This window comes from Blennius ocellaris (assembly GCF_963422515.1).
Source record: "Blennius ocellaris genome assembly, chromosome: 1".
NCBI lineage: Eukaryota > Metazoa > Chordata > Actinopteri > Blenniiformes > Blenniidae > Blennius > Blennius ocellaris.
Window position 1 is genome coordinate 9648851 of NC_137650.1, and position 229221 is coordinate 9878071.

The following is a 229221-nucleotide window of genomic DNA, read 5'->3' on the forward strand; positions in this document are numbered from 1 at the left end:
TTAAATAAGAAATGAGACCAACCTTGTCCCTTTACCCACAAAGCAATTCTTCTTTGTTTTGATTTCCGACACCATTGCTGCGAGTTTCTGAGGAAAGTCACTAGCACTCATGTCTCCAAACTTCAACATCTCCTGTCTTTTGCAAAGTGACCCAAACTCTTTCAAGTTTGACGTTAGGCATCAACATTTAGCGTTGACATTTGTTGGCGTGTACGACGCACAGACACAGGGGTTTTGTCTGTTTTGTCATCGCCTCACTTGCCACTCGTGAATCCCTGCATGCAAGAGTAGCAGTTGACTGATATGGCTGAAACAGCTGAAACAGCTCCATTTCATAACGTCCCCAGACTGCAGAAACAGTCTCACTCCATCCCAAACAAACAAGCCATCCAGAGTTTTCACAACTGATCAGTCCACGCTTGTGTTTTCCGGGACAGCAGCACACCAGGACCCCTGGGGGAAGTATCCAGCCCTCCGTCTCCCTTCTCTGCTCAAATTTTAATGTCGTCTCAGAGTGGGAACCGAGTGAAGGGACAACAGGCCCAGGAAACATGTGAATATATATTGTATTTCATTTGTGTTTATCATATTTCATCAGAAACAAACGTGTATGTTGTGGGAAAGCCGTCAAAGATTGAATAAAATTAACAAGTAGGTTGTGTGGAGTCGAAGAGAGAGAAATGAGAAAAGGTGACAAAGGTCATCAGCAAAAGTCTGAACATAACTGAAGCCAAATATTAATTCCACGTGGGATCCCCAATGATAAACACCCAGAATGACAAATCACCATGATGCAGCAGAGATTAAGAGAGGCAGACAGATAAAGGAGAGGACAGAGAGTTACACACTCAGAACAGTGTCCTAGCGAGATGATTGCTGCTTCCAGCAGTCTGCAACAGGAAGAACAGTCTTTAGCCTGGCACGCCCTGAATAATGCATCACCCTCTCTGTAGCCAGGCAGATATATGGGCGAGAGGAGCACTGATTTTTGCCCCCTGGCATTGTTGAAGATATGAATAATGGATAGGCTAAATGGTTGTGTTAGGAATGAATTAGTATAGGGTCTTCGCCTTGGATGTATTTGTGTAATTATTTGATTTGGCCTCTACAATGGGAAACAAAGACAATGTCATATTGCAATGTGCCGAGGCTCTGATCTCACTGTGGTCCGTGTACGTCTACAGCAGCCTCGGTACTACCCCAAGGCGGGATCCCGCTGGCCTGCAGTATCCCACCAAAAGCCATGGAACCTCTCATGTCACCATGCTGCCTGCCATTGATTAACATTTAACAACCAGGGAATACTTTGTCACAGAGCAGAAAAGCAAACTTTGAGGTCTTGAAAGCAAAGAGAAAGAGGGTGTGAAAGAATGAAGGAGGGGGTTCAAGATGGAAGAGGAAAAAAGTAAAGATATAAAAAAAGAAAAAAAAAAGAAATATGAAGCATGGTACACACGGTACACAGGAAGCATTTTCACATAGCACGTCATGTATAACTCATGAAGCCCTGACAGAGCAGTGCAAGGCATTCCCCATTCCCATTGGCTGTCTCCTGCTGGCAGACTGCACAAGCTGGGATGAACAACTTGTTCCGGCCTTTCTTTTCTGTCCATCTTTCTCTCCTTTCTGCACTCTGGCACAGTTTCCCCCTGAGCTGGAGGCTACGAGGATGGAAGGAAGTTATGAGAGGGGAAGGCGGCGTGGCGCTCGGGCCACAGCCAGCTTTGGATCCGAGCTGGGTCGCCCTGCTGGTTGCACTGGTGGAGCTGGCTGTCTGCTCTGTGCCCACTGCTCCACAGCGCTGCATTACAGTCGGGCCCTGTGTTTAGACAGTCTGACAGATCTCAACCTGCACAGCCCGAGAACCCGGGGAATCAGTACTCGGCACATACATCACCCCCAGCCAGCATCTACATTCTCCCCTCTCTCCTTGTCTGTTTTGTGAAGCTATCTTGGCTTGTGTCTCTTCATCCTTCCCCGCTTGGAATCTCTTTTCTGACTTTTTCCTCTGTTTTACTCTCTCTCTCTCTCTCTCTCTCTCTCTCTCTCTCTCTCTCTCTCACTCACTTTCTCTTTTTCTCCCCCGGTCCCCCTTCAACTCTGCTCTCTCTTATTCTCTCATGTTTCTCCCTCTGTCTCTCCCTCCTTCTCCTTTTGAGATTCAATAAGAGCCCTGGAGGCAGGAGAGAGAAAACAGGGGGGGTGTAAAAACATCTATGGCTTTATTTACAAAGGGTCCAGGTATTGCCCGGCGTTAAATCCGGGGGAAATGATTTATTTTCCGCCCATGTGTGGCACTGATCCCCGAGGCGTAACTCAACAGTGGACTGGTTTCGTGCTCGCAATTTACGGTGGCTGCAGAGGCTCATAAAGGAAGAATGGATTAATCTGGAACACGACATAAACAATATGACTCTGACAGCCCTATTAAAACCTGTGCTACTCAGCATCAATTCTTTTTCATGCTCTCTCTCTCTCTCTCTCTCTCTCTCTCTCTCTCTCTCTCTCTCTCTCTCTCTCTGTCTCTCTCCCTCTCTCCCTGAGTCTCCATGGCCACCGCCTGCTGGTGGGCGGCCGATTGGTAGCTGTGGAATACTGACCAGAGCTCACAGCCTTGTTGTTGTGATTCCCAGAGTATCAGATTCGGGACAGGGAGGGGGGGGCGCGTTGCGCATCTACATATAGCAACCGGACCTTTTAACTGTTTAGCCTTTGGACATCATCGGGGATATCGGATGTACTGGGTCCAGAGTGGAGGCTCCCACAGTGCTCGTTAGGGCCGAGCTAAGAAGAAGGCTTCCTGTCCAAGCACCGGTGGCCTCTCATTTTCCACGAGCTGGGCTTCTTTTGGGAATGTGCTTGCGCTCACTTCTGTTGGCATGAACCCCCTGTCTTTGGATGTCTGCACAAATTTGCAGGGAAAACATGTTATGCATGTGATACATGATATGGATTAGTAGTGGATGTACACACACACCTCACACACACACACACACACACACACACACACACACACACACACACACACACACACACACACACACACACACACACACACACACACACACACACACACACATGTGCACACACGCAGTTGTCAGCTGCTCCCTGACCCTCTTGGGAAGAGGTCACTCAGCATCTTCAGTGACCCCCAATAACTGATGGGGTTCAAATACACACACACACACACACACACACACACACACACACACACACACTCAAATGTTTGTTCGCTCCATCTCTGTCAGAGACAGGTGTACGCTAAGCCAAGACAGAAAATCACCCACAAAGGGACAGCGTCCACCGAACCACGGAAGATTTTAACGCATTTAAAAACAACATTTCCAAGATAGTAATGTGTCTCGACGAGACAGACTTCAGCAAGCGAGCGAGAGAAAGAGAGAGAGAGAGAAAGAGAGAGAGAGAGAGAGAGAGAGAGAGAGAGAGAGAGAGAGAGAGAGAGAGAGAGAGAGAGAGAGAGAGAGAGAGAGAGAGAGAGAAAAGAAAAGTCCCCAAACATGAGACAGTTACTAATTTATGTCCAGCAATGGATGAAAGCTTCAGAAACATCAGGCAGGGCGAGAACAACCCTGAAATTGAAATCAATAAGTTCATTAGACTGCAGAGCCCATTCGCGCTGCACCCTCCACTTCCCCTGCAGACAAACACAACAACACATGAAAAAAACAGGCGCGAAACAAGGCTTGACCTATGTCCACTAGCCAAGCATTCCATTTATTTAGCCCTTATCGCAGGCCTGATCTGAAGAGGCAGCTACACACTGATAATGCCCCTGGATAATAGCAAGACTAGACAGGGTCTGACCAAAGAATGACAGCCAAAAGAAAAGAGAAAGTGAAATAAAGAAAAATGCATTCGGGATCTTCTTGACATTCATTCTCTTTTTTCTTTGTGTACACAAGCACAATACTGAAATATGAGGGGCTCTTAGGAAACTTTTACAAGGGTTGTTTTTTGTTTTTTTTTTTGCTGCCGCCTCTCTTGTTTGAGCCTGTAATTTAGTGGATCCCCCATCAATAAGTGAAAGAATAGCTTTGTGGATGCTCGGCCTGACAGCTAACAAGACCCAGGCCCTATCTGCAACAAACAGACAGAATAACAAACACTGCTGTCTGCATGCACACACACTGAACTAACCGTCAATACAGCTCATCATTCATACAGCCGCACAGTACTGTCAAGGATTTGAACACGGGTACAGTACAGAAGTGAGCGTTCATGCGTAGGGTACAGGCGCGTGTAGAAGGAGAAACTTTTTACCCTCATCTTTTCTCGCCTTGAATGGTGTTTTTTCCTCCTTGTACAGACATAATCTCCAGAACCCTGCAGGGTGGTAAAGATCGCTACAGCTGATGTCTTCTCCACTTGAAATGGGGGCGCCATTATAGCTCCAGTCCATATCAGCGAGGCCCCACAGCCCGTGTCACACCACTTCCTATTGCTGATTTATGGCTATAAAGCTCATGGGTGTTAGCATACTGCATATTCTCTAACTGCCACACACACTCACACACACATTTAGGCACACACAAAATCAATGAGGCACAAATTGTTCATGACCCGAGCTTCACTTGCCGCCACCAGAGGCCAAACCTGTCTTCAAGGGCGTCTTTATCACGCCCACAGAACCCTTTTCACCTGGAGATTAACGTACGTGCCTAAATGGCCTGGCTCAACCAAGGCCCTATCTTCAGTCACACAAATGAAATAAAAATGGACTTATGTGATTCTACAAAAGAAAATCTTTATTTCAATCCCTCTTATCCTAATACCTTATGCAACTCAGTAAATGTTTTTTTTTTTTTTTTTTTTTTAAATCAAAGAGGGAAAGTGTTCGTCCTCCATCAGGAAGCTCAGGGAGTCACCATCCCAGGGGGTTTCTGGGAACGCTACAGCGCTGCTGCAGTTGGCAAGCTGCTGTTTGCTAAAGAGTTCAACAGAAGCCAAAACATTTGCTACGGACTCATTTCATTTCCTGGTTGAAATGGCCAACACTGCGAGGCAAATGTGAGAACATGCTTTTGCATAGGAAAGCTCAAAGGAAACCAAGTGTCAAACGTTTCCCTGAAAAGAAACAAGAGCTGCTCGGGGGGGGGGGGGATTTGTCAGCTAGTGATATTGTGAATGTGAAGCACAAAAAAGCAGAGTCGTGTGGTTGCCTGTCCATGAGTTTTATTCGCTCAATGACACAACAACTATATTATACAATAACTTCCCTGTTGACTCTGAATGCAAACTATTGATACCACTTGTTTATTATAGAGTCTCTGTATACATTCAATTTAGGCCCCATTTACACAACAACAAATACGAGTGTATCCAGAAAACTTTCTTCACTTTTGGGTGTTCATTTACACAGCACCAGTGTGCGTATGCACTGTATCCGCACAGTTTATATACCGGCTTCTTAGGTGGCAAGATTCTTTGGGGGTCGCTATTCGCTCCTGCAAAGCCTGTGCATGCACACATCTCTACCCCTTCCTCCCCTCATCCGCTTGTAAACAAAGATGGCGAACCACAGTGGTATGACTCGTGGTCCCTATTCTAGTTTTATCAGCCATATCAGTAGTTTTATAGTTGAGACTCACCCCTGATAGCATCCGATGCGTCATCGGGTTCTCTCCATTTTCTTCACGTTTATAGCGTGTGGTTCTCTGCACAGAGTGTTTTCATTACAAAATCCAGCAACAGCGCCCTCCCATGGCCCGTCATACTAACTACATCATTGTCTCTGTGTCCGCTGCTGCAGTGTCAACACACTCCTTTTTTATTTTATTTTTTAACTGATTAGGTGTTGGCATGTGAAATGTTGGTGTGTAAATGGGGCCACCGCTAAATGTGTGTTTTTCATCATCAAAAAAAAAAGCTGTGGTTTTCTATATGTTCTTTTGCACCACTGTGTCATGTTCTTGGCCTAGATGTTCAAAGCTGCTATGTAAAGGCCCCAAAAATGTATAAAAACAATTCAAATTGGTAAAATACCCAACAAATTAAAATTTCTATGCAATCCTAAGCCCAATTACCAATGGCCTCTATTTTACTAACCATCTCAGCATGGCATTTTTTTTGAGAGTGGCACTACCCAATTCCAACTTTCCATCCATCCATACAACCATCCATCCATCTTTCATACCTGCTATATTCGAATTAAGCCAAATGTTAGCAAATGACAGGGTCACCAATCCATCACAGGGCAAACTCAGAAAAACACACAATTACTCACTTAAAGCCTCACACCCAAGAACAATTTAAAGTCGCCTAAAAAGGATGTTTTTGAATTGTGGGAGGAGAAGACGGAGAACCTGGTGATAAACCACACTTTTGGGGCATAAACCAGCTTGTCTTCCAATCTCAAGGTTTGTGGTTAAATCCCCATCTCACCTTGTCATTGCACTCCAGTGTCCTTGAGCAAAACACTGTCGCCAAAGTTTCTTCCAGTGATGTGTGATGTGTGAGCATTTTCACATGCAATGAATGTTTTATATATATATATATATATATAGATAGATAGATAGATATAGATATATAGATAGATATTGCATGCACATGAAAGAACATGTAATCCTGTCTGTAGATGTGGAAAAGGCACAATATATGGGCCCAATAAATGTTACTTAAAAAGTGCCACAGTGATGGAGGTGATGGCAATGAAGTGGAAATATCACACTTTGTTGCTAAATTGTTGCCTGTTATTTAATTGTAATCCAAAGAAAAACAAATCAAATGTGTTGGAATGTTGCATGACCTTGATATTAACCAGCTTTCCAATACAGATGAGATGTATGACAGTGAAATTATTATAAACTTAAGTTCTGCCTTCCAGTCTTCATTGCACAGCCACCTTTCAATGAAGAGATCGTGTTTCTCCCAAGATGGATAAAAGATTTTACATTTTGTAATCGAGGTCTTCCATCATGTGTACAGCTGAGCTTCGTTCAGCATCATACTCACTACACAAGAGTGTATCCAGAGGCGTTTCACAGCTTATCCATATTTAAGGCCTGGAACTCACAGGCAGGGCTTAGCCCCGGGCACACGAACAACTCAGCCATATATATACAGGAGACAGGCCAGTCGAAGAGGCCACTGCTGACCATTTATTTATGAAGTCAAAGCTCTGTGGCAACAAGCTATCCACTCTGAAACAACTTAAAGCGCTTATATCCAGGCTGAATATTTCATCCCCGTGTTGCTGCTCCTTTTGAGTCTTTTTCAAGAGTAGAAAGTGAAGGGAATGACACCGGGCAGATGCAAGAAGCGAGAGGAAGGGAGGACTCTGCAGGTGATGCAAGACCTCTGGATAACACAGTCAAAGTAAACAGGTGGGGCCGGAGCGGCGAGAGGAGAAGAGAGAGTGAAGGGAGGCTGCCACTCGCGGGCCTCCTCAAGGTCACACCAAGGAGAGGCTTAGTATTCTCCCTCTCCACCTTGTCTGGAGTGAGCATCGGCTCATTCTTTCTGTCTCCTGCTCCTTCCCCGTCCTCATCCCCCTCCTTTACAACTACCTCACAAACTAAACCAGAACCTTTTCATGTGCTGAGCAGCGAGGAAAGAACTGCTGAAGAAAAAAAAAAAACAGACCTCAGAAAAAATGAACTAAATGGTGTTGGGCCGAGATTCGACAACATCCATGGAACAGTTCCATCTTCTGAAAGGACTGAGTCCGTCATACAGAGCAGGAATCCTCAACTCACTGGAAATGTAAATGTGCACAAGGCAGGAAAGAAAAGACAGGAAGGAAAAGAAAGTCCTTCTCCTGTTTCTCTCATTCCATCACTACTTTGACGTTGATCTCCTTCATTTTGATCTGCCTATCCAGTGTGTGTGTGTGTGTGTGTGTGTGTGTGTGTGTGTGTGTGTGTGTGTGTGTGTGTGTGTGTGTGTGTGTGTGTGTGTGTGTGTGTGTGTGCGTGTGTGTGCGTGTGTGTGTGTGTTGAGAGGCAACTGGCAGGTGGCTGTGTGCAAAGGTATTGAGGTCTATGAAATATTTACCAAAGCAATAATGACTCCCTGGACAGAGTGAGCGGAGGAAGAAGGCGAGAAGAGGGAAGAGGAGGGGCGAAGAGCAAGAAGAGAGAGACGGGCGAGTGAAGAGTGCCTGTCTTCTTTTTTGTCAAAAGCAAGGATGAACAAAAGGAGACCTGAGAGCTTCCAACTTCTGTTGTTGTTCGCTCAATAAAAGATAAAAGATACATAAATACATAAATAAATGTTCCTTTTTTTTCTAAGTCAGCTTGATAATCATTGCAGTGACCACTTCCATGTTGATCTTGATCTGTCTGTTGGTGACCCCCGTGTGTTTTGTTTTCCAAAATAAATTTTATGCTTGTGTTGTTAAGCGTTTTCCAAAACATTTGAAATTGATCTACTTATTCAACTATTTATTTGATTTTGTTTGTTTGCTTATGGAGCTGCTGTCTGTTTTCATATTGAAGATTACTTTGTCTAAACTATACATATATATAGATAGATAGATAGATAGCTTTATTTGTCATGGGACCGGGGAGTACAAAGAAAATTGGGGGGTACTCCCGCAGAGCCACCGTGCACCACAGGACATACAGACAAGACAAGACAGGTAAGAAAAGACAGTGCAATACAGTGCTAATAATATATTATATATAATATAATATTATATATATATATATATATATATGTGTGTGTATATATATATATATGTATATATATGTCCCATTTGGCACAGTGACACTAATCTTTGTGAGTTTCAGCTTGTGTAAACAACATATTAACCGCCAGTGTTGAGTGAAACACCCGAACATTAACAGAAAGCTTTCATCCTGGGTCTCAAAGTATTAACTTTCTTTCCTGAATTAGAAGTACAAATGGGAATAACCTGATTGAAAAGTTCTATCACGCAACAGATGTACTCATAAATACACGCACAAAGGCATGTTTGCACACACCCAGTATAACTACTGGTTATAGAATTGTTTTGTCACCATGGACACGTCAGAGTCTTTGTTAATAATGACACTGATTATGATCCTGCATGCATCATAGTCAAAGATCTAAAGCATTTCTAAAGGAGATAAACAGGTAATGATTTGAATGAACTTCACACAAAAACACAATAAATCCCATTTAAGCTGCAACAAGTAACAAAGTACTTGGAAAAAATAAAACAAAACATGAGGCAGAAGTGGGCGTTGTGACTAGTCAGTGTGAGAAATTGTGAATTGAATTATAGGTCTCTGACACGTGGATGCACAACAACTGCAGTGTTTTTATGCTAAAATTGACTGATTTATTCTTTCGTCACAGATCCGTTTCCACTGCGTCGACCAACAATGCTCACAACTGTAACTCCACCCAAAGTGTAGGCTCATATTAAAAAAAAGACAGATTGATGCAGATTGCAGAGTCTTTACCATGACAAGTACAGAACTCAAATATAAAGAGACTAAACCTACAATATATTGTGTAAGATGCTTTGATATTGATTGTAAGCAAAAGTTAAAAGTTGACAGAAAAAAAACCCCCCAAAAATATACAAAAGTAGAACAACGAAGTATTTGTACTCTGTTTCTTTGCGTCTCTGATGCTAACATATTCCAAGGACTGGCTGTGGTGAAGTTTCCCCGCTTTGTAATATCACGAGCACCAAATACTGCTTCTTCTTTTTGTGTTTAAACAATGACGATGATTCGAATACCACAATGTTTGATGGTTGATGTCATGTAATTGTCAGTTGAACCATTTTCTCTTCTCATATTTATTCATGCTCTTTTATTTCTTCATTTAAGGAAACAACCACCCATCCTACCCGAGGTTAAGAGTTGCTGTGACTTTGTTGGATCATCCATCCATTCAAGCCCATTTCCCAGCTTCGCTCATACAGGCTATACACATTCAGACTCAAACACACACAAAATCTTTCAGTAACATTAGCTTTTCAGAGGATGGTGAAAAGTGAAACTTCTAGGTCGGGCGCCCCCCAACAGCGAGTCTTTAATGCGCCGGCCTCCTCGTGTTTGCTGAGACGACTCAGCACCACAGTGCGGGTCGGCTTGATCCGGACGGCCAGCAGAGCTTGCTTCAGACGAGGCAGGGAGAGGAAACTCGACTGCAGCGCTGCTGTTTTGCCTTCATAGCACAAGCAGGATGCAGGGGCGGCTCAGAGCAACGGTGAGCCTCTCCAACCCGAGACCCCGGGCGAGGGATGGAGAGGAAGGACTGCCTGAGCGCCTCGGAGGTAGGGGGTCCGTTTGGATGTGTCTACAATGGGAGTGAGCTGCACATGGAGAGCGAGGGTTGGGACAAACAAACATGAACCCTTGCACTGTTTGCCTCCGTAGGACGCCGCCACAGGAGGGGGGGGGGGGGGGGGGGGGAATACTTTAAGAAGTGGTGCCTCAATGTTTGAGGAATTTCTTGAGGCTGAAATGAAACCGTTAAACGTTCAATGAAGTTAAATCTGCAAAAAGGAAAAAAAAAAAAGTGGATTGTTGTTATTTTCTGGGAATATTTTGCACCAAACATGAACAATTTTGGATTTAGAGAAAGATGTGAGAGTTTGGTTTAAGTTTGAGAAAGTTTTGGGCGCAGTGGCATTCAGTCAATTTTATAAAGAGTTTTGCACATCTCCCATCTCTTTACAACTGTGCACGCATGAACTTTCAGAGAGCTCCTATTGGCACCTCTGTTTAAAATGGAGTATTTTATCTACCAACAACTCAACAGAAAAACAAGTCCAAAGTTGTCTATAATAAACACGCATTGGAAACACTGGTGGAAAAACCAGTGGAGGGATTTTATTCAATGTTGTTTTGCAGACGTAGAGGGGTGGTGGGGGCTGCAGTGTGTGATGACTTTACAAGAAATTGGCATTGAAAAATCTAATGAAACAAGTTTAAACCTGACTTAATGATGGATGGACAGATGGACATAATAAGCATTAACTATACCAGGTTTGGATATTTGAATTAATCTTTTTTATATACATCCAAGCAAGCTTTATCAACAACATATTTTCATGTGAAATTCTTTATGAAATCCTACATAAACAAAAAAATAAAGTTTGCCTTCTTATATTTGGGTTGATAGCACAAATTCCCCTCTTCGTTCATGAGAATTAGCAGCAATGTGTTTGTTTTGACCTGCCTGCATTTAAGTAGCTTTCAGCTTAAATTACAACATAAAAATAGTCTACCGCCGCTTTTAAATACAGTTTGTATTTTAATTGACTTGAATTCAAAATCCCTTACAGCACTGATGTAATGAAAATATTTGTTTTCTGTTGCTTTAGTAGCGACGAAACTATTTGTCGATGCAGACGCACACATCTGTCCTCTGTTCTCCCATAAGCTGCTTGAATGGTGTCGAACACTTTTGGCGTTGCTCGCTGACTTCGCAGGGAGCTCCACTGCATGTGAGCATGGAAGATTTATGTCAGCGCGCGAGTATGTGTCCAAAACATGACACTCCCTGTGTACTCCCTGAAGCGAGAGGCTACACTTCCTGATCAGCAAGCCTGACACACTGGACAGCTGACCCCCGACCCCTCGTTTCACCTGCGTCGCGGAGCGAGTCCGCAGCCCATTCTCTGGTTCCTGCGGGGTCGGCGGGGTCACGGTTGACACAGCAGTACTGTGTTATGCTGAGCTATGAGAGCCTCCACACACCAGCACCGCTCCTTCACTCAGGAAATCAGTGTCAGACCAAACGCGGGCATCGGCCGCACGCGTGAGTGCAAAGGCTCTTCTTTTGAAATCATCAATAATTATATTGATATTAATATGAACATGATGCTGCACATTTGTATGTTTTGATATGTTATTCAGAAAACTTAGATTTTTTTTTTTGTTTATTTCAAAATATTGATTGTTTTCTCCGTTTCACACATCTTTATTACCACAAACATCAATTCCTCTGTATGTACCGTAGATATTACAGAAATCAGAGGAATGCGAAAGATTGAGCACCTTTTAGACTAAATGCATCACATGGGCTGTTCCAAACAAGCCCATCTGTGTGATCTGTAATTGATCAGTGTGACAGAGTGCGGCGTGGCGCCGCTCATGGGCACATATCTGACAAACGACTAGACACGACCTTAAGAGCCGACCTACACACTACTCTGAGAGGGGGGTGGTCGGAAAAAAGAAAAAAGAAAACAAGAGGGAGCCGAGGAGAAAAATCCATGCAGCTGAAGTGAAACTGCATTTGGCCTGATGAGCGATGTTAAACAACAACTGGACCGGCGGGCAATTACCATGATTGGAGTGCTGTGGCTCGCACCAACGATCGAGGCCGAGTCAGAGACGGAGTCAGCGGAGAGGTGGAGTATCCCCACCCTCTCCCTCCTCTATTGGCCGCAGAGGCCCAGCGCTCATTAGCATTCATGCTTTTACAGGCCTGGCCAAAGCAGTCAATGCTCTCCACTTTATTTATTAGTAAATAGAGACAGATGGCGATGAGGAGGTGGTATTGACTACCCATAGCCTTTTAAACAGGAATCAATGGCAGGGGTGGAGCAGTGAGTCGAGGGGCATTAACTCGCTAATATAGCCTTATGAAATGAGCCTGAACCAGCTCACCAAGCTGGAGGTTCCTCCGCCCGTGGAGCTACGCACCACAGTACAGTACACACGGTCAACTGTCACAGCAGGCTCTAGACAAGATGGCTTTGCCGGCGAACGTACGGGACCTGACAGCTGTCGACATATTTATAAGTGGACACACTGCGCCATTGATCCCATTGATTAGCTGAGCAGGCACGCTGCAGGTTTTATTCCGGCGACAGAAAAGCATTAAGGACACGGCAGTGCTCGGCTGATTGGTAACTCCGGATCCCGGATCAACGTGGACATGTGTTGTGGTTGTGTGTGACAAAATGGGAGGGCCTCATAGCCTTCTCTCACACACACACACACACACACACACACACACACACACACACACACACACACACACACACACACACACACACACACACACACACACACACACACACACACACACACACACACACATCTAGGGACTGTGCGGAGTAGAGACAAAAGACAAGCGCATTGGATGTCCACATTTACATTAACAGCATGTCGCCGCTAACTTCATCTCGCTAGTGGGTATTGATTGTTTTGGACTGGACAAGGTCAATATATGTACAGTAAATGTATCCATGTTTTAAAGATAGATAGATAGATAGATAGATAGATAGATAGATAGATAGATAGATAGATAGATAGATAGATAGATAGGTAGATAGATAGATAGATAGATAGATAGATAGATAGATAGATAGATAGATAGATAGATAGATAGATAGATAGATAAACCTGTCAGAGATCTTCTCAATCATTTCTAATAATAAGTCTTTATGATTTCCCTGCACTGTTCGCCAGCAGCCACAATGGAACACTGAACAACTGCCCTCCCCTCCCAGGTAACATCCCCCCGCATCCCCTGCACAGGGACCAGCTGAGCTGCAGTGAGCCGGAGCCTTAAACCACCCACTGCCGAGGCAATTAAGAGTTTAACCTGGATGCAGCCCGGGGAATCCAGAGAGAGACGCTAGTCAAATAGAGCAACGCTCTGCCAGGAAGACAGAGAGGGAGGGAGGAGGAGGAGGAAGAGGAGGAGGAGGAGGAGGAGGAGGAGGAGGAGGAGGAGGAGGGGGAGGAGGAGAGGAAAGGGTGAAGAGAAGAGAAGAGAAGAGAAGAGAAGAGAAAGAGAAGAGAAGAGAAGAGAAGAGAAGAGAAGAGAAGAGAAGAGAAGAGAAGAGAAGAGAAGAAGAGAGGAGAGGAGAGGAGAGGAGAGGAGAGGAGAGGAGAGGGTCTGAGCACACAGCTCAGATGAGTGGCGGAGGGAGGGAGAGTGAATCTGGCTCTCGGTGTACACAGGCCTCTCCTCCACGAGAAGAAGGTCACCAGCTCCCTCTGAGGACTCCCTTAAATAAAGTCCCCTATCCTGCACTTTTCTGGGCAAACAACCTCCTCTGCTCTTTATTAACTAAATATGAGGGGACTTTGACCGGGGGACAAAAATTCAATATTTTTCCCCCCCACGAAATATTTAAACCAAGCAAATAAACAGACAAATAAATAGATCTCCTCTGCCAGGGGAGAGAGGGCCAGCCGGTCCCCTGGATGTAATTTGACGGCCCACTTACTTGGAGGGGCCAGAGCCCAGTGCTACTCAGACACTCATTTGAAGAGCTGTCAATCACAGGGCAGCAGAACTGCGTGTGTGTGTGTGTGTGTGTGTGTGTGTGTGTGTGTGTGTGTGTGTGTGTGTGTGTGTGTGTGTGTGTGTGTGTGTGTGTGTTGTGTGTGTGTGTGTGTGTGTGTGTGGAGGGGGGGGGGGGGGGGGGGGTTGCAAGTGAGCAATTCATCCTCAAGGTTGGAGCAGATAAGCTGAGCATCGCTCCTGATGAATACATCACACCTTCCTGAACCATCCCTCAACCCTCACATGCATCCTTTACCTGCTGGACCGCTTGCCTGTCAACTCCTCTGAAGAAATGACCTGATAGCCACTGTTTTGTCTGGTCTGCAAATTTATCAAATGGGAAAATGAGGCTGATTTGTCTCTGCAGTCCATTGCAAATAATAACTAAATGTTTTAGCTAATGTGTGCCGGCCTTTGGGTTTTTTGTTGGTTTTTTTTTTACATCTCAATTATTGTGTTTTTGATTCCTTGTAAAAAAATAATAATAATTCAACAACTCTTCTGTTTATTTTTTCAGTCTCTTCCAATCAGAAAAATACAACTTTATGCCATTAATTCAATTTATCAGAAGGGGAAAAAAATGCTGGAAAGAGAAAACAATTGAAGTGGTTTGGGACAACATTTCTAATCATATTTATTTATTTATTTTCGAAATCAAGGAATATTTCAATTACCCAAAGACAGAAATTTTATTGCAGAAAGTATTGCTGAGCTTGCTCTATAATCATTTCATGGTACATATTGATCACGCTCATAATCATTCTTATGTATCAGATTCAGTCAACAACTGCACAGTCAAGTTAACCTCCCATGTGAAGTTGAGTTTTTTTCTTTTTTTTGTATTTTCTGTCTTAAAGCTTTGAAGTTGGAGCTAATGCACATCTTCTGAAATAACTGCATTGACTTTGTTTTGAAGGAGCGAAACTCTAAATTTATATCGGCGTTGAAATATAATAGAATAGAATTTATTCGATTTAGCAGCAAGCAAATACCACATATCCCCTCAAAAACCAACACTCATTAATGTCCTAATGAAATAATCATAAACACACTAGTATTTAGCTTGACATGCAATATGCAAAACTCTAACATTCAACCAGCTCTTTATTGCTTTTCAAAAGTACAGCTAACAGGAAAGACATGTTTCAGCATTTCACCTGAACTTCGGTGGGATCAGAGAAAGTAATAATCTAAAAGCTACAAGTACAAGACAAACTGTACTTGGATACAGGAGTGGAGTATTTGCATTCTTGCCTTGACTCTTGTCTGCCAAGTTCAGTCGCTGAAGAAGGCAACACTTCTCGGTGAGGAAGGTATTTGCTTTCATGCTGTGGATAAATTTGCATGTTGCACAACCGAGCATTATTAGAGAAATTAAAAAATTCCAGAGATGACAGTACTGATTGTCTGTGCCAGCAGCTTTGAGAACTAAAGATATTGAGAAAGACAAAAGGTTGTTTAAAATGTTGGCATGTCCTCATACGTTGAAACTGTGGTTTGTTTTTGGATTAGAGGTGAGGGAATAAAACATTAAAAATTAGAAATTTGAGTTTGAACTCGGACATCGTTGGATTGTGAATATGACTGTGCACATGTTGGCATCAAGTTATAATGTTCGTGTGAATACAATATGGTGCAATGCTTTTATTAACGCTGAGAGAGAGAGAGAGAGAGAGAGAGAGAACTTTGCCAGTAGCAGCATTGTTGTTTTCTGAACCTAACTCTGTTTGACACCCCAGGGACGACAAACACATTTTAGTTTAGGGGCCATATACAGTCTAATTGGGAGAGGGCCGGACCGGTAAAATAGTGGCATAATAACCATTAAAATAAAAATTTTCGTTTTTTTTTTGTTGTAGCCAAGAGCACATGTGATAAAAATGTGTATATTTTCACAAAACCAAACAATTACTTCTAAAAATTACTACAATTTCAACCTAAAGCCAATTTTGATGAAAGGTACTAATGCAAAACACAGTGAAATGACCAGATATCTTCTCCTACAGCTGTTGCATTGTACATATTTTTACAAAGTCTCTCTGATAGCATGGCTATGAGGCTCGTTTGAAAGAAACGAGGTAGCTAGCTTACATTTCATCATCACTAATATCTCAGCTCAGTGTTGTGTTTTGTCTGCTCCTCTTAAGAAATGCGTTATAAAAAGCAAGGTTTTCATTGAAATGTTTTCCATTTCCTTGTTGTTTTGGAGCTGATTTTGGCCCACAGGCCTTATCCTTGACACCTCAACCTTTTTATTAGTGTTATCTCACCCTGTGTGACAAGTTTGGAAACAAGTGGAGCACAATATTTCAACCAAAACCAAACACTATCCAGAGTCTTTACACGAAGATTAAAACTGCAGATTAAATGATCTTATTTTTTTTTCTTTTATTTCCTTTCGGTTCACCAAACCCTCACAAGACCTCTTGGCTCGTTTCATCTTCACTATAAAAAGAATTGACGCTCGCCGGAGCTCCCACCACCACCACCACCCCCCCGCTGGGTGCTGGTGGAGGTGAGAGTGGTGGGAGTGGTGTATCAAAAAGTCCTTTCATCCATTTTAGATGAGATGCAGATGACTCAATTATGCTTGGCCTGACATCAAGACCACTTGGCAGACGAGCTGCTAACACTGGAAAACGATCCATTTAATCCCGCCGATATGAAGGACGAGGCGCAAACGTGGTTCGTGATGGTGAGGGAGTGAGACAGGGAGGAGTGAAGGTCCTTAGGCCAGCCATGCTGTGGGCAAACAGGCCTTTGGAGAAAATAGTGGGGCAACGAAGAAATGGCGGCGCTGCTGGTGCTGCCTTAATCTAAGACACGGGGAACCAACCACACGTTTATGTCACCATTTGGGATATGCAATGTGCGGTTAAGTAAGTGGAGCTGAAATGATGCCAGAGTAAAAGAGATGAAGTTGAGCGCTGGCTGACAAGCAGAAACCGGCTCTGGCTTGGTGCCCTGAGGTGGTGCAGGTGATTTCTCTTATCAGATCAAATGACACAATGGAACGGGCACTTTAGTCTACACAAGCCTTCAGCCTTCTTCCTCACAGATTGTTTTGTTTACAGTAGCAATCACGTTCAAACCGGTGAGGAAGCGCTACAAAGATGGACTTTTTTTTTTTTTTTAAAGAGCCTCCTTCAGTTTGCGTTTAAAAATATGGGAAGCTTCAGATTAGGAGTGAATGGAGAAATGGGTCAGGCTGCAAATGTATGAGAGGGAAAAGATAAAGAGACCAAGGTCCTGCAGGACCAGTGATGCTGCTGGTCACCAGAGCCGGGGCCACAGCGAGGACCCATAAACATGCTCCACATTTGATCAGGCCGCCGTTTGATCTGCGCGGCCCCGCTCCCTCCAGACGTCCTCTGTAACTCTTCAATCACACACACATAAATACCCACAGACTCATCACGTCATCCTCCGTGTTCGTCAGGGCCGCTCAGCTGCCAGCCTCCTGACAGCATCAACATCAGCATCAAGACTTCACCGTCACCCCCCTCTCGCTCTAACACTAAGTGAACCGGGGGGCCGGGGAGCGTGTCGGCGGCGATCAGCCTGCAAAGGCAGAGGACAGCGGGGTTTGTGAGATGAAACGCTTTCAGATTCCAGCAGCTGGAGTCGAGATACGGTTCAGTTTGGCCACGGTCTGGGAGGAGGAGAGAAATGGGGGGGGGGTTTAGTCGAGGCTAAATGAGGAAACTGAACTGATGTTTAAAAAAGGAAGAGCATGATTTATTGCCGGTTTAACCACCACGCCCCCAGCGCACCAGCACCAAAATACACCGTCGGATGCAGTTCAATGGTAGAACCCAGCCAGCAGACGCCATCTAATCACAGCACGAGCTGGCTTGATGCTGGTTTAGCTAATGAACCAAGAACATAGACTCGTCACTGGTAAGATCACAGATGTTCTTTGTCATCAAGTTTAACCAAAGTTGGTATCAGTGAAACTGAACCAACAACGTGCTCATGCTTTGAAGAGTCAACGCTGTGCCAGCCCAAGAAAAGTATGTCACCAATGTACCAATAGTGGACAAATGAACCACACGAGCCAATCAGAATCCGTCATTACATTGTTCAGTCGAAGTCAACAACTGGAGGAGCGACACGCCATCCAAGTGTCAGGCTGCTGAACCTTTGTGTGTTATGTTGGGCGGGAATGATCCTTTTCAATTACCTCGTGACATGTTAGTGTGACACCGGAATGCTTTGTTACGAGTACAGAAAAGCCCCAAGCTTTATATATAACATCGCTGATTGCTGAATTTATACGTCTTTTTTTTTTTAAAGGTCATGCAGACTGTTGTCGTTTCACAGCTGAATAAACTTTCAATTGTCTGTGATCTATCAGTATCGATTTCAGTTGTATAAAGCAAGATGGGATTGATCCGCTGACTGAACGATATAATATACTTTGTGCATATATACCCACACATGTGATGTTTTTGTTCAAAGTTCATGTGAACAGGATTGTAAACATATTGACACAACAAATCACCCAAATACACGTCAGCTGTAGCCAGCATTAGTTAGTGTACAGTTTGTGAAATGAGCAAATGTGGGTGACCTACACAATGTTTTGTTCTTTTAACAAAAGATCTTATTTCAAGTTGTGCACAGAGCAAACTCAATGAAATTATAAAAAGAAATAAAATGAAATAAAAAACAAGTAAATAAATGAATGAACACATTAATAAATGGTAGGCAATTCTAAGACAGTTCTCATCTACACCAAAAGACAAATGATCTTTAGGTACTTTAAAGTGATTCATTGTTTATTCGCCGATAGAGAGAACAACAGACCCATTCGGTCATGGAGTTGTGCTGTTATTTTCTCCATTAAATAGACTGATTTATCCTCTCTTTCCATACCTATGCAATGCAATCTGGCATTTTATTCATGTTGTTTCATATTTGTCTCTTGTTTGCTTCACCTTGAGTTCCAAAGTCCAAAACTTTAACTTCCATCTGCGACCTCGAGCACCAGCTCGCTATTTTCCAACCAGTCGGTCACACCCACTCAATCTCTGACCCGGCTGCCCCCGGCCAAATTTAATATGTAAAACAGGAAGTTTGTATTAATAAATCTAAATGAGACGTGAATTAAACCTTTGGTGAAACCACGGCAGAATGCCTGAGCTAAAAGAAGCTGTGACCTTCAGTGTGATTTACAGTGACGCAGCCATCACTTTATGCGCTGCCTGGTATTTATGTTGAGTCCGAACCCCTCGGCATGCCTCTTTTATGACCTTTACTGCAATTAACAGTTGCAAAACATTAGAGCCAGTGTTGCTTCATATGTAGTCAATCAAGTCGGTGTTTTGTCGGCGCTGAGTGCCGTTTGTCTGTGTTGGTGACGAATGAGCGAGGCCCGTCCCACTGCTGACAGCCGCGATGCTATCTCCAGCTCCTCTGCCTGCTTCTTCAATTACCACTGCCTCTGTGGCCCCGGGGCCTCCAACACCAGGCTGCACTCAGGAGCCTTGGACACACACACACACACACACACACACACACACACACACACACACACACACACACACACACACACACACACACAGACACACACACACACGGATACATTACACACACTCATTTGTACAAAGTCACACTCTCAGACAGTTTGAACACTTGTATTTTTTTTTTTTTTCTCATGTGCATGTAAACACATTGTGGTTAGGATCAGATTTCGTTCTTTATCTTTAAAGTCTCCATTACAATAAATCCGTAAAGTTCAATCCACTGTTTTTCCAGATTTGAATCCACATCCACTTCCCAATCTAATTCCACTACCTTAAAGCCTCACATCACAACATGTGACTGGGGTATGACCCCAAACCGATACCTTTCCCTGCCACACACCTGGCTATTTTATCTCCCTCTCCGCCTATTGTTGGCCTAATTGACGGCGGCCTGGCTGACTGGCTGGCGGCTGACCTCAGTCAGAACAATGCATACCTGTGGCTCTCACCAGTGCCGTGTAATTGTCTCTTGAAGTGGAAGGGGGGACTTTTTTTCCTTTTTCTTCTCCCACTCGATCCCCGAGGGGGAGTTCGCTCCGTGCTCATCCATCACTCAGTCACTCAGCCACTACAGGAAGTAGTTAACACGAGCGACCTCTGGGGTGGCGGTTGGTAAAGGGTGTGGATTTGAGCTGTTGGAGAATATTAGCCATCACTTCATTACAGGGAGCGACATCACTCAATTAATCAAACCATCAATCATGTTGTCAGAGGAGATGTTTGTCTGGCTGGTGTTGCCAGGAGCTTTGAAGTTTAGAGTAAACAGGCGGCGAGAGGCGGCTGGTACAAAGCCGAGTTTGGAGCAGGTGAACATGTGTTGTGCACAAAGACTTAAATACCAGGACGTTCGATTATTATTATTTTTTTTTTTTTGTTCTGACTGCATGCGGAAAGTGTAATCTGAACTGGAACCCGAGGGTACACAGTAATTTCTATCATTGTTTTCATGTTTCCACAAAGTAGATCTATTATACATTTATATTTTTGAGCAACATGCAAAGTTTTCATTACTTTCCAAACCAATTTCTGCTTCACCGAGAATAGGATAGAATCGTTATTGTTATGGTAACAAGTGCAACGGAATTAAAAAGTGCCAACCCATCTGTGCCTCATAAAAATCAATCAATAAGCATACAAAAACTGTTAAAAATCAAAAAATTGAGGCATAAAAACAAACAGATGCTCGCCACTCATACACAGACAAGCATACATCCCATTGCACTGGTCCCCGAATACAATATATTGCACAGTTTTTTTGTTGTGCTAAGTAAAGTGAGTGTAGTGGGGGTAAAATCTGTTTGTTCCTGTTTAAAACAAACATAAAAAAAAACACTATTGGAACCTATCAAGTTTTTAAAGTTACATAATAAAAGATAAAAGGTGTGTCAGACTTATTTTAAATCCACGGGCGTCACACACCTCCATTAAGGCTCAATTGTGCTAAACCAGTTACATGATAATGACCAAAGAACAATAACATCTTTCTTACCTTTGTTAAAGTGCAAATAAGAACGTCATTTAAAAAATGTCCAATTCATTCATCTCATTCATAAAATGTTTGAGGAATAAATCATTTGGCTTAAAAATAAAAAAATAAAAATAAATACAAATTTAAAAGTGTCTTTGCGCAAGTGATTCTTTCCAGGATCTTGAAGAAAAGTCGTCTGTACCACTAAAACAGGGTTTCTGCAGCTTGCAGGATGCATTGTACAAATTTTATGCCAATGTTATCGCATCTGCACAAAGGTAACATACTTCCAACGCATCACTTTAATGCAGTCAGCAGATACTTTTTACAAAACTTTTTGGTTGTTGTTTTTTTTTTTTTCACATTATGCAAGGTCATCAAACAGGTGTGAACAGACCGCCTGGCAGGCCTTTATCCGTTTGACACCCCTGTCTTAAACTATTAAATGCATTGAAGGGAACCAATTGAGTGGGAAGATAAATATCAGTATTGCATCATGAGTTTTCCCACACCTCATGATGCAGTGCTGTCCTTTGTTGATGACGTTCATAATATTTTCTGGGTTGGTTAGGCTCGGCAAAACCTTTTGTCTTCAAGCACTCGCAAACTAGTGATTGTCATTGAATGATGATTGATTATTGCGGTTTAAGTCATGTCATGTTTGTTAGTAACCCCCCCCCCAATAAATTAACAGTTAAGGTCATGGTAATTTTATATATTTAAGAAAAATGAGAAAGGATGCAGTTCATTGGATAAAACACAGTTACTTTTTGTAAATTTTATTTACTGCCATTCCTATTGCTTCAGACAGACAAGCTGTGGCGCAGGGAGCACAGAGTGATTCAAACAAGTCAATGCTACTGCCGATCTACAAACAAATCTCTCCGACAACAACAAACAACAAAGGCGCAGCAAAAGAAGAAGCAAGAAGAACAGCGTTTGGCAACCATTAACATCTTGGAAAAAAAAAACAACAACAAAAAAAACACTTCTGAAGTAAAAAAAAAAAAAGAGTGCATTCTGCATTTTTAATAGTAAACAGCATCTCTACTTCATCATGAACTAGATAGAGAGAGAAATCAAACGAGGAAGGCTGCTACACTGCTTTGACGTCGGCCCCCTTTTTCCACCCTTTCGAGCTGTTTTGAAAGTGGATTTTTTGTCAGAAGCGCCGGATCTTTCGCTCGCTCGCTCCGATGGCCTGCAGCATAACAGGGGAATGTGGTGCTCTACACACTTTAAGAGTAATTAAAAGCGATTGAACAGCTGTAATTATGAGAAACGGCGGTTGTGTTCCGGGTCATTCTATCAGTGCTGCCTTTCATCAGAGAAGAGGCAGAGGGGGCCCCGCTGCTCGTCTCTGTTTCTCCATATGCACATCTTCAAGAACAAACAACTGGCGGGCTGCCCACAGGCTCTCTCACTCACAGACACACACACACGTTATCACATTTGTACACATGCAGACGGATGTGCGCACGCGCGCGCACACACACACACACACACACGCACACACACACACACACACACACACACACAAACACAAACACACACACACTGAATGTATGACGTGTGTACTGACGTGACGACACGTACGCATATGAACGAGTCAGGAGTCGATATGGCACAAGCGCACGTAAAACAGCAAACGACACATTCTTCATGTTCTCCGGTTGAGGGACATTTGGAACTTTCTCATCCTGATCTCTCTTTGGTTTCTTCAGGCTCATCCCATTTCTGAACACAATAAAAATAAGGGGTGGTGGGGGTGCGAGGAGCATGGGGGGGGGGGTTGCTGGTTACACTGTACACAAGTGAAGAATGAACACCATGTAGAGCAAAGTTGAGTTTTCTTACTGTTCTATACTGTATCATAACACTGTGTGACGAGTCGAAAGCATATATGTTCTGTACTGTGACGACTGAGAATGAGTCAATCCACTGATCCAAGCATGACTGGGTTACATGAGATTAAGTAACGGAGTACACCGAAATAATAAATAGTTATACGATGTATGCGAACACTGAAATGCGGGTATGCTTCGTTAGACTGTTGTGACACTAGTAGCTTGGCGCTAAGCCTTTCTGCGTAGTTAGCATGTTACTGAAGCTCTATTCTGGACTTACTGGTGTGTGTGTGTGCGTGTGTGTGTGTGTGTGTGTGTGTGTGTGTGTGTGTGTGTGTGTGTGTGTGTGTGTGTGTGTGTGTGTGTGTGTGTGTGTGTGTGTATGTGTGTGTGTAGGGCAGGGTTATTTTCAATCCACCCAAGTTGGTGACTGTTGGAGGCTGAGATTCCGACCGGGCCGGGGCGTCGGGGGGGGGCAGTGGAGGGTGGAAGGGTGAGTGGGAGGGAGCAGGGGGGTGTAGATGCTCCAATCAAAAGGAAATCAATCTCGGTGGAGTGACAACAGAAGGTGTTATCAGTGGTTTGTCCCCTCAGCTGATGTGGGGACCATTCAGAATAGCTGGTGGGTTTTCTGTTTCCTCGCGTCTTCTCTGTCCGTCCTTCACATCCTGTTGAACAGGAAACGTCAAACAGCAGTGAGTCATTTGTAACGTCAGCAAAAACCAATAGAAAGACGAGGCTTCATTTACACGACAACGTTTCGGAGTGAAAACCTTTGCTGTATTTTGGGTGTCCGTTCACATGATAACGGTGCTCGGAGCCACCAAAAACACAACTTTTCGAAAAAGCTATGAAAAAAAGCTATGAGGGAAACACAAGTTTTTACTATGGCTACTACGGCTACGGCTGTAGAAAATAATTCTTCTACCCAGGCGCGAGTGGACAATGACGTTTCCTCTAGAGTGCTCACTGAATCGTTTTCAGCGATGCTGCCAATTCTGAGTAAATGGGCATTGTTTTCCAAATGTTGCCATGTAAACATGAAATTTTTCTGAAATGAAAAGGCAAAAATGATCCGTTTTTACTTGTCGTGTAAACAGAGTCTTAAATTTCACGGTGCTTCAAACACATCAGGAAAAAGCGTTTCTTTTTAATAATACATGACTCCAATATTTCAAGTCATCATGGATGAACATTAAACAAAACATCATGGTTTTTTTGTGGTCGGGTAAAACACGAACCAAAAGGTGAAAGCTGTACTGGAAATATCACTGAGGTTTATGGAGGATTGAAAGCACTCACAAAATGACACATGATTCTGCCCCTTTGACCTCCTCGGTGTCGGGGCTGAAACACTTAAAAGTCATTTGCAGATCCCGTCTGCCGGAGCTGCGATACAGAGACCGCCCTCACAACAACTGTATGACATTTATAGTTCCAAATCATAGTGTCACTGTATCGCTTTGTTGTTAATGTTGCAAAACTATAAGTTTTACACAAAAATCGACTTAACAGGAAAAAAAATGCCAAATAACCTGTCATGCATTATAACTGGATGAGAGGATGAGAGGATGGCTATGGTATATGATACAAGGAAATTAGATACTATCACTCAACACATGCAAGGCAATACAATAATGTACAATATAACACAAGATCATTACAATACATTATCATGTGTTTGCACTTTATAGAATATCTTGCAATAAGTGACATTAATAAAACTGGAGTAAAGCCTTCATTGTCCTTTATATAGTTTCCATATTACAGTGAACATTATCGTCTTTTTTGAAGTCACAGTCCATTTATTCCCTGCCAGAAATTTTAGAATGAGCCCAGAAGAACCCAAAAAACAATTCTGGTCATAAATCGACAATCACATTCAATCCACCAAACTCTGACCTGTGATTTTTTTTTTTTTTTAATGTAATAACAGGATCAAAAGCCATTTTCAGGAAACATTCTGGTTGTTAATGGCGTCCAGTTGATGCCTGACTGAAAATTACTTCTCAAGCGTTATTCTCAAATCCAGCCACTGGTGGAACTCCGCATGAAAGCTGACTTATTAGACACAGCACTGTTTTGTTTTTTTGGACATCCATTGATATTGCCTCTGCCTGTGCATAAACCCGCACCAGTTCGATTTTTTTGCAGAGAGACAAACAAGCATCTCGGACTTCATTGAAATTCAAAACTCGCCAGTCAAGCACATTACAAAGTGCAAAGTGGGCTGTTGCTGAATTGTATGTGCAGCATGAAAATGATTATTGGCTGATAATAGCACACAGCTTGGTGGAACATTTACTCTGGTGTCTATGTGTCCAAATCTACTAAGCGAATGAGATGTTCACATGTGTACACAAGCACGCGCTTCCACCACGTTGGGCCCACCTCCAGAGCAGCGACTCCACTCTGTTGATGATGTCTGCCAGATCAAAGGGCAGAGGCATGTTGGGGTCATCCACGCCCCAGAAGGGCCGGTCCACCGGGGCCTCCTCGGGGGGCAACGTCTGGGCCAGAGTCGAGTGGCACCTGAGGCGACAGGACACAGGAAACAAACAAACCCGTTAACTCCTCCCTCCTATCAAAACCAACTGCTGCTGGACACTCGTCAAAGTCAGGACACGCGTTAAGTTTCACCCACAAAACCTTCAGCTGTGGTTTTTGCTTTGTCGGATGCTGTTAATATTCTTTAAATGGGTTTAAATGTGTTCTCTCACCCACAAACGGCTGGATTCATCACTTTAGGTGACAATGACTGACTTCTCTTCCTGGACATTAAATCCCACTTGGATACGTTGATTTGAGATGATAAAACCTTTTGGCCAAGTTGAAAGGAATGTGTGTAAGCAGAGTTTTTGCAAACTGGGAATACTTTTGGATTGTTCTTGATGTTGACTGATGAGACAAATAAATCTTCAGACAAGACAAGCTGTTTAGTGAATTATGTGTGTGTTAAATCCTTCCTAAAGACACAATAATCACTGTGTTGTGTTTGACCAGGAGGCGATCGGCTTGCTGTGTTTCCTCTTCTCTTTACGACTCCTTGTAACAACACTGCGTCCAGCTATAACCTCTAGCTTAACAGAGAGTCAGACTGCCTGGAAGCATTTTAATTGCTTGCAGCAAAGTGCTGCAGTCTATTTCACTCATTTTTTTGAGAATATTATTATAATTTATCTCAAATTTGTACTAGCTTTAACGACCTCGTGAAACCTTGAATCCTTAAAGCCAGGGAGAGTGATTGAGCCAAATAAAAGCTACGAAAAAAAGTGAGAAAGTGATGCGTCAGGAAAGCGATCGACGGCCGCAACATTATTGAGGTGATTAGAAATCATGATATCATGTATCATGATTAATGCCCCATTCATCTTATGCCCACGCAGCAGGATGCTTTCATGAGGACATCACTCTCTTTCGCCGCAATCGTGACAGAGCGCAGAGAAATCCAGCCTCCTCATGTCACCGCATGATTTCTGTATGATTAATAATACGGGGGAAGTTGTAATTTCTACAGTGTTCGGAGCCCCTGCAGACCTCGGCCACATCTTTTGTCAGACCTGTGTAAATATTTACTGCTGTGACTCCATGTTGCTCTGCGCTGTCATTGTAAATCTGCCCTCCCTCTGCCTCTTGACAGATGAGAGTGACCTCTGACCTGGAGGGGCAAGAGGGAGAGGCCGAGGATGGCATTCTGTATGGCGTGTGTGTGTGTGTGTGTGTGTGTGTGTGTGTGTGTGTGTGTGTGTGTGTGTGTGTGTGTGTGTGTGCGTCTTTCAGAGCAGTGGCCCAAGAATACCATGACTGCGTATATTCCCCACTCAGTTCCACACACGCACACACACACAGGTTGACTATCTTCACGGGAACTTTAGATGCAGTCCCCAAGGAGACAAAAAATGTTTCCATTCACAAAAACTTTTCCATACTTATGAAATAACCTGGAAATTCTATAATAGTCAAACCAGGCCTGCGGCGGCGCCATAATGTAACTACAGAAATACTCATAGAAGACACGAAGTATACATGTGAAACTCAAAATACATAAGAGCACAAATAAGGACACAGGAGCAATGGAATAGATATTTGTGTGAACCAACAACAGAGTCTAATGTTTGCTTTGGATTATAAAACAAAAAAATTTAATAGTAATAATCATAGTAGGAGCATGAAACCCTATTATTGTGTTTTTGGTTGTGATGGTCACCACTTGCAGGTTAAGGGGCCCTAACTACAGACTAATTTTAACCCTCAGTAAAAAAAAAGTTTCAAAAAGCTAAGAGATGGTATGATGTCTTAACTGATGGACAATTTAAATCAATCCTACAAAGACAATTATCCATGACCACAGAAAAAAGTGTGTAAAGGAGACATGAGGAAGCCAAAGAAGAGAGATATGGGGAGTTGGATGAATGAGATGAGGGGATGTTAAAGTTGTCAGGGGACATCGAGGGGCTGCCACAATTTGTGGTTATATATTTTCATCGACGCCACTTAATGTTCAACTGGCTCGCGGCCTAAGTGCTGCATTTTGGTGCGGTTAGCCCTTTAAAGAGCTGCTGCATTATGGTGGTGAGGAGCGGCATTAACATCCACTGTCCAATATATCTTCAGCGCTCTGGATCAGGGCCTGATAATAGCATCTGTTAACATGCACTAAGTACCATTATGTAGCACATCACTTCATAAATAATACGATTAGGCGACCTTGGGGCTTTGCGACGAGCCGTGTGTTTAAATGTTCTCATCATTTATTTAGGGTGCGAATTAAAGGAAGCACCACTTCAGAGAAAGAGGAGGAGGAGGAGGAAGACACGGCTGGCATACATATCTACAGAGTGTGTGAGCACAAACTGACCCAGACAGCGTGCGCACACACACACACACGCACACGCACACACACACACACACACACACACACACACACACACACACACACACACACACACACACACACACACACAGACACACACACATTGTGTGGTTCTGCTGACATCAGCTTGAGGACACCATAGGCCAAGGGAACCCGGGCTTTTGATTTGGCCTGATTAAGTATTCATGCAGCAGAGCTATGAGAGAAAACACTTGCCTCTTTTCTGCCGTCCTGACTCATAATGAAAGGCTACACGCTGTAAAAAACCCAACTAGCCGCCTCTGACAGAGCCGCTGCATTTATTTGACAGGGGATCTTGCAACATTAGCTTGCAAATAGAAGGCTCCTGCTTTACCAGAGATATAAAAGATACCAAGACTGGAAACTATCAAAGATAATATACTGTAGGTAATTCAGCGCACACTTTTACACAGTCTACCACTGTTCACAGAGCGCCGTCCCTTGACTGCTAAAATGGAACCAAACAAAAAGTCAATATCGAGCGAGGGGCCTTAAGCTCTCCGGGACTCCGGCGAGAAATTCTGTGTAAGCCGTGGTGGCGTACAAACAAGGCTCACCAAAAGACTTTCCCATGGCAGAACAGTCCACCTTAAAGTTAAGGTCAAAGACAAAGAGGTGTGAGCGCGTGCGGGAGGGGAGGGGGGGGTTAAAGAGGGAGCGAATATGTTTGTGAGTCCAGGCTGTTCCAATGGATTAACCCCAGACAGATATGGGCCTAACTATCCCATCTGGCGCTCGGTCAAGAGAGATTGGCAATACAATCACTCATTTCAATTTGCCCCGAAACCTTATAGCCCGACAGGCCCCCGCTCAAATGGTATGCTAATGTGAAAGGTATCTTGGATTCTATCGCCTCTATTCCACAGAGGCCTTTCCCTCCATGCAGCACAGTGCACTTGAACCGCGGCCGGGGCGGGAGCTCCGCCGGCCCCCTCGCTGCAATAAGGGCCGGAGCCCCCTTTGCGCTCAAACTAACCACTTTAGCTAAAGTGAGTGTTAATTATGGACAGGCAAAGCAGTCAATAAAAGGTTAATGTAAAAGTCAAAGGATAAATTCCTTTAAGCATTGCATCATTCCACCATCTCCGCGACCAACACACTGCTCACAGGTCTCCTAATCAATACGTTTTACTGTAATGCGCTCCCCATCGATTTACCCCCTCCTCTGCTCTGTGGTCCAGGCTTCATCACTTGGTTAAGGAAGATGGAGGGAGGGGGAGAGAGAGAGAGAGAGAGAGAGAGAGAGAGAGAGAGAGAGAGAGAGAGAGAGAGAGAGAGAGAGAGAGAGAGAGAGAGAGAGAGAGAGAGAGAGAGAGAGAGAGAGAGAGAGAGAAGAACTAACAGCTAAGTAAAATGATTAACCTGGGTTTCATTTTGCTGTTTCTCTCCGACTCTTTCAGAAAGGCTTGTGAGAAGACGGCCGGGTGGTCTGATATCATCACCACCGTCCCGACCGTCCAGATCATCCGCGTCATCAGTCCACTCAATCTCTGGCCGGTGCGTAATTGTGCAGCAGTACACTCAAGCGGGGCCATACATTAAAAGGCGCTCTGCTCTTAACAGGATGGAAATCCGCCTAATAGACAACATCAGTGCTTCCGACTCATGCAATTACACTGATAAATGCACAATTGTGTCAGGCCAAGTGAAAAAGAACCCCGAGAATGTAGATGGGAGACAACACTTATTGCATTATTGGTACAAGAGGTCATTTGTAACCATGTGGGACTGGACAGCCCAGGCTGCTTGACTCAGAACATCCACTTAGGACATGTCAGCTGTCCGCCAGATGCATGTTGGGTTTTTAGTAAAACCCTTACAAATCACTGGTGTGCAACAATATGAGCAATATGAATCATTAGGTTCTTCCTCTGTTAAAAGCACTCAGAGAGGACTGTGTTGAATTTGGTGCTATATAAATAAGTTGAATTGAATTGAATAAAATCTGTGGGGGAAAAAACATCCTACAAAATCAACCTTACACCTTGACACTGTGTATATAGACATATTTGTTCTTCTTCAGAAATGTAAGATTAGCAAACCACTTGAATATACAATTTAAAAACTTTATAATCAGGTGCAGAATGGCAAGTGCACTGTAAAACATGACGGCATAATCAAATTAAATAACATTATGCCAACTTGTAAAAAAACATTTAGGACACTTGTTTGCATTTATGTAATTCAATCAGAGCCTAACTGGTTTAAGCACACTTAAACGTGTCAATATTTTTAAACATTGGTGATTCTGAAAAACAAAATAGGACCAAAGATCATTTTAATCTTTTTTAAATTAAAAATAGTTATTTTAATCCTTAATTATTGATGTTAGTTAATTATTTTTAATAACTTATAACTGTGTAATTGATTCACTGAAGCTGTAACAACAGTTACTCATACTCAAACTAAATGATTATTGATAGTTTGAATTGTTTTTACAATTGTGTTTGTGCTCCCACCTGTTCACAAGTTCATTTAATACCTGCACCATCAGACAAGCGCTGAATCTCCATGTTTCTCTTCAAAGTATTTATGCACACGGCAATTATCAGTCGGAGCAGATGACATCAGATCTGATAGCAGATGATATTGTGTACCTTTCTTCCGTTCCAACATGTACGCTGTCAAGAAGACACAAGTCATTTCTTACACAGAGGTCATCCTCAGTTGTCACATCGCAAGCTGTCAAATCCATTTCAAGCACCAGTAAATGCCTGATGGTAAGTCAACTTCGGGACTGCTGGCAAAACATAATAGCAGTGTGTCAAGTTGCAAACACACCTGCGTCTTTTTAATACAATGCAAAGAGCCACTGTCATTTGTTTATTTGACGTTACACCCAAAACCTGCCTTGCCTTTGGATTCAACAAAAGATAAAGCGCCACCCTTTAATTAATGAGTCCCAACTGGACTTGCATAGTGAACATGATTTAATGCAGTGCAGTGATTACGATAAAGTCAAAACTTGTTCCGTCTACATTGACTACAGCAACTGACATGTTTTGTATTGTTTTCTTTTTTAAGGTTATTAAAAAAAAGACCAGATAATAGAACAATATGTTCTCGGGCTGTGCACTGAGAATTTGTTCCAAGGTATGGGCGGTGCCCAACACATTTTTGAACAGTGGACCAAATGTTAAACTCTTGTAAAGGCGAAATGAGTATCAATCGATTAATGTTCTGTGTCACATTTGCTCTGTATGACATATCGGCGCTGATCGAGGTGAAATACCTTGGCTCACCTGCTTCGTCATGTGCGGCCCACCGCTTCATCTGACTCAAGAAATGCTGTGCAGGTGTGCATTTTAATGGTTTTGGCAGCCTGAGTGCCCGATAGCTGAGAATGCAATCAAACAAGTCATGAAAAAACAGGCATGTGCCTCATAAATCAGCCTAACCCTGAAGGTAAGGCATGCAATCACGTCCAAAGGCGAAGGAAGAAAGACAGAAGCATATTGTCCAGGTACATTTTGCATATAGGCAATACTGTGTAAGGAATGAGTGATCGAGCACATTTGTTTTTGTATGTCATGCAGTTCTATAAAAGGTGAAAGGAAGATGGACGGAGAGCATTTATCTACATACTTATCTCACTGCTGTGTTTTGCTAGATATTGGAGACAGTCAGAGCAAGGCCCAACCTGCCAACTGTCAGGTTTGGAGCTTCACCTACAGCACCCAGGACTCCAAGAGTCCTGTGAATACAAAGGACTTTCCTCATTAGAGCCTGAGCGGCATCTCAGATCCTTGAAACCACCAGCCCCAGCTCCTATTATCCCAATCACTGCCACATTCGGGGTAAATATAAAGTGGTGCCGAATGTGAGCCAGCCAGCCAGAAAGAAAGAGAGCGTGGGCAGAGCCGCGTCTTAAGCGTTTCCTTAGGATCAATCACATGCTATTGTGTCTGCAGACAGCTGCTGACTGTACAGTTTGTGAGTGTGTGAGGTGGGCAATTGTGGAGAGAGAAACAGAGTGGGTGGGAGGAGGGGGGGGGCATCATCAAATGCATGACATATGTTCCTTTCATTTTGATTCCCTCTAAGGAGCCTGGGCTAATAAAACTAACATCTGATGCACTCTTTTCCCCTTTAATTAATGGTTGTGGAAGCCACACAAAAAAATGCATTAGCAAGAAAGGAGAAGGAGGGTGGAGGAGAAGGTGGGTGCCGCGTAGTGCCTTCTGAACCCGCACCCACCCACCCACGTGCCACCATGGCTCTGCCGCTGCTGGGAACAATGACTCTGCCATGGGGCGTGGGTACCTTTGGGTGGGGCAGCCCCTTCCTCAGAGTCTGTGAGGTCTCCCTCCTTTTGCCAGCTGCAGTCTGGCTTGCTCATTAAACCACATGAAACAAATAAGGCTCATTATTGGCTTCTCCAGCCAGTTAAAAAAAAAAAAAAAAAAAAAAAATTAAAACACACACAGTTTGTATTTAGTGCTTCATACATTTCAATAGACTTAGCTGGAGTCTCCGGTGTCAACAGAGACATTTCGTTGTACCTGCACAGGCTCAGTTTGCTTTTACACCCTGCAGTGTTTGATGTGGCCTGGCTGGCTGCCCCGTTCAGAGCAGGGCGAACCAGATGTAATAGAAAAACACACACACACACACACATACACACACAAAGAGGGCTGGCCTCTAAACAGCCTTCATAATTGGAAGCAATAAAAAAACTATTGCAGTCTGGAAGTGCAAAGGAGGCGAGCCTCTGAACTACAGCTACTGGTCTCAAAAAACCAGGTGGACGTCCATTAGGTACTTAACGGCGTAACAAATTACCAAACACCCCGGCCCTCTTCGTTTCCTCCTCAGGCTATGGGATGGAGTGTGGTCTAACGTCAACACAGGCACAACATATACGACCACCGTTCAAATGAAATCATGTTCCAATAATAAAAAATAAATAAATAAAAAAAACGAGGCAGGAAGTGAAACTGACAAACAGGTCATCCATGTTGTTTACTCTTCTGAAAAAGGGAGAACATAACAAACTCCCTGAGGCAAAAAGGTTTGCATGTTTTTGTCTATGTATGAGAGAGAGAGAGAGTCAGCGTCAAAGAGAGAGTGTGTGCCTTCTTTCGGGAGAATACGTGTTTGTGTGCTTCAGGCCGACTGGGGAGGAATGAGAGGGGTTGTGGCTTTTGGCCTATGAGCCACCTGTGCCAGGCTACAGGACTGTTCAAACCAAGCAGCTCACTTGGAACGAAAGTGAGAGGGGACAAAAAACAAACAAAAAAAAAACAACCACAAAACAAAAACAAACCCGCACAAACAAAAAAAAGTTTACTCTGAGCCTTGTCTGTAACACTCCAAGGATAACACAAAGCGGGAATGGCTGCCTGGCTCAACTCGGCATCCCGAAAGGAGCCACAAGTAGTGAAACATTTTGATGCATACAGGCGAAAGTGAGTAGAATCGCTCTTGAAGAGACAGTAAAGTTTCACTCGATGATGGAGTTTATTTATAAAGCCTAGGAGAGAAAAGGGGGCAATAAGAGGAATTGATGGCGAGGGGTAAGGAGGTTACGAGTCTGTGAGTGATTGCACTTTTTCACAGCTTGGCGTTGGAAGGCCGTAAATCTGCTGTTGGAGAATCACGACGATGGTAAATGTGGCATCGGGAGTACTACCTCTTAGTTTTCCGGAGGAAAAATTTCCATTTTGTTTATAAATCATTACAGCCTTTAATTATTCTTAATGATCCTTAAACTGGTACAAATTTGATGTAGTCAGTTATTTCTAATAACTTCCAATTGTGTAATTGATTCACCGAAGTTGTAACGATAAAAATACTCTAATCAAATCATTACTGATGATTAAATTGTTCAAGTTATTAAACTCAAACAGGTAAAGACAATTAGTGTCTGTGAATAGTTAGAGTTGAACTAACTTGGGCACAGTAATTGCCTTTACTAGTTTTGGAGAAAAGCTATAAAAAAAATGTAATCTTATTCCTAAAACCTTGTCACAGCCAAGGTGTATCGCTGATGTGAGTTCTTTGCTATTAAAACGAGTTCTTACGTCTAAATGACATACCGATGCTGTGAAAACTTGTCCTGCTCAGAGGGATTTTCTTTCTTTTTTAAAAATGTCTCCCCCCCCACCTCATGATGAGTTCCTTCCCGCTGGCAAAGTGCAAGTGCCTTGTGGGCATCATCTGAACGGTGCAATAAAGCTGGTGATGGATGAGGTTTGCCTCAGCTGAGGCCATTGGATGACACCTGACCCCGGTCACATGATAGGGCCGATCCGACATAGACACAATTCCCACCTGTCTTCAGGTGACAATGGCAGGGGTCAAACTGGCCCAGCTAATTATAGTCTATTGTAACTTAAATTGCAGAGTTACAAGTCATCCTTCTAGCTCCAAGCGATATGGTGTTAAGTTCAGAGGCCTTTGTGTAAAGCAAAACTGTGAGACAGAAGCTTTAAACTGTTGCACAACAGATATTGGGTTTCAGAAATATGTATACTAAACCACTTTACAAGAAGAAAAAGAGACAGTGACGTTCCTGCCGAAGTGATACAAAGCATGGGAACATGCGAGCAACTGTTTGAAACGTCCCTGAATAAATACGACATACTGGTCAAACCAAAAGTCACCTCACTGTTGACACTTCTCGTCATTATGCTCAGCAAACCAGTGACTGCAGACATCAACCCAATAAAACAGTCATAAATCTTAAACCCATAATTCAAACAGGTCCAGGTGGAGGCGATAAGATGACTGCCAACAAGAACTTCTGGCAAAACCAAACAGGTAAGTGAGTCAAAATGCAGGCAGGCTGGCTGTAATTATTCTTTCAAGGCAGGACTTTGGTCTTTAAATGAATTTTTTGTTTGTTTTTTTTTTTTTTCAAGCTTTGACTAGACAATGAAAGGAGTGGCACAATTAAAGATGATGTTCACATTCCCCATTACTCACTATGTTTACAGTACAGGATGAACTTATTATGAAACTCCTAAGTTCACAGATGCGCTTTTCTTTTCACCCCGAGAAAACCTGAGTAAAGCTTATTATTCAGGCATGAAAGAAGCCCTATAGTGTTTGTAGCACAGTATGTGAGCCTTGTGTGCATCCAAGCGTACACATGTGTGCGCCATGCGTCCGTGCCAGAGGAGCGCTCCCTCCGCCAGGTGTTTGAACTTCTGCATCACCTGCTATTCCTGCTGCGCGAACACGAGTTTTGTTTCACCCTATTAAGTAAATAGTGTAATTAAAGGGCCACGGCATTTAAAGCGTTGTGAACAGCCCAGCAATTTGTTTGGAAGAGCAGTCAGGCTGGGCCCTGAGGCATCGCGCTGAACAGGATGCAAAGGGTTCACACAAGCAAGCCAGGGGACCAGCAGTATAATGGCGTGTGCGGGCGTTGGTATGCAGCTACCTGGTCGTGTGGATAGGATGATTTCTAGGTGTGGCGGTAAATCACTCATTGGAAGATATTCTGGGTGGTGAGAAAGCTGCTCTTTGCGGTTTAACAGGTACTCAGGTATTAAGATGATGTGTGTGTGTGTGTGGTGACAATATCAGGGCTTGATGCAACAACTGTGACGGTGTAGGTTTCTTTGAGTCAAATCCAACCCTTTGTCCTGAACACAGCAAAGTATGGAGGTGTTTCTTGTGAAGCAATAAAAATGAGAAAAGTCCAAGGCGACACAAGCAGGCTTAGCTTGTTTGCCACAAAGATAGCCATAAGACAAAAGCCACAGGCAGAGATCAGCGTAAAACAGAGGGATTACAACTGGAGTGGTACCAGAGATCAACTCTTTCCATTAGTTTCCTCTCTTAATGATTTTTTTCCCCACCACAGGCATCCCAACTCTGTGCCACCTATCCCGGCGTGTACGCTTCCTGCTAAATTCTCTGCCGTTACAACTCATCCAGGGTCAGCTGTGGGGAGTAAGAGAGGGATAACCTATTTCTGAGCTTCCGCGAGAGCCCAGATGGCTGCGCGGAAGCTCTGATCCAAAAACTAGCTTACAACTCAATCACTGTGGCCACATCTCCAAGTCCACAGTTTAACCCCCTCTGATGTCAGCCAAGGTCACAGATGCACACTTGAGAGGCAAAAAGAGCCAGGAGTGAAGTGCTGCCAGAGTCGAAGGAATTAGATCTGGGCTGAGTGGCCCTCATCTGGCTAAGCCTGGTAAGTAGCAAGACTAACAGGCTGAGGCACGGTGGCTTGAGTTCGCACACACACATGCATTTAAGCTTTCACACAAATGGACACACACATAAATAAGGAGACAAACACACACTGACATAGTCACAGGAACACACACACACACACACACACACACACACACACACACACACACACACACACACACACACACACACACACACACACACACACACACACACATACACAAACACACACACACACACACACACGGGAAGGACTCGGAGGGCTACAGATGGCGTGCCCTGGGCCTGGTGACTGGGGCTCTGATTGAGCTAGTTTAGGATCCAGCATGGAAGCTGCCACAATGCACAGAGCTCAGGGGTTGGGGAGGAAGACAAAGAACAGCGGAAAGAGTGCAGGAGGGGTAGAAATGAGAGGGTTGGGATCAGACTCCTTTTTCACGGCATGGGGGCACCAAATATTATTTGTTCAATATCAACATGCCACTGTCCATTCCCCTTGCCCTATTGCCCACATGCTACCCCCTATGTCTCCATACAGGCGACAGCACACCGCACTGCAAACACACAGACGCTGACACACACTGGGAAGCCAGCAGCCACTTCAGCCATAATTCCGCTTGACTTCCGCTGTCTGACTGGCAGGAGACAGGGAGGGTGAGGACAACAAGCTGTGAATACGGGAAGAGACAGAAAATCATTGAGAACCTTGCCTTTATGAATCTTTGATGAGAGAGAGTGGGGGCTGGCGGGGGCTTTGCCTCTGGTTAAATCAGAGTATAGCGTGTGTGGCGTGTGTATGACTGCCAACAGAGGTTGAGATAAACAGGGCCTGGACCGGGCCCAGACAACTGCAAACCCCGCAGTCGGAAACATTTGTCCCTGCAATTAGTCCCTGTCCTCCCCGCTCATGTTGCAGGTGAGCGGCACTGGTAGCTAGCGAAGCAGCTACGGCGAGGAGCGCCTCGCAGCACGGTGCGGCGAGAAATGAAATGTACCAGGTGTGCTTTGTGTGCAATTCAAAGTCATCCTCCCTATTTAATTATGCAGCTGGCAACACCTTCACAGATTAACAATCAACAAGGTCAGATGAGGTTGCATGCTTTCTAAAAGTATTGCCAACAAGTAACGTATTATTTGACAGTATATATTCACTATGTTGAAATTGCTCATTTAAAGTAGTTTTGACTTATTGATGAAGTGTTTCCTTCATTTTTGGTTATTTAGTCTATTTTCTCGTATTTGTTATTTTGTGTGTAATTACTGCATTTACTGACACACTAATTGTTTAACTTTTTATTATGTTTAAGCATCTGAACTTTGATAATTTCCGATCAGCTGGTAATAATGCTGTAAACTGTATGAATACTTCTATGAACACTTAAGGCTGTAGGAGGTTTCCATGCAATGTTGAATTGATTAAGATTATGTTATTTAGTTCAAGTGATTAGAAGTCAGCGGCAGTTAAGAAATTGTAACTTTTTTTTAAACGTAGGTTGATATCAATATTTCAAAATTTAGGCAAAGTTGATTGTGAGTAATCAACTTTGTAACATTCTAATACAGTACTAATGTTAGTAGATGGAAGAAACTTCTAGGAACATCGTACAATGCACGGGAAGTTGTAAGACTAAACGATTCTTGTTTCACCGAAAAAATAAGTTCAATATAAAATACAAACATGAAAACTATTGATAATGCTGCGGACGCCTGTTTCATTCAGACAAACTGTGTGAGCCGCCCTCTACTCTGGGAACGTTTTGTTTCTTATGACTGACATTGCCGGTAATGGCCTCCATTTCTCATCGGAGAGAGAGAGAACCAGTTTAACACACACTAACAGGTTTGGCTCTTCGCCATGATAAATGACATGCAAGTATGCGCAAGAAGAAAAACAAACAATATGACGAGCTGGTATAATGCTGTCCTACACTGCAGTTTTCTGATTAACAATGATAAAGCATGTTGCAATGTCTTGTAAGGATATACTGACTCGTAATTAAAGCGTGGGAAGTTGTATTACACCCACACCCTTGCGGTGTTCTTTATCTTCGCTATGTTATACGTTCACACCTGTTCTGACTTCGGACACATGAAAAGGCGGCAATGACTCAGAGGACGTTGTTTTAATTAAAAAATACAAGACGTGTTACAACAACCCTCCGTCACATCTTAGAAACCGCTTTTTAATTGATGTCAACCAGGTGCCAATTTTCTTCTCAACATGCGTTAGGTTATGTTACGAAACAAGCACAGCAGCATAGTAGCTTTATCTCATCTGCCACCTGCGACAGCTCAGAATTCTCAGAGTCCTCCAGGAAGCTCAGCTCATGTTAATGTGTCACCGATGAAGCCTTTTGAAGACTCGATTCATCCATCTGTCATTGAGCACTGAGGTACTGCCGACTGACTTCCGATCACATAAGAGCTTGGCAATGAGGTGAACTGTCTTAAGCTGATCAAGAGTTGCCTTGCCTTCCATCTACATCTGTCAGGTTCAAACTTTACACTTCACTGCACATGTTGATCACATATAGCAAAGTACAGGAACAATTTCAGACTCCTGTTTGGACTAATCTACTTCAGGCTTGAATTAACACAGAGTTTCTACTTTCCGGGATCCCGACATGAAGGCGAAGGATTGATTGACAACCAAAGTGCCTTTTCTCACAGCTTGTAGACCTGCCAGAGCTGTGAACTCAGGGCTTCCTATAGCCCGAGGAAAAGACAATGGAGAAGTATGCCAGGTTTTGGGTTGGGTGTATTTTATGGTGCGAGAGCGAGTCTCATAGTGCCCCCTGATGGCTCGTGTGTGCTCTGTGCCAGGGAGGAAAAGAAAAAAAAAAAGCGGAGGTGAGCTACGTGGCTGGAAAAAAGTAGTACAGAAGAAACAACGTCACCAGACATCAAATGGAAGTGGTGTCCCGCCTTTGTTTGCAGGCACAGAGAGGTGAAAAGAGCAGTACTTAGCAAAGCAGCTAACCTGTGGTCTTATCTGCCGGACAAATCAATAGCAGTGTCTGAGAGCAGAGCAGTGTGTGCTGGGAGGGAGCTAGAGGGGCTACCCCTGGCCTGCTACCCCCCCAGGCCCTCCTGGGGGGTACCTGCCTGTCTTTTCAGCCTCCATCTCTTCTGCTTCAGTGCTCCCATCCTGCAACTGCTTGCTCACACACAAGTAGACACATATGCAACAAGCCCACTATGGTCTTGAAACAGGCATTCGGTGACATCTTGGAGCACTATCTATATGATCAGGTGCAGCAGGGATTCCACATTGTCTAAAATGGTACAACGCAAGTGCACACGTTGGAAGTCCCCTGATACTTTACGGTACACAAACCCCAACCTCAAGAGCCTACAAATGGCCTCGCATTGCAATGGCCTTCCACACAAGGGGGCAGAGGAAGGTGTACCTAATGCACAGCAGAACCCCCCCCCGAGCAGAGCAGGAAAGCCCCGGAGAACAACCCGGGTCTGAGAGAAGCATAAAAGCCGTATGCCTCCATACTGCAAGCGTACAAGTCTCTAAAAAGCAGAGACCTTTCTCCCCATCCCCTCCTCTACTTGCTGCTGCCTACTTACATTCAATCACAGTGAACATCACAGAACAAGAAGTGGAGGGACGGGAGGAGGCGAAACACAAGCCTGCTGCACAATGCACTTGTCTGGCAGCTGCTCGGTCTGACATTTGAGGCCATAGGGACCTTGTTGAAAGAGCAGATGCTCACTGATGTACAGGCACAGGAACATGGCAACTACACAAGTGGCTGAAGCTGAAAAAAAAAAAAAAATCTGCACAAACATATGACAGAGAAGTACGAGGGGGGGAAAAAGCTGAAGATGGCAGGGCTCATGCAGAGATGTGTCTGAGTGTGGAAACATGACCACAGATACACAGCGGAGTGGACACGGCACACTGACATGCACAGAAACGGAGGAAGGCACCATGCAGTGTCTAAAATGAATGTGAAATAGACACAGTCTTCACAAAAAACATGAAATAAATATTTTACATGTACGTGATATATGATAAAACATACACAGTAAATTAAAAAAATTAATTGACATGCGTTTCTGGCGATGACACAAAAACACATCCACTATCTCTGTGGATGGCTATTTCTGTCCAAGCCTCCACCAGATTTCATATGAACACAAGCCATTCAATAAGGGACGTATATACCAACACGCACACTGATCATATACAGTAAATTGGCAACAAACATCACTAAAACATTACAAACATTCCTAAAAAGAACCATATTCAGTAGTCAAAGCCAAGAATTACATGAAAACAAGGGTTGAGAGGGGGTAAGAGAAAAAAGCAAAGCAAATAGAAGCGATACAAAAAAATGAGATGAGAGGAAAACAGATGGAAACAAAAGGGAGAAACACAAGGCAGAGAATGCAAAGTGAGCGAGGTGCAGAGCAGGCAGCATCACGGCACATCTCCGGCACAGAGAAATTAGTTTCCGCAGAGGACCGCAGGCAACGATATGGAAATGGGTGGCTGGCAGCTTCTTTGGCTGACTGTAAACAGGATCTTGGTAAGGCATATAGCCTCTGGTGAGGCCCACGGAGCCTGGCATCATCGCGGCACTATGTTGAGCTGCAATACTCCCACGGTCCCTCCTTCTAACTCGTGCTGGTTCCTTTGCTTCAACCTGCCCGAACTCCACTTTGTAAGTAATTTATGAAGTGTTGGGGGTGGCTGCGGAAGCGATACGCACACATCCTGACACCAAATACATGACATGTTCCACATGTCTTCCCACAAAACTACAAAGAGCCCTTTTGTCTCTACAAAGAATTAGAAATATTAAAAAGTAGTTGGGGGTGCTTGCATCACTTTGTGAACTGATTCGAACTATGTGAGTAACTGGAAACAAAAAACAAACGAGAGACTGAATGAGTTAAAATGGCTATCTGTGCTAACAGTTAGCCTAAGCTCTAATTAAGCTGTTCACTCAAAGAGTATGACAGTATCTGGCAGCATTGTCTCGGTTACCTGGCAGCTCTGTCTTCCAGTTTTGCCAGGTTACAAACGTGTTGCACTGCCAAGAGTTTCAAACAAGTACAGGCCAGGAGATTAGCCAGGACACATTTACTGTTAAAACAGAAAAGGGAGAAAAGCCCATTGTAAGTACAACATAAATATTATTGTAAATTACTATGACATATCTCTAAAATTACTGCACCAGTCAGTGAAGCGTTTTCTGCAGAAGCTCCCACTACAATTATCCGAGCTCACACTTTGTTTGCATGTGTGCCGGCCGTGACTAAGTGTGCCTGCTTGTCTGTATCAGACCGCTCTCCTTCCTCTTCTTCACAGCTGTAGCTGGCACAATTAGGCCTGCATTATCTTTGGCGTGCCGCAAAAACAAAGTGCAGTGGCGTAATGCGAGGTCTTACAACAAAAGTAAACAACTTCATCTTGTGTCTGAAATATGTGTCACTGTGATTGTGCAAAGCTGCCCATCGACACAGCCGTGTCGGGTTGAAGGAGCGTCTCCTAATTAATGGAGGAGGGAGGCGGAGAGAGGGAGTCAAAGGGAGAGAAAGTCTCTCTTCCACAGTTCTCCTTCAAACAAACACTTCCTGCGGGACCCCATTGTTTGGACTGAGGCATCATGGGTAGCCTTATTTACAGATTTTAATTGCTCTGGTGATCTGTGGGTAAAACACCCTGTTGTAATCACCCCACAATAGAATTGTTACTCTTTTTGACAATTGTAATAAAATGCCGTACAGCGTCCGGGGGAAAAGCAGGGAGGAAATAGAGAAGGGCAGAACAGACACACGGTGGAAGAGAAAAGAAAATGGGAAATATAGCAAAAAAAAAAAACAAATTAGAAGAAAACATTGTGCATGCAAATTTTCTCAGCAAGAGGAACTAATCCGAGCAGGCGGGAAGCAGGGATGAGGATGGGACTGTTGTCCAAGGAAATGATTGCTCTCCCACCTCAAAGTGACAACCATGAGAGGCTCACCGTTCCTGGACCTCCGAAGCGGAACCACAGAAGAGACATCCGCCGTAACCACCGCACGACACACACACACACACACACACACACACACACACACACACACACACACACACACACACACACACACACACACACACACACACACACACACACACACACACACACACACACACACACACACACACACGGGCACACACACACACCTAAACACACAAGCAGATTGGGAAAGAGGAGGTAGGTCACCTACAGGAAGAGATTAGTGTCACCAGGCAGAGGAATGAACATGAGACTGTCAACCGCTGCTGTCCCTGTTCTAGAAGAGGCTGGCACAACTCACTACTGCTTTCAAAGAACTGGTAGCACCCAGCCCAAGCTGGTGCTCAGACCAGAGGATTTCCCAAATTAGAAATTAAACCTAATGTGCAGAAGAGGAAAATGAGTATGTCTTTTCATGACATACAAAACCACAAATCACACAGGAAATTAAACACATGTACCGTAGTTCGGGGATGTGAAGAAAGCCAGCAGCCTCCGTACACACAGTGCCTGACTGTGTGTGGAAGAGCAACTATAACGTCGTAGTGGCACATGCATAAATACAGATGCATCTACCATTGAAAAATGTGTTTTTATATGTTCACAACATATCAAATGTAAACCTTCAACCATCTTTTTTGATTTTCTTGTGATAATTACAACCCTTAAAAAACATAAAACTTGAAAACTGTTATGAAACACTTCATTATTTACAGATATTCTTATTTTTTTAGGACATATAAGCTAAAATTCTAAAGATCAAAGTCAAGAGGCTTGGAAAACTCAAAATTATTTTGATCTATGAAAAGTTTAAAAGTGAATTCTCAAATAAACTGCACATTCTTTTTTACAGGCCAGGCGAGTCGTCAGATTATGAACGTTTGATATTTCATATATGTCTCCCTGATCTTAGCAAGGTCAGTATAGCGAGCTTGTATTGAGAGCTGAAACATCCATTTTCAACTTGTATCTCGGCCTCTTACATAATATTAGTGCAATATAACTCCAAACTAAGCCAGCACTAGTTATCTACAATATATAATATAAAAGTAAAGATACTCAACTTATCTCACATTAGTACACTTTTCTCCAATCAATCCTTTTAAAGATTGATTGATTGATTGATTCGGTATCAGTTGTATTAATATCGAAGTTTCAATCACAGTTATTGAATTAACAGGTTTCTGGAACTTGATGGTCTTTTTAAGCAGGTCTGTATGATATCAGTGAAACACAAGATACACAATAGTGTTGCAAAGTACCAAACTAACACAATTTTCTATAAACACAAACACTCGAATAGATGATGTGAGTGATGAAGTATTATGAGAGTTGTTCTTCCAAATAACAGGGCTCTTTCTCTTGCCTAGTTCATTGACTCTTTTCAGATTTTTTTCCAGATTTATGTGCTTCTGGCATACTTTGCAGTGGCGGGCCACAAGGCCTTCTCTGCAGGCCTAAAGAAAATATCAGAATCACAAGACTGATGTTGATTATATTTTGCCCGTTAATACTTATTGAATAATTCTAAACGATCTGTCCACTTCTTCTCATAGCTTCTCCCCTGTTGCGCTGCTTCCAGACGTGTACTTCCACGTTAAAACTTTTAACCAATCACGTTTTAGCCATCACCTGTTGCCAGGGTAAATAAATCTGCCTGAGGCCTTCACATTCAATTCTGCAGGCTTCTGCAGTGTAAAGCAAGTATCAGTAGCGATGCTGGTTCAACCAATCAGAAAATGGTATTAGCGACAGGCCGCGTGTGACATCAGCGTTTTCATGCCCTCTGATTGGATCGTAGAGAGTTCACTCTCCAGCAGTAGCTGGCTGCATCTGTAGCGAGCTGCACGAACAAAAATATAGTTGTGTTTATTTGATAGCGGTTTTGCCAACCTACAATAACCAAAGGAGACGATAAAGAGATTTGATGGAAGATATATTGTCAAATCCATTTTCAAGACGGACTTTTCCAAGAAGTCATTGAACGCACAGCAGCACTCTGAGCACACCAAGGTCCGGCGCTATTTACTTGCGCTCACTACAACGTCCACAGCAGGATTCAGGATTATATTATTTGCCATTAAATTATTTTTAAGACCACGTTTGTCACCTTCCTCGACCCCCAGAAATTTTGGGAAAGGCAGCTGCTTTTTTATGCAGCTGCAGCAGGTGAGTTGTGAACTCCTGATTTATTTATTTTTTCATCAGTAAAGGTATTTATTCTGGCTACACCAGTATCTATCTGTGAGGTAACAGCTCTTGATACTACATTTATGCACGGTAACATGGTTTTTGTAGCCATAAAAAGTTATTGAGGGGTGGATTGACTCAGACCAGCACTAGTGAAGGTCTAAAATGCACAGCCGCCACTGATATTGTGTGATGGTGCAGATGGTGATATTGTAATACATTGGCAATATACCATACAATCCTAATTTTAAGCAGATTTGAAGCTGATGTACTCTGGAACACAGTATATAACAAACAATTGAATTAAAATGTTTGTTTGAAATCAATAGTTTCTATTTATCTTTGTAGCGCACATGCTTGATAAAAGTTTTATACTCTGGCTTTGAGAATGACATTTTTGCAGTCCAAACAATTGTAAAGGTTGGAAATCCCTGCTTCTAATGAAGTTTAGAACAGTTTCGTAATTTCAGTCAGAAATCAATGTTCTGCCATAGGACTCGTATCCACTCCTCATGATCAATGAAAAGTACTTTGTAATAAATTCTGTTTGGTAATCAGTTAAATTTATTAGGATAGTTAAACTATCATTTTGATAAAAGGGAGACATTTTTTCATTTGATTTGGCTGAGCTGTATAAGTGTGATATATTTAAGGGCTGCCCCTCATGGATGCCTGTCTTAAATATATGGGTTCACGAAAAAAAAATCTAAATAAAATAAATACAGTTTTACCACAACAAAATATAGACTTGGCAAACACTGACTTTTAAATGTAATTTCTTAGTCAAAAAACATTTCAGAGCAGTCCGACTCATTTTGAGATACCGACACCCCATTGTGTTCATTTTTGCTGAGGAGAAGTGAAGCAGATCCTCCTTTTATTAAAATAAGAAAGGCTGTTTTACTTAAGTGAGTCAAACACTATCCTATTACTGTGACTGCTGATAAAGGTAATATAAACACCCCGCGCATCAAAGGTCCATGAAAAATTAAACAGCCAATCAACTGGCAATTATTCTCTTTAATCTCCTGGAGGCAGCCAATAGCGAAGTGCCTCCAGTGCTGGAGGCCTGGGAGGGATTTGTGCCTTCGGTTCTGCACGTTGCTCAATCCTAACACTTACTTTGCATTATGCTCAGCTCAGGATAAAATAAAGTGGAGAGAAACTTTCTCAACTGTTTTACTTTCTTCTCCGTTGGTGAAAATACACCATTCCGAGCATCGATGCGATGGAAGCCAGATAAATCCATTTCCCTTTGTTTTCTCCAACACTATCGATTGTTTAAAGACATTTCAACCTGACATGAAGACACCGGGTTTATGTTCCAGTGGAGCTGATCAATGGCTCATTTAGAGAAACAAGATGCAGCACTGTGGTGTTTGGAGAAGGTAAAGTTATTGCATCGTCATCATCATCGTGGCTTGAGATTGGCGAGTATGAGTCGTTGATCTTCACTTGCCAATGCTGTCCTGTTGAAAGTTATTACAAAGTATCGATGGATCATAATAGATGCAGATCAGCACCTACAAAAATCTCTTTTTAACAAAGAGCTGCAACACGACTGCAGTAAATTGACGAGCTTAAAGTAAGGGATTGTGAATTTACAACTGAATTGCTACCGGGTCTCCCTCTTGAGGTCTGGTGCTGCAGCTTCGCCGATCGTTTAAGTCCTTTCATTTGTGTCCACACGATCCTCACACCCAGCGACTCCCACCTCAGTCCGATCGATGGACGTGTGGAGCCGCTCAATGCCAATGATTCTCCCCTGATCTTAATTAGAAAAACACTTCAGATACAAACGACATCTCAAATCAATCGACAAGTACACGGCGAGGCGACCAGGTTCATGCAAAGACTCCGGGCTTAACCATCCGCGCTCAACACTTTGAAAATCCTAAATAGCTTTGAACCTAAATAGCTCTGAGGCATCATAAAATAAAAAATAAAAAAGTGTGCTCGTCCATGTCATGGTTTCTCTCCGGCTCGCAAATTAGTCAGAAACTTGCACAACATAATTGCCAAACAGAGTTCCTAAATGTGCTGATGAAATATGAATAGGAAGAGATTCCATCCAGTCCCTGTCTGACTTCCTCCACCCCATGTGCTTTCTTTTCCTCTTCATCTCCATTTTCCACTCCATCTCTTCCCCTCCCCATGATCGCAGATGGATGGATGGCAGCGTAAAGCCAGAAACAGGCTGACAGGCTCCTTAGCCGCATGGCTGAGTGTATAACTAGCAACATTAGTGAACACCTACACCCAGGAAACCCATCAAAGCGGGGCTTTTTAGCGAGGCGTCTGGGGAAACACACATGTTCGAAATGCACACACAGGCACACACACGTTGAAACAAAGACACACGCGTGTGCAGCAAATGCTATGATATGGACATTGATATCAATGAGGTCAGATATGTGTACACACACACACACACACACACACACACACACACACACACACACACACACACACAAATACCACTAAGGGAGTCAATAGTGCTGATTTTCCTTGTCAGCTCCTCGGCAGGCACTGGTTTAAAGAGACATCAATCTGTGATGTCAGCACTTACCTAATGAACCCTCTCAGATCGATGGAAGCACTGGTCTGCTACACAGTCTGCCCGCACTGCCTGGCCTGCTCTTTATGTATACTCTTACTCTTTTGGGATCTACGGCGGACCAGGCCAAGATGTGTCCCGGTGTGTGCGTTCATGTGTGCGTGCGGCGGTAAACACCTTTGGGGAGAAAAAAGCGCATTGATGGACCCATTTTTTTTTTCCTGTAGACATTATAAACTAAAGGTGTTGACTCTACAACAGCTGATCGATTGTGTTTGTATGTGTGTTTGTGCGTGGATGTAAGTGCAGACCTTTGCAATAGTATGATTATCCGGCGCACGTTCTGTACATTTCTCGCATGCATTTCTGTCATACTTGTTATATTATTCGCTGAGACATCTGTGTGTGTGTGTGTGTGTGTGTGTGTGTGTGTGTGTGTGTGTGTGTGTGTGTGTGTTGTTTTTTTTGACAGTCACCATCCATCCATTGATCCGTTCATCCATTCAACCATGAGACATTTGCACCGCGGACGAAACAGTTACTTTGGTCTGTCACTGATTAACCCAACAAGCATTTCTTTGATTGGTGGAATGCAACTGTAGTAACGCATGCAAACACACAGACTACAAAATGGATCTTTTTGTCGTCGGTAAAGCAAATCAAATATCACACATGTAAACATATTTTTCAAATGCTGTATTCTTCAGTACATCAGTGAAAAAAAAAAGCTCCCTACATTGTTGAAACGAACAGTCGTTATTGAATATCAGCCAATCATCTTGAGTGCCACAGAAGTCGCATCACTACAGACTTTTTTGTTTGTTTTGGGTTTAACTCATCACGTGAAGGCCTTCCCTCATCAGAAAGGCCTATATGTATTAAAATACATCTCTACCTATGTTGTGAGCTTCAGCTCTTGTAGAATTCAGTGGAACATGATCATATTTCCAAATGTGGCAGCATATAGGTAAGGTCATTACTGCAATAAAGTTTTCTGATCAATTCAATTCAATTCAAAGCTGTGATTGGACATTTATCGTAAATGTATTCTTTCACGTTGTTTGTTCATTATGCTCCTGCTGAAAACGCCTCAAAAAACAGTTGAGCATCCAAGCGTGTCAATAATAAGCACAAATGTGGCTTCTGAAAACAGAATCCATGATATGTACTGAAGTGAAATGAAGGTCTGAATTTGAGCACAAAAGCCAGCAGTGATGTGTTAAGCTCCAAAGTGATATCCATATTAGGTTGATTGTGCACATATTGACAACAATCACCTGCCTCTTTTCATGCATTCATCTACATGAGACACACCTGACCGTCTCCGAAATGATAAATGTGCACCGACGTCCTCTCCTCTCCCAAAATGCATCACTCAATAGGCTGAATGACGAAGGCGACGGCTCTGGAGGTGGCAGCAGCATGGGATGCTGTACAATTAGATTAGTTCCATTTCCTTTGATCGCCCTCACCCCGTCCCATCTCGCATGTGACACTTCAAATGCAGGAGCCTTCCTGCGCCACTTAATTGACCAGAATAAACATATTATATTGTGATAAGTGTCGCGATTGTAACAAATTGTACGGCGTGACTGACACAAATCACGGCATTAGCCTTGCCTCTCTTATCGGCGGCCTCCTCGTGCCTTTTCAATAAACAATCTAGTCGACGGGGAAGGAGAGAAAGGCAGAGCGAGCCTCAGAGGGAAGCGAAGAGAGGGAGGGATTGATGGTGGGTGAGGCGAATGGGAGCGCTGCGGCCATGATCTAACGTTTACCCACTTAACCATTCAAAAAGTCATCTTCTTCCATCAGCGCCTCACCCGGCGCTGCATGAGAAACATTATCTTTCCGCAGGAGCTATCATTCACAGATGGCTTCCACCTTCTCAGCAGACTGCCACCACGCATTTCCAACACTAGGTATTGTGTCTGTGTGTCTTTCAGTGTGTTTGTGTGTCTATCGGTGTGGGCATGTGAATGGAGAAGAGAAAAAAGGAAAACGAGGATATGTGTGTGTGTGTGTGTGTGTGTGTGTGTGTGTGTGCGTGTGTGTGTTTTGTTGTGTCTTGTGTGCATTCATATTTATGTATTCATGTGTTGAGGATTTGAAGATAAAGAGGGAAGAGATGAAGAGAAGTGCTGGAGGCATAAGAGGGGAGGGTGTGGGGGAGGCTGACGTGTTAATCAGTGAATCAGCGTCCATCCACTAATGTCTGCCAGTGTAAATAAGGCCCTCATCTCCTGCCGTCACATACGCTGGCTTTCCAGACCATTAGGCCCGAGCTGGCTGGCTGAGGCGGCCCAGCGCACGCTGGAGACTCATTTACGTGTCTATAGGCATCTGTGACTGGTGATAGGGAGCCCACGTGAAATTAATGGGACTATGGGTGCTGCCAGCCAGCTTTCCTGTGCGTGCACACACACACACACACACACACACACACACACACACACACACACACACACACACACACACACACACACACACACACACACACACACACACACACACACACACACACACGTACGCTTGAATGCGTGAGGTTGCACACCTGCATATGTGCACACCCACACACACAAAGGCATGGACCCGCACACAGGCAGTGGTTTTATGCATGCTGGGTAAACTAACCTTTGCAGTAAAGATTTAGCAGCTTTATTAGTTTAGGAAATGGCTGTAATTAAGGATAATTCATAATGGCTGCTTCTCCCCTCTCTGCGGTATTAAAAGGGGGCTGGCCTAATTTAGCTTGCTTGCGTTTGTGCACCAAGGCAGTAAAATGGGTGGAGTGAGGGAATACATAGGCACAGGAAGTGAAATGGAAGCCTCTGCAAAGCTCCAATATACAATATGGTCCACAGGCCAGATGAGAGTAATTGCCTTATGGTGTTTTTTACACATCCTTTATAAAATCTAACAAGTTACACAGCACAAAATTCACAACATTCATGAAGTAAAATACTGTGACTCTGATTACAATATAAAATGATGGCATTCCCAGTTTTGGAGGCCTCGCTCCTTCTATTTTTTTTCTCAATGAGTGAAAATCAACCTGCAGAAGAGAAAGAAACCCTCAAAAACCCAGTTGGTATGTGTTTGATTGGTTGGTGCTATGTGCAGTCGAATATTGATGATGTACGTCAACACAAGTGTCCCACCTGACTGGTGCAGTAAGCCTGATCCAGTCCAGACTCAAACACTTTACTTATACGCACATACATCACAAGGACACAAATAAAAAACCAACAGAGAAACAACTGGGCCTTCCATGATGGGATAGAAGCCCTCTCACACACACTTGATGTTTTGTACAAGTTCATGGAGGATATACCTCAGTCAAGGTGGAATGTTTAGGTCTATGGATAATTGTTTGGTGTTTCATAAGAAATGTTAAATCATGCATTTTTTTAAACCACGTGGGTCTATGAGCTCCATGCAATCCAGCCTTATCACACCACAGACTAATGTGTGTGCTTAGATGTGATTTTTCTTTTTGTGAATTGTTTGCACTGAAGTTTTCTTTAATGCAATAATACAAAAGCAGTTTTTTCGTTGTTGGTTTTTTTTTTGGCATGTGGTTGACTGTTTTCTTTTTAAGGGACTTCAAAGTTTGATGATTCTAGACAAAGCTGCCAAGAGCAGGGCCAGCCATTTCATTGCCTTCCAAATTTCAAACTTTATTTCATTAAAAGCCACCATGTTCAGGAGGCAAACTCCTTTTGTCCTCCCCCACAGGAGGCAAAGCACGAAACTAGAGGACGAGATCAATATGTCCACAGATCCTGCCAGTTCCTCTCCATCATTATTATTGATGAATAATAGAGGACAACCCTCAACCTCCTGAAGATTCCTGTTGTCTCTCAATGACCACACATGGGAAAAAAAAGGCAATACACATGTGACAGGAGTCAAATTCAGTTCAATCTTAGGTGCCAAATGCATTGAATCAATGACTTCTTACAGGTCAGGAAGCAACAACTGCTCTATACTCAGTAGCTGATTCTAAAAGGAGAGGCAGAGAAGATGTTGAAGCATTTGTTGAACATGCCCAGCTCACACAGCCCCTGAAAAAAAAAAGCAAATTAGTTCCCCACCTCCTTCAAACAAATAGGGAAAAATCAAAGAAACGGTAAAGAAAACAACAACCAGTTGTGTAAAGCAGAAAAGCCACATTGACAGCTCCTCACATTGAACTTAACATCATATTCCACGGCGCACCTTTCACCTTTTGCCTCTTTCAGTGCTCGGGTAAAGAGCAGCACCGATGCACTGACCATCTGCTGTTAAGTTTAAAAAGAAGTAGCTTCTTAAAGCTACGCTCGATCAATTATGCAGTAGCAACCTGTCCGAAATGTGATTTCCACACTGTCCGCCGCATCTTTCACACATTATCGATTACCTTTGCTTGTAACATTTTCTGTTAATTCTGTTCACCCACATAAAATCTATATGTGTGCATTTCAAAGCAGGCATCTGAGCTGCCTCAGCTCTGCAGGCCAGACAATCACTGTCAATCTACCTAATGACCAAGTGTCTGCTGATGCATGCTACTGAAGTGGGAAGAGTCCCCGGGTGCAACATGAAGCAGAATGGAGAGCATCCCCTGCTTCTCAAAGTGTTGAAAGGGCATGTAAACCCCCCTGCTGGAGCTTTCCCAATGCTTCTCACTTTCCTCTGTAACTTTAGTTAGATCAAAGAGAATTGGGCCCTTAAATAGAAGTAGTACAGATCAACCAGGGTTGGGCTAAGTCACATAAGGATGCAGAGGGAAAGCCGAATGCTAGAGTATTCTGTCAGAGTGCGATTCCTCAGCTAACGAAAGCTTGTTTTAACAATGAATGACACAAGAAAATCTTCCCCCGAAGGTTCAGGTTAGTGAGGAAAGAGCAAAGGATGAGCGGAGAGTTGCCAGACAGGAGGGCATGATGTTGTAAAAACCCTGCGCCCCTCTCCTCTCCTCACTCCTGCTATCGCAGGCGGTGGAGGCTCCGTCCACTACATCAGCCGGAGGATGTAGGAGATTGAATCAGACCTGCCGGTTCGCTGGCCGTTCCAGCAGCAAATAAATGACAAGGCAAGTGCTGGTGAAGGGAGAGCAAGGCCGGCCCAAAGGTGCGACCCCGCTGATGAGATGAGAGGCAGTCCAGACCTGCCAGACACACTATTAGAATCTGAGACAGAGATGGGAGATGAAGAGAGAGCGAGAGAGAGGGGAGAGACAGTGGGAGCCCAGTGTCACTTTATCAAATTCTTCCTGGCACATGGTAACAGAGGTCAGGGGAAGAAAAGAACGGGGGCAGAGTGTAAAGCTGAGTGAAAACACAGCACTGCTCTAATACCTTTCATAAAGAGAAAAGCCTCCTCATCCGCCAGCCGTGATTAAATATAACCTGAGTGCTGCAAAACTAACCCCACTACCCTGCTCGAGCCCAAGTTTGTGTGTGTATGTGTACACTCACAGGGTGAGGAGGGTAAAAGCAATTTGTGGAGAACTTGTTGGGTGAGCAGAGTGTATGTTTTTTTTTTGTGATATCGAGAGAAGGGGTGGGGGGGGGGGGGGGGGGGGGGGGGGGGGGGGGGCTTGATGCGCACATCTTGGCCCGCAGCTCTCTGACATCAGTGGGGCAACGGTTAATGTGTTAGACTCCTGGTCGTCTGAAATTGATGCTGTCATCAGCAGCTGGAGTTTAAGTGAGGCAACTTTTAACTGAACAAAAGATACTCCTGGGCTGCTTGCATGCAGGAGTACAGTGTGTAATGCAGATCATGTTCACATGAACAACATCTATATTGTATTATGCACTGTAAAAAAAAAAATTACAGACTGCTAATAAAGCTATGTAAAATACAACTTATCTTTTAACAGCAATTAAGTGCTAAAGCCAGTTCAGGGTCACAGGAGGCCACCCAACTCATAGTGAAGGCAGGGAACAAACTGAACAGATCACCAGGCCATCACAGTGTGAACAGAACCAGTCACACACTCGCATTCACACCTACAGGTAAGTTACACTCTCCAACCTACTTTGCATGCAAAATCCACGCATGCATGAATAAAAAAGCATGGAAATCCACATCCTGAATTGAACCTATGACCTTCTCATTATAAATCAAGCACAAACACCACTGTGCCACAAAACAGACACAATCAATAAAATAATTAGCTGTATATTAAAAAGCCCTGTATGTTTGAATGATTTGGATAGTGTCTTCATAATGTGACCAAATAAATCTAGTTGAACATAAACATGACCATTTATAGGGTAAATGTTCTTCTTTGGGTAAGTTATAAAACCCTGTTTCAAAAATCCAGAAAATGGAAACTGGAACTGGAAAAACTCATAAAAACTAAATATGCTGAAAACTACTATAAAAACGACATGAAATGTAGCATGTATACTGGAAAACATATTCATATATGGTAATTAGTTTGTGCTTTCAAAATAGACAACACGTCCATTCGCCCATTACATGTCCCTGAAAGGCCTCTGACATTTGACCTCATCAATGAAACCCTCAAACACTGAATAATTAAGAATCGTCTTTTCCCGGGGCCAGGCGAACAGAAATAAATGTTGCCACTTGGATGTGATGAGTCAATATATGCTATAAACTTATAGCATATATATATATATATATATATATATATATATATATATATATATATATATATATATATATATATATATATATATGCCTATGTGGTCCTCAGAGATAGAGAAAAATTGGGTCATCAGTGTCACTCAGAGCCCCAGTGTGGAGCCTTGTTTTCTTGATCTAATAGAAGGTAATGATCCAGAGAGCAGGGGCTCGGCTTCCTCTACCACGGAGCAGGCCTCCGGGGGCTACTCCACCCCTGACAGTGGCAGTGGTCGTGGCAGTGCAATAAGAATAAACACATGCAGGCGGGGAGTCTATTTGGCTGAGAGTGATGGCTAGCTTGTTGCTTATCCCAGCTCAATAAATCTCCATACAGGGCCGCGAGATGAGCGCCGCTTATCTCATCAGCCTCACGACTGATGCCTCTGACCGAGTGCCGCCGCTCACACCCCTGATTTATCACGAACAGGGGAGGGGAGAAGTTCTCCGCCACAGCGCGGCTAAAATAGAGGGAAGGAGGTTGAGAGTCAGGGATTTGGCGGGCGGGTGGGTGGGTGGGAGAAAATGAAATAAGACGGGGGAGGGTGGGAAAAAGACATATTGAAAAGCAGAGGGCACAGGCAAATAATGCAGAAATATAGAGCGCAAACAGAAAGGTTTTCAAGGGAAAACATGGAGGCCTCGGCGTGAGGCAACACAATAAACTAAAAATAAAAACTCCCAAACCTGGGGAGGAGGAGAAGGAGAGGGAAGCTTGGGGGTAAATGTCACCATCTCCATGTCAGGGAGTAGTGGGGAGGGGAATTGCACTTGACGGCTGATTCTTTGGGATTCAGCAGTTTTCTTAAAGGCCTGGATGGTACAGAGAGGGACGCTGGGCAGCCACATTTGAAGGCGACTAAATGTGCTCTGTTTTTTATAGTCAAACATGCCCTTGTCTTGACTGAGCTGTGCACCCAAGGCTTGATCACCATACAAAAGAACTTATCTCGAGCAAAAGTAGTTGGTATTTGCGTAAAATAGACGTTTTTTTTTTTTTTTTTTTTGACTTTTTGGAAGGTCTCTCCAATCAGAGCCATTCTGGTATCTCTACAGTCTTTTGAGCACTTGGAATGACTCTGCCCGATATCGCCAAGTGTGATGGTGTGTTTAGCCAGTAACATCAGGAGATTAACCCAAAAAGAGGTTCCTAGCAGTGTCAGAGTTGAGAGGCCAGAGGATGAGCAAGGCGCTGCCATTGGCAACAGCGTAAGCAGGAGAGATGATAGACAGAAACAAGACGACTGGGCAGATTTATGCCAGAGTGGCTGTCGATCGTTGGCGGCGGACAGACGGTGAAAGTCAAAGACGACGAACCAGAGGGGCGGCCCGTGTCTCGCTCGATCTCTCATTTAGCCTCGCCTGCTCTCTCTCCCTCCATCTTGTGGCCGTGTGAATTAGTGTGTTGAGAGGCGAGAATGAAGAAGGTGGGAGGGGGGGGGGGAGGGATGGAGAGTGACGGGAAACAGACGGGTATAATATTCTCATCACTCTTCACTCCGCAGTCGTCGGTGAAGAGCGTGGCCCAGGGCACTCAGCGGCCCAGCCAGCCGCCTCGCAGACCCCGCAAATATTTCTAAACCTCAATTTTTCATATTTCCCTGTATGCATAAGGAGATGAAAAATCATCCGATCATTTGTATTGTCTGACTGAGGTTATACACAAATATTAGTTTATCTACCGTACCTAAGATTGCCTCCCTAAGCAAGACGGATTGGTCTTTTGGAGAGGGCAATATTCCCCGGGAACATATTCAGTCCATCTTTTATGTGCTGCAATTCACAGAGCAGCAGGTATGAGTTCCATCTCCAGACAGGCTCGATAAAGCTAAACACCCGATAGAGACACTGCTTATTACACACAATACTGCTTTAATTGCCAGACAATTTTCAGCCGGGGTGAAATTTATAGTTTTCCAAACTGATCTCATGCAAAGAGGCTTGACGCCTAATATTCATATTCTCCACACATTTACTGAACACTTAGCTAAAATGAATATTAAAGCAAAACAAGCGAAGGAATCAATTTGACTTGAAAGGAGGGGGGAAAAGAGAGTCGGGGAACAAAAAAAAAAAAAACCCTCTTCAAATCACAGCCCCAATTGATTTCCGTTACCTCTTCTGCGAACTACCAAGTGTCTGGTCCTCCTCTCTGAGAGAGCGAGAAGGAGAGAAAGTGAGAAAAATTGGGAAAAGAGGAGGTGTGAAGAGGAGTTCTGGGTCAGAAACCACCGGGTGATTATTCACCACTCAGCCATGTGTAAAACTCATTAGACAATGCGTAATGCCTTTAATCAAATCAATGGCACAAGCAACTCCGAACTGATAGCTCCCATCAAAACTTACAAAAAGCATGGCAAATTTTTCATTTACTGATAAAAATAAGTGCAGACGGGGGAATTATCCCCAAACTGGACTTAATATGGACTTAATTGTTCTCCGTCTTCAAATCAATAGTGTGGTGGAAGATAAATAAATGAGTGAAAAGATAAATAGGAAAAGTAAAGTATGAGAACAAGGTGCAAAAAGGGCCAAAGGGGGTGAGAGAGAGCGAGCTTGCTCCTTCGATATGGCGTGTTTTCGTGGGCAGTAAAGAAATGACCGTGGAGTTAAGAGTGGGTGGGAACGGGCTGCGTGAAAACAACTGTACACAAATGTTCCCTTCGCAGAGTGTGCCTCAGCCAAACGGTGTGGCCAACTGTCTTTGAAGCAGGTAAGAATTAAACTGTTAAAGGACAAAATGGTGTACAGTGCAAATGTGGCGTGAAGACCGGCAAGACCAGCTCCTCTCTCTCTCTTTTTTTTTTTCCCTCCCCGGCGAGCTTTGAGCTGGTGACAGACAAGGAAGTGGTCGGGCAAGGGTGTTGTGGGTAATTAGGCGGGTGGAGGTACAGATGTTGAGCTGTGGAGGACCCTTACCGGGACACTGAGAAGCAGTGGAGCACAAATAACCCTGCATCTGCCTCCTTCTGCCAGCTCTAAGTACCTTCCTTTGTTAGGGTATGGGTCTTCATTTTTTACCGTTGACAGGCAATGTTATTTCAGTTATTTGGTGGCATCTGGTTAGGTTGTGTGTGAGAGGAGAAAGGGGAGTGAGGAGAGAGGGGAAAAAAAAAACTGCTAACACACACACGCGCACATGCACACACACACACACACACACTCAGGACGCACTTTAATTAATTGCGGGGAGATTACATGGTCTTCCAACCGTGTAGTTTGTCATCAGAGCCCATTACACACTTCTATTAGATGTTTCTTCACAGTGTCAAGTGTAATTTGAAGGAGAGTCTTGGTGGAGGATCTTTAAGTACAGTGAGAGGCCTAATCGGGGCGACTTTGGTTCATTTCAAGTGAGGCAAAAAATAAACTCCGCCACACCTCAATTAGCAGAAAGCAACGTGTAAACAAATAAGTTTTATTGGGGCACTGCCTATTTCATGGCGTGTCACTCACTCACGCCTGTGACGCGGCGCCGCCGCCGTCTCCAGGCCTGGCGCTGGGCTGCCTCCGTTGCCCTCGTGCCATTGCTCTTCATTTCAGAGGGAGAAGCTTTATTTTCATTGCCAAGCAATGAAGTGTCTTTGTATGACTTATGACTGCAGAGCACACCACAATCAATCTTACAGCAGTGGAGTTAACAGGACAGAAACCAATGCAGCCGTTACTCGGCACAGAACATTACCAGTGTATGGACTCATTATTCATCAGAGGCTCCATTAGACACCGCTCACTACGCCGCTACGCTGGATATGAGACAGACAGCAGTTCAGCGCTGTGTCACACACAACACCGTCCACAGAGGAACAACACGGCAGAGACAATTATGCACTAAATATGCACATGGTGCAGCGACACTAAAATATCTTTGCTATTCAAACAGTCGTATTTTTGGATAAAAAAAAAAAAAAAACAAAGAAAAAAAAAGGAAGGAGAGATTCTGTTAAACTCAAACCACTGAAACTTGCATTTTTATCACTATTACACGTCTATGATTAGTACTATTAAGAAGTGTATTCAGTGTGAGCTTTGCTAACAAGGATGAAAGTATGACAAAAGTGATGTTTTGTAAACATAATCAAATTAACTCCTCTGAGAGTGAACATAAGCACAATTTGAGGGTAAAAAAACCCCCAAACAAATCATCATTTAAATTGGCCATGCCTTTGGAGCTTCCTCCTTCAAAATCACCTCTCGCTGTGCAAGGGTTCGTTAAACTTGAAGAAATCCATTCAAAAATGTCAGAAAAATATTAAAAACTCCAGTTTGCAAGAGAGATTTCGGTCTGGGGGTCAGAGGGATTCCTGTTCCCCAGCAGTCTATTCTTTTTTGTTTTTTTCATCTTGGGTAGAATTCCTCCTGACAATAACACATAACTAAAGAAAAACTATCTCCATATTTTCTGAAATAGAAATTTCATCCGTCAATATAAGAAGTTGCACTGGCATATAAGACATAACTACACCGTTGATAATCCTCAGTCAGCAGCTCTCTGTTTCAGAACCATCTGTGAATTTGTTCCTCAGTTCAGGTTTGGTTTTTAGTCCACGATTAGACTCGTTAGTTTTTTCATCATGTTCACAGTTTTCTCAGAAAGTCCCAGCTCTCTTTCTCTGCTGCTGCTTACTTTTTGTATGGTTTATATTTTTTAATCTTTAGGTTACATCTTTCGCACATGCCAAAGTGTCCTTGAGCAAGACACTGAACCCCAAATTGCTCCCAAAGGAGTGACAGCGCCTTGCATGGCTGCAGCCTCCATTGATGCGTGAGTGTGTGTGTGAATGGATGAATGTGATTAACGATGTAAAGCGCTTTGGGACTGTTCACACAGTGGAAAAGCTCAATATGAGTGAAGTCCATTTACCATTTAAACTCTGCTGTATAGCTTCTTTTTTTAGGGGGGCGGGGGGGGGGGGGGGGGGGTAGTTTGCTTGTGCTATCAGGGAATTATGGGGGAATCAGGATTTTGGGTGGTACTCATACAGTACAGATGGCATGTGGCAGTATACTTGTCCAGGGTATAACCCTGCCTACTGGATGGATGGATGGATGGACGGATGGATGGATGGATGGAGTAAAATTCTAAGTGACAGACTAAAAATAAAACATTTATGTGAAAAGCATTGCCGTTGGATTCTAACATTCATTAATAATATGTTATGTTAAATCAGGAAGTACGACATCATACCAAAAATGACCACGCGGCACGAGAGAAAACATGTGCTGGGTTCAAGCTTTGTGGAGGGAGGCTTGTCCTCCCACACTGAAAACCTCTGTACTAACATACTGCATATACATATAAGCCAAATAAAAAAAAAAAAAATGATGCAGGCCTCAGAGCTATGGCTGAAGGAATAAAAAAAAAACCCACACACAATTTAAACATTTGTCTCTCGAGTTAAATTGAAGGTTTATGCTGTCTTGAGCAAACTCAAACCACCAAACGAAGCATATTTTTAAAATGCAAGAAGCCAGCGCAACAGTGAAAATGATGTACTTGCTCTTTTCTTTTTAATTAGATGGCAGTCACATAATGTGGTTCATGGTTTTTTTTTTTTCTAAAGTTCCCCCGGAATACTGTCACAATTTTGCAGGCACATTCCTGTGTCCCATGCCTTGTTCCCACAGAGAAATGTGTGTGACAGACCGTGTGCCTTCCTGGGGCTGCCACCACAGTTGGTAAAAGTAACTAATGACACAGCAGTTAATGGTCAACATTAGGGAAGAAGGAATAATAGACTATAATCCATACATCAGCCTCGTAACCCCAGCTCTAATTGGCCACACACGCTGTGTAAACTGGGAGAAATGCGTGTGACTTCAGTCGCAGAGTTGCATTTGGGATTTTTACAACATCAGACGGCAGTTAAAAGTGGCGGGGAGACAGACAGGGAGTGCTGGCTGCTGAGCAAGGTAGCGGCACAACACAACACATGAGGAGTCCCTCATAAGCCTGTCTGCTTTTTCTTTTTTTCTTTTTCCCTCCTCCTCCTTGCTGTCACCGCTGTAAGCCATAACCGTCCCCTTGCCATCACTGCCAGTGGGGCCTGGGACAGCTGCTCACCAGAACAACCTCACCACACAGACACACACACAGCCCAAACTACAACTGCAACCAAGCACCGGGACCCCCGTTAATTGGGCTTTTTTCAGTCCAGCAGCCAACAACAAGAAAATGGCACATTCCTGTCTTGCCACAATGGCAGTTAAAACATGGCATCATAAAAGACAGCGCAAACAAACATCCCAAAGGACCTCCGCTGCAACATGCAGATTGTCGCAAACTGGGCGATAAACACCAGAACATGGTCAGGGGAAAAAACAGGAAGCGCTTGCGCACACAGGAAGTGACACAGGAATCCTCTCATCAAGATTCCCTGCAATAACGCGAGGGGAAAGTAGAAAGAAAAGCTAATGAGAACAGCAAAGACATAGGTAGGGGTGTTTACAAGTGTCTGCCTTCAATTTGAGAGGGAACTGAAATGGAAATTGAGGACAAACAATCAATGCCTCATTATCATCTCACAACATGCACGCAGGCTTGTTTTTATACCCCTGTCAGTTTATTGTGAGAGACTAATTTTGGCTTGTGTTTGTTATGCTACCGCTATTACAGGCCGATGCGTCCTCATTCTTAATTTCTGTCCCAGTTACATTTTTTTTTTTTGTACTTTCTTGTTTATCTTCTGCTCAAATCTTTCCCCATCATACTTTGTTGAATGTACTTTGCATCTTCGGCGGGATCCACAGTGAACAGTTAGGGGGAACGACATACAGTACCCCTCTCGTGCTTTATCGGCAGCGTTATCTTTTTATTCTCATTTTCTTTCCAATGCTAGAGGAGGAGGTAGTGTTGATGTCTGCTGACTTCAACTCCTACTCTCAGTCAAGCCTGCAATTACTGCCATGTCTATCTCTACCTTAAACATTGCTTAACAAGAAAAATATGCCAATACGCCGCAAACGCTTTCATTTGGCCTCCAAAATTAAACAAGCTGCTCGCAGCCATGTTGTAAATTACCCTGAGGAATGTGCAACCGGGTGCAGACACAAAGAGCACATCACTTAGGCTCCCTCAATCACGGAGCACAGAAAATTTGTAACATTTCAGAGATATTTATTGTTTTTCAACCTGCTCTTTTGTCCCCAGTGCCCCCTCCCCTTTGGCCTGGGGCTTGAGCTCTTATCTGATTAGTGTGTCATGTCAGAGATTTGTCACATAGCCATAACATACAGTTCTGTCTTCTCCAGAGAAAGAAGAACCACTTTTTTGGGCAAGTAATATGCAGAGGAATTCAGCTGTCTCTCAATGGCTGACACTATGTGCTACCCCATTAATAACAGGGGTTCACATGTGAAAGTCACAGCTAAGAGGTTGTTTTATCTGCATTTCCATATGTGACTGTTTTCTTTTTGTTTATTTCAATGCCTTATGTGGTGAAAATGCGATAACATACACAAAAATGTACTTCTATTGCAATATGTGATGTGAATCAAATTTCATTTCAAGGTATGGTCAGGTGGTTTGTTCCACAAATTCAACTACAATACATTTGTGACACTCAGGATCCTCAGACCTTTACTCTCCTTATATTACTTTACTTTTTTCTTTACATAAATGTACAATTATTCAATATAAAGGAGATCAACTGTTTTTAGCTGAGCATTAAGACAAATCAGTAACCAACCCGGTCGCTTCCAACAACCCAGAACAAAAACAAATGCAGCCTATTATCTTGAGTACAAGAGTGACCTCAAAACCATTGACTGACTCTCAAAGTAGTTGTCATTTTTCCATCTAATTCTGTATGTGCATGCCATGTATGTTCTTAGGGCCATATGCAGCATGTGCGACGCAACATTTCATCTCTCATTCCTTGTGTCGATGTTTCCAAGTAATACAACTGTCTTTGCATTGTTCCTGCTTCAGGAAGTGATCCAGGACTCTGTTTGGGACGTTGTTGGACCAGAACTGTTAGCTCCAGTTTGGAAGCCATTTTGACAAATACCAGCCAGAATGTGCCGTGCACTTGGTGGGCTGGTGATGTTAAATCAAAGTTCTGTGCACTCATGACCGCTAGCACCTGAGGGCAGGACCGGGTCCTAAACAGGCCTTAATATCTGGCTCGGTGTCCCGCCCCAGGCTGCTGTCAGCGTATGACGGATCAGACACACCTGATGGCTCTATCTCTAACAAGCATCTCTGAATCCTCATCAGAGCACTTACTGAATCATGATTAATTCCCTCCAACGCTGCTGACAGACAAGGTGCTTCATCTGTCGCTGTTCTCTTGCCTGGCTGGGCCTCGAGCAATAACAGACAGGCGGAGACGAAGCATTACCAGACAGAGAGAAAAAGAAGGTGTAACGCAGTTTAGCTGCTGGTAAAACAAACAAAATTGAGAGCAGTGTACTGCAAAAAGAGAAAGAACAAAGAGTGTGAGTGATCTATTGGCAAACCTTTCATTTAACAAAGGGAGTACTGTGAGACCAGCAGAAGGAGAGTGAAAGACGGAGCATAAGAAAGAAGGAATGATGGAGCAGTGAAGAAGAGTGACAACAAGAGAGGAGGAGGCCAAATAGAGAGAATGGCAGGCAGAACAACAAAGGGATTTACTTGAGAGACACGATAAGACGGGGAGATGTTCGTTATGCGGTAAGCGAGGGAGACAAAGACGAGCGTCTTCTGACACCTTTACACTTTAATTGACGAAATAAGGAATTAGTGCCGGGGTCTTTGTTCTCTGTTCAGAAAGATTCAGCAGACAATGAACAGTCGCAGGAAGAAAAAAAAAAACACACACATATCACGAGGAAGACACATGATGGGAAGTCATGGTAGAAACCTCTCAAGTCAGTTTATGTCGGGGTATTTCATGAAGGTAACCTCCCTCTTGTCAGGCCCTCGCAAACTGTCAAAAGCTATAAATGTACATTCCTGATCCCTCTAAAGTTTATTTTCATATATTTTATTTTAAATATCAAAATCAGCTCGTGCCGTTAGTGTGCATTTCTTTCTGTCATGAAGAGTTAGTGCTTACTAATCATTTCAAGGTAGTGACGTGCCGCTTGTGCTCGATTAGAAAAGGGGGAAGTTGAGAGGAAGCGGCGCTTTGGTGGTTAGTCTCCAAGGCTGAAATGGAGTAAAGCCAAATCAATGCTGGCTGCTCTAACCCTGTCATCACTGATATCATAAGAAAGTGCTAATTAACTTACTGCAACCTCTGGAACAGCTCTGACCGGAGGGCTAATGTAGCCTAATCGCGTGTGGGGCCCTGTGCTTACTTCCCCAGGACTTTCTCCCTTCCCAGTCAGAGTTAATCGATTGTAAACTGCAGCTGAGGTCACGGCAGCCCACAACTTCCCCTGCTGACCCCGCCACACCCCCTGGGCAGGACCTTAATGGAGCCATGCTCTCCAGAAATCAATACTCAAACTGGGCATAGATCACAATGTGAGCCCCCATCCTGATGGGCTCTGACAAGAGGCTTGAGCTCTGAATGTCGAAATCCAAGAAGCCGGCGCCCAGGAATCAAAAAATAACATTGGAAAGGCGATGCAGAAAGGCACGAGTCGACAGAGTGAGCAGAAACAAACGAGTTGGCACAACAATTTAGCCTCCGATTTGATTTGCTTTTGAGCCCAGGAGCCTCCTCCAACGTGTGTCTCGATAGGACGTGTGCAGGAGAACACATGTCTGCTACAGGGCGATCTGGTCTACCGAGACTCCTAAGCCGGTGCGCTGAGTGTTTGTGGGTGAGGGGATGACCTAAAAGACAACAGCAGCAATAACCAATAAGACAACCGCATTAATTCCTCCTCACCTTGGGAGGACCTGTTTGAGTGGCTGTGTCCCGTTAAGATTAATTCTCGCCTAATACTAATTGGTCCTTCAGCTGGGAGGGCCCTGGGGGAACGGCTCCCTTTGGTCCACTCTCGCTGGGGCTCGCCACCATTGGAGGGGTGCTGATGAGCTGGCGTTTTTATCAGCCACAGCATTCCGCCAGAGCTCCCCCGAGGGCTCTGCACAAGCTATAATTAAGTCTCACACAATCCATAATTGCTGTGTTTACAATTACTGTAGGAGAAGAACACAGAGACATAGGAGGAAGACGACAGGAGAACGTGCACAAAGAAATGAAATAAAAGAGGGGAAGAAAAAAAAAATTTAACCAAGAAAAGAACTAGCATGGCCCTGTATTAAAAGGTGAAAATTTCATATTAAAATCTCCTTTTCTCGTGCCCCATCTCTCCTCACTTCGCCTTAATAAGCTCTCAGGGCTGTTTGGCAGGGGTAAAGCCCATCACTTATTTATTTTTCCCAGATAGCCCTATTAATTTTCCCCAGGCCTGGAGTGCTCCGTCAGACAGTGATGTGGACTGGATCTGCCGTCCCTTGGGTGCTCCTCGAGGAAGAGCCGTAAATGACCCAAATAAAGGGTACTTTTGAAGGCTGCGGAGAGGCGCCGGCACCATTAAAACTAAATGAAGTGTTTATTAGCCGTGCCGACAGCACTCTAAACACTGCCAGATCAAGGGCAGTTACAGTTAATGTGTCTTTTCGAAGCGTTCGCTGTTTGTTTAGCCTCGCCAATAGGCCTGAAAGAGCCAAAGGACACACTTTTTCCATGCTATTTTTCATGCATTTTTCTCGCTCAGCCTCCCATCATTCTCACACCTGGTCTTACCCCCATGCACTTTCTCTCCCTCTTTTTTTTTTGTCCCATCATCTAACCATTCACACTCCTTTAGCCCTGTCTTTCCAGCAAGGAAAAAAATCCTCTATATTGTGGTTTTCCTCTTGGATCTGGAAGCCACACGGTGAGGTTAATATAAGGGAGGTGTGACAGCACCAAAGCGCACCCACAGAAGGTAGACTTTGAAAGAAAAAAAAAGAAAAAAAAAGAAGTGAAACATGCGGAAAAAGGGGCCCATTACACAGTGTGTACCGACACTGTCTGGCCGGGCAGGAGACTCTGTGATGGGGGACCAAAAGCTGCTTTTAAGGCTCTGATTGCTCGGCATTCTGAAATTCCCCTTAAAAGTTTTCCTCCCCTCTAATTACATTCTTCGTTTCATTTCAGCTTTTAGACAAACTGCCAGAGAAGCTTTTGGACATGGCAAAAAAAAAAAAAAAAAAGAAAGAAAAAGGAAAAAAGAAAAATAGAGACAGAGAAGCTCAGCTCAATTTCACTTTGTATTTTTTTTTTTATAAGGTTTGAGTTTGTAATGAAAAAAATGTGTCGAAATGGGATAAAATGGGGAATAAACTGTCCATTTATCTTCTTTATATTTCCCTCTAATAGGCAGAGTTATTACGCACATGACATGAAACAGACATTTATATTTACAGACACACTTTTCATAGTGAATGCTGTACCTGAAATGACTCTGTGGGAGCTTTGATGGTACCTTAAAATCCGCTGGTGAGCGTTATTTTTCTCATTAACTCATATTTTAATGTGATATTTTTTTCCACCAAGTTCTCGTTTATTTTTCTCCACAATAATACCCCGCGTGAGTGAGAATAATGACACTCATTTAGAGCCGAATTAAAAGTTCAAACAATGAAGGCTGGGAAAACTTTCATATACCTCAAAACAGATTTTTTTCCCCCCTTCCACACACATCTCTAATTATTTTTCATAACCTCAAGCAGTGTACAGTAATATTGTGGCTCCCTGTTCGAACTTGCCTGTCTATAGCTGACACCATTTAAAGCAACCTCCACCCTGCACGTGCCCCCACTTCTCCACAACACTGCACTTCTTTCCTTGAAAACGAGTTGTGAAGACTCAACAACAGTCGCTAAACCAAGTTGTTTGCCAAAGTGCGGGTTTCCGCATGAAGATTGATGTTGGACACAGTACACTGCCGAAGTCAGAGGCTGCAATTACAATCCAGACTGATTATCCTTGCCCATTAATAGCAGCAGATAGCATGTCACAATCAGGGATGTGCATAATTAATCAGTGGTTACTCTTTGCACCCTCCCTCCCGACTCTCTCTCCTCTTACCCCTTTTCCTCTGGGCTATTTTCAATGTAAAACAGGGTTACGGACAATTCCCAGCAGTGCAACTAAATGCACCGCCCAAAGCTTACAAGACGATGCGAGTCCTGCTATTGACAAAACATCACTGACTAGTAATGAACACAGTGAGGGCTTTAACTAATTCTTGATTCCTCCATTTATCATCCGAGCACATTATCACAAACGCACACCTTCACCAAAATCAGTTAACGTTAGAAAACCCACTTCCACTTGAGTTTCCAAGAGGACATTATTTATGTTCCCTCCTTTTGTTAGTGTTGCTGTACTCCCTTTAATGAGAACAGTCCAATTTTGTAATCCAGCATTATTTTCCTCTCCGTCTGTTTGATGTTAAAATAAAACCCTTCAGGCAAGGCAAGAGAACAGGAGAAAAAACTCACACAAATTCAGCTTCTTTTAAAAAAAATATATATATATTCTTTACATCTTCACCTGTCCTGGTCGAACACACTGTTTGTAGATCACTATCAAAGCTTTCCCCTCTCTTTATTTGACCTTCCTCCCCAGAAGAAAAACCTCAGGGTTGATTCCCTTCACAACAAAACAACACTGTCAAAACCTAAAGCCAGCTGACTTTCAAACTTTCCCTCGCCATACACAAGACTTTCTGCTCACCAGTCCTCTGGAGAACCAGGCCTTCCATCAATGCCAAAGCCCCAAACCGAGGAGCTCCGGCTCAGTCACTGTGATTTATATAAGTTATTATAGCCCATTACAGAACAAAAACAGGACAAAAACCCACTTCACAACAGAAGACGGGGCCAAACAATGGGACCACAGTGGTGAGCGCCGGCGTAACGGGCGGGTGAAGTCCAGCAACATGTCTGAGCCGCCACTCACTGCACATTGTCTTTAATCTAATTCTACACATGGTTTCGTTTCAATCCGAATCAAAAGCTCTCATGTTAACAAACCATAACAGATCTCCCTTAATCCACCCAGCAACAAAAGACGGATGCTGGAGACACTCCGCCTCTCCGTCCCTGAAATCGCACCTCATTTGCATACAAAACACTTGCTGGAGGTAAGGGCATATATTAAAGTCATTATTTTGCGTTGTTCTCACGGAAAAAGAAAAAGAAAAGTTTGCATAATTGTGTTTAGTATTATGTGGAATGGAGGCTCAACTATCCAAGAGCAACTTAGCAAATCCTTCCTGTTGCTGCTGGCCATCCATACTTCTGCACTCCCTTGATAATGCAGTGGCAGACAAATAGGGACATCTTTCACTCTCGCAATAACCAATTTGGAGACATCGTCGCTTCAAAGGCTTGCATGTCGCAATATTACTATGCATGACCTTCTGAACAGTGTGTCCTCTATAAAATTGACACCACAGCTGTGCAGCGTAAAACTGTGGCACATACTTTGCAGAAAGTGATTGAGAAAGAAAAACAACATGGCTTACTGCTGTATAAACAGCTGAAAATGAAATTACATAGTAAATACAAAAATAACCATCAAATATGACTCAGCTCTGTCAGCGTGGTCGCTGCAACATGTGTGTTCACTTGACAAAGCGGAGCTGTATTGTTTAAGTTTGACACCATGTAGATATTTTCCTGAAGTTCAAACAAACATCAGCAATAACAGAGATGTGGCGCTCGTTTTTTCCACGTGCCAGTCCCGTGATTGACAGATTGGCGAACACATGTGCCCAACTGATGTCTTTCAAAAAGTAACTCTGTGGAGAAAAAAGAGGATTCAAAGGCTCGACTCTTAAAGTCACAGGGTGACAACAGGCCCCAGAAACGTGCGCTGCTTCTTAACACACAGCCAAAGGAATTAGTCAGTGCTAATGTGGCCACTTTGCCAGATCAAAAGATAGAGAGGTTAGTCAGCAGGGCTGTTTAATAAGCATCTATCGACATGTTGGTGCAGGAGGCCTGATTTGCACAATCTTCCTACACAAACGCTAACTCTAATGATGAGAACCTGACTTGTACATCTGTTCCTGACAGCCACCCCGGGCAAAATACGCAAGTGCTGAATCAAAACATAACTCATTATGTTGATTTGATGCTCTTTTATTTATTTATTTATTTTTACAACCCCTCCACCTACTCCACAAAAGCATATCCTCTTTCAATTGATATGACCCTTGTGGTGATCTACGGTCTATCTCTGGGATAGGCAGGAACTCAACCAGTCTGACTTGCCGGGCCATGTTCTGTCCTGGGTTGCCTTTAGGGGTTTTACCGCACACCTGTGTATCGAACAGGACTCGAGCTGTCCCGAGTGTTCTTTTTTTAATGTGTGTGTGGAGGTAATATTGTCTCTGCCTCCTGGTGGCTGGCTTGAAGCAGCAGCACTCAACATGAAAAAACATAAGCCCTCGCGCTCTTCAAACGCACACATAAAGGCCTTGGTGGATGCTTTTATCATGTTGCACATTAGCCCAGCCCAATGCATACATGCCAGTGCATTCCCTCAAAGGTGCGCTCATATCATGTGTGTGCAGCCCTGTCATCAGCATAGGAGGGTGTGCGCATGCACACACACAAGACACATACACATTAGTATGTTGTCATGGGTGTGTGAGCGGCAGCTGAGTGTAAATTGCACACGGGTCTAGCGTAATGAGGACTGATGGCTTATGCCTGCTGTATATTCCAGGAGGGTGTCTTCTGACAGCTTTGGGAGCCGATAAAGTAATAACTAATAATGTGCAGATAGCGGTGCCACTGTGTGACAACTGTGCTGAGAGAGAGAGAGAGAGAGAGAGAGAGAGAGAGAGAGAGAGAGAGAGAGAGAGAGAGAGAGAGAGGAGGGGACCCTACTATGGAGGCTTCCTTTCAAGTTTCAAACACAACCTCCGGTGATGGTTTCAAACCTAATTCACAACCTCCAATAAACACACAGGCAGAAAGAGAATACATAAACTGTTTAACAATCACTCACTTTGGAAAAAAAGGGAAAAGTACAGAAGGGGGGTAGAAAGAGAAGGTATCCATCCCGCATTGCTTTTTTATAATCTGTCAAAAGTATAAACAGAAATTGAAATAAGAAGAGCTAAGATAGGTGTGTAAGGGAAGCACCAGGGACAGAGGAGACTGCTCTCTCCTCCTCCTCTCCTGGAGAAGCGAGTGATCCCGCTCAGGTCCTTACAACATGGAGACTCTTCCATAAATCATAGTCCCCACTGCAAGGAGACTGAAGAGTGTCAGAGTGACAGAAGGCTCTCTGTGCATACTGCTCTCTGTCTCTTCCTCTTCTTCTGTTCTCCTCCATCCTCCATTCCATCACAGCTTTACAGGAGTCAAAGCCACTGTCTTTCTGACAGGGTCTTGTGACTCAGTGGTATAGAACTTCTCCACAGACCAATACAGTGGAGTATTGGAAAAAGACAAAAAAAAAAAAAAAAAAAGTTGTGGAGGGCAACCCGGCTAAGCAGAAGTATAGGTTCCACATATACGACATGAATTACTTACCTATGTTGGCCTCATCCAAGATGACAATACAGAAAATAACTTTTAGGCAAAGTACGATGTCAGCATTTCTTGACATTGACATTCACAGTCACAGGTGCACTACACAACAGGTCTCTTCGACTATGCATGGTGGCTGAAGAGTTCTTTCCCAGTTTGTGTACATGAAAATGTTTATGAAAGAATGAGTATATTATGAGTTTAAAGTACTGGCCAGCGTGGAGAATATCTGTGTGGGTGATTTCAGTGTACATTGGAATATATTATTTATCCGAGTTGATTCAAGGACCCTCGTCTAAACCTTAACCTTCGCGCTGACCCTAATCCAAGGAAAGCTACTGCGAAGTTACAGCGTGACCAGACTGGAAAGACCTCAGTTCCCATTTCAGTCCACAGCGAGTGTCAAAAATGAAACCTGATGAGACACTGTGAAGGAGGACAGAGGAGCTGCAACCACTGATGCAGTGATGCAGGTCCAACAGTGGAAAAAGCTTCTGGAAATCATTGGAGGTGGGAGTTCCTTTGTCCGACATTAAGCAGATCAATCTGTTTATACATGGGTGCATTCAGCATTTGTGCAGTTTGCTTTGCACTGTGTGTGGCGTCTGTCTTTGGAACTGCAGGGAGAATTTCTCAAATGAATGTCTTTTTTTTCAATAAAGTGGACTTTTTTTCTGACACTTCAAAGGATGGAACTATGATAAATCAAAGACATGCACATTCTTCAATTAATATGGCATCTCAGGTCATCGTTGCTCCGACTCTTTGTATACGAGTGAAATATCCCTAATTATGAAAAAAAACAACAGCAAAGCATTTTAGTTCCCTGCATGCAATCCATGCGAGCTGTCGGGCCACATTTTAGCCCTGGTGTTAATCTTTCTTTTTGTTTTTACAGAATCATGCAGAACAGTGCAGCTGCACAATCAACTTTGATCAAGTCCGGTTGTAAAAAAGAAGCGTCATGACAGGAGGTGGAGAGAATGAGGAGAAAAAGAAAGGCGGAAAAAGAGAGAGCGAAGGAGTGTGGTTATGTTTCAAGAGGTAAACCACAGGTTGGGTCTGGTGTAGCAGGGCTGATCCGTGTTTTCCCTCTGTGTGATTGGGTCTCTCATTAGGAGCCAGGCCCTGAAACCGGAGCCCGGCCTAATGCCTCGCCGTGTTTAGAGAAGCACAGAAACCATTTGGCTATAATAGCAACCTTTTCAAAAACAAACCTCTGAAATGAAAGGCGGCCAGACTTGCAAAAACCGACAGCAGATTATTTTGAAAAGGAGGCAGGGGAGACATGACCATGAAAAATTGTAAACTGCAATTGAAAATAAAGCCAGGCGTGCTGCAGGCACCACCCACTCCCCTCCTGCCATCTTTCTCATTCCCATCTATACCTCTCTCCTTTCCACGGTTGTTCACCTCTGAGTCAGTCTTTCACTCACCTTCAGCTTCACCGTGAGATGTGTCAAAGGGTTAACTTACACACACCAGGCCTTCATTCCACACTGATGCTGTCACATGATAAGCAGCCCTTTCTGTCACTTATCAGTAATTTACTGCTACTTCTTTTCCCCTTCTTTCTGTCTCTCTTTCACACAAAATGAGCTTGTTTCGCCCGAAGCCATTCGAGTGCTGTGAAAGACAAGCACGTATCCCCAACCCTCTAACTCTGACACAAGGTTTACTGACATCAACAAGCATTACCAAGGAATTCTTTCCATATATCTGAACACTGTAAAGATGAGCAGTTAAAAACACTGATGACGCCATGCCTTAACTTGCACCGGCCGCCGTAATGAATATGAGGCAGTCTCACCTGTGTTTTCATGTTAATCACCGTGGACGTTTCGGCCGGACTTGCCTATTCACATGACTGAGGTGACAGCAAAGTCAAGGGGTGACTGGGTTTGGGGTCAGGGGTGCCGGGTGCAGACTCGTCCTAAGTTCAGAGCTTCTTGCTCCAGGGGACGTGCCATCAAAGAAAGAAGGCCACCCTGTTCAGAGCAGCGCCGGCAGCCTCGGGGGTCCAACTAGTGACAGCTCCCATGTCACATCCAGGCCTGTGGAACACAGGTAATGTGCCCCGAGGGCCTGCTGAGAGATAAAAACTCATTGGGACACCTGCGTCTGAAGCTGTAATTTGTCTTCTCTCATGTTCAAGGTGTTTTATGAGAACAAGAGGACAAGGTGAAACAGCGAACAAAACAAGCAGGCCCACATACACCTTCCGGAAATCCTCCCTCTTTGTCTCTGCTAACTGCTTCAAGCTCGTGGCCAAGTAAGCTAAAACACACGTGGAAAGTTGTTTGGCATGCTTTTCGTGAAAGAAGTAAACACTGTTTGGGTTTTTTCGATAACTTCTGTCAACTCTATTTTCAGGCAAGACAAAAATAGTCATTGGATGAAGTTTGAACGACTCCAACAAGCAGGGAAACATAAGTAAAAGTCAGAAAGTTTACTGGAAGTACTTTTTGTTGTTGTCTAAGTAAGTGGGTGTGTGCATGTGTATGTGTGTGAGTATGGCTGGGGGTGACTGGTGATCCCTGCCTCTTCCTGTATATCTTATGCTAGGGTATTAGTGAGGGTCCCTCCCAGAGGCAGTGACTACACAGGCTCTTCTGAGAAGGCGCTCATCAATGCCCCTGCTTTCAAAGGCAGCTTTAGCCAGTGCCATTCAAAGCAATCAGCCCAGTCAGGGTCTGCCCATCCAGCCCAAATCCCTTCATGGCTATCAGAAGAACTCTGAGCTGGGCCTGCTGGGGGCATGGCAGGGATGGGGGTGGGATTTGCTCATAAGGGATTGTGAAAAGACCGTGACACACGCTTATTCATGCCCCAATAACCCCCAACAAAATACATATACTGTTGGTGAAATAAATAATTAAAATGATAGGAGTTAAGAGATACCCTGCTACGGCTGAAGTAAGTAATGGAGCCCATCTTGCATATTGCACATATTTTCTTCACACAGGCGAATATGAAAACGAGCACTCACACACGTGCAGGCAGACAAGCAGCTATACACCCCTGTGGATGACTCAACTGTCTACAATTGTAGATGCCATAGGACAGTCGGGAAGCTTGTCATGGCACAGGATAACTGCCAAAGATGGGATGATTGTTGGGACAGCCATGCCTATGTCTGTATCAAATTTGGGATTTAATCTAGCTGTTGATAATGCGTGGACTGACTGAGAGGTCAGCAGAATTTCATTAAGACTCTCAAATGTGGGCTCATGTGTGCAGTACGCAGAATTTCAGAAAAGTTATGTTGACAAAAAAAAATAGGGCATTTTTAAAATGTTAAACTTTGAACGCTGTTCGCAAAAACTGCCCTGTTCAGTGACTCCCAACTCGGCTGTTTTGACAACAACCATCCAAAACACAATCAAAGTTTGCCGGGTACCTTTGAGAAGACTGTTGTGTAAACAAGGCTTTAAAAGGCCTGATAACTCAACAAGTGATCGGACTAAGCATTTGTGTTACTTCGCTATCTCCAACACTCAGTATTTGAAAATGGAAAATCTATGGTATTTGGGTAGAACACTATTGTCAGCTGCCAATGGTGGTTGAGCAGACCGCATGGCAGCCGTCCCCATTGGTGAGTGAGTGTGAGTGAATGGCTGAATGGCAATCAGTGTACAGCACATGGAGACTTCTGAAGCAGAGAAAAATACGCTCTATACGTGAAGTCATACTTCCATCAGCACATCATTGGCACCTCATCAGCTATCATCAGCCATCGCAGGAAATGCTTGAAGGGTTGCGTGAATGGAAATGTACTGTTTGCACAGAAACAGGGTACGCTGGTTTCCTCCCACTGTCCAAAAATATGCATGTGAGGTTAATTGGTGTTGTGAAATTGCGCAAATGTGTGACAGTGAGTGTGCATGGTCGTCTATCTCTTTGAATTAGCCCGGCCTCTGTCCATAGTTTGATGGAATTGACTCCATCCCCCACAACCCAAAACAGGATAAAGAAGTACTAAAGATGGATGGATGAATGGAAGGAAGCTTAAGCACTGGTTCTCAAATTGTGGTATGTGTATCATCCGTAGAATACAAGTTCTGTTCAGTAGTAGGAAAGAAGCTGTTATGAAAAATGCCTGATATTATGAAAATAGTACAAAACTAAATATAGATGTTTTGTATAAATGAAATAAGTATTATATTCCCTCCTACTTGGCCAGTGCTGCTCTATCTGGTTCATGCACATACATGATCAATTCTGAGTATTGAGAGAATTTGGTAAAAATGATGTACTTTATATCCAAGGTGATCATAATGATGTGTAGCTGGACAGAAAAAGGTTCAGCAGTCTGTCATTGGTGTATAACCCACATCAAATCCGAAAACAAGAGTAATTCAAGGCAACCAATATTTCTTAGTTTTGTTCCAGCACACCCAACATGTGCATTTACTAAATCACTGTACGTTTTACTCATGGTGCTCAGTGTGGCAATCTTTTTCCTAAGAACATGCCACAGTAGTTTTATAATCTATGAGGTCAAGTTTTCAAGTTTGTAAGTTAAATTTAAAAAAAAAAAAAAAAAAAGGCAGCAATGGAAATATTTTGTTTCAAGTTGGCTCAGACCATAATTTTAAGCAAAGGTCTAAATATGGTGGCAGCTGGGATCTTTTCTAGAATTTCTAATCTAGTATTTGATGTGTGTGAAAGAAAACTTGCCCGCGCTATATTTCACTGTGGACGACTGGGTTGGATTACGTGTGTATGTGTGGAAGGGGTTCACATGGAATAACAATGGGCAGAATTTAAACAACAAAAGATGCCTCAGAAGTATGTCAAAGTGCCCTCATATCTCCACAGCGAGGGCGGAGAGGGGACGGAGTGCTGAGAAAGGGTCAGACAATTTTAGAGGGTGTCTTGTTTTCTATCTCCACTGAAGGTCCAGTGGTTGTCTCTGGGCAGTTGCAGCAAAATACATAACAAAAGCTCTTCTTGAAATGCTGAGCCAATCAAAACAGGCATCAGGAACTAGATGCCATAAATATGAGCTATTTGAAGTTTGAGGTTTTCTCAGATCAAACAAGCTCATTTACTTTTCAAGTAAGGTTTATGTCATTTCCCCTTAAATAAAACCCAAAGTAAAAGTACATTGAAAAAAAACAAAAAACTGAAATTTATTTCACAACACAATTGTTTAGTTTTTGAAACCAGATCTTGAAGGGTTTCAAAAATATTCGGAAACAAAAAACAGACGGACTGACATAAACAGATACAGCAGAGCAAAAAACAAAATCTAAGGGGTTTGACTTCGGTGAATGAATTATTGTAAGCCTCAGTATGGATATGTGAAATTATGCCATCGACATACAATATTATTGTCAACAATCAATCTTCATTTCAACCCAGTGCGAATACCTAAAGCCAATGTAACTTGAGGACAAATCACTTGTTTTGAAGAAGAAGTCAAGTTATGAAATTGATACTACCGGGTAAGTGGTTAAATGAGTTGAGAGTTCAGTAAGCAGTTTTAGATTTGCGTCAAACCATCTTTACAGAGACGAAAAGAACACAACATTGTCTACTCGAGAACAAATATATTCCAACATAAAGCATATCACTACATAGATTCCAGCAATCATGGAGTTGAGTGATACAAACCGCAGCTTCCGAGAGTTGATCAACTCATATGCACCTTTCTGTAAATGACAGTCTGACACTAGTACTGCCATTATTATCCTTGCAACCGAGTTCCCTCTCCAGGCCTTGATGATCTGTGACGGCCGTGGCTCTACTTTCACCTCTGCTGGGCACAAGAGAGGTGTAGCACTGTACCACGTACGCTCTTGCTGCGATGAATCATAATGTATAAACAGAGCAAAAGAACAGAGGGCAACGTGACCTCAAACAGGATGAGGGACGAGGGGGGAATGTGCACAGGCAGGATGGAGGTTATCGGCACAAATTTCAAAAACAACTATGAGCAAAGGAGTCGTTGTAGTAGGGAGGAATCGACATTCACCTACTGAGAGTTGAAAGCACTAAGACTTTCAAGCCTGGGACGGTGAAGATATTACGAAGGTAAAGGGCCAATTGAGCTGCCAAGCTATCATGCCCTGGCACTTAATCAAAGGGATTAAAGCCTGGGATGCCGAACCCACAGGTTATTATTCAGGAAGCATACCAAGTAGTTATCAAAAACACCAAAGTTCAAAGCTGTTCAATTTTCCTATATTAGAAATGTTTTGGTCAGAGCCCTCGGGCATCTTTCTAAATAAAAGAACTGGATGAGAAAGGTTTCTGCATGCTTGCTTGGAAGGCAGGACAAGTGGGCAGGTACTTGTACTTCAGGCTTGAGTCCATCTGTTCTAATGAAATTTGATCAGTCACACTCAGACACACAGCAGATCCTCATCTGAATGTGCATCACAAACAGGGTGTTTATTACAATTAATCCAAACGGGTTGTGGGTATTACTGTCTCTTAAACAACTGAATTGTGGCCGTTATTGTTAATGTTTATTAACTGTGTTTATTAATTCAATCTTTATTAAGCATGATTATTAGCATCTCCAGCTCAATGTATTCGGTCACTATTTGTAACCTAATATCAGTGACTAAATCAATCATTATTGTGAAGCCTGACATAATTAAGCAAATACTGTTTTTTTTTGTTTTTTTTCAACTGTGTTGTATAAACACAACCTGGAGCATCAGGTCGGTGAGACGAGTCTGTCCAGGTCTCTGGCCAAGCTGTGCACGTGCACAATACATGAAGGTCCCATGTTATGTATTTTTGTGAAATTACCTTTGACTGTTATAACTGGGTTAGCATAAGGTCAGTGGTTTGAAGCTTAATCTGAGGAGTTTGGAAGTGAAAGCATGTGACAAATCCCATGATTCATCAAAAGTTGCCGCAGCAGTCTATGTGAAGTACTGCGGCCTTCAGTGGCCCCGCACAGCTCAAACTAAACTTGAACTGCATGCCCCACAAAATAACAGTCAGGTTTCATGGGCTGGAGGCTCAATTAGGACTTTAAACTTGTAACGCTAAAAACAAAACAAAAAAAACGTCTCCGCACAGTATCAGCGGTGTTGCGCTAAGATCACGCAAAACATATAATGGTGGAAATAGTATGCTTTCACGAGCCAAAGAAATATTAGAACAGACAATATGTTGTTGCATATGGAGAAATACTAAAACTGGCTCAGTTTCTATAAACATAACAAATTGTCAGGGTTGCGTACCAGACACGTTTTCTTGAGTCGTACACAGACGTTGGTTTGTCAACAATAAAGCCATAACTGCAGCCGTCTCATGGGACATAAAAACACGCGCGGGACGAGTCCCAACTGCAACTGTAAGTTACACTGTCAGGTTTGAGCATCTATAAACACAGTTCCTGCATTTCTTTGAGATGATGGCCAAAGCTAAAGTGCAACTGCTTAACTCAATGTAAAATAATATTTACACATTCTATCCCATGCAGGCCCTGTTATGATGAAATCATCCTGGTCGCATATTTAGCATGTTCATTACCGAAGTCCCTGACCTGCCAAGGATCCCGGTATGGCTTCAATAGACAGCCCCATCTGTCTGACGTTAGGCCCATTGGAAACAGATGGACCTTTAATTGTATTTTTGTCCAAATTGCAAAATAGCTACTTGGGAAAGAAGCTGGAATAACATACAAACAACAGCAACTACGATAACAACTGCGTCTGGAATGAAAGGAGTACAGTAAGAGATCAAAAACATAAGGCATACAAATTCAACTCCACTCTTTGAAAGAGGATCCCGCCCAGCATTACTGGCCCAGTATTGATTTACTCAGCAATTTGGTGTATCTCTCCACACGCCAGAGCCACAATCTTTGTTGAGCAGGAGGTCCGGGCAAATAGCGCTCATCAGGTTTTTCCAAAAACATGAAAGATTGATACCTTGCTTCTCCGCAGACAAAAGAATAATTAAGGAAGGGTTGAAATTGGTGTTTGGAGAAAGAAGCACTGAAACCAAACACCAGGTGAGTGTTAGTTTAATAAACCATGATGAGAAAACGTTGCAGAAAGGGCACTCGTGTGATGGAAAATGTGGATCTTGTAAAAATGTCCTGTTTTATACAGAACACTTCCTCCTAAAAGAACGAAAGCTAAGAATTTGAGCACGAGAAGAAAAATAGGTGAAAATCAAACAAAAATCCCAAAAACCTTCAAAATAAATTTTTGTTGACTTGTTTCATAAATGTCTTTAAGTTTTAGACATGAAAACGAAAAGGACGGACACACACACACACACACACACACACACACACACACACACACACACACACACACACACACACACACACACACACACACACACACACACACACACACACACACACACACACACACACACACTGACACTGACACTGACACACACACACTTTTTTTTCCAGTCCAAATCACATCAAGGTATAAACAGTGAGCCCAGAGCACATCTCCTATTCTTTTTCAAAGTAAGTCCTGCTGTTCCATTTCAAATACCTTGGGGTTATGGGTCATAATGCTGCTTTCCAGCTTCTGAACACGTTTATTCAGGCATCCTACTGTAAATAGGGGGAGATTCAACATCAAATATCTCTATTCCCCATGCTGGCCCTTTCGTCTGTTCGCAGTGGATGTGTGCTTTTGGCTAACAAAGTAATGGTTTCTCCTCTTCTCTAACCAGACTCGGAATACCAAGTGGCAATATAATTGAGGCAAGAGTTGAATACAGTTTTTTTTGTCTGTTGCAATGCGTTAGAGAAGGCCCCAAACAGGAATAGGTACCAAATCAATCAAGGTGGCAAAATAACCAAATCCTAAAGACAACATAAAGTCAATATATGTCAAGAAATTAAATTAGTGTTAGCTTATGTTATGGCTCAAAGCTGCTAGGCCATTAAAAGGGTAATAAACGTGTTATAAAGCTCTTACAAGCCCCTAAGGCCATTAAGCGCTGAGCTGCAGAGCTGTTTACGAGATTGTTTATTACAGGCTAGGCTTATCATCATTTACCACGCAGAAGTGGATAAAACAAACTCGATAAATAGCTGATTCACTGGTGCTAAGCCAAGCCAAACAAGGCTGCTAAAACAAGAAAATGGCTGCTATATCATGAAAGCAGTATGAATTGTCACAAATGCGCCCAGTGGCAAGGTGAGCGAGAGGATGAGAAGAGGAGCAGAGGCGGCAAGGGGAGAGAGGAGGGCAAGGTGACTAGCAGGTGGCTTCATATCGTCTCGATCCACCACATATGTCCCGTCCACTGCCGAGCTGACAGGCAGGGACACAATGTGTTGACCTGAGGGCCTGTTAGAGACCTGCAAGTGGATAAATATAGAGCAGTGGGAGAGCAGAGGTGTCTTAAATGACATATCTAATGATGCTCATCCCAGGCAGTCTATTCCCCGAGTCCAGGAGAAAAGAAAAAAAAAGGCTCATGAGGACACAACTGCTGTGTGCAGAAAAAATCCACAGCTCCAACAACTTGTTTCTCAAAAGTAAACACTGATAGCAACCGAATTGTGTCTTTTATTGTATCTTCCATGTCCTTCGACCAACACCCTCTCGCAGACACACAATAAAAACATAAACAGTCCTAGGCCTCATTTGGATTTGCAGTCATTGGGGGAGATTCATATTAAGCCTTTGCAGCTGTGTGTGTTCCATTTGCATATGAGAAAACTGTTTCAAAAGGCTTGTCTATAATGCATAAGACCCTTTTAGGCTGTGTTTACTGCAACACTCTATTCCTCCCACTGACAATCCATGCACGGGCTTGCATCATTTTGTGAGACATGCCAGTTTTGAATTATTCAGTCACTCATCTCTGCCACAGAGCCACATTTAACAAACACACATGCACATTCACATATGAAAAGACAAGAGTGGTCTACAAGGATACTACAACGGCACCTCGGTCGGCCCCTTCGGAGAGGTGGGAATCCTATTACCGAGCCGTCAGACCCTGTCTGGACTCTGCCCCCCCCCCGTGCTGGAGCCCCCTTTGTTAGCGAGGGATACGATGTACACTACCAGTCCATTTACAGGCTGCCTGTGCCGTGTACTTTAATGGGGCCCTGGGCCTTGAGTGTCATGAGCACAAGAAAACACAGTTAAATTTTCCTTCACGAGAGCATAAAATAAGCACCTCCACTGTACCAGGCCCATGCATAATTCACTGCCGGTGATGTGTGTCTTAAACGCTACTGAAATATACATGGCGGCATATGCAAATCTGGCAGTCCGCTCACATGCTGGAGTTGCTAAACAGACAACAAGAGAATAGCATGCCACGTAGAAAGCCCCTTGTGGACACAGAGGCTATGTAGTACAGTGTGTAACTCTATGGGTGCGTGTTGAGCGGGGTGTCAGCTGCACATACTACTGCAGGTCTTCGATGTGGAGAGAAAAGCGACGACGCTCGCTCTACCCCTTCTATGTCCTGTCAAGAATTAAATGCTTCAATCATGTACAGGCTGACATGGAAAAGCCCAGCAGTGACATCTGTGAAGCTCCCTCTGTGTCACGTGTGGGGCCTTATCACTTAAACATAGGCAAAATAAAATCCATACTTTGTCAGAGGAGGCCTGCGTGGAGCGGAGGTTAAGCAGACAGAATAGAAATGTCTTTTAGGGTAAACAAATAATGTTAAAATCACAAACAAATTAGATGGGGATTGAACTTTTAGGACCACACAGTCTAAAATAATCCATTTGCGTTAGACGTTAGAATATATCTGTATTTCTTTTGAGAGACAGCATCTAGTGGTCATAAGAGGATTTACAGCTCTCCTCTGTGTGCGTGTGTGTGTGTGTGTGTGTGTGTGTGTGTGTGTGTGTGTGTGTGTGTGTGTGTGTGTGTGTGTGTGTGTGTGTGTGGGTGTGTGTGTGTGTGGGTGTGTGTGTGTTGTCTTTAAGACGAGAAGTTGATGAGGGAGCAGACCAGGGGTGTCAGATTTTATAAATGAGGGAGGAAACGTCTTTATCCCTGCGCCCCCCCCCCAAAAAAAAAAACCCACCACCAATCTCCTTACCAATCCCTCCCAGTGTGTGACGAGTTGGTGTGTGTGTGTGTGTGTGTGTGTGTGTGTGTGTGTGTGTGTGTGTTGTTTGGAGCAGCCACTGGTTCAGTCCGATTCCCAGCAGTGCATCTTTAACAGGGCCTTCCCGCCGGGCAGCCAGCCTGTCTTCCACCCCGCCCCGCCCCTCTGATGGGACAGCAGCCCAGCTGACACCCCCACAGCTCTGCCAACACAACCCTTGTCGTTCGACCTACAATCTGCTGCCCTGATCCTGTCGCGCGAAGGGTGGGGGAGTGATTAAAAAAAAGCAGGAGGAGAGCAAAGACAATATAAAAAAAAAAAAAAAGATCTAAACTCAGGTGAGCCACGCAGAGACGGTAAAAGTCATGAACATGCTTACATACGCATGTAAAAATCTGCTCTGCACTTGGAATTGCAAGTTAGCCATGCCGAACTTGTCAAAACATGCAAGCAGAAAAGATTATGTACACAACAAATGATCATTTATTAAAAAAACTGAACAAAAGCAGTATCTTAGGATGAGAATAGGATGAGAATGCCACTTTAACTTGATGATCACAGCTTTGGTTACAGGCATGACTACAAATACACTTTTTTAAAAAAAAAATCCAAATTGCTCTCAGCAGCAGTTAAAAGGACATCCTCGCTCTATGATCGCTCACACGCACACTAAAACCGCAATTTATGCACATGCTGAAGTGCAAAGACAACTAAAAGGTATGCGGGCTACATTTGTTCCTGCCATCAAATATGTACAGTAAATTTGGCCCACGGTACAAACGTGCAGCTGCCAAAGCTGCGGTGTCACTGGTGTTCACTGGTGTCGAACAGTGTGTTAACAGGATGTGTAATGCGGTGTGCCGGTCCTGTGCTGCAGCCAGGCAGCCGGGGCCGGGGTGGCAGCGGCACTGCAGTCTACAGTAGGGGTGGTTATCATGAAGCAGTTATGTAGCTGCTCTGCTGGGCCAGTCTAATTACAGGAGAACAGCGTGCACCAGTCTGGGCCTCCAAATGGCACCATATGTTTTCCCAGACTAACCGGCTGAATAAATGCCATTTAACCATTCAGGATGCACTGTGCTCCGTGTCTGGGAATCAGTCACTCGCACTCATATAAACCCATTCACACCAACTCACCCCCCCCCCCCCCCATGCCTGAAACACCCTACCACCCACCTCTGCCATATAAAACTCAGCTGTCTGTGATTTACCCTGCTCACCCCACCATGAATACTCGCACTGCTTCCTGTCCAGTTTAACCATTTACAAATTGTATTGAGAACGAATCCGTGTCTCCTTTTAAACCCGCTGATCGTGCTGTGGCCAGGTTAGCTAACTGAACAGGTTCCAGTTAATCAGAAACAGGATTCGAAAAAAAATATTCAGCAGTAGTTTAAGGGTGCGGTCAGGTGCAAAGGAAACTTATGAGGTTTTTACCAGAGGGAGGCAAATGAAATTCTTTACAGAGGTAGATGACACTGTTAAAGTACTACGTAAACCTGTTAAATTCTGAGAAAAGCACAATTTGAGTAAAATTTTAAATATGTTGCTACTGGTCGGTGTATTTCAGGCATTACCCATGGATGTAGGTTCCATCCTTGTTCTCCTGTCACACAATTGAGATTCAGTAGGTACGTTTCTCTATTGTCAAATTATCCTGTCAGATTACTTCATTGAAATGATCTTTGACATTAGTTTAGATAAGTTGACTTTGCTCGTCTGTCCAGCCGAGGCAAGGGAACAGCATGAACTGATAATAGGCGAAACTTCTTCCAAAACAAAAGACCAAATCCAAGTTGATCAAGCTAGCAACTTACATTGTTTGATGTAATAATTATTGAAGAAAATACGAACTAAATAAATAAGCTCGTAAGACACTGAAAATGCAACTTTAAAAAAAAAAAAGGCTGCTACTGCGCATGCGTGCTTCTGTGGTAAACAGTTCTTCTGTACATGTGTGAACAGATCGACAATGACGACCTAAAGAGCTGCATGACTAAAAGTCCATTTTCTTCTGGAATTTGGTCATTTTATAGGGTCAGCCATAATAGGAATTTAACTTTGTCATCTGTCCATACAACTGTCTGTGTACTCGCCATTGTTAATGTATATAGTATATTTGTTCTATGCACACGTGTGGTTTACTACAAAAACAGCCAAAAGTGCCACAGAGAGTGAGAGAGAGAGCAGTTATTGAAACTGGAACCTGGGAAATAAAAGAATAAAACCATGCCTGCACAGGGAGAACATGCAATCTTGCACAGACGCCAAGCATTTTCGCTATGTGGAGTTGTGATAATCACGACTCCTCCATGTGCCCTACTTTTATTTGTTACTCGGAATAGATTTCTTCTCTTGTTGCATCTTTTACAACACGTCGCAAGATGCTGATTTATTATAGGCAGAAATATAATTTAATAAGGTAACAACAGAAGCTTTATTTTTCTTTTTTTGATTCGGCTTTGATTCAAACAAGCAAGCCTTTTCCCCACCAACACTCACTGGCAAAATTGCAATCACAGCGTCACTGATAACGAGAACGTAATTCTTTGTGGTGGCAAAAAGCTGACAACATTTGTATCATGACCTCTTTTTTTTGGGGGGGGGGCTCCATGTATCATCACAAGATAGACCTATCACACATCATCAGTTTGTTAATGAGAACAGCCTAGACAGAGGAGCTCACAGATGCCTATCGAGGGCAGAAAACAAAAAGAGAATGTAAGTAAATATGGACTGTAATTAGTATGACAAGGTTGAAAAAACAGATAACACGCCGCGGCAACCCGAAGGCCCACGCTTTCACGCGAGTACGTGCACATGTACGCCTGCGCGTGCGCGGCGCGCACACACTCGCTCCACTGTACGCCCCCGTGCACGCTGAGAGGGAATCAAACGTTTTAATCAGCTTGCTACAGCACATAATGAGGATCCACTAAGCCCCAGCTATCAGCTGCCATCGGCCACTTAGTTGTGCCTTCAAAGAGCTGATTTTTCACTTCTTCTACAACAAGCTTAACACAGAAGCTATCGAGGGTGCACACAGTCTGAGCGAGTGCAGTAAAACAGTAAAAAAAAAAAAAAAAGTAAGTGATGTTCCAGCAAGTGATATATATGCAGCAGTGCAAAGAAGTAATTATGTGGAAGTGGACAAGACAGTGCAGCCTCTGGGAGAAATGTGTGGGAGCTGCATGCACCCTATTTGTCACCACTGTGATTTACAGCCTGGAAATACTAAAGAAACGCCGTCGTTTCAGATGAAGATCACATCAAAGTGTGGATACACCACAGCCCATAAATCTGACAATACATCCAACGACCCTAAATACCTCACGTAACCTGCCTGATGCTACGCTCGGCTGCCCTAACAGATACTGAATCAGATCAACCTTTTGCCAGGAGAACATGCACACACACACACACACACACACCTCGAGATGAAGCAGCAGCAGCAGCGCACCTGGCCAGGCCACACCTGCAACATAGCGCAGGGCAATCACATGAATCAGTCAAGTCAGTTACAAGCACACTAGTTTCCACACAACTGTGGGCTCGTTTGAATTCTTACACAACTATCCAGGTGTGTGTGTGTGTGCGTGCATGAGGCATAGGTGTACATGGTGAGATGCAGAAAAAGTATGCAGGTGGGCTCCTTGTTGCGGTTTCTGGCCTCCTGACATCGCTGTGACCTCTGCGAGGAGGACACACAGCTTCAGCCCTCCAGCTGGAGGACTGATGACCCGAGGCCTGAACTAACTGGGAGACTTGTCCTCCTGTCCTTGTCTCCTTCCTGCTGGAGTGTGTCCTGATCGGGGGACACGCAGAGCCGGGTCAGGCCGCCGCGAGCCTTCAACTCTACTGAAGTTGTCTTTCAAATCACTTCTAAAAAGTCACAATTCAATGGTTTGATCTTTTATTAAGTGAAAAAACATTAAAACTGTGTACATATAGACATGGATATTTACACCTGAGGATATTTTCTTTTTGTGTGCCTTTATTACACTTATGTAGATGTGCAGTGAATGCTAATACCACTATTATTTATCCAAGGTTAGAAAAGAAAGACTGTTTTAGAAAGCCTTATTTAAGTGCATTTAATCAAAGTTAAGCCATTTGACAATACAAAAGACCATTTGACGATATACAATAAATTGTATTCATGTTAGCTGAAAATGTGTGACTATATCAGTTTAAATAAAAGGCACGAACACAGTAAACAATGTTTCATATGTTTGACTGAAATAAAACCGCAAACAAATTAGATGATAGGCTTACTTAATAGACAGTAAATACATAGTGGTATTAAAGGTCATATAAGTGACAGTCTTGCACTTTGCAACATATGAAAAACTCTTTGAACCCCAAGCAAAGTACGAGTTGAAAGAGAGCATCTTAAATATGGAGATGCTGTCCCATCTGCACCAGGGGTTGCCATACATGTCAGACCTAAAGCAAACTTGAGCTCTGTTGTAGCATCCGGTGCAGCCTGCTGTAAAATAAATGATGCTGTTAGCTGCAGTCTCGCAGGTGAAATGTGCTGCTGCTACAATTATTCTAATGCCAGCATGCCAGAATGCCAGTGCTACCAAATGCTGCTGTCAACCCAGGGGTTTAATTAGTTTGGCACGTGTGCCACTTATAATCACCTGCCATTACCAGTTCTGGCTGCATCTGCTTACACGTCTGTCAGTGCCGGCCAGCCCATGTGTGTGTGTGTGTGTGTGTGTGTGTGTGTGTGTGTGTGTGTGTGTGTGTGTGTGTGTGTGTGTGTGTGTGTGTGTGTGTGTGTGTGTGTGTGTGGATAGTGGGTTTGGGAGTGTGTTTTGGCAACAAGAACGCAGGCCTGAAGACACAAAGAGTTCAGTGAGACCAGTTCTCCACAAATGCTTCTGTATTTATGTACACGAATGTAGGAGGGGGCAAAGAAAATAACCAAACACAGGTGTGCTGACTTTCAGTTGGTTATTAAACAGGTTTATTAAGTACCTGTCAAATGAAATGAGGACAGTTTTATTAGAGGTACACGCTTGTCAGTGGTCCATCTGTACGGATGTATTGTGAAAACAGGAGGGAGCAGGGCTTGGTAGTGTCAAACTGCATTGTGAATAGAGCTACACCTCAGGCTGAATACATCACATTGTGATTTCATGAGAACTGGAAAAGGGAGGAAGGAGGAGGGGAGAAAAAAAAAAAAAAAACTTCAGGGCGGCGAGTGAATCTCGACCCAAAACAGGAGAAATAGAAGTTAAAAGTGAATCGTTCACTCCCCCTGGCGTAGCAGTGCCTTCCTCTAGGGCTGGAGGAGGAGGAGGAGGAGGAACAGGAGGAGAAGAGGAGCCCCCTGGCTCTCCAAATCATGTGACCGCCAAGCACAATATCTGAGGGATGGACCTCGGGCTGTGTGTTTAGCAGTTCATGTGTGTTGATGCGTATGTGTGTAAACGTGGCATAAATTTGCGTGTGATGCATGTGTTTGTACAGCAGAGCACATTTTCACTCAAAGACTGGGTTCCTCAGATTCACCTATGTCTGCTGCGACACAATAGCTCTAACTCTCCCTATTATTTCCAGAAAGTTCCCATTTAGCGGGAAACTAAAGCCCCAATATTGTGCCGCCTGGAAAACATCTGTTGGGGACTTGTGTGGCTACACTAATTACAAATATCTGCAGTAATCCGGCGCCGATAAGAGAGTCATTACTCCACTAGACATTTATCACTATGGGATTGATGACCCATTTCAGAGGCAGCCTTTGTATGGGGAAGTGAAATCGCTGATATCCCTTTTATCCTACATCGCAGCTGAAGCCATCCATTCGTCAGGAGGCAAGCTAGTTAGAATTGTAATTAACAGCTATGGACTTTGGCCCTAATAGAATTTTAGCTGGAAACTGTGAATTGACTGCGGGATGAAGAGAAGATTTTCACAGATTTTCTTTCTTTTTTTTTTTTCATTTCTTACTAATGGCCACTTTGAGTGGCTGTCTGAGCAGAAGCGGCGCTCCACATTGTGTCGGGAAAGTGCCACAGCGGCTCTCTCCAAATGCAGAATTATAGTACATTTGTAAATATGTGAGCGTAACATTTAGAGATGTGCATACACAGGCACGGCGCTCACAATGAAATAATCCGTCACAGACATAAATTCACAGCTAAGACATAAAGAATGCTCTCCTCTGTTCAGATACATAAATTATGGATTCCCTCTCATTTTTAACATTTTTTTTATTCTGGATCCCACATGCACGGCCGCCCGTTTACACACGCTGAGAGAGTGGAGCAGCAGATGATCACAGTAGGTAGGGACTAAAGGTCTGGCCACCTGCCGGCCACGTCCCGTCTCTGTAGCTGTAATGAACAGAGACAGCTTGGGGACCGCCCTGCGAGTTTGTCCCCCCACCACACTCCCCTTCCTCCTAGCCTCCCTGCTTCGGGGCAGAGCTGGGGGCCCTGGGGTGACAGGAACGCCAGAGATGTTCCGCACACTGACAGGCAGGTCTTACCTGGCCAACCTGCTGTACACATTGGCCCGGCGACGAACAAGCACGAACGAACGCGGGGACACACAAAGGCGTGCGTGCATGTGCGCCCCCGTACCTGTTCACATGTGTTCGGGCTTACACACACACACGCACACACACACGCACGCACGCACGCACGCGCACGTGCACACATGCTGACCCGGTGTAATTCCTCCAGCAACCGGATAGTGACAGGAGCAGCTGCGGCCGCTACGGCAGACAGATGAAATTTTCATAACTATCTCCTCCAACTTCCATCCTCACCTTCAGGATAATTTATGACCTGCCTGCCAGCCTTGAAGAGACAATATGCTTGCTATGAAATGAAGTGTTCCAGCAGTGTAGGTTATAATTAACAGAGAAGGGGAGAAAGATGTGTGTGTGTATAAATGGAGTGGGGAGGGGGATGGATGGGTGAAGGTGTGTGTGCGTGTGTGTGTGTGTGTGTGTGTGTGTGTGTGTGTGTGTGTGTGTGTGTGTGTGTGTGTGTGTGTGTGTGTGTGTGTGTGTGTCAGGGGGAGAGTTGGCTGCCCAAGTGGGTTGATTATGTGAAATGTGGAGGCAAAAAAGGATGGAGCATGTGGTGTACATGCATGTATAATGTACACGTGCACGTGTTTGAACACCACATACTGTACACTGCTGCATTTGCTTTTGTGTCATCGACTTGAAGACCATACACGGAATTCTGAAACTTTATAAGCATCTGGTCCGCAGACTGTGTGCATGTTTACTGAGGCCTACACTTCCCATCATACTCCGTCATGGCTGCAGCACTTGTGCTCATTAATTCACTGCAACATTTATACAGCACAGAAGTCTTCTCCAACTTCACACGAGAAAGTCATCCAAATGAGAACAAACTGGAATGAGATGACATGAACTTTAAAGACAGTGGTTCTGTCGTCCCTTAATGCTACGTTATTCTTATTTGTTTCCCATGCCCGCCACACACACCCTCGCCCCATCATGCTCCATCAGCTCTCTGGGATGTTGGGTTTGACCAGAAAGAATGTCCTGGTTTTCCTAACTACCAGTAAAACAGGCCCAAACCATCTCCACACCCCCTCCCACCACGTTACCACAGTGTCTTTTCCAAACGCAAATCTTGTTTCCATATTAAAAAAAAATAAAAAAAGGCAGCATTTAATGGGCAACTGTCTCAGCAACAAGTGCGTTTAAATGACTGTGGGACTTTTAATGACATTTTCAACTCTCTCCTTCTCCCTTTCTGTGCCACATGTCATTGCCAAACTCTTTACTGTGAAAAGGATAATTATGAAATGGCTGTTTCCATTAAAACCTGTAAATAGTTTAATGCACTTGTGATTCCAGTGGAGGATAAGCCGAGGATTTCAACTGAAGGAAAGTGTGTGAGTGGGATAACAATTCCTGCCAGTTGCGAGCATTGAGTCCACACAGCTAACCACAGAACGAGAGAAAGCATGTAGCCGAAGGCTAATTACTGACTTTTTTGAGAGTCAGGCAAGATAGAGGTAAGTGCATATTTACATTTGAAGAACGTGTTTGTACAGTAAGTAGAAGGTAAAGAAATAGATTCATCAGTCATTTTGTTCAAAGGGCATTCCAGTTCAAATAAGACATACGCTCATGTTCTTTCCAAGTCTGGGAACGAACTGGGACGAGAGGACGATTGTGACGGCAACGGCAGCTGTGAGGTTCCGCTAAGGTCGGGGCATGTCATGCATAACTGACTGATTGCTTAACAGGGGTGGGTGCACGAGACAAGAATTCATAATTTACAATCAGGCACACACAAACACACACCTCACAAACACCCAGGCCACAGGCAATCTAGCTGCACGAACTTAACCAGTCTAAGGGACCACACAGACATGTTTTAGATAAAGACAGACAAATTAGACGACAGCGTCTAAGGCTAACCACTGCGCTTGCACTAATTACAGGCTGGCCAGTGATGAAAGAGGCAGATGACATGTCCTTATTTGTTTTCTCCCTCAGTGCCCCAAACCAAGTAAACACAACCATGTACATGACGGCAAAAGTAGGCAGTACAAAGAAAAAGACAAAGAAAACAGAGATAGACAACATGGTTTTGGGTTGGGAGTTCCACCCACCGCACACAGGTGTTTGCCCACAACTGCATTGAATAAACCCCTTGAGGTAAAGAGAAACAAAGACTGCAGCCAGAAAAAAAACAAAAAAACTTTTCACTGCTAATTCATTATGAAAACAGACCAAGGAGTCAGACCTGTCTGTTCTGCTTGCAAAACAGTTGTGGGGTTGATGAGATAGGCAAATATGGGGCTGCTATCTGGGAAATCTTAACCCGTCACCTTGACTTGCAACTAACATCACACAAGCATTGTTGACAACATGTCCAGGCCGACCCGAGCACTCCCACAAAGAAGTTAGTTCGGAGTCCATCTAAAACATTGGTAATTTAACTTTCTAATTGACTGCTTGAAATCAACTTCTTTTGACTCTCTTGGTTTCTAAAAAGGTGTTAATATGTTTCTTGCAGGATGCAGAATGCTGTTTAATAGTAAATGGTATATTTATTTTCAGTTCATTTCACAATTTATAACTTGGTTGAATATGTTTTTTTTTAAGATCTTGTCAATCACAAAACAAAATGTAAAAAAATGGACATTGACTTTCATTGGTACACAGAAAGGTTTGTTCATTTGTGGATGTGGGAGGGACACAGGCACTGCAATGCATGTTTTCTTCTTTCTTCTAACATTTCTTGAAAATCCAATTGAGGATAGTTTATTTGGGTGCTATCTTTTTTTTTTTGTTTTGTTTTGTTTTTACCTTGGTGGTCTCAGCAGGTCATTGCAACTTACACTGTAGACTTAACAAATTATTTACTCCAAGCCCTCCCTGCTGAAACCGGGATTTGGACCCACATCCCTCACAATCAAGGTCAAGACTTGACCTGGTATGTCACAATGAGCTGTCTATAATATCTAAAACCTCGAGATATAATTAGCTTTTCAGCATTTCGTTGGGTTTGTGGAAGGAGAAAAGCTTGTGCAGCGATCTTGTAACCTGCCATTAGATATAATTACCCAGTTAGCTTAAGGTGAGTGTGCTTGTATTTTGGCTGTGTGGGCAGTAAATGGCCAAGCGGTGTGCTACGATTCGAGGAGGATTTATTTGACTGAAGGTCCTGTTGAATTCTAGATCCAAGCCTTCCTGACAGGTAAAGAGAATTGCTCAACACCGAGAAGACCTCATCTTCACAGGCATGTTTTTCTTTTTTTTTTCTAAACTAATCCAGGTTGTTAGCGATCATTCACATTACATCGAGGTTCTGCAGCAGCTTATTGTATTCACCAGTGGATGTCTGAAACTTGGCTTGACCAGCAGGAAGGAAATCAACACCTATCATTTTGGATTCTCCTGCTCGATAATTATACGTGACTCCACATAATGAAAGGGAAGTCTATGAATGACACTTTGTGTTCATGTTAAAAGTTTCCTCACAGTCTTTAGAAAAGGTGACAGATGAACAGAACATGACTTTGAAAGGAACGTATGGAGACTTGTTCCAAACCCTCAAGCATTTAAAAAGAGTGATTTGCACAATAGCAATCCCATGCAGTATGGTGACACCATTTCTCAGGCTTTAAGGAGGTCATTCTCTACATTAGACAAGGCTGTGATGTGTCCATCTTTATTGTGGAGACACCACTGACAATGTTTCCAACTCCCATCTGGGACACAGGGTACTCCATTGTCTCCCCGCTCCCTCTCCCGCCCCGGAGCAGGAATCAGGGCGGGGTCTGTCAGCGACAACAAAAGGAAATGTCACCACTCCTGGAAAAGAAACGCCAGCCGACGAAGATCTCTCTCCTTCCTTTTTCTGAGTCACTATGCATCTCCACAGGGGTGCAACTGGTAGCTGACAACACCGCCGGGGTCATCCTCGGCTGGGCACAGCTTCAACCTCGGCCTCTCTAGTCCCCCACTGGCCCCCGGTGACCCCGAGTTTTGATGACAGACTGGACCTTTTGTGTGACAGCGGCCTGTCCAGGTGAGGACAAGAGAGGATGACAATGGCAGGAAACATAAAGCCAATGGAGGCTGGGAGACACCCCTATGGGGTCAAGGGTCAGACTGGACAGCTGAGTGATGAGCGCAGCTGCGGACACGTGGACCTCCTTCTCTATCCCTTGGTTCTGCTTGCCATGTCAGCTGATGGCTCCTTTGTCTTAGGATAAAGACCTCACTGACTCTCAACACGTTCAAGAAAAGTCATCAACACAGGCAACAGATGTACAGCAACAGCGAATAGAGTGTACCGCTATTAGAGCGATACCCTAACTATCTGTGGGTTAACTCCCCGTTGTCCAAAGGTCAGTAGAAACGTCCACTGAAAATTGTGGCATCATTGAACATTTTTTTAATTATATGGTTACTGCTTTGAATTAGAATATTCAGTTCAAATCTAAACGCGAACCTATTCAGCGAACGCACATAGCAGGGGCTTAAACTGGTAAACAACATTTCATTAAAATTCGCTCACCACTCACTGCAGTTCGCATATAAACTTCTCAAAACCATAACACCTTGACCACTTGCAAATGCAGAGAACTCAAGATTTGCACCCGTAAAATAGTCAATACAGTTTATGGGTGAAATGTTGATATGGACATTTACTGAGGTCCACAGAAGAAGGTATACAACGGACAAGATTCACCAACATGTCACACATTGAGAACTTTCAGTCGAAACACAGTAAAATGTACTAACTTCTAGATATTGAAAACGTATTCATTGTACATTTCTTGACAATTGTACCATGAAACAATGCAAATAAATACAACCCAGTCATAAGAGGATGAAACAAAAAAGGTGAAATATTCAATTGTTACAAGACGACGCTTAGAGTATCTTATTGGACTAAGCTGTAGATCCTTTCTCTTGTTCTTACTTTCATCTTGGTAAAACTAAAATACCACTGATTTGCAGCAGTTGAAAGTCCTTTTCAATATCTAACTTGTTTCCATTTGCCATCTTTGTTTTCTTGTCTTTATAATCTGAAGAGGACAAGGTCTGTGGCACGAAGGAAAAGGACTATTTTAAACCTTGTAATGTATTACTAAACCAGTGACTTGAAACGGCACGGATTCACACATCCTGAGCAGTCCAACTGTTTCTGATGCCAAAGGTCAGCGGCTGCCTACTCTCCTACCGGCACACACTGAGAAGTGGGAGGACAGGGTTTGTCAAGTCAGGCACAAAATCCCGCTTTGGGTCATAAACACCTCTGCCTGTCTCCCCCTCCGCAGAGGTAAGTTTGGCTGGCACTCTGTTAATCTTTCACTATGGGCCCACTCGCTTTTACTCTGGCCCAGTGGAGAACAGAAGAGGGGAATGAAAGCGGGGTAGTAAAGGACAAGAGTGGATAAAAAAGCAGGAAGAAAAAGCCATAGAGAGGGCCAGATGGGCACCTTCACAGTCCATTTATCAAACCCAATGTGGCCCTCCCCTCCCCTCCCCGCTGCTCTCATGTCCTAAACCCCCATGTAATTCTGTAATGATTTTCATTATCATATAATGACCTTACAAAGCCTACAGCAGTTTGCATGGTCAGTACAAAACTCGCAGCTGTTCCCTTCAGTGTTTGCTCGCCGGCTGTGACAAAGCTTCTTTTTTTTTTTTTTGTTTGTTAGTTTGTTTGTTTTTTCTGCTGGCCGAAGCCGTGACCTCTAGGCTTCAGAAGGTCAGCATTCGGCTCCTTCATCTGGAGGGACCAAAGGTAGCCATACTGTAAACTAGCAGGTAAGGAGGATAGAAACTGTCTATTTTTAATAAGTGGGATCACTACCTGTAATTACATAGACATGAAACATGATCTATGAATTTTTAAAAGCCTAAAACCTCCCTTGTGCCACTGGGATGTACCATTTCCAAGTCTAATAGGGCCGTTCCCGGGAGGTTGTGTCGGCTCTTCAATCTGCACTCCTTGTGTGGCATGTAGAACTGCTCTGCTGCAGTACAGTTCACCCACCCACGTAATAATCCATCTATTTCCAGGGTACTCGCGGGGCATTTACCGAAGGGACGCAGAGGCAAGCATCTATCAAAGAATTCGCCATGTGCATCAGGAAAACCCAGTTACCAGAAAAGCTCATAAGAATAAAAAAGCTCTCATAACTTCGTTGGCTCAGAGTGAATGAATGGACCGCTTCCGTTAGCACGGTGAGCCGAAGCATCACTCACTCTGAGTGCCTATAAGTCACTCGTGAAGAACCGCTGGTCAACGGGTCCGTTTCCTCTCTCTTTTCTCTTGGCTGCTGCTAAAAAATGCCCTGGAGGTAGAAAATAGCAGCAAGTAGGACCAAGTTCCCGAGTGCAGCTTTAACTGGTGTTTAAGAAACAAAAAGTCAGTGAGAAACTTAATCAATCAGTGCGGTTGTTTATGTTTATGGGCCTCCAGCAGGAGTCATCAATCACACTTTTTTCTTTCCTTTTTCATCCTTTTGCAAGTATTATGTGCTGGAATGGAAACCATGGAAACAAAAGGCAGTATTATGATAAAAGCTTGCCTGTTGAATATTGCGTGGAAACCTAATTAGGACGCAAAATATATAAATATAAAAAAATTTAAAAAAAGCTGCAAAATGAATCAGCAAATTAATTTCAGTAGTCTTATTCTGGTGAGTGCTTTTATGAAAATAAATGATGGTAAGTGTACGTCTGCGGAGGTGAAGTAAATACCCAGAGAGAGCGTCGTATTCAGTGATATACAATATGTTTAATTCAAAACAATGGCCGTGCCTCTTGGCTAAAAGGAAATTAAACCGTTTCTTCCATCACCAAAAAAATCTACAAAAGCGATTCTTGACCCTTCATGAGATCTCGTATCCAGACCACTGCTATCCACTTAACATTGCACATGGCCATGTGTTTAGTTTTGCGCAAATGCTATCTGTTGACAGCCACTTGACAGAATGACCCCTGGCTTTTTTTGTAAGTGGGGGCCCTGGACGCTCGGGGTAGACATAAAATGTGTGTAAAAGGAAGATGAGGTATCGGGAGCAGCTGGAGTTCAAACGCATTGTGTGGGATGCTTGCCCTCCACCAGAGCTAATCTAATCAGTCTTTCACTGCTGATAGAGTAAACGTCTGTGTGCCCTGCCGACAAGGACTGAGCATTTCCTGTGCTGGGCTGAGATACCGGTTGTCAAGATCTTAGGGTGGGCTGAGCAAAGTCTAGAGTGGGACATGGTTAGTATAGGTGGTAACACTGCATTGTGGGTGGTGGTGGTGGTGGTGGTGGTGGAGGGTCAGTGCTGATGTTCGGCTGATGGAAGGGCTCGGGGGGGGGGGGGGGGGGGGTTGCAGCGAGATGGTTCCTAGCTTTCAGCACATGCAGCTGGAATGTGCTATCAGAGCAAGCCCTACATCAGAGCTGTGAGGCGCTGGGCGTCGACAAAGCAAACCAAGGTGTGTGGAAACAGCCTGTTTACAAGGCTCATCTGGACGGGACGGAGCTAAAGGTCAACTGGAGGGGACGACTTGAAACACTGGGGTGTCACCAAGAGACGAGGGCAACACCAGTGCAGGAAGTTAACACATTTTTCCAACAGAAATCATGTTGCAGGAATGTTTTAGTCTGTGGATTCGGCCTCGGGCACTTTAGCTTTTCTCCAGGATCTGGATCGTGTCTGGTCCACACAGTGTGTGAGACGCTGAGGTCAAAATGGTTGATGGAGACAATAAGCAGGGCACGCAGCGCAAGTGTGTACGTGAATGCCAGCGTCTGTGCTTGTGTCCTTGCTAGCGCAGAGGGGGGAGCGCGCCCCTGAAAATGAACAGTTAAAATAACACTGAGTTTCATGTGTGAGGCCCTTCTTTATCTGAATGAATGGCCAGTGTTCTTAATCCCTGTGCTCTCAGGCCCTTATCTGGAAGGAAGGAAGCAACTGGCCTTATCCAAGACACACGTGTCGCTCCGATAGCTGCCAGGCCTGAGAAGCTCAAACAGAAACCACAACACTGCATAGCTGAGAAGCACTTCAGAAGGACGCTGAATCAAAGCAAGAGCAATGTCATTGATCCTGATTATTTTTCTTTGATGACATGATCAGAGAATCAGTGACCTGTTATTGAAATGAGTGTATTTTTTGGCGCAACGTGTCAGTACCTCTTGTCTTTACGAGTGAACTCTGTCATGCTTATTTGTATCCTGAAACGTGAAGCAAACATATTCTGATCGTCCCCCTGGTGGCTCATTGCAGTACACAACAAGCACATCCATATTAGCGTGTCACAAACGAGCTAAACTGAAACTTAAAATACATCTCAAGAAACAGCTCCAAATAAACATCTTTGGTTTTCTTATGAGTTTGCTTTCAATTGAATGCCTACACAAATCATGGAAGATGATATGCATGATTTAGCAATACGGACGTATGTGCGGGATCTTCAATGGCATGTTTTTCCGATTGTTTTCTACCAACAGATTCTCCTTGCAGATCATGTTACCTGCACGTGTCTCCAGGGTTTTATAGAAGCACCATCTGTCTATATATGCAATCAATGACTTTACCTGATGTAGAAGCAGCAATTGTGGACCGTCGAAGTGAAATGATAAATATAATATTTTGTGCAAAAAGTTAGGGTAGGTTTTACGTCAATATGTAGAGATTATGAAAAAAACTGGACACTAAAAAAAAAAACAAGAATGAAATACTCAGTAGAATTAGTACTATTCAGCAGCTGGTTTCCTCAATAATGTCTCCATGTGAAACTTTTGCTTGAGTGTGTGTGTGTGTGTGTGTGTGTGTGTGTGTGTGTGTGTGTGTGTGTGTGTGTGTGTGTGTGTGTGTGTGTGTGTGTGTGTGTGTGTGTGTGTGTGTGTGTGTGTGTGTGTGTGTGTGTGTGTGAGACTCCGTTTCCAGTCTGAATACGAATTCTTACTTCGTAGAGTTTCTCCGTTTCCCTCGGATACAAGTGTGAAATGTATTTTCCGGAAGCCGACGGAAGGAACAAAGTTGGTGATACATTGTGTTACCTGTCTCTCCATGTCTGTCTTTGCTGGTGTCTGTCTGTCAAGGCAGACAGCAGAGTTTCTGCCATCTCCCTCCTCCCCTCCTCGGCTTGGCCTTCCTCCTCCACTGTAGCCAGGAAGAGCATCGTCTGAAAAAATAAATAGAAGCAGAAATGGAAAACAGGATCATTGGGTAGAAGGGAATATTAAATGAGGAGTAAAAGTTAAATAAAATCCTGACAGCTGGAAAATCATGCACTGAAAGAAAAAAAAAATCATCTGAACTTTTAATTCCAACCATTTATGTGGAAAAATGTTCTTCTCGAACAGTGGAGGACACTGATTAGTGAATTCTCATTACATCCAGCTTTGAGGCCCATCCAAACTGTCTGGCTCTGTTAAATCTTACCCTACACATTCAACAACACAGATCTGAGTGTAACGACTACCTGAAGCAATGTCCGCCATCCTTGAGCTTCTATCCTCAGTTTAAAAATCACACAGCTCTGAGCAAAGACTCAATTATTACATCCCAGGGACGGCTGCATACAGTAAGTCTAGTATAAAGTCAGTTTCACATCAGAGGACGGGCAAATTACACCCAATATTAGAGTGTGAGTCAATTAATCACGTCCTGCACAGCACAGTGTAATGTGTGAGTATCCCCCTGTTGAACATGAATTACAGGCCGGCTTAAAGTGTGACGTGGCACATCACCGCTAATCGGAGACATCCTGGCAAACCTTCGCCTCCAAGTCCTCCGTAGCCTCTAAGCTGGTTGAGAGAGAGTCAAATGAAAAAGGATCTGGCAGCCCAAATTAAATGCAGTGCTGTCAGCCACACTCAAATCCCTCTTTCCCCTCACCGTCTCGCTCCTCTTTTCTACCCTTCACAGACTCTCTCCCTCTCTGAATATCCTTAAATGTCTCAACCCCCCCTCCTTCTCCCAGCCTCTGAGAAGTGATGGATCTGTAACTCTGACTGACTCTGACGCCTTGTTAAGAACAGTCTCTTCCTGTCACAACCACCAGTCAAGCGCGTTCATTTCTTCCCATTAACAGTCACTTGCCTCCCCAGTCATCCAGCCGTCTCTTCAAAAAAACCCACAATGTAAGGGAACCTTCATTTCTCCTCCTCTCCCTCTTTTTTAATCCCTCTCTGACAATCCACCTGTCTGTCTTAATTCATGTGAAGATGGGTTTGATTGTATGTCTGTGTGTGTGCATGTGTGTGTGTTTCCAAAGGAGGGAAGTAATATGCTTACTTCCTCTACACCGCACAGGACAGGTGTCAAAACATGTGGCAGTGTGTGACTGATTACACCCGACTCCGAGGAGACACCAAAGATTACAGTGACCAGGGAGGAGGCAGGGCTGGCTGTACTCCCTATGGAAACTGTGCCTTTCAGTTTGGATCAAACCCCATCCTCCTGGGATGAGTGACAGGCTGAGAAAGTGGCAGAAAGTGCATTCAGACTGTATCACCATCTCAGCTGGTAGACGTCACATTGCCATGCTGGCCGCGCGGCGCGGTTTCAAGGTTTCAGGCACGACGCCGAGGAGAAAGTGATCCTGCAGCTGATCTGAAAACCTGCTCCAAAATGTTTCTGGGCTCGCTTGAATAAAACCAATGAATGACTACATAAACTATGAAAAGATACACAAGTTACTCTAATCCGTCTTGTGTTGATTAAAATAAAAAAAAAGCCAACATATACGTATAATGAGTGCACGGTTGTGTCAACCAGCAATGTTCTAAACTAAAGCAGAATCCCAAAACCTGTTCATAGTGTTCATATAGCTTCCTAATCAAAGCCATTTACAAATAATTAATTCTAAATGTTGAGCTGCTTGTAAAAAAAACATTGCTAATGCTATCTAGCATTAGGAAACTATGGTCCTACATATAGCTTAACCTGTTGATTCCAGAAAATCCCCACTGATGATAGAAATCCAGCTGTGTATAGCTCCATGTATTTTCAGCTAATCTGCCATCTTTTGATGAACACTGTCAACCTGGAGTTGAGTAAGTCGAAGCAAATACTGAGACCACCGACCCAAAACTCAAGCCTCCATATAATCTTAGGAATTTACTGCCACTCCGTGTACTAATCAGCATTAACTCGTTTATCTGTGGCTTATGTTTGTATTAAAATCATTAAAGTAAGAAAATGACGTTTATGATTGTTCATATGAAAATGGCCTTCAGGGAGATTATGGATAACTTGTTTTCCTAATACAACCTCTTCACACAACTTAGCATTGGTGTGGAGGCCAAAGTTACCAAAACACAACAAGATAATGAAATCAAACAGAAATAAAAATGAAATATCCTTAAATGCTTGTTTCTAGTCTGTTATTCATGGGGTTACATGACTCACAATTCAATGATTTTTCCATGAAAAAAAAAAATCACACACACACACATACACAAAGTATCAATAAACATGAGATTTAGTGTCAAATATCTAATGAACCATGTGTGCAGTAAATCTGAAGAAATTCCCTCAAGGCATTCCGGGGGATATTGAAATGAAGGGATGAGAAGGCAATGAAGAATCATAACCCCTCTGATACAGTAATAGCAGATGAAGATTACCAATGCATCATTGACACTGATGAACACTCACACCATTGAAGTTTGTATCTTCCTATTCTGTCAAATGGATTAAAAAAAACATCATGACCTCTGCTTTGGGGCAGTGTCTACATTTGTGAATGTGCATGTGAGAGCTTCTTTTTTAAGTTTGAGCTTCAGCACATTTTGTGATGTGCCTTCCAATTTTGACAGTTTTTATATTTTATTAAATTTTTTTCTGCTGTGAGAATGAGTGCATGTGTCTGTGTGCCCGAGCTGTGTGCACGTATGATCTTGTGTTTAGAGGACTCGGTGCTGAGAGAAGCCTTCAGGTTTAGCCCCAGGCTGATCCCCAGGCCATTTACACACCCCACTGGTTGTTTACTGGTCAAGCCCGGCCTCAGTCAGCCTCAGCCAGACCACGGTCGCTTTATCTCTGGGTCTGTGTTAACACTAATCAGCCCCCTCTTTCTTTCTATTTACCTCTCGATGACAGTAGCTGTCCTCAGCCTCCACCTCTCCCAGCCCAATGCTGACCACAGATGTCCTCCTGACCCAGGCCACATCCCGAGGTGAGCGTGAGGACAAGGAGAACATGGGTACCCCCAACCCCTGGTTTCCAGAACCTCAATCCAACCTTGTCTATTTTGCTACAGATAGGTATAAACATTTCCGGGCCTGTGCAGAGGCAGGGTAGGTAAACAATCGTGCGGCGAGACCGAGGTGATATTTTGGTTGGTGGAGAGCTGAAGTGATGATAGTGTTCCAAGTGAAGCCTGGCTGGAGGGAAGCCTGGGGCAGCTCACTAACACCCCGAGCCAGGACTGTATCTTAACACCAACAAGCATCTGTCTATTCCATCAAATAACAACATGTCACTCATTCTGCTAAGAAAAATACAGTAAGGAATATGTGGATTGCTGTATTCCTTTGAAACACCACTGAGTAGCTGTCACCAATCACATAGGAGCCGAGAAGCTAAAAAGGCAGGGAGGTTAAAAAAAAAAAGATGCATGCAGAATTGAAAGTTTACACTCCATAAAACAGAGCTACCAGCTGACCACCAGAGTGTCTGAGAAACTATTAACACCCCATGAAATGCCTTCGCTGACTCCAGAGCAGGACTTTCAGGGGACCCAAAGTACTCTTAAGATCACTGGCACTCTCTTATAAAGGAAACCTTTTTTACGTCTGCAGGCCACAAACGCTTACAACTCCCAGAGCCGACTTCCTTTTTTTTCTTCTAACCAGCTTGATAATCAGCTGCAATTTCTTACACCGGAGCACATCCTCTGAAAGAGGTAAACAAAGGCAACTGTAGCAGTAAACATTACAGAGTTTTGGCTGGTGTTAATTTGCTGGTGCCTCCCCCTTGAGTGCACCTCTGTCTGTAAGACTGGCAGCCTCCACGTCTGTCTGCTTGCCACCGGCATGAGTAAGAGCCAAGAAGCAAGCCAGCAGACTCCCGTTTGCCAAACTTTCTCTGTGGCTGCACCGAGGCAGGAGACGACTAATCCATCTTCTTGTTTCAGACTGTTGATCCAGAGCTTTGGCTCCTGAAAACAAAGCCAGAACTGCATCAATCATATCCAAATTAATCGTATGTGTCTGTAAGGTCAAATCTAAGTATTAATAAAGGTGAATGTGTGGCATTTTTCATGTCAGAAATTAACTAAAGGTTTACTTTACACTTAATATATGAGTTTTGCAGAAGTTAGTGCTTAAAGTTACTCCACCGGAAAAAAAACACTTTAAAACATACTTCATCACTTCAGCACCGAGAATAAACCAATGCAAAAAAATCAAGACCAATAGCACTCATTTCCCAAAATTTGCCCAAATCCATCACACCAAAGTCGATATGTTTACAAACAAACTGGAATTTGTGGCTATCAAACTTTATTGTGTTGTTAACTGACGTCCTCTTCGAGCATGGGCTTCTGGGAAATCAAAGATGGCGTTGTGGCAGCTCAAATGAGAATAAAACCTTAAAAAAGACAAACTTTCTCAAAGTGTCTTCAAGCCATGAGAATAGTCAACAAACCCTATATATTAAATTTTAATTACTTGAAATACGTGTTTGTAAGCGAGTAATGGTGAATTTCCTCCATTAAGGTATTGACAACATATTCGAGACATAAATCAACAACTAAAACTGGGTCCTAAATATTTTCATTTATCCCGTGTGGATTCTGGTCAAGTAACTTTAAGTAAAATGTTTTAAATGAATGCCCAGGCCTACTTAAAATACCTTCCTGAGCACCATAGGAGAAGTTTATAGGAACACACAGAGCACATCTCCGGACGCTTCATGGACTTTCCCCCCAGTTGAGGCTCAGCTGCTCTGACACCAGATTTCACAGGCCTTGGGAGTGGGAGTTTGGCAGACGCTCAGCTGCCGGCAACTCCCACTTCCAACTAATACGAGAAACTAATATCACTTTGACCGCTGGTGGAAAAAGGCATCAGGCACCTTGCTCTCTGTAATGGATAGCTTCTACTCACTGATATAAACAACTGGGGAGTTGTGATCCTGCCACAGCCAGTTCCAGTCTGCACAAGAGGATCTGTGTGTGTGTGTGTGTGTGTGTGTGTGTGTGTGTGTGTGTGTGTGTGTGTGTGTGTGTGTGTGTGTGTGTGTGTGTGTGTGTGTGTGTGTGTGTGTGTGTGTGCCACTGCTGAGTTACTCTGCACTTGAAAAGAAAAGGGGGGGGGGGGGGGGGGCGTTACCGGTGGAAAAATTATATTAGCCCCGAAAGAAATAAGCCCACACCACATTCACTTTTTGGTGACATCACACTTAAAGCCATAAAGTCGCTTGTGTGTGTGTGTGTGTGTGTGTGTGTGTGTGTGTGTGTGTGTGTGTGTGTGTGTGTGTGTGTGTGTGTGTGTGTGTGTGTGTGTGTGTGTGTGTGTGTGTGTGTGTGTACATATGTGTTTTCTTTTCCTGCTGTTCTACCTGCTGTCACATGATTACAGATGGCTCAAAATTGAGGCATATCTGAAATTAAATTTAGTCAGTTCCCATTACGTAAGATTGCTTGATAGTCTCTCTGTATGCCTGTGCGTGCATGCGTGTGTACGTGCGTGCATGCATGTGTGCGTGCGGTCAGAAAGGTGTCAACAGTGCTAGTCAGGATTGTCTCGCAGACCAGACTCACAACTTTGATGTATCGGAGGAAACAGTGAAGAAATGAGAGAAGCAAATCCAATAAAAATGTCCACTCAAAGATCAACCAGGGAAGGCTTTTTTCTTTTTTTTTTTGTTGCGTTTGTGTGTCATTTGTAATTCTCTGTACAACTTTGAGTGGTTGTACTACAAGAACCTATACAGCATAAACTTTATAACAATTCTACTGGACTTTATATTTACTAACAGTAAATCAGTAGTAAAACAATGAAGGAAGTGACATAATCGGTTTTGTTTACATAAAAGAAAGTTAAAGTGAAGCTCTTGAAAGCTTATCGACACAAGTGTGTATATTCTATTTGGAAAATGTTTATTTTTAGAGCATTAAAGAACCAAAATTTGTATTCTGTGTGTGTGTGTGTGTGTGTGTGTGTGTGTGTGTGTGTGTGTGTGTGTGTGTGTGTGTGTGTGTGTGCGCCCACGTCTCCGTGGTGACAGCAACCGAGGCCTTTCTGCCAGATTGACCCTTGCAAGGTCGCACCATCAATTATGTCAGCCAGTAAAATAGGCTTTGCTACACACAGCAGATTATATGGAGTGTAAAACATTAGAAAAATGTGTCTGAAACATCAGAGTAACATGTTTGAAGTGACAAAAGGTTGGGGGGAATAGAGACAGTCCTAAAAAGGGAAGACCCCTGACAAGTGATTTTGTTTGAAGGCATTGTAGCACACTCAAGTGGGCAGGGATGCTTTCTATGGCCCCTACGGCAGTCCATCTTCTGGGCAGAATACAAGCAGGATGGAAGGACATATGCTTTGCACGGGGTCAAATGGAGCAGAACTCACAGGCTTTTGTGGCGCTCCCTTTTGGTGGTGAGAAAGAAAAGGCAAATCTGTTGTCAAGTCGTAGTCCAAAGGGGCCACAAATATCACATAAAAATTCACCGGCCTGTTTTCTTGCAGGGCTTTTGTCTCCGTCTCATGATAAGGGGTGTGGATCCAGTTGGCCTTAATGGCTAAACCACATAGTTCTCGGTCTGAATGAGCTCTCCAGCACTGAGCCGGGGGGGGGGGGGGGGGGGGGGGGGGGGGTTATGCACGTACTCCTCTGCGGGCCGAGCCTGAATGTGTAATCCATCCATCACGAGAAGGCTCTGAGGGGCGCTTTGACTAATTCAAGACAATGAAGACAGAGCTGGACAGAGATGTTTGCGATGAGCGTGACACTCAAGCACCTTCTGCTCTGTTAAAACCACCGTTCTCTCTTTCACTATATGAAAGCCGAGTCTAGATTCGTGCTAGATAGCAGATTGTGATCAGCACCTCACTCTCCTGCCAGTTAAAAAGCTTTTTGCTGACTGGAGCCAAAGCCAGCCTTCCTAAGCCCTGGAGTTACACTGTTACACACACTGCACCATACTTCAGGTATTTAAAAATGCTAAACCAATAATAAAAAAAAAATATATATATATATATAAAAAAAAAAAAAACGGATTGCTATCCATCTAGATGTGCTCACAGAAAGAAATGTTGTTTAGGGAGTGGGGTTTGCCTGGAGGGACTGAAATGCTTTGCTCACAAAGTTTTGATCGACTACAAGAAGTCTGAAGTGTAGTGACTTTTCGGGGTTTGTTTGTTTTTTGACAGTTGATAGCAATGCCAGTTTCAGATATCAGTTCTACTATATTGATGTTAATATAGCTTCCTTTTCAGTTCTATTTATTTCTTTGCTGTTGACTGTTTCTGTTATGATTTTTGTTTTCTTATTTTACATTATATTCCTCCAAATGTTTCTACAAATGCTGACATATAGGGATTTACTTATTCTCATATATTTGTATAAATAGACTTGGAGCAACTAAAAAATGTTTCAACACCAGTCACTACATTGATGTATCTACAATGATAATACAGTATCCTGATCATATGCTTTATTACGTTCGCCAACGAAAGTTGGTGGCAAAGGTTATGCCTTTGGATGCGTGTATTTATTTAGTTTATTTTGCTTTAGTCAAGTTTTGTATGCATGTATGTATTCTAACAACTTTTCGCCAAAAGCCATTGACCTGAAATACATGAATCTTTCAGCGATGATTTGTCATCATCCAAAGATACACCAGTTAGATTTTCAGACACAGCAGCTCCTGGTGAGGTAAGACATTTCCTCAGTTGTGGACACGCTGGAGGTCTGCGATGAGCCGTCAGCTCCCCAGAAGCTGCCGTTAGCCGCCTGCTAACTGCTCGCCACTGCTAACTCCACTCCGGAGCTCGCAGCTAAAATCTCGATTCGACGAGTATCCAGAAATACCGGCATGAGCGAATTGACTCGGGTAGTGGTTCATCTGTGTGCCTCCACTCAATGTTTCATACGGTGATGCTGCTACCTGACAGGCCAGTTAGCATTGATACGAGCTAAGATGCTAGCGATGTTAACTCGGTTCTGCAAATAAATGTGGTATATATTGTAGCGAGTACCCGTTCTGGTTTATATTGTATCATATAGCAGACCAATGTTGTGCAAATGGAGCAGGCAAAGGCCAACATGAGTGAAATTAATAATGTTTTCATGTTAAAACAAAAAATTATTTGTTTGCATGTTTTTTTTTTGTTTTTTTATGATAGCCAATTTTGTTCATTGTTCATTTGATTTAAATTAAATGACATCCACCTGATGTGTTTTCTTCTCAGCCATTTAATCTTTATTACATTCATTAAACGTAATTGGAAACCAACATGTTTTGACAGCCCAGGTTTTAGAGACGTCTTCACTTTGCATTCTTTTACCAAGACCAGGTAGGAGGAAAAAAAAAAAAATCTCACAGTAATTATTCTTTCTTTTCATGATCATTAATGAGTACATTCTGTGCTTCACTCGAAGTCTCTGTGTCCCAGAACAGACAACCCAATGCAGGCTGTGTTTAATCTGCTGCTTTCCTATACATACCAATGGCAGCCCCGTTGCCTCAGACAATTCTCTCCGCACCACACGCCTATACAGTAATAGACAATGGCACACACCATGAAGCAGTTACATAAAAGTGGATTATGGACTCCCATACTCTATAAGATGCTGTCGACTTCAATCTAGCAAGGAAGTCACAGACACCCTACCAGCTTTTAGGTTTAACAATGCGTGTTCAACAGACCAGCACACGGTCTCAGGAGTTTGTGGAGTACATTGATATAATCTAATTAAGTAAAGGGAATTAAAAGTGAACACAGCTCACTTTGGATTGAGTTACACCGCTTAATTATTGAGATGAATCAAACATCTATATTACATTGTGGAGTGACATCAAAACGCAGTCGAGTTCAGACTTTCTTTCTTTTTGGTGACATTTGTGTTTGCTCAGTGGTTCTGGATTTGGTTTCATCTCTCAACAAAATAGCCCTTAATTATAATTCTGTTCAGTGGCCAATTCTCTTTGCAAGTGTTTCGTGTTTTTGATCAGCATTTTCAAAAAAAAACAAAAAAGGCCCCCGAGGACTTTTCAAACAATCTGTTCTTTCAAATACACATAACACACATTCAAATAAATGGAGATCAAGTACCTTATCAATTGATGGTGCAGTGAAGAACAAACACCACTGACTGGAATCTAATCTCTGTGTTTTCTGATGGTGGCAATTGTATTTTAAATAAAGGGAATAGATTTTGCAACTGCCAAACTTTTAACACACATTGGCTCAAAACGAAAAGCACACCTTAACGTTACAGAAGCTTTTCCAGGCGTTAACACAATATATTTCCCCTCCCACTGTGTTATGTGTGTACGTGCATGTGTGATTGCTCCTCGCCGAGGGAGGCTGATGAGAGCGACTAAAGGGTGTTTATGAGACTGTTAGCCAGGAGAGGATGCCGCCCTGCAGCTCTCGCCCAAATAAAAGAGCCATTTATTACATCCAACATGACCCTCTCATTACACACAAATAGGAATTAATGAGTGCTATATCGGGTGCTCCCAGCAGAGCGAGGCGGGGCCGACTAAAGGACTAGCGCTAATTACACTGTCCTACATCTCACCCATTTAACACCACCCATCAGATCGCTCTATCTGCAGGAGAAGGGGAGCTCGGATGGAAGGCTACCTTGAGCGAAGGCCGCTCTCAGGGCTCTGTGGAGAGGATTGATAGCTGAAACTGCAAAAACAGACACCATAGAAAAGACGGGATTCTCCTTTCAGACTGTGTTTTGTTCAGCTGGAAAACACACATCTCAGGTTTGATCTCTATTGGGTTAGCCTCTCCATACTGTCCATGTCTTGTTTTGAAAGGTGTGCGCAGACAAAAACTTCCCACAATGCTCCAAGGACTTGTACTTCCTCCTGACTGTGCTCACAGTCCAATGTTTACAGCATCAGCTTTTTTTTTTCTCCATTCCTTTCTGTTTTACTTCCCCACAGTCTCTGATTCTACCTAATCCTCCACCGTGATCTCTCTCTTCTCCTCAACCAGAACCTCTGCCCCCCCCCTCGTCTTGTTCCACCTCCTTAAGCCCCCTCCACACAATACATCTACACTCCAAAAAAAAAATACAATTATCATCAAAGATCTCCTTCCATATTTCCCCCTTTTCTTCGCGATTCTCCAAGCGAATCAGACAATTTTACACTGTCTTCCCATCAGAATCGCACCATTCTCTCCGCTCATTGTTTTCCAAGAGGGCTTCATGTACTTAAAAACCCCGATCGCTGCTTCGGTGAGTTTAAAGAATTAGCGAGGTAGCGAGGTGTTTAAGCAGCTGCTATTTCGTCGTACGAGTTGCAATGTTCAGATAAAAAGACTGATCGTGAATCAAATTATCACCGCTCTCGATGCATTGTGTTGAGGCCTGCCTCACAGATGAAAAGATGAAATGCTTAACCTGATGCTGCGGTTATACATGACTTTGTTTAATTTACAGTATCTACATCTTATATTCGTATTTTCCAATGTGTTTAGACGTTACGTGCTTGAAGAAACGTTGGAAAACAGAGAGCTTTGTTCGCATCTTAAGGTGGTCTTGTCTATTTTTGCGCCTGATTAGTTTTTAAAGGAGAGTTTTGGTTGTTTTGGTTCACACTGAGGATCTGTCACGGAGGTGAGCTGTTTCAGTTTCATTAATTGGTTTCACTTATTGTTTGACTAGGTGTGGGCGATATGAAGCCCTGGGAGGCTGTGACTGTGATTAGGGGGCTGTACAAACAAATGTGAAATGAAGTTGAAATGACATGCACATAAACATAATAAGGACATCAAACTGCAGGACCTGATGAGGATCCAGATTCTCAGTTAAATGATGTTACTGGAAGTGTGCACGGCGAGACTGAGGCACCACGGCTCCATTTTTGTCCCCCCCCCCCCGGCTCGAGAATCTCGGCAGCACATCGTGATATGCGCACTACTATTTCTGAACTCGGGGAAACATTGAACAAACTTCATATATTAAACACTCCAGAAGATTATTATAAAGCGACATAAAACTACATTAAATTAGACATGCTCTTAAACTCTTTTCTTTGTTTTTAGTGACAAGTCAGTGTGTTTCCCTGCATCTGTGGCAACATCTTTCACTGAACCACTTTGACATGATTGCATGCGAGAGTAAACAATTACACCTGGATCAAAGTACTGCAATAATTATATGTCAAGTGCTGGTTAGTAGTAATGTCTGCAGTCAGCTATGAGAGGGGCGGGCTTTGCTGAGAGATGCTCCGAAATCTCTCTTTCATCTTTTTATACTTTCTCTCCGATCAAGGCACTTTCGAGCACACACACAGACACTTGCATGTGTCTCTCTCGCTCTCTCTCTCTCTCTCTCTCTCTCTCTCTCGCTCTCTCTCTCTGCTGGTATGACACAGGAAGAAGCCGGGCCCTGCAGCCAACCCCGGCGTCCGCACTGAATGCGATTAAGCTGAGCAGTGATTAATCTGGGCTGCCCCATAATTCCTCTTTACCACTTTAATGGATGTTATCTCCCCTCCTCTGTAGGCTTATCTTGCTGATCGGGGCCAAGGATGAAGAGCGGCAGAGGAGGAGAGAGAGGGGGCTGGGGGGGGAGGGGGGGTGGCATGCGAGGAGAGGGAGAGAGTGTGTGTGTGTGTGTGTGGGGGGGGGGGGGGGGGGGGGGGGTAATCAAACCAAATCCATACAGAGGTAAGTAAATGAATAAGTAAGTAAATAAATAAATGCAGGGATTGAGCAAGCTGCTAAGCGGATAAGGCAGATCAGTCTCTGTAAAGTGCTCATTTGTTTTCTAAGAAGACGAGACAAGCCGCCTTCAAAGCTCACTGATACAGTAAAAAAAAAAAAAAACCACTGTCAACATCACAATTCACAGACAAACAAAATAAATTATCCAAACGGCTGTCAATAACACTTCCCACCCCCTCATTGTAGGGTATGAGGTATAGAGTACACTGCGGCTGGCCCTCATGTGGATGAGTTTTTGTTTATAAAGGCCGCCTTTCATTTGCCGTTTCCACATTGTGGCATGCGCTCAATGATGACCAGGTCCCTCTAATATATATTTCAATTTAACCGCGGCACTGAAACAAGTTTGCTCAGGTTGGTTTCTGCTGTACGCATGAAAAAACAAAAAGCTCCTCCAGGGTGAACTTTCAGGACAATGAATAACTTTCTAAACTTTGACAACAAGAGCATTGTTGTGACAAGCAGCCACCATGTGAGCATTTGCATATTTGTACCTTTATTCTACTATGTCACATCCAAAAATAACCAAGTACTGTAATATTTCAGTGCAGCTTGAAAATGTGAATATATACAACAACTGTACTAAAAAAAACCTCTATGTTTAAGAAAGCCACCACAGTTGCTTTGTAAAACTTTCACTTACATAATAAACTTGACTGCAAAGCTTCTTTCAAACTCTCTGAATCGGACGCTGACAAACAACAAGACAAAACCTGATAGCTGATTAAAAAAAAAGTCACACATCAATGGAGGGTTTTGCATTAGTTTTGTGAAGTTACAATAACTACTGTTGGAATTGCATTGAACTTAATATTTCATATTTGTTCTATTCGCTTTGCTGTAATTGGGGAAAAGTATAGATGGTGGTGATTATTTTAACTTGACTGTATTTCTAAATGTTGTTAAAGAGCATTCAACAATACAATCGTTTTTTGGGGGTGTTTTTAAAAACACAACTAAATACAACTTATTTCTACAAAGTTAAATAAACTAAGTTACAAATCCACATTTTTATTCTTATGACAAAATGCTGATATACATAAAATTCCTGAAGCTAAAAATGCTTTCAATGACTTTGAAATGGTAACTGTGTTTATAAAACTCACTCAACAATCCATTCAGCTTTTATTGTTGATTATTTATTTGTTTTCAATAACAAAATAAAGCTTGATTAAAGTATGTTACAAAGCCAAACTCAACCATTTCAATTCTCAGGACAATACATTAATATACATAATGGCTGAAGGTCCTGTGAGTTATTCAAGTGTATAACTGAGTAAGTGTGTTTGTAAGTATACTTTCATGTCGGGAAGGTAACTTGAGAGCTTAGCAATAGAACGACAGGGTTAAATCTGTTCCAAGCTCTTTTTTTTTTTCCCCCTTGCTTCGGCTTACCAGCGATGTTGCTGCGAGATTCTGTCATAGACAAACCTCTGTGGGATTCCATTCAATACTAGTGTACATCTTTAGGTACAAAGCTGCGGGCTGCATTGGCTCCAGGTAACATAAACGCTCCCTTCAAGCCACCGCGTATCTGCCCATGAAAATTCTCTAAAGGGGTTTAAGCATTTACGCAGAAACACTATCAGGCACTGCCGAAAATTCAGCTTACCCTGTTGAATAGGGACTTCAAAGAGAATTGCAAATACCTTTGCACCGCTACATTTTCTCCTCTCTCTCTCTCTCTCTCTCTCCCCCTCTTCTCTCTTTCTGTCTCTTCCTGCTTCTTTTCATTTTATATTTCCAAACACAAGCTGCTGCATGATGTAAAATGTATTATCAGTCATATATTTCCTCTTTAAATGAATAATAACAATAATCTGTGAGTAATTTCTCTTTTATACAGCTCCGTCTAAATAGGGCAAAGCGAGCACACTAATATACAGCTGCGGGTAAACAAGGCCATGCAATAATGAACACACGGATTAGGCCTCTAGTCTATGTTGTGCGATAAGGAAAAACAGCTGCTGCTATCCAGGTAACAGCACATATTGACTGTCAATGAAGGATAAACTACTGTGCAGCTGCACATTTACTTTCTTCATTCGCACTTTGGACACACCATCCTCACACACACACACACACAAGCCCGGACATAAACCAGTCCGTACACACACGCACACACACGCACACACACACACACAGTGAATATATGTGAAAGGACCACAAAGAATCAGAATATAATACACGCATAAGCCTATTTACGCCGCGTGGAGTTTCAAACACAAAACAATATGATGCATAAACCCAGTGTGATTTAATGTAAGAGATAATAAATGGCTTCATAATGAGCAATAAAAAGCCTCTTTAAACAGTTTACTGCTTAGTTCACACTTATAATTAATCTGGGTTCCATGTGTGCATATAAAGTGGGTATAAAAGTCGGCCCAACTGTGCGACTAAAGCTGCAAAAGAAAAATGACTGCTGGTAAACATCTGCGACGCGATTCAACCACAGCCTTTTAAAATGCTGCTTCTTTTTGAGGGTTTTTTTTTTCTTTCTCACCTGGACCCCGGCATTGCAACACACACCAATTTACACACACACACACACACACACAAAATCACTCCCTAAAATTATTTACGGTGAAAAGCACAACAGAAACCATAACATTTATAATGTTTTACAAAGCCATCAAATAAGTGGAGAGGGGATTAATTGCCCCGGCCCGACCTTAAAATAATTATTTTGAGCGGTGCAACTCTAAACTCCAATGAAATTGATACACTTTGATAATTAGATTCTTGGCACTGACCCGCTGAAGTCAATAAAGGTTATTAAGGCCAATTGCTGTCTAAACGCATTACGGGCAGAGTAAACTGTCCGTCGGAGGCCCCTGCTACTCCAGCGCCAATATGATAATCCATTCTCCGTCCTGGGGGTTTCTTCCCTAGCGCCTGTGTCTCCACTCTGCCATACAAAACCAGATTGGATTCGCTTAACCTTTCCAGGACTCTGATCAAATGAGCTCACACAGCAATAACATTTACATTGACCCCCCCCACCGCCAGCCCCTTCCTACCCCCTACACACACACACACACACACCCTCTCTCTTTTTTTAACTCAACCTCTCTGGCTCTGTTGTGACTGTACAGACTCTCCGTACCCCGACATCTCTCCTTCCTCTCCTCCTTCCTCTCCTCCTTGGCACGTTTGCTCAATAACCTAATCAGCTATTGACGGCGACCGGGCCGGGCTGTGTGTGATTGCGGCGCTACCCTCCTGAGCAGTGGCAGATTGTTTCCGAAGACCGTTATTACGGCGGAGGTGGAGAAGATGAAATGGTCACCAAAGCACATCTACACACACACAGCCACACACACACACGAATGCATGCATAAGAGGACAGCCCTCCATTATAAATCAGAAGGAGTAAATTTTGTTATACACAGAGGCAAGGGGGAGAGAGAGAGAGTGTGTTTTTGTATATGCGTGTGACCAATCCTTCGGAAAACAGGGGCTGACAGGCTGGGTGAACAGAGCAGAGGGAAGACATGGCCCCGATACCACTTCCTGTTTTGTACATCTTGAAGTATACAAATGTATTCAACTGAGTGGATTCCATTTATTATGAAAGTGGATTAATTTCCTTGATATGTGTTGAAAAGATTTCCATCTACAAGGCTCGTTCTCCTGTCAAAAGCGAGGGAGAAAAGTGCGAGGAGCGAGATGTGGCGAGATACCGGGAGCGAGAAAGGGAGAAAACAAGAGAAAGAAAGAACATAAAGAGAGAGGGAGAGAAAGTGAGGGAGAGAGAGGAAGACGACGACAGAGTGCGGTGAAATCTCTTTGCATCCGGTGGCTTTTGAAGTTGTGAGATGAGCAGCCACAGAAGTCAGGAAAGTGACAAATTAGGGAAAAAGCTGTACTGTGCAAGCAGAGCTGCTAAATCAATTAAAGTCATGCCGAGTGCATACATTAACATCAATGACACACGCACACGCACACGCACGCACGCACACACACACACACGCACACACACACACACACACACACACGGGACAGAGATGGGGGGGGGGGAAGAGAAAACAGGGATATGTGCTCATGGGCTCGCTGTCGCTTCTCCCCCACAGTGAAAAAAAAGAAAAGATTAAAAAAAGAAAGGGGGAGAGAAAAAAAAAAACACAGATATTTAAAATATTCTGCATAAAGCCAAGACTCCCGGTCTATTGTCACTCAGACGGTAGCTATTCATTGTGGCTAGTTTAAGGAAATGTCAGTATGTATGATAGCGACGATAGCGAGGGCCCTGAGGGAGAGCGGAGGCTGCGAGCCAGCCGCTGTCTAAACGGGACTCCGGCACCCTCGATCACAAGGGAGCGAAAAAACCTTTAAGTTAATGCCCTTCTTGCACTCTCCAGAACCTTTACCCTACACACACACACACACACACACACACACACACACACACACACACACACACACACACACACACACACACACACACACACACACACACCCACATAGCCACACTTGACGATTATTCAGGAGCCTCGCCTCTTTGTTTCTATCAGGGAATCCGCGTGAATTCATGAGGTACCGAAAAGAGGCGAGCGAGCAAGTGGACTTGTTTTGTTTCGGGCTGCCTTTATTTATTTATTTATGTATTTTATCAGAATGTCATTCAAATGGAAGGATGAACATTTGCATGACAACAGGCTGAGGAGCAGCAAAGGGAGCCCCAGGGAGAGACAGTATCCATAAACAGGAGCATAGTCACCCCCCCCCCCCCCTCCCCGCAACCCACCACCACCACCCCAATATTGCAATATTCTTCATACAGACTAACAAACGCACACATCCCACAGCACTGTGTGCTAAATATGACAATAAAGAGAGGAAGGCTGGCTGTTTGTATTGCTATTTTAGCAGGATAAAACAATAGGCAGTTTTATTGCCACAGCACCGTGTATAAAACAATACAGCGTCATTTTATAAAATCCTATTTAAAGAGACATATACTTATTTTAAAACACCCGTGGATATCATATTGGGCAACAAAAAAAATAATGCTGTATTAAAACACGCTCTGCAGGCACGCAAAAAAATCTAAGTAAATAAAATGGGCGCCGTGTGTGCACACAGTGGGTCACTTGTATTTTGCTAAATTACACTGTGCTGTCAATTGCCAGCTTGAAAATATAAAATATACGCAATAAAGGAATGTGTAAGGAGGGTGGAGAAACATAATTTAAATAACTCAAAGTAATTTAAAGGAATGAGTTTTAATCTAACAGCAAGAAAAGAGCACAGCTATCAAGACCTCCAAAAGGAAAATCTATAAGTCACATCTATAAAGTGCTTTTCATCAGCATATCACAGGTCGATGCATGTATGTAAATATTGCTGGCAAGAGCAATAATGTTGTCTTTCATCACAATAGTGAATCATTCTCTTTATGCGCACACAAGCGTATTATTTTCGCATAAGTTTCAATGTGTATTTCTGCACAAGGCATACTTGCTTTTGTGTGATTCAACATTGTCATTAATTGCATTTTGTGCCCAAGAATTTAATCTGTGAAATGAATGCACGAGTAAACACGTGTCGATGCAATTTGAGATATTACAAATATTTTTTTTAAAAATACTTTACGCACGTGTACATTGACATACTTCATCATATCTTTAATTCATGAATTTGTCTTGGATTTTTTTTTTTTTGCTTCTCTTAATAAGCAGCGTCATAATGGGTCTGGTTCAGTTTTTTCTCTATGTGTGTGCTGGAAGAGGAAAAACAATTGGACACATGCAAACGCAGACAGGGGACACAGTTGGCTTTGCCCATTAGAGAGAGAGGGAGAAGGGGAGAGGGGGAGAGAGAGAGAGAGAGAGAGAGAGAGAGAGAGAGAGAGAGAGAGAGAGAGAGAGAGAGAGAGAGAGAGAGAGAGAGAGAGAGAGAGAGAGAGAGAGAGAGAGAGAGACCTCACATCTCACTGATGCCCTTTTCTAAATACAGGTCCGAATCGCACACTTCATCTGGGCCCGGAGGTGGAGCTCCAGATGAGTTTAGCCTCTGTCGACTGACCCTCCTCAACCACCAACCCACCCTCTGCCAGGCTGAGAGAGAGAGAGAGAGAGAGAGAGAGAGAGAGAGAGACTATGACTGGAGCCGAGCAGTGTCGGCAGCACTGTTCTCCTCCAGCCCCTGTCTTTATCCCCGCCAGAGCATTAGATGTGATTACTGCTCAGCGCTCGACACTGACAGAGACAGAGAGCTCCCAGAGACAGCAGGAGCGGGTGAGAGACATAAAGAGACAGAGAGAGAGAGAGAAAGGAGAGAGAGAAGAGAGGGGAAAAAGAGGAGCACAGCCTCCTTCTTTCCCTGTGCTGCAGCTACAGTGATACAAGAGTGCCCCCTGCTGCTTCTGATGTCTGGATGTTAAAGGCACACACACGCACCCGCACACACACACGCGCGCACCCACACACCAACACACACACACAAGCGCGCACACACACACACACACACAGACCAATACCTGCTTGGTCTCACTTTCTTTCTTTTGCCCCCAGAGAGGTTCTATACACAGTCCCTCTGTCATAGCTCAATTTCAAAGTGTGTGTGTGTGTGTGTGTGTGTGTGTGTGTGTGTGTGTGTGTGTGTGTGTGTGTGTGTGTGTGTGTGTGTGTGTGTGTGTGTGTGTGTGTGTGTGTGTGTGTGTGTGTGTGTGTGGCACATATGTACTGAGCACGGCTGTGACTAAGGTGACTTAATTATGAGTCTGACATTACTAAGTGATTCCTTTACAGTGGTGTCTAACTAATAGCTGCGAGCCCACGTTCCTCTGTAATAAAAAAAAACTTCTGCCAGGCTACGATTAAACACATGACACATCCTTAATAATGGAGGCTGGAGAGAAGTTAGACAATCCATCATGTGCTTTTTAACACTCCCACCCCTGTGAGGAGCTTTTATTGGACAGGAGAACACTTGTGTAGTTTGTTTAAGAAGCACAAGCAAAGGCATGTTGAGCATTTAGAAAGGTGAAAACGCTTATTATTCCATGACAGAGCGCCTCCGCTAGCCAGGAAACTTCTCGTGATGTTGGGAAATTGTATGACCTGGAATAAAGATTATAGCTTTAAAAATAATATTTTGGTAAGGGTACCAGTATTTTGATGGAGTGTGTTTGGGACACACAATAGCGCGCACAATTGTTTAGTTTTTTTTTCTCCAAATGACAAGTGGTTAAATGAAAGACCAAGTCTATTTGAAACCTCTATAATATGCAGTTCAGAAGGAAATGCAGTTAATTGACCTCTAAAGGATTACAGAGTGTGAGTCTTGTCTTACCATGGTCTCCATGAGCCTCCAGTCCCTCTCCAGCTGCTCCATCGGTCTGGTCCACCAGCTGCAGAAACGGGCGTAACGCTGGCCCTGAAACCAGTACTGCCGCAGCCACTCGAACTCCACCTGCACCCAACACACACACACACACATACACACACACACACACACACGGGAAAACTATTACAGAAAACTATCATATAAATCTAGTGAGGAATTTTATAGTCTGGTGATAAGAGCTTTTAGTAGTTCATGACTTTGTAGTCCAGAAGCTAAAAGTATATATATCGACACTAAAATTCATTAAAAAAAAAAATACAGAAAAATACTGAAAATACCCTATATTACCTATTATTATGGCCATTGCTAAAATATATGAACAATAAGTCTTTATTATGATTTAAGTGCAAAAAGGCTACTGTATAATTTGCACAGAATTGTCCTATCTTTGTTTATAAAACCTGCTATTTGCATAAAAGTGTATAAATATACCTAAAATACCCCAATATGTCTGGCCTTCCAACCGACAAGAAAATACCAACTAATTAACAAACTCATCCATGTTTTTGGCCATAAAAACAAACATGACATTCCGTATCTCGTGAATTCTTCCACATATTATATATCATAAGATCATTTTAAAATACCAACACTCTCCCAAGGGGTGCGACAGAGAGAATTCCAGTGCTGCCCAACACAAAGGGTCCTCAGTGACAGGATGAACAAATCCAGCCTCCTGAACGACGGGACGCACACACGGTAGACGCACATGCCAACATGGATGTTTGTTCACACACAAACACCTTGGAGCCGGCACACCTGAGAGCTCCGCCCTCTTCCTCCCTCTCCTCCCTCCTTCCCCTCTCCTCCCGCTCCGTCTGGAGATGACAGTCTCTGCTGCCGAGCCGCTCCCCTCTCCTCCACTGGGAGTGTTTTTGTTTCCTGCTCGTTTGAAGTGCTGATTTAATCCTCGCAAGGATGCTTCACGTAGCCAGGTGTAGCCTATCTGTTTCTAAATGTGTCGTTCCGCGTGTGTGCATTTTCGCACGTTTGTGTCGGTGCCGTTTGCGCGCCGCCGTGTTTGTGCAAGGGGCTTTGTTAATGTCTGTGCATACAATTGCCGAACGTGTATGTCAAAGATTGCCCCAACTGCCGCCAACATAATCGCGAGGCGCAGTGACTTGCCCTCCCCCAAAACGTCCTACAAAGCATCATCCAGCCAAAACAATGCACACTGCAGTTCACACTGACGTAGACAACTGTACAACAACAAAATGCAGTTGCATACAATGGTGTGCATATCAAACGGGACGGCGGGGAAACTATTGTTCCTTTTCAGCAAACTATTTTGTTTATTGTTCCTCAAACAGAGCATTAAACCAAAGTACACCGCCGAGCCTTTTCACAGCTGGGAACACGCAAACAGTTGCAACAAGGTTTCAGCATAATAATTCTGTCTATGAGCTCCCGCAAAATAGAAAAAAAAAATGCTCTTTTGGATTCGAGTTTTTCTTCCCCACGAATGTGTCTTGTACATGTTTATCCATTCATACGATACAGATGTTTTGAAAGCCAGTCATCGACTGTAACGCAATCCTGTCTCCATGAAATGGGAGTTATACAACTGAGGCAGAGTTCACACTTGTGGCGTGCTGCTTCAGTCCAGACCAAATTTGAAAGGAAAACAACAAACTTTGGATTGTTTTCTGATTAGTTGTTGTGCTCAGACTGCCAATTTTTTTTTTTTTTTTAATCCGAAAATGTAACAAAGTGCAAGCTGGATTTTTGTTATTACCACTGCATTACATTTATACACAATAGAGCCACTTATCAATATGTGTTGTAATGTTAATGTTGAAATAATTAAGAAACTTTCACAAGGTGACATCTTACTTGTATTTATTCTTTTGTATATGAGAGACTCAAGTTGCTACCAGGGCACTAGTTTCATTGGTAATGTTGCATCATCATCATATGTTTATGAGCATCGAGTGCTGCACTCCTAAACCCAACAAGCCCGGGCCAAGACATACATTATGTGAGTAATGTTCTAAAAATTTCACAACAGAGCTGTTTGCTGGGCTAAATGCAACGCAGAACATGTAGTGGGGGTAATTCACTTAGTGACGAACTCCTGAAATCTTAAAGAATACATACAAATACCAACAACAAAGATCATCTACAAGAGCATGAGTGTTCTTGTTTTTAAAAGGGTCTCTGTCTACTGAGCTGTTGAATGGCAGCGTTCTACTTCAAGGTGCATTAACAACACTATTACCACAGGGTTTCCTACAATCTGACCAAACCTGAAAAAAAACAAAAACAATTATTTTTGTTCATTTTAAGTTCAGAGTGCTTTGTCTGTGCATATTCTCATTTTTCCTGAGAGAAGGCATCCCAAAACAATCCAATTTGTTCAATTGGACTTGGACACATTGTCTTTGAAAGTCTTTCATGAAGACTTCCACCCTATAAAAATCAACAACATTTCACACCATGTTTTAGAATGAGAATAAGAATCGTCTTTATTGTCGTTGTTAAAAACAAAAACATTTTAACAAGGTCTCCACTCTGGTTTCGCAGAGCAAAAGTTGGCTTTGAGTTGGTTTTGATCCAAAATATCCGTTTGTTTGTTCAAAGGGGAATGAAAATTGCAATGGGACATGAAACCTTAGCATGAGCATCCAATAAATCTTTGGAATTTTTGTAATTGTAATGAAATGTGCCACCTGAGCTTAGGATATGTACTTTTAATTTTAGAGCTTATTGCTCATTTTAAACTATTATATTATTAGTAAATGATTACTGCAAAGTACATTTTCAATTCATATTTCAAATGTTTATTAATTGTCAGACGGGCTGGATTTTACCCTAAACCTAAATGGATTTCAATTTCGCTGTAACTAATGCTTGAAATAAGTATTGAACGATTCCAAAAGTATTGGCTCAATGTAATTGGTCCCATTATTTAATCCCATATATCACGTTACCATGGTTACACACAATAGTTAGTTACAGATGACACAACCATACAAACAATCAGAGGGGGGTATTTAAACATTGAATCACAACAAAACAAAAAGCAACCTAACGTTTCCATGTAATTCTGAACTCAAATTTTCTTTCGTATGAAGTTACCGCCAATTATGTTCGGCGTATGATATGTTATGATGCAACTGCTGCTGTCGTTACTGCCCCGTATCATAAAGCGGGTATCCTACCATCAAGCCCAACCCCCAAAAGATAGCGGAACTATTTACACAAACAACCTGAGTGAAGTCTGTCTTGGGGAGAGACGCTGAGCACAGAATCATCCTGCCATTTACTTCCCAAAGGCTCTGATCACAGCAGGGATGACATGCAAGGACTGGGGCATGTCAGGGAGAATACACAGCCAGTGGCAGTGCTCAGCAGCCTCTCAGTCACTCCATACAACCCGCCCTTCAAAGAAATGTCATCCTTTATGGTCCCTTCAACACACTCCAAATCCACTCCCCTTCGATCGCTAACAGCTCAAACACACAACAAAGCCGCGAGCGCCGATATCGGACGTCCTTTTCCTCGCAGTCTGTCCCTCCCTCTATCTCTCTGATTGTCTGCCTGTCCTTTAGTGAGAAGAAACCAACCTGTGTCTGCTTTGAGCCGACATGGCTGCCCGTCCCCTGCTGCGCGGCCCAGTAGCTGCCACAAAGCAGGCCGTCTAAAGCGACTGAGGAGTGCCGGCTACATGGCATTTGGAGTCTGGCCACCCAGCTGAGAGTTACCAGGCGGGGAACTCTGACTAAATGCCACCTATCCAGGCAGACAGATCGAAAGTGTGTGCGAGAAAGAGAGAGAGAGAGAGAGAGAGAGAGAGAGAGAGAGAGAGAGAGAGAGAGTGGCTGTTAGGCCTAGTTTTTCTCTGAGATGGCGTTGGGGGAAGCGAGAGGGGAGCGAGTGACTCCCCTGTGGCAGTCGCTGTCATCTCTCCAGGTGATGGACACACTAACTACACATTAGCCTCACATTAGTCGACTGGCCGCCCACTGTGGTAACTCTGGAGCTAAAGCCGCGTAGACCCCTTCGTTTTTTTTTTGTTCTCCCTCAGGTTAATGAGGCGCAATTTTTTTTTATTATATTTTTTTTGTTTTTTTCCCACACCTTCACGCTATTCCCTGAGCGGGTCCAATCAATTTCCGGGGCCTGGGCCCCGAGGTGAGAGCTGATGAGAGTATGATCGATCCCACTCTGCCGTCCTCTGTTTACCTTTCCCGGCCTCCTCACACATCAGCCAGGATAACTGCTGCCCCCAGCTTTCTGTGAACCACCAGGCATGCAATTTACACTCATCATACACTTTTCAGACAAGTCATACAGCAGCTAGATTACGTTGTACATGCACATATTGCCATATACATTTAAATTCATATCTATATATATATATATACGTCTAGCCATTGGTGTGTCAAATCGTGTTGTTTTTCTTCTTAAATTTCACTGGAGAGGAGTTTCTTCATATAAACAATTCTAAAATTTGAAAGCGGCTGGAAACGCGGAAGGCTACGTCTTTATATAGCACAGCAGTCAATAAACATCCGCTTTCAGAACATTTTATCAAAGGTGGTCAGACACACTGATCATTACCAACCCAATAAATAATCCTGCAAAATAAACTGAAGAAGATGCCTCACTCAAAAAGGGGGCTAAACAGATAAATACAACAGGAAGGCACTTTTATATATTTAGCTTTTATATCACTGTGAAATTTCCGCCTTCAGGAAAGGTGTTCCAAATCCGAGCACAGACCCGAGAGCCCGGAGAGACACCTCAGTCCACAAACACAGGCAAGCGGAAGGTCACACACACCTGCTTTCACACAGTTTACTTTCTGACTGAACATGTGGGAAAACCTTGTCCCTCCCTTCAATATTTACTGTAGAAGTGTGGAGGGGGACTGGCATCATTAGAACGGGTCCCTCAGGGCACTCTGTCACACACCCACCTGGGATGTGACACAGTGGCTTTAAATGAAACAAGACACTTGTGCCTGGGATTAGCATTTCAAAGCCAAACGTGCACCACTACCCCCGCCACGTAAGACAGGAGGTAAGATTAAAAGGAGACAGCGAAAGGAAACGCGCTTAACAAACAGGTGGGATCTTCGCTTTTCCTCGTCTCTGTCTCCGTGTCCCATCAAGCCCCGCTTCAACCCGATACCCCGCCGCCCTCCGTCGACGGCAGACGCTTCGTTTTATCAGGGTCGGACCCCGCCCCGTGATCCCCTCAACAACTGGCTATGTTGTACGATATTCATGGAAACGTCAGGCGCCGGGAGCTCTACTGCTGTTTAGCACGTTTCTTTTTTTTTTTTTTAAGAGGAAAAGGCCCATAAGGCGCAGCTCAGGTCAGGCTGCCTGCGTGTCTCAGGCTTGTTCGCTCCTCGGTCGTCCATGTCAAACACGACCTGCGCAATATGCACCCTCAAAGCGCCAAAGCAGGCCGCCATCATAAATAACTCTGCCAACAATACATCATTTAAGTGGGTGTTCTGCTCTTGTGGGCAACTCCAAACAAATGGCCCCATCGATCATTGCGAATGCCAGGTAGGGTAGGCTGGAGCCTCTGAGAGCACAACCCCCCCCAATCCACTCCTTAGTTAAACACTCACACATACATACACACAAACATACACCTGCTCCATTGCAAATGGCGTCCCATTTTCCTAAATAACCCCTCCTAGTGGGGGCCTATACTTGGTAATCCTGTGGTGCTATGCGGCAAAACTAGCAGGTGTTGCTAGCTCAACTAGCACAGCAGTTCTCCCGACACAGACGGCCCTATTGTTTGGCAGTGCTGAATAATTAATATGGTCTACAACCTTTAAACAACCTTACGTCAGACTCATCTGTCATGGCATCCTGCTGAGAGGGCTCGGGCGCTCGCGCCGGCTTGGATGTGCACTCTGGGCCCAGGGGTGTGAAAGAGGGGGGAGAGGTGAAGTGCTATATTAACTGTTGGCCCGCGGCAAAGCTAGCACGGGAGGCCGGTGGCTCTGCAGACAGCCTCTCACGTTCCTCTCGTTTTGACCTCACTCCATCCCTCAGTACACCAAGCCAGCATCACTCATTGTGCCGTTTGAAAAGGGGGGTTAGGGAGGGAGGGAAGGGGCACGACTCCCATCTTTAGGAAACATATGGAGAGGCTATTGCTTTACGATCCATCACAGGCCCGGACAAATGAGAACAACCTGGATTTCATATTGTCGGCATTTCCCTGAGCAGAAACAACAAGGTAAGTAGAAGGTGGATAGCGGGTGAGCTCCCATTTTGCCATTTATGAAGCTTTAACCTGCTGTCAGGCTACTCCCGCTCTGAGCTGCGTCTCCGGATGCAGAGAAAATAAAATCAGACGACAGTTAAAACTCATCTTTAAGCCACAAATTACTGAGAGTCCTGAAATTCAAACTTTCATTGATCATATTTTCCAGAGTATAAGCCGCTACTTTTTCCATAAGCCTTGAACCCTGCGGCTTAAATAATGACGTAGCAAAATTTTTGATTTTTATGTGTTAACGAGCTTCATGCCGCCACAAAGGTGATGCGTTCAGTGCATCACGTAACTCCGACCTTCCCTTTTTTTATATTTATATATATATATTCAGGTGCACTTAATAGTCTAGACTAGACGATACCAAATTCTTGTCATTGACTGAAATTCATTTCACAAATGTGAACGCAAACCAGGTCTGACTAACAAGACAAGGTGCATCACATCTCATCCATAATCTGTTGGATTTAATTACACCGTTGTACCACCACTGTTGCTTTTTGAAATAACATTTCTTGAAATTTCATTCAAAAGAGACAGAAGGCAAATTGCAGATACTGAATATTGAAAAAGTTGTACAAATAATCATCCAAAATGTAAAAGCACATTTAAATGGGAACATTAGAAGCTTCAGTTATATTCCGGCTGACTAAAGCAAAACTTGTTATGACATTGTCCCAACTATAGATGAGTCGTCAGCCACCTGCTGTATTTCTGTCTCCTGGACTGTATGCAAATAGTGTGCAAAATTTACATAATGTAAAACATACAAGTGCATGTTTGCCTTGAGATACAAATGACTCTTTAATTAGCTCTCTTGAAATTATCTAAAGTATTATGAGAGAATACTTCTTGCTGTTCTATATAACAAGTAGAGCGGATGCTGTCCGGATGAAATCTCACTGTGTTTACAGACGGTTCTTAGTTGTGTTTAACCTCTGTGAAGTACCAGATGGATGAGGATTACTCAGTACCGTTCAGATTGTGTCGGCGAGGTTCTTAGTCACGCACGAATGCATGAAAACTTCTGAAGACTGGCACGCTACAGTCGAATTTAGTTTGGCACAAACTGCATTGTCCAGTCTCATTCGTGGAGTGCAAATATAGAAAAAAGCAAAACAAAACAAGCCGACAGGTCTCCACAAATCTAACACCAGCACTGCCTTGGCGGTAACAATAATGCAAGTTAAGAAAAGAAAGTAAAATAAGCTAAATCCACACGTTCACAGATACATTTGCACAAGCAGAAGTGCGTGCCCCCCACCTCATTGTGAATCTCCTCACAGTGCTGTAGTGTTGTCGGCAGCCGGGCCAGCAGGCTGTGGGAGCCTGTCTCGGGGTCAGTGTGCAGGTTGGACAGGGCCTCTTGGCACCGCGACTGGATGTAGGTCAGGGTCCCACTGGAACACTGAGGAGAGCAAGACAGAGCCAGCGTACGCCACTGAGAGCTCGGGTTCAACCGAGGGCCTGAGCGTGTTCGTCAGAAGACGAGGACAAACTTAAAGCTGCAGCCGTGGAAAAAAATAAAACAAACAAAAAAAAAACCTGATAACAGAATGCTAGGAACTCATTAACATTGTTCAAGGATATGGATGATTGTATTTTTTGTTTGTTTATTCTATTAAATGTACCTAACCCCTTTGAGTTTAAAATGTTTTCTGTCTGAATAAATGTTAAATGGGTTGTAAAAAGCAACACTCAACAGCACAGCACTGGACATTATCTCTTTACCCCCGAAACGGCACCTTCCATGCTTCTTAATGAAACCAGAGGAGCCTGTTGGCACGGCATACAGCTTTCTCACAACACATCGGAAACACCGCGTCCTCCCTTTTAGTCCTGCTGACTTCTCACCTCGGCCACTCGGTGCGTGGAGCTGAAGCGTGCGGCGTCGCCGGCAAGGACACAGTGCTGGTGTGTGCTGTTCAGGTCATCTGGCGGGATACGGATGAGACAAAAACTCTAAGAATTCGCCACACAATGCCAGTGAGAATCATCAAATAAAGAGCTCGGGTGAGTAAACACGTGCAGGAACCAGGCGAGACAGGAGTGTAAATCTCATTTTGATTGTGTGGTTTTGATTAATTACGATAAAGAAGTGAGCGGACCATAAAAGGAGAAGGAGAGATTACAATGGAAAAACAGATGAGTGAAGCAAACGCGACAAGTAAATCATCTTGTACCCTCAGACAGAGCGCGTTCGGTCCAGCGTCGCATCAGATAGAATGAGCGGCATTGTACTATAATTTTAATTACCAAACAAAACCAGATCGCGCTCAATCTGTCAAGATGGAAGAGCCATACCAACAAACATTTGTCCAATATCACACAAGCTTTACAAAGAGGCCTTACTGCTGTTTCCTGTGTATCCCTCCATGTGTTTCTTTGTGTGTATAGATGTTTCTCAGCTCTGCCATTATTTGCCTCGTACCAATAATTAATTTAGCCATGACAGAGCTGTCATTCACAGCACATGTGCATATTTACACCCGCCTTGAGCAAGAGTACACCGGCTAATGCCCGTGATTTGAAAGTCAAACAGCCAAATGCTTTGGGAGGAGGATATTATTGTTTGGTGGGAGGGAAAAAAAAAAAAAGCTGGTGACAAACAAAACAACTTGCCGGTGTTTTCTTCACCCTGATGAGATTGTGAAGGATTAGGTCTCTGGGCAGAATTACTCTGCGTCTTTAAAACTGTTTATATCCAATAACAAATTATCTCCATCAATCTGCTCTTTTCTTGGCGCGTCTGATGCGTCAGTGGGATCAGGAGGGAGTCGAGGCAAACTCGATAACTGTAATAAATATTTATCTTTCTTTCAACCCCTGTGCCTGCTGCCACTTGTCCTCCTTTTCCAGGAAGCAGGCTTTTAAATATATTGGGTCAACTCTTTTCTCCAGTCACTACCCCCCCCCCCCCCCCCACCCCTGTGCATTGGGAGCTGGAAATCTGATTATTGAACAGGCCTGGTGTCAAGACTTGCATTGTTCTTTTTTAACCACTGAAATTCCATTTGGGTGGAAATGATGGTGATTCAATTTGCCGGCAGCAGCTCAGGCATTAGCAGTTCAAAAGGGCCACTCGCCAACAAATGGTGCTGAAAATACATTAAGGTGTCTGTGGTTATACACCGTCGTAGTTTCCCTTTTAATACCACAAAACTACTTATCATATGGTGTGTGTGCCACTCAAACACAGGTACAATATATTTTAACACTTGGTTTCGGTGGCGGCGGTGCATGTTTGGGATGTTTCAGGGGGACATCTCCACCCTCCGACAAATGCAGAACTGCATTCTTTCCTGCACGTGTGCGATCGTGTGCTTTGTTGCGCACGCGACTCGGGAGCAAATTTATAGGTGAGTGCATATGTTTGCTCATTGTGCCAAGTATTTAATTCAGGTAGACCCAACAAAGCGACAGACGGCCCGAGGACCGCGCGAGCCGCTATCGTTGCGGAGCAGTTGGCCTCTCAAGGGCGTACTCACCAAGTGGAGCATAAATCCCCACTGATCCGCGACAGTCAAGTCCCATTAGAATGGTCTGCACAACGGCCCATCACTCTATTATCATGGCTGGCCTGAAACTGACTGTTCTATTGTAAATCTTATCCAGCAAAAGGAGGTCGGCTTCAAGCCCTGTCAAGCTGAATATTAGGTACAGACACTGCTGCTCTCGGATGAAAACATAGCTTCTTCAAAGAGCCGATGTCAGGAATTCATTAAAACCTTCCTTTTTCTGACTTGTTACTGGCCTATTTTAAATTATTCAACCCAATTTAACATTATGTGTACACACAGACAGGATAATAATGGAACTATAACACTCAATCAGAACATTTAAGTTCCTTTTATATAAATTACAATGCATTGAATTTCTAATCTCATAATTTGCCTCTGAAAACCACCACATTATTATTTATTGACCGATTATCTCGACACAAACTGCAACAGTAGCCATAAATTGATAACAGACAATTACATTTTGATATCCATCTTTTTTAAAAGCTTAAATTCTCCCGATAATGCTTCTTAAATATCAGTATTTTCCAGTTGTTTTAACCTACCATCATAATAGACATTAGAAGCTACATGTCAGGCTTGGGAAACATTTGTCTGCAATCATATAAACAGTCTGTTTTTCGAAAACAAGCAAACACAAAATCAATATTAGAAATAAGCATGGGTTGATGACCTAGTAACCACCTTCACACTCCTGACAGATAGTAAGACTTCTGAAGGAGTTGGTCTGTTTGTTAAAGGAGCTTAGAGCTTAAGGAGGCAGATATAGGTGAATCTAGATTGTGGAGGAAAGCAGCTTATAGAATTTACACATTTTCTGGATACTGTCAAAACAGTGATTGTTCACATTCTGCTTGGACAATGATTAATTCACAAACCAATATTTTCAAAAGTTGCAGGTAGTTTAATGTTCTGCACCTGTGAAACACAGTTTGTTCATCCACATGTGCACTTTTAATATTTAATGTTTCACCTTTCGGTCTACAGGATATTTTCTGAATTTTTTTTTCCAAATCAGAGCAACAATTATTCACCACCCAAGACCATATTTTCACACATTTCTTTAAGACTGGTCACCATACTACAGCATTTATCAAGTATAGTTTCTCTCAAATAAAGCCAAGAGGAGGTTCAAATTGTTGGGGGGATCAAAATAACTGGCTGTGCATGATGCCAATAAGTGTCATACGACAATCAATTAAATCAAATAAGTTTGATTGCAATTTTCAAAATGCTTGTTGCCATAAACTGTCAGACGACAAAACAACAAACAAAGATTTTAAACTTTTGTTAGTCATATGACAAGTTTTGGATTAAATTTAAAGATTTTTTTTTTAGATACAAGTTTGTTGAAATAATCAGATACTAAGGGAACATTTGTCTTTGTAGAGATTTTATGTGACTAAATTAAAATTGCTAAAATATTTTAGAGGTCCAAATTAGTTTCATAAATTTGAAAAAAATATTTAATTGTGATGACCTCTGAAAGTAAATGTACATTAAATCCACCAGTAATTTACCTTCCATAATCACATATTATAACTTCAGCAGTTTGTAAGGTTTGAGGTCCAACAACACAAAATTAATCTTAACAAAAATCCACAAATGGAGCCGCACAAATAAAGTCCAGCTTGTCCTCCCGAGTCATGTTTCATACAGGCCTATGGATCAAATCGGTTCCACCACCCTGCCTTCACATTCTGGACACGGTGGAGAAAACGTTTCCAAAAGCTGAAAGATGTTGTAAATCCCTGTATTTTATGGAATGCATCAGGATTGTATTGTATTTCTGACTTTGACATTTATGCAGTGCACACGTGTGAGTTCAGTGTCTCCGTAAGAAAGAAAGAAAGAAAGAAAAAAAAAACAAACAAACACTGACACATGCTATTGTATACCAGATGGATATAGGTTGTTTGCTCCTGCAGGGATCAAACCGGTGATCTTTTAATCACAAGAAAGTCTCTCTAATCACTAGGTCAAACACATTTTTTATCACATATGTAAGCAGCTACCAGAATGGATGGTAAAGAGCAAATAATGAGGGAATAAGGAATTTCATTTCGTATATTGACTTATACATACGTATATATTGCACATTTATGCAGTGTGGAATGCAAGCTAACACGTGGAGAGGTGCAGTTTGGGACAAGTGAGACAGTTTGAACCAGATGAGCTGCAGGTCTGACGAAAAGCAGCTAATGAGGAAATTAAACCGAAAAGAATAGTCGAGGGTAAAATAACGAATAGACTTGGTAGAGCCTGTAAATAACACAGTAAAATATTTTGTCTAGCTACAGATACACAGGGCATGATTTACCCTCAGATTTTATTACAAAAAGAAGAGTAATCTATCAAGCAGTTGGAGACAAGACTTACACAAGACTGTGCTTTATGTCCATCCTTATATACTTATGAAAGCAAAGTGCCTTTAAAAAAACAATAAATCCCCCGGCCATCCAACGAGGGGTCCTAACTTCTTGTACATCGTAACACAAGCTTCTTCTACGATATGGATAAATGTCCTTCCACTCAGAAAATATGAGAACGCTTGGAAGGGCCCATGGGACCGCAGAGAGGAGGGTGGAGGTGTCTGCTGCAGCCAAAAGCATTAAAGCCATGATTTACACCCCTGTGGCTCTCTGTCTATTCTCCCCATAGAGACATAGTCAGCGATGGGTCACAGGACGTCAAAAAATAACATTTGGTTTTCCTAACCTCGGTAATGCACACAATTTCATGGAACCTTAAAGCTCTGTGTGAAGGCCAAGTAACCTCTCTCTCACACACACACACACATACAGATCGGCTCAGTTTCTAACGCAGAGAGAAGTGGGAGAAGAGGACAGGGCATGAAAGTGGGAGTGAAGTGCATCCTGCTGGCATGGGTCATTTGGGACAAAAGTACAAGAGACGCTCAAATGGGGAGTAATAAAAGTGTTTCCTTCCCTTTGAGTGAGACACGAATGCGGTTCAGCTGTGCACGCTACATGTTTACACGTGTGCGTGTGCGTGTGTGTGTGTGTGTGTGTGTGTGTGTGTTTACAGCGAGACTTCAGTACCTCTCATGTAGTAGCAGTCTCCAGACTCCAGCGGCAGGATCAGGCCAGGTGTGTGGATGTCCCAGGCTACCTTCAGCCCAATCCTCCAGCATGCCTTCTCGCCGCTGCCTCCCTCACTGCTCTCACCTGTCAGTCATACACAGCCCAGCTCACTGTACCATTTGCATATCACATTCATATTCACATTTTGGGCCTCGGGTTGACAGTTTCACCCGGTTGAATATACCGAGTGCAAACCTGCAGTGCGCTTACGCTTATTTGTGTATTATTAGATTCCAATGGCGGCTATTTAAAACCACACTTCTTATATGTCCGGAACAAGTGGGTAATGCAGTGTGAAAACAATATCCATACATCACCATGGATGTAGCTAGAAAATGAAATAAAATCCCATTAACTGAAGGATTAGCAGGTTTCAAAAGTAAGGAGAGCAATGATTAAATCAATACCACCCAAACAATAGATGTAAGATGTAAGCCATTGTCTCCAGAAAGTAAGAATCACTTAGCTGCTGAGCAAAGATGATACGTGTTGCTGTGGTCATATTGGCTGTTAGCACAGGATCTTTATGCTATCATTATGCCATGCAAGAGGAAATAGTTGGATAAAAGCCCCTGATGTAGTTTAGTGAGTGTGTGAGAGTCTGTTATTGGGCAGTATGTATCCTATGATATTCCTGTATCTGAGCCCCATTCAATGTAACCACCTCCCCTTGTTCTCCTCTCTCCTTCCATTCTTACATGCCATGCTAAGAAAACAAGATTTGGCGCGGCTGGCCAACACCCTTCAGCAAAATCAATACTAAAGTCTTTCCGGGCCTCTCTGCCCCACAGCTGCCTTTTCCTTTGCTCAGCACGGATAAATAGTAACTTAATTTCCAGCCATTGTGCTCTGAGAGCCAGCTAATGACAGCACTCCCCAAGGCCTCAGGAATGGTGGAAGATCATCCTCCGTGCCGGAAAATGCTCCATCGTGGCAGATTCCTTTGGATCAAAGCAGTTTGGGAAAAACACAAGTCTTGCAGCAAAATAGAAAAAGCAAAAACAAAGTAAACTAAAGCAGGTGTCACACAAGACATCATATCATTTGAAAAGTTAAATGATCTAAAGCAGTGTGATTCTCTTTTCTCAGGAACAGGCCCCTAATAATTCCACTCGCCTGGAACATCACTGCATTAAGCATTGGGATCAGACTTTCCTCACTAAAAATCCGGAGCCGTGAGGTCAGTCACAGCCAGAAGAGGCGTAGCTGCTAAGCGGGTAAAGGTGCAACGCCGGAGTGTTTGAAGCCTGTGTTCACAGGGTCAGAGTTGAAACAACTTGGAGCAAATCGGTAAAGCAGGCCTCTGGAGCAGGTGTTTCTGCTTAGAAAAAAAAAAAAAAAGCCCAATGAAAAAAACTCCCAGCTGTATATTGTGTCAGGATGTCAGAGCGGTTTGCACTGCACCTGCGCGATGCTGTTAAACAGTTTTGAGACACAGACCATGGACTGTGTGCGGAGCTGAAACGGTCGACGCTGTCGCACATGTAGTGTGACTTTAGTGAACTACAGATGCACCTTTGACTCTGGAGCCAACAGGAAAGCATTAAGTCAACATCAAGGCTCTGGGGTGAGCTGGGAATCTTCTCCCGAGCGGCTGCACTGGACATTGGATTGTCATCTATTCAGTCATCCATCCAGCTTCTCAACACTCTTCATATGAACTAAGATTTGGCCATTATCAGATATTAAAATGTGTTTATATTGTTAATGTTAATTAGTGGTGGCCTGTCAGAAAGGACATTGCTCTTCAAATTAAAAGAAAAACAGGTTCACAGGTTTCAATTTAGGAAGAGGAAGATTCATTCAACCACCAGCTGTTCGGGCTTTTCTGTAAAACTGTGCATTTAGATTTGAAGGCTGCATAAAGTGTATACTATTATATGTTTGGGGTAAATTCAATAGTCAGGTTTGTTTGAAATTGAAGACAGAAACATTTGGGGAATATTCCAAGACGTACATTAATCATTCGAATAAATAGTTTATGAAATGTAGCAGTTTAATAAGTTTGTTGTCTAGAGGCTGAACTTCGCTAAATTAGGTATTCCATTAACTCAATCAGCAAATACTATCAGCTCTGGAAAGAGTCTGCATTCCATAATTAGGAGACATCGTATCATCTATACAGTACAGTCGAGGAACACTTATCAAAGCAGGGCTCATTATTCCGTATCAGATAATTGCACATCGATCATTTCTCGGGGAAATGATTTAGATGAGATGCCGTGTGCGTGATAAGGCCTGTTTGTTATACTGCGCCATTGAGTGCATGTTAAGAGCTCAGATCCAAATGTCTGTGATCTCCCTAACGCACGGGCGTCGATAAGACTGTCAGCAGCGAACTGGTGATGACATTTGATAATGCCCTGACACTATCGCGTAGATGGATCTGATGGTTGCTGCACCAGAGGCCATGTCTACAGCTGCCACAGTGCTGCTGTAGGGCTGTAACACACAAGGTTAGCTGCGTCTGATCTACCATAAAGCGTCTGAGATAAGTGCATGGGATGAGAAAAGCTAATTTTATTTTTTGTTACTAAAATGCTAATGATTAGCATAACGTCTTTGGATTGAGCTCTAAAAATCATCCTAATTGGTAAATCCATCTGTGTCAGGTTGATTAAAGGGGTCATATTATACAGAATTCCCTTTCTAATAGTAATATGCATCCTCATAACTGGAAACGGTGCCTCAGAAGTGAAGAAAATCTGTCCTCTCTCTCCCTAGCTTGTTTCAATTTTTTAAAAGTGTGTGGTCAAACGAGCCAATCAGAAATCAAACCCTATATCGTGTTGTTGGGGGTATAGCCAATCCCAATCAAGGTAGGCCCTCCTTTTGACCCTCCCACAATTAGGTAGCTCTGGCACATGGCACCACAAGAGGAAGTACTTCCTCCTCTTCCCAAGATGTTTATGTGTGGGTGGAGCCAATCCAGCTCACACAGACACAGCAGATTCTGAACGCAGCTCCTATGATCCAATAATCCAATGGATGAAAATAAAGGAAAAGCTGGATTTGGGCTAATAAACTTTGAATACAACGTTTTTGGACCAATGAGACCCGTGTGAAAAGGTTGAAAAACGGGATCAAATGTCCCCTTTAACAAAGCTCTAAGTGTGTGGTTTTATCTGTGACCCTTACCTTTGTCATTAAGACAGCTATAGCTGTAAACAGCCACCGGTGAATGAGTGATCAGGTTCTCATCGTGGTGCCACCCTACTGCCATTTTCCCCATGCCATAGTAGGGCTCCTCCTTGAGCTGGGTGGCAGCTCCCGGGTCCATGTAGTTGAGTAGAGTGACGTTGAACTTGACCGGGCCCGTGAATACCTGTGGAGGACTGGGCTGGGAGCACCCCTGCCTGCTCAGGGGTTCGTCTCTGTCTTGTATGTGGTAATCCGACAGGCTGTGCTTTAGTTCGGTCACAGGTTTCTCGTGAGCCCCAAGTCCCACAGGTTCTGTCTCTGTGCCACTGATGCCCTTGGTGGTCCAAGCAGGACATTTCCCCTCACTGTGCAGTCTGCCTTGGGAGGATTCCCCCTCCTCTCCACTGTGCTTCAGCTCCGTCTCCCACTCCCCTTCATGTTTTGGCCCAGAACAGCCTTCTTCACTGTGTTTCGAATCAACGTCCCACTCCTCGCTGTGCTTGGACTCAGTGTCCCCCTCCTCACTCTGCCTGGACTCTGAGTCCCCTCCTTCACTATTCTTGGAGTCTTCACTGTGTTTTGACTCAGTGTCCCCCTCTTCGCCTTGTTTGGCTTCCACATCTCCCTTCCCAGAGTGTGTTAACCTGTCTCCCTCTTTCAGCTGAGACACGTCGGAGCAGAAAAAGGTGTTCAGCTCCCACAATGCTTTGCAAGCAGCTCTCAAATCTTTGTCGCAACAGTTCTGTCCTTTGACGTCGGGGTCCTCGCTGTGCCAGGGGATGGCAAAGAGCCGCGTGTCCAGATAGCGATAGGTGTGGCCCGGCTCGCCCAGCAGGGCTCGCGACACGGCGGTGAAGACATCTCGGTCCCGGACACGAACCAGATCCCTCAGGAGGCAGCCCTTTCTTCTGAGGGTGAGCAGAGCTGCCTGCACCCGGCTGTGGAGCTCAGCAGGCAACGAGCACGATCTCCTCAGCACCAGGCCAGAGTAACTGGAGTCCCACTGCGGAAGAACAATTAACTCTAACCATGACACATGAAAACATGCAACATTACTAATCAGTATGATGTATTTTCTTTTCGAGCCAAATATTTTTCAAGACAGATCAGCTGGTAGCGTAATGGAAAAGGCCCGTAAGCAGATATCATGCGCCTTTGTGGAAGCGGGGTTGACTCACCAGTTGCTGAAAGCCTCGATCTGATGGCCCAAGAAAAGGGATCTTCTGGTCGCCCAACTCCTGCAACAACCTCCTCCTCTGGAATGCAACACAATAGAACAGGCAACAAATTACTGATACATGCTTTCTACAAGCACAGAACACCGAGAACCCTGAACTCTGCATTTCTAAATTAAGACACTCATTTGTTGTGACAATGCATTTCCAAGTGAGCTAAATTCTTTTAATCCCCAATTACATCAAATTAGGACCTGAAGACAAAGAAAACAGCATGAATTAACCAGAATGCTGTATTGTTTAGATGAAGACTGGGATTACAATCTTGGCAATGGTATGCATCTGCCAACCAGTAACATTACACTTTATAGTCTTCCAGACTCATATTAAGTACACAGTTAAAGCTGTTCAAGGTATTAAAAAGTCTTTACAAACTTAGCAATACTACTAAAATGTGTCACGGACGACCGTGACCATCTATATATTCTAATAGAAACAGATCACAGTATCCTTGATCTGTCGTCTATGGCCATTCACATCCGTTTAGATGACCTTTCATGCGAAATTTGATAAATGTTTGAAGTAGAAACTTGTCTGGTATTCAGGAGAGATACTTAAAGAGGAATTGAGAAACAGCCGCAGGTTTGAGTACAAACATTTACACTGAACACACAATGGTCGTGGCTTACTATCGTCACAAGGCATGTATAAAAGAATATTTATACATTGTTGAGCTTTTAACTTTAACTACCAAGCTTTAATCAGTTTGGTGTTTGAATAAATGGGTGAAAATAAATTTCTGGGTGTAGAATTTAAAGAAACTCATTGAAGATCAACCAGAGTAACAGATTTCATGAAAATGGGAAGTCGAAATAAAAACACACGGCCTCCGGCGTATGGCTTTCTCCCATCTCATACAGGAGCAGAATATCCAAATCAAATCATGCAAACTGAAGCTGCAGGTAGGCGCAGCTTACATCAGCAAACTGCTTCAAACAAATGACGCCTTCAGAGGTGACCAAAGTATTACAGTAAAGTGGTAAGCAGTCATTTTCATGGACGTCTCCTGATTTTATGATATTGTTAAAGCCTCCGGTGGGTTTCTCGCTACCTTATAAAAGATGCCCCACTATACAGAGCTCCGTCAATAAAACCGTCAGCCTGGGCAGACGGATCAAAGTACCTTTCATTGGGCCACATTCCATTCTGACCTGTAAATCCAATGGCAACTGGCATAAAAATTATATGCCCAAATAAATTTCACAACTGCTGCTCAGCCAGGCTTCTTTCTGTATTTGAAAAAGTGCTTTGTGGGTATTGTTCTTCTCTATGTTTTTCTGGCTCCTACCTCCTTGTTTCTGCCCCAGAAAGTTAAAATGTCAAAAACAAGTCATTATCTTTTCACATCTTTCTTAAGCGTCTTAAGCAACCAAATGGTTGTAATATAAACAATCCGACAATGTGTTTTTTTTCCAGGTCAATTGACAACATAGGTCCCTACTGCAATAATAAGGCCAGAGGCCTCAGTTGGCATGCAACATGGAATACAGGATCTGGCTGGTGAAATACATTCTCACTTTTACAAGTGAAATCAAAAGTGCTGTTCATATTATTATTACAGCACAAGTATAAAAAGATGTGTCCTGACTCAAAACTCGGGGATGGATCAAATAATCCAAGCAAGCGGTGAAAGCGTGCCCATTAAAGACAGTAGGGCGGAAACACAACCCAATATCGGAGGTGGAAGAAATGGGAGGGCATCTGATCTGAGGCAGCTTGGTGAATTTACCTTCAGGGCTGAATCTTTACCTTAGGCTAGACAACACAACACCTGCTGAAAGTTTTCTTAAAGGATGCGCCTGAGTATACAGGCCTTCCAAGTTATTCTGGAACAAACAAAAACAGACCTGCAGACAGTTGGAATCTGAAAAACAAAACAACATGCACTATTCATGGCCAGACTGCATTCAAAGGCTGCAGGAAGAAATTGACAACCTGACACACATTCATTGGTGTCAAATTCGAACTCATGACAGAAGCTGAAGATATCAAGGTGAGGCTCTGGGCTACTGTTGTACGGATGTGGATCTGGGTGTATATGTGTGTTTATTGAGACTGTACAAATCCATAGCTCCATCCTGCTATCTTTTCAGTGCGCAAAAACACAATATTATTACAGTATGCTTTCTTCCTAATACACAAACCACAGCTGTGTACAAAAACATGGCTGCTATACGGCATGCCGTTTTTTTAGTTTTTTTTTTTTTAAACGCGCAGCCGGGGTAAGCGGGCGTGATGCCTCAGCCCCAATCGCAGACAACCAGAGCTGTCACACACGTGTCAAATACATCAAGCTCCTCAGAAATTCCACAGAAAAAACGAAAGACAAGAAGTTACCCGAGCCCTCTGAAGGAGATGGACTCTTGCAGTATCAGAGAACCGCTGTGTCTGTCTTCCCTGTGTCTGTGTCTGCACCTGATTCTAGAAGGGGGGGGGGGGGGGGGGGGGGGGTGGCTGCGTTTCCACTCAGACCCAAGAAACGAGATTACCAATTCCATAATAACGTGGACACTTCACGGTAGCTGTGCCAACCGTCTGTGCTGAGTGATATATCTGATGGAGATTTTTTTTTTTTTTTTCCCCCAGTTTTTAATCTCTCTCTTCCTTGATGGGATTACTCCCTCAGCCGGACTGTTTATCACAGAAAAACATATTAGGTAGAATAGAACTCAATTGGTTTGCTTTGATCTCGGCCTATAAGAGATATCAAACTGTGTACCATATATTTATTAATTTCATTTATTTCCCATCTGTGACACTTCAACGGACACTTTCTTCAAAGCGATACTCACAGAGTAGATTAATGTCCGGCGCTTAGCATCAATAGCTCAAAATAGCCAGATAACTGCACTGCTGCGGGGATAAGAACACCTCCAGTCTGACTCCTGCCGGCCCCTGAGGCTCCACTGCAAAGTACTGTATGTGCCATGACTGCTGACGGAGGACGCATGAGTCCCAGTGGGCTTGTCGAGATTTGGCTGATGCATCATAAACTGCAGATAAAAGCTTCAGTGTTCAGTAAGCTGTGTCAGTAAGCGTCACCCCAAGTAAAGAGAAGTTCTTGTGTTTTCTAGGGTACAGTTTATGAACACTCATCCTCACCATATTTTTCTTAGTTTTTCTGTGTTGGCTGATATATGGTAGAAAAATGACTCCAGTGGTTCTACTCATTGATGTTAGTGTGATATTAATTAACAAAATACCTTAAATCAAATGAGCTGCATTTACATGCATTTACATCATCAGGTATTCACTCCTACCAACGAGGAACACAAAAGAACTTTCATTTAGCACTTTGTCGTACATCAAAGCATCAACTTTTCATAAAATGTGCTGGGCCCCAAGCCTGGAGCTCCATGGACAAATCATTCTGCTTTACTCTTTGACTATTTTAAGGCTGAAATATTTAATTATCTCCTGTCCAAATAGTATCCCACTGTTTCTGACTTGATTTGTTGTCTGGGTTTACGTGACTGTTTTATCAAGTCATTTGTTAGTTTACTCTGCCTTTTGATCCTTGATCATCTTCATATTTGTTTCATTTCAGTAATATTGACTAATGGAGGATTTAATATAAGACCTTTGGACTTTCTCTCCTACACAGTAAGGCTTTATTTCTTGTATTTCTGTATTATATTCTTATTTTGTGCCAGTTTAAAAAAGAAAGAAAGAAAGAATCCTCAAATGCTGTTGGGATGGATCCAAGCCCTTTTTGTCAGATAATTATAATTTAAAGTCTTACTCTGCATATAGCACTGCACTTGAAGTTTTGGACAAAATCATATCTTTTTATCATTGTTTATGTCTATTTACATTTATAATAAATCTACATGTATTTCTTTTTGTCATGAATGCTTCTCCAAATTTAGGATAATACTGGACCTCACCCTGACCCCCTGGTTTTCCTTGACAATTGACAACTTTGTTCTATTGGAAGATATAATATCCTGATTTCACAAAACCAAAACTCATAATTTACTGCATACTGAGCCTATTCCATATTTTCCTGGCGTTATCCCCACAAAGTTTAAATGTAAAGGAAAATAGTCGCTAACTGCTAAAGATAAAAGGTATTCTCTGCAACACCCCCAGCCAAATGAGGGCAGCACCTCTGCAAATGATCTCATTTCAGGCGCCAGACACACAAAAAACACTCCTGCATGTGAAACGAGCTTTCCACAGCACCATGAATGAGGAGATGGTAGATCGCTGTGTAATAGAGCGTCGTGTTTAAACAGCGAGCCATTGAAACATGTCAGACACCCATTTCAGAACTGGTCCCTTTCTGCAAAAGTGATTGTGAATCAACAGTTTTGACAAGTCGACTGTAAAACGTCAGATTCAAACAGACAGGCTGTCCGTGTACATCAAAGGTGCTTCCTGCCTCGACTCATTTGGCACTGGATCGAAGAATGTAGAGAGCTTGTGTGAAGCGACACAGGGCGAGGAGAGGACCCGGGTGTGCCCACTCCACCAGAACATTTGTGTTTGCATGTGTGATTCTTGAATTCGTGTGAAGGAGTCTCGAATTCAGCTTTGAACTCGCAAAAACCAGACAAGACATACGTATATGAATTTCTCGATAAATACTTGCACCGGGAACCCAAAGGACGTTGGCTGATGGTAGTCAAGTGTGTCCTTTCAAAGGTCTGCGTGGGTGGAGGTCGACCTCATCTACAGGATATAATACTGACTAGAACTGTGGTGAGAAAACACGCCACCTAGGTGCCGCCACATACAAGCAGTCCCCTGACAAATAAGCCTTCTAAGACGTGATACACACACATACATGCAAAGAACATAGTTTATTTTCAGTTTCTTCCTGCGGTTGACTCTTCTTGTATGATTATTTTTCAAACAGCATACAAAAAAATTTAATAAGCTGCAAAAATACCTTATTAAAAAGCAACAGGAGTCACAATATCACAAATAACCTGTTTGGGAATTTGTTTATAATCTTAGACGCTACCCCATTTCAATCATGCCAAGGTGAAATAGAATAAAATTATGATTTAGCAATTCCAACATTTTGTTTACAGCTAGAGCTTGTTTTGCCACTTCTTCGTTGGGAACACTGCGTCGATGTTTGCTTCCTCGGTGTGATGGCTAACTGGGCAGACTGGTCAATGGCTAACAGGAATGTGTGACAGCTGACCTCTGAGCGGTAATGTATAACCTCTTGTCTACGTACTCCTGCCCAGGACCGATCTATGAATACAAATTGGAACAGTGAGTCATGGAGATGGTAGCAGAAACGTCCTAAAATAGCTTGTTGTCAACAACTTTCCTGTTAATATGTACAATTCTCCTACATGGATGAAACTTCATGCAAATCATAACTTGGAATATTAAAATGTCTGTCAAGGAAACACTTGTCCTAGAGACAGACTGAAAATGCGTGGATAGCCTTGAACAAAATTAAAATTGACCACTTTTGTATATTCTCAATATTATAGTGTCCAAGATATTTGGACACGAAACGTTTGTATCAGTGAAATAGTTAAAGACATAAATAATGTGTCTGACAGAATCATTACCACCATTTAGTGGTAACAATATTGGTCCAACAAACAAACACAAATAAATAAAATGTGATGATATAAAACCACTTTATTTTCCAGCATTACCTATGCTTGCTCATGTGGAATAGTTGGGGCGTCCTATGCAAAAATGCTATGAAATATCCATGTTTTAATTGCTGATATATAACAAAATCAAATTAAGCCCACACAGAGAAGTCTAACCAACCTATTGTAAAACAAGGTGGAGGTCCCATCATACCATTAGATAGCTTTGGTGCCTCTGGTACAGGAAGATCAGAATGTGTCCAATGAATGGAACATTTTTAACTGACAAGGACCCTTAAGAGAGAAATGTATTAACCAGTGTCAAAGAATCTCACTGAGGGGAAGCAAAGGTTCTGCAATCAGTGTGCACATTTCATTCATGACACTGAATAAGCAGAATCCCATAGCATTACTCAAAACCATAGTCTGGGTAGAAAAAAACTGAACTAACGAAGTTTTATCAGCAAAGTGTATTTATGCTTTTCACAGAGAATATTTGATTCAAGGTTGTGAATTCACACCCACCCTATCTTCTGTATGGCTTTTATCTACCAGCACTCAAGAGTTCCAGTGGCAGAGTGCACCCTGGACAGTTTGTGAGTTCATCACAGGGCAAAGACAGACAATCACACACAAACTGACATTTACATGAACAGGCAGTTTCAGAGTCCCCGTTTAACCTTTATGTTTTTGAAAGGCGAGAGAACACACACACACACACACACACACACACACACACACACACACACACACACACACACACACACACACACACACACACACACACACACACACACACACACACACACACGCGCGCGCGCGCACTCCACTATCAGGTAAAATGTCTAATTCCTGTTAGAATAACAGATTAAAGTCATTATAAGCATGTTTTGCTTCGGCGTACATAGTACTGATGGTTTGCATCACGCTGAATTAATCAAACTCACAGTTTTGCTTCAAATTTATTTTTGTTTTGTTTTGAAACAAATTAAGAGAAAGAGAACTGCCCTGCCATTAACCACTGCATATTTGTTTAAATCAGTGAAGGGAACACTCTGTATGTATCGACAGACATGTTGAGCATGTGTTCGCTTTGGGTGCACAGGTGGGGTAAGTGATGACAAATGGCAGACCGGCCCGGCTCGCGCCCCGTTAATTGTCGTTGGAGGCTGAAGGCTGTACTGCTCATTTCACCTCGCGACAGGTCGGCGGGGGACGTGATCATTAATATTAGAACATTTCCATCCATCTATCTGAACGAGAGGCCAGTCATTTAAAAGGCTGGTGCTGGGCAGACCTTTCACACCCTGTTTATAACACCGATCTAAGCACATTACCAGAGCTGTGGGGGACCACTGCCAGTCATTAATTAGATACACACACACACACACACACACAGGATCTGACCACCTTCATTGGCTCCCGGTCACATTTGAAAAATGTGACAAGCACGTGTGAGATAAGGTACACCAACACACAGCCGGTGTAACCATTTGACATTAAAAGCAATATCCCATTGTGTGTCATGTGCAAACTTTCTCACACACGCCGTCGGTCAAAGCTGCTCTTCTCGTCATCCCACGCGACACGAGATTTTGTCAGGTGGAGCGAATGTGTGTGCACGTGCGTCCGACAGAAGAGATGAGGGAGAGGGAAAAATAAATAAATAAAAGTGTCGGACCTCATCTGCTTTTTGAACTCCCCCCTCCCTCCGCCTGTCTCACTGCACCTGACAGGCTTACAGAGAGACCCCCGGTTTCCAGATCAATCACTCAAAAGTATTTACAAATGCACAAAGCCAGACTCAGACAGGTTGGCACATGGCCACTCTGTTTAAGTGCTTTTCAATGTGTCTGCGGTGTCAACATCTATTTCACACTTATCTACACCTCAAAGGGGGAAAAAAAGATGTTTCTGTGACCTTTAGCAAGTGTCAAATCTGGAGAGAAGAAGAGAGGGAAAGAGGAGAAGGAGAGAAGAGGGATTTAAGAGATCTGTCGATGGCGTGCCTTACATAACCTTTTTATTTATCCGTGAGAGACGGACTGAGCATGCTTTTTATCAGAAACATACTGGCTGCTCCGCGCTGGCACAATTTCACACGGAGGAAGAGCTCAGGACATCTGAAGATTTCTGACGGACAATAAAAAGTTTCTTTGCTCCTCCACTGAAGAGTATGAGTAGGTGTATAATTTATTTTATTTTATTTTTTTAAAGTCTTGTTCAAGGGCATCAGCAGGATTCAAACTAGCAGCTGTGTCCTCCCAAGAAACTAGAGTACCAGCGCCAGAGATACGCACGGCCCATTTTGCCTTAATTGTCAAGTTTGTGGCCGAGGCGTAATGTTTCCATTAAGATTATGTCGATCGGGGAAAGCTTTTTAGTTTTCACCTTCAAATTACGCCACGCTTTCATGAGGTCAGCTGTTTTCCACGTGAAATGGCCGGTTTTAATGTGGACAGAGTCCCTTGGTATTCAGGCTGGGTCCAGGTTCAGTCAGGGGAAAAGGAGTGAGAAAATGAAGAGTGGGGAGGAATGGAGGGAGCGACAGGGAGAGGGGATTGAGAGCGTTGATTGAAAGACTGTGATTAGCAGTTTCCAGCGGGGCATCAGGGCCACTGAGTTGTTCTAACAGGGTTGTCGCGTCTCGAGGTGCAGTCAAGGAGAAGTCAGTGCTTTAGAAGGCTCCCTCAGTTTCCCCGCTTTTCCGCCCCCTCCTTCTCTCCCTCTTGCTCTTGCCATCCAGCCACACTTTTCCTGCCCCTCCAAAAAAAATCAATATGGCCGTGCAAAGTGCAGGCGGGCCCACGGGGAGGGCCGGCTCGCTGTAAGGGCAGGCTGCAAAAGCGTACAGTGGGGACAGGAGGCGTCCTCCAGGCCTGTCCCACAGGCAGTGTCAAGGACAGACCTGAGGACTGCAGGATAGAGGCCACTAGATTGCCCTTCCCCTCTCTCACATCTCGCCTTACCCCCCCCCCCCCTCTCCCTGATTCTCTGCAGCCCTGGCCGGCTCAGCGAGGCAGAATAGATCGATAATCAGGTGGAGCGTTTAAAATCCCCCTAGCTCCAGGAGCCGGTGCTACGCTCCTCAGAGCCCAGCAGACCAGCACATCGCTCAGGGCAGAGCAGCTGGATGGATAGATGAGTGGGTGTACGGTGGTCGCACCTGGTCACTGAAAGGTTTGTGATTTGTGACAGCAAACAATTCAATAGCACTTAGCGATACACAGTGTCTGAGGCCTGTAGAGCCGGGCTCTTCACACACGCTGCCATTGTCTCAACATGTCACAGATCAGTAGGATTCGGGCAGGTCAGTCAACGTCAGAGGCCAATACACGCCGGTGTTGTGTCTCACTCAACGGCAGCAACTGTAATACTACAGCTAGTTACCATAAGTTAAAGAAAGGGAGTCTCAAATTTGACTTCAGAAAAATAAAATGCTTGCATTGACTGTGATTGTCAACAGCACTGGTCCTCATTTCCATACAGTAGGCTTGCGGAAGAAGCTGTACATGATGTGGATGAAGCAGGCGAGGAGGATTTCAGTCCTGCCGCATGTCTCCGAGTGTGAGTGACTGATCACAGTGGAAGTGGCTTGTGTCTCTAATCCAGTACTACTGTTAGACAGTGCAAAGACCCGGCTCTGTGTACTGCAGCGCGGGCTGATCAAGCCCATCCTGTGACAAGCAACCTCTTCAAATGACGACGATTTCCCGGCTCTGTGTCCTTTTCCGCTCCATATTAGATCATCTCCTGACACAACCAAGTCTGGTACTTCATCAGGGGATAAAGATGATGTGCAATCCGACCCAAGGGGCCGGGAGTCAAGGGTAAACGACGGGCTAAGACGAAGGGTAGCGCTTCTGATTGGCTGACAGCTGTGACAATTGTCACGCGATATATTATAACCTTATGCTAAACATAAGATTTGAGACAGTATGTTGCTTGACAAAACACATCAAGGATATTAGACCATCAACTCAGCCGTATGTCACATTCCAACACAAGACAGGACCATTTTTCAGGAAAAAAAAAATGTGACGATCACAGAACACGTCAAAAACAGATACATCCTGTCAGCTTCAGTGTTTGCGAGAACACCGTATCTTGCATATGTCGGTTTTCACACATGTTCTTACAATATTCATATGGACATGTCAAACTTCTTCTAACTACGGACAAGTGAACTTTCATAACAACAGTTTAAGCGTTACATTGGTCACATGCAAATCCTCTGAAATAATTGTAGGTATCCCATGAGCTGTATTTTCCTGAAAACCCAATCAGATGTGTATATTTGTCCCCGATACTAGAGCAACTGAATTCTACCTTTTGACGTACTTTACCAGCCTCAAACACAATCTCCTCATCTCTCATGAAGGCCTCACAGCGGTCAGTGATACCACACACTTCACAGGCAAAATGAAAAGCATGGCGTAAATATCAGAGGTTTCAAAGAGAAAGGTCTTATCTATCTATCTATCTATCTATTACATTGTTTCTTACATGACTGAATAGAGGGCAAAGCGTTATTAGACCAATATCTAGAGGAACATAATGTGAAGGTTAAAGTTGTATATTGAAAACTCAGACACATCTGTTTGATTAAACACGATATGGTTCAAATGATTGAAGGTTTTCCACAAACAACTCGAATAAACTCTGAAATTATCTGTTGAGGTATTTGGAAAAACTGATTTTTCTACTACAAGGTATTAGTTACAATGCAAAGCAATGGTATTAGTTTAAATCCAGACAATCACCCAAACCACTCAAAAAAAAAAAAAAACATATGGCTCAAAACAGATGTGGGCTGAACATCTAGGACAGGTCTAATGCCATCTCATGTAGTCTTTGACCCACATAAACTGGCATTATGATGTGACCTCAGATTAATATTAAATTAAAGGCTACATTACATTTGTGGTTGTTTACACTGCAGTCAGCCTGTCTTCCTGGAATCACAAGGCCGGCAAGTTTGCAATAATGGCATTAGCTAAATCCTGAAGTCTAGCAGACAGCACTTGTCTTGCTTGAGAAGCCACTTCATTTCTTTATTTATTTCCCCTTCAATCATTCTGAACAAAGGGAAATATTCCACCAGCAACTGAATAGCTTAATCCTCTTTTTCACTCTTCCCAGTAGCCTGAATGGTGACAGATTAACATCCTTGAGGTTCACAAACCCAGCCATTTGGAAATGTAATTGCTGATGCCACACTGCACGCATTTGTTTAAGTTAAAGGGTTAATATTAAACCTCAGGATACACCCCAGCCAGGAGGAGTGGAGGAGGGGAAAATTTGGCCGAGCCCAAGTTACTGAAGCCGTCACGAAAGTATCAAGGCGTCGCAAGCTGTCCCAAAACCCTCTCCGGGCGCCATAGTTACTGTTCACTTCTGCTAATTATTACAGCCAATCAGAGGGGTTAACGGGGCGGAGCCTAGCCAAACCATGTTCCGGGGCATTTAACAGCTGGCTGGAACGGAGGTGAATGCATTACACACTGCCCTCATCCAATAAAAATAAAACACCCTGACATCTGAGGTGTACTTAGCACGGGTGGGGGGGGAGGGGGGGGGTTTGAGGAAAAGGAGGGAGGACGGGAGGGAGAGAAGGCTGATGGAGTGAGGGGAGGGAGAGAGAGCATCTGATAACATGATGTCCAAGTGCCACCTAGTGACAACTTCCCAGCTCCTCTGATCTTCCCGGCGACTGAGCGTTGGGGGTGAGTGGGGGCGCGCAGATGAAACGACACAAGGCCGCGCGATTGAGCATCAACGGGAAACGTTTCTTAAAGACGTCTTACTGAGCACCGACGTGTTCTGATGAAGGACCGAGGCCATGCACATTTCCAGAACATGATCAGCCGATGTAAACAGATACAAAATGAACCCTTTTCATTCTCAGACGCAGTGGACCAGCCCGACTGTGAGCACCCTGCTGTCCGTGCAGTCGGGGAAGCACTGCGCCGATAGGCCGCTGGCCCAGGGCCCCTAGGTCCCCTCCCCTCATTAGCCCAGGTATAAATCACACTCCGCTGGTGCCCAGAGGTGAGAGGGATGAGAGTGGAGGTGAGCTTGAAATAATGCTTATGTCACGGCGGGTCAGCCCTCCATTATGGCCGTTTCAAAAACTATTAATCTTGCTTGTAGTCAGTGGCCTAGAAATAATTACTTCATCTAACCCATGTAATACAGCATGACCAGCAGTCGAGCCTGGTCAATTTGAGGCTGGGGAGGCAGCTTTGGGGGGTAGGGCGGAGGGGAGGGAGAGAGAGAGAGAGAGAGAGAGAGAGAGAGAGATCAAGAGTGAAAGAGAAAGAGAGACAGGGATCGAGAAAGAAGAGAGGGGGCAGAGCCACAAATTACCGGGCCCTGTCTCCTGCTGCCGGGTGACTGATGTCCTGCTCACTTCGGCTGTGGCCTTTTACACTCTCAACACTGATTTAGATAGATACACGCACACGCAGGCTCTGAAAGGCAGATCATGTCCAAGCACACGTGCAATATGTGCCCAAGTTAATGAGTGATTAAATACACACATGCTGCGGCCAAGAACAAATCACATTATTTTAAACGGGGCAGCAGAGGCCTTTCAGAATAACATCTAAACTCATCAGGACACAACAAGAAGAGATTTAATTTATCTGGCATGTCACAAGATTATCTGAGGCTTAGAACTGTATAATACACGACAAAACATAAATTAATCAAGTAGGTTTTTATAATTTTTCTATAAATGTTATGTTTCAGTTGGTCACTCTTCAAAAGTGTTGGGTTGGGTAGGGTTCCTTTATTTTACAAAAGCGTTGTCAAAAAATCAATTATATCACAAATAAAATAAAATAAATTAATATATAATGCAGCCACAGGATATTTCAAGCTGTTCTGAAGGCTGTTTTATGATTGTGTGGTTAGTCATCTCTTGACCAGCAATGACGATGTCAGGCTACATTTCTGAAAACAGTCTTTATTTTCTATAAACTCAAGGAAAAAAGACAAACAAAAATTCAAAGCAAGTGAGACAAAAATGGGATTTTTAATCAAAGTTAGACCACTCCTTTAAGAAATTACAGCTACCTCTACTGTTTTTAATTAAAGCTTACTCACATTTCACGAGTGAGCTTTTTAAATCCCTTTTCAAGTCATTCATATTATTGTGTTACTAATGTAGTCTCATACTAAATTATTCTACCATTCTAACTTAATTATTTCTTTTTGAGTAGATTGTTGATTTTTTATCTCATTATTTGAGCCGAGATCTCCTATTTGATTTTTACATAACATAAAAAAAATTTGTTTTTGCCAACCTATACTTGCATTATGACAAATGTCTAAAAAAATTGGCATCTGTTCACAAAGAGCAGCATATTATGCAAAACCCCCCAAAAAAAAAAAAAAGAAAATGCATCAGTAAATCAGATATGGAAAAAGAAAAAACCATGCTGCAAAAATGTGCAAATGAAAATATGTTTGTGTGTCACAAGCAATTTAGAAAGTTGTGATATTAAACACGGGGCTCCGCATCTTTGCATACATTTAGAAATTTAGCACACGCGACCCTCCCTCCCCAATGCGCCACTCTTCAGTCTGCAGTGGCTCCACATCCGCGGGTACAATCACCTGCTTCCACAGATGTAAACACAATAACGCCGGCTATTGGAGAAACCCACACTGAGCGAAAACAGACGAGCTCGTGCAAACTCAGCCTCCATAAACGTCACAGGAAGTATGTATGGAGTGACATAAATAAATGCAGCCCTGCAGTGGCTGTCACAGCTGGCATTGCAGGTGCAAATTTAATTAGTCAAGGTGAAGTCTCCCTTGTTGTCTGAGGAGGTTGGTGGTGGTGGCGGTGGTGGTGGCGGTGGCGGTGGCGGCGGCGGTGGTGGTGGGGGTCCTCGCCATGCACGACTGTAAACATGCGCTATATCCTAATCAGGTGTCACTGCAGCGTTTGATCAGCCCGCGAAAACTTGTCACGAATCCCCAGCAGAGAGTGGGCTGACGTGGAGAACAAAGGGAAGGAGCTGTCATAAAAGAACAGGGTGGTGGTGGTGATGGCGGTGGATGAAGAGAGTTTGCCCATTAGGAGTCTCCGTCGCCTACCCCTCTCTATCCCACTCCCCCCGAACGTGCGGCGACCTACACTACGCACCGCATACTTCATCCGCCGCAGCCCCGTGCCTGCAAATCTCCACCCGCGGCTGTCACACTCGAGCTTCACAACCTGCCGACGTCGCTCGCGGAAGAAAAAAAAAAAAAAAAAAAAAAACCCAAAGTAGTACACTAGCTTCTGTTTACCTCGCAAAGAACCACACATGTACACAGATACAAGCTGCGCGCTCGTTTTGTTTTTATCAAGCGTCATCCGGAGTCGTCGGCCATCCCGGAGAAAAGCTGGAAGAGCCGGCGCCATTCTCCTCCCGCCCCGGCGTCTCCTGGCTGCATGAAGGCATCGCGGGGAACACACACACACGCCATTAGATACTGTTTACCTTTCAGTTTGGATGATATTGAATACATTAGCTGATTGAACCTCCTAAGAAACACAGGCGAGTGACAAGGCCCAATCGTCTTTGCGACTACCATGGTAACTGAGATTACAGGCTAACAAAGAGCAGACAGGGGGGAGAAATATTTAAAACCCAAAGAGTGATACATAAATTAATTAAAGGACAAAAAAACAAGTGGAGAATTAAAGTTGGAACATCTGTCAGCGACTTAGCTTCCAAACGTAATACCAGTGTTAGAACATTTATACCCTTGAAGTTAATGATCCCCTCCTTAATTGACAGTCAAGGAAAACTGGCTGCGGCAGCATGCTGCCGAGACACCGATAAGAGCCCCCACCCCCCCACCCCTTTTTTTTCTCCCACCCCCCCACCCCTTTTTTTTCTCCCACCCCTCCCAAAAAATAAAATATAAAAAAAAAAAAAAAAAACAGTTTAAAGAACCTTGGCACTAATCCCTATTGTCATCCCGGCGCAGCAGAAGGACTTACAAACACAGATAACTCCGGCGAAGCTGTCTATTTCTCAGGAGTTCTGGGGACAGGCGAGCCGCCGCGCGCCTCAAATCAGTCACTCAGATTAGCCCAATCCCTCTGTGCTGTCAGTCAGCCGAGACACGCGCCTGTCACCGCATTTACATGAGTCCATCTCACATGTGACAATGCCCCCCCCCCCCAACCACCACAACCACCACAAGCGCCACCACCCCGCCATACATGACAATGGGGGTTTTTTTGGGGGGCGAGGAACGGGTCCACTCAGCTGGCAGATAGTGGGGCGTACAGTACGGCAAGACAGGCTGTTGTTGGATTAAGCTCACGTCGCGCGCGGCGCTCATGTCTTCACTGACACTCCGACAACAAGTTTAAGGAGTCTTAACCATTTGCCTTTTTTTTTTACCCCCTCCCTTCCGTATTGAGAAGAATGTGGGAGATGCATGTCAGATGAAGCGCGCTCATACACCTACAGCGACAAACTCACACTCTAGGATAAACTTCAAAATAAGAAACAAACTTGGAAGTACAGAAAGCTTAAATAGTCTGTCTTCCACAGAAGTTGGCTTAGAGAATGACTTTAATCCACCGACTTCACTTAACATGATGACACGCAAAAGAACAAAGAGGAGAACAACACAATGATAACAGTGCTGTGGGGGAAACAGTGGGATCAGTCTCCATCTTGAAAAAAGAACAATAAACGATTGCGATTAAAAGGCCAACTCTTAAAACCAACCTGCGCTCAACAAACACGATAAGACACAAACTTCCGGGTGTCAAACTAATGAGGTATTAGTTGCTGTAGTGTACCAGTTTGTACTTTTAAATGAACATGGAGGCACCTGAGAGCCGACGACTTCTCAGGCTCCTGCGGCTCACTCCACTTCAGACAGTCCCGAAACAAATGACAGTGGATGCCCTCTACATAACAGGGCCGGGGCAAGCATGACACAGAGGTTGACAAGTGAACCCTCAAACACTCCAACCTCTACCCCCCCACCATGGCCGCGCGCACACACACACACACACACACACACACACACACACACACACACACACACACACACACACACACACACCAACGCCACCCTCCACTCCCCCCCCCCACCTCTACCGAAAACAGCCCCTGACATGACCACTCAGCAGCCCTTCGTAACCCCTCCTCGTGTTTTTCTCCCTCCATCTCACTGGAGACAACCCTCAATTCAGGATCGTTTTAGCCAGGCAAGTGGATGTGACCCGCTGCCCCCCAGTCAGGCTCATCTGAATAAACAGAGTTGAAGAAAGCAGGCAGAGGAGGGAAAATCTGCCTACATTATGATAGGAAGGGAGGAGATGAGATTCAGCCGAGGGGCTCCATTCTTTATGCACGTTTGATCAAGTGCTTGACAGCACTGGTGGATGGAATTACGGACTGCTGAACAAAAAAGTTGGGGGCGTGGGCGCAAGTGTGTGTGTGCGTGTGTGTGTGTGTGTGTGTGGCTCGGTCTGGACAGCTGGATTTCCGAGGCCTGACAGTGTTGGTCTTGTGACAAGCCTGCCGCACCACACCACCTCCTCATACAAACCCGCCTACCAGCCTTCGCAGTCCGTCACTCAGGACGGCCGAGGGAAGCGCCGCAAGATGAGGTCAAACGTGGTGGAGAAGGGGAAAAAAAACGGTGGGGGGGGGGGGTGAAGAGGATGAGAAGGCAGGGGAAGGAGGGAGGAGGCCCGGTCAGGGGTTAAGTGTAGAGAAGACAGCGATGAAAGGCAACTGTCATGCACCAGTGCTCGCCCAGGAGCACCTGTCTCGGGGAGAACATGCAAAGTGTGCCGGTCACGTCCTGACAAAACCACCACCGCCGCCCACCCCCCCACATACACACACTTTTTCTTCAACACACACTCGCACATACAAGCTCTCAGGAAAGGCCTGATGCTCCAATGTTGGAAAGGCATCGCCTGTCTGACAGCATGCCAGTCAAGCTGTCGTTGGCTCCCTCGCATATGCAAGGAAAAGTTAGACTGATGAAGAAAACACACACACACACACACACACACACACACACACACACACACACACACACACACACACACACACAAGGGGGCTTCAGAGCAGGAATCACTGAGACATGAACAGACCACCTGAAGTGAGCAGACACTTCTCAAAGACTTGATGCAGAGTAAATGCTGGAACGAGCAATACAAAAAGCTCCACAGAGGCGAATCCAGAATAACCAGGACACCTTCAGACTGGGAGGCGGTGGAGAAGCCCGGGGTGAAGGCCGTTACCCAATGGTTTCAAGAGAGGTCCCAGTTTCATCTTAAATCCACAAACGTAGATATTGCTGTTTCCACATGTACGGTACATATCCCTATGGGTGTTGAGTTAATTAGTGGTCATAATCAACACGGGACATCACTTCCTGTCTGAATTTCCAAAACACAAGTTCTAATGTAAACATAAAGCCCTTTGGCGTTTTGGACAAACATCAATTTATGTCCCAAATTGTTAACTAACACAAGAAAAGCTAGTATTTTAAGCAAATAGGCTTGAATGCAGAGTTCACCACACGCTCCAATCAATGAGGGAGCTGTAGATGTCAAACACCCTGCAACATCAGTGAAGAATGGACAGATTTAAACAGGAGCATACATTTATTTTTTTTCTTGTTATATATACGGTATATATATATATATACACTTCTCTGAAACATTCATAATATAGTTTATCCAATAGTTAAATGTTAAATGTAGTATTAGGAGTGACTACATATTTACAGAACCAGTCAACTACAGAATCAACACAAAAGGTGATGAATTTTAATGTGTCACTTGGAAAAAGTTGATCAAATGTATGAAAATGTCCCAATGTGTTTAAATATATGAGGTTTTTTGTAAGAGGTTTTATTTTCCTTTGCCTCCCCAATTTCACAAAGTACACAAGAAAACCTGTAAAGCTGACACCATTATTAACATACACCTCCTATAAAGCAACAGTAATAAACTAATAAACAGCATTTTGTTTGCTTTAACAAGTACAAATTACCTGAGGGGTTTTGTTAATGGCGGTTCACAGAGGAGTCCAAGGGCACCTCCATCTGGATAAGTGGAGATCCCTGCTGGATACGTCTGGCTTTGGTTGAACAAGGTGCTTCCTCTGCTGAGCCTCTACAAAGCCGTGAGCTGGATGCCAGGTATTTTAACACACTTTCAAGGCCCACGTTTATGGAAGAGAACTTATGATGTACAAATTAACGGTTACTATTTACAGCGCCTTGTGAACCCGGCCTCCAGCAGCTTTTGTGAATAGAGGGTTTTGGACTCGCCATTGGAACCAGATGTGGTGCAACGCTCCAGCAATAGGCACATTCATTTTGTGGGAAAGGTGAGTCATTACAAAGGAAAGTAAATTCACAAATAAACAGCATGAGCACCGTTTTGTCCAGTGCAGGTGGCTTTGAATGGTGGAATACTTTTTTTCTTTTTTACAGGCGCAAGCTTAAATTACCAACCACCGGGTAGACAGGATGTACTCGGAGACTCTGACTGATTCATTATTACCTTTGCGATTGTTAATCTTTCCAGTGGTGAATATTGAAGCTTTCTATCGCTCGCTCTTTTCGCAGTAACCGCAACATACATACATTCCCCGCACACGCACCACTCTTCATTCAAAGATACACTTGTCAAAGACCCAACACACAACCCTCACGTACACACACCCGAACAAACAGAGATGGAAAATAACGACTCGCTTGGATCATAGCCTCGTGTGGCTAATGAACCCCCTGGAGGCTGTAGCCTCAGTGTATGAGGTGAGAGGGTCATTCCCATGTTTATTCAGCACAAGTCCAATGAGCCACCACCGTCTATTGATTGAACTGATTATTCTATGTCTCTCTTGTGACGGGACACATGCATGACAGATGAACCCTCGTGGGTAGGTCACACTCGATGTAATCTCATTGAATCTGACGGCTGATCTGGGCGGCCAGTTTTCATGAGGCACGCTGCGGCCTTGTTTGCGGAACAGGCTGACATCTTTGGCTAATGCCTCAACACTAATATGAGGTGCTCAGTAGGGGCTGTCAAACATACAAGCTGTCAAGGGCTGTTTGGACAATCCCAGTGACAGCTACCATAGGAGGAAACAATCTGGGAGGTAAATGCTAAAACAGCAGGCACATATAGTAGCAGTTCACAGTTTTTAAGCAAGCATGCTATCATTGATTTGGGTGGAACGCCGTACAAGTATGGCTGCCAATATTCTCCAGAGGAAACTAAATAAGCATGACTGCATGTAGGTGAAAAATGATTTGTGCTGCCTTGGGTGAGAAGACGGCAATGAGAAGAATCTTGTTGACGTTATATTTTTGTGTGATAACGAGAAAACCAGTGTTTCCGCCACTTGAGGACAAGTGATTCACCAGTGATTCACTGATCCAAACACTGAGGAGTCACAAAAAGAAATACCAGTGTTTACCACTGCAAAGAGAATTGAAAGCATTGCTTTCAAAAGGGAGAATGAGGTTTTAAGGATATGCACAGAAGGAAAAACATTGAATGGAGTCCGGGTGACATGTTAGGAGAGGTGGCAGTTTGAGCTACAATGGATGTAGTGTATGAAAAGTTAATTGGCAAGCGGCATGGACATAACCCCAACCCCTATCAGTTCAATGTCTGGGCAGTAGAAACATTCCCTCATGACAAGGTGAACAACAAGGTGGCACCACCTGGTGTAAACAAGCGTGACATTTCCTGTCAGCATAAAACAAGAGCAAGTAGAGTTGTTGAACTTTCATTGGAAACTTGTGAAAAGTCCTCCCAGGCTCACTTAACAAAGGGATTTGAGACTGTTAAGAAATATAAGGATAATCTTAAAAGTGTTGATTTTTCCATCATATCTTATTGAAGGGAATGGAACCAACATCTTATGGATTTTGAGCTTTGAAAACCAAAATGTGACGAGTTTGTTCTTGACAACAGGTCATCATTGGAATCTTAAATGACAAAGTTTACATAAAACTCTTTCAAGTAGGGCTGCAGGGTGTGAGGAGAATATATAATGTGTTACAAGTTATGTCATGTTAAGCTTCACAATAACCATATGATTTGTGAAAAGTATAAACAGGTGATGTTATTTGAATACCAAAGGTTATTTTGATGTTTTTGGACACAGGTGTGAACTAATTGTGGGATTTTTTTTTTGTTATTTTATTTATTTATTTGCTCAGGTTGGATTTTTTTCCTATTTAAAAGGTTGTCTTTTTGCATTTTCACAATTGTACAATGCTTGGAAACAATTTGTTGCAGTTCAGTCTTATTTGTACATTGTGCATGCTGGTATCTCAATTGGAAATATCTTGTGCAGCCCTGCTTTAGAGACAATTCATTTAAAATGATACGCGTGACATTGCCACGACCTTGACTTTGGTTGTCAAACTCTGGAGACTTAATTTTTCAGTGTCAGTCAACATATGTCCCAATGTCAAAGAAAATTGCTCAAAATGCTATATAAATCTCTCCCTGGATTATGGATACATTGTGATGTTGAAGTGACCTCTATCTATATAAACCTTTGGTTTTTCAATTAAATAAATGTATCTACTGGTAATGACGCAGAAACAAGCGTAACACATTTCAGTGGAATTTCTTTGTACAAACAAGTTAACTTGAGTATAAGCAGTGAGTCAACCAAAACCCAAAACATATCTGTTTTCTGATAGTTAGTATGCCAACAGACAGTGCAGCTTATGAAAGCTAAATCACAATGAATGACAGTAAAACATCACTGTGCTGCAGCCCACAGCTTGCACACAAAGAAAGACACATATGTGGTCATAAAGCTCAACAAGGGTTCTGGAGAGGACCGAAGCAGAAAAGAGACTGAACACTTTGATTTCGCCATCTAATGACAGTCCCAACAATAGTCCGTTCATTCAATCGTTTTACCAAATGTACTTTATATGATAATTATTATTTCGCCAATGCCAATTATGAAGAAAGACCTTGTTTCGATGACTGTTAACGCGTTACAATTTAGTCCAAACTAAACTTCTACCGTCCGGCTATTGAATAAAATCATCATGGCAAAAGCATTTCTGAGCTGAAAGCTGATTCCTCTAATCACTGCAACAGTTTTAGTCTGCTGAATTCATTTGAAGGCTTCACAAAATACTGATGTGTAAACACCCCAGTCCAAATATATGAGCAAAGATCAAATAGGTAAAACAAGGTAAAGATGTGTCGGAGAAAAGCTCAGCGGCAGACTAATCAGCCCCCCCCCCCCCCCCCCCCCCCCGACCCTCACGCACCCGATCAATGAAAGACCTGGGGCTTCGGGCCCACGCTATATTACACGCCAAAACTTCATATTCATTCATTGATTTTACTTTTCAGAATAGTATATCACTGAACTCCGATGGGAGCAAAAGATGGCGGCGGGGGCCGAGGTCAACTCTCGCATGGACGCCTGGACGGATGTTTGCACAATATTGATGGTGCGCGCAGAAAGAAATGACTAAATATCTGGATCAATAGCTCGTTTCCCTAGCTACGACGGGTTGTTCCAGCTGGAAATATATAAATACGTCTTTATGACTACTGGCGTGGCACTAACAAACAGTGCTAAATGCCCCCCTTAAGGTAAACTCTTTGATTAGCCGAGGCCAGAGGTGACAGAGGGGGTCTGCCGATGCTTCGATGCCCGGGTTCCAATGGCCCCGAGGATGCTGATACACACATGGGCCCAGTAAAGTGACCGAGGATGTGATGGGTCACGAGCCCTGGGCGAAGAACGGTCCAATTCATTTGGCTTTAATGACGATGGGTCAAGGCGAGATCCTTCTTTGTCACGTTCGAATAATGCACACCTTGAATCATTTCAACAATCTGCTTTCTGTCATAACCACAGCGAGAGAAAATACCGTGGCGGGGAGGGATTCTGAGGCGGGGCTCTTATAGGTCGAACACTTTGTAATCAAACCAGGCCAACACATGCTGCTGCCACCGTTGACGGCAGACGCTCTTATTTACAGCGCAACGCAATTACCGAGAACAACGCATAACCTCACAGCTTCCCCTGCTCTGCAGCGGCCAATGGGGCCATAAAGAGGGAGGAACCACATCATTGCCTGCTCCTTAATTAAATGAAAGCTGTTAGGTTCATTTGCCTTCTTTTTTTTTTTTTTTTTTCTTTACACATTGAAGTAACCAGCCCACCAGTGAAGACCTCCCAGACGCCATCCCTGCTCGGCCCTAAATCATGAACGGGTGAGCGGCCCAGTCGGTCCCCACTGGACGCGCGGCAGCCGCCCAGCGGCAAGGCCAACGCGGGCCCGCCCGGCGGATCGACAGCAAGCCAGCGATAAGTAATTCTGTAGAGGATTAGCAGAATGATAGCCTGATCAATACTGTGTGCTCAGGCCATTAGGAATGCAGCGAGGAAATGACCCCCTCTGGTAATAAAGCAGGGCATCTGGGTTCTCCTTCATTTGCCAGCTCCATTAGTGTAATGGTATCATTATCTGCCACAGCCGTATTTTTCTGAGCCCTGGCTTTTCCACAGTTCAACCGGCGGGGGTCTGATGAAGCTGCGAGAGCCCCCATGCCGAGCGTTACCCTTTCTCCCATTCTCCACTGAGCTGAGGTGTAAATCTAGCTCTGCTTGAGCTTATGTGATACCCTGCCCTAGGTATCCATACCCATGTTTTATGTCAGCGCCTAACACTATTTCTCCATCATTGGCTCATTAATAGAGTAAGCAGCATGTAGCTTGGGTTTAGCAAGAGAAAAAGATGGCCGGCAGAACACAAAGTTGCTGAATGTGCGGAATCTGACACCCCCCTCTTGCTAAAACACCGGGCTTGACATGACAGGACGTCGGCATTAGTCGCCATAAATCGTTTCCTTTACACTAATTCACCGGCTAACATTTTTGTGGGGGAGAATTGATTAACCATGTCTGGATGTGTGGCCACATAATCAGCTTTTACCTCGCTAGTTGTTAATTTAACAGAATCGCCAGGGGAAACACAAACCATTTTAATGAGTGTTTAGAAATTAAATACCCTAAACAGCTTGCACAAGGTGCCACAACCAGAACAAACCAATGAGGCTGATCTAAGCAATGGGGCTGGGCTGAGCACCGGGACCTCACAACATCTGGTGACCCTGTGTGATCATTACTTAGCCCACTGCACTCTCTTGCTCTCTCTCTCTCTCTCTCTCTCTCTCACACACACATACCCACACACACACTCACTCACTCACTCACTCACTTCCTGTGTGAGCACAGCATTTCATACTTGTCATCACTCTCCAAATGGCAAGCTCACATCAAACACAGCATTAAACACGTCGGGTTAAGGAACAGGGTCGGTGCTGTTTTCACACTCACCAAGGCATGAGTGGAAATTCATCCTGTGATGACAGTTCTGATAAAAAAAACTAAACTCTCAAATCATTAGGGTACAATGTAAGCTGAATCTTGTTCAGAGGAAGAAAGTTTAGCGTGCAATCAAATGTCCACAGAGATTATGTTCTATTCATGATGCCCACTGTGTTTTAAATCCGCCTCGGCACCAAACAACACATGATTATGCCAATTCAGAGTTGATCATGTGACTATGAGTGGTAAATTCCTCTGTCCCACTTAAAAAAAAAATATACACTGTATATCGAGACGATGGCATCCCACCTGTCTGAGCTACCCCGTCTTGCTGGGGTGGGATTTCCCGAACAGAATGTGTTTTCATTTGGCACTAATCTGAGGCGGCTTGCATTCCATAACTCGGAACGACAGTGCACCCATCACAATGCGCCTCTCACTTTGTGCAGGACTGGAAACACACTCCAGTTACTGGAAAAGACAAGGCTCATATCCAAGGTATTAGTTAACACAATGACTGAGCCATTATTCAATTCGCTGATATTATGAAATCTGGCCCAAATGCACGCGGCTCCTTTATTGGCTGCAAAACAGTAATACAGTCATTTTTTGAAATTACAATTCCTCTTTGCTCATCCTTTTTATTTATCTAAAGAGAAAGGAAGCTAAGCCATTAGGTCTGTGCTGTGCTGCCTGAGTGCCTGAGGGCCAGCTGGAATGAGTTCTCTCTCTGAGCCGCTCATCTGGCGGCCATGGCTGCTTTCATAAACAGGAGGAACCACGTCCTACATAGTTTCTCTGCTGTCTGACATGATCCAAACACATGTGCCACGGCAGACGGCGTCCAAGTCAGGAGATAAGAGCAGGAGCAGACAGAAAGTCAGACAGTGAGAGAGATGACTGGAGGTGAAACAGCCCGGGACGCCTCCAGGCACAGAAGACTCGATTCCTTCCTTTTCTTCGGCGTCTCTGCAAACCGCAGAAGTTATGATTACACAGCAACTTGAAAAAGCCAGATTAAGCCCAGGTCAGCACGAAACCCGGCTCGACGGAGCATCACGCATGGAAACATACCCTGCACTGCACAGCGAGATCCAATCAGCTTGTTCACCTCACACATTCATCAGGATATTGGGGTGGGTTCTCCTGTACACCAAGAGGACCAGGGATGATCTGCTGTAGCTGCAGTGAAGCCTGAAGCAGCTGGAGGCTGCTGGGCTGGCAGCTGTCCAAATCCCACTTACACTATAACTTCACCCTTTGTTTTTAAAAGTTGCAGTCCTCTGCTTATGTACTTGCTGCAATACATTTAGCCACTTCCCCATTGATTATCCACCCTGCCGATATTTCAGCCCAAATCAAACCTCACCTCCGACTTTGTTTATTGTTTTGTTTGTATTTATTAATGATGGACCGCTATAAAATAGTTGTGACCGTTTCCTCCAGCTGTGATTCATATAGGATTCCCCACTTAGCATATGGGATGTTGACAGTCCTGCCAAGCTAACAGCAGTGCACATCTACGTGAGCAGAACAACATTATTTAGTTTTTAATAGGATTGTTTTTCTTCACTGTGGCAGACTGGAGATGAAAGGGGAGGTAATGGAAAACACAATAAAGGAAATAAGCAAGGTGAGGTATGCGCTGACATCCGCGGCTCCGCAGCCTCCGAAATACGGCCGGCAGCTCCACAAACGGCGCGACAGACATTCACCAAGCGACAGGGCGGAGAAACATGCCCGACCTAACGGAGAAAAACGCCATCAATACCTTTCTTCTCTTCTCCCCCTCACTGTCACCCGATCTTTTCATGTTCCTGGAGTTGTGTTTACACTCGCCTCGCGTTCATTCGGGGCGACGGTGGTCGTTGTAGTGCGCGAATAAACGACACCGCCTTCTATTTCCGTGTGAGAACGAGCGAACACGCTCAAATCTGTTTATTCACTCTCTTTCACAGACAGCCTGTTGAGATGTTAGGCGGAAAATGTTCATCTTTGGGCAGGTTGCGGAGGGAAAGAGGCAGCGCGACGCAGCGAGAACTACAAATCCCAAAGTGGCTGCGAGGCGGAGGCGGAAGTTGCTTGAGCACGTGCCACATGTTGCGCTGCGCAGGTTGCTGCGCAGGTATAGAGCAACAAACAGCAAAGGGGGCTGAACAGCATGTTTGTAAATCAGCGATTTCAGAGTTTGTCCTTAAAATGGCTGTGGCGTTAAAAAAAAAGAAAAGAAAAAAGAAGTGCAAATATAATATTTGAAAGCAAAATGAAATACGTTAAACTACCCTATGTCTTTTATTGCTATTAAACATTTTTATAAAAAAATCTGCATAAATGTTCATAATCAATGCTTGGGTTCCTCTGCCCTAGCCCATGTGTTCCCCGTTTCTATAAATCAAAACCAGTACCACTTTCATCTCAGCCTATGTGTAAAAATAGCAATCACGCTTTGAACGTGCTCCAGTTCAACCTTCTTTCAACCCTTGCATGCATCTCGGCTCCAGGTGCCCGCCTCGCTCACGGTGTGGGCTCCAGCCATGCACGTCAAGGCCTTTTCAACTCACCAGCGCCGACCATGAAAGTGCACCGTAAACGCACATGCACCTCGACGCGGCCGCCTTCGGAGTATCACTCCGCAGTTGCCCTCTCTGAGAGTCGAACCAGATTGCTCGTAACATTTGAACAGTGCTGAAATATGTTCTGTCCATTGTTCCCGCTCAAAGCACATATGAAATACATGAGAGGGTTTCACGGATGGAGTGGTGGTGGCAGTGGGAGGGCGGTCCACGGGTCTGAACCACCTGCTACGTATTACCATTAGAGACTTTGATCAGTGTCTTCATTAGTTCCTTTTGTAATCTCTCTTCTTTTATGACGACTCTGACCCAAGCGAGCCCGGGTGCAGTGATTTAACACACATGTTTCTTTCACCTGTCTTGTAAAATGCTCAAAAAGCTCTCCCACTTTAAAAGATGTCAGTGTCTCCAGCATCCTTTACTAATAAACCGTGGGGGTTCTTTTGATTCCTATTTATAACCTACATTTCCTTTTCCCCGTGTCCTGGTCCTCCATGTTTGAAAAATATCCTCCAGATCGTTTTATGAAAACTAGATCCATGTGCACGCATGTACCCCATTTTTCACGTGAACATATGTTAGAGTACAATGCCTTTTAGAGCGACTACCCTGAAAAGAAAGTCTTACGGCGTTGTAAATAATGTCTCTTTTTTTTAATCTTACAGAGTCAGAATCTGCCTACATCCGACCTCATCAACCCGATCCATCATCACACTATGTTCCTTTTATGTGTCAAAACATCATTCATATATTGCCTCTGTCAGTCATGTTCATGGTTAACATTTTAAAGAGGTTCCTCACCTGACGTCTCTGGATCAGTATGTCAGATCTGAAGCCGCTGAGTTAACATAATGTATAGGGTCTTTCATGGCAGACAGGCACCTCACCTTGTCTAACAACTCCTGCAGGAGTTTGTTTTTATGATTTTATTTATTCCATTTCCACCGCTGGTGCCCCATTATTGGATTGGTATCAAAGTTCTCGCAACCCTCATGGGTGGAGAATCATATAGGCCTTGTTAAATTATTCACCATATATATACATACATTCGTATTCTATCGAATCATCTTGTCTAGGCCTCAATAATGGGGGTTTGTGGTGCCGTTTCAGAGGCGGGGAAAGATGGCGTTGCTTTGATCGTGCAGGGAAGCTTAGCTTTGCATAAAAACTGATGAAAGGTTGAGATGAGTTCCCTGGATTTGTCTAAAAATAACCAAATCTGTCTATTGACACTCATTCAATAGCGAGAAACCACCGAGCTGCAATGTTTATGAGAGTCTTCAAGATTGACGCGCGAGAGTGTCACATTTGAATGCCTAAATATCAATTTGTCATATAAGCTGTCAAGTGCCGCTGCACTGTGGTCTGAATGTCAGCACTCTCCGCTTTTAGCAACACGGTTGTGGGTTCAAGTCTGGGTCGGGCCTTTTTGAGTGGAGTTTGCATGTTTTCCCTGCATGTGTGTCGTCTTTTTCGGTGTCTTCTAGTTTCCCAGACGAAGCTACGTGCCTGAGGTTAACTGGTGACTATACTAGCCCAAGGTGTAAATGTGTGTGTGGTTGGTTGTCTGTGTGTGTGTGTGCTATCAAAGATGGACAGACTTTTAAGGTTTTTTAGATAAACAAACTGAACAATTATTTAAATGTGTTGATAAATAGATTTTATCAAATTAGGAATACGTTTTTAAGCGCAGCTTCTTATGGTGACTTCACACTTTGAAGATGGCATGAAAAGATGCAAAACATGTCAGTAAAAAAACCAAAACACCCGGATCATTCATCTGATGACTCGTGACCTTTCCATTGTATCTCAGCCAGTGCTCATAAAAGAGGGCTAAATTTGGTAGTTTGTGTTTAAATGGTGATTTTGATTGATTTATCTAAGTAAACCAAGAAAAAGGATCTATAACGCCATAACAGACAGCTGCTTTAAGTTGAGTAGTCTGTTGTGATTGCATGATGGACCACATTGCCAGAATATTTTGGGTTTTGCTTTCATACAGTTTGAAATACGTAAATGTTTGGACTATTCCAATCCACAATATATGTGTTGGACGCATGTTCAAATGGTATTCATTTCCTCTTCCACCTCATGTGAAAGCTATCACGTGACCAATTTCCCAGAAAGTATTTTTTTTTTGGTTATTTTCTCAATTTGTCCAAATATCTATATGTTCACATCTTGTAACTTCATGTAGAACATTATAGATCCTTTCCATTTTTTGTGTGTGATGTCAAAACTCTTATTGGGGCCCATTGCACTTCTTTCATGTCCGATCCATTATTGCAGTGCGTGACTATACAGACTGAGGGAAGCGATCGTTCACATGTTCTCACTGTCAATCATCCTGATGGGAAACTTCTCTGGGTCTCTTTTCTTTTGATGCTCGGATTTGAGGCTCTGCGAACAATCATATCGTACAGCCTCTTTACATGGAAACAAGCCAATTACCTTCCTGAACAATGCCTGTCATTTGTCCGACAGTGAATCAGGCCCTAAAGCGGGCAGCTCCCCACCCCCCTCGTGATGACCTGTGGGGTTCGGCGGGAGGCGAGGTCGCTCCTGTACGCACTCTGATGTGGTATCATATGGGATGAAATAGGAGGGTAAAAAAAAAAAGACTTTGAACTTCGTCTATCATTATATAGCCCTCTCTGCTGATCTGGCCAATGTGTTTGTGCTCACGACGGGGGAATGTTTTCCGTTATTGCACATTGCATCAGCTCCGGATGACCCTTTGACAAGGCTCCCTTTTTGTAATATAATGAGCGTCTCAAACAGCCACGGAAGAATGAAAGAAGAAGATGAAGAAAACACAGTGCCAGAATGTAGTAAAGCTCAGTAAAGGAAGACAGAGACTATTGTGTTGTCTCTGTATTAAAACCAGAGCCCACAGCTCTGCAATCATCCTGCTTCAGACTAATATACGGCCCGAATCAGAAATACAATAGGCAGGCTTCTTTTCATTTTTTTTTTAAAATAATGATATCTTTCTGATGCAGAAGCTTCTAATGGACCACCAAGATTTTTATTATTATGTTATTGTGCTATCAAGTTGTGGCTCGTGTTCGAAAGAGAGGAAGCAAGTGGGGAAAACAATACAGTGAGGCATTGTCCCGCACCACACAGGACCTCTGGTGAAGGTACTGTTAAGAATTGTAAACAGCATTTTTCACTCACCACAGCTTCATCCAGGGACGATCCCCATCATTGTTCAACCTCCATAAAGACAGGCTCCTTTTTTTCTTTTTTTTATTGTATTCATATCAAATGAGCATATGGAGCAAGTATGTGCCTCCTCTGCTCACTATACCCTTCCATGCTTCGCCGTAGGAAACTGTTATTTGTCCGTGCTATAAAGCAGATTGCTGCCCACTGGTTTCAATTAACATGAAAGAGCTCTTCACAGGCAGTAATAGTTATATATCAAAACCTGAGATGTATTATTTAGGTAACGTGCTGGAGTCTTCCAAACCATTATGTCCTTGTTCAGAGGAAGGTTTTCTTTTCTTGCTGACTCTTTCCACTTCACGCTCTTTGAAGCGCCTCCAGACAACTCATGTACAGACTCCTCAGTGCCACCGGGGCACCTGGTCGGCTCACACCCAGTGGCCTGCCACATTCAGGAGTAATTTTGATTATTCCATTTTTTTTTTTTAGCTTAATTTTTATTTTGTTATTTGTTTTCAAAAGTGTCTGTTATGTAATTATTCCATTTCCTCTGGGCTTCTGGTCATTTTGAGAAATATTTATAAACTATTTAATTTCCTGTATTTAAAAAAAAAAAGTATCGCTCTTAAACAGATTACTTAACCAGACCAGACCAGACAGACACAACACATCAAATAGTTAATAGTTCATATATATGGATCTGATGCCAAATAGGACATTTTGGTTGATTTCTTACTTTGGGAATAATTCCAGAGTGAAATATTTTGTTGATATTGACTATTGGTATGAAGGGAATAAAAAAAAGTCTTATTGGAGGTGGACCTTTAGTGAAGGGTTCTGTGGGCAGACCCTTATACAAGGCCTGTACCAGTCAGACCTGTTAAAAGAGCTTACATTAAAATGTGAGGCCCTGTTTACACGACAATGCTTCAAGTGAAAACACATTGTTTCTGCCTTTTTAATTCCAAAACGTTCATGACTTTACATGGCAAAGTTTTGAAAATGTTAGTTTGCACGGAAACGGCAGATACATTTACAACAATGTAGTTTTCATGCTAGGTCACTAGTGAGTGCTGTTGGTTGCTTTTTGTACTGAAACAATCATGAAGACAATCTGAGGCCTCGTTTAGACAGCAATGTTAAAAACAGAAAGCTTTTGTTGCATTGTGGGATACATTATCTTAATTTAGATATATGTGGTTAATTTCTCTCTCTTGAGTTCAATCAATCAAATATATATGCACAGATTACTTCACTTCTTTAAGCATTCCCAGTTTATTTAGCATTTGCTACTCAACGCTTCACCTGAACTGAGAAACACTTGAACATGGGCTCCTATGACAAACTGTCTTCAATCACAAAAGGAAATATATTCATAGGTTCTTTCAGCGACTATGAAAGCAGTTCAGGAAAACGAGGTTCACTTTTTGGCCAACTTAAATTGTTAAAATCCTTGCAACTCAGAGGCCAGGGCTTAAAGCACCCAGAGGGGCCTTTAAACTGCTTTTAAAAGTACATGCACCATTCAATACATGTTGATTAAGCCTCAATAAATGATGGTATAGCACCACAGGAAAGGATCCTTTGGTTAGCGAACAGAAAGTGCGTGCGGCCTCAGCCTAAGATGTGGTACACCTCCTTGACTGGGATCATTTCCAGACACCGAAATGAGGAAGTGCTTTGCCATTGCCGTGATCTGAATACCATGATCACCGAGCAGTTTTATAAGAAAGCCATTAAAAAGTGAGGTTTTGACATACAAAAGAGCCCCTGTTTAAATCTCACGCACATTGTCAGGCTGAAAGACGTTATAAAACTCTATACGGAAGCATACGTCCTCCGTGTGTGTCCCGGCCTCGCGCACCATCAGAGGGGAATATCTTTTGTGCAGGGAGACGCGAGCCGCTCTCTCAGGGAGAAGCCTGTGTCTTATAGCTCAGCAGATTAATCGCACATTTGTTCGGAGCGATACGATCACCCACGCTAGACTTAACTTTCAACAAAACATCTGCCTGAAATATGCTGATTTGTCAAAATACTCCATGATCTAAGAAAATAAGTCCCCCTGAATGGGCCCAGCTGAGGTGGACACAATGGCCCAGTGTGACCCCTTCGCTCCACCTGCTCTTGACAGTGTTTATAAAGTGCCAACTCCTCTCATTAGCACTCCTATTACCCTAGAGTTATAGCAGTCCTGCAGATCAAACGCAGCCCGGGCGAACAAAGGCTGAAACGGTATTAATATGATATGTAAGAGTTCAGCAAATATTGAGAGCGATCTCTTTGATGGAGACTGTTTCAGATTAGAAGTTTTTTTTATTGGGGCTTTTCTGGTCTTTAATGTGCATGTTTTCCCCTTGAGTCAGTGTTACCAGGTTTAGGTCTCGCCGTGTGACCGCTCGACCAATCCGGCGGAGGATGCACATACGGTGCACATACGACGGCAGTTGTCAGTACACACTCGGGACATATATTGGTAGCGCTCTGGGAAAAACAGCAACTGGGCGGCTTTTTATGTGCAAATCAAAATTCCCCTCCTGCGTCATAAAGATCTATTGTATTGTACTCTTATTTTTACAGGCTACACACACATTCTTTGAATTAATCTTTCCATTTGTTGCTAATAAATGTGAGACTGATGAATGTGAGGCTGATTCGAGTCTGGCAGCTGATCAAGTATTCATCTGACAGGCCAAAGTGCCCCCAAACCCGCCCGTCTGACCACGGACACGAACGCTGAAATGTGTTTATTTATCCATGTACGTTTCTCCTCACTTCCCCAAATGAGTTGACGTTATGGAGCGTGCTGATGGTGACAGGTACATTTAACACCGGTTCAAAAGTTGAAATCACACCCCACCTCGTGTACACAGAGCTTGGAAGCAGTCAGTCTGAGGCGGCCTTCGCGTCTAATTACCGTACGTCTGACTAAACGACAGGGTGGTTTACAGTTGAACATCGGCACTTTACACTCCGCTCTTCAGCCCCACCCTCAGAAAGTACAGACAGCCTTTGAAAAACGAGTGACTTAGAGCTTTGGCAATTTGTTTCGCCCCCATCATCTTCTCATTTGCGAAGAGACGAAGGTGAGTCAAGGAAGTGGACTCTTCCAACAATGATAAAGTCTCGGTTTCACTCCTCGGGACTCAAGACCATTTTTTTTCCCATGAACTCCACCGTCCCAATCAGCAGGTCTGTGAGAGCGGGGGAAACTCAAGATTAGCTGTAATGTAGCTATAATTCTCTGAGCACGATAGAAAATCTTTTGGATGCGGAGCCACATGTGTTTGCATGTCTGTTTGGTTTGGCCAGAAACTGACAGCAGCTTCTGGTTATCCAGAACCCATTAGACACTTTGATCCCAAATGGGTCTCGTTTTCCATTTGCTGAAAGTAGTGTTTTGTATTTGTGCTGCGGTGTACAGATTGGATGTGTGTGATTTGTCTGTACGTGTGGCGGTACCATGTCTTTTGTGATCTTTTTAAGATGCACAGGAATGAATTAATGAACGTAGGCCGCATGAGGGACTAATGATTTCAATGCTGGTCGGGTAAATGTCACCACTTCCTGCATCCGTTTAGAATAAGAAAAAAAAAAATGGATTCTCGGTGCAAATTCTAAGTCATGCAAACACATGGCATTTCACTTGTGATGTCTATTGTATCCAACACTCATCCCACACGACACAGCTGAGACACTTTAGACTGATCTGAAATGAATTAAAATGAAATCCATCAAATCGGATCACATGAAACCAAAAGGATTGGCCAAGCCTTAATTGAATGAGGCTGCAATGAATCAGGTTGAAATAAACTGAAATGTATGAAATAAAAAAACATCAATGTAACATTTTACTGTTCTTCCCAAAACGATGTGACGATACAAGTTGAGTAAATGTTGGTTATTTAGGCTCGATGGCTTCCTGAGATATGACAATCCAGAGTGTGTCGATCCAAAAAGCATTTACCACTGGAACAGTATTAAAAGGTCTTATACAACAATTCAAAATGTGGCACCTAAAATCTCCCGGGAGTTTTAAAAAAGGGTGCAGCATTCAAGTTGTAAGCCATTTGGCTGCTCCTCTGCAGCACTATTGATCGTCAGCCACGACCCAGTGAGTGACTGTCAGCGCAAAGTGTATTAGTGTAATGAATGACTCAATGAATGAAGAAACACAGATTCAAATGTAAAGGAGGAATTTGAATAAAGACAATGGAATGTCATCTGTATGGAGCAGTAATAGCTGGTATATATAAAGATTGCGCTGCAAGGTGGAGGTGTCATAAGTGAACATGACTTTGAAATTAACCAACAATCATGGGCTTATATTTATGTGTAGATATCTGCTGGCCGGTGTAACCTCGCACATTCTTAAACACATACGTGTGTATAGGTATGTGTGTTTGTAAGTATATGTATAGATATATGTGTGCGTGCATATACTGTATATGTAGATAGGTGTACATATAGATGAATTCAAAATAGTATATTTTTCTTTCTTTTGCTTGTATTCATATTGTGTATATGTTTTTCACATGTCTGAAATCAATTAAAGGTAATCATCATCATCATCATCATCATCATCACCATATTCAGATAATAAACTTGCACAGCCTACATGTTAGCATAGTGGAAAACTGCACTACAGGCATAAATGAAGAGCAGATTTTTTTTTAGTTTCTATTTTTAATTGTTGCTATAAATGCTTATTATACTAAAGTATGATTAAAAACATTTTTGTTTGCCAGTATTATTATAACATCACTGCTACTACTATCACACTCACGCAGCTTAGGTAGTTAACATCTATTTATATAATCTGAAAAAAATTAAATCTTAATTTAATAATCAAGTTACGTTGTAGAAAAGTACATAAATTTAACATTTATGGAGAAAGTTCTGTTTGTCATTTCAAGATAAAAGCCCTCTTCAGCTTAACACAGGCCTGGCCTCCAGATCGTATCGAGATGTGTTTAAGTGATCAAATACCCCTTTTTTTTCCACTTTAAAGCCTGATATGTACCTTCGAGGACGGCTGTCACTCGGTTGGCAGAGCGGTCGTCTCTTGATTGAACAGCTGCAGGTTCGATTCCCCATCTCCACATGTCAAAGTGTCCTTGAGCAAGACACTGAACCCCAAATCACTCCCAACTGAGCATCGTGCCTGGCAGCCGCCACCACTGGTGTTTAAACGTGTGTGTGAATGTGATTAACAGTGTAAAGTGCTCTGGGACAGTGAGACCAGTTGAAATATATATTTCACTCACCATCTTCAAACTCTACAAGGAAACATATGAGGGGCATCACAGAAAGTGTAGCTACCTTTTTTTTTTTAATAGTGTGGGTCACATCCCCTCAAGGCTTTAGTGTCAGGGTTGAACAGGTCTGTGAAAAAAAGAAAAAGAAAAGTGTCCGTAAGCTCTTTTTTTTTTTAAACACGTTGATCATATATGTCACTGAGTGAAATCCCCATTTCAACACTGGCGGCTCTGGAACGCATCCCGAGCTCTTTGCTTGTTTGTCTTTGATATGTGAAAGCCTAACAGTGGGACTGCTCCCTGCTCAGCTGCTTCACAGATGTGTGTGTGTGTGTGTGTGTGTGTGTGTGTGTGTGTGTGTGTGTGTGTGTGTGTGTGTGTGTGTGTGTGTGTGTGTGTGTGTGTGTGTGTGTGTGTGTGTGTGTGTGTGTGTGTGTGTGTGTGTGTGTGTAGTGGCAGTCCGCTGTCTGAACCGAGCACAGATTAGTGACTCCTTTTTTTTATTCCTAATAAATAAACCCCAGTGCATGCTGGGTTATGTGTGAGGGGAAAATAACATGCCGCCAGCCAATCAGAAGCAGGTGGTACTGGGCTCGGTGGCTGCAAACCCCACAGCTCTTATCATAAAACAACTGCACTTTTAACTTTAATTGTAGTTGCGGATAGATTTCAGGGGTTTGGGTTAGAAGTGTTTTATTACTTCGGACTGGAATCAAAGCAGCAGAAATATAATTATGTTAAAAGCAGGCAACAATTTTGTTGCAATGGACGGTGGCCAAGTTTTAGGCTCAACTGTGGTACTGGGTACGGCCACACACACAAAAATACAGCACACTGTATTTACTAGGGACTTTCTGTAAGTATGAAAAGTTCAAGACGAAGTCTATTTCTTTAGGGTTGACAGGAAAATGTATTTTTATGCCTCAATTAACTACAGTTACTTGTATTACATAAAGTTTTTAAGATAATCTCATTCTTTCCAATGACACAAAGATTTAAGTGCATTGATGCAATATGTATAATAAAAGTCACCAATGTTGATTTAACTGATTCACAACACAATTCTTAAAATACTGTTCTATTGCATTCAATTTCTTTTTTAGGTAAATTTAATTAAGTTTTATAGCCTTTTCCATATAATGCTGTTCAAAGTGCTTCATGGGATGGCAAAATTATAATAAAAAATATTTCAATATATTTCACAATAAGCATAAAATGTTTGAAGAAAGAAAGTCTGATACTGATATTTTTTAATTAGTACAAATGAAAATAACACCATGTGTCGATATAGCATTTCTATTTGTAGTGGTTGTAATGTCAAACTATTGTTCCGTACTTTAAGTGAGTTACAAGGTTTATGTTTCAAAGTAAACCAACATTTCATTTTTGACATATTTCTCACAATAATGTTTTTCACATTTTAGTGTGTTTTTCCTGCACGCGAGCAGCCACTCGCCAGCCGGTGCAGAAAATAACAGAAGCACGACAGAGGTGACACTCCTGTCCCAAATCTCTTCCGTGTGTCTCAACGCGGCCGTTCCGAATGTATGTTTTGACTTCCCAGACTTTCAAGACGCTCGGCTGTTAATCCGTGAGCTGTCTGTACGGTGAACTGCTAAAATAGGCCATAGGTAGATAGATCTCTGTGTGATGTTCCCCCGGCTGCGGTTCGGGGGCTGATGGCCTCCAGTGGGCTTTTCCCTGAACGTAGTGGGGGGAGATTATGATGAAAGGAGCAGAGAATGAGATGACACACCCTGTCTCCATAATTCGCTGCTTCATCGTGAACAGAGGCATTAAACGCCCCCCCACTTCCCCCCCACTCTCCGGAGAATCGTACATGTCACACTGCACAGTGTTTCTGTATGAGTCAGTCACCTCAGGTGATTCGCACGCACATCAGCAACGACGATTACTTCATCCACGGCATCTGTGATCACAGAGGAAAACGTTCAATCAATGGTACTTTCGAATATGACTTTCATTTTTAAGTTTTGGAGGGGTTTTTTTTGTCCGAACAGAAGCTCCATCGCAGCGTGAAAAAGTATTTCTAAGATCGTTATATTCCGCGTCCTATCCTACTCGTGTCTTTCCTACTCCATCCTTTCTATATCTAAATCTATAAGACAAAAAAAAAAAAAAAAACAGACTCCATCTTGACTGATAGCTCACATCTGACCCGAGTTTCACACTGTAAATCAACACATGATTAAAAAAAAAAAAGAAAGAAAGAAAAAGAAGGAAATCCAAAATGCTGAACCACAAAAACAACCATCATGCTGTCATTTTGTTGCCTTTCCCATAACCCCTCAGCACTTGGTAAATTAGTCAGCAATTGCAGATGAAGCATGTGATTGGGAGTGAAAACATCGTGGGGATCGCAGACTGTGGTTTGGAATGGCAAATTCCTCCGGGAGATACAAGTCTGTCACACAGAGAAACTCTTGATTTAAGGGCGTTGATTCAGTAAATTGCGCGTTCTGTGAGACGGCACATGAGTTTTTAATTGCAAACATAAAATTACAGACTGAGAAATTGCGGCGTGCACTGTACAGAGTGTGTTTCAACCAGACTTCCAGCTGGAGCCTCGGCCCCGATGAGTGTCGGTGTCATCAAGGCAATTATTTGTTGCTCTAAATACATGTATCTTGTAGTTTTTCTGTGATTCTGGCCTGTGAGGAACCACATTCACTTCAATCTGTCAAAGATCAAAGTGGAATCATTTTATAAAATATGTCAGTTGTTCAAAGACTAAACACTTTTGATTCATCATTTTCGATCCATCGTTTTTATTCATTATTACCGCTGGATCACGTTGAGTTGGACTGTTTGTATGTTGTTTGGTTGATTTTAAAATTCATCAGCATTATCAAGGTAAGCAAAACACATATCATGCCCCTCAATGTTTTAAAATGATGTGACTTATATCTCTTTAATTTATGTATCTTTACACAAACACAAAAATAAGTAAATAATAATAAGAAAAAAAACCTAAAACAAAACCCAAAATACCGTACCTGGTGGTAGCACAAATTATGCTAATAAGTTATAAGTTATAAGTTATAAGTTAGTTTGTTCGAATTCCCATTTTTAGAAAAAAAATCTATATTTTTGTAATAGTGTTACTGTGTGCTACGGAGCCACAAAAACTGACATAAAACTTTAAATTGCTGCCACAAATCAGTTTTTCGTGGCCACAAATTAATAATGTGTGGCTTCAAAATAGTAATTCATGGGCAGAAAGTAATAATTTGTGGGCACAAAATAGTTGTGAGAGACACTTTCTTCATTCTATTTGGTCTTTCAAAGTTTAATCTCAATATAGCCAGTCATTGTTTTAAGAAGTCTTGAACGGATCAGTGAGGAAGTAATGATGTCGTCTTGTGTTTTGCCTCCTCAGGTTTCCAAACCGTGTTCAGAGTTGCTACATAACCTGCAGCCTGCAGAGCCTCCTGGCCCTTCATGGAAGGCATCATGAGGATGAAGCATAGCTGTGTATTTGTGAAGCTCATTGTAATTAACTGTATTTGTTCTCAGGGCGGTGGCTGCCGCAGTGTGGTTCGCGTCATCAGTCGCATTAGGGACACATGCGGAGGTGAGAAATTGACCGTGACGCGTTACAGACAAATGTCATTTTTCCAATTGAAACTGAGAATTCCAGTCACTACAGTCAGACAGGTACTAACAGTGACACCCCGGTCAGAAAAGAGGACGCAGACTGTTTAAAGTCTAATGAGCTCGAGGAGAGTCGACCACGGGACTGGTCAATAACTGTAACTTCTAAAGATGCCCAAGACGTCGTTCGGAAAGCTGTCAGGGACTTTGCAGATCCTCTTTTGGAAGACATGAATCGATCTGATTATGAACAGCTGCAATTTACGTGAGGTCGTTTGCATAGGGAGCAATTGATCGTATGTTGAAACAACTGAAGGCTAAACATTACACAGGATTAGATGCTCTGCTTCAGTCCCAAAGGAAAGGCTCAGGTTGGTCTCAACATTTAATGGATGTCTCACTGTGAAAAGCTTTGCAGTGTACAGCAGGGCTTCACGCTCTTTTCTCTGACAAAATACTGTATACTGTATGAGGGAATGATGCCAGAGATGTTCACAACAACAGTTGGAGAATCATCTATAGTCTCAAAATAGATTCCACACTCACACAGACATGTATTTGGTGACACTCAGAGAGGCACTTTCAGAGGTTGTTGAAATGGCAGCTGACCACTCCAAGGAAAAGCCATAGTAAAACTGTTATGCATGCTTTGGGAAGATGCTCTGTTTCTTTTTAATCAAAAATGGAATTACCTCGCGAGACTGGCTCGGGCCCCAGAACAGTTAAATGATGCCACATAGTTTAGTTCATAGTTTTGTTACATTGTTAGATATTATTACAGACTATATATTTAAAAAAATGCAATGGAAAAAAAAAGCTGTTCCTGGCCTATAATTAATCAATTAGTTTTTCTGATGTGCTCCTGTCTTGCCAGATTCAAGATGGACCTGCTATCAACAGACCATCCAACAAGGACAACCTGCTATACAAGGCTCTGTCTTCCCACACACAACATCCAAACCTGACTCCCAGGACTGAGGAGTGTAGAGCTCTGTGGAGGAGCTGGACAGTCTTTCCTGCACAAATGGAGGATGAGGATTTCTTGTAACTGGTTTGTCTATTATAATATTTTTTTGTCAAAAGGAAAAATACAAATAAGAAAAGAAAGTATTAAAGAAAAAAGGAAAAATCACAATGCAGGGTGTCGGAACGAATTATCTGTGTATCACAATAACAGGGTATCACACTGTCAATGGTAGTTAGGGCAATTTTTCTGGCGCTAATGTTTTGTGATGATTGTGGCTAGAAAAGAGACGTCTTTGTAATCCATTCCGAGCTCGAAATAAACCTCAACCAAACAATGTCTGTCCATTCTGCAGTTTTAACCTGATATGTATGCCAGTGTGTTGCTGCCTATTTATATACAACTATTTTATGCCCACAAAATACTAATTTGTGTCCAAGAAATATTAATTCATGGCCACAATTTTAAGTTTTATTTCTGTTGTCTTGTCAGGGTCTCCATAGTGTGCAGTTCAGAAGGCTGAAGTGTGTACACTGACTTGAAAACAGCCTAAAGATATAGTCTTTTTTTTTTTTGACAGGTTGCATTTACTTTTAAGCACCAACTGTGTTTCTTTGTATCTGGCACTTATTAGTTAGCGGTAACTCGTCTGCTTTGTACAGTTAGTAAGTGACACAGAACTGACTCACGCCACACCAGATTTCTCTCACATATGTACAAGTTGTGATATCCGGTCCACCAGAACGACTGCATAGTGTTTTTCGGTTCACTGTGTGGTTTTCGGCTAATCTCCCAGTGGCACCACACAGATTTGCGTCTCTATATCAGGCTCAGCTATGTTGATCACTTTGTGGACGGATGTGTGCATCTTTGTGCGCGAGTGTAAAAGCTGCCTGTAGCATGTGAGTTTTAGGGTGACTAAAAATGGCATGTGGCCTCCTCTGTGTGTGTGTGTGTGTGTGTGTGTGTGTGTGTGTGTGTGTGTGTGTGTGTGTGTGTGTGTGTGTGTGTGTGTGTGTGTGTGTGTGTGTGTGTGTGTGTGTGTGTGTGTGTGTGTGTGTGTGCGTGTGCGGGCGCACATGTGCAGTGGTGTCGCACATGGGTGCAAATCGCTCGGTCAGGATGGGTGTGTGTGACAAGTGTGTTGTGAAGTGTGTGCGTGTGTGTGTTGAGGGGGGAAAGACGTAATGTCAACAAACAGGGACAACAACAACAACAGTTACGCTGGCTGCCACCGAGCCTCAGCTATGTTGTAATTAGAAGTGGAGAAAAAATGTGGGACAGCAGCGCCTTTAACCATAACCAAACATTTCTCTGCAGGCGGGAGGATTACAGGCAGAAACTGGATGCGGTCTTGCTCTTCCTCCCCCTCCTCCTCTCTCTCTGCCTGCCACATGTCACCACTCCTCTGGCCACCGATCCTGCTCCTCTCCTCTGCCATCAGCCATTTGGGGCTGCACCCCAGATGTGTGATATGGTCACCTTCAACCACTCCAGTGACTTAACCTCTGCTTGTACATGCATGTATGCAGGCAAGTGTGTGTGTGTGTGTCTGTGTGTGTGTGCATTTTCATTATCCTCCAGTCTGTGCTGCCTCCCACTGGCTGGGCACAAAACTAACAGCGGCTGCATCCTCTCTTTCAAGCAAACGTTCAATATGAAGTCTTTCACTTAACGTTAGCATTAACCCGCTCAAAGTTAACTGCAGAATTCATGTGCCGCAGCACGATAATAAATCACTCCGCAGGCGCAGTCTCAGCCCGTTGGAACTCCCGACAAGTTAAATAAATGCTAACAAGGAGGTGCAAATCCAATGTTGCCTCACATCTGTATTTTCCACTGTCAAAACGTGAAGGATTTTTCTCTGCTGCTCTCCTTTAAAACAAGACCACCACATGCGCCAATGAGTTTCAGGCTCTACCACCATGTCCTGGCACGGCGAGCACATCTGAGAAAACTTGTAAACAGTCAACCATAATCATATGTGCCCCAAACGGAGACGTGATTAATCTAATCCCTGCCTGTCTGAAAATGCCAGAAAACGTCTCCCCTGTTGGACGTCAATCAAGACGGGCTTGCCCCAGCGGATATACATTGCAGCAGCTGTGAAAAGATAGAAGAGAAAGAGTTATATCCAGTTTGCTAAGTTGATCAGGTTACAATGTAGGTATGCTGTGTGAAGCCCAGTGAAACCTGCAGCCTGGGGAGAGCGGGAGGGGGGGTGGGGGCGTTGTTCAGACCTGTTAACTGTCTGCCCACTTCTCTGGTTCCTCCTGTACATCTCAGGCTGACCTCTGTGCATCCTCTTGGAGATAGCTATCGAGTTTAGGAGTTTAATTGGCTGCAATAAAACAACACAAAGACTGCTTTGTTTTCCAAACACTCCCATCCAAATGATGGAGTCTGCTGCCAGCATCCTGAGCCTAGATCTCAGCAGGATAGCAGAGCTTCAAGTTCACTTATGAGGACCTCCTGACCTCCTGCATTCCGGTTCTGCCGCGTCCTGCCCTCCTCCGGGAGGCTCAGTCAGGTGGGAGAGAGTCCCTCGTCTCTGCAGCAGCAGCAATTGGGTGGGTGGGTGGGGGGGGGAGGGGGGGGGGGGGGTGTTCCAAATGCAGACAGAACGGTTTGCTCAGCAGCCTGTTGCTTTGGTTTGTTTGGAGCTGCGGTCCTTGCTGGAATATGTAACCAAATTCCTTTCCCTGTCCCACAATCGGAGTTCGCTGCCAGCTTCCCTGGCAATGAGGCCCTGAATTAGGGCCAGTCCTCCTGCTCATCCCACAAAGCCTTTCATGTTCCCAAACCGCAGCCTGAGCGAGGCGCCTCGGTTTCAACAGCAGCAGACCAGCATATGTTTGCCTAATTCCTGAGACATGATGACAGTGGTCTTCTAGCCACGAAAAGACAGCTTCAGTTTTTTTTCCCCCCCTCCACTCTCTATCCTGCACTTTAATTATTATTTTCTGCTGTTGATGACTTCCAATAGTTACACACCACATGTTTTCTCATTACACATGTTTTTATTCTTATTTTACAACCAAAAATCCCCACACCCCAAAACTTTTCCTCCCCCTCCGCCACCTCAGTCACCCCTCTCTTCCCACAATGCTTTGCTGAGCCCATGACCCACTGTGGAAAAGAAAAACCAAGAGAGCAGCAATTGAAGGAGCAGCAGCAGAGGTTTTCTTTGCCCAGCAGGAGATGGAATTATGGCTGGTTCCTGCCCACAACTGCTAGGTGTAAGGGAAGGGATCACGGCGTTGAGAGGTGGACACGGCCTTCGTGCCGCAGGTCACAGTGGATCACACAAAAACCAAGCATGATCTCGTAAAAGACAGGGCGTCGGTGAGCAACACCCAACTCTGCGCCTCCCGATGCCCTCTTGAACTTGTGTTCACACCAACTGGCGCCTCATGTTGCCATCACGCCAACTTTTCAGTCTCTTTCTTTTTGGGGACTTCCACTACTTTAATATTTCAAGTCAAATTAAGAAAGAAATTGCGAGAATATGAACTCGGTGTTTTGCACCCCGCAGGCTTAAATCGGCAGCCAACTGGATCGCGAAAGTGCTCGCAATTGTTACAGTGACGGATGAAACACTGGAATAAAATGCGTGATTTTACGGTTTGTCATAAAAACACAAACAACACCCCACGTTAAGCCCCGATACCCTCTTGACCTTGGCGTCACAGTTGCTGGCGCCCACGGATGTCGCGCACGTCCGTGTTGGAGCTTTTTGTCTTTGGCATGTGAGGAGGTTTTATTGATGGCGTGATGATCATAAAACCCACGAGGAGCATTGCTCTTAACACCCACACAATCTACGGTGTAATCTCTAACCCCTGCCTTATTAAACACGGCCTATTTGCTGCCAAGGTGAAACGTAAAGCCACAATTTTGACTCGGGGCCAGAGAAGAGCTTCATGCAGCCAAGAGAAATAACTGCCTGAATCGCACTTAAAATAATCATAATTTAGTGGCACATAATGGTTTTTTCTTTGAAGGGAAAGGTATTCATATATTTGCTCTTTATTCCACTTATCAGTAGCCTCGCTCTCTCCCGCCTCGGGCCAGTCTTTTGGAGACTAAGACTTCCTGGCTCGCATCGACCGCCTGTGGCTGTCATTGCATGTGTTTAGTTTCACCGCTAGCTTCCTCCGGCTTACTGCGGCCCTGCGATCTTCTGAGATGGCGTGTGACACACACTTATCCCGGGCAAATCTGCAGCGTCCCCTCCTGCCAAGTCAAACAACTCTGTATATTACTGACGTCTAGCCCAATATCTTTGGACCTTTAAAGGCGTGTGTTTCTTTTTTTTTTCCTGCTTTTTCATGTTCAAAAGTGACCATAGTTTCAAATACTCAATCATTAAATTCTCAGCGCTGCTTGCTGAAACATTCAAGAGTTTATTTTACTCCGGCGTGTACAGACAGCCGCAAATACATTTTTAGCAGCCGCGGCAGGAGCCGTGTGTATTTTAACGCGCTGGCCATATGTGGCACTCTTGACCTCTTTCATAAACAGAACAGTCTGCAGAGCACCACGGGTCTGTTTCACCAGTTTGGGGAAAGCAAGAGGGGGGTGGTGGCGGTAAATGTGCCGCTTTGGGAGGGGCGTTGGTGGGGATTCTATTGGGGCGCTTTGAATGGAAGTCATGTTGGAGCCGTTTCCTTTTGAAGAAAGATGGGCAGCACTTGAAACTGCATTCAACTGAGGTCCAGCTCGCTCTTGTATGAGCTAAGCCAAAGATTTCGTCCGTCTGTTCACCAGAAGGTTGACAGAATTTACTTGAAAAAGATTCCCTGTCCTTAAACTGTCAGGCAACATCCAGTCCTTCAGGCAACTCCAAATATATTGGACTTTTTCTGAATCCAGTCCCCTCATCCCTTTGTGCTTTGTAGTACCGTCTTGGATGCACAACAGTGGCCAGGCACAACAATTAGCTTTCCATGAATAAACAGCTCTTTCTCTCCAAAACAGATGATCACTCTCTGTGTTATGGGGTCTTTGATTGATGTGGGTGGCCAGACTTGAAATGGTAGTCACTCTAAGCGGGCCCTCGAGGCCTTGGAGCCATATCATTGCAAAGAGCCCCCCCCCTCCATCTCTCCCGCCGCCCCATGGCCCTCTACCTGTGGGTATCAGGTGTTGTGGGAGCTTTGGTGGGGCAGGGTGGGGTGTAATTACACATGCATGTGAAGCAAAGGCCTCTGAGGGTAATGAGGTTTGGAGGATGCTGCCATCTCAGCGGGTGGTCCCTCCCTCTACTCCGACACCGATCCCACTGCCTCACTGTCTGCGGCTGCTCACGCGAGTCGCCCAGGACCCCCCCCCCCCCCCCCCCCCGCCAGTCCTCAGTCCCGAGTCCCCTCCCCTCTCCTTGCTTGGACAATCGGATGTGCTTCAGCGGGGACCTGGAAGTGGCGCCCACCCCAGTCGCTCCAGCCAAGCGGGCTCCCAGAGCTGCTTCCAGGCATTTCATCGCATTACATCAGATCAAAAGCAATAAGCTAATTACAAACGACTGTGGGCATGCAAGCAGTAAATACAGAATCAACATAATTGATTTAATCCTCTCAACGCAAAGTGAAAAACTTATCAATGCCAGGACTTAAAATTAAAAGGCCCATTTTCCAATCTAACAGTGACGATTGGACGAATTGAAAGATCTGATGAAGTTCGTTCAGCCAAAGTAGTGATACCGGTGCAATTCAAAAAGCTAAATGGATAAGCAGCGAGGTGTAATTTGCTGCCGAGGACACTTTCAGCCTTACTTGTTGTGTTTGTTCGTCTGTTTTCTTTTTGCCGTGAAGAGGTTTTTGTGTGCACAACTTTCCTCCATCATTCATTGCGACGGCAGAGGAGAGGTGGGGGTAAAGCGAGGATGTTTTATGCATGCCGCAATATGCATCTTAAAAGCAAAAGCATTAGGAACGATAGTGAAAATGCGAAAGGTTTTCGTCAACGTTTACTTATTCATGACGCTCTGAGAAAAGCAGCGTATTTTAGAGCAAATCCATGTTATCATTGGAGAAGCTCCCCCACAGAAGTCATTTTCCACCTGAGGACATGCGCTTTAATGACAGTTCGAGGTGGTGCCGCTGGAACAGAGATACAGACTCCATGTTTGCAACACATGCAATATCAAAGCGTAGGGGAGGAGGGGAGTTTTCCATATAAAACTTGCCCTGTATGATAAGGTGAGGATTCCTCGCTATCTGATCATCTGTATAAATCACCTCACTGGGAAGAAAAAAAAAAAAAAAAAAAAAATATATATATATATATATATATACAAAATTGATTTTTATTTCAGATTTTTAAGCCCTCTCACTGTTCCCTCGCTCTTGCTCTCTTTCAGGGTAGAAATGTACGTTTTTGTCCACCTGACATGGAGGTTTCAAAAGCAACTGCTGAAAATGTCCTTGTTTTACCCTTGAGTATGTAACTGCATGGAAAAATAAATGAAAAATACATAAAACAAAAATACATTCAGTCACGCATGATTATTTAAGGGAACAAGCCACTTTGACCTCAGGCAAGTACGTGTCTGCAAGCTAAGCTTACCCACAAGGGATTTGTTTTTCATTCTTTTAAACCTAAATGTTGTATTTATACAGGTTGTGAGTGATTATGAATCATGGATTTATTTGGTTGGAGTCCAAAGACACAAACTATAAATGTACTTATTAATATCTCGAGTCTGTTGACAACTTTCCAAACGGAACATTGATGAGTTCGTTTCTTTGTATGTTCCCTTGATAGATGTAGCACTTCATGTTAAATGCACCATCTGTATATATTGAAGAGGTTACATGGAAAATGAGGACAAAACACAATTATTCATTGTAAGACGCTTTACATTTGTCATATATACACGACAGCAGAGTAGTGGCGAGCATGTACGCTGCATAAGCGAGCACTGAGAGAATAACCATGATTCAAGTCCAGTTTAGGCTTGGAGGTTCTTTCTGTCCGTAGTTTGCATGTTCTCCTCGTTTGGGGGTCTCCAGGTGCTCCAGTTTCCTTTCAACCACAGTCAGCTACGAGCAGCTCTCGCATGACCTCGTATTGGATAACGCCGTGTTGAAGATTGATGAAAAGAAGCAACTATCTAACAATTTACAGATATTCTCGAACATGTCACATGTTGAGCACATGTTGGGCCGCTCTCAAGCTTCTATTTTGGTGACGAGGATGAATATTTGGCGAAATCTTGAATAACAAAGACAAATGCAAGATGGTGAATACTTTCTCTGACTCTTTTTTTTGGGGGGGGGGTTGGGTTTTCCCCAGCGCATGCAAGATCCAAAACACAAAGTGAAGTACTAATTTCTACCATTGCTCCATTTGTACATTGCCTAATACCTAGAGAATAATTTCTTCATGCACAGTTAGTGATCTGAATTTGTTTTCATTTGCTTGCAATACTTTTGTTCATGAAAAAAAAAAAAAAAACATTTGATCAATTGGACCATACAGCTTTATATACACTGACAAACAGTGGAGCTGAGCATTTTGTGAATTTAGCAGGGGTAGCATAAAGTGGCGTACATACCCGTGTGTGTGTGTGTGTGTGAGTGGTGTGTGTTTGTGCAAAAAGAGAGAACGATAATGTGAGTCAAATTGGCTTGCCCCCTTCCCCATCTTTTGGCGTCTCGCTCTGCAGAGGCAGCCCTCTCTCTGACCTCTCATATGTCACACAGTGCTCTTACCCAGCATTGTTTTCCTGGTAGATGTCAACTGTGGCCCGATAGTGAACTACGGGCCCCCGACCTCCCCAAAAATGGGGGAGTAAGTGGTACAAGTAAGCCATCTAATGGACGACAGTGGAAATAAGTTCAATCTGGCTGTCTGTCTGGCTGGCTGTCTAAGCGTGATGGCGTTAGGACTTTGTCATGAAGGAATTACACAAGATAAATGCCTACACAGGAAACACTATTTTGTGCACTTCTGTCCCTTATTTTCTCCTTTTTTTCCTGCATAAATGACCTCAAATTGTCCATAAAAAATAGAAAAACCCATAATGTCTTAGAATTGTTGTCGACTTCTTCTGGCTCCGATTAACATTTTCACAGCTTGGAATTAAATGTGTTGCAGTGATACTGCTCGTGTATGTACCGGGGCCCCAGAGGAGGAGAAGAAAAGAAGAGTGGGGCGGGGGGGGGGGGGGGGGGGGGGGGGGGGGGTTTCCTGTGAAGGGACATGCCGTCCTTAACTGCTTCCATGTGGCCTCCGTCAGCACGGATCTGAGGAGTGAGGTGGCAACAGATAATAATGCAAATAAAACACGCGGCAGTTAAAGTGAATCTACCAGCTGCGGCGTTTGAAGCGGCCGGTCGTCACTCAGCCGGCTGTGCGAGGGCGTGCGATGGCCGGTGTGGGACAGAGTGGAGCATGCTAAACTCACGGCCCCACTTATGGAAATGTTTGCACGGGTTCTTGACGGATGAGCAGCACTTGTGTTCGCCGCGCTCTGAGAGAGTTCCCTATCTGCGTCTCAACCAGGTCCACAGTAGCAGGTGTCTAATGTGACCATTTTGGTTATTCAACACATGAGTCCATTATGAGCGCTGAGCCGTGAGAAGAACGGCGGGGAGGAGATGGGGGGGGGGGGGGGGGGAGGACAGGAGGAAGAAGGAGGAGGGTGGCTCCTTTAAATGGAATCTTTAATTTCACAGGCCTCTTGATATCCCGCCACAGTTGCGATTGTGTAACAGAAAAGAGGAATCAAGGCTTTTGAAAGCACATTAAGCAGAAAGCAATTAACCAACACAGTAGTTAATTTCTGTATTAATACTTCAACAGCTGGTGCAGATTGCTTCCTCATTTTTATCTCTGCTCCAGCTGTTCTTCTACCAACGAGAACATTAAAGAGGATTTGTCCATAATAAAGTGGCTCCATATATAGATACCTCGCTGAGAAATGGAACCCGTGGGGAACGTGGATTTACATATAGAAAAAGTTGGGGAGACGGACATCTTTTCAATACCCCCGCTGGTCTTTCCTTTGCTGAGCACCTCCAGTGGGAGCTGTTCCAAAGCCCCCTTTTCTTGTCTACCAAGTGTCGGCGTCGCTGTACATTTCAATGTCCCTTATTGACATCCTCCACAGATGTGCTGCTCGGAGGAGCATTTGTTCTGCCGTGAATTGGTTACCGACGGCAAGGCCCAGAAACATTTGATTAATACTCGTACATATGGCGTGCTCAGCTGAACTGCTTTTGTGCAAGTGTCTCACTTCTTCTTCAAAAGCCAGAAGGCATGAGGAAGGAATGAAAAAAAAAAAAAATCAAAAAATTAATGACTTTTTTTTTTCTTCTTTAAAAACATTTCTCCAGGCAACGACTTTCCATATTTGAAGGATAATGTGTCTTCCATGTCTCTGTCTGAAAACCAAATGTCTTGTGTTTGTGGATCAGCCGGGGCGAGGAGGGCCGGCCCACGGGGTCGTAGCCGACTGTCAAAACAAACATACCGGGAGCAAGTTGAGACGGGCTGCCACCAGTGCCACATCCGTCCTCTCTGAAACCAGCATGAACCACAAGACATGTACTTATGCACCCAGGCAGTTGCCACACCACGCCACATGCCTGCTTGATTAAGTGAGTGCCGGGTACGGATGAATGACAGGCCTCGGGCTCGGTATGGAAGAACTCCTCTCGCCGTCCTCGTGTCCCGTTCATTCAGCTTTCTCTGCTACAAATAACCAAGAGGCTAGTTTTTTTTTTTTCTTTCCTTTTCTTTTTTTTTTTTATCTTGGAGCGAAAAACAAAGTGCTGAGGAGATGACGTGTTATTATTGGCTGACCTGGAAGTTAAGAGTCACCTTGGTCCTCCTGGAAAAAGCTTGTGGGTTTTCAACTTGAAATGAATGCAGGACTGAAGACATGTTTGGTGAGGCCATCTTGAATAATGGACACATCACTGTTGAAACACAAGTGCCAAAAATAAGAGGCTCACAGAACGACAAACTGATAGTTATGCTATTTAGTGCACTTACCTCTCTCACAAAAGAACATTTTCTGTGGTCTGTTTTAAAAATACAAGCTCGAAAATCTCAGTGTGACTCGGCTGCAGAACAATGCTTCAATGATATAACAAACAATATTCGCACAGCATTGGCCAACCTCAACAGTGCTGGAGACATATTTCCCTCTTATTAAACATGAGCTCACCTACATGAACACTGTTTGTTGCTGCTTCTTCATTAAAACACTTCTTTCAAGATCAGACGTTATGCTAGTTCTGCTTTACTGATGAAAATAGTATCTCCTTGCCGTAGCACAGGGAATTGAAGGCTTGCAATTGAAACAAAACAAAAACAAAGACAAGTGATGAATTCAAATCAAACCAAAGTAGCCTGTGTGCTCCACCCTTTGACTACTAAAGGAATGAGTTCACTTCAGCTGACCACCGACCCGCGCAGCAACACAATTAATTTAACCAGGAGAAGCAATGAAAAAGGATCCAGAAGTTACTTTTGCAAGTAACAATTTTTTTTTTTTTTTAGGTGTTTTTTTGTAATTCCACTACTTTTTGATGAAGTGATAGTAACTGTATACAAGCACTGTTTTAGTAACCTTTCCACAACGGTTAATAACACAGAGGTAGTCTCATTTTGGAATCAACTAATTACACATTTTTAAATGTCTGTAAATTAAAAGACTTTTGGGTACTTTTACTTTTTTATATCCCAAGTATGCAATTTTCTCGAGTTCTCAGTTGGTTTAGATATATAAGCTGTACTGTCTAGAAAATATGAACGTTTGCAAAGTACTAACAGGTCAATAATCACACACTTCACCATTTAGAGCAGTGTGTATTTTTTTTAAAACAAGCTGATATCTTATTTTTACAGCAGCATCACCTCGTCCTCATTAAGAGAACTGGAATAATTGAGAGATTTGGGAGATTGATGTGATACTCTGTAATGTAACCCCCCTTATCTCGCTCACGAGGAGCATTTAGTAAACCAATAAACAGGAAAAAAAACATTGATTTGAATGACTGACGTGTGAGGATTCATGACACCAATTATAAAATATATCGCAAGTAACTGTGACTATAAAGCCACTGAATCATTTAATCTCCTCTCAGAAATTGATTTACAAAGGGCTAACAAATGTTTTCTTTCTTTTTTTTATGCTCCGCGCACGCACGCTATATTTGCCACGTTGCTATGATACTCGGTGTTAATGAGAGTGATGCACGGGGAAAAAGTGCACTGTTGCCACTTTTTTTCCTTCTTCTTCTGTTTTTTTTTTTTTTTTTTCAGCACAGAATTAGTGGCAAACATTATGGGAGCGCAAGCCATTAAAATAAGAAATAGGTCTTAATTTATGACTCGGGTCTGTTTGTCATTTGGCTCGGCTACTGCTTTGTTGAATAAGCATGTGTGGAATAATTACGGACACAGTAAGATGGGATTTATAACTGAGGATGATGATGGGGACTGCCCAGGAGGAGGAGGAGGAGGAGGAGGAGGAGGAGGAGATTGCGGCCTTTTTGCAGCAGCTCCTCCAGATGTGTGGACGCAGCTCTGCATGGTTCCACCTTCAACGCAGTGGGAGAGAGAACACGGCCTGTGAAGTTGACGCGAGTGAGCGTGTGCGTCCGTGTGTGTGTGTGTGTGTGTGTGTGTGTGTGTGTGTGTGTGTGTGTGTGTGTGTGTGTGTGTGTGTGTGTGTGTGTTGGTACCACCTTCAAGATCAAATATTTCAACTCGCATGTCATACGCATGTATTTCAGAGAACATGTTGGCTGGGACTTTTTCTTCTTGCGGTTGATAGCTTTACGGCGGCTGCCAGACAAAGACGGGGCCGTCTGTATCACACATGCGAGGAGACACTGAGATTTATTAGCGACAGGTTACCTGATTTCACCCTGTGAGCTCCGACACACAATCACAACACGTTCTTTGACTCGCTCTCACTTCCCAATATCACCCCACCGCGCTCACCTACACGTTCAAATGTCACCGTTAAGTGCGCCTCGCCTCAGATCTCGGGCTCAGCTGGTTTTCCTGCTGACGCACTTCAACGTCGGGGCGAGTCGGGAGTGGTACTTTGCGGGTTATCCCCAGCCAGGGGCCCCCGATGGGGCTCCCGGGACCCAGGTGTTACTTCCTCCAGCTCTCGTTCCTCTCCTCTTTTCCAGGGCGATGGAGGCCGCGCTGCCGCCCGAAGGGATGGAAGGCATTAAAGTCCAGCTTCAGCCCTTAAAAGTCAACTTATTTGCCCAGCTGCTAGACATGAGAGCGTGGCGAGTCTCAGGAAACCAGAAGTCATATCAAAGGCATAGCAGCACATTTCTTATAGCGCATTTCCTTTGTTAAAGTCAGAGCCACATAAATCAGCCTTGTGCCTTTGCATAAGACGTTGTTTGTGTTGAACTTGCTGTACTTGGCCAGGGAGAGAAATAAAATTAGACTGTGGCATTCTTCCATTTTTGTCACGTTTTGATCTTTTTCATTTAATTTTGGTGCTTCCAGGCTGCAGCTGTCTCAGCAGCAGCAGCAGTATGACTTCGGGTTGTCTGAAGCTTCTTCCGTCTATCCCTTTTCTGTAAGCACAGTACGTCCAGAGTTTAAGTTAAGGAAACTGCAATTCGGCACATTCATCTTCACGAAAGGATTGTGGTATATACCAAAGGCCTGGCATTTAACCAGCATATTTTGATATACAAGTCTCAGGTATATTTTTGAGGCCAAAGGTCAAAAGAAAGTTCATCTTGATGCAACATATCAGCATTGTGACAAAAGTAAGTTTCTTTGAGTTTTGAGTTTTAAGATTTTGATTCCAAAACCTCATAAATCCATGTTAGTGTAATAATTCTGAAAGCCGAAATGAAATGAACTATTCATACGTTGGTGAGCAAGCAGATCGAACATCATTGTCACTGTGACTTCATATCGTTCGTGTTTTTGTACGATCAGGGCAAACAATACTTTCAATCGAAACTTCACATGGTGGTGGACGAACGCAACCGCAAAGCAGCTTTTTCTAGTTTCTTCTGCGTTTGGTGTTTAATAAATCCTTTTATTAGATCCCGTCGTACCAGCTGGTGTTATCACATGTTAGTTCGGCTGTTGGTAATAATAGAAACTCACATGGCATGCTGTCTGTCTCTGGGAAATGTCTTTGACACTAGCTACAAGGACTGCCACCGCACACACACAGAGCATGTTGAGTATTGACGGTACAGTCGCTGTATATTTCTGTAGCACTGTGAGAAATAAAAAAAAAATTAAAAATCGATGTCAGCGTGAGTGCTGTCGCCACCAGTTCAGCCTCCCACACAGCTGTTGGGACACGGTGGCCCTGCACCTCCAACTATAGGCCACGCAGCAACTTTTTTCTTTTTTCTTCCATAACTCCCAAGTGTTGTATTAAGGCTTTATAGGCCTATATTCACTTATATGTGAGTGTAGGTTCAACATGCCAATACAATCTGCCCTCTTTGTACTCTGTCAGCAGCTCCGGCTGCACTTTTTCCTCCTGCCTGCTCTTATTCAGCGAGCATGTCTCCTGACTTGCCGGTGATCACCTGTGATACAGTAATGGAGAACGCGGCCTTTGATGGCCCGAACATGCAGCTGAAACAATTATTACATACCGTGCCTGGTCATGAGGAGACAGCAAGAAAAGTTCACGTTTTGTTCTGGAAAGCTCTGCTTTGATTTTTCCATTTCAAAGTCTGGTATCATACAAATATGTCGGGCAAAGATTATGCCACCCCTCCCAGCAACCCCCGGCTTTATACATGCTGCTCTCATGACTGTGAATAGAGTGTATCCATAATAACTTGCACATGTCCCACTTTTGTCTTTGTGGTTTTCATTTGGCTATAAATTGAAGGTAGACACTTTTTTTTTTTTTTTTTTCTGCGTCTCTCTCTGGGTGATGTGTAGGACAGGTTTAAATGGATGTAATTTCACTTTGAAGCAATTGTGCGACTCATTAAATGGTGCCAGTTTGTGTGTGTGTGTGTGTGTGTGTGTGTGTGTGTGTGTGTGTGTGTGTGTGTGTGTGTGTGTGTGTGTGTGTGTGTGTGTGTGTGTGTGTGTGTGTGTGTGTGTGTGTGTGTGTGTGTGTGTGTGTGTGTCTGTGTGTGTGTGTGTGTGTGTGTGTGTGTGTGTGTGTGTGTGTGTGTGTGTTGCTGGTGGTTGGAGCTGCACGACGGCTCGTCGAAGCCACTGTGATTCGGGTCCTCGGTGCACGAAAACACACCAAAAAAATACAAAAAGAAAGCGGACATCTGGCAGCCATTCGGGTGAGAAGGCGAGTGCCAACACGAACACATTAGGCGACGGACCAAATGCTCTCAAGCCCGAGTCTAACACGGAGCGCATGACAACTAAAATCGAAACCTTTCGACGAGCTTCAGCATTTGCACTTCATTCCGCGTCGTGTTGCTCTAAAGATTTCCCTTCCCTGACGCCAGCGCTCTCTGTAGTGAAACCGATCCTTATTGAATTATGAAGGGAGCATTGCACAACCGTGTAAGCCCGGCCACTCTCAAAGCCGCTGTGGTCGGCATAAAGCGAATGGTTAATTTTTACATTAGAGAGACCGGCGCTGATTTGGTGAGTGGCGTGTTGTCACTATTCCCCAAATGACCCCCAAACCTTCTGGAGTCCATCGGCGCATCCTCATCCACCCCCACATTCACGGCTTAGCTGACAAACCCACATCTTTTGGGAACACCAGAAACACGTTGTCGAACAGCGGACACGAACCTTCTCTGTTGTTCTCAAATCCTCGTACCTTGGAAAAGTTGTTGTTCACCCTCAACATCTGTACGAGGGGTTGTTGAAAAACAGCTCCATGTTCTGGTTTCTAATTTTCTCATGGTGACATGCACTCACTCAGCCTCTCCAAGAACTGCTTGTGGTTTGAGATACAAAACTACAACCCCTCATAAAAGCCTGCTCCAAGTATTCCGACTTATTGGTCCTTTCCATTTCACAGAATGTTAAGGTGACGGTTAAAACTACCAGATTACAAGACTTTAAAAAAAAAAAATTTCCCCCTTGGGCTAAGAATGTTTAATTAAAACACCGCAGATTTACAAGCAGGATTCATTTTCTATGGCCTTCCTGTCAGCCAGGTTTGTGGTATTTGAACTTATATCCACTCTGGAATCCCGGCACCCCACAGATTTATAGTGCATCATTTGAATGAATGGAGCTGGTACGACCTGCCAGTAACAGCCCGGATAAATGGCTGCGCTGCTTTTGGGTGATTTTTCAACAACTTTTGAAGTTAACCCTTTGAGATGTTGAAGTGATAAGTTGTAAATCAGCGTAGACCTTATACTGTGAACTGGGATCCATTACATGTGTGAACAGGGTGTGCAAATGGTGAAAAATGAGTCAACGCTAACACTTATTCCATGTTTTATTCCTCCTTGCATTCTAATCTGAAAATGCTGTGAGCTCGGCCCCCTTCATCTTCTGCACACGCTTTATCCAAGTTAGGTGGTGGTTATCTCCAACTCCAAATGAAGCTAATCGTTCCACATTGTCCCGATAGTATTTGTAAACATTCCTCTTCCAAGTGCGTCCATCCCTACATCCTGCTGTCAGAGCTGTGGGCAGGCAGATCAAGGACAGGCATCGTTTCATACAGACCCCGCATATCTCATTTCAGGAGGAAACTGGAACATCTTGAACGCGACTCTGGAACGGAAAACTCCGGAGCGGTGGTCCACATCTGACCTTGAGGATATGCTAACGCTGTGGCTTCGCCGAGATTTAACAGTTGTCATGAAAACATTCAATTGAGGCCGCCGCGTTTGGCAGCGGGACAAAAACGCTGCTACATCACAGCACAGCTTTCCATTGCCAAGGAGCTGTGACTCATTGCTGATAAACATCTGCATCATAAAATACAAGCGTGGCCTTGCTTGCGTCTCGGTAATGGTACAGTGAGTATCAGTTATGCGAGCAAGCACTTTGTATTGTTTTGTTTTTTTCTTCTTCTTCTTCTTCTTCTTCTTCTACTTCTTCTTTGTGGAATTATGGTTTATTCAAAGCATACAGCTGCATCTGATACAAAATATTGGGCGCAGACTGGCGGCGCTCTGTCATGATTTCCACGTTGTACACAAGATGATTAGTAAATTATCAGCATAATTACAGCGTTTCTCTGTTCCGCGGCTCCATATAGTGCCGCTGCCTGGATCCCAAATAAATATGCTCAGATTTTATGATTGACTTCGTTTCTCCCAAAGTTCATGCCTACAAAACAAAGCAAGTTGTTGATCACATCTGTCCTCGGTCAGTGTGGACATGGCGCGGGTTATGAGACAACAGGCAAAGTCATGTAAAAGAACTAACCAAGCTTCCAAAAATAGGGTTTTGCATTATGTTTGTGGTAACTCATGTCTTTTAGTGTTCATTAGTGTCGACCATGTGCTTGTTTTCAAATTTCATTTTGATAGTTCAGTTGTATCTGCATCTCATTGAAGCTGATTTCTGTGTAGTCAAATGTAGATACTTGGCTCCCTCTGTCTTGGAAATTGTCTTGTTTTTCACTTTGATCGGATAATGGAAGTCTTGTCTTTTCATTTTATGTCCTTACATCAGTTTTATGTGTTTTTATGCTTTAGGGAGATTTGTGTTTTGCTGGAACAATTTTTCTTCATACTAATTTCGTATTTGTTTTCTGTCTCTTTAATTTTATAGTCACATCTCCCTATTTGAGGTTTGATTCTATCCTATTGTGATATTTTATGTCACTTTGTGGTAAACTGTTGTTATTTTCCAGATGTTCTGTGTCTATTTGTGACCACAAGTTGTTATTATGGACTTGTATTGTTGCTTAGTGAAAGTATCGTGTGTCTTTGAGATCACTAAGGTACAATCTGACATCTTGAACTTGGGCCTGTTCATCTAAAGCCTGTTCAGTACTTGTGAATAGTGATTGTAGATGATGTCCTTCAATGCTCTTTGAAATCGACAGTTTCAGGATTGCTTCGAATCTCAGTTCAACTCAGATTCAAAGATACAATAGGAGACAGGAACTGAACACGAGAATAAGACACAACCCACAGATCATTTTAGCAGAAAATACTATTCAGAAAATACTATAATTTACAACTATTGAATTTATTCTTAGTTCCTTGATTCTTCACAGCACCCGAATGAGCTGCAGAGTTGCATTTAACTCTCATGAACCGATAAGTTCGACGGATGACGATGATGAACCATGTGGCACTGCCGGAACGTGAACTCAGAAGAAAACAAGCACAACAACATCTGCCCGTAAATCTGCAAAACATACTGGGGAGTCACGTTAACAGTGTTAAAGTTGCGCCACAACAAGTTTCACAACTTGGCGAACCTCACGTCATATCGCAAACAATAATGTATCGCATGTATTTATTCTCAGTTTTAATAGTCTGGGCTACATTAGCTGTAGTTTAGTATTATATATATCACAGGACAATTATGAACAAGATCACGCCATTCAAGAATTTGCCAGATACTTGTTCTGTGGCTGGTTTCATTAAGGAGATAGCCAGGAATTAAATGGAGAAAGAAAGACTTCCCAGTGGAAATTAATGTGGCTTCAAGGACCTCAATCAATCCTGGCAACAAAAAGTAAAGTTAGACAGAGTGCATCTGCAGAAGTCAATAGGATCACTTAAACACAGCTTGCTGGGTAATGACTGAGCAGCACAAGGCATGAGCTTCATTTCAAGTTGTCCCTCCGCGAGCCAGCGTCTGTTGCACTAAGTGGTCGACACAAATTAAAAAGAAAACTGCAAGCCGAGCGCTAATCAATATTTTTCTCTCTCCCGTTTAATCAGACGGTGATATTTTTAATTTGTTTGTTTGTTGTCTCAGATACATGGCAGTATAGGAGAATATATATTTGCCCCAGAGGTTTCTCTCGCTCCGCTGTGAGTCAGCGCTTTGCATCATTAGCAGTCCCTGAGGAGTTCACTAATGACGGTCCCGATCTGGAGATTTAATTCAGCACTGAACAGAAAACTCGCTCGTCTTCAGCTGGCTGGTATGAAAAGCTGCCTCCATCATGGGCCAAAGCCATTGTTTTACAAGTGGAAACCCCAACGACAATTATGCCTTATTGGTTACGGTTTGGCTGGGTGAGATTAAGGCAGATTTCTCTTCGTGTTCCCACTCTCCCAATGTGGCTTTCCACAGTTAAATCGAAAACACACAAACAAAAACTAACAAACAAACGGAGAAGCAGAGCAAAAGTTGAACCGACCAGAGGGGATAACATCCCAGGAGACACAGATGACACGACTGAGAGTTTCCAGAGCTGTCACTCCGGCATATTCCAGAGAGTCGATAATGCACATAAATGCAGGATTAGTGGTCAACCTTGGAAACACATGTGCTGAAAGCAAAGGAAGCAGAGCGGAGAGGGAGGCTTGGCACGTGCAGCAGCTGTGTGGTTGCCGGGCCCTGCAGGCCTCTTTGATCTTGGTACTCAGGTGTGACAGGGCTTTGGCAGACGGCGGGCCTGTTGGGGGGCCGAGGCCGAGTCTGGACCGACCCGTATGGGCGTGAGAAAGGGCACCTGCCATGGAGCAGAGGGCGGCTCGGCAACGTGCTGAAACAAAAAAGAAAGAGATGAATAAATAAAAGCTTCTGAGGCCAGTATCGGTGCACACAAACACAGCCAGCGAGGGTCTGAACATCATTTGTTCAGTTCGGTTGGAACGACAACGTGCTCTGCATACACCGTGCTGATCAAATCCACCCAGCACAAAGAAATGTAAAATTGAAAGGTTCAAATGTGCAACTTTTGTTACATTACACCATGAATAACTTCATTAAGATGCACCTTTTAATCACTGGGTGTGATCAGAGCAGTGAATATATACTTTATCTTAATGCACGTTAACACTTGAACTAAAGTAGAACATGGCACAAGCCTGTTGTGTCAAGCAGCAGTGACAAATTGAATAAGGGAGGGAAGCCGTTTCGCTTGCCAAACAAAATCATCAGGCGGAATCCTGCTGATTCCTCGATTTGTATTGATCACCTTGTGTTAATTGTGAGGCCTTTCATATTGTACATGTGTTTTTGTGTGCGTTACGTCGTGTTGCCTGGCAGTCCAGCTTGCAGACTTCTGATAGATCCTGAAAACAAACTGGATGCTGGCGTGGTGATTTTGTGGTAGAAATGGACCGTACGGGACTGGACAGGCTATTTATTAGATGCTGGGTTATCACTACTTTTGTACTTTTCCATTTTCCGCAAAATCTCTTTACTGAGTGAGTGGAAAAGAGAGGATTCCAAAACCCTTTTCATCAGTTTTTAAAAAATTGGACATTATGTGTGCATACATAAAACAAAAACAGGATTGATAAACCAGATCTAGGATGTGTGTACATACACTCAGTGATCCCGCACTCCTCCCACATCGTGTCTGAGTTGATTGCACTTACAATAATTCTTTAGCACAGTCTGCTGGTATTGCTGTGTACATCTTTTATAAACTGTTACCCCTGTAAAGGATGATTACCCCGGCATTAATGGTCCCAGGGCTGATTGGAGCTCATAGAGCAAGTGTCATTGTGTTGACCCTTTCATCTGCTCCAAAGGGAGCCTAATAGGCGGGGGTATTAAAACAAAGGAGGAAAAAAAACAACACGATGCCATCACCAAGTCAGCAAATTCACAGTTCGTCTGGTAACCCGTCTTAAGGTCTTTCAATAAATCAGTCCAAGTCAGGATTTATGAAAATGACTGAGTGAACCCAGAGGTCACAGGCGGTTTAATTTGATACTTGGCAGTAAATCCTCTAATTGTTTTCCAATGCGCCTTCACAGTTGTACAATAATACCACAAGAATACTAGCTTGCATATCTGGATACATAAAAGGAAACAAAATATCATTTTTATGTTCTGTCTGCTGGACACGCCTTTGTTTAATAAAACCTTGCATTTGATTTTGTCCTATAAACCTTGTCTGCAAAATGGGAAATTAGCCTGTTGCCCCGATGCTTAATGAGTTGCATGTTTTTCAGGAATCGCAGTGAACCATAACTGCCATTTTGTCATGATTTGGCGGGCTGCGTTTCAGTCCTGGGCTCTATTATTTCTTATGAGCTAATTAAGACATTAGCCATTATAGAAATTCCTCCATAGACTTTTGTGGAGTTAAAACCATAGTCTTTTGACTTGTTCCAACTCCCCCGGTGCCTGGGCTCAGATCAGGTCGCTCTCTTTTCTTTTCTTTTTTTTTTTTTTAAACTTCTTTTATTTCCACCCTCTGCAGCTGTGACTTCTGGAGCGGAGGCATGAGTTAAGCGGCCGCCATCACCTCTCTGACCCCATCAGCATCGGTCCAGCGCGACAACGTGAAGATTTGAGCGGTTGAAACCTTCAGGTCTTCCTGCGTTGCCTGGGCTGTGAGGCCTCTCTCTCTCTCTCTCTCGCTAGTTTCCACTGCTCCCTGACTGGAGTTTGTTAACTCTGTCATTTGCAGGGAGACTTTACAAAGGTCACTGTCTGTGTATTTTTCATTAACAACCCAGCGGCGCTCGCTCCTCGGCTGGATAATGAGAACCATCGCCTCGGCAGATCCAGAGAAACATTTTTGGTGTCAGCAAATGTCGCAGCTTGATGGCATATAAATGTAATTTATCAGTGTGTTTATGTTGCCGGTTTAGTAGGACATTTTTATGCCCCACTAGAGCAGGGATGCTGTGTCAGTGCATAATGACAATGTCACTTGCAATAACGGACAGATTTGGTATTTGTGGCGTCATCTCATAAAGCCGCTCGACACAGTTAGTGAACTGTGACAACTTTATGATTGTCTTATGCTCTCTTGAGGAGAACTTGTCGATACGAAAGCACAAAGCGGGAATATCCTTGTGTATCCTTTGAGCATTCCAGCATATGTGCATTCTGTCCTCCTGCACAAAAACGACGCATGAATAAAAGCCGCAATGCAAACAGCACCAGCAGCAGACGTGTTGGACCAAAACGACGTGGGTTCAAACACCAGTGGCTATTTTAATACATCAGTCGTCGCTTTATTTAAAAAAAAAATTTTTTTGGTTCATTCGCATAAATGTTTTGTAATCTTCAAACAATATGAGGGATTGAGCTTCTCGCGCTCTCACATCATGTCTGCGAGGGACGGGACACTTTTATGGCAGCACTAAAAGAAACTGGCTGAACTTGTATGTTTGATCCTCCCAGGGAGTAAGAATAAAGGGTAACACTTTAATCAGTTCAGTACCTTTTGTCTCGTTTTTTCTCTCTCCCTTCTTTCTTGCATGGATTCAACTGCACCATAACACAAAGTAATTGTCAGGCTAATTTTGCCTTTTAACCCAATTCCCTTGCAGGTTTAGAATCTTTCCAAAGCCTTGTCTTCGTCTCATTTCGCAGGCATGTCCCGGGTGTCGCGGGCCAAACTGTGCTGTCAAAGAAAATTACTCAGACTGACGGCTACAAAGAGGGAGGAGGCTCTTTAATAACTTGTAAACAAGTTGCAAAATGGAAAAGAATAGTACAACGTCTGTGTATTGATTATTACCAGGCATGGGATGGAACAAAGTACAAATACTGTACAATGACGACTATTTATTTCAAAACAAAGGTCTGTAGTTTCGACTGCATCCATTCTTCAAATGAGCAAAAAGAAGGCATTGAATACTGTGAGTGTGAACGGTAGATGAAACCCTTGTTTCTAAATGAAGACATTGCTTTAAACCAGAGGTGAAAATATTCGTTCAAGGCAACTTTTTAAAATGTAGTCAAAAAAGGGGTGAACTTTACCTTTTCAAGCATCCTTCAAAAATGAGCAATAGCGATCTTGCATAATGTTGTAAGAATATCATAGATTTTTTTTAATTGATTTTTTTTACAGTGGCAACTATTAAAATTTACATTGTGAAATAATTTATGGCTCAAAAAAGCAAAAGTGTGAAGTCTTGACTGGTTTCAGTGGTTAGGGAAGTGTACAGTATATCCACAAACAAACACTGACAGCAAGAAATCTTTAGTGGCAATGTCATTAATGGCGAAGGAATGAGTGCAAATGAGTGATAAATTAAACTTGTCAATTCTGTTTGGATGTGAAGTTTTTTTCATGTTTCGCATTGTGATTAGTATCATTACCATCTTCATTATTGGTAATCTAATTTGTTGTATCAGTAGCTTTGCAATTTCCCATGTGCTTTTCTTTTGGTTCATGCACATGTTAAGCGAACAAATAATAATGTTCCAGGTTTTGTTGATTTAACAATTATACGAGTTACATTATAGGGGTCATATTATGCAAAATTCCCTTTCTAATGGATTTCCAACAGTAATATAACACCTGAGGAGTGAAGAAACTCTGTTGTTTCTCCCTGGCTTGTTTCAGTTTTTAAAAAGTGTGTGGTCAAACAAATACAATGAAAAATCAAACCCTATATAGTGTCATCGGGGTTTAGCCAATTCTAATCAAGGTAGGCTCCTCCCCTTTGACTCCTCCCACAATTGGGCAGCTCTGCTCTGGCACATGGCACCACGAGAGGAAGTACTTCTTTCTCTTCCCAAGATGGGCATGTGTGGGCGGAGTCAGTCCAGCTCACACAGACACAACAGATTCTGAATACAGCTCCTATGATCCAATAATCAAATGGAGGAAAATCAAGGAAAAACTAGATTTGGTGCAATAAACAATGTTTTCGGACCAACAAGACCATGTGAAAAGATTTTAAAGATGTATAATAGGAGATCTTCAATGCTTTTATATAATGAGCGACGTGGCTTTAATCTATTTCTCAATAAGTGCATGGACCCTAAATCTGCTTGAACAAAAATAATATAACAGTGTCATTATCAGTATAACTAAAGTCTTCATAATGACAACATTTATATTGGTGTAGATAAATGCAAATCCACCACTCCATCTCCATAATTCTGGTTAAAAATACATTTTCACTTTTGTGACTTGTACATTTTTATGGGTAAATTGACCTCATTTGGTAACTTTCCTTGTTTTTTTTCTCTCATTTCAAACAATAAGTTCAAAACCACTGAGTAAATGAAAAAGTTGTTCCTTACATCAAGATCTCTGAAGTCTAAGTACAATTTCGAAAAAGAATGTGAACAATGACAAAATATGTCAAAATAGGGCCATTTGTGGCAAATGAGACGCGACATTTTTGGCCTGTAGTAGTTTTTCATTGTAAATTGGTGAGTAAATGTCTTTTGGGGCATGTTAATCTTCCAAACTGCTTTTATTGTATGTATATTTAAGACCTAAAACCGAATCACAATAGTGAAAATAAAGAAATGATCTCATCATAAAACCTAAAGGTTGCAATTTTCATTCTCAAATGTAGCTCAATAAGTAATCAAAGCCCAGTTATCCAACATCAGGCCCACGAGCCAAAATTAGCCTGTTAGAGGCTCCAAACCACCAAGAAAATTGTGCAAATTTCAAACAAAACATTGATTTTTTTTTTTTTTTTTAACAAGTTTCTTAAGAATAGCGGACACACACACAACAGAGAGGCCCAAGATGAGATATTGACATGAAAGCTTTGCAACCCCATTTCTTGCAAACTAACCGAAAAATGCCACGCTGTCCAAGGGAGATGTTTTTTTTGGACATTTCACTGCATTTTGCAACAAAAGGTTTTATTTAAATTGGCGCTATGTTGAGATTACAGTCATTTTCTGCAGTTACTGTTTGGTTTTTTTCAATATAGTCATTTTAATAGATACTCATTTGCACGTATACATTTTGCAGGTCCAGCCAACTCAAGATAAGACTAGACTGCATGTGGGCACTGAACTAAAATGTGTTTGACACCCGTGACACTTTTCAGAAGTTTTTTTTTTTTTGTCAAATAAATGATTTCAATCAGCTCTCCCACTTTTACTAGAGTCTGAGGGGTCTGTACTTGCACTATAAGAACTTTTGTCACTATTGTGACTGATCCTGGTGTTTGTGGATGATGGGCCATGCCGGCAGTGGCATACCATGACGTCGCTTCATAATGGAGCTTATTTGAATTTGTAGTCGTCTTACAACAGAAGTTGCTGCGTGCCCAGCTTTAGCTGGTTTAGCGAGGTGTGCATTCCCCAGTGCTGGTGTCATTTCAGGAGAAGTTGATTTCACACGGATGACGACAAGTATATCAAAACCAGACCGGTCAGATAATTATCACCCTCTCAACCTGATAGGTCTTAACTTACTTAAAAAAAAAAAAGCGTAGGCAAAAAATGGTAAAGAAATACAATGTGGAAACAATCATTTAAAAAAAAAAGAAGAAAACCTTGAACCCCTCAAACAATGACTTTGTAACGGAAGGCGGAGGAATCATAAATCCTTTCTGGGTTTGAAACTAATCAGAGAGCCTTTTTTTTTATCTACTTGCTGTTGCCAGATTTGATTGATGGTTCAGGCATTTCTTTTCACGGATCGTTTCATTTCCAGTAAATATGTGCACTGCGTCTCTCGAATGAGAAAAAAAAAACAACAAAAAAAACCCCCAAAAAACCAGACAGACACAATTTCTTTGTGTTTTCAATGTTGTAAACCACAACATTTGTATGTTGTCCAGTAATGACAGTGTCAGACAGAATGAGCCCCAGAGGGCCTTCTGGGCTTCAGTTCTGAAGGCCGCAAGCTGACAGATACACGCTGGAGAACAAGGCAGAGCGGGAGCCTCATCATGGCTTCAGGCAACCACCACCGCCCCGGCCCCTCGTAAGCCAGGACTTGTTCAGTGACCGGGCTAGCGTAACCTCAAGGAATGACATACTCTCATGGCAAGCGCTCACACAAACACAATGTTTTTTTCTACAAGGGTATAACTGCTATGTTTTATCACCAGCAACTCCGCAGTGACTGGAGCCCATCAATCTCCAGATCGTTTTCTGCCAGTTCAAACCGATGAAGTCTGCTGAAATACATCACCATGTGTAAGCTGTTTGAATGGGATTAAGGGATTAATGTTGGATCTTTAATTTTAGTCATGCTACCATTACTGCAGAGCAGATTCAGATGCCCTCAAATGTGCCAGTTGATTTTCATGTTTGATTTAGAGTTCGTACATTGATCCCTGAAGGTCTTTACTTTTACGGTTGGCTTTGTTCAACTTAATGGTCTAAAATGTGATATGTCAGGTCAGAAGTGGGGCTTCAGCCTCAGCTCGGGGCTGTAAGGGGCTTTGGCCTGAAACAAGGGGGCCATGCTTCACTTTAGTTATTGAACTGCTGATACAGAGCCAGACATTTTTTATTTTAATGACAGAATCTGGCGTTATAGGCAAGCATGTTAGAAAATCATACTGTTGATTCACCATCAACAAGGAAAGGCCCAAAAGCCATTTGACTGTTCAGAAAGAAATCCTCCAACAGGTCTGATGTCATAATTACAAAGTATGATATAACAGAAATAAGTAAATTAACAAATTAGTGGTGAGCTGACTGGGATGATGAGAAGAACCAAAATTCTGATGGCTCAAAATATACTGAAAAATTACTCAATTTATACAATTGATTTCAAACTTTCTTTGTAACTTATGGACTTGTTGGGTTTGATGTCTGCATTGTGGGACAGTTCCAAAGATGCCCATGCTTGTCAGTCAATAAGATTATCATTAATCTGTGTGATTTATCTTTCTCTGTAATAAAGCCTCTAAACATGATCATTTCAAAGTTATATATACAGTCAGTTGCTTTGCTATTTTTGTTTGGTTTATTGTTTTATAATCAGACCAAATCACAAACTCTTATTTGGGCCTCTTGTGACTGAATGTTGAGGACCAGCAAATAACTCACAGCTGGTCGAGTATATCATCTTCAAATCACAAGGCTGTGGGTGTGATCCCTCTTTGTAGACTGACACAGGTCTGGGGCAGTGTCTGTACCCTGCCACTACTACCACAGTGTCCAGTCAGCGAACACAACCAAGTTTGTTATTTACGGGATCAGCAGAGAGAAATAACCGTGGGAGTATCTGTCAAAATTCTAATCTTATGTTGCCACATTTGCAAGCTCAACATTGTAAACTAATATAATGTGGTAATCTTTATAACTGCTCAGAATATGAGTTGTGATATTATGTAGGCTGTTGGTTAACACAGGCCAGGGCTTCCTTTACTACAGCATTCCAGCTGCCCTTTGCTTTATTGATGCTACTAAAATTTGAATCAGTTAAGATAATTGTTGACATAATAGGTAGCACGAGATTAGCACCATCACCTCAGGAGTTAAGAGCAAGTCATTTAGAATTTAATGTTGGAAACAGTTGATGCGGAAGCACTGAAAACAACCTGTTGAACCTCATTAGGATTTAGTGGCGTCTTGTACTCATGATTTGCGGGACCAGTTTGCCCACATTCCATTAAACCCTAAGGAGCAGATAAAACTGTGTTTAAAACAAACAAAAAAAGAGATAACAAAAGCATTCTGTAGTTTTATAGGATTGGGTGCTAAACACTAAATTTCAACTTTAATTTCATATTCCATTCCTGCCATTAACACATACATGTAATGAATATGTATAAACCTATTCCACACCTGAAAGTGCACGCAAAAGGAAATAATAATCCCATTACAGGCATATTTGAAGCTTCATGCAAAACAACATTCAAAGTACAAATGACATATTTTGCATCTCCACTGAAACAAAAGTAACATTTTGGTCTCTGCTGAATGTCGAAGACTTTCATCAGTGTTCAGACTCCAGTGCTGAAGTCGTCTTTTCTTTAATTTCCTCAGTTGTGGGTTGTAATAATACCACACAAAAACAAGCATTCAGAGTTCGGAAAGGTATCAAAAAGTTTAAGAAACTGTCTGGCGGGAATGTGGCGAGGGGATTTATGCTGCTGCATCACAGCAGTACTGTTCTGCTGGCGGGAACATTAAGTGAACAGCTGCATGTGAATTGACTGAGTGCAATAAAAAAAAAAAAAGCACATCTGATAGAATTGTTGCTTCAGTATTAAGCTAAGCTCAGTAATTGAGTCTGAATCCTTTAGCAACTGTCATTTTAAGGTTCTTTGTAAAGTTTTTTTTTCCTTCTTCGTCTTTTCTTGAAATAAACGGATGCATTTCGCATCCGGTTGGAGGAAGAGCTGTCAAAGTTTCCTCTGAGACTGAGGAGAAAAAAACAAAACCAATTCACTCCGGCCCAGTGCGGATTATACCTGTGTCAAAATGCCTGACACATCTTCACAAGTCCTTCACAAGTGCAAGTTCTGCATAACAGTGCGATTTCAAAGAGTTACACCACAAGCTGTGATAGTACACACAACCGCCTGTGTAAGTGAGGAATCTTCACAAAGAGGCCTTCAGCATCCCAGGAGATGTCCTCATCTTCACGGAGAGAGAGGTAACCGAGAGGACAAACCCAGCCACATCCTGCAACTGCCTCTCTAATGTATATTTATAGCGCTTCGCTGGCATTTAAAAAGTTTAAAAACCTATCTAAGAATGCTAAATATCTTTGATCTCCTTCTGAGCCTAATGCAAATAGATAATTATGTTTACTTTTTTCTGCCTATTGATATATACACGCTTTTCCTTATGAATAGAGCAGACAGTATCAAAGATAAGCCTGTTCCTACAAGGAAGCTTTGTGACTGCTCTCTAGTCTGCAATTTGTCAGTGTGATATTTATATTCGCTTTCATATATCCGCCGGCGCTAATGGCTTGTGGTCTGATAAACAAGAAGAAGAGTCGCAATCTCTTGATATAGTTGTTGTGTTTCTCAGCGGTTCCACTTCGTATATTGTTCTCGGTGCACATAGTCATTTTCTCGCGTTAGAAAGTGGCCCACAAGTGAGTTCACTTCAAGGTAAGTTCACCTCTCCTCCTCTAGTGAACTCACTTTCAGCGGCGCCGCCACTCATCCGTCTCCCCCTGTTTGAAGATACGATCAACTTCGGCCCGATTCAAGCACATTCTGAGTCATAATGCATTTCACACAGCGGCGAATAATGGATAAAGAAAAGAAAAGCATATAACAGCCATTAAAGTACAATAGAGGACAGTATGGAGTCACTTTACCTCTGACTGCCGATCAGTCGCGCTCCTCCTCTTCAACTTGATCCACTCTCCGCGCCATGCTAGGCAATCATCAGGAACAATAAACCGAGTTGCTGCCGGCGTGACGGCGTGGAGAGCGAAGAGGAGCGTGGTGGCTACTCATCAGACTAATTAACCATACAGACAGGGCCCGGCGCCATAACCCAAGACAATTCCAATCTGAGGGGCTGTAATTGAAGTGACAAGTTAATTACAGGCTGATATTATCATGCGTTCCTTGTAACACCCCATCCTGTAAACCCCCCCCAATGTCTCCCTTTCCCCTCCGTCTCAGACTCTTCCTCAAACCGACTCTACCTCCCTCAGATGTGTTAATTAACAACGGAAGCCCAACAGGTTTCGAGCTTGCACGCGCGCCCCCTTCCACCCCTGACCTTTTAACCTGTACCAGATCTATAATTAAACAGAAATAAGTCCACTTTGTCTCATTTTCATTTACAACATTTATGAGCTGCACTTTGTAGACTTGAAACTCCCACCAGCCACGGCACCAGCCCCGCCGCCGCCACCGCCTCGAGCGCCTCTCGCTCAGCCCTCGCCGCCCGATCCCACCCAGCACCTCTTGCACACCTCTGTAATTAGCGTTAGCATCTTCTTTAAACAAGCTACATAAAGTTTAGTGGCAGGATTAAATCAGATCATTACCATAATATGGCTGTGCAATTTGCCCCTATCTCTCTGCTTTTCCGCCACATCAAAGCCCGGCGGAGCACTGGTGTAATTGGGCCATGCCGCCTTGTCAAGATGATTCAGCCTGATGGCTGCTCCTCTCCCTGAAAAACCTCCTGGGCATGATAATTAATGGAGAAGAAAGTCAAGTCAACATGAAGAGAAAAAGAAGGAGGAGAGAAGAAGAACTTAAAAAAAAAAAAGAAAAAAGAAAAAAAAACTTTGGACAGCTCCACATGAATCACATAAATATTTCACACCTTTGACTTCTTCAGAATTAACATTATCAATTTGATGTATAATGGATATCAACTTTGTCAAGGCTGTTCCTTTCTAATCTGGGGATGTTTTTCATGATGTTCGTCAATCCGATTCCTTACGCTGTGACCTTATGAGTGTTTCTAATGATGTAAGTGAAGTGAAATCAAAGTTTGTTTGGCTTATTGCATCCTTTTAGATCAGTCTTGTCATTCCTGATGAGGTGCCGCCACGAGGACAGCTGCCATTCAAGGAGTTCACATTGATTTTGAAGCTGATTTCCCCCAAGAGTTAAGGTAACAAACAGTGCCTTGTCTATCTATTATAATTTCCTTTTCAAATCATCTCGTGAGACCAACGCCAATGCCATTACAACAACCTCGGCATCTTACATGAAATCAGTTTTCTTTGATAATTTACATCATTATGTCACCTTGTAGGAGGAATGCAAATTACAGGCCCGCTGTGCCTTTGTTGACACTCTTTGCCAACACACTTTGGTAATGAATAAGGCAACGCTTCAAACGCAGACAGGTGCTGGGCGTCTCCTAACTCTCACTATGAACATCCGGACTAAAAAGTCAGCCTGGGTCACTGTTGATTTGTTGCAAATTAGCACCATATGTTTTATGTCCGAGTTTACATATGAATGACTGAAAACACAAAAAAGGGAGGCTGGAGGTGGGCGAGGGGATGAATATCGATGATGCCTCTGTACGTTGCTCGGTTCGGGGAGGGAAGGACGCTGGGGAGGGGTGCTTGCCATTCAAATGTCCGTCATCTGTTCAGCCAGTGAGGGAGGATAGACAATGCCGGTGACAGTTGGTGACAGAGACAGCTGGTTGTCCCACTAGCCCCTGCCTGTGATCCACTGCGAGGTGACACCTCCTCCGAAGGATAAAAAAAAAAAAAAAAAAAGACAGAAAGGCAAGCGGGAAAAAAAGCATCTTAGGGTAATGAAAACGGTAGGCCAGACACCCTGCCTGTGCCAACAGGAGACCAGTGCCGCGAGGACGCCCGGCCCGGCACGTCAGACAATGCCGTCTCTGTCGCCGCGTCCCTCACTACTCCTTCTTCCTCCTTCCATCTGCCCTTCTTCAAGCCTTCACCCACCGGCGTCGGGGTGCTGGGGGTTGTCAGCTAAACCAAGTAACCTTTCTGCTCTTTCATTTCTTCCAGCCCAAAATTTGAATATGAAAAGCGACTCTCTCCTACCCAGTCAAAGACCATCACTTTAATGACATTTGGCATTCATTTGATTTATTAGGTTTCAGAAGGAGGGGAGAAGAAATCCACTAAATATTTCATATGCCATACTAATCCTTGTAATATTGCCAGCTGAAGCCATGTACCTGCACTGCTAAGACGTGAGGCACACGGATTTCTCGGAGTCAGATGGCTGGAAACGCCTGTGAGTCTCCTGAATAATAAAATAGCTGTATTGAAATATTTAGACTTTGATTCCCATTAAAGGAATCTTTAAAACATGAGATTTACGTTTCGGGAAGAAAAGAATAGTGATAGTAGAGACAGCAATCACAACACACACACACACGCATGCACACAAAAGAGAAACCTTCAGCCAGTCTTGAATAACAGTGTCTATACTCCCTCAAAAAAAGTAAATTTGGAGAGAAACAGACGGCACGGGTTCAAACAAAGAGCGCGCTACCGCGGCAGAACAAATGGCTCACAAGGAGCCGTTTGCGTGATAGCATGTGTTGTGTTCTTATAGTTGATGTCGGGTGAAAAGCACAAGTGACGAGAGATAGGGGCCCGCACATATATAAAACATCCTGTGACAAAAGTAGCTTCAGAACTGGGAATGAAAGGAAATGAGGTGTCAGCAGTTTCATCCCACTCGCAACGCTTCTCTCATCTCAGCCCTGTTTGACATTTCCACAGCTGCTCCGAGCGGTAAGCGTCGCACCGAGGGTACCAATGCTCCCTTTGTTTCTCGGGAGCACTTTGTCCATTTGACTGTGTTCCAGATAGACTGAGAAGAAGAGACAAAGAGTGACAGAGACATAAACGGAAGCATGTGGTCAACTATCTGCATCCCCGGACGCTGAGGCCCGCCGTTGGCTGCCTGTCTACAGGCCGACGTGGAGGCGTGTTTCACAAAACGTGCCAAATGGTGCCTTCTTGCTTTCAATCTTAGGACATTTTGTGGTTGAATGCCCCCCCCCCCCACCCCAAAAAAAAAAAAGTTCTTGGCAGAGGAGACTCTTCTCTTTCATAATTGACAATGACCCCACCGTGACATCGCCCCCTTCGGGCAACTGTGGCATGAGCCAGGAGATATGATGAAAGCCTTCGACGGCAGGCCACCATGACTACACACAAAACAGACGAGGCTTTGAACTCCTCGCTGTCTTTTGTTTTCGCTGCAGTTTTAAGAGCAAGGGTGGTCAGAGGCCCGGCGCAGCTTGTCGTAATGTGCGGCTCACATGTGGCCAGAGCCTGAGTAATGCCGCTCTGCCTCCGCTCCAGCCGCGCCGCGAATATGCACAGACTGAAATAACAACAACTGTACGACAGTAAACGCTACAGATCTGACATTTCATTTTTAACCATACCAAACCAGCGTGCGTTCCTATTCTGTTCCACATAACTGCACCGCTGTAGGCTATTTGCAATATGCAATACCCAAAGGCTTTGGAACGGGAAAGATGAGAATTCATTGTGTTGACTAAAGAAAAAAACTGTGATCTTCCGGTTCCCAGCAGATTCCTTTACTTAGGGAATATGTGTCACTGTGGTATGTGTCAAATAACGGCATTATTAGCATGTCTGTGCTCATTTCTATTGGCTTTCAAAGGACAGTAAGTAGGAATTGTTTGCATTTCTGCACATCTGTGAGTCACTGAAGTTTTTAGTCAATCTTCTTTCAGCCGTCACAATTTGGTACTTTTTTTTTTTTTTTTTTTTTTTGCTGAAGGTTTCCAAGACGTTGCTGTGTATTGTCTTTTTTCATCTACCAGTGTTGGTACATGCTGCTTATTTGACTTATCACACTGTCTTATAGTGGAATTCACTTAAAAAAATAAAAAAGAGCAAATTATCATAATTTTGGGGGATCACATTGTGATGCAAATGACCAGTCAATACAAGTAACCACTTCTTATCCAGATCCGACCCATTAACAGCTCAAAAAAGAGTTATATTATGACTGATTAATACTGAATACCAGAGTAATCAAGCATATTGCTACCCCCCTAAAGGCTTAAGACTTCAAACTGATAAACTATTAGTTTTGCTTGCAAAACACAAGAAAACATTTTTTTAACCATTACCTTCACCCCGGGATTCTTCCGACCACTGTGGAGTTCCCATCTTATAATGTGAAGTCATGTTGGAAAAAGTCAGAAAAGTAGGAAGAATCTTTAGAGGAATCAAAAAAATCATCATATGTCTGCAATTCTAATGAAACACAATGGAAGGGAATCAGCTGTCAATTGAAACTGGTTCTCAATTCCCTATTTATTATATCCTTTTGTGATCATTTTGACTTGAACAACATTATATTGTATTGTTAATAAAAGAAGATGTGAAATACATGGGCTCTTTCACACGCTACCTAGCAGCTTTTTTCAGCTTTGCTACTGCGCAGAATGAAGCTAAAAGCCCAGAGACACGACTCCACATGGAAGGTGAGGGGGAATCGTGGGTAATAAAGCCGATTCGGATAAGGTTGTGTATTTGTTGTGCTTCAGTTTGATCCTATATTCAGACTCTCCGATTACCTGTGCTGGAGCTGCTGTTTATACGTACTAATCACAGCTACTGGGTGTGTAATTGGACATAACAGGCCTCATTCGAGCAGAGTGGGCGGAAAGAGCCACTATGGCTCCTTGAAGGCCTGGCTCGCTAATTTGCACACCGTGATATTCCCGCGTTGACAACTGGAGGCAAATAAATGAGCCGGGGAAAAAGGCAGCCAGACAATATGCCACCGCGCGCCACACTGCTTGATTTGCCACCAGGGCTTCAGCGCCCAGGTAGCACAATTACTGCCCATTCTCTCTCCCTAAATTGTGAAGCGGAAGAGAAGTGACACCCATAAGGCGTGCATCACTGTAATCGAATCTAAATGAAGACTGTGCATAACCAGAGCTCCCACCTGAGACAGTGGGAGAGATGTGACCGCGCCAGCCTGTCAACACCGTGTCAACACACCCGTTCACAGCCCCGTCCGCATGCATAATCACACCGATCATTACAGTGTCAACGACGATAATGTAAATATAAAGAGTGGAGGCAGAAAAGAAGGGGAAACCTAGTGGGGCAGGAAAACGACAGGCAAAGGCTCAAGTTTCAGAGTGGAAACAATGATTGTGAGCATGAACATTGTAATGATGGGGAGGGAAAAAAAAAATGTTCAGTCTGATTTTGATCAGACACACCGAGGTTAAACTTCACATCGGTTGGTAGGAGGAGGACGTGCCTCACACCTGTGCCTGCCTGCAAATCTCATGGATCGCTTCAGGTTCTGCAAAACTTTTTGAGGTAAGTCTACCAATTTGGACAGAGGACAGAAATAAAGCGCAAGATGTTCGTCAATTTGGGGCAAGTCCAAGTTCACTTCTGCTGGTAGTTCATCTTAATACATAGTTCAGTGTAATCGTCAATTGGTCACGTGTGCGTTGTTTGTCACACAAAGCAAAACACCATTTGACATCTAAAGCCACCACATAAGACTTAAGACATCCACTGGATAACAAATAAACTGTGTGAACCAGTGCTGAAGTGAAGGGATGTACACAATACTGTCTGCTGTGAGGTCAAGGTATTCGTGTCTCTCATTTATCGATGACTAATAAAGTTACCAATGCCTTGCATGTAACTTCACACTTCCACTGCCTTACAGATCTGCCATTGTCTGCTGTTCATTCACATTAGCAAAACCCATGAGTGTGTGCATGTTGTGAGCCAAATCGTAAAATAAAATGAAAAACATTACGCTATTGGCTTAAGATCTGGTATTAAAAGGGAAAAAGCTGGTCTTCTTCTACTTGCAATGCACCGCCAATACTCCTAACCGCTCATTGTAGAAGAAAAAAATGACAACTGTGTCAGTGTGAAACTCACAAAGACCATTGCATGATGCATAATGCTATTGTCCTAAATTAGCGCCCATAGTCGTCTCAGTGCTTCCTCATTCTGTTTGCCAATAGGTCATCTTATACAAGTGCCATCAAGTCTACTGTGCACCACTGGCAGTTTAATGAACAAAGGTATTACTTTAAGCTAATATTAGCTTGACCGTACTTTTCAATGTTCAATAATTGACAGCAAAAGGAGCTTAATAAGTCAAATTACAGCATATTGATGTGCAATACGACAGCCAAAAGTTGAACTGTAATAGGATTTTTTTTTTCCTTAAACACCATTGAATTGTATGTTACAATCTGAAAATAATGAGCTATATGCATAAAAATGTGTCTGGCTCAGGGTTTGACATGCTTAGACTGTGACATGTGTAGCACAGGTCATTGCACATGGTTGTATCTGATAGCTGGTTAGCAAGGTAGCTTGTTAGCTCAAAAAAGGCTGCAGAAAAAATTGAAGGCTGCTGTCAAAAAGCCAATTACTGCTATTGAAATCCATCCAAAAGAGGCATCATGCTGAAATCTTCAATATTCATACGATTGGTATGCTGCATTTGGTGAGCATGTGGTCTCGTGGTGAAGCAGGCCTCGACGCTGCACATTCAGCGCTTAACTTTGACATAAGTTCAGGGAGTGGACTCTGTCGATTCCAATGTGGGGTTTTTCAAGAACAACAAAAGATTCGGGGGGGTATTTCTGTGTGTGTGTGTGTGTGTGTGTGTGTGTGTGTGTGTGTGTGTGTGTGTGTGTGTGTGTGTGTGTGTGTGTGTGTGTGTGTGTGTGTGTGAACTTGCTCACTGTTGCAGGGCTCTAAATCATTGCTGATGTCAGAAGGGACACGCTCCCATGCCACCCAGCATCATTATCAGCACTTCCTGGTGCCAAAGGGGAAGCATTAAATCTCCTGCACCAGCCCGGCGATTGAGACTGTCACTGTCATTAACCTGAGGTGACGCCGGCACGGTCCGCTCAGCCCCGTCCGCCCCGATCCCCATTGACATCTACACACCGCTAACCTGCCAGCAACAGAGACATATATGTCTGTACAATGCTCAAGCTCGAGATCGTCCTGTTTCTGTCAGTCTTGAGCAAAACTTCGCTCAGTTCCGTGGTCAAAAGCATGAAGCCAGACCCTATAGGAGTCGTGGATCTCAGCGGGGGAAGAGGAAGAGTGACTGACACCATCACACCACACATCAGTTGCTGTATATGCTGCTAGAATTTTCTGAAATTTGTTTTCCAGGTGCACTGATGTCTGTGCAGCTTCACTCAGTCAAACTAAAAATGACTACATTCATATGCTGGATCCACCTGTAAATATATATTGATCATCTTTTTAACAATGCATCATCAGCTTCTACAGTTTCCAAGGGTGATGTCTGCTCAGTCATAAGATTGGCTTCAATCAAGATATTCAATCAATCAAGCAAACTTTATCTGTCTGCAGTACAGGCTACTTCAGCATGTGTCCAAATGGCAAAAAACAAAACATATAATATTATATCTTAACCCCTCTCACACAGATTTCACTATGGAAGCGCAGACAAAATTCCTAACTTTATCAATAATTGATTGTGTTGTGTTGCAGTAAGTGACATTACATGTCAACAGTAAAAAAAAAAGTGTGGTGGAAGTGAGTCGGTGGTTCAGATCAGACGGTTTCCATGTTAATTGTTGATCACTTTAGTCCAGCATCAGTGCTTTCTGGCCATGTTTAAACAACAATTTCAAGTGAACAGTCTGGAGACACAACAACGTGCTCAGAGCCTCTGAAAAACCTTTCAAAATGGCTCCCAAGGTGGAACTTTTCGAATAAGATCTGACTACCGCACATGAGCACCACGGCCGTAGCAGATGGTTCTTCTGCACATGTGCAAGTAGATGATCAATAACAACAATGGCGGCCTCCAGAGTGACATGACACCCAGTCCATGTTCTCCTGGGACTTGATTGTTTTAACGTTAGAGTCACGTGTAATAGCAGTCCAATGTCCATCGACTCACCATTGTTAAGGTTTATAGTGTCTTGATCTCTGCTCACATGTGTGGTTTTATTACAAACACAAGCAACAGCACCCACTACTGGCCCTACAGGAGAACTACATCATGTTCAGCGTTTCTACTATTTCTGTTTCAGTTTGGAATTTTTGCCTGCTTTGTTGTTTGTGACGTATATATGACCTGATCCCAAAACATTTATTAAAAAATGTTTGAAAAAAAAGATTAGGTTAGGTAGGATAATATAAAAACTGCAATACAAAAAATATAATAATAATAATAATAATAATAATACATATTCAAAAATATGTAAAAGAAAAGAAAAATGTGTATTTAATCTTTCTTCATTAACGCTAAAAGAGTTTCATTTGGGGCTTTTGCTCGGGGTCCTATTTATAAAGAAATAATTGAGTGACTGAAGCTGTAAATCTGACTTGTGATCGTGGAGTTTTCATGGTTCATGATGTCACCTCTGTCATACTGCAGCCAGTTGCCAAGTTTGTTTTTCCATGTTTTGGTCCCAGAATCCCATCATTCATTCCTTTCAGTCATCCTGCTGGCCTAAACAGTCTCGTCACTGAGCAATTTTCTTCCCTGTCATGCACACTGGAGTGGGAGGAAGGGAAAGGAGGGGAAAAAAAAAAAAAAAAAAAAGCAATCGACAGCATGGCTCTGGTCAAAGTGAGGATGGCGACACCCTGTTTAACGACGACGGTGTACTTTGTGCTGTAAGCGTAACACCTGATTTACAGTACAGTGGATTTTATTTTCAGGGATCCAACTGCCTTCTGTGGTGATGATGAAGTGGCAGCACGGGGATATAGGAAGTCGGCCAGTCTCTGGAGAATCTGACCAGACATGTTTTCGTCTTTCTTTAGCCCTACAATTAGAAGCGATAGTCTCCCACTCACGACGACGGCTCCCTCTCCTCGGCAGAGATATATTTATCTGAGGATAATTGGCCATTAAATCCTCACTTGACAACTGTGAAAATGCCACCCCAAGAGTAATCTGGCTGCCAGAAAATGACAACGGTTGGCAGAGCTGTCGACTGCTGGGAGCCACATCAGGAATGGATGGATCTATTCCACACACTCACATCCGTACACGTGCGCACATACACAGCGAACAGAGCTGGCTGTCCTAATCAAATTCTGTTCGCAGGCTTGTGATTTTTATTTTATTTTTCCTCCAGGAAAAAAAAAAGAGAGAGAGAAGGAAACCCCTCATTATGATCCTTATTTTTAAAAAAAAAGAAGAAGAAGAAGAAAAAATAAAAAAGAAACAGGTCTCGGTGCTGAGGATAAGATAAAAAAGCATCCTCATAAACCCTTCTGTCAGCAAAGAGAAATGCACTTTTAGCTTTATTTATTTTCATTAACTTTGCAAGCTGCCTGCTTTGATCACATTATCTGGGTACTCCATATTCAATTACAGATGTCGCACTTCTTTGAAAGCCCTTATGTAAAATTGGATTCTTCTCAGCCTCACGTCTGTCTGACTGGAGCTGATCCTTATCGCACGGTTCAAAGTATCGCAGCTTACCAGCTTTTTCAAGCTGTCGAAAGCCCGGCCAAGGCAAATGAAAAGACAAGCGTTGCGCTATAAATTTCTGTCCTTTTCGTCCAAGTGTCTTGGCTGTCTCGCAGGCTGCTAACACGAATCAAACCGAGCAGCCGATACAGTAAGTGGAATTATCCTCAAAGGACAGAGGACAGATCTTTGACATTGTCTCAAACCATGGGTGAATATTCCCCTATAGATGGTGGTCTTTTTGGTTTCTTTTGTTGATCAGGGGCCTCTTGTTTGATCTGAAACACCTTAACATTAAGTTGTGTTTACAATAGAAAGTTATCAGTGAAAAGGTCTGAATAAGATCTAAAAAAAAAAGAAAAAAGGCGAGAGGTGGCATTTGCACTCTGGGAGAGGTCTCTTTGGTTGGTATTTGCTCTCAGGATGATGTATTTGTGTGTTTCATTGCCTGAGAAGAAGATGCTGAGCATTACAGAACGGCTACCACAGGAATGTGAACATTATCTCTGACAGAAGGGGCTGATGGGTCTCTATTCTCTTTATCTGGTGAGCATATGTTGAAAATAGAGGGCTGATTGAACGGGCTGTATTTATCGGGGAAGTGTGAGGTTATGGCAGAAGGACACTCGTTCAAAGCTGTTATGGAATAAGACAGGCCAGTTCAGACACAAGAGGTATTGTGACTCAGTGTTGGGATTTTTTCACTTCATCAAACAAACAATCGCCTTTTACAAAGAAGCTCCTTGATTAATCATTAAACAAAACTGAAAAGTTTAAACTTATTTGTCTCAACAAAATGACTTCTGTATATTGGACTTGATTTCTGTCTGGTCTAGTTCATAAAGCCAGTTTGAATTACAGCGATAGAAAGTCGACTGAACAATAAAAACATTCAATTCTTTCTTTATGGCGGTAATATTGGAATAAACAGTTCATCTTGGAACTGTGATTGACACTTTGTAGCCTCGTTCAATGCAATTTGCTGTCATTAGGGCTGCACAATATATCACAAGGTCATCTGGATATCAACATGTGTGATATACGTATCACAAAAGACAGACTGCAATTCATTCAAGCTCTGCAAACTCAAACTGACAGAATTATTGTGTGTACAGATTTTAATCAGAAGAAAGCTTGTATTATTTCACACCACAGGGCAGAGATCAGAAGCACAATATTCCAGGGAAGATGGTCAATAACAACAAACTGCCGCTTCTGACGCACACCTATTCATAACTAGTGTAAATTAGAGGCAAGAGAAAGAGCAGTTAACAATCATCAAAGCACAAATAATACATATGGAAACTAAATAGAATAAAACATGTACACAATAACACAATGACAACAAAGTTTGCCTCCAGAGTGTCTCGACTCCCAGCCCATGTTCTCCTGGGACTTTGTAGTTATATAGTTAGGACTCAAACCTAATAACAATCCAACAGCGCCAACTTATGGCCCGAGATGCTCACTACATCATTTTCAGTGTCTCTGCTGTTTCTGTGTAAATGAACATCACTTTCAAAATACTGCCGCATAAATGTAAACTTTTCTGAAACAAGAATGCAAAAATGATGCATTTTTGCTTGAAATGTTGTGTGTAAACCTTAACGGCAATTCATGTTCACTTTTCTTTGAAATGTTAGATACTCAGTGACACACATGCAGGATCACGAGGACTGAGCCAGTGATCAGAACAGTGAGTACAAGACAATCAATATCATTTTGACTTTTGAAATTCCTATTGTTTTCATTCACTTTAGAATTCCAATCAGGTCTTAAAATGTGTCTTGGAAGTAAAATATTAGTTTCAAACTACTCTTAATACTTTTTAGGAAGATGTCATGAAGATTAAAAAAATTTTTTTACATAATGTAGAGTGGTCAATATATTTTAATGGCTTTGGAGGTTTTGACTCATATTTCAGAGCAGGCCAGACAAAAACAATTGACAGATACTATATTGTTGTTTTTTTTTAAAGAAAAAATTACTCTTAAACCTCAAAGTGTGTTATATCAGTGAAATCCAACAAGCAGTTATTTTGAATCCATAAGTCTAATAAAAACAAAGATAGACCTCTTCACCTTACTTTGTCCTCTCACACCATTCATTCCCTCATTTCAAGGTGATATCGCTCAGAATTTCTTCAGAATTCTGATGAATTTTGCAGAAAGTCCAGAAATGAACTGACTGAGCTGATCGGTGGGGGAAATGCACCTGACGTCATGATTCCATGAAAATAATTTCTTCAGTTAAACTTGTCAGTTTTGGGGATCGGAGAGCAAAACTTCAGGAAAGTCAGGAAAGCTTCCATCCGGTACGTCTCGTCACTATTCTCAACCCTACACTTCAGATCCACTGCTGGGCGGAGGCACGTCAAAATCCAACAAAGCAATTCTCCGTGTTTTGTTGGGCCGATGATTAATTTTTTAGATTGCAGGAGCTTTATAAAGCCTCTATAAATTTCTGACATGTTTGTGTCCACCGCAGTGAACACTGGATGAGAATAGCTTGTATCCTCTCTTCTCTCGATCTAGGCCAGAGTGCGACCCGGACACTTACAGCACAGCACCTGCGTCTGGAGATGTCGCAGGCTTTTAGACAAAGGTAGAGGGGAGAATGGGGGCCCTGAGAGCAGCCCGTCTTTTCAGATGTCATTTGTGTTGCACGTTCAGGGGTTACTCAAATCACAGCACCCTGCCAGAACATGTTTCAGGAAACACCCATCCCGGATTCCCGGTCCAGGAAGCTGAGAGCTTTCTCTAATAGTACTCAGATGGTACCGGACAGCAGGCAGAAAATGAAAAAGTAATATTACTAATAATACAGCGACAAGGCAGGAAACGGGGCGGATTCCTCTCTAAAAGCTCCAGACTTATGTTGTTTATTAATTCAGAACAGTGTTTCAGTTTCACAATCCGTGTTATCAAAAATTCCAACATTGTCTTGAGTGCAATCTCATGTCGGAGCGATAATGGGACGGAAAGTACAGGAGAGGTGAATGAGGAGGTACGTGGCATCAACTATTCACCGGAGAGCATGAGGCAGGTGGAGAGGGAATGAGAGAAAGCAGTGTTCCCGCATTTCCATACCTTTCTTCGCTTGCGACAACACCCAAAACAGAAGCACTCTACGTTTTAACAGTTTGTCGAAGGAGCTTTTGTTTGTTCCATTGTGTTTTTTTTTTTGTTTTGTTTTTTTTTTTTTTGAGGGGGGGGTGGTTGTGTTGTTTTTTTAACACTCCTCCTTTTCACATCAGTCCTTTCACTCTGGAGGCTGCCTCGCTGCTCACAAACAACAGCACTCTCCCAGCCGACTCCGTTTGATGACCTACATTACATTCTCTTTGCGTGGAGGTACATGTGGCGCGTGCATAAACTGCTGGGTGTAAATGACTTGAACAAAAAAGGGAGGAGCAGCCGTACGGGGACGGAAATGAAAGTGTGTACCACTGTAGGGGGACGCACAGCATCAAGAGAGCTCGGTGTAATCTAAACACCCACCACTGAGGGTTTGTGTCACTGATGATGTGCTGGTTACCACATACACGCGTGAGAGTGTGTGTGTGTGTTTATTTGCATGCGTACGGAGACATACATGCTCAAGGAGTTTGTCCCTCACACATGAAACATAGCCAGCGCTCCTCTGGGACCAAACCGGCAGCAGCGTTCCTCAGCGAGGTTTGACAAGTTGTATGTCACAACAATCCACAGCAACACAGTGCATCCTTGTACCTCCGGGGCTGGGCGTGGGACTCGCCAACCAATGTGCATCTGTAGATGTGATCCACAGGAAAGAAAGGAGAAAAAAAAATCAAATAAAAAAATCAACCCAAATGAGTTTCATCTGGCTGGATGGAGAACACATTGGACACCCTTTGATCGTAAAAGCGAGACCACATCACGGCAGGAAAATACACTCACTCCCCTTTTGTGCGTACAGTTGTTGTGCTCCACAATCAAAAGTGTGCCTCCCTGAGCAAAAACCACACATGTTAGGCATGGATGAAAAAGTCAACTCCGTGATGTTCGTCCAACAACAGTTCTTTTGATTGTTTTTTTTAGGCACGGGCAATTTCACCATCTGAAACCCGGCCTCTCTCTCTCGAGTGTCTCGGCTCAGCACAAACACAGAGTACACCCGTGGCACTGTTGCAACTTGTGTAATGTGTCATGTGGACGTCTGTTCACTTGGAAGTAAAAGCTCACTTCTGAAAGAGCCGTCACGCAAATTAAGCCCCTTAGGTTTCTCCCCCTCTCTCGGAAAAACTAAAAGTTTTGGTGTTATCCCTGAGAGCAGCACTAAAGCGGAAAGCCAGTTAAGCCCCATTAGAAGCCTGCGCGCTGTGACGATCTCATTGGAAGTGCTGGATGAAAATTGCCCGGATTAATGTGTTAATCCACCTCTTTAAAATGCTAATGTCCATTTTATGCCCATTAAATCTCAGTGTGCGTTTTCTTTGATGCGTGCAATTTCTATCAATTAAACACAGAGGAGTGAAACAGGCAGGAGGGAGATTAGTTCTCTTGCTTCAAGCATGAATTTCTCCTTTTGGTTTCATATTTATCTTGAATGGAGGAGGGGAGGGGGGGGGGGGTGTTGTTTGGAATGGGTTTGTGAAATACAGAAGGAGCAATGTGGCGATATGAAGAATTCTGGAAGCCCTGCGTGCCTTTCACAGAGCTTATAAGAAACCCCCAAACATCCACTAGCAAGAGAGGATGTGTCAACATTTCATGAAAGTGGTTTTTATTTTAAAACTGGGATGTATGAAAAAGACACACAATTTCCGTTCCCTTTTATATACATACACTTAAAAGCAGAATGCAGACTGCTTTACTGACTGTCGCCATGGAAGTTATTTCGTAAAACATTCCTACAAGCGTGATTAAACATTTCTTTCCCCCCAAAGTCATTTAATTAACTGCAAGTCTTTATTATTGCCATGGAAAATAAGGCTGCACTTCAAAATAAAAGTTGAGCTTTCACCTGCAGAACTGCTACATTTTTGGGGTGTTTTGTGTTTACAGTATATGTAACCTAGTTGTAGCACCTAAATAAACATTGCACGCAAACATGCCAATGATATTTTTGAGAGTTCAGTTAGGACCTTTAGCTGCAGCTGATACATTTCCGAGGAAACATGAGAGTAACTGAAACATGTGCTTCTTTCTAATGGTGGTGGAGATAAAAACTGAGCTAAAAAAAAAAGGGGGGGGGGGGCATCTGGACTTGTAAGTAAAAAGTCACTTCTGAATGTTACAAAAGACATCAAAAGTTCATGCTAACTTAATGCTTTTCACCTCAATCGAATGAAAACTACAGTAACACGGATGTAGTCCATGCTGAGCTCCTTCATAAGTTGTTATTATTGAGCTTCAATGGTTGGACTTTTGTTTTGAAATGATTTTATCTGTATTTTATGTTTGTTTTTGTTTTTTTTACTGAGAAAATAGTTTTTCCATATCCATATTTAAGGTTTTGGAAGTGTTATGTGAGATTTTTAGACCATGTTTACACATCTGCGTGGCAACGTTTACGATGTATATCAACAACGCATAATGTATATGAATGATTTAGTTAGCATGTAGGGCCACTAGTGGGTGCTGTTGTTTGTTTATATAAGAAAACCACACACATATATGCATGGAGAACAATTTGCTAAAAATATTAACAATGGCAAGTCTTCAGAAATTCATGTGGACAGACGACGAAGTTTGCTGTTTCTGACGAAGAAGAAGAGAAGAAGAAGAAACTTTATTTATATAGCACCTTTCACAGATAAAATCCCAAGGTGCTTCACAGAGGCATAAAAACAATAAAATAGTACGGACACAGTAAAATAGTACGGACACAATAAAATAGTACGGACGGAATAAAGATAAAACCAATCACAGCCATGTCAACTAAAAGCTTGTCTGAACAGCCGTGTGACAACTGTCGACTATAAAACTACGGGACAATCCGGGCTGGGAGTCATGACACTCTGGAGGAAAACATTGTTCTTATTGTCCATCTATTTGTGCTGAAGACCAGCGGGAGCTTTTTAGAAAAGTTGCGTTTTCCTCGGTGTACATGGCGCAGAGTCAGAATGTTTTCAAAAAGATTTATCTTGGGAGCCGTTTTCAAAAAGTTGCATTTCAAGGGGCTGCAGGCTCCATTGTCATATAAACGGATACCCAGCACGCAACAAAGGTTTTCTATTTCCACTTGAAAAGGTTGTCGTGTGAGGAGCACCTGTATGTAGCTTCTATCCTGAAGATGAAAATTGGAACAATAAACAATCAGTTGAATGTGGCAACATTTAATGCGTAATTGTTTTTAGTCACTGTCACTCGGTTATGTATTTATTGATAGTTGATTTAGAAAAGAATTTCCAATCTTTAGCTTCTATAAAGACACCTATTGGACAAATATGTGATATTGATTTTTTTTCTTTCTTTCTTGCTGGCAGCTCTAATCTATAGGCTAAAATAAACTGGGCTAAATTAGATATCAGCAATGTTGGGATGAAGCTTTACAACCTCCGTATAATGTAGTACAAATATTGAAATCACAACACAGGTGACATAATGTAGATTCAGAAGATGAGGATGTAGATAAACGCCTGACGGAGACAGTAACTATGGTGAAAATGCAATTGGGAAACAGGACTTGTTGGTTCAGTGATGCTCGCCATTGCTGAGCTATAGCTAATGCATGAACAACATTCGACATTGGAAAGTGCTGTATCCAAGTTATTCTGACATAAGAATGATACATTTCACAGTAAAAGATCTGTGGCTCACTGTACTTGGCTCAGAGTAACACACACACACACATTACAGAATCATTGATGTGATTCAAAGCTATCTTCCTACAACAATGACAAATCCATTTCAAGATTAGCCGGTGGGAAGCTCCAGAAATCCGCGGGTATCGATTAGGGACCACAATCACAAATTACCGAGCTGAATCGTGCGTCTGCGAAGAGCCTGCGGACAGAATAAGCAGTTTGGAGCGAAATGAACTGCGTGGTGAATCCTGTGGAATTTCTCATCCCACGAATGTCGGGATGACTCGCGGATGCCCTCGCTGTTGTGCAAAGCCTTTTAAGACCAGGAGTGACACAGCTTGTCCAATCACAGAGGCCTCTGCGGCTGACCATAAAATGCTTCCAGATTTGTCACACACACATACACACACACACACACGGACTCATTGTTCGGAGCTAAAATGCTTCCAGTAAACTCGCATTTATCATGTGAGCACTATTTTTGAGGTAGAACGCAGGGGGAATGATTTATGGAGGCATTTCGACTTCTCTCGCGCTCGCCCTCCATCATGTGCAAAATATGCTGCCATAAAAGTAAAATACAGCCTGTGCTACATGGTGAAAATGTACTAACTCATATTTTATTTACTCAGGCACTGTGTGACAAGTTGCTGTGTGCCAATGGAAGGTCCAGTGGCTTTTTGGGAGGTCCAGGAAGCTATAAATGTACATCATTTAGATGTGGAGGTCCGTGTTATCCGCCGAGAGGACTAAAGATAAAACCAGGGCCTTAATTGCTCCTGTTTACAGCGACTCCAAAGTCACTTTGCAACCACGACGTGGCAACTCTCCTTATTTGGGAGGGGGCACCCCACAACCAGGACCCTCTCCTTTAATGTACAGGTTAGAACAACTGAGCCTCCTTCCAGATAAACACCCCCCCCCCCCCCCCAAACCCACACACAGACACACACACACACATACCGTAAGCATATGTGGACTATTCAGTGGGATGGGTAATTTATTAAAATCGACCTAATTTTCCGTGATATATTAAATCTCTGCCTCAGTAATCGCGAGCCCCATTTCATTGAGCGAATTAGGTGCCCACTGCTCGGTGCGATCAGAGGCCTGGAAAATGAGGCACGGACTGGTATTAGAGAGTGTTCACAGCCTGCTAATGGTTGGGGGATGAAATAGATTACCACAACATTCATTACAGTTCAGCAGCCAAATATAAGCACACGGTCAGCGCCGTCATTACGCAGGCCTGTTGAAACACACGACCGGGCTTCAGAAGACGGACGTTTTGTGGCGTGGAGGCCCCGGTGTGGTGGGCTGACGAGACATTCATGCTACCGTTCTGTCGCTACATCGGACACCGCAGAGTGCTGAAACAGATCAAGACACTTAATTCATTTTCAAGATTCAGTTTAAGGGAAAATGTGGCACTTTGACCATTTTTTCCATCATGTGTTTTGTTGCTTCAATACTGACCTTTGAAAAATTGGAAGTACTTGCTCATTATATAAAACTGATATCAACCTTTGATATCAACCTTTGATATTTTGGTAAAACAGCAGCCAGTTAACGGGATTCGGCCCAAACCAAATACACTATAACTGAAACGTTAATGAAACACTCTTTGAATTTGAAGTGAGACATATTTAGTTGAAAGTTGAAGTGCATCTTTCCAGTATGTTCAAATGACTTTCAAGAATTCATCATATTTTTTTTTTTAGACAATAAGTCACACTTTTTTAGTTGTTTGGCAGATCATCGCAATTTAAGAAGTGACTTCTATGTTAAAAAAAACAAAACACCAAAAAAAACAGTACATGCTATCAGGGACAACTAAAGCCACGTTTAAACAACAACGTTTTCAAGTGAAAACAAAAAGCTTTCGTTGTGTTTGTCGGGTGTCTGTTTACATGGCAACGGTGCTCGGAGCCACTGAAAGCACGACTTTTTGAAATGGCTACCAAGGAAGAACTTTTTGAAAACGCTCTAACTCCGTCAATGGGAAAAATACAACTTTCTGCAAACACTCTGACTTGTGTCTTTGCGCAAAAGGAGGAAAACGCACTTTTAGCCTGTATTGGTTCTTTTGCTCACGTGCCATTGGCTGGACAGTAACAACAATGGCGGCCTCCAGAGTGTCATGCCATTAAGGTTTCTAGAGTATCGTTATCTGTGCACATTTGTCTGTGATTTCATTACAAAAACAACAAACTCAACTCCTGGCCCGACAGGCAAACGCCATCGTTTTCAGTGTTTCTGTTGTTTTACAGTGCAATAAAAGATTGTTTTGAAAATGTTGCTGTGTACACAGAAAACATTTCTAAACACATGCTCTGTTCACGTTATACCAGCTGGTAATGAACCTGCAGTCCATGAATTGCCTTGAGGTACACCAGCAGTTAGCTTTACTTTGATGTTTGAGAAAATCTGAAACTGTAAAATGCTTCTGCAACCGTTCTCAATGGCAATCTTGAGATTTGAGTGTTGAGTTTCTCTCTGTTAAACGTGCCTAGAAATGACTGTGTTGTGTTTGGGGTTATATAAATAAAGTTTCATTGAATTGAGTTAATCTTGGGGGTTTGAAGGAAGAAAGATTGGAAACTGCTAATCTAGATCTCGGCCTATACTGAGCACAATCATAAAGCCAGGACGCACCTTGAAGACATCTAAAATACTACGACTGGTCCCGCTTAACGAGTTTGATCACAATCACACATGTTGACAAAACATAGACAAAAATATAAATGTGTATATCTTCATGTCACACAAGCGATATTAGCATGCTCTTTACGTCAAAATCGTGTGTGACATTTTTGTACGATATAAGAACATGAAAAGCCGATGCTTTTTTTGCATGACATCACTCCTGTCAGCAGCCTTTCTTTTAAGTTGAGGAGGTGAAAAACAATACAAAGCTGATGGTAAATCAGCCAGAAAGTACACACGCAGGACTATCATTTGATACATGGAGATGGAAAGATGACTAAGAACCTCAATTTTAAACATTTGTGTCTCATCTTCTCTAATAGAAGATGACAGTAATCTAATCCAGAGTCCTGATCAGAAACATCAACATTGGATTCCAGTTAATAGTCCACTCTCTCAAGCATTTCAAGGCACCAAACTGGGCTCTCTGCCTTCAACTTTAGTTTGTACAAATGATCTATGTGCAAAAAAAAAGAGGAAGAAAATGTGCATTGCTTGGTTAAGATGAATGAAAGTTGTTCACAGCCGTAGCAGAAAGTGGAGAGCAACAAGTACAGCTCTCCTCACATTCAGCCAAACCTCAGAGCATTTCTTTTTGTGTGGAAACAGACAAAGCCTGGTCATTGTCATGTTGTTCTGCTTGTTTTGGGGTTGTGGCAAAATTAGTTGCAACGGAGTTTTGAGGTCCCGAGACAGCATGCCTCCATGATGTTTGGGCCACCATTTGTCATTATACAATTTGTCGGTACTGCTTTCAACAAAACAGGAAGTCCTTGAAAACCAGGAGAGGAACTGGCAGGGACGTGTCTCCTCCGACGAGCACACAGGAGACAACTGATGGGATTGGACAAATTCAAGATGGTGTGGTTAAATGTGATGGTGGGGACTTTTCCTCCAAGTTTTTTTTTTTTTTTTTTTTTCTGGAGGAGGGAGCCAGCACATTTGGACAGGCTGCCAGCCACTGTAGCGCGTGAGAGCTCCATCCCACAAAAAAACATTGTCATTCTTGTACACTTTTTCTTTTCTTTTTTTTTTTTTCGCCTCTGGTTTTTCTCCTGAAACACAAGTGCCCATGTGTTCCAATAACTCGGAGCTGCATTTCGGTTTGCACTCCCAGATTTCCATTACTTCCCCTCCCTGTCTTCCAGTGGTTCCAGCTGCTGTTGTTGGATTGCATATTGCAGAGTGATCCTTAGAGGAAGGCATTGTTATGGAAGTTGGGTCTACTGCACTACAATCTATTCTAACTCCATTCAACATCCTCCCAGTCTTAACACCGCAGCTGTCAGCGGTGTCAGTACATGATGAGCTGTGACACCACCGAATCTAGCAACGCTTTGTCACCCTGATACACTTAAGCATTGGTTACAGAGCTCCGGCTCAGCAAAGACATGCTGTCAAGTAAGGAAAGACCATTATCTGCAATAGACACAAAAGTACAGGGGATCCCTGCAGACACAGAGATGATTAAGGGCTAAGTGTCATTCTTCCTGTCTTGGTGTATTTTTTTTAAGAGCTCTATCTCTTACTGTCCTTTTTACCGCATGCCTCAGACTTATAGCCCCATCTCTCACGCCTGCTCTGAAAGGACACACACCCTGACAGCCATGTTGGCGTATTATCTGTAGCGAGCGGCCCTGGTCAGACATCACATCTTCTCACAACAACTGTAGAAGGACAATATTTGAGCGTAAATCAGTGTGGAGACTTGAATAGACATGGAGGGCTAGCGGCGATGAGCGCGACGACAGCTAAGTGTGAGCGGGATTTGCAGTGACGGGAAAATATTTGAGGAACGCACACCCGAGACTTGCCGTCTTGGTCCTGGAGACCAAAATAATGAAGCTGAGCCTCGTTGACATGGGTCTGACTGTCGGGCTCTGATTTCTCAATGATGATACTATTAGCATGCCTCTGAAACGTATCAGATTTCAAAGTATTATTCCTATTGAGGTCAGTCATATTGATGCACACAATGCACAGCAAGGAAATACATGCATGATTATTTATTTTTATAATTTTATGCATATTTATTTGCTGAAAAGTAGTATTATACTTCAGGTATGGGAAATCAAATCAACAATATAGCCAAATTATATACTTTCCAACCATATTTTCTATTGAGTTTGTCCTGGGAGTGGCTGAAATAGCAGGTTAGGGTTTGTTCCCTTGAAAGAATCCTTAAAAAGAAGACTCAATCATTGTATGCCACTTCATACTTCATCAAATATGTTTTAGAGCTACTTGATATAATACAATCACACTTCATGTGTGATTACTTTCCTTTAAAGATTGTTTAATGCACGTTTCTGGTCCCCGTGTTATAAATGCAGAACATTTATCACTTGTAGCAAACTCATGTAAAGTTCCATTCCTGCTATTTTGATCTGAATGTCTCCCTCTCCATCAGGTAAATATTGAGGTTCAATTGCTCCTTGCTATTCATTCAGTTCAGTGGAAGGAGAGGCTCCCTCTGACCTTCAGCTGCACCTTGCTAAGAGTGAGAGGACTTCTACACTGGAATGGAGGTTTCTAAAGCAAGATTAAGGTCTCAGATGACGTTCATAGAAGGGAAATCAAGAGAAACATGGAGCGTTCATATATTTTGCAGAATTTCCTTTTTGTTTTTGTCTTGAGTGGACAGCGACATTACTGTCGTCTCTAATCATTCTTGAACTGATGTGTTAGTTAAATCAGTGTTGCATTAATGAAGATGAGGTATAGGATACGTACATATGGGCTAATGCTATAGGAAGCATCTCAATCTCGTGTTGCAGTCAAGTTTTAAGTTTTTTCAAAAATTTAAAGGTCAGTGGGCCCCAAGAAGATTTAATGAGTTTTAAGTGGGCCTTGGTATTCTTGAGTTTGGGAATAGCGGCACTAAGGTAAATAACATTTTGGAGTGGACTTGTATTTACTTACAGATATGACAGTTTTATAGATCTTCCTTATACATTTTTATTCAACAGAATGCAAGCCGACTTCCAAAATTGCTCAACTACTCCTTACAGCGACAGTTAAGAGTTTCATTATTCCCCTGCCCCCGATTTTGGAGCCAGTTTGGTGCCCTGAATGGGAAATGTTTCAGTAACAAGCCCGCCTCGCCAGCCTCGAGGCGACCATGGGCCCATCTTAGCAGCCTGAAGAGTCCCATTAGTATTCACAGAGACAGACAGACAATCAGGCTCCAGTTTTATCACTCAGCATTTGTAAGAATCAGATCTGAGACACAGCGGTATCAATAAAAGATCTCATTTCCAGCCTTACTCGAACAACTGCGCCTCTTTCAACCTACACTGCGGGTATCAATTGTGCACTGAATAATGAAAAGCAATTATGTAGCTAAGCAAAGCCATGGCGGTAATAGGCTGTTGTTTTATTTTTATCCAGTGAATGAAAATAGATTCTTGCGGCTGTTGTGTGTGGTTTTCTTTTTAGAGATCAAGTGGGTCACGCTCAGGACACGGTCCTCCTTACACCAGTCTGCTCACAGCGTCATTGTGATGGAGGCTTCAAATCCAGATGAATTAGTTTGGCGAGTCGGAGTGAATGTGGAGGGACAGCGGCAGACAATCTGGCTGAAGCGAAGGGGAAACAGAAGTCGGCTGCTTAGATTGTGTCTCAATTAATTATTCAAGGGCCAGATTCTCTATCCAATGACCCCAGTAAAAAAGCACAAATTATTTAGCGAGCTGCCACATCAGCGCTTGGTGTGAGTACATGAAGCGCGGACTCACACTGAGGTCGCCTACCACAGGAGGTATGCCAACCTCTGTACAGTCTGCTCACCGCATGACACACTGCCTCATGGGTATTGATGGCTGTATCAGTGTACGGAGGTACAGTATCCCTACCTGTCACACATCCGGCCCGTCCGCATCTGCCTGGTCTGATAAGAGAGGTGAAATGTACGCCCTTGTAATCAGCGGTGGCTAATTCGAACAAAACAAAATCCGATATCTTCCCCCTGATTGAAAAAAATGAATAAATAATAAAACCTGACACACAGTATGAGAACGAGTGAGAGTACACCGTAAAAATGCACTCACAGATTACAGAACTTGGTGGCCATAACATTGAAATTCAAGTAGTTTGCATATAATTTGAGATAAATAAGGAGAGAACGAGTAAGGACAGCAGTGTAAAGCTGAAAGATTTTTTTTTTCTTAATTTTTTTTTTTTATTTAACATGATGGAATAATCAACATACGAACTTGGTGCTATCTTGCACCAAAAGCAAAACTTACTCAGCCGAGACTTCTTATCAACACATGCTGAATTTGAGTAGTTGTAAGAATATTGAAAGTTACAAGACAGGGGGTGGGTTGCTGTCGTGTTCAGTCCGTACTCTGTCGAGCTTTCTGTTGGTTCATAACTAGGGGATCTCAAAAAATGACTGCTTTATCTCTGTGTTTTCCACCTGCTGTCCCGTTTTTCTCTTGGACTGATGACAAACAGACTAGATTGACTCGCTACACCAGTCGGTGGTATGAAGTCGTAGTACAAGACTGGACAGACTGGGATTTGTTGACGAACTTTCCAGCTTCATCAAAAATTCGATATCACATTTTAAAGAGGAAATTACCATTATGGTTTACCTACATTAGATCCTTTTTATTAAACGCTTGAGACTAAACTATTGACATATTATATCCTTAACCTTGATACTTAAAATAGGCAGTTGGTAAACTTTGAAAAAGGATCTGTTCCAGCTAAAGGCTTCCCGATCTAGACCTCCACTCTGACTTTGTGTCTGTGGCTTTTTTAGTGCGAGCAAATCACGAGGCTCTGATCTTTCGGCGGTCCAAATATTCATGGACACATGTCATGAAACATTTTTGCTGCAATGTCACCAGGACAGAGTCTTGAACTTGGTGACATATGGTGAAATGAGACAGCCACGTCTGACACTGTGATTGTCACCCTGTTATTTTTGTTGCTCTTATAAAAAAGCTATATACTTTCCACAGCCACTCAAAATGTGTTATAATTTCAAAGCGTGCCAGAGTAGGAGAAGAGAGAGAGAGAGAGAGAGAGAGAGAGAGAGAGAGAGAGAGAGAGAGAGAGAGAGAGAGAGAGAGAGAGAGAGAGAGAGAGGCAGGGTGACGAGAGAGGGGACAAACTCTTTGCACACACATAAGGTGTGTGTGTGTGTGTGTTTGTAGTCCGTGTGATGTGATAGAGAGTTAGCCTTGATCTTGTTAGCGGTGATTGGGGTCTCTGTGAGACCTCACACAGGGGCTGTGGGTGTAATTGGCCCTGGCAGGCCGGGCCCTGTAACCATGTGGGGACGTTAGGGGGGAAGAGGCAAGGGGAGAGAGAGAGAGAGAGAGAGAGAGAGAGAGAGAGAGGACGGGGCCTTTGTTTGTGGCAGCCGCCACATGTCTGCCTGTGTGGCAGTGCCGAGCTCCCGGGTGTGGAGGCTTGGCTTTGGGGAGATGATTGTTATAGCACTGGCGTTGGCTTTAAAAATGCCTTTTTAATGGGAATGCATTTCACAGGCAAGAGCAACGAGGTCTAGGAAGCCAACATCACAGCGACCGGGGTATCACAAGTTCAGCATGTGCAGGCGGGCAGGGAGGCAATTCATGTGTGGAAACAGCCTGCCATCTGCTGCTGGACACCAGCATGACAGGCGCGCTTTCAGTAAAACGTCTTAAGGCTTGTGTTTCTCAGATGTTTACCCTTCTGAGACAAATATCTTATGACAGACGCATGAATTTTTTGCATGTGAAAAGTATATGTATAAGAAATCTTTATTCGATGTCATTTGATGTGTCGAGATAAACCCAAACATTTGTTGCCTACACACACGTTCCTTTGAGGTTATTACATTTATTTGCCCGTGATTCAGACACATCAGCTTCCTTCATCTCGTTCTATTTCCTGCACTTATTGTCTTCCAGCCCCACTTGTAAACAAACATGATGCACATGTCATCAGTCGTGTAACTATGGTTGTAAAGTACCTTAATTAAAGATCCATTCAATACATGACCTTTTCCACTTACCTCAAGCACTTTCAACACTTTTCCTTAATGAACAAATGAATTATGCAGTAACCTAGGCTCAGCCAACACAAAGCATTTGCTGCCTAATGTGTTTGCCTAAATAGCAGCAAAGAGCACACCCTACCTTTTAAGTGGATAAGGTACCTCTGTTGGACTTGCAGTAAGTGTCTGGTTTAATTTAATTCAATAATCCCGATAAATGAAATTAATCCCTTTTGGGACATCCATTCCTTGAGTAGTGAGATAATATAAAATGAGGTTCACAGAGAAAAAAATTAGGACATTATGGTTGATTGAGCATTAACAAAAAGCAGAAATATTAATACAGAGATATTCTTTATGTTTATAATTTTGCAATAATGAATGAAGGCATCCATGTGGAAAACAATCAGAGCTCAGAGTGGATGACAGTGATTGTGAGGCTTAGTGAAAGAATGCATTAGCATTTTCGCACACTCCCAATGCAAATTGTTTCACTTAAACTTTTTAAATAGCATTTTGTGTTCCGACTTAATTTTAATAAGTTTGCAGATAAGCACAGACTTGAAAGGCAGATCGCGAGTCTTTGGTGACACATTTACTCGCTGCTTGATTCATGAGAGGAAAAAGGGAAATTGAAAAGAATGAAAGAACATGATCTTCTCTGAGAAAATAATCAATTTTTGTGCTGAATCGAGATTATTTAAATATAATAAAAAATGTATCACTATCAAACATTAATTTGAATTCAATATAGATGCTTGTGTAATTGAATGCGGTACTCTGCACAAATTAAAACAGGCCTTTTTGGAGGCTGCCTATATTGAAATCACTTTATGCAAATGCCTGCGGCTCTGTTTAGGCTGGAATCAATTCATTAAATATGTTTAGCACCACACATACTTGCGATATTAAAAGGCCTAAACATGTCCTTGTTGTCATGACTAAGCTTTTCTAAAATAGATCCAAGCTCTTTGAATTTGCCCACTTAAATAAAAAAAGAAAAGATTTCTTTTCAACATTTAGTACAGTATAAAGAAATAACTTCAATTTCTTAAAGCAGGAATTTAAATACTTTAAATGACTACACCAAATCTTCTGATCATTTTGTCAACGTCAAGAGGATTTCAATTCATTAACTGTGTGCTCTCGTCTTAGAAAACCTGCAAGTGCTCTCACTTTAAATAATGGACCTCTTGTATGTTTAATTCTGCTGTTCTTCTGCTGTACCTCCTCATTACCACAGTGAACTGTTTTTATTTAACACACGTATGCATGCACACACACACACACACACACACACACACACACACACACACACACACACACACACACACACACACACACACACACACACACACACACACACACACACACACACACACACACACTCAGACTTATCACTTGTTTCCGGCAACTGCAGCCTCTTGTAAGTCAAATTGATTGAGTCGTCCTTGAACATCTGTTGTTCAGCCAAGCCTCAAAGGTAATCCCGCTAATGGCCCTCTAAGCTATCCACATAAACACACACATAAATAAAAATGTTTCCAAAGAGATTTGGTCATCGACTTGCTGCTAATCAATTCTGCAGCCGCATCTGTTGATGAAGGTTTTGGGGAAGTACAGAGCAAGATATATGTAGCGATCAATGGCTGGCACCGGGCTGACCGGGCAGTGAGTGACAGTCACTGCTCCGCCGGGAGTCAACATTTACACACAGATGGACCGGGCCTGTCGGATGTCTTGGCAAACGGCTTCGGTGTATACGCACGTGGACGCAGCAAAACACACGCGTAATTCAGAAAACACGGCCCGACAGAATGTTGTCCATCAATGACACAAGAGGGGAAAATTACGAGCTCGTGGGAAGCCGAGTCGGTAAAGTAAAGGAGTGACATCCCATAATTTGAGCCGCTGAGCTCTGGCACCGACTGATATGACGGCTGTTGGGCGAATGCCACCTCGAAACGCCAGAGTGGTTTTTTTTGTTTTTGTTTTTTCAGTTTTTTTTATATATTTATTTTTAAACAGAAAAATGGCTTTTAAAGTGGCAAGCTGTGTACATTTGTCATATTGTGTCACTGATTAAATATAACTTTTGTATTCACAAGATGTACACCTTCAGCTTAAACAAGGCGAACACGATCATTACCAAATCTGAGCGGCATTATCCTTAAACCTGAACAAAGTGGGAGCTCGCGTGCGGAACGATGCGCCATTAATTATCGTGCTCCCGCCACGACTTTTGTCTTGTTGTGCTTGTGATGCACGTTCTCCTCAAAGTTCCTGCTGTTTGCTAAATGGAAACGCTCCCGTTCGGTTCGGTAGCACGCAGCACGGCTCTCTACTTTCCAACAAAGACAAACACAAAAAAGAACGGGAATCATACCTGCTGCTTCCATAACACATTACCCATGGGGAGAAAATCTGAAATTTCCTCCCAACACCTGGGCTTTACAGCGAGAGAAATATCTGCATATGACAGACCAAGCTGGGCTTTTTTGGATCACTGCTGCTGCCAAGCAATATTCATAAATTTAATTTCCAATCTGCTTTTCCTTTTATTAGTTTGGGTGTTATTAAATGAGATTGCTTCATCTTAATATAATATATTTCTAGGGCCTGAGAATGTGGCTAGGAGCTGATATTCAAATTCAATAACATGGCCTGTACTTAGTGCATGGCACTAATAAATGCCAATGTACGATGCATATGAAGACGAGGGGGGCTCAGCATAGAAGTGGCAGCGGGCAATAATAACGCTGCAAGTGTCCTTCAGAGGTGAGATATGACTTCTCTCCACCTCTTGTGCTTCGTCTCTCATATCCTCGACGAAGCCCAGGTGACCTACATACAGAGATCACCCAGGATGGGAGAGCCAAAGAGAGACGGCTCTTCATATTTCCCTGTATTTTATTAACCGGACTAGACAAATCCCCGAGCGGTGTATACACTGGCTGTGATACTGTATGTCAGAGGGAGGACTGTGTAAATGTGTGAACTTTACCCGCTCCAGTGGACACTGACGAGGCGGACCTGTTGGAGTCGGAACTGTTCGGAGTCGGAGGAGGACAAACACGTGACCGGGCAGCCTGGGTCGCTAGCAGTGGCTCGGTGGCCGCGTCTCACCTCTTGGCCCCCGGAGGGTTAAAACTTCACGTCTTTCCCTTTTCCCCCGCTTTTTTTTAACGGCTGGAACCTGACAACTGCTCTTGCAAAGGTTGCAGCTTAGGAAGCTTAGCTGCATCGGCGAGTGACCTTTCCTTTTATTATGAATATTTCTATTTCATCATGATTATAGAGTGAAATCTATGCATATGATCAGCACAATGGATTTCTTTTTCATTAGTTGTGTAAAATGCCAGTCAGAGAATGGAGGGGGCAGTCGGGGCTGCCTGCCAGACGAGCCTGCCCCCTACTCCTTCTTCCTCCTCCCACTACGCTCCCTCCTCTTACCCCACTAGAGGGATCTGACGATTGGAATTAATATGCGCGGAGCTTTCCCTCTCCGTATGTTGGCTGAGGTTTTCCAGGCAACTTCATCGGGGGTAACATTATCGAGAGCTTTGCCAAGAGCTTCTTCATCATGCTCACATCCGAGTCTGCCCAACACTTGTCACTGTCAATCACGAGGTGATAATACACAGATGATTCTCTCATTTGGTTTAATAAAATCTCCAGGCTTATTCCAACTGCAGTCATTACAGCAAATAATTGCTGCATTGAGGTTTTAGGCCGTCCCTAGCCTCGGGGATAAGGAAAGACTATTGGTATATGAAGGATTTGAATCATGTTTAGTATTTTTTTTAACCTTTACTCCCCAGTTGTTCATATTCCTAAAATGAATATTACATTTGAATCTAGATTTTGCTTTCTTTATTCAAACTAACATTGTTATTACATATTATCCGGCTGTGGAGTCATCAGTTTTCAATTTTTTTTATCTAGGTGCTGTCAAGACGGGCTTCACCGGGGACTGCCAATTGTAATTTTTAACTGTCATTTAAACCAGATTGTAGATCTGAATCAGCCGGCTCAAAATCCTCTGAAGATATGGACTGACGGAGGGGAGCATATTTCATCCTAAATTTGAATTCTGACTTCGGCTGAAGGTGAATGGATGGGAAATTCTGCCTGAAAAGCAATGCATAAATCTTTCAGACAGTAGCAATCAAACTATATCCCGTTACGCCATTGATCTATGCATCCATCTACTGGACCGCTTTGTCCGACGTAATGTCTTGGGAGGGCTGAAACCAATTCCGGTTTATGGCAGGGCAAAGGCAGACGGCAGCCTGGAATAGTTGCACACACAGGGCACAGACACACACATTCCCAATCAAATTAAAGACACATATTTGCCAACTATGAATGTCCTTGCACTGCAAACTAAATACTCCGAAAAAACACACATAAGCACAAGGAAAAGATATGAACTTTCCACATACGGCCTGCAAGCATGGAATAGTCGCCTCCGCACACCTCTGCAGCAATCATGCATGAAATCCTGATATCATACTCCCTATTCAAATACATGCACTAGATCAGGGTAGTCACACACAAGGCCCGTGGGCCAAAACCGGCAACCAAGAGACTCCGAACCAGCTCACCAAACCACCAATACATTTTTAATAAATTTCATAAAGAGTAGCAGACACAACACAACACTGAGGCCCGAGCTGAGATGTCATGAAAGTGAGCTATCTTGTTGCTATCAAATTAGCCTCAAAGCCATCTTGTCAGGGTGAATTTGTAAAAAAAACAACAAAAAAAAACTTTTTTTTACATTTCACTGTATTTTGCACCAGAAAGTTTCATTAAAATGGGCTTTTCTGGAGTAATTGTATCGGTCTGTGAAAACATAAACGGGCCGATTTTCATAAACATAAACATTTTCATCACGTATACACTGCAACCCCTGAACTAAAATGTGTTTGACACCCCAGCTCCAGATGTTGTTTGTAACTAACATTTTGGCTCAGCAATGATAAGAACAGATATTTAATATGAGCTTCCATTCATTCACCTTGAATAGATATTTTTTATCCAAACGGAGCCAATCCCTGCAGACTACAGTATGATGTCGATTACACCATGAAGTGGTTAGTCCATTCACACTAATTCACCTCAAATGCATGTATTTTAGACAGCGAAAACCCCATGCACAACCAGGGAGAACATGCAAACACCACACATAAAGGGTCCTGGAGTAGGAAATAAAACAAGGGCCTTCCTCACCGTGAGACGACACCGCACCGTGGAAAGGACTGACCGACATGCTGATGTGATTATTCTTGTTTAAACGCTCGAGAGTTTCTGTATAACTTCTCGTTTGCTTAGAAAGTAGGCGGAATTCTTTCTTTTTTCTTTTTTTTTCCAGTAAACTTGGATTTAATGTCAAATATAAATGAATTACATGCTCAGCCATATGATCTGACATGCAAAGAAAATATACAAAAAAGTACACATTTTATTGCTTGCCTGTATCCAATTGAAGTGCACCTCCAGCAGGTCAAACATTCAATTAGATAATCCAATCACCCTCTTTTTAATTACATCCATTAGTGTATTTGTTT

The 229221-nt window shown here is 43.2% G+C and overlaps 1 protein-coding gene across 1 annotated transcript; it reads right to left on the minus strand.

Moving 5' to 3' along the window:
* Window positions 1-22001: 22001 nt before the first annotated feature.
* fto (FTO alpha-ketoglutarate dependent dioxygenase) lies at window positions 22002-156825 on the minus strand (the record flags this gene model as incomplete). The annotated part of the gene is given in 11 exon segments (XM_080497360.1): window positions 22002-23722; window positions 25446-25586; window positions 95548-95672; window positions 114724-114843; window positions 122288-122431; window positions 122878-122957; window positions 127607-127732; window positions 130787-131792; window positions 131968-132045; window positions 156747-156812; window positions 156814-156825. Coding segments are annotated over 11 exon segments (1905 nt in total). The 3' UTR covers window positions 22002-23715.
* Window positions 156826-229221: the final 72396 nt, after the last annotated feature.